Consider the following 288,358-nt stretch of genomic DNA (forward strand, 5'->3'; position numbering starts at 1 on the left):
GGTGGGCCCTGCACCCCCCAGTCCGACCCTGCTTTGTTCCCATAAAAAAATAAGTAATTACCATGAATTAGGCCAAATGGGTAGAAGCAGGAGGGCCCACTGACGCCTGCGCCCACCGGGAATTTTCCTGGTATCCCTGTGGGCCAGTCCAACACTGGATCCGGGGGGCAAAACAACCGGATCAATCCGATATCATCCACCTCAATGTGGGAATATTGGGCAAAGATCCGCTTGTTTGGCAACCTCATCAGACTAGCTAATCTGCCAGCCTATAGCCAGCTTTATTTGGAAATGTAATTGTATCTGACAGCTGATATATAGTTGGGTCTCCCACTACAATAAAGCAGAAATCAGTTCTCCCCATCTTTCAGTTATCTGATATTGACAGATATATATACTGATATCAGTTCTATATATTTCATTATCAGTAGCGCAGAAAATATAAACAGTCAGGTATACAATGCTTTTAACAGCAGATACATTTCCTCAGATAACTTTTATTTAGAAGTTAGTTCCAGTCACATTTTCACTGCTATACATCTAAAGAACAGATTGGGTGGAGGTCCCCTTTACATTAGCAGTGAGTGTGAGCCCAGCCCGGTGCTGCACTAATGCTCGGTACCTGCCCCGGGAACAGGGCACATAAACACTGACAGACATGTGACCGCGGCCAGCCGAAGTGGGCGGGGCCTGGCTGCTGCCGCTGCTGCTGGATGGGATCAGTGTGTACAAAGTGCCGGGGAACTGAAGTCCTGCTGCGCTTTACAGCTCCGCCATCCCAGCACCGGGGGGGAAGCCAGCTTGCCCAGCAGGGGCCGAGATACTGCTTGTGCCGATGTGGGGGCAACATGCCGGGGGCCGGGCTCCTTACCCTGGGCGCTGCTCTGATCCTGCTCTCCGCCGCTTCTCTCTGCTCAGGTACTGGGGCTGCGAACTTCCAGGCAAAGGTTAATCCTACAGGTGGCGTCACTGGCAGAGGGCTTGGCACAGGGATCCTGCCCTTGTCTGGGGGGGGCATTGGCTGGGTAGGGGCAGGGAAGGGGTCCATATACCCTTATAATTACATAGGGCTAACTTATATGCTATTCTGCAAGAGCAGCCTTATTGCCTTGTATTGGCATTTAATATCTTCTTTGGGTGCTGCCATACTGCCTGTTCTGTGGGGGTGGGGGCAATGAAATATCTGCCGTAGCCAACAGCCCCCACTTCCACGGCTACCTACTCAACACCTTTAGCTTTAGAACAAATTATTTCTTAAACATTATTTGCAAGGATATATCATATAATACCCCATTATCATAATAATAATATGCCCGCCGTAGTGTCCAGGCAGCCAAAGTTGTAAGGAAAATATCTGGGTCTTCAAAAGCATCAGTGCAACTTGGCAGAATAAAAATGCACCGGCTGCTGCAGAACCTCCCAATTAGGCTAGGTGTTGGTGGGTTATCCCTTGCATAGATTCCTCTGCTGCACCTTCTGTGCAATAGTTCTGTAGTCATGTCTCGCAATATGGGGGGAGTAGTCACTGTGGTCCTTCCATGTGTAGGCGCAGTTGGAGGGCTGCATCAGGCGCAACTGGAGAAATGTCTTAGGTGCTGTTGGAGGAATGCATGAAGTGGAATTGGAGGAATTCCTTAGGTGCTATTGGAGGGCTGCATTAGGTGCTATTGGAGGAATTCCTTAGGTGCTATTGGAGGGCTTCATTAGGTGCTATTGGAGGAATGCCTTACGTGCTACTGGAGGGCTGCATTAGGTGCTGTTGGAGGAATGCCTTAGGTGCTATTGGAGGGCTGCCTTAGGTGCTATTGGAGGGCTGCCTTAGGTGCTATTGGAGGGCTTCATTAGGTGCTATTGGAGGAAGGCTTTACGTGCTATTGGAGGGCTGCATTAGGTGCTATTGGAGGGCTGCATTAGGTGCTGTTGGAGGAATGCCTTAGGTGCTATTGGAGGGCTTCATTAGGTGCTATTGGAGGGCTTCATTAGGTGCTATTGGAGGGCTGCCTTAGGTGCTATTGGAGGGCTGCCTTAGGTGCTATTGGAGGGCTGCCTTAGGTGCTATTGGAGGGCTTCATTAGGTGCTATTGGAGGGCTGCATTAGGTGCTATTGGAGGGCTGCATTAGGTGCTATTGGAGGGCTGCCTTAGGTGCTATTGGAGGGCTGCCTTAGGTGCTATTGGAGGGCTGCCTTAGGTGCTATTGGAGGGTTTCATTAGGTGCAATTGGAGGAATGCCTTACGTGCTATTGGAGGGCTGCATTAGGTGCTATTGGAGGGCTGCATTAGGTGCTATTGGAGGGCTGCATTAGGTGCTATTGGAGGGCTGCCTTAGGTGCTATTGGAGGGCTGCCTTAGGTGCTATTGGAGGGCTGCCTTAGGTGCTATTGGAGGGTTTCATTAGGTGCAATTGGAGGAATGCCTTACGTGCTATTGGAGGGCTTCATTAGGTGCTATTGGAGGGCTGCATTAGGTGCTATTGGAGGGCTGCATTAGGTGCTATTGGAGGGCTGCCTTAGGTGCTATTGGAGGGCTGCCTTAGGTGCTATTGGAGGGCTGCCTTAGGTGCTATTGGAGGGTTTCATTAGGTGCAATTGGAGGAATGCCTTACGTGCTATTGGAGGGCTACATTAGGTGCTGTTGGAGGGCTTAATTAGGTGCTATTGGAGGAATGCCTTACGTGCTACTGGAGGGCTGCATTAGGTGCTGTTGGAGGAATACCTTAGGTGCTATTGGAGGGCTGCCTTAGGTGCTATTGGAGGGCTGCCTTAGGTGCTATTGGAGGGCTTCATTAGGTGCTATTGGAGGAATGCCTTACGTGCTATTGGAGGGCTGCCTTAGGTGCTATTGGAGGGCTTCATTAGGTGCTATTGGAGGAATGCCTTACGTGCTATTGGAGGGCTGCATTAGGTGCTGTTGGAGGAATGCCTTAGGTGCTATTGGAGTGCTGCATTAGGTGCAATTGGAGAAATGCATTAGGTGCTATTGGAGGAATGTCTTAGGTGCTATTGGAGGGCTGCATTAGGTGCAATTGGAGGAATGCATTAGGTGCTATTGGAGGAATAGCGCCTTAGGTGCTATTGGAGGAATGCCTTAGGTGCTATTGGGTGCTATTGGAGGAATGCCTTAGGGGCTATTGGAGGGCTGCACTAGGTGCTATTGGAGGGCTGTATTAGGTACAGTTGGAGGGCTGTATTAGGTACAGTTGGAGGGCTGCACTAGGTGCTATTGGAGGGCTGTATTAGGTACAGTTGGAGGGCTGCACTAGGTGCTATTGGAGGGCTACATTAGGTACAGTTGGAGGGCTGCAGTCCCTCTGGGCAGAACATAAAGGGTAAAAAGTATGTATTATATCAGTGTAAATAGTGTCCAGCTAGCACAGCAGTATAGTTCTAGGAACAGAAATAACAAAAGTAAATATAGGTTTGGAAATAGGAATAATGCCATTTTGGAGCGCACTGAATGTGCTACAGATAGTTAGTTACATAGTTACATAGGGTTGAAAAAAGACCAGTGTCCATCAAGTTCAACCCATCCAAGTAAACCCAGCACACCTAACCCACACTAACCAATCTATACACTCACATACATAAACTATAAATACAACCACTAGTACTAACTGTAGATATTAGTATCACAATAGCCTTGGATATTCTGATTGATCAAGAACTCATCCAGGCCCCTCTTATAGGCATTAACAGAATCTGCCATTACCCCATCACTAGGAAGGGCATTCCCCAACCTCACTGCCCTCACCGTGAAAAACCACCTACGCTGCTTCAAATGGAAACTCCTTTCCTCTAATCTAAAGGGGTGACCTCTGGTGCGTTGATTGTTTTTAATAAAGATGCAGCGGCTTTACTCATCTACCGGTATATAGCAGGAGACTGATTGTTGCAGCGCTACATTATTACATTGGACAGATGCAGCCTGTGCTGGATACTTGGGCAGTGCCCTTGTACTAAAGCCTATAGCGATTAGCCTGTACTTTGCACTAGTTGGTTGCACTGGCGCACTCACGCTCCAGCTATGCAGCATAGGATGCGGCTTTCTGTTGTGTGCATCTTTCCCCGTGTGCCTTGTTAGGGGTAACCTGATCTGTATATGTCTATCAGCTCCAGACATGGAAAAGTAATTTCTGGCCAGTAATAAGTAGAACAGTATGTAGCACTGATCAGCAGCCAGAGTCTCCCCATATATTGTTCAACTACAACTCTCTACAAACAATGCCAGCTGAGGGCTCTCTAGGGATGGTTCCCTAGGGAACTATTATGGTTTCATTTCTGTCAGTGGTATTAGGAATGCCCATGTAAATAATCTGTATTTAGTTTTGGCAGTTCATATACTGTTTATGAACTTTTTTTTTTTACACAAGTCCTGCTGAATGAATTCGTGAAAAAAGGGGATATATTTTCACTTTAACACAAGGCTGTGGCAGTGGTTCATACTTTTCAGTGGCAGCATTATTTATTTTTAGTAGGGCTATAAAAGACTTACTGCTGTATGTAATAAAAGGCACTAAATTTGCACAGTAGCACCAACCCATAGCAACCAATAAGATGTTTGCTTTTAAACAGGTTATCAGTAAATTCTGCCTGTTCTGCTATGGGTTTTTGCTTCTGGGCAAACATAGTGCCTTTTATTACATTACCCCCAAAGTTCTTATTCAATTGTGAAACTTTTGGCTATTGGTGGGTTCAGTAACTGTAACAAGTCAGTAAGTTGGGCAGAAAAATTAAGGGTTACTTCTCTTCCCTGAGGCTATAATTTCCACTTCTATAGGCACCTTCTCCTACTTACTATACCTGCTATCCCACAGCCACAGTCCCTTCCCAGAGGCTATTATCCCCCCACTGCTACTATAGGTACCATCTCTCCCTACTATACCTGCTATCCCACAGCCACAGTCCCTTCCCAGAGGCTATTATCCCCCCACTGCTACTATAGGTACCATCTCTCCCTACTATACCTGCTATCCCACAGCCACAGTCCCTTCCCAGAGGCTATTATCCCCCCCACTGCTACTATAGGCACCATCTCTCCCTACTATACCTGCTATCCCACAGCCCCAGTCCCTTCCCAGAGGCTATTATCCCCCCCACTGCTACTATAGGCACCATCTCTCCCTACTATACCTGCTATCCCACAGCCCCAGTCTCTTCCCAGAGGCTATTATCCCCCCACTGCTACTATAGGCACCATCTCTCCCTACTATACCTGCTATCCCACAGCCCCAGTCCCTTCCCAGAGGCTATTATCCCCCCACTGCTACTATAGGCACCATCTCTCCCTACTATACCTGCTATCCCACAGCCACAGTCCCTTCCCAGAGGCTAATATCCCCCCACTGCTACTATAGGCACCATCTCTCCCTACTATACCTGCTATCCCACAGCCCCAGTCCCTTCCCAGAGGCTATTATCCTACTGCTACTATAGGCACCATCTCTCCCTACTATACCTGCTATCCCACAGCCACAGTCCCTTCCCAGAGGCTATTATCCCACTGCTACTATAGGCACCATCTCTCCATACTGTACCTGCTATCCCACAGCCACAGTCCCTTCCCAGAGGCTATTACCCCCCCCACTGCTACTATAGGCACCATCTCTCCCTACTATACCTACTATCCCACAGCCACAGTCCCTTCCCAGAGGCTATTAGCCCCCCACTGCTACTACAGGCACTATCTCTCCCTACTGTACCTGCTATCCCACAGCCCCAATCCCTTCCCAGAGGCTATTATCCCCCCACTGCTACTATAGGCACCATCTCTCCCTACTATACCTGCTATCCCACAGCCACAGTCCCTTCCCAGAGGCTATTATCCCCCCCCACTGCTACTATAGGCACCATCTCTCCCTACTATACCTGCTATCCCACAGCCCCAGTCTCTTCCCAGAGGCTATTATCCCCCCACTGCTACTATAGGCACCATCTCTCCCTACTGTACCTGCTATCCCACAGCCACAGTCCCTTCCCAGAGGCTATTACCCCCCCACTGCTACTATAGGCACCATCTCTCCCTACTATACCTACTATCCCACAGCCACAGTCCCTCCCCAGAGGCTATTAGCCCCCCACTGCTACTACAGGCACTATCTCTCCCTACTGTACCTGCTATCCCACAGCCCCAATCCCTTCCCAGAGGCTATTATCCCACTGCTACTATAGGTACCATCTCTCCCTACTATACCTGCTATCCCACAGCCCCAGTCCCTTCCCAGAGGCTATTATCCCCCCACTGCTACTATAGGCACCATCTCTTCCTACTATACCTGCTATCCAACAGCCACAGTCCCTTCCCAGATGCTATTATCCCACTGCTACTATAGGCACATCTCTCCCTACTATACCTGCTATCCAACAGCCACAGTCCCTTCCCAGAGGCTATTATCCCCCCACTGCTACTATAGGCACCATCTCTCCCTACTATACCTGCTATCCCACAGCCACAGTCCCTTCCCAGAGGCTATTATCCCCTCACTGCTACTATAGGCACCATCTCTCCCTACTATACCTGCTATCCCACAGCCACAGTCCCTTCCCAGATGCTATTATCCCCCCACTGCTACTATAGGCACCATCTCTCCCTACTATACCTGCTATCCCACAGCCACAGTCCCTTCCCAGAGGCTATTATCCCCCACTGCTATTATAGGCACCATCTCTCCCTACTATACCTGCTATCCCACAGCCCCAATCCCTTCCCAGAGGCTATTATCCCCCCACTGCTACTATAGGCACAATCTCTCCCTACTATACCTGCTATCCCACAGCCACAGTCCCTTCCCAGAGGCTATTATCCCCCACTGCTATTATAGGCACCATCTCTCCCTACTATACCTGCTATCCCACAGCCATAGTCTCTTCCCAGAGGCTATTATAGGCACCATCTCTCCCTACTGTACCTGCTATCCCACAGCCACAGTCCCTTCCCAGAGGCTATTATCCCGCCACTGCTATTATAGGCACAATCTCTCCCTACTATACCTGCTATCCCACAGCCCCACTCCCTTCCCAGAGGCTATTATCCCCCAACTACTACTATAGGCACTACCTCTCCCTACTATTTCTGCTACCCCACAGCCCCAGTCCCTTCCCAGAGGCTATTATCCCCCCACTGTTACTATAGGCACCATCTCTCCCTACTATACCTGCTATCCCACAGCCACAGTCCCTTCCCAGAGGCTATTATCCCCCCACTGCTACTATAGGCACCATCTCTCCCTACTATACCTGCTATCCAACAGCCACAGTCCCTTCCCAGGGGCTATTATCCCCCCACTGCTATTATAGGCACCATCTCTCCCTACTATACCTGCTATCCAACAGCCACAGTCCCTTCCCAGGGGCTATTATCCCCCCACTGCTACTATAGGCACCATCTCTCCCTACTATACCTGCTATCCAACAGCCACAGTCCCTTCCCAGAGGCTATTATCCCCCCACTGCTACTATAGGCACCATCTCTCCCTACTATACCTGCTATCCAACAGCCACAGTCCCTTCCCAGGGGCTATTATCCCCAGTCCAAATATAGATCAAGTCAAGAGGTAAATCTATGGTCCCTTATTGAGTTTCTTTACCTGCAGCTGTTGTAGTCTCCCATGCATGGACTCATCTAAATGCCTAGTTTAAAGGTATATAAATATATAATACACATTATAGGCTAATGCGCCAGATTCAGTTAATTGATAAAACAGTTTATAACGTGAAAACTCATTGAAGAGATTCAATTTGAGATGCAATTCAATTCAGAAAAACTTACAGAAAAACTTATCCCCCAGTTTAGCATGTGACAACTCTATTGAAGTTTATGATAAAAAAAATAGAACTAAATTTGGATAAAAGTATTTTCTCCTTTAATTGAATCTCGGCCATGAGTTTTCAGGTGATAAACCATGAGATATATTTTTTCATTGAATTGAATCTGGCCCAGGATTACTACTAACTAATTGGTTTGCAGCAGTAAAGACTGGCAGCAGTAAATGTCTTGTCCTGGAGAAACAATTTATTGCCCATTTCTTATCCTAGAGGGAACAGGACATGGCACTTTCCTATGCACACTCCAATGATGGAAGTTGCTTTTAAGTAAATGTCATTGGGCTGTGGTGCTGTCAGGGCTCTGGGCATGTGGCATTACCAGGGAGAGAGAGCGCGGCATGGGATTAGAGCTGCTGTTGCAGGGTGAACTCTGAGTCCCAGTTTAATCTTCTTATACAGGAGCGCTTCTAAAAAAAGGTCAGGAGTAGAGCAGTGAGGATATATAGCCGCGGCTTGTGTGTATTTGTATAAAGAGAATAAGCTAGGGAAGATTTCCCGACTGCAGGGTAACTAACATAAAATGCACTATGAGGGGGCAACCATATTGGGAGCGCGGCCGGCCAACTCGTTAACAGCTGCGTTACTATACAGCCCGGCCTTACTCACTGTGTCAGTTTGCCATGTTTAGGCGGCTGCTGAGATGAGCCTTTGCGTATAAGCTAGTCATTATCCAGATATGAAAGGGACAGTGTAAAATAGGGGAAAAGATAAAGGGTTTATTTCCACCTACTCTCCCCTGACTTTACTGCCTTCTTGTCTTGTTTATAGTCCAATATAAAGATAATTCCCTGTTAGTTACTATCGAGACTTGTACTTATATCCCGCTGATTGGATTGGTCATTAGATCGCTGTATAAAGCGACTAAAGGGCTGATGTATGACCCATAGTTTACAGCAGCCCTAGGTACTTTTTCCCCCTTCATACCTTGTGAATGTCCTTATGTCTTGACGCCATCTTTTTATTTGCTGAGAACTGAGATCTTACAATTTTAAATGAGATGTCTACCAAAAAAACCCCCATTTTTTTTGCATGATAAAACATATTGTTGCTTAGAATGAGATTTTCCTTATTATGCAGAACACAGTTTTTGGGCAGGGTGTGGCTGTGTAGGCATGCTGTACATGGTAGATTGTAATTAATTTATAACGGTGCATTTTAGTGAAATGATTGTATCTGTTTGTGGGCCTTTATAGTTGTAGAGTTGAAACATAGGACTTGCTTTTAGACAGCGGACCAGTAAATACTGTTTGTTGACTGGTTCCCATGGGTTGCTATACCTGGTGCAGACTTCCCCCCATATATATAATAAAAGGCACTAAGTTTGCCCAGGAACATTAACCCATAGCAACCAATCAGTAGGTAGTATTAACTGGTCATCTTTCTAAAATCAAACATCTGCAAACTTAGTGCCTTTATTACATATTGGGGTTTGTATCCATGGCTATATTATTTCTAATGCATAAATACACCCGGTGCATCTAAGATTGTTTCATATGATTACATCGCACCATGATACCTGGAATAATTGGCAGATGTTGTACTTTCCATAGAAGCTCACCCATTTGCGTGCAATCTTGGCTCTTTTTGCAGATCCGCATGCCCTGGGCATTTCTGCCATTTAAAGATGCCGTTTAATGATTATAATGAGTCATGGCTCCCCTGTAAAATTGTCATGTTTGGTTTGTTCCTGGGCATAACATTAAATGTGACTATTAAAAATGAGTTAAAGATTTGTAATTGCCATTTATTTAGTCATAACTAAGCTTTTATGAATAGAGTGACAGAGTATGTTATTTCCAGAGAGAGTTTAGGCAGGAAACCATGAAAGTACTTACATTATACTTTTGCCGTGGGTGTTGACATCATCATCATCATCATCATCTTTATCATCATCATGCCAGACCTTTGGCACCATGATGTAATGGTGCCATGTTTGTTGCCAAATTCAAATGTAAGTCCTGCCTTGTCACGGGTATCTTGCCTAAAAGTATGCACTTTTTTGGGTGCACTTTTCTATTGGCTCTTGGCATTTTCCTGACTTCCCCTGACTGTGGGCCCTGCCCAGTATTTAACTTAACAATAAATAATAGACAGAGACCATATAATATATATTTCTCACTGTTAAGGTCTTGAATATAAATATATAAATAACCAACAGATTTAACAGTGAAACATGCAAACTTTTATTGGCAATATTTACTGATATATATATATTCCAGTTTGGCGAGATTCTTTATAAGGTCATTTAACATAATATAAACAATCTGTTGGTTTAGTATTCATTCTGGGGGTATAGTTTTCCTTTAACGCACATCTCATTATTGTTTCTGATTTATGCAGAGGAAGGAGGGGACAGAGTAACAGTTCAAACAAAACTTTGATTCATTTCTCCTGTTAAATGTAAAAAAAACTTCATTTTTGGATGAAAAGAAGAAGCAGGAAGCGTTTCAAACACAAGCCCAGTTTGTTTGGCTTACTGCATCTTTAAGTCATCTAGAATGATAATAGAACATTTTTTTAGGGACAGGCATATACACACATGGACCTGGGAGTCAAAAGAAAGTTTGGCAATTACTTATGTCCAGGATAATTCAACCAAATCAGGATACAAGTGCAATAAACCTGCCACCATATTCTAGTCTGCATTGCAGTCTCATAGATACACCAAATCCCAGTTCTTCAGGATTCAGATTCGGACCTGCTTTGTGTTTAGCTGAACTAAATCTGAAAATTAAAAGTATAATTTTGGGGTTTTGCACAAATATAAAATTTGAATGTGCAAATTAGAGTTCAGATATGGTTTAGTATGCAGCAAGATGTTTTGAAGAAATTGATGTCTACCCAAACTGAGGATTTGGTGCATCCCTGTCTCGTATCACCCAACTTTTATTAAATGACCACTTAGTTTCAAAAGTACACTGCACCTATCGTTGTTGGCCACCGTGAAGAAACCTTTGAGGTAGCGGTAGCTCCAGGGTTTCCCAGCGTTAGCAGAAAGCTTTGTGGACAATTGGCAACAGGAGTGGGGTAGATGCAGTGGCACCAAGTGCAACTCTGCGGAAGTGCAAGTCAGGCCTGGACTGGCAGTCTGTGGATTCTGGCAAATGTAAAATGCCATAGACCAGTGATCCCCAACCAGTGATTCATGAGTAACATTGTTTACCAACTCTTTGAAATCTGCTCCTAGTCAGTGCCGGGCCTAGCCAGCCAGGCACATTTGGTCGCCTGGCCAGCCCCCTCACCCACCGCACTAATCACTTCTCCCCTCCTATTGTGGTACTGTTAGTGCGCTTGCACACATCTGTTCTTGAGTGTGCACTAACTAGGGGTGGAGGAGCGCAATGCGCCATCAGGACAAGGAATGAACCAGCAGTAGGGGGACAAAGGAATGGAGTAGGGGAGTAGAAGAGGTACGTGCCAGCACCCATCCCCCCAGCACATGCCTCTTCTGCCTACCCCTAGTTCCTGCCCTGCTCCTAGTGGCCTTAGAGCAGTTGCTTATTTTTGAATTTTGAATTTCTGGCAAGTTTTTGCTGCATAAAAACCTCATATAATGCCAAAACAGAGCCTTCTGTAGGCTGCCAGTCCACATTGGGGCTACCAAATAGCTGATTATATCTCTTTTCCCACTTTTACCATTTAAATGTGGCTCATGTGTATAAAAGGTTGGGGACTCCTGCCATAGCCGGTCACCATTTAATGGGCTGGTAATGGATGTTTGGGCCTGTTTTAAATCCCAGTCAAGAAACACCTTTTGACACTGCCTGTCCTGTTTGGGTGTGACATTGCTGAACCATTGGTGTGATATTGTCGCTATACACCATTGGTTTGGCTAGCACTTTATGAGAGATGGTATGTTTTTTAGACATTACTATCAACTATAACCTCTGACTTCCTGTTCCATTCTGACATCACTTCCTGCTAGGATGATGTCATTAGATAATGTTAATGAAGACTAATTGTGAATGAGAGCTTTTTTAGCTAATTCAGTCAGGGCTGGCGTCTTATGGGCTGGATATAACACTTCATTGCACTTCTGTGTGTGTTACATTTATATATATATATATATATATATAAAATTATCCTGCATTTATGTTTTCTATGAGGTAATGAAGCTGCTACATGGAGAAAGTTCTATGCCATCATCATCACACTACCGGATCCAAAAGGCTAAGTGATCCTAATAAAAACTATGCAGTTAGCTGGGTTATTTCCCAAAGCTTTTGCCGCGGTGCAGATATTATACCGAGGCAGTAAAGCTGTATCATAGCAATTTAAAGAGGGGAGATATAGCTAGCAGTATGTATGTGTACTCTTTGTATTTCTACAGCTGACCTTTAGCCTTGTGCTCTTTGCAGGGACTAACTCATTGCGACAGCTTATCACCCAGAAACAGCTGCCGCTTTTTCATCTGGACGCCGATTTTGAAACATTTTGCCGTTAACAATCGAAATGTTTTTTTTCTGGCTCCCTTACTTTAAGAGTGCTAGTGTATTTAGCATAATGCTTTTATCCTGCTGCTATTAAAATGCAGGAACGCTTAAAAAGGAAAAAAAAAAAACATCCTGAAGTATTCAAGGACAAGCTGTAACGGTGTTTGTTGCATTTATAAAGCTAAATAATCATTCGCAGAAATTCTAATAGCTATGTGCATTTTGCCTTGGCTGTTGTATGTGTAGTATATGCTGACGATGTTTAGGGGATACTGGGAGTTGTAGTTCAAACACACCTAATTGGCCATAGGTTGGCTAGTTATATTTTATATAAATACCTGAACCAACTGCTCTTGTCTCCCCACATTTCTTGTATAAAGAAATCCATCCATTATAATCTCATGACCACAACAAAGTAGATATCTCCATATGCATCCTGAAAAGGTTTTACACCTTTTTTAAAATGAAAGTAAATCCATCACTCCTCATTTGAAAAAACAAGAATGTTTTTTTCCAGGTCAATTCAAGTACAGGTATAGGACCTTTTATCCAGAATGCTCGTGACCAAGGGTATTCCAGATAAGGGGTCTTTCTGTAATTTGGATCTCCATACCTTAAGTCTACTAAAAAATCAATAAAATATTAATTAAACACAATAGGATTGTTTAGTATCCAATAAGGATTATTTACATCTTAGTTGGGATCAATTACAAGGTACTATTTTATTATTACAGAGAAAAGGGAATCATTTAACCATTAAATAAACCCAATAGGGCTGTTCTGCCCCAATAAGGGGTAATTATATCTTAGTTGGGATCAAGTACAGGTACTATTTTATTATTACAGAGAAAAGGGAATCATTTAACCATTAAATAAACCCAATAGGGCTGTTCTGCCCCCAATAAGGGGTAATTATATCTTAGTTGGGATCAAGTACAGGTACTGTTTTATTATTACAGAGAAAAGGGAATCATTTAACCATTAAATAAACCCAATAGGGCTGTTCTGCCCCAATAAGGGGTAATTATATCTTAGTTGGGATCAAGTACAGGTACTATTTTATTACTGCAGTGAAAAAGAAAATCAGTTTTAAAATTCGGAATTATTTGATTAAAATGGAGTCTATGATTCTATGCTCCTTAATTCTGAGCTTTCTGGATAACGGGTTTCCGGATAAGGGATCCCATACCTGTACTGTGATGGTAGTGTCCCTTCAGGTTCGGCAACTCTGCCCAGTACGGCACGTCACAGAAACATTGCCCCAGTATTGTGTACTGAAAATACATTAAAGGAGAAGGAAAGGCTAAGTCACTTGGGGGTGCCAAAATGTTAGGCACCCCCAAGTGACTTAGAACGCCTACCTTGTACCCCGGGCTGGTGCCCCTGTACGGAGAGAACAGCACCAGCCCGGGGTAGCTGCCGGCGCTTCCTCCTTCCTCCTCGCTTGCGCGCGCATGCGCAGTAGAGTGAAAAGCCGAACTTAAACATTAAAGTCGGCTTTTCACTCTACTGCGCATGCGCCGGCCGGCGGATTTCGCCGGCAGCGCGCAAAGGAAGGAGGAAGCGGTGTCTACAGGTGCCCCGGGCTGGTGCTGTTCCCTCCGTACAGGGGCACCAGCCCGGGGTACAAGGTAGGCGCTCTAAGTCACTTGGGGGTGCCTAACATTTTGGCACCCCCAAGTGACTTAGCCTTTCCTTCTCCTTTAATTCAATTAAATGGTACCCCCAATGGATTCCTCCTTCATGGTTATATGCAGCCAAAGAACCCCTTCAACACTGGGGCTGATGTGACCCAAGGTGATCTTGTGGGGTGTTGGCCTTGTTGCCATTCTGCCCAGACTGCTCCCAGTACCACTGAGGCCCCATAAATTCTAGTGACTCCTCAAACATCCTGGAGGGTTGATGGGACTCAGCAGCCACTGTGAGTTGTTTATCAGTCAGAAGTGCCACTAGTTAATTAGAATTTTCAGTAAATTAGAATATTAGAACCAAACCTAGGACCTGTGTTACTTTTATGCCTGGATAAAACATCAGGCTGAGATATATCTGTGTTCTTCCCAGCTGACCTAAGTCTCTAAGCTATGTTGGACACTTCTTTACTATTCTACCATAGCTATCATTAAAACAGGTCTTGTATTACTGCTCCAATAAAGTGCTCCACCAACCAACACACCAATTTCCCTGCTGAATTATTATTATTATATTATTATTGGTTGCCATTGAGTTGCTTGCTTGTTTGTCCCTAGTCTTGCCTGACTGCCATTAGAAGTAAATAAGAGCATCGGAAAGTCACATTGGGTACCCAAATCCTCCCGAGGAGTCTGTTATTTATCTTTAATGGAAAATGTTCGTCACCAATGGTTTTAGGTGCTTCTCCAGCAGTGGACCAAAGGGATTCTGGGAACAAATTCCTTAAGGCTCCCAAAATAATCCCATTTACATGGGTTTATCCTATAGGCTAAAGCTCACCCATTGGGTTTTTGAAGCAAAAGCCAGGATAATAGCTGATCAGATTCCCAACTACAGACCGGTTTCACCGTTCTTGGGGCTCATCAGTGTAGTGCAGGGTTTTCTGATCAGATCTGATCAGGTAGAGCCAGGAGTGGGGATTCAAGAACAAGTCGAAAGGGTTGAATATGTGTTTGTGAGTTTTGTGATGTGTTTGTGAGTGTAATTTCAGGGGAGAATCTACCTTGAAAGAAAACTTTTTACATCAAGCTGGTTATTTAGGGCCTCATGTAGTATTTAGAAGTAAACAGTTTGGAAGTTAGCTAGACCAAGGTCTTCCGTATTGTCTCTGCCTCTCCCCCTCCCAACCCTATCCTCTCTCTTCTTTCATGCAACTCTAAAAACAACACTTACACAAGGGTAATGGGCTCTTAGGTTTGTAAAATATAGAAATGTTCACATACTTTTCTGCTTTTAAACAGAATTGGTCTCTGACTTTCCGACCTGCAAAATTAGTGTGTTGAGCTTTTGGGCTTTTGTTGGTTTTTCAAGGCTGTTTGAAACTTGAAATTTGCTTTGTTGTGTACTGAGGTTTAAATAAAGAAAAGGTTGAAATATCTATTTATTTTGCATCAACAGGATGGAAAATATTATATGAAATAAGCTTTTTGTGCTGGTGGCCAGGCTTGGACTGGCAATCTGTGGGTTCTGGCAAATGCCAGAGGGGCTACTGTAAGATGCCATAGGCAGTCACTATTTATTGGACAAGTGGGGGGGGAGGGTGTTGTTTGGGGCCTCTGTATACTTGAAATGCCAGGGCCTATTTTGAATCCCTGTTTAGACCTACTCATAGCAATCTGTTTAGAAAAGCCATATTCTATGATGAGTCAGCCTGCTTTTTACCCCTAGAGCAGGAGTCCCCAACCTTTTTTTACCTGTGAGCAAGACTCAAATGTAAAAAGAGTTGGGGAGCAACATAAGCATGACAAATGTTCACGAGGGTGTCAAATAAGGGCTGTTATTGGCTATTTGGTAGCCCTATGGGGACTGGGGGACTGGCAGGCTATAGGAGGCTCTGTTTGGCAGTTCACCTGGTTTTTATGCAACCAAAACTTGCCCCCAAGCCAGGAATTCAAAAATAAGCACCTGCTTTGAGGCCCCTGGGAGCAACATCCAAGGGGTTGGGGAGCAACATGTTACTGACGAGCCACTGATTGGGGATCACTGCTCTAGATCACTGCTCAAGAAGTTGGGCTGCTATGTTTGGTCCATTTTCCAGCCTCTGCCAGTGACGAGGGGCATGTGCAGTTGAAGACAGTGCAAGTCCCTGGGAATAAGTGCCTAGAGATGGCAAATGCATTTTCTGCATTTTATTGCTACCTACCTGCTACCAGCAAGTGGGACAATATTGAGGAGTGCTGTGGCTTGAGATAGAGGATTGCCATTTATCTGTGAAGTACACAGAATTTCCATACGGACAAATGTACAGCTCAACCCTGCTTTTGTACATAATCTACAGTTTTTCGCAGGAGTACAAAAATCTCTTAAGGTAAAAACCATGTGCAGGCTAGATAGTAAGTTAAATATTAACCCCCTGCAATGTACCCATTGACATTTTATTACCAGGTTTCTTCCTTCTGCCCAACTTCCTTAATGAGCAGTTAAAGGACATACAAAATTTACTGATATATGTAAAAGGGCCACATTGCAGTTGTATTATGTTTTAGGTGCTCCCCTTGGCGTCAGCAATTTCTGGACAGATTTTTTGAGCTGGGCAAATTCACACATAGGTAGACTCTTAACCTAAACATTATTCTCAACCATTGCCTCCTGAGAGACATAAGTAGAAAAACTGACAAATATATAAGTCAAATATACAAATCCCCAAGGTGGTAGCATGGTACATGGCAGTGCAGGTTAGGTTTTGGCTTAAGGTATAATTATGGACTGTCATTTTTTGGGAAAAATAAAAGTAGTAAATCAGGTTGAGGTTGTGGCGCTAACAAAGATGTTTGTCAGGCTTTGTTCTTATGGTGCTAAAAAAACTGAAATTTGGTTACACAGGCCAATTTTCTAATTTCAATTTACATAATTTGATAATTTCCTAATTTATTTTGAATATCCCTAACTGGTGTTTTCAAATACTTTGGCAGTTGAGTTGATTAACCTTAATTGAACTTTGTTGGACTACTCCCTAACCTGATTTGTTGTAAGGGTGGGAAATGCTAATGGTTGACAGCATTGAACCTGTTTGTGTGGGTAACTTCCTTATAGTGATGTGGATCTTTATAGGGTTAATATCCTCTGGGAAGGGACTGGGGCTATAGGATAGCAGGTATAGTAGGGAGAGATGGTGCCTATAGTAGCAGTGGGGGATAATAGCCTCTGGGAAGGGACTGGGGCTGTGGGATAGCAGGTATAGTAGGGAGAGATGGTGCCTATAGTAGCAGTGGGATAATAGCCTCTGGGAAGGGACTGGGGCTGTGGGATAGCAGGTATAGTAGGGAGAGATGGTGCCTATAGTAGCAGTGGGGGGATAATAGCCTCTGGGAAGGGACTGGGGCTGTGGGATAGCAGGTATAGTAGGGAGAGATGGTGCCTATAATTGCAGTGGGATAATAGCCTCTGGGAAGGGACTGGGGCTGTGGGATAGCAGGTATAGTAGGGAGAGATGGTGCCTATAGTAGCAGTGGGACAACAGCCTCTGGGAAGGGGCTGGGGCTGTGGGATAGCAGGTATAGTAGGGAGACATGGTGCCTATAGTAGCAGTGGGGGGATAATAACCTCTGGGAAGGGACTGTGGCTGTGGGATAGCAGGTATAGTAGGGAGAGATGGTGCCTATAGTAGCAGTGGGGGGATAATAGCCTCTGGGAAGGGACTGTGGCTGTGGGATAGCAGGTATAATAGGGAGAGATGGTGCCTATAGTAGCAGTGGGGGGATAATAGCCTCTGGGAAGGGACTGTGGCTGTGGGATAGCAGGTATAGTAGGGAGAGATGGTGCCTATAGTAGCAGTGGGGGGATAATAGCCTCTGGGAAGGGACTGTGGCTGTGGGATAGCAGGTATAGTAGGGGGAGATGGTGCCTATATTAGCAGTGGGGGGATAATAGCCTCTGGGAAGGGACTGGGGCTGTGGGATAGCAGGTGTAGTAGGGAGAGATGGTGCCTAAAGTAGCAGTGGGGGGATAATAGCCTCTGGGAAGGGACTATGGCTGTGGAATAGCAGGTATAGTAGGGAGACATGGTGCCTATAGTAGCAGTGGGGGGATAATAACCTCTGGGAAGGGACTGTGGCTGTGGAATAGCAGGTATAGTAGGGAGAGATGGTGCCTATGGTAGCAGTGGGGGGATAATAGCCTCTGGGAAGGGACTGGGGCTGTGGGATAGCAGATGTAGTAGGGAGAGATGGTGCCTATAGTAGCAGTGGGGGGATAATAGCCTCTGGGAAGGGACTGTGGCTGTGGGATAGCAGATGTAGTAGGGAGAGATGGTGCCTATAGTAGCAGTGGGGGGATAATAGCTTCTGGGAAGGGACTGCGGCTGTGGGATAGCAGGTATAGTAGGGAGAGATGGTGCCCATAGCAGGTATAGTAGGGAGAGATGGTGCCGATAGCAGGTATAGTAGGGAGAGATGGTGCCTATAGTAGCAGTGGGATAATAGCCTCTGGGAAGGGAATGGGGCTGTGGGATAGCAGGTATAGTAGGGAGAGATGGTGCCTATAGTAGCAGTGGGACAACAGCCTCTGGGAAGGGGCTGGGGCTGTGGGATAGCAGGTATAGTAGGGAGAGATGGTGCCTATAGTAGCAGTGGGGGGATAATAGCCTCTGGGAAGGGACTGTGGCTGTGGGATAGCAGGTATAATAGGGAGAGATGGTGCCTATAGTAGCAGTGGGGGAATAATAGCCTCTGGGAAGGGACTGTGGCTGTGGGATAGCAGGTATAGTAGGGAGAGATGGTGCCTATAGTAGCAGTGGGACAACAGCCTCTGGGAAGGGGCTGGGGCTGTGGGATAGCAGGTATAGTAGGGAGAGATGGTGCCTATAGTAGCAGTGGGGGGATAATAGCCTCTGGGAAGGGACTGTGGCTGTGGGATAGCAGGTATAATAGGGAGAGATGGTGCCTATAGTAGCAGTGGGGGGATAATAGCCTCTGGGAAGGGACTGTGGCTGTGGGATAGCAGGTATAGTAGGGAGAGATGGTGCCTATAGTAGCAGTGGGGGGATAATAGCCTCTGGGAAGGGACTGTGGCTGTGGGATAGCAGGTATAGTAGGGGGAGATGGTGCCTATAGTAGCAGTGGGGGGATAATAGCCTCTGGGAAGGGACTGGGGCTGTGGGATAGCAGGTGTAGTAGGGAGAGATGGTGCCTATAGTAGCAGTGGGGGGATAATAGCCTCTGGGAAGGGACTGTGGCTGTGGGATAGCAGGTATAGTAGGGGGAGATGGTGCCTATAGTAGCAGTGGGGGGATAATAGCCTCTGGGAAGGGACTGTGGCTGTGGGATAGCAGGTATAGTAGGGGGAGATGGTGCCTATAGTAGCAGTGGGGGGATAATAGCTTCTGGGAAGGGACTGGGGCTGTGGGATAGCAGTTATAGTAGGGAGAGATGGTGCCTATAGTAACAGTGGGGGGATAATAGCCTCTGGGAAGGGACTGGGGCTGTGGGATAGCAGGTATAGTAGGGGGAGATGGTGCCTGTAGTAGCAGTGGGGAGATAATAGCCTCTGGGAAGGGACTGTGGCTGTGGGATAGCAGGTGTAGTAGGGGGAGATGGTGCCTATAGTAGCAGTGGGGAGATAATAGCCTCTGGGAAGGGACTGTGGCTGTGGGATAGCAGGTGTAGTAGGGAGAGATGGTGCCTATAGTAGCAGTGGGATAATAGCCTCTGGGAAGGGACTGGGGCTGTGGGATAGCAGGTATAGTAGGGAGAGATGGTGCCTATAGTAGCAGTGGGGGGATAATAGCCTCTGGGAAGGGACTGTGGCTGTGGGATAGCAGGTGTAGTAGGGAGAGATGGTGCCTATAGTAGCAGTGGGATAATGGCCTCTGGGAAGGGACTGGGGCTGTGGGATAGCAGGTATAGTAGGGAGAGATGGTACCTGTAGTAGCAGTGGGGAGATAATAGCCTCTGGGAAGGGACTGTGGCTGTGGGATAGCAGGTATAGTAGGGAGAGATGGTGCCTATAGTAGCAGTGGGGGGATAATAGCCTCTGGGAAGGGACTGTGGCTGTGGGATAGCAGGTGTAGTAGGGAGAGATGGTGCCTATAGTAGCAGTGGGATAATGGCCTCTGGGAAGGGACTGGGGCTGTGGGATAGCAGGTATAGTAGGGAGAGATGGTACCTGTAGTAGCAGTGGGGAGATAATAGCCTCTGGGAAGGGACTGTGGCTGTGGGATAGCAGGTGTAGTAGGGAGAGATGGTGCCTATAGTAGCAGTGGGGGGATAATAGCCTCTGGGAAGGGACTATGGCTGTGGGATAGCAGGTATAGTAGGGGGAGATGGTGCCTATAGTAGCAGTGGGGGGATAATAGCCTCTGGGAAGGGACTGTGGCTGTGGGATAGCTAACCTAGGGCTAATTCTACTGTCCAGCTTTGCTTTCCTGGTATATACAGCGCTAGCAGCACGTTACAGTATTAACAAAGGGGAGAGATGAGTAAAATTACTTGTTTCTATACATAATGGTAAGTGCTAGGGCACATCTGCAGGAAGAGGATGGTGCCCTGTAACTACACTCACTTGGGCATCCCGTGGCTCCTAATAACTGAGCAACGGCAGGACATTATTCAGAGAGTTCATTAAGTTGCCACCAAAATGGTAGAATATTTCCACTGTTTATAATCAGTGCATAAATCAGAACTACATATTTAGGATTCTTGCAAAATACTTTCCTTCACAGAACGACATGTACCTTAGTTATCTGTATGACTATTTCAGGAAAGGCAACTGGCTAATGTTTAGCTGAAAGCCAGTCATAGGTATTAGAGCCAATTAGAAGTTAGCAGTATATTCTATAGATTTTTTGCTATGCTTCAAGACCCGTATATACCCAGTATATTTTGCCTTGAATAGTCCTGATAGCAGAACCATGGGGAAAAACTGAACTTTGGAAGCATTATTTTTTTACCATTTCCCCCAAATTGACTGCCTCGGGGTTGACAGGGACCATAAGCAAAGCAAATCTCAAGCAATAGGTCTAAGGTCCAATCACAGTGGGTGGTTCAATGTGCCCTGATTGGAACATATATTCAATTTTAGCATACCGGCATGGACACCTGTAATTAGTGCAGTAAAACCAGTGTTTCAGCCCAAATGCTTAATAGAGAAATGGGTGACCCATCCCTACTACAGTATGTATAGTTAGGGCTGACGGATGTACAGACAATAGCTGTACACATGTACAGGCGTGGTTGCGTGTTTATCAGGGTTTTGTACTGCTGCACCTTGTCATGTCATCTATGTATCTGTCAGGATCATCCTTGCTTTCTTTCTCTTGTCTTTGACTGTAGCCTTTTTGCTCTCTCCCACATTCCAACTGCTAATAAAGATCTTGTGAGCACTTCACTTGCCATCACTCAGCGGGTGTGGGTGTCAGTCTGCACACCATAAAACTGTCAGTTACAGGAGAGGCAAGATGCCAGCAGGCAGACAGTTGCGCACCTGTAATTTCTATGTTTGAGAAACATTTCTTAAATCCAGTTATCTAGCCTAAGTGAGCTGGTTATTGCCCAGTACAAAGTTACACTATATAAAGTGCTTTATTATTCTGCAGCAATGCTGACACAGCAAAGGGCTTTATGTTAGAAGCTATCATTACCATCTCCTTTATACCAGACAGGTGGACTGTGTTGGAGTTAAATTCAAAAAGGATCAAAATGCTGCTAATATGCAATACAGAAGAAATATAGTACAGGTAAGGGATCTATTATCCAGAAAGTTTTGAATTAAGGGAAGGCCATCTCCTATAAACTTCATTTCCCATCAACTCCAGATTTTAAAAATGATTCCCTTTTTTCTGTAATAATAAAACAGTACCTGTACTTGATCCCAACTAAGATATAATTACCCCTTATTGGGGGCAGAACAGCCCTATTGGGTTTATTTAATGGTTAAATGATTCCCTTTTCTCTGTAATAATAAAACAGTACCTGTACTTGATCCCAACTAAGATATAATTACCCCTTATTGGGGGCAGAACAGCCCTATTGGGTTTATTTAATGGTTAAATGATTCCCTTTTCTCTGTAATAATAAAACAGTACCTGTACTTGATCCCAACTAAGATATAATTACCCATTATTGGGGGCAGAACAGCCCTATTGAGTTTATTTAATGGTTAAATGATTCCTTTTTCTCTGTAATAATAAAACAGTACCTTGTACTTGATCCCAACTAAGATATAATTACCCCTTATTGGGGGCAGAACAGTCCTATTGGGTTTATTTAATGGTAAATGATTCCCTTTTCTCTGTAATAATAAAATAGTACCTGTACTTGATCCCAGTTAAGATATAATTAATCCTTATTGGTGGCAGAACAGTCCTATTGGGTTTATTTCATGTTTAAATTATTTTTTAGTAGACTTTAGGTATGGAGACCCCTTATCCGGAAAACCCCAAGTAACAAGCATTCTGGATAACAGGTCCCATAGAATGCTCGGGACCTGGGGTATGCCGAATAAGGGGTATTTCTGTAATTCATATCTCCTACCTTAAGTCTACTAAAAAAAATTATTTAAACGGTAATTAAACCCGATAGGATTGTTTTGGCTCCAATAAGGATTAATTATATCTTAGTTAGTATCAAGTACAGGTACTGTTTTATTATTACAGAGAAAAGGGAATCATTTAACCATGAAATAAACCCAATAGGGCTGTTCTGCCCCCAATAAGGGGTAATTATATCTTAGTTGGGATCAAGTACAGGTACTGTTTTATTATTACAGAGAAAAGGGAATCATTCAAACATTAAATAAACCCAATAGGGCTGTTCTGCCCCCAGAAAGGGGTAATTATATCTTATATCTTAGTTGGGGCCAAGTACAAGGCACTGTTTTATTATTACAGAGAAAAAGGTAACCATTTTTAAAAATGTGAATTATTTGATTAAAATGAAGTCTATGGGAGATGGCCTTTCCGTAATTTGGAACTTTCTGTATAATGGGTTTCTGGATAAGGGCTCCAATACCTGTACAATGAAACCTCAATTTTACATGCCCTGAATTTAAGTTTTCTCTCATTTTATACCATGTTTTGTGTTCCCACCAATATATAATGCATGATGCATTTCCCTGATTTTATGGATTTTTTTCTACTTTTACATTTTTTTGTGCAGAATGTATTTATATATTTCTATTGTGGTACCCCTCTGATACTTTAGGCACTTTGGTGCTTGTTGATTATAGCACTTATTATCCCTCAGTCTCTTGAAGCCAATAGAAAGCAAAGAAATAAGGCAGCACACTACCCACTCAGGGAAAGGCAGGCAATAAAAATATAGTGTAGTACTTCTTAATATAATACAACACTCCTTGTTTTAGTGTTTCTGATTAACACTGTAATCACTTAAAAAACACCACTGTGCAATGAGTCTGCCTTAGGTTAGGAACAGATTAGCCTTCCACCAAAGGACTTTTCACATTAAATAACCTTACCATCCACTCTTATGGCTGGGTACTCACAGAAATCAGTTTAATGCTTGTGTTGTATATAGTTCTCAACCAAATACTTCTCTTCTTAATAGATGTAGAGCTACAGGATATACAGAGCCAAAATAGTGTAAAATACATTTTATTATAAAAGCTTCAATTTCAAAATGCACTCACATTTTGTGGTAAAACAAATTGCTAATGACCCCTATGCTGGCTTTCCCCCTTTCTTGTAGTATAGGCGGTATGGCATTGTCTCCTTCAGGGTTGGACTGGGGGCTGGAGGGCCCACTGGGACCCCGCACTCCCCAAGGTGTCTACGCCGGTCGTATCACCCGCACCCCACACAGGGGCCCCCGCCGAGTCCCCCTAACACCCTGCAGGGGACCCTGCCACCTGCCTGACATCCTCCCCTGAGCGCACGTAAGTGACATCGGTGGCCAGGGGAAGCGGCAACAGGGATCGGGTCTGGGTCGCCGGGGCCCACCGGGTTTTTCCCCGGTGTCCTGGAGCGTGTTCCTTTATCAGGGCGCCTTTTGGTAATGTCACGGTAATGTCATGGTGTGTTGTCATTTGTTGACTTCCTCAGAGACCTATGTTCCTATTTCACATGTCCTGCATCTCTTATACTCTTATATCATGGCGCACCTAGGGGCACAAACCACTTGGGGAACACTGGAGCTACTGTCAGGTCCAGGGTCTTGGTATCTTCAGGGCTCCCCAGAGTCAATAGACACAGTTTTATAATATTCATCAGAAGAGGCAGGATGGATGCATTGGCTATCATGCGGAAGTGATAACTGTTGGATATATATAGGGAGAAATGTTTCCCCCAGGGGTATTTAAAGGCACCAGTAGTAATGTGGGCAAATAAAAGCACAAGACTTATCCATGGAACCCCAAGGTGCCTTCAGTTTAAAGTTCAGATAGCTTAAAGCAAGGGGCTACACATGTTTCAATAAGACATGATACAGATGAGATCCCGAAGTACCTGTTTAAAGAAGACATTATTTTACAAGTATATATTTTAAAGATTATTCATGGCTCTTGTGTATATAAATATAAATCTCCCTAAAAGAACTAATACAGAACGATTAAAGTGATGTGATTCTGAAGAGTATCTAAGGGCCGCAAAATGAAAGAGCTATTGCCATATGTAGCCCCATCAGTTGGACATGCTTGCTTTATATATAGTTACTAGTAAAACAAAATTATTAGCTCTGAGAGTGTGGCCACAAAAACCCGGGAATTCGTTTTTCTCACACGTTTTTAAGGGGCAATTTCCTGACTTGTGGGTGCTTTTTTAGTTCCAAGCAATTTGTCGTTTTCATAGTCAAGGCGAGTGTTTGACATTATTTTTGCCTGCCAGCGGAGATGTTAATCGCCCAAAAGGCTCATAATTGCTCTGTGTCCCTTTGTCCTAAATGCACGTATTATCTGCAAATTAACGTTTCCCATTTGTCGTTGAACTGTATCTCTCAGAACCCTCTTAGTGCTGGATTATGCATAGGTTGCATAAGAGTGAGAGAAAGAAGGATTGTGTTGGGGATGGGCATCAGGCAGAGCGAGACAGCGGAATCAGATCAAAGGCAATGAATAGGTCAGATATATACCGGTATGTATAACAGGCAAGCCTCATTTGCAAGGATTGGGAAAGGGGCAAAGTGAAAAAACGTGGTGCTTTTTCCCTGTCTTTTCACATGGTGGGGGCAAATGCAGGGCTTCCTTGTGCCTCTTGTTTCCATGTGCTGGAACACCTACCAGTGGTAGAGGATTAGGGACCATCACTCTGACAGTCCAGTTTTCGAAAGGGCCACATGCTTTAAAACTGCCTCTCTGAATTTCCAAATTAAAAAAATACTGTCATGGGAAAACATGTTTTTTTCAAAACGCATCAGTTAATAGAGCTTCTCCAGCAGAATCCTGCATTGAAATCTGTTTTATATTTAATTTAGAATTTGCAAACTGGGCTAGCCATATTCTTCATTGCCCAGGGTGCCACAGCCATGTGACCTGTGCTCTGATAAACTTCAGTCACACTTTACTGCTGCGCTGCAAGTTGGAGTGATATCCCCCCTCCCAGCAGCCGATCTGCAGAACAATGGGAAAGGGAGCAAGATAGCAGCTCCCAGTAGGTATCAGAATAACACTCAATAGTAAGAAATCCAAGTCCAGCTTGGGACTCCTCCAGTAACATGGGAGTAGGAGAAACAATACCTGAAAGCAGTTCTAATGTGTAGCGCTGGCTCCTTCTGAAAGCTCAGACTCAGGCACATTGCACTGAGATGGCGCCTACACACCTATATTACAAATAAAAAAAAATACATTTGTTAGTTCATTAATAACATTTTAAATGGTAAAGTGAATTATTTGCTATGTAACCAGTGTAATTTAGAAATAAAAAGTACCCCATAAAAATCATGACAGTATCGTGTGTGTGTGTGTGTACTGTCTGTTCTGTTTCATATAAATGCACAATTGCCATAATTAAGTGCTGGTCTTATATTTCTCAGTTTTCCAGTAAAAGTGTAGGAAATCCTGTCATTCTAAGCCAAGGCAGGAATTAGGAGAGAATTATAAAGGAAAGGATTAAAGGTAGATTTAGCATCTGAATATGTTAGTGACATGAAGAGTGGGATTTATATAATGAAGAGATCAGTGACCCATTCACATTGGCCTGCAGGGAGTAAAAGATCAGTTTCAGGTTACTTATGAGCAGATGAAATCAAGGGCTGGCTGTAATATATACCACCGTAATATAATGTACAGGTAAGTAGTAAAGTACATTGCAGCCCAACCATGGTGCCCCTCTCTGCGCACGTCCCATGGGACTGTGTTTAACCCCTCTGGCTCACTCCATAGGCCAATATTGGTAGTGAGTTGACTGCAGGAACAATAGCCAGGGTCTGTGCCCTTTTCCCCCATTGTTATCCCTAGCTCTTAGTAAAGCTTAGTAAAGCTTGGCGAGCGAGCAGATCTTCACCCAATATCCCCACCTACGGGTGGGCGATATCGGGGAGGCATGTAGCAAATTCGATCGAATTCTACAAGCGGCAATGGGGCAGTTGGTTCGGGGAACGCATCAACGAGCCGATGCGGTCCCCGATCTGACTGGATTTTATAACCTGGCCAGGCCCCTCGTTTCTGCCCCTACACAGGCCGATAAGCTGCTGAATCGATCCAAGGGACCGATATTGGCAGCTATAATCGGCCGTGTATGGGGACCTTAAGTAAAACTGGCCATAATGATTTTAGTCTCTTTTTGACAAACGTTTTGGTATTGGGGGCAGAGTCCTGATACAATTGGGGGAAGAGACATCAATGAGGCCATATTGACGTGAGTAGGGTGGGTAAAAGGGAAGCTGGTGGAGCTAGGAGAGGGGATGTGAGGCAGGTAGGAGGCGGATCGATTGTTACAAATTTACCAGCAAGTACATTGGTTATAAATTTGTCATACTGACCTTGGCTGGTATTTTACTGGCTATTGCTAGATTAACAATGAAATACAGAGAACAGTATTGGCAGGCCCTCGTCACCATGCTTCCTCTGGCACCCCCGAAATTGCCGCCCCTCATGAACACATTGCTGCTAATGCAGGCAGTGCTGTATTTATCTGGACAACGTAGGTCATTGCTTTTCATTTCGGAGCACAAAGACCTGCGCCCACAGGTACTCACAGTGGGGGAAAATGAGCCCTCAAATGTTCAGTATAATAATCCAATTAATGCGCCAGACTTGTGTTCCAGTCCATAATGACAGCAAAGTGCTTCCTGATCCCGCAGTATATTAATTCTCTGAAACTCAGTTTACAGGTAATGCCTATTTTCTCTCTGCAGTAAGCACAGGCTTATTCATCCAGCAAATATTAATTTAATGAGCTCTAAACGTATAAATGGTGATGCCTTAAATTGCTACGTTTAAGGGAATACAAACAGAAATGACTTAGAAATATGCCAGCTTTAAGATGAATGTTTATGCCAGTTCTGTGCCATAGCTAGCCGCCCTTCCCTCCACCTCCCCTCATGAATTTAGCATACGCATTAGTACTGAGGAACCCTGCAACACTAAAGCTTAAAACCCTTTTTATATTTCATACTAATTACAGGGCAATGTAATATCTTATAATGTGATGGACATGCATCTCCACTCCCCCCAGTTTAAAGGAAATTTATTCAAAATAGACAAAAGAAAAATCCGAGGCTAATGAAACGATGGAATTATTACACATGTAGCAAAACAATCAAATTGATTTTTAAGAAACAAAAAAGATAATGAAAATGTTTATCTCCCTTAACTGTTCCCCCATTTGCAGTAGGATCTAGAATAATTGAATCTGCCTTTATTGCCTTCCTTTTTATTGTACCATTTAATATTTATCATTTTAATAAATTTAAGTAGCCCAACATTTGAGGGCTCATTTATGTCCGCAAGTGCAGTTTCTTTAAAGGTACTTGTGTCAAAATGCGCTCCTTGCACTTTCACATTTGCGCTTGGCACCTTTCAGTTCTCCCTGCCTGTTTTGAATTGAGCGATACTGCCCCACCACCTCCTGACCAGGAAAATGCTCCAGGGTTCCCTTTGCACCCAGTATCAATGGTCTCAGCACACTTGTGACTAAAGCAATGACATGCATGTGCAGTTTAGTTAATTTAGCAAATCGGTGCAGCCCTCCCCCCCCCCCCCCCAATTCTGAGAAAAATGCTGCATTGCGGGTAAAAAACATGGTAATTGCACTTAAAATTACACTTTTGCCTGCAAGTTGCTTTTTATATCTGTGGCATTATAACTGATAATGGTGTTTAGGTGTACTTTCGTTAGGGAAATATATATATATAACAGTCAGTAAGCTGCACACCATTAATATTTACATGCTACCTGGGTGCCAGTGCAGTTTTGTAGTATGCAGATAGGAGAAAAAAGACGAACAGGAGACATCAGGTGGAGACATCAGAACTGAAACGTTGGACTGAATAAAACCTCACCTCACCTTTTTTACTTTACCTGATGTCTCCTGTGCGAAAATTCCTGTGAGTGCCATCATTTCTCTCCTCTCTATATACAGTGTCAGACTGGCCCACCAGGATACCAGGAAAACTCCCGGTGGGCCCAGGTGTCAGTGGGCCCTCCTGCTTCTAACCATTTAGCCTGTTTCATGGTCATTCCCTATTTCTGAATGGGAAGAAAGATAAGAAATAGATGAAAGAATATATGCTAGCATGTAAATAAATAGACTAGGACAGTGCTGTCCAACTTCTGTTGTACCGAGGGCCGGAATTTTTTCGACCTACGTGGTGGAGGGCCGATAATGGAAGCCAGTTTTGACCACTCCCCTTTTTGAAACCGCACCCACTTGAAACCACACCCATGTTATCACATGACCATACCCATATTAATGGTTGTAGTACAGCAAAAACCTGCCATACTCTGCCTGCCCTACCCTGCCTGTGTGCCATACTCTGCCTGCCCTACCCTGCCTTTGTGTGTGCCATACTCTGCCTTCCCTACCCTGCCTGTGTGTGCCATACTCTGCCTGCCCTACCCTGCCTGCGTGCCATACTTTCACTGTGTGTGCCATTCTTGGCTGGTTTGTGCCATACCTGGCCTGTGTGTGCCATACTCTGCCTGCCCTACCCTGCCTGTGTGTGCCATACTCTGCCTTCCCTACCCTGCCTGTGTGTGCCATACTCTGCCTTCCCTACCCTGCCTGCGTGTGCCATACTTTCACTGTGTGTGCCATTCTTGGCTGGTTTGTGCCAAACTTGGTCTGTGTGTGCCATACTCTGCCTTCCCTACCCTGCCTGTGTGTGCCATACTCTGCTTGCCCTATGCTGCCTGTATGTATGGCACACACAGGCAGCCTACAGTGACACAATGCTGGCAATGCTCCTACAGTCTGCACAATAACTATATATTAAAAAACTTTTTAATTGTAGTACCACCTCAGTATATGTTCTTTTTGTAGTATGCAGGGATTATTTGTGGGTTTCTACTGCTCCTGAGGTGTGAACAGGGGAACAATGAGAGTGATTACAGCCTGAGCCTGAGGTGTGAACACTGCAGGGGGTGAACAATGCAGAGATTAAAAGGTGTGAACAACACAGGGGATTACATATTGAAACAATACAGCCTGATTACAGCCTGAATCTGAGGTGAGAACCATGCAGTAATCACAGTACTGATACCATTTAAAGCTTACACAAGAGTAAGCCATCAAAGCAGCCAGACAGGTGGGGGGCCACACAGAGGGCCCGCGGGCTGCCAGTTGGACAGCACTGGACTAGGAGAATAAAGAGAAGAGGTTGGGTGAGGAAAGGAGGAAAAATAGTTTGGAAAGCGGGCCTAGGGTTTTCTGGTGGGCCCCTGGGGTCCCAGTCCGACACTGTCTATATATATATATATATATATATATATATATATATATATATATATATATATATATATATATATATATATATATATATAATATATATAATATATACAGGTATGGGACTTATTATCCAGAATGCTTGGGCTTCCTGGGATATTCCAAAGGGGTCTTTCTGTAATTTGGATCTCCTTGCTTTAAATTTACTAAAAAATAATCATTAAATAAACCCAATAGGATTGTTTTGCCTCCAGTAAGTAATAATTAATAATTAATTAATTAATCTTAGTTAAAATAAAGTACAAGGTTCTGTATTATTATTACAGAGAAAAAGGAAAATATATATTATATCATATATTATATCATATATTGTTATATATATATATATATTTGATATTGTTTTTTGTTATTTGTGTGTATTACAGGTCTGAAGTGTGTGTGCCTGCTGTGTGAGAACACAAACTACACGTGTCAGACAGAAGGGGCCTGTTGGACGTCTGTGATGCTCACCCATGGGAAGGAGGAGGTGCTGAAATCCTGTATCTCGCTGCCCGAGTTTAAAGCTCAGGTTTTCTGCCACAGTTCAAACAATATCACTAGGACCGAGTGTTGCCTGTCTGATTTCTGTAACAATATAACACTCCGACTGCCGGCAGGTAATGCTGTGTAATAGCTGTAGCACTCTGGCTAACCAACTTCAGTGTTCTGTAGCTTGCCCCAACCCACGGGGGCATTAGTGTAAATATTAGCCGTTTTTCAAAGTAACAAAAGGCTGCGTTGGTAACGTATCTATCGCATGAAATGCATAAAATGCTTCCCTCTTTGCACCTAGTATTCACCTCACAAGAATGAAAAACAACTGCATCTAGTGGTGAAATACAGGGCATGTTTGGAAGTGTTGTCATGGCAATGCTGTATTGCACGTGGGGCTGTAGGCCAGTAATAAACTATAAACAGGCCGCTTGTTGCCATTATCAGTGATATATACAGATTTTTCCATTATGCCCAATCTTAACATACACTGGGGCTCATTTACCAACTCTGGACAGAGTTTTAACCCATAGCAACCATATCAGCAGAGACCTTTGGTCTGGCTAGTAGAGAATTATGGAGTAGTTCTCTGATTGGTTGCTATAAGCTCCAGCACACATTTACCCAATGTTAGGAGAATTCTGAGGAGTTCTAAATGAGCATGTACAAAAGCCCACCCTGCGCATAAGCCAAAAGGAACAAAGGTTAACATTTGATTATATGGCACAAATACAAGCGGCTCATTGGCCCAGCCCTACGTGGGGTTGCTGGGCAGACTTTCTCTCTGTATGTTACAGTGGAATCTCCCACAGAGCCATTTATGAGAGATGTTACTCCTCAAACTCTTCACCTCTTTTGCTGCTGTTCATCACAACACCTCAATATGTCAGCTGTGACCCATGGTCCCCAATATCACCTTATCTTATCTAGTGCAGGATATGCAGCAGCCATTTTCAAGGCTTAGCGCTGACTCAGAACCGATAGGTAGAACTGGAAGACAGAATATTTTTTGCTGCCATCCCAGTATAACCCAACGTAACATTCACAACCTTCACTTGGACCTTCACAGAATGCTGACAGTTTTGTGACCCAGACCCAACAGCAATAGCAATAGGGGAAGAAGCCAAAAGGCTAGTGTTTCTGCCATGGCTGTGTAGCCATATCCTCTGTTAATGGAATCTAGAAACATTCCATCCTAACCCACGCAATTTAACATTTTCAGCAGAAATCCTTGAGATCCATTTGGTTTCATACAGATCTGTTCATCGCTGTTGGACAGGGTCAGGTTTCAAGAAAGTTTTAACTATATGGGTGATGGGTTCCACTGGGTGCTGGGTCCAGGCTCAGCTATGACAGAATGTGGATCATCCTGGAACAGCCTTTGAAAGTCTCTTCCACCCATAGTCTTTAACATTTTTGTTCCACCCCTAACCTACCTGCACACCAACAGTTGGTGGTACTGGTGTGTTTGGATTACATTGTTTTCCCCCAGGGCTTAGTAGTTGGGCCTGGTTCAAATGCCTTGAGTAATCCAGTTTAAAGTTCTTCTGCTTTTTAATGACATCTTACAGCATCTATTTAGGGGTCCATTTTCTAAGCAGAGTGCAGTGAAGTGCAAAAAAGGCTTGAGTTGGGCAGTGTTTTACACTTTGCAAACTGCGTTCTGCCTTTCCTGTATTTCCCAAGAATATAGTTCTGACTGTGTTAGTTAGTGCTGTATTGGTGAGGGGTGGGCAGGAGGCTAGGTAAGTATGTGCCCCCTCCTGTCCCCTACCCATCACCTACCTGCCCCCTACCCTTCTCCTATCCATCCCCTTATTACAGTTGCCCTACTATACACACTATTCTACAGTTATATACCCTGACACCATCTTGCCTTAATATACACCCTGTCCCACGGTTACAACTTCCCATTAAATACAATAGATAAAACAAAGAAATATTTGGCATTCTATGGGGCCCACGTGCTTGGGATCCCAAACCACATCTCTGGATATACACCTTTTAGCCATGGCACTGAAGGCAGCTGAATTGTCTATATTGCCCTAAATGTGCACATAAGGTAATGTTCCTGTGGGACAAAGATCTGCTTCACAGCGTCGGTCACACTTCCAATCACACGGTTTTTGTATGGCACATTTCTGCCAGCTCTCTCTCTTTCTGGACGCTGCCTGCCTGCTAATTGTTTTCTTGTCCTGCAGCAAAAGAACAAGGCCTTTTGCCCTACTCACTTGCTGAAATTCCCATTAGATCTCTCAGTGGTGCCAAAGCTAATTTACTCTTATTTTTCATTGCACAAGAAGCAATATTTGGGTAAAAGTGAAGCAAAGGCCTTCTGAGGATGTTTGTTCCGACTGCAGAAATAGCATCTGTGCTTTTGCCCTGAGGTTTAAAGGGTAACTATGTAAATGTGTAAGTTGGACTACATGTTACCTGTATATAAATGTGTATTTATTTGAGAGGGGGGCAGCCATGTTTGCTCTGCGGGGTATCTTCAGCCACATACTTTAATGAAATATTGTCCCTGTGGTGTCCTACCTACTACTATGAATAACAGAATGTGTGTTTGCCATAAAAACAGTTGTACTTCTCATGGTTTTATCTCAGATATGGCAGTATCCTAAAAAATTGTCCCACTCATGAATTAATGTGAAAATGCATAACATCTGAAGTTTGTTTTTGGGTCTGAAACTCTTTTTGTGGACACTGGCAAAAATAAAAATTCCATTTCTATGCTGGAAAAAAGTGTTGTTTAGATGCGGAGCTCAGAGCAACCCCACAGAGCAGAATGTATTTTGTTTATGATGAACTGACACATTGATCTAGGTGTAATGTTCAGTGACGTAAAGTCATTCTTTGAGTTTATATATGTTTATATAATAGTATGTTGGCATAAGGCAGTGTAATTGGATGGTTAAAGGGTAACTAGATCCTCCTCGTAGAATTATATAATTTATTGTCAATGATAAGTTAGTGCCAGCCCTTCCTGAAATCGACAGTAGGTAATTCTGTCCCTTAGTATGGCCTTTAATATGTTGGTATTGCACAAATATGAAAAGGGACAGCACAAAAGGACTTGGCCATATGAAAATAAAATAAATGCTCTTTAATATAAGTCCTTATGGTTTAGAGACCTTCCCTTTATATTTCTACTTTACACTTACAAAGCAACAGTTAAGGATATTAGAAGTCACTGAGGGGTTCTGTGCCCATATAAAGGCACAAGGCTGCAGGCTGAGTTATACAGGGGACTCTGAGTATCACTTATGTATTATAAGGGATAATGTACCCCCTACTGTAAATGATAAGGATATTAGAAGTCACTGAGGGGTTCTGTGCCCATATAAAGGCACAAGGCTGCAGGCTGAGTTATACAGGGAACTCTTGAGTATCACTCATGTATTATAAGGGATAATGTACCCCCTACTGTAAATGATAAGGATATTAGAAGTCACTGAGGGGTTCTGTGCCCATATAAAGGCACAAGGCTGCAGGCTGAGTTATACAGGGAACTCTTGAGTATCACTCATGTATTATAAGGGATAATGTACCCCCTACTGTAAATGATAAGGATATTAGCAGTCACTGAGGGGTTCTGTGCCCATATAAAGGCACAAGGCTGCAGGCTGAGTTATACAGGGAACTCTTGAGTATCACTCATGTATTATAAGGGATAATGTACCCCCTTCTGTAAATGATATGGATATTAGCAGTCACTGAGGGGTTATGTGCCCATATAAAGGCACAAGACTGCAGGCTGAGTTATACAGGGAACTCTGAGTATCACTTGTGTATTATAAGGGATAATAATAACAACACCTATAGGGCTTTAATAGTGATTCATGAACACATGAGATATGTAAGTGCCCTCTAGTGGCAGTTTCTAAAAACTACTAATCAGATAGCACACCTTAATTTGTGCCTTTACATGAATAGTGAGTTTATTGTATTAACTTTTCCTTTAATATAAAATACTTATTTCATTGAAAGAGCATTTATACACAGGAGTGGGAGTGGGAGCAGCTAGTGGCCATTAATTAGCGATGCTGTTCTTTAAAAGAAGAAGGAAAGGTACAATCACTGGGGGTACCAAAATATTAGGCACTTACCTGATACCCCGTGAAAAGTGAAAAGGCAAACTTTAACAAAAAAGATGGCTTCTTTACTCTACTGTGCATGTGTTGGCCCCGAATTTGTGAAGAAAGAAGATGGGAGGAAGAGGATCGCTCGCAGGTACCCTGGGCCGGAGCAGTTTTCTGCTAACAGGAACACTGGCCCAGGGTATCAGGTAAGCGATTACAATCACTGGGTGCCCTCCCAGTGATTGTACCTTTCTTTCTCCTTTATGGCCTAATGAGGAATTCATAGACGATGCAACAGTATGACAACACCCCCTCATCAATAAATGACAATATATAGAGGATAATTAACTGCTTATTTACTGAATGCATTATGGTTCTAGCTTATATTCACTGTACTACTGGTTCAGACTTCTGAAACAGTATAAAAGAACAAAGCTGATTTACAGCCCTGGATGGAACTGAGTTCTGCATTTTTTCTAATGTCAGTATTTGAAATGCAAAAATGTTGTGTTGGCCCCTAATACCAGAAACCAGGCAGTAGTTAGAACCTTACGGCAGCTATATTCCTTAAATATCTCAGCAGCTTTGCATAAATGTTTTTACTGAATAGAATAAAGGTGCTCCCGTGTCTGTGGGATGTAAAGCCAAGCGAGCATCCTACAGAGTTTAATTATAACTTAGCCCCTGGGCTGCTGATTCATTGCAGTCTACAACTAAGTATTTATTTTACTTTGGCACTAAAAGTAGTATGGCAGCTTCGTCTTCTATTAATACAAAAATAATATATATAATGTAAGTAAGGGGCTGTGAGAGCAAGTCTTTTTTTTAAAACAGGGACATTTTGTAGACAGATTTGTAGACAGAGGCGGTAGGATTTAACACCCAAAGATTTGGACTAATACAGGTAGTTATTAATTTTCTTGCATCTGCAGTGAAATCCCCAATGGGGCACAATCCTTCCCAGTGTGTTTTCTCAACGCATTTTGCCAGCAGGCCCTGTCAGGAGTGATATATCTGCACCCATTCATGTTTACATTTTTCTTGTAAAAGTTAATAAAAAGTAATAAAATTGTGTATTCTGCACACTGATCCATTACATTGTTTAATAAATGGGCCCCCGAGTACATTAAACTTTCAGCCGCGTTTTTCTTCTAAAATAATCTGCTCTGATTTAAGTGCGCGGCGGTTTGGTCTTCCCCGGCTTATTTGTTATGTAGATAGAAAGTCTTTGGAGCAGTCCTTTCAGAACCAGCAGGATGGTTTGTTGCTATGCTAATACCTGAAATGGAGTTTATTGTTCTACATGCAGCACTTTATAAATGGGTTGGGAACAATAGGAAGCTTCATTTATAATGGAAACACAAGCTATACTAGGGATAGGGCAGAGTTCCCAGATCTTCCTTTGGGGGCCCTCGATACTTGAGACATGACAAGGGGCTTAGTAGAGCTCCCTCATTGGCTGCACGGTTAGTATTCTAATGGCTGAAGGTCTTTGTATTTAGTAAAATTGTCAAACGAGAGTCTTCAGCTGATTTTGACCACCTGGGTTGTTCTGATCAATGATAGGGGCCTATACGGACCTATTAGCAAAGAACTGGCCTTATACAGTTCTCTACCAAAAGGATTATTTTAGACCTGACAGATATTGGTCTGTCTGGTTGCCCCATAAACCTGTCCTTGGCCTTGAGTGGCTCTGTCTAATGATTTTTGATATTGCCAACCCAAGTCCCCTGTCCTAATTTTCCTTTAGACATCAAATGGGGCCACACTGGGTGACTTAGGTGTCCATTTGCTAAAGCTCCATTAGTGGGTTATGAGTTATATTCAGTTTTAACAATGGTCCCCTTAGCCACCAGCGATTTACAAGCTGCAGTATAATGTGACTTCATTGAGCTAAGATCCAACCGACTATGAAAGTGACATATGTCAAATTTATAGCTCAGTCCATTCTTTAACTAATATCTATGTTTTTTATTATTTCCTGTGCTAAGCAGGGTACAATCTGAAAATGACACATTCTACTTCCTGATCCTAAAGCGCAAAGCCAATCAAACCAGCACCAACTGAGAAGCTTCTGTTTAACAAGCTATTCTTTATCTAAAGAAAAGTCTGTAGCAGAGGGAAAGGAGGGACTTGTTTATACAGAGGCTTCTCTGTGGGCTGCTGATTGGTTTGACTTTTTTTGGTTTTTGGGATCAGGAAGTAGAATGAGAGTTTCATTAAAAAAAAGGAAATAACTTTTAATTATTTACAAATTAAAAAACAGGAAAAAATTGTGTTCAGCCCTAATTATTATCCCTTTAAACCCCCATCCATAGCTCCGGCAGTATTCTCTGATTTTTCCCAGCATGTTTGCTTATTTACTGAAATGCCAACCCTGATACCAAGTGCTGTAACGACCATACCCATGTGTTTATATGGGGTTGTATCATTAATAGCTTGGGTATGGGTTGACTGGGACACATTAGCCTATCCCGAGTGTTATTACTGTAAGTGCATTTAAGGCTGTTCTAGCAGTGAAAGGGTTACACAGTCTTACACCCCGTGGGGAAATTCACACCCTCTAGAATTCATTACGATAATGAGGAATCACAGTCACAACAGGATGATAAGGTCCTCGGCAAGTTTGTCAAGTCAAGACACATGTTACAGGGAGACTGTTATTAAAACACACCTTTGATAGAACAGCATATAACATATATATATGTTCTGCTAAACAGCATTTTATTGGGGCGAAAAAAGTGATTTTCTAGTCGTCTCGGGGGCTGATGAATTTATTTTGTTGTTCACCGTGGTTTTCTATTGAATTGATATTATTATTATTATTGCTAATTGTGTTTGTTTCCTCTGATTTCTAAAATTTGTATCTTGGCAGGTTTTTGGTGGCGAGATTGCTATTTACAGCTTTGCTTTAGAAATACATGCATTCATTTTTCAGGAATCACAGTAAAAAATAATCATACGTACACACACATATATATACAGGTCCTTTTCAAAAAATTAGCATATTGTGATAAAGTTCATTATTTTCTGTAATGTACTGATAAACATTAGACTTTCATATATTTTAGATTCATTACACACAACTGAAGTAGTTCAAGCCTTTTCTTGTTTTAATGTTGATGATTGTGGCATACAGCTCATGAAAACCCAAAATTCCTATCTCAAAAAATTAGCATATTTCATCCGCCCAATAAAAAAAAAGTGTTTTTAATACAAAAAAAGTCAACCTTCAAATAATTATGTTCAGTTATGCACTCAATACTTGGTCGGGAATCCTTTTGCAGAAATGACTGCTTCAATGTGGCGTGGCATGGAGGCAATCAGCCTGTGGCACTGCTCAGGTGTTATGGAGGCCCAGGATGCTTCAATAGCGGCCTTAAGCTCATCCAGAGTGTTGGGTCTTGTGTCTCTCAACTTTCTCTTCACAATATCCCACAGATTCTCTATGGGGTTCAGGTCAGGAGAGTTGGCAGGCCAATTGAGCACAGTAATACCATGGTCAGTAAACCATTTACCAGTGGTTTTGGCACTGTGAGCAGGTGCCAGGTCGTGCTGAAAAATGAAATCTTCATCTCCATAAAGCTTTTCAGCAGATGGAAGCATGAAGTGCTCCAAAATCTCCTGATAGCTAGCTGCATTGACCCTGCCCTTGATAAAACACAGTGGACCAACACCAGCAGCTGACATGGCACCCCAGACCATCACTGACTGTGGGTACTTGACACTGGACTTCAGGCATTTTGGCATTTCCCTCTCCCCAGTCTTCCTCCAGACTCTGGCACCTTGATTTCCGAATGACATACTTTGGACCACTGAGCAACAGTCCAGTGCTGCTTCTCTGTAGCCCAGGTCAGGCGCTTCTGCCGCTGTTTCTGGTTCAAAAGTGGCTTGACCTGGGGAATGCGGCACCTGTAGCCCATTTCCTGCACACGCCTGTACACGGTGGCTCTGGATGTTTCTACTCCAGACTCAGTCCACTGCTTCCGCAGGTCCCCCAAGGTCAGGAATCGGTCCTTCTCCACAATCTTCCTCAGGGCCCAGTCACCTCTTCTCGTTGTGCAGCATTTTCTGCCACACTTTTTCCTTCCCACAGACTTCCCACTGAGGTGCCTTGATACAGCACTCTGGGAACAGCCTATTCATTCAGAAATTTCTTTCTGTGTCTTACCCTCTTGCTTGAGGGTGTCAATGATGGCCTTCTGGACAGCAGTCAGGTCGGCAGTCTTACCCATGATTGCGGTTTTGAGTAATGAACCAGGCTGGGAGTTTTTAAAAGCCTCAGGAATCTTTTGCAGGTTTTTAGAGTTAATTTGTTGATTCAGATGATTAGGTTAATAGCTCGTTTAGAGAACCTTTTCATGATATGCTAATTTTTTGAGATAGGAATTTTGGGTTTTCATGAGCTGTATGCCACAATCATCAATATTAAAACAAGAAAAGGCTTGAACTACTTCAGTTGTGTGTAATGAATCTAAAATATATGAAAGTCTAATGTTTATCAGTACATTACAGAAAATAATGAACTTTATCACAATATGCTAATTTTTTGAAAAGGACCTGTATATATAGCTCATATAGCATATAGTTCGATGGATAAGTAAACCTTTAAAATAAGTGAATGTAAAATTAATTAGAGTTCTATTCCAAGCACTTTTGCTATTTACATTCTTAATTTTTTTTTTTTTAATATGAATTAATTTTGTTACAACATCGCCACTTGCTGGTCAGTTTCCAACCAACTGTGATCCAATCAGGGAATTTATAAGAAGAAAGAATGAAGGTATAATATTATTGTGTTTAGAAAAGACATGAGAAAAGTAATCTCGGGTTTCTAATGTTGTTCCTAACCAGGAGAACATCAGACCAACCTTCTTCCTTTTTTCTGACAAGTTCCTCGACTAGATTATGGTCGGAAACTGACCAGCAGGTGGTGCTGTTGTAACAAAATGTATTCATATCAGCAGCAGATATATCCCTAAATATACTGAAATCTTCAAAAAAAATCACTAAATGTAAATTTCAAAAGTGCTTCGAATTGGACTCTCATCAATATTGATGTCATCCAGAGAGGTCAGTAGGGCTCTTGAGCAGCCTGGGGACCATAAATATCTCTTGGAATGCTATATCCCCCTCATGGGCCTCCAGTTGGACAGACCGGCAGTAGATATTAGCCTCTGTACTGACATCCAAAGTGCATATTCACTTGTTTATATGCTGCTTTTAAGAACCTTAACCTTCTACTTTTTCTCTTCTATCTTGGCAGTGACTCCGGGAGTGTCCCACATGGGCCATGTGGAGCTGACGGTGATCGTCACTGTTTCTATATGCCTCTTGTCAGTAGTCATAATGGTAACTGCATATGTCTGCCAGGAGCGCTACTGTGCTAAGAACAAAGCCCGGCGCCAATGTGTTGAGGAGCCTCTTACAGAATGCCCCCTGGATATTGCTGGGAAATCACTAAAAGACCTTATTTATGACATGACTACTTCTGGATCTGGGTCAGGTATGCATGGAGGGTGTGGTGGTCCTAACGCATTTTGAGCAAATAACTCTATGGAGCATATTTCTGTGCATCAAAGCTATGGTTATAATAAATTAGACAATAAGAATAAATATACAGATGGAATAAAAAATGGGTTGAATTCCCCTTTTAACATCAAGTGAAAGTGCATCATATATAACTGTACATACAGGGATTTAATGACGTTAAGATCAATTTCCAACACATTTGGGCAGTAAAAAAGCAGGCTCATAATCTGCTTCCATTTATATTTTACATTTCTTTTAGGTTTGCCTCTGCTGGTCCAAAGGACTATTGCAAGGACTGTTGTCATTCAGGAACTTGTTGGCAAGGGACGATTTGGGGAAGTTTGGCGTGGAAAGTGGTGCGGGGAAGATGTGGCTGTAAAGATCTTCTCCTCTAGGGATGAAAGGTCCTGGTTCCGGGAGGCAGAGATATATCAGACGGTTATGCTAAGGCATGAAAATATCCTTGGCTTTATTGCTGCTGATAATAAAGGTATATATACCCTATATGTTCTGGTTGGTTCAGACGGGTGTCTGGCATGGGTCCTGCATGTAGTGGGACCCCACAGAGCAGCAGAGTCTTGGAATGTTTAAAATTAGTCACAGATTCATCTTTTAAATGTACATGTAACATGGCATTGCCTGTATTCTTATTGTTAATACATTTTCCCTGTAGATAATGGCACTTGGACCCAGCTGTGGCTTATATCGGAATTCCATGAACAGGGCTCCTTGTTTGATTATTTAAACTGCAACACTGTAACTATAGGCGGAATGATGAAACTGGCGTTGTCTGTAGTCAGTGGGCTGGCTCACCTACACATGGAAATTGTTGGTACTCAAGGTATGCCATGACATTATATGCTTTGGCCAAGCCAGGTCTTTGTGCTTTCACTAAAGGGGGCACTGGCATGATTATGCTTCTGAAGGTGTCTGTAGGATTATTTTTATGTGTTTACCTATGTGCTTTAGGGGGCAGGGATTCTGGACTGTAAATAGAAAGGAATAGGGACATTAGGGCTTAATTGCAAATGCTAGGTTCAGGTATACGAGGAGGGAAGGAAAGATAAGTTCTGGATCTGTAGGACTTTGTAGATAAGAGTGAAAGTGGAAAAGGTAAGATATGAAGAGTAGATGAGAACAGGAGGTGCAGGAAAGCGGAGAGGAAGATGATGGAAGGGAAACAGGCTGGTGTAAATATTTAGGGGTGGGAGACTGGTAGAAATATATGGTGAGTGTTGGGGAGGATGGAGAGAAGGTAGAGCTAATAGGATACAGAAAGGTAGTATGTAACATTGGAGTAGGAAACATAGTTGAAAACTGATGGGGAGCTAAAGGTAAAAGGAAAGGGGTGAGACAAAGATCGGAAGCAGAGAATGAGTTTGGGGTAAGACGAGATTTACCTGAGAACTTTCCTATGGGAAAAGTGTGAAAAAGCTACCAAAATATGCCAGGTATAGTTTTAGTGGGCCCAGTATCCTTCATGTTACAGTTTAATATGTAAAGCTGGGCACAGAAATAGAAAATACTGAAGGTGGCTTAGACATGGGGGTCACTAAAGGGCACAATGGTGAGAAATTGCTAGAGACATTGCTAGAGATGATATAGTTTAAATGACTGGATTTTTACAATGTGCTGATAAAAGCTTATTTTTTTTTCAAAGGGAAACCAGCCATTGCACACAGAGATCTGAAATCCAAAAATATTCTAGTGAAGAAGAACGAGACGTGTTGCATTGCAGATCTAGGTCTGGCGGTCAAACATGATTCCATAACTAATACAATAGATATCCCTCAGAATCCTAGGGTAGGGACCAAAAGGTAAGAATGGGCCAGAACTGATATTACTACTCCATCAGGGCTTCTGTCCCTCTACATCTTGTGGGCATCACATGGGGCAAATTTGATTTTGGGATACCCCAAAACAATGGCCTTAATTATTTAACTGAACTTTTGGGTAAACAGAATAATACTCATGGTACATTGTTATATACTAGCATTTGTATGTGAGTGGTGGTCACCCTTGAACAGGGTAGCAACCAATCTGTATACAGAGGTGGAGCTGGTATTTACCCTGTGGGAGCATAAGAATGTTTGTTGATGGGGGCAGCAACAAACTGTGTGAAAGTGCCACTGTGTTAGACTAAGGGGGCAACCAGTCAGCAGGTAGCATTTACTGGTTACCTTTTTATAAGCAAAAATCTTATTGGTTGCTGTGCGGTACTGCTCCTGGGCAAACTTAATTCCTTTTTATTTCATATGGGGGTTTGAGTGCAATTTCTCATGTAGGTTTATTAATCCATTACAACCCATTAGAACGTAGCGGCCATTGGTCTGCTGTTTGAAAGCATACATTTGATTGGTTGCTGTTGGTTACTAGACCTGGAGCAGACTTGAATGTGTTTTCAGCAGTATAAAGAGTAAAGGTGGCCATACACCTTCAGATCGCCAAGCGAGCGGATCTTCTCCCGATATCCCCCACTTAAGGGTGGGTGATATTGTGTGAATCAAGACTAATTCGGTCGTTTGGCCCTGGGACCAAACGATCGAATTAGAACGACGGGAATAGGCGAAGTCGAATCGGGGACCGCATCAATGAGCAGATGAGGTCCCCGAACAGATTTCCGGCCAGATATCGGTCGGGCAGGCCCATCGGTAGTGCCCATACACAGGCCGATTAGCTGCCGAATCGGCCTAAGGGACCAATATCGGCAGCTATTATCGGCCCGTGTATGGGGACCTTAAGAGTTTTCATTACAAAAATAAAGACAATTAACACAATACCAACTAATCCTCAAACTCTGTTACTTTCCTATGGCACAGTGGCACTGGCTCAGATGCAGACATTTGCTTTGTGCCAACAGGGATCCGTCAGCTGATATAATGACCTGCCACTGGGGTTAATTGATATAATGAGCTGCCACAGGGGGGGCTTTTAGCTGACCTTACCCGATATACAGATCTCTCCCTTGTAAATATTTGTCCTTCTGTCTTCTGTTAAAAGGTATATGGCTCCGGAATTGCTGGACGATTCAATAAACACATATCACTTTGACTCGTTCAAATGCTCAGACATCTATTCCCTTGGCCTGGTGTACTGGGAGATCGCCAGGAGATGTTCCGTGGGAGGTTGGTTTCTGTTTGTTCTCTGCCTTAAATTACATTGTACTTTATAACCAAGCCATATGGCAGGGGGTACTTGTGCTCAATTGTCCCAGGAATGAAAGGGCTTACTCGGCAGATAATAGTACTCGGGCAATGAAGCACGTCTTTAGCAATCCATGTTCATTCGCAGCATATGGACCTAATGTTGCCTTTAGATAAGGGCTTAAAGGGGCACCGCTGTGCCTGCTTTTCATTTTTCCTTTGTATTTGTATCATATTAGATGTTAATAAACTTTTAAAATAAGCAAATGCAAAGTTGATGAGAGTGCTATTTGCAGTTTATTGTACATTCATTTTTTTCAAGATTTGAAGATATGGGGGGTGTGTAATATGAATTTATTTTGTTACATTAGCGCCACCTGCTGTTCTATTTCCGACAGTGATATAGTCAAGGAACTTGTCAGGAGAAAGAAAGAGGGCCGGTTTGAAGTTCTTCTGGTTGGGAAAGTCCTCAAGATCTCTCAAAGATTATCTTGACGTTTCTAATATTTTTCCTAACCAGAAGAACATCAGACCAACCCTCTTTCTTCTAACAAGTCCATTGACTGGATCACAATTGGAAACTGGCCAGCAGGTGGGGCTCTTGTAATAAAATGCATTTGTATTAACAGTACATATATTCCTTAATATCTTGCAAAAGTGCTTAGAATAGCATCTCATCAATTTTATATTTACTTATTTTAAAGGTTTACTTATCTTTTAATAAGTGAATGTATAAATAATTTACGCTTGTTCTGTTTGCTACTACCTTGTATGAAGGTGTATAATTAGTTTTAGCCTTCTCTAACCTGCCATTCTGGATGGCCACAGCTCGTGCCATACCTAAACTTCATTATAATAAAGGAGAGGGAAAGGTAAAAACTAAGTAAGCTTTATCAGAAAGGTCTATGTAAATACAGCCATAAGCACTCACAGAAAGTCCTCTATCAAAAGAAACACAGGATTTCTTTCTTCTTTTGTTTACACGTGTTCTTCGGTATCAGACTTCGTCTCTCAGAAAAATCCTTCAGGGCACACGTCTGTTCAGTTTGCTCCTCTCTCCCCCTCCCTTCTCCTCCCCCCTCCTATGTCTCCTCTCTCCCCCTCCCGACTGTGCTGTAATCAGAGTTACCAGCAGCTAGAGCTGCAGCACGGATGTTACTGAGACCAAGCTAAAATGGCAGCTGATATCTTCAACAAACAGAGAAAGCTTCTAGGGCTGGTTACTCAGGTATGGTATAGCACTAATGTGGCGAATCTATTGGCAGTAAAATGCCTTTCCTTCTCCTTTAATACCATTTAAGAGAAGTTGATCACTTGTTACTTGTAGTTGTAATCAACAGTTTTGTTGCTCATTAAATCTTAAACACTTGGCACTAACCCATTACAGGAGTTGTTGATGAATACCAGTTGCCTTATTATGACATGGTGCCTTCGGACCCTTCTTTGGAAGACGTGAGGAAGGTGGTCTGTGAGCAGAAGTTGCGACCCAGCATACCAAACCAGTGGCAGAGTTTTGAAGTAAGTGTATAGGAAATTTAAAGCCTATACCCACGGAACAAATACTTAACCAACAGTTTATATCATATTAATTGGCCTATTAATAAATCTTACTAAACTGGAATATATATATCAGTAAATTTTTCCCTATTAAATCTTTTTCCTTGAGCCGCCACTTTGTGATGGTCTGTGTGCTTCCTCAGAGATGGTCTGTGTGCTTCCTTAGAGATCACATGACAGGAAATAATGCAGGAAGTAGTGTGGGAGTAAAGGAGAGAGCTTTGTCTATTAATGCGCTGATGTGACCTAACATGTATATGCTATTGGTTTGTTGTGTGCTACATGAATCATATGGTCCCAGGGGGCGGCCCTTAGTACTTAAAATGGCAGTTTTCTATTTAGGATTACCCAATAGCACATACTACTAAAAAGTATATTTTTATGAAAATGGTTTATTTAGATAAAGCAGGGTTTTACATATGGTCTTTATTATGTAAATTATGTAATTTAAAGAACCCTACATTGTTTGGGGGTATAGTTTTCCCTTTAAAGGAGCAGTTCTCTGATATTTATATTGTCATTTTAGGCTCTGCGAATCATGGGCAGAATAATGCGGGAATGTTGGTACGCCAACGGCAAGGCCCGGCTGACCGCCCTCCGCATCAAGAAGACCATCTCTCAGCTTTGTGTGGAGGAGGATTACAAGCTGTAAAAGGGCAAGCTCCCCCAGGGTACACAGACTGAGAGCGCTGTACTGGGGTCGGCTCGTAGCCTGTGTTTGTTCTACCTCAGAAGTAGCAAGTGCCAGACGGACGTACTGAGAGATGGCTCTGAAGGCAGCTTCTTGGTGACTGCGGTTCGTAAGCGGCTGATGGACTGACTTTTTTTATGGTATTATTGGGAAATGTATTTGCTTGAGAAATATGATCAGATATATTTTAGTACATTGAACCGGCAATGGCCTTGAAGCTCCAATTACCCCCAACACCTTCAAGAAGGAAATTTGCTTACAGGACCTTTGTAATGGGCCCCATTATTTATATTGAAACCAAAATAGCACAGTCCAACCTAAGGCCCTTCTGGTGCTGCAGGTTGGGCAGTTGATATCAACAGTCGCCATCTTGCCCTACTATCGCCATTTTACTCTGATCCTATAGCTGCTAACCTCCAACTCTCTAATTAGCAATTTCTGCTCTTTGTTACCACACCCCGTGCAGGGCCTTGGACAGTTACCCCATGTCGCGTCTTCTACAGACCACTCTGCACACTGTTTCCAATGAAAATCAGAGGATACTAGGCTATAGCACCCTGGTTCAGTGGCAGGGTGCCAGTTAGGGTAAAATTTGGGGTCAACTTGTCTTTTAGATATACCTCATTTAGGGTGAGATTTGGGGGTAAAAACATATTTGCTGAATGGTTGATGAACCAATTTTTGTAACTTTGTTGAGTTTATGAGCTGAGGAGGGTCCAGACCTAAGGTTGGTCATCCAAGAATGGCTTGACCTATAAATGTTCTACAGCTTATAGAATGGTTTCTAAACCCAGTGTCCCCATAAATTGCTGGACTACAACACCCAACATATTTGATAATATGTTGGAGAATTCTGGGTTTTGTACTCCAGCAATATATAGCAGCCCTAGATTAAACGGGTTGTTTACCTTTACGTTAACTTTTAGTATGTTATAGAATGTCCTATTCCTAGCAACTTAGCAATTGGTCTTCATTATTTATATTTTATGCCTTTCTCTTCTACATTTTTCCAGCTTTCAAATAGGGTTCTCCAACCCCGGTAGCCAAAAAAAACTATTGCTCTGTGAGTTTACAATTTTATCATTGTTCATTTTTATTACTTATCTTTCTATTCAGTCCCTCTCCTATTCATATTCTAGTCTCTCATTTAAACTACTGCCTGGTTGCTAAGGTAAACAAGACCCTAGCAACCAGTTACCAAAACTACAAAATATAGAAGAATGAAACCCAAGTGCAAATTGTCTCACAATATCACTGTTTATGTCATAGTAAAAGTTAATTCAAAAGTGAACAACCCCTTTAAGAAACAGCCACAATACCTATGTATAAGACTAGGGCCAAACCACTAGGTGTTATAGTAGGTAGATCCATTTATATATATAAAAAATTGTAATTACTGATAGGTAATCTGTGCGGATTGCCTTCTATATTGTGGCCTTCTATATTGTGGCAAGTAAGCAACATGAAAGGGAGAATATTAACAGAAATGTGTTATCAGATTTAATTTATGGTTTCCATGCCTGGAGACTGTAATTTAAGGGAAACAATTATGAAAATTGCAGTTGTACATTCTGCTGAGGTTATTTTGGGTCGTCGGTGGTTGACCTTATTTGCCGCTGATTCTACTGATGCAAAGAGCCGCCAATCGCTGCCAAGGGTTGTTTCCAACTTTTGCCTGTAGAGAATGCTGAGAGTTGTAGTTCAGCAGCAGCAGTGTATTCCTGGTAAAGGCAATGGGCAATGCCTGGTACTGTGCAATGGCAATGTTCCCAGTTTATAGAAAGGGAAAGTTACGGAAAGCCTGTCTCCATATGGAAAGCCTGTCTCCATAGACTCCATTTTAATCAAATAATTCAGAATTTTAAAACTGATTTCCTTTTTCTCTGTAGTAACAAAGCAGTACCTTGTAACTGATCCCAACTAAGATATAAATAATCATTATTGGATACAAAATAGTCCTGTTGGGTTTAATTAACATTTTATTGATTTTTTAGTAGACTTAAGGTATGGAGATCCAAATAACGGAAAGACCCCTTATCCGGAATACCCTTTGTCTCGAGCATTCAGGATAATGGGTCCTATACCTGTAGTATAATGTAGTGAATGCTATTTTGAGGCAGTTTGCAATTGGTCTTTATTTTTTGTTATTTGCAGTTTTTGAATTATTTAGCTTTTTGTTCAGCAGCTCTCTAATTTGGAATTGGAGCAGCTATCTGGTTGCTAGGCAGTGGTTGGAAAGAGAGGCAGAAGAATGAATAGAGGAGGGCTTAAATTAAAAGATAAGTAACAATAACAATAACATTATAGCCTCACAAAGCAGTAGTTTTTGGCTGCCGGGGGTCAGTGACCCCCATTTGGAAGCTAGAAAAAGTCAGAAAAGGAAACCAAATAATTAAAAAAAACTATAACAAATGAAGACCAATTGAAAAGTTTAGTAATAGGTCATTTTATAACATACCAAATGTTTACCTGAAGGTGAACCGCCCCTTTAAGACTATGGGAGCTATGGGAATAAAAGGTTGTCCTGCAATGTGCCTTTCCCGAAGCCACTTATCTGACAAGGGAGGGGTTAATGGGAAGCAGGTGAACCCAGTAGGGATGTGCAGCTCGGCCTGAAACAAGCTGGTTTACCTGCAGGTCATTGGGTTCAGGCCAACATCCAGGTTGAGTTTGGACCAAGCACTTCTCCCTCTCACAGCCTCAAGTTATAGGTGTGTGCTTGCCCCTCCCCATTTGTGATGTCAGAGATGGAGGTGTGCTTGCCCCTCCCCCTTTGTGATGTCAGAGATGGAGGTGAGTCAGGTACGGGTCTTTAAATAGTGGTGGATTGTGGGGTTGGGAGAAGGCAGGTTAGGGTTGGGTGCAGGTCTACTTTTTGTTGATCCGCACATCACTAGTATATAGAAGGTAACTATCCAGCTTTTATTAATTCCCCCCAAAAACCTTATACAAGTGAAGAGAGAAATGTGAAATTTTTCCCCTTGGCAATCTGTGTTGAGCTCTGTTGTCTCTGCTCGATAAATACTCCCCATAGTGATAATCTTCTTTGGAAGCTATTCGTGTCCGAAGGTGTTATCTTCACTGTTATCCTTACAGCTCCTGTGAAGAGAGGTCCCTCTAGTGGTGTATTACTGAATTGCTTTTCATAGTCATTCCTATTCCTGATAACATTTACACACAGAGAATATGGAGATAGAGATATAAAGAGGAGCAGTGTGCAGAGCTGGGAGTGGGCTAGCTGTATACTCCCCATGGGTGGATTAATGTATATTGGGTGCACAAACAAATATGCATTTGGAAGTAGTAGTACAAGTATAAGAAAAGCCTGCCAGTAGAGTGACACTGATAATGTGCTATTAAGGTACCTCCAACTGCTTCTATGATAGGCCCCACTATATACAGCACTGCAGGCCTGTCACCATTATTTGGGTCCCAAAACACAGCTCTAGGGCTCCTTTATTTGTGTTCCCATGCAGTGGCCTTTTAACACCCCCCATTCTTCTCTATGGAGGCTGTACCAATAGAGTGAATTCATCTGTGTTTGGCATTTCAGCCATCCTGTGGGTGAAGTTGGCCATACACTTAAAGATCTGTTTGTTTGGCCGAATGAGCAGATCTTCCCCCGTTATGCCCATCTTGAGCTGGGTGATATTGGGCCCACCTGATCATTTAGAACCTCAACAAGCCAATGTTGTTTTTGCCCTGATGGGATTTTGAAACCAACTTGGTCAACATCTACCTGAATATCAGCCAGATATCGGTCACACAGGGCCATTACATGGGCCAATAAGCCGCCAACTTGGTCCGAAAGAAACAAGTCAGCAGGTATTGGCTTGTGTATAGCCACCTTTAGAGTCAAGATTAAGATGAGTAGCTGTGGCAGGTCGGACTTGCACCAGTGTCGGACTGGGGTGTCATCCACCTCACTAGGGAGCTGCTACACTATTGTGCACCCCCATTCCCCCCCACCGCGTATCACACTTCCTTCTTGTGGCAGCGATGGGAGGAGGATCTCTGGCACCTGCAGTTACCAGTGGGGGCTGCGGGGCCCAACAGGTTTTCCCACCCCCCGGCGAGCCCAGTTTGACCCTGATTACCACTTTTTAAAAATTTTCAGACAATAGCACTTCTGCTTTATGGCGAGGTCGCTCTTAAATTAATTATGGCCAGTGGGTAGCAGACTGCCATGGGGATAAGGCGATTGCAAGTCGGATGGAGTAACATGTAAATATGCGCAGTGGAGGTCCAGTGTGGGTTTCAGAAATTGGACCCGTGCAATACTTCCATGCTCAGGTACAGTCCCCAAAAAAGTGTGTGTGAGTGGGGTGCGTTCCCATGAGGGGGACCACACAAAGAAGCCCCTGCACTGGAACACAAATGTGTAGGTACCCATAGACAAAGGTCCAAAGTGAGTAAAACTGATTTAACCCTTTGCAAAAAAAGTTTAGGGCGAAGACAGATGGGGAAATTAGTCACTGCGACTAAGAAAACCCCAGTCATTGTGACGGAAAACACAGTCACGGCGACCATGCATCTGACTATAGTCACCTCTATGTGGAGATTAGTTGCTGTGACTGGATTTTAAAAATTCTGGCGACTAATTGCCCCACCTGTCTTTGCCATTACAGCGCCAACACAAAAGCATAATCCTGCCAGTGCCATAGATTCTACATTTCCAGATCTCCTTTTAATCTATGTGCACAGGTACCGGCACAGAAAGGGATCCAATCTTCCCAGTGGGAGGTGTATAAAGGGAAGATAAACCCTAGAATAGTCCCTTGTGTGTGACCATTCTGCATTCATACCCTGGCACCCTGTTGGCATTCTCCTTAGGCACCAACCAGAAGGCAATGCCAAACCAAAACCAGAATTTACTGGATATCCTGATACCAAACCCAAATCACAGGCATAATAGAAGGGTCTGGGCTGCTGATAATTAGCTGTGACCAAATGAAGAAATTCCGCATCAAGTAAAACAAATTTCTCTTGTGCTGCCTTTATATGTCATGTAACTAGCTGGGAATATATGTGAGAAACCAGTATATTTGTGTTTGTGTTGTGTGTCCTGCACTTAATCCCAAATATTAACTGCTCTAATAATATCAGAATATGTAGAAGTATTGGCCGCAGAATGATGGTGAATGTGTTGCCTATACACTGCAATGTATGTTCTATATCCCAATACACCAAGCTCAGCCTGATTACTGCATTCACATATTTATACACATTCCCGCTTATTTTATTTTTTTTGTTTATGAACAATATTCTGCATCCGCAGTACCGGTGCTATGAGGAATTTACCCACCATATTTATTCTATTGTATGCGGTATAACTAAAGAACTTTTTTTTTTTTTCAAAGGAATCAAAAACATGCATCAAAACATTGTCTAACGTCGTTTTTTTTTCTGGATTTCAAGATATTAGCAGTACTCATGCTACCAATGATGAACTAATGGGTTCCATCTTGATTCACAGCCAAATCTGTATCATTTGGGACTGAGGCTATGGCCTGGCAGGATATAATCTATAGGGGTCTATTTGGGTCACAGATATTATCACCATTGCTGTTTTCAAGGTCCTTGACAGATTATGTAGCAGAAGAAGATCCACTTTGGTTGATTTAGAACCTTAAGGGCACATTGGGTGCCCCAAGGACAATTAAGCTCCCAGTATGACCTTCTCAATACACCGAATAGGAATGCCGAAGGTAAAACATATTAATTATGGAATTGTATAAAATTGCACAAGAAGACAATTTTTTGTGATTATGTTATTCATGTGTTACCTGCGCATCCCAATGACAAGATATTTTTGGGTGCTTTGGCCTCTGTGGGTGAGCATCCGTGGGCCATGACCCTAAAGAAAACTAAACCTAATTATTGACCATAGTGCTCCCTGCATGGACCCCCTCTGTCCTCCTGAGCCACTGCAACCACTAAGCTCCCATGTAGCCATCAGCCTGAAACAGTGGCCCCATGTTTGGCTGCTCTACTCCTACACAGGAGAATGTGCGGATCTGGGGCAGGCTTCCAGGCATGGGAAAGAAGGGCTGTTTTCCAGAGTAGTCACAACATCCCTTTGGTCTGTAACTGGGTTTAGTTTTCTTTTAACAAGACTGTTGCCGCTGCACTTTTATTATGGCACAAAAGAAGCAGAGAGGCCTCCCAATTCCATGTCCATACCTCCCAACATTAATCACAAGCCATGCCCATTTCTGCCCAAGCCACACCTCACAATCCTTACCAAACCCCACCCCCTTTTCCAATGTGGTCTATGAATGAGGATAGATGCTCGGTAGGTACATGTTAGCTCCTACCCAAGAGCAACAAAACCAAAGAGTTTCAATGCTTATTAGAATGTTTTATGGAATTAGTATTATGATGGTCACATGGGATTACATACTAATAAGATTAATAAACAGCAACAAAGCTGGTTCATGCTAAAATTCAGATTATTACAGTGGTTACATGGTTAACCTGAGGTCCGCCAGATGTTGGAATTGTAGTTCAGCAACATCTGTAGAACCTCCATGATGTATTAGGTATCATTTTGACTTGCTGTGACCTTAAATCATGGCCTGCTTTATAGCACACTGTGTCTTGTCTTTGTGCCGTGTAGCAAATTATATGTGCTCTATACCTAGGGGTGTTAAACCCGCTGCCCTACAGCTTTTTGTGGGTGCTGGGACTCGTAGAGAGCCACAGGCTATAGAATCCTTTGCAATATATTCATGTATTATACAGAATAAGCCAAACACAAGTATCTCTAACACCTGCGGATATTTATTCTGCGGAACACGCAACGGCGCATTAAGACCTCGGCTTTTAGGTGTAACTCTATCAATGTATTTTTGATGCATTATTTTTATCCACAAGTATTGTTTTGTAAAGTGGTCACTATAGTCTATCCTCTTATCAGTGTTTCCGTGAAATATCAAATTATATTTTAAATAAAAAAAATTAAAAAACAACACGTTTTTGTCTGATTTATTTTTTTGAGGGATCGGGGTGAAGTGACTTGTTGAGCAGTTCAGGCACTTGAGTCTGCAGACGAGTCTTCTCTGTGTTCTTTAGAGTGCTCTCTGGGGGCATATTTTGGGCAATGACTGGGAGTGGTGCTCTGCTCTGACAGGATGAATGCAGCAATGCCCACTGGCTGCCACAGTTGGAAATATCCTACTTTCAGGGCATTGAAGAAATGCTGCCCCTGTTGACTGCTGCTGGGATTCATCATTTTTTTTTTTTAAATCTTTTTAGGGGTCAATTTCTTTCCCTTTATGAATACAGGGGCAGTTGGGGGAGGAACATAGGTGCCCCCCTCTAGCCCCCTACCTGGCATCTCAAGCAGGTGCAGGCCACAGTTGCATTATATTCAGCCCTATTGCAGGTGTTAAGCACAGGGCTGCATTGTGCCCAATGGCGCTGCGTCCACACCATGTAAACCTCAGCAACATCCTGGGCACAAGGGCTTCTTGAATGAGCAATAAGGGGTACAATACACCCCATGGTGCTCTAGCACTTTGTGGGTGCAAAGAAGGCTCCATGTGCTTCCTAGCAACCAGAAAATGATATTTGCTAGCTTTGTACGTAAAGGGCAATGGCGCATGTAAGGGTAGTGGTGCATGTGATTTGTCCCCCACCTTATGTATAATAAAACCAAATATGGTAAATACAGTATCATGGTGTGCTTGAAAGCATGGGACCCCTGTAATTAACAACAGCCGCTAAGTTTGGGGGTCCAGATGAGCCCATGTTCCCATAGATTCTATACCTTGAACCTATTGCACAGTGTAATGGATGTGCAAGTGCTTTGTGCCATGCCTTACATTGTGGGCACAACTTGTGCCAACATATTCACTATTCTCTAACAAACGCAAGTCAGAACACAAGAAGCGTGGCAGTGCAATCTAAGGCGGAATGATAAAGAATGGTTCTTTGTGATTTGTGCCAGTTGTCATGCCCATTTTAGTAAATAAGCTGATGGACATAGTAACACATGATCTTTATATAATGATAATATATCACATAAATGAGCAATAGGTCTTGCCCACCCTTAAAGTTGCCAACTGTAAATTAAAATATATTACAATCAGTGTAACTTTCCGTGGCTGTTAAAGCTCCCCAAAACCTTTCTTTTGTGAACTAAAAGGAGACTCGTTTACCCGCAGATTCACACACAAAATACAAAATGAGAGAGAGAGGAAAGAAAGGGCGCAGGGCGGCACGCTGTATGCTCCCTACACCTCTGTGGGTGTGCCAGGCACTGACAATGGGTTTCCTGTGTTCACCACAAAACAGAAACGGATCGGCCTCTTACATACTGTCAAAGTATACATTTTAAAATGGAATCAGATTTCAACCTTTTGTTAAAAAAACAGAAGCGCGCGATGGCAAATAGAAGACGACCATTGTTATAAAGGCACTTAGGGTGAAACGGGGAAAAGAGGAGATTTAAACAAAAAGGAGCAAACGTTTGATTGTTTTATAGTTCTCTTCTTTTGTCACTCTCTTTGTAGTAACCCCTACTTTTCCCTATAACAAAGTTAGTTACACCCGTGCCTATTGATATGTCCCCTGACATACCAGTCTTGGAGACTACTCCTTTGCTTCTGAGCTTGGATAGGGGTTCCAGTGTCAGACTGGGACCCCAGGGGCCCACCAGAAAACCTTAGACCCAAGGTCCACTCTCAAAACTATTTTTCCTCCTTTCCTCACCCAACCTCTTTATTCTCCTAGTCTCTTTTATTTACATGCTAGCATCTATTCCTCCATCTATTTCTCCTCTTTGTTCCCATTCAGAAATAGCAAATGACCATGAAACAGGCCAAATGGTCAGGAGCAGGGGGGCCCACTGACACCTGGGCCCACCGAAAGTTTTCCTGGTATCCTGGTGGGCCAGTCCGGCACTGGGGGTTGCTAAGAATAACTATGCTGTGACCAGATCAAGCCACCGCACGAGACACCTGGGGGCAAAAAAAAAATGGCGCTGTTGTGCTCCCCTGCGAAGTACCCCCAAGGTGGTTCATTTGTTGAACTAACTGAAGCTCATGGTGCGCTTGCTAAGGTGCAAGAAACCCTGTACATTAAACATACCATACATTTAATACAGGGCTGGGGGTACAACCAAACAGGTCTGGACTGGGACTGAAAATAGGCCCTGGCATTTCCAGTACACAGAGGCCCAAACAGCGCTCCTACCAGCGCAATAAATAGTGACTGTCTATGGCATCTTACAGCAGCCCCTCTGGCATTTACCAGAACATACAGATTGCCAGTCCGGGCCTGCAACCAAAGGCCAGCTGAATTTGATTTGGGGGGATCTTTATTATATACCAAAATTAAAATTAACTTAAAGGTGAGATTTGGGGAGATCACTTATTTGTTGTACTAGTTATACTTGAAAATATGGCTGATACAGAGCAATCCCAATGAAGTCTTTATACAAAATGGGACATAGGTCTAGAAATCACTAGGAGATGGCCCCCAGGCCCAGAGAGAATTCTGCATATTAGATGTGCAAGGGCATGTATACTTCATCCCTTTAAAAGCATAGTCATTCCTAAAACTATAAACAGGACTGTATGCAGTTACCCACTGCCCAACAACCATTTTGATTACCAGTGAAATACCAATTCATTGGTTGGGCAGCATCTACATGACAAATACGTGGGCAGGCCTAATGTCAGAGAATGCAACACAGATTCTATGCCAGATAGACAATCTAATTGGACTCTGCAGTCACACATTGGTGAACTACACTTTTGCGTAGGAAAGAAGAAACTGAAACAGGAGGGGGAATGTAGTAAGGAAAAAGTAGCCACACTTTCAACTGTTCATTTCCATATTTAGACAAGATGCTAAATAATAGGTTCATCCCTACTTCAATTTAAACCAAAAAATGAATCTGGGTTTTGGTCTAGAACAATCTGGTAATCTGGATCCATAGATGCATGAATCTGCAAGGCCTACATGGAAAGATGCACAGAGGTCTAAACCAATAAAGTAGGTCAATTCCATTTCCATTTCATCAAAACTATCTGAATTGTTGGGTGAGTGTTGGCTCAAAAAAATCACAGAAACTCACTTGCATGTCCCTAATAAGTAGGGCTGTAGGGCAGTGATTGTCAGACACTATGTATTGAGTCAGCCATTTGAAGTCCAATGTTGTATTAGGCCCCCCGTATCCGGGTAAGGCAACAAGCACTGACCTCAAATGTCTTTCTCATTGGCTTTGTACATATTTTGTTTTTCCTGTTACAAATTGTCAATGTGAGAGTGAGAATCTTCTCTTCCTGTTCTCTTTTCTCAGTTATGCTATGCACATTGGGGCTTTTATATAAAGGAGCGTGGGGCTGGAACCTTGTTTTAGAGGAAATAACGATGTGCTCGTAAATGCCATCTCTCGGAACGCGTTGAACCATCCGTGGCAAAAGAGTTTCACCTACTCGCAGCCAGATAATGTGAGACATTGATTCACTTAGAGCCAAGCAGGCAAAACTGAGGCAAACTTTATTGGAACCAATAGTAGTTACCCCGGACACATCAGTGCTAGGTACCAGCTGGTGTGTTGGTGACAACAACCAAGTCCACTTTCATTAATCATGGGGCCCCTTACTGAACCCTTTCTAATTATAGGCCTACTGATTACTGGTGAGACCTAGCAACAAGTAAAATGGGGCATGCATGGTAACAGTAACTGTGGTTTAGGGTTAGGGTTAGAGTATTAGGGTTGGGGTTAGCATATTAGGGTTAGGGTTACCCTAACTGCAAACTCCATGATAGGAACCCTGCTTTTTCCATAAAGGAAGCAAAATGGTATCAAATCTCATCTCTTGGATCCTCCTTTTGCTACCCCCCATCAGATACAGATTTTCGTTCACACAGATTACTTGAAAGTCACCCTATTTTGCTCCGCCCACCCACTTACCAGTAACAGTCCAGTCCCCCACTCCAAGTGACACCAGTAGGGGAAGTGATAGAGGGCATTGGTGTAACTAGGGGACCAGGCCTCTAGGTTCCGCATGTGGTGTCCGCGGTGCACTCGCTGCTGTCCCGGTAGTTACATTAATGATAGAGGAAACCAGTGACCAATATAGGGGGGCTTGGGGGAGCAAGTGGGAGGGTGGTATTTTCGGGTTATGCCAGGCCATGTAGTGTTGCCTTTACCACTAATGGGAAAAGTTTTGGGAAGGTTTACATGGCCTATAAAGATTTTTTCTTATGAATGTTATCCAAAATTCTTTTATATAGAAGCAGAGAGAACTTAAAATAGAGTTTCCCCTTAAGCTGTAAAAAAACGACCGTTAGAATTCCTATCAAAGCGCTAATGAAGTAAAATTGATCATTGGTATTTAAACTTTCCTGACACAAGTGCCGTATGTATTTCATAAAGCCACTGGATGGGCTAAATAGGAATAAAAAAATATATAAAAGTAGCATAAACCCACCGTAAAAATGACAGATTCCTAATATGCAAGGTGCCGGCTGCCCAGGGACCCATCAAACCGCTCAGCCGCTGGATTGTCTAATGAAAGGGGTCGGCGGATAAAACGAGGCGGCAAGGGAGGGAGCGTTAAACTAATGATTAGAAGAGAATTTATGTGGGAGAGGGTAAGATTTATCAAACATAATGGTGGGTGAAAGCCTCTAATATTTTAGCATAAAGGGATAATTTACCATCTCATTTATGGGCCTGATTTCCAACAAATTTCCCATTTGAAGTCGGCCATCAATTCTAGGTGGTTTAGAAGATCACAAGTTGTAAATCGCCATGCCCCAGAGAGGAATAACATATTAGCCATTCCAACAAAGTGGAAGATTACTTTTAGCTGTTTCAGACTACAATTCCCAGCAACCCCAGGCTTAAAGGGGGTATAAACCTCTCAGCTAGCTGTGTGATTCCACCCAAGTGTTGCCAGTATTCTTTAAGATATTATCAAGGGTTAGGCTGATGCCACACATGGCATTTTTACGCTGCGTATTTTCTCAGCCTCAAAACGCCGCACAAGCCACACAGCCCCTAACTATGGCGTTTTTCAGCCTAGAACTGGTGACGTAAGCAAATCCCGTTTCCATGGTGCTAATAGTGCAAAATAGTAAAAAAAGCTGCGTATTTACGCTAGGTCTGGCAGCTGCCTTTGTGTATACATAGGAATAGCTTGCTTTGCAAATACTGGCGTATTTCAGCCAACGCTTGAAAAATCCGTGCTAAGGCGTTTTCTAGCGTATTTACGCTTTGTGTGGTTTGCCTCGAGTCTTTTCAAGTTATTTCTATGGATGATGATATCGGCCGTTTTTCAGCCGCTGAGAGAATTAGAAAATACGCAGCATAAAAACCACACGTTTGGCATCAGCCTTAAAGCATAAGGGGCATGAATTTTACACAAAGGGACACATATTGCTGGGGTACAAAGGCTAAAGTAGTCCAGCAACCATAGAGTAGGGTTGCCACCTGGCCAGTAAAATATCAGCCAAGGCCAGGGCCTGTATTACAGGATGCAGTTCGCTTTCCTTGGCGAATAAACTTCACTGACCAGCCTATTTACTTCACAAACTGCCCCTTTGTAAACCTGCCCCCTGCCCAGCTAGTATAGTCTCTAGAAAAGGTGGCAAGCGTACCATAGAGATGGACCATTAAAAAAGAACTAAGTCCAGCCATGAAGCTGTCCCACTGCGCCCCCTAGTTCTCTATTAAGGATGATGAAAGTTAATTACACATGGAAACAAATTCACCAATGAGAAATTTACTAAACAAAAACGTAATTAGATGCAAGAGAATTCACCAATGAGAATGCTGATTCCCACAGTGAATTTTTGGCTTCATTATTAATAATTATTCATTATTTCATTGGAATCAGACATGGGATAAAGTACATACTAAGAAACTGTGCTTAATGCTCCCATCTCCAGATGTAGGAAAAACGAACATGGAGCAAGATTTGCACAGATCAGTGGGATTCTCATTGAAGGATTATTTTGCATTTTATCGCAGCCACAGGCCCTGGAGAGCTGGGGAAAAGATTTACTGAGCAATGTTACTTTAAGAATATAACCTTTATGTTGCTGCACTACAACTCACAGCATGTCTTAGCCTTGATAAAATATTAAAGTATGTTGAGATTTGTAGTTTAGCAAAAACCACATACCTGTATTTTATATAATGCTTTAAAGACATTATACAGCATTCACTGCCCCAGCAGAGCTTACAGTCTAATGCCCCTTTTATCAGTAACCAATTTAGGCATTTGGAGTGTGAAAAAAAAAACGGAGAGGGAGGAAACCCACTCAGACACATGGAGACCATAGAACAGTGATCTCCAACCAGTGGCTTGTGAGCTCCCCAACCCCTTGCATGTTGCTCTCAGTGCCCCCAAACCAGGGAGTTATTTTTGAATTCCTGACTTGGGGGCAAGTTTTGGTTGAATAAAAACAAGATTTCCTACCAAATAAAGCCCCCTGTAAGCTGATAGGGTGCATAGAGGCCCCTAATAGCCAATCTTAGCCCTTATTTGGCTCCTCCATGAACTTTTATGGTGCTTGTGTTGCTCTCCAAGTCTTTTTACATTTGACTGTGGCTCACGAGTAAGAAAGGTTGGGGACCCCGGCCATAGAATATAGATAGAACATATAACTGGAAGTTTATCTGAGGAATCAGGTTATGGGTGAAACTGGCTGCATCGGCATACAAAGAAATACAAGATATGCGGTGATAACCATCAGCCTGACTCAGAGAGGACATTCAGGCTGTGAATGTGAATATATGTCATACATAATCATAATGAATAAGGGCAGTTACTTAACTTAGCAGGTTTGATTCCAGCTTGGGCAATGCAAGGAGTTTGTTCTCCCAGTGAGGGTTTCTTTCAAAAACATACAGGAAGGTTAACTGGCACCTTATTAAACAGGCCATAATGAATGTTATAGGGACCTTAGATTGTAAGCTCTGGTCCTTACTGTGCCTGATCTGCCCAGTAACCAACCAGCAGCAGCAGGGTTGTGATTGGCTGCTATAAAGCCCTGTAAAGCCATGGGACTCACCCCTCACATGAAGCAGCCCAGGAATAGCTTTGTGTCAGCACTCCCCCTTTCATGTTACTATTACAGCAAAAGTGATTATTGTTGGCAGGTTTGGTTTATAATATGCTGTTCTGGTTCAGGCTTCAAGGACGCCCTGTAATTAAGGTGCCCATACACCTTAAGATCCGCTCGCTTGTGATGTTGCCAAGCGAGCGGATCTTCTCCCGATATCCCCCACCTACTGGTGGGCGATATCGGGAGAATACAGGCTAATTCGATCGTTTGGCCCTGGGGCCAAACGATTGAATTATAATGATGGCATAGGCAAAGTTGGATCCGACTAGATTTTTAAACCTGCCCGATCGCGATCTGGCCGATTTCAGGCCAGATATTGGTCGGACAGTCCTATCCACAGTGCCCATACACGGGCCGATTAGCTGGCGAAGGGACCGATATTGGCAGCTAGAATCGGCCGTGTATGGGGACCTTTAGTGCTTGATCTATTTATTAAGAACAGGACTAGCCTGCACCCTCTGACAATTTGCCCCTTTTGAACAGCACAGAAATTCCCCCTGGCGCATTAGACCTTAGACTATTTAGACCTTTAATGTTTCTCCTCTATATAAGTTCTTGCTTCACTATAATTATTGCAGATGGTGGCTCTCAGTGCTGCAACGCATTTCTTCTGGGCAGACACAATAAAACAAAATAAAACTTGATTACATTAGAGGACAGGGGGTATTAGATGGGAACACAGACCCACCGATATAAAGGGGAAGCAAAATCAACCTAATCGCACAAGTCATAGTTGACACAACTTAACCCCAACCTACCAATATCTTTATGAGCGGAGTTTCCTGGAAACTAAAGTTTTCTTTCATCACTGAAACTGTTACTCACCGTGTGGTCCAACTGCCACCAATTCACATGAAGTATCATAAAGTGCCTACAGATTTAGCAGAAACCTGCAGCCATGGTTATATCAGCTTGTCATGTTATAATTATATATATATTGTGCACCTTGCCAACACTAGTTACATAAGGGAATGGTTAAACATCATATTTGCCTATGAAAGGAAAGGAAGGCAGACAATTAAAGGGGAACTAAATATTGTTCCTCAAGCACATTTTGCCCACATTTTACTGGACAAAAAAATTTTGTATACTCCAACATGTTGTCAAAAGTTAAAGGAACTTTATACCCCCAAAATGAACAGACAGTTTATATCATATTAAGTGGCATATTGAAGAATCTTACCAAACTGGAACATATAGATACCAGTAAATATTGTCCTTTTACATCTTTTCCCTTGAGCCGCCATTTAGTGATGGGCTGTGTGCTTCCTCAGAGATCAGCTGACAGGAAATAATGCAGCTCTAACTGTAACAGGAAGTAGTGTGGGAGTAAAAGGCAGAACTCTGCCCATTCATTGGCTGATGGGGCCTAGCATGTATGTGTGCCTTGGCTTGTTTGTGTGCACTGTGAATCCTATGATCCCAGGGGGCGGCACTTAGGACGTAAAATTGCAATTTTCTATTTAGAATTACCCAATGGAACATACTTATAAAAAAAGTATATTTTATGAGAATGGTTTATTTAGGTGAAATAGGGTTTAAGATAAGGTACATATATGGAGAGACCTATAGTTTTCCTTTACAGCATGAAGGCTGTAGTCCATCAACATTGGGATTGTAGCGCCATAGTCCATATGATTTAAAGAGAATCCTCCAACAATCTGCAGAACTGGCTTAATAAATGGACAAAGGGGACATTTGCCCAGGACCCACCAAGACAGGGGGCCCACCATGAGGACCTTTAGAGATCTTTTAAAACTTTTGACTGAAGCAACCCCCCCCCAGGAATGGCAGAGCCCTATAACAACACAAATATATGGTTTCTCTAAAACACACTTTTAAATTTTGGGTCTACAATGGTTTATTTGCTCAAATGGATGTTGGTCCAGGGTGATACGCCCTGATGATCTTTGTAAATCTGACTCCAAAATCGCACATTTTGCTCATTATATGTTTGACCCAAGAAAGATGACTGACACAGTGCTGCTAAGCAGGATATTTCACAAGTCCCTGGTAAGGCCTCGCCCTGAGTATGGGGGGCAGTTTTGGCCTCCAGTCCTTAAGAAGGATATTAATGAGCTGGAGAGAGTACAGAGACTGCAACTAAACTGGTAAAGGGGATGGAAGGGTTAAACTATGAGGTGAGACTGTCAGGGTTGGGGTTGTTTTCTCTGGAAAAGAGGCGCTTGCGAGGGGACATGATTACTCTGTACAAGTACATTAGAGGGGATTATAGGCAGATGGGGGGATGTTCTTTTTTCCCATAAAAACAATCAGCGCACCAGAGGCCCCCCTTTAGATTAGAGGAACGGAGCTTCCATTTGAAGCAGCGTAGGGGGTTCCTCACGGTGAGGGCAGTGAGGTTGGGGAATGCCCTTCCTAGTGATGTGGTAATGGCAGATTCTGTTAATGCCTATAAGAGGGGCCTGGATGAGTTCTTGATCAATCAGAATATCCAAGGCTATTGTGATACTAATATCTACAGTTAGTATTAGTGGTTGTATATATAGTTTATGTATGTGAGTGTATAGATAGGTTTATTTGGAAGGGTTGAACTTGATGGAATACTCTTGCATCTATAATGGAATATTGCGCCACCTACTTCAGAAAGTTAGGGGACAAGGTGGGATAGTTTTATGGAAGGTTTAGATTTTCTTAATTAGTGCACCTATAATCGCTGCCTTGCTTTGAGCCCATGATAGCTAAGCGCTATATAAATAATACCCTTACCCTATGTCAGGCCTCTTGCTGTTATAAACCTACAACTGGATTCAAATCAAAATAATCCTCCAAAGAGAATCCCAGCTGATCTGTGTAAATCTGGCTCCAAGTTCCTGCAACTGCAGTTGGGAGCTTTAAGCACAGTTTCCCAGCACTTTATCCCCATGTCTGATTCCTGTGTCATATAATGACCCCAAAATGACATAATAATCACAATATAAAAGATAACAGCACGATGGCTGACATAGTGCTGGGAATTAGGATTCCCAATAGTGAATGGTGAATTATTTTGCATCTATATTTGGTCAGTAGAAATTTCATTGGTGAATTGTTTTTTTCTATAAATACATATCTGTCTATTAAACAATAAAACTGAACACAGGCATACATGTATATGTACCCACTGCCCCTTTAAAATAATATAGTCAGTACTAGTGCATCACAAAAGATTTGCGTGCAGAGGAAAACCACATACAGTTAATTTCCGTTCTCATTTAGGCGACACACATTTTCTTTTAGCTGTAGACATGTTTCTGGTTTTAGAAAAGGCATCTTTATGATAGTGAAATGTCTTCAAAAAGTCGCAAGAATGAAGATGTCTGCAGGTCTCAACTGGACAACCTTAATAGCATTGGGACATATTCGCCACAAATGTGTAGCAATGAGATAAATGGCAAAAGGAGCCACTTTCTGGCGAGGGCACTGGCTACATTGCCCCGGGGGCACAAACACGTAAGTGCTTTGTCTGAAGGCTAACATAGTCCTGTGATTGGCAAGGGGCTGGAGACTGGAGTAATCCTTTTTATTTGTGACTGAATTCTATGAATGGGTGAAGTAGGTTCTGCATTCTTGGACTGAGTATTTGCTTTGGGATTGGAGTCATTTCTGTGTCCTGTTTTGGAGAAGTTGCTATGATTTGAGGCTAAAATATTGTATGTACAGTTTGGGACTGGTAGTAGTTTTTCTGGTCTGAGTGAAATATGGTCTCTTTTCTAGACAATATTTTGCTAGAGTATTTTTTTATTTGGGACTGAATGAGACTTCTCTGCCTTGGAAGTGAAGTGGATACTGAGCTTTGTAACCAAGGTACACAGTCTTTTTTGGTACTGGACAGAACTTTTTGTATTTCAGTTACTTTAACAGATTTAGACAGATTTGTATACGTTCACTGAATCTCCTTCATGTGATTTGCCTCCTAATAACGAATAGAATAACGAATGCTTCTCCAATGACTCCTTGTAGCATTAATGGAGATGCAGCACAGTGACCACACTGAACATAGAACACTACAAAGGGTTAGCTTGATGACTGATGGCTCTGAGAAGGGTAATTATCTGTCTGTGCTGCCGGCCCTTGGTCTAAGAGTATACAAGATATATTAGCTTTTGACTATATAGAATCAAACACAGACAATCTAGTACAGTGATGGAAAACATTTTGTTGTGGAGGTCTTTCTGAAAGACACCAGGGTAGCAGTATTGTTGTCCCCTGTTGCCCTCAGTGTACAATACCCAACGCAAGTGGTATCGTCCTTTATGGACAACAGCAAATAGGAATGCTGCTTCATTTGTGTTCTTGAGACTGCTATATCTGAGGCAAACAAGTTAAGCTATTCCACCATATTAGAAAGTCTACTGAAGAGCACATTAAAGCAAAATAAACTTGGGACCTTAAGCTGGTTCTGCAATTCCCAACAATGGCTACCAGAAGATGCTGAGACTTGTCTTTCCCAAAGACTGAAGACTAACATGCCCATATCTCATGGGTGCATAAATTAACACATTTACACCACAAGGGTCTCAAAGTCCAAAGCCACAATTATTTAATATCTGGGGAAGAAGCACATTTAGGCTGGTGGAGCCTCAGGCCTGGTAAACATCCCTGTTTCCTAATGGATTACATTAATAATAATGATGTCATTGTGCAGTGGCCATGCAATTACATTATCTTGCTACACTGACTCCAGGCACAACGATGCATGAAGTGATACTGGGCTGATTGAGTTTGATCCTCTACCAGTAAAGTCTACACATTTTAGTGGCATGTCCTACAGGTTTATTGCATTAAGTGGCTTGTTTCCAAACTGTAGGGCTTGGAGCAGAGGCAGAGGGAGCTTAGCCTATAGTCAACCTGGAGTGGGATTTGGGAGGATTTCTTAGTTTTTCTCTGAGATACACTTGAAAGCCCAGCTTGAATAGCAAGCAGAGTAAGACTGGTGGTGAAAACTTAAAGTTCTGACCAAGATATTCTTGAAACTATAGTTGATACACCAATGTTTCCTATTTCTTGAACCTTGTTATGAACTAAGGTGGTGATTGACCAAAGGTTGAACCTCCAATTCAGCTTAAACTATCACTGACAACCATTGTATAAACAGATGGAGAATTAGAAGCCTCAGTCTCCTTAGTAATCTGTGTCCCACCTTATTTATTTATCCCAAGTCTGATAGATTTACTTGGGACTAGCGTATGCCTCCAGGTCCTGTTGAGATGTAAAGATGGAATTGAAGAACTTTTAACATCTACACATTTATTTCATCCTTATGTTAAAAAAAAGAGTTCAGTAAGTTTAGTGCAACCACTGCCATTGTGATTGTGACAAGAAGTTGGTGGACTTACTGACAGTACAGGTATGGGACCAAGGGTATTCCGGATAAGGGGTCTTTCCATAATTTGGATCTCCATACCTTAGGTCTGCTAAAAAATTTATAAAACATTAATTAAACCCAATAGGATTGTTTTGCATCCAATAAGGGTTATTTATATCTTAGTTGGGATCAAGTACAGGTACTGTTTTATTATTACAGAGAAAAGGGAATCATTTAACCATGAAATAAACCCAATAGGGCTGTTCTGCCCCCAATAAGGGGTAATTATATCTTAGTTGGGATCAAGTACAGGTACTGTTTTATTATTACAGAGAAAAGGGAATCATTTAACCATTAAATAAACCCAATAGGGCTGTTCTGCCCCCAATAAGGGGTAATTATATCTTAGTTGGGATCAAGTACAGGTACTGTTTTATTATTACAGAGAAAAGGGAAATCAGTTTTAAAATTCTGAATTATTTGATTAAAATGGAGTCTATGGGAGACAGACTTTCTGTAATTCAGAGCTTTCTGTATAACAGGTTTCCGGATAAGGGATCCCATACCTGTACAATGTTTCTTTGCATTTTCTAAAATAATGTAAAATATTTATATTTCCAGGCTGCTATGACCAGATCAAACTCTTTGATTGAATCGTCTGGAACTGGACCACAAAGGTTGGTGTGAGGACTATGATGTTGTTTATTGCCCAATTGTAGATAAAATGCCACAGCTTTGTATTAACAATGCTGAAAACCATGATATATTAGTGGTGTAGAAATAGTTTTTACTTGTGAGAGGCAGACCAAATGGCCAAACACATGGCAGCTCCCACTGAAATATGCATAAAGGTTTGTTATGTGTAATCACTGAGCTGCCCTAGACAATCCATCCTTACCTGCCCTCTCTCCTACCCTATAAGTGGGCATCAGATTGGTAGGTGAGAAGTACCCTGTCCCCCCTCACCTCATCTCCGATGCCATGTCTGGCAGTGGCCCTATAGCCACCCATGGCCACCCCTCTGAAGTTGTTACCCTTTCCCATGTCATGACCCAGCAGTGCCAGTGGCCTCTTGCAATGGCCTGAACTTGACAAACAGAGGTATATTTTGCCACCTAAATAAAGATTTAACACACAGTTAAAAAAAACATTTCAGTAAATGCCATGCCACCCACGCTCAGTCACATCCTGGAAGTTACATTATATTTGCAAGCAGATGCATTGTTTGATGGGGGGAACAGTAGAGATGCAGAAGTGCACTCAGGCAGAGGCATTCCCACGTAGGCTGTGCCTCATTGCACTTTTGGCATTTTAACTCTTATTGGCTTCCTTTCCACAAGCCGGGACTGTGTAAGCCACATCAAGAAGCAAAACAACTTAATTCAATATAAACATCAATGTGGTGACACCATTAACCTCCCCTTTGTGTATGTTTGTGATTTTTGTCCTCCACCCAAATTAAGCCTGCCTTATCCTAACTAGACCAGGCCCCCATTCCACCCAGGCCATATTCTATAATATCAGAGACCTTCAGTTGTGAATTATACATGAGTTATAGCTTTAATGATCATTGTAATAATAAATACTGAGAATTTTACAGAACACTATAATATAATGATAGAAATACTATGCATTTTTACTGTATTACAGGAGATTACTGGCTGTAGTTAAGCAAGATAATGAAACATTTGGATTTGAAATTCAGGTAAGGGAATCTTCTATAGGGCATTGTTCTAGGGAGCTGGAAATGTTGGCGCAAAGACAGCTTCCATGATGGGGATATGGTAGATGGAGATGCAGTAAAATCAATGAAAAAGATAATGAGGGGGTCAGTGAAGGGGATAACAAGAGGGTAAATCTAGCCATACATGGGAACATCCACACCATAGGGTGAGGAGCAGATTTTTGACCTATTGGGACATCAATGTCCCAGCCTGATTGAGCTGAGCCCCTCATTTGGCCAACAACTGGATTTAATGGGGGCCCTGTTATTAGGGAACCAGCTCAATAGGCCCACTCCTGATAACATTTGTGAGGCAGGTGCTACACAGCCAGGTACTTACCCCCTGTAATAGGGCAATGGCTAAGGCTCCATGGAGACCTACATTGTTCAGGGGTATAGTTTTTCTTTAAGGGAAAAGGGTTAAAAAAAAGAAGAAATCTCTCTTCTGCTTTGAGAGTGATTGGGATTTCTGCTTTCTATGCTGTATGGCAGGTGCAAGTGTCAGTTCCCTGTGGCAGCCGCCAGTTATTCCCCTACAGCTAAAAGGCGTCAGTTTTAAGAAAGACCAAGGACCAACCCAGGCTGGGGCAAAGGGACACTCCTTTAGATTCTTTCCAAATACAAATCGTTTAAATAGAACTTTGAAGCCCCGTTCTTGCTTATCACTGGAATAACAAAACTTTTTTTTCCCTCCCATTTTTAGACCTATAAACTGCAACATCAAAATGTCCATGCCTACGAAATGTGCACTTACGTCTGCAGGGTGCACGACAACAGCCCTTCCTCTCGCGCTGGATTAAAGATTGGTGAGCCTGCATTTCACTGCCTCTAATTACTGTGCTATACATCTATATAGTGGGGGCAGAAGGGACAAAGGCAGCAGGGCCACCCCAGTCGCTCCTGTTGGCCTATCTGGTAAAACACCTGCCAAGGCCGGTACAGGTATAGGACCCATTATCCAGAATGCTTGGGTATTCCGAATAAGGAATCATTTAGATCTCTATACCTTATGTCTACTAAAAATCAATAAACCATTAAATAAACCCAATAGGGCTGTTCTGCCCCCAATAAGGGGTAATTATATCTTAGTTGGGATCAAGTACAGGTACTGTTTTATTATTACAGAGAAAAGGGAATCATTTAACCATTAAATAAACCCAATAGGGCTGTTCTGCCCCAATAAGGGGTAATTATATCTTAGTTGGGATCAAGTACAGGTACTGTTTAATTATTTCAGAGAAAAGGGAATCATTTAACCATTAAATAAACCCAATAGGGCTGTTCTGCCTCCAATAAGGGGTAATTATATCTTAGTTGGGATCAAGTACAGGTACTGTTTTATTATTACAGAGAAAAGGGAATCATTTAACCATTAAATAAACCCAATAGGGCTGTTCTGCCTCCAATAAGGGGTAATTATATCTTAGTTGGGATCAAGTACAGGTACTGTTTTATTATTACAGAGAAAAGGGAATCATTTAACCATTAAATAAACCCAATAGGGCTGTTCTGCCTCCAATAAGGGGTAATTATATCTTAGTTGGGATCAAGTACAGGTACTGTTTTATTATTACAGAGAAAAGGGAATCATTTAACCATTAAATAAACCCAATAGGGCTGTTCTGCCCCCAATAAGGGGTAATTATATCTTAGTTGGGATCAAGTACAGGTACTATTTTATTATTACAGAGAAAAGGGAATCATTTAACCATTAAATAAACCCAATAGGGCTGTTCTGCCCCCAATAAGGGGTAATTATATCTTAGTTGGGATCAAGTACAGGTACTGTTTTATTATTACAGAGAAAAAGGAAATCAGTTTTAAAATTCTGAATTATTTGATTAAAATGGAGTCTATGGGAGACAGGCTTTCCATACTTCGGGGCTTTCTAGATAATGGGTTTCCGGATAAGGAATCCCATACCTGTATTACAAATTTACAACTACATTAAGATAAGCCCTGGCTTGCCCTTGATCTGCCCCAATCCTACCCAAAGTATCTTTTTTCTCTCCCTGCCATCATGCTGTTGTGTGCCGTAGCCCTGCCCCTTTATTGTCACAGGCCCTGCCCTTTCTATATCACTGTCCATCCCCTTTTTGTTCCTGCCCCCACTGGCGGGTAAAAGTTTTTCAGAAAGATTGCAACCTTATACATAGTAGAAGGCAAATTAGTGATGACAAGAATTAGAACTGGTAACATTGCAAAATACTATTTATAGGGCTATATTTTTACAGGTCACTCCTGTCTTTAGCATAACAGAATAATAATAATTTCTAATATTAATTTATGGTATGGGGCATATTAAGTCGAAATACAACTTTTTTTCCCCTTGAATTCTGTGTTGTAGGTGACATGCTAAAGACCGTAAATGGAGTCTGTACCGACGGCTTCACCCACCAGGAAACTGTAGATCTAATTAGGGCATCAGGAAATTACCTCAGGTGAGTGTTTTGCCCTTCTCGCCAGTCGGCTGAATGATGAGTCCCACAAACAGAAACAAACCCCATATGTAATAAAATACACAATGTTTGCCCAGGTGCAGTAACCCCTAACAACTAAGATGTTTTGAAAAAGTTTACCAGTAAATGCTACCTGCTGATTGGTTGCTGTAGGTGACAACACCCCTATTTTTTTCTTCATATCCCCTATATTTTATCATCCTATCTTACCTTTTAGACTGGTGCCAGATGGGAACAAGTTTTTCTAATGAGCAAACTTGTGAAACCAAGGAAAAATTTGCTAAATGACGAAAATTTGCCAAATTCATGCAGAAATCAAGGGGTGCTTTCCCACAGCATTGAAATCAATGTATATTTTGTTCACGCAAAATGCACTGAAGTCTTTTGTTCATGCATTGTTTGTCCTGTGCTTTTATTTGCAGCGAAAAATTTTTATGGAAATGTATAAATTTTTGTTGATTGCAAAATGTGGAATTTCTCCTGCATATACTGTACCTGAGCAAGTCACACCTAAAGGAATTGTGTCAATCCTGCCATTAAAATAGTGTGATTCTTTTGATTTTAGGGCTGTATTAAGGTTTGGTGCCACCCTATGCACAGGACCTAAATGTGGCCCTCAGGTTGCAGAAGTGACATCACACACATGCTGTGCATGATGTCACTTCCCCTACGTCTGACCTCACTTCTGCCGGAAGTGACTTCACTCCACTGCCTATGGTTGCCCTGTACCCCTCACACCCCCTAGCTCTGCCATTTGATTTCAATAGGTTTGGTTTGGCGGTTGGGGAGGTTTTTTATTTTAAACAAAACCAAAACTTTTTTTTTTAATTATTATAAAGGCACCCCTGCAAGTCTCTTGTGCTGGAATTACCTTCCATACAGGGTGGCAGTTGCTTCAGGGTTTACCGGCACACATGAGATTCAGCAGAAGAGGCAGTATGGGCACAGTGGTGCCCAGGCCCGGATTTGTGGAAAGGCCACAAAGGCCTGGGCCTAGGGCGGCAAAAATTGGGGGGCGGCATGCCGCCCCGCCGCACCAAAATATTAAAGTTTATTGCGCATACGGAGCAATATGGGACCTCTCCCCCACTGCTCCGTATGCGATTGAAAAGGGCCACGCATGCGCAATCGCGAGTTCGCGCATGCGCGGGGGGAGGTTCGCCGTTCGCGCATGCACAGGGAGGGGGGGGCATTCGCCGTTCGCGCATGCGCAGGGGGGCGCGACAGAGAGGGGGCGGCCTCGGGGCGCCCGGCCAACAAATCCGGCCCTGGTGGTGCCTGGCACAACAGTCAGGCCCAGACTGGCAATCTGTGGGTTCTGGCAAATGCCAGAGGGGCTGCTGTAAGGTGCCATAGACAATCACTATTAAATGGCCCTGGATAGGGCTACTTGTGCCTCTGTGTACTTAAATAAAATTAACAAATAAGCGTCAATAAGTGCAACATTTGTATCCATTGTAGTGTGACTGTACTTCATTACTTAATTGCCCCTATTGAATTCAGCCAATTGGTTTGAGCTTTCCTGGAAACCATTAATGACACTTCAGGAACCCTGGCCAAGTAGCTGTGGTGTTGTTTTAATTTGGGTGAACGAATTGCCACCCAGAAGTAACTGAGAATAGAGCAGCGCGCTTAAAGAATTTCATGTTAATTGTGGTTAATTTTTGTGTTTTTGGCAACTAATTGCCTAAAACAGAAATTAACCACAATTAACATGAAATTCCTTAAGTGACCTGCTCTGTTCTCAGTTCCTTCTCTGTTTCTTGGTATACACGCCTTTCTAATCACAAAGCCTAACCTGCCACGAGTGCAGTAGAGAACCCTACTTTTCTTTGGAACCCTACAGAATCACTCAGGTTTTCAAGTATCAGTAATAACTTGCAAGCCCCCTATGGGCCAATCCCAAAGTCAGTTTATCTATTGTTGAATGTAACTTCCCATTGGCTTTTGACCTTTTACATTGTAGAAAGCTACTTTGCCATATTGCACATTTCTCATCTGGTTATTTTCACCTCCTCTGATAGGATAGAGGCAGTTAATGGAACAAAAATTAGAAAATCAGAATTGGAAGCCAAGCTGTTGTTTTTAAAGGTAAGTCCCATATTATGTGTTTATTCTTTAAGTGGCTCAGCTAAATTACTGGGGGCCCTACAGTCTTTTAGGTCCTCTTATTCTTAAACTTTTCAGCACATAGAATCGGACAAGGCAAGGTGCACTTTGGGGCACCCTTTAGTACTCATGAAGTTAATATATATCTACATAAAGCCCATTGGTCCTGATAAAGGGGTACGCAGTCTGCAATGACAGAGTGTAATATGGGTGGCCCTGGGTGGGTCAGGGGCTTGTCTGGGTGTGGTCATGGCAGATCAACTGCATGGCCTAAAATATCTAATTCTACTACTGACTGTGGGAGACTGAGGGGTCTCCAGGGGCTGTTACAGATGTGAGAAAATACAAGTTCCCTGGGGTTGAAGCTAGCATTTTGAACTGCACCCCCTAGTGCTCTGTAAAAGATGCAGAAAAAATTGCTATAGAAAACAATTTACCAATGAGAATTCTACTGACCAAAAACTTCATTATAGATGTAAGAGAATTCACCAATGAAAATGCTGATTCCCAGCTCTATGCCAGGCATCTTGCTGTTATTTTACATACAGTGATTATTATATCATTTTGGGGTCAGTTTATGGCACAGGAATCAGACATGGGAATAAAGGACAGACTTGTTCAGTGCTGGGAAACTGTGCTTAAAGCTTCCAATTCCTGTTGTAGGAACAAAGAACATGGAGCCAGATTTACACAGATCAGCTGGGATTCTCATTGGAGGATTATTTCACATTTGCAACTTCATAGCTGGGGATTCATTGTTTGTGCTATATTGCTTTAAGAATGCAACAGGACTACAGCTCCCAGCATGCCTTAATCCTGATAATATGTTAAAGTATGCTGGGATTTGTAGTTCAGCAACCCCTAAGTAAAGTGTTGGTTGGGCAGGACAGTGCCGTAAAGCAGGGTTTAGTACCCATTTAAGTGATATCTTTAGTATAACAGATTCTATATACAACGCACCATGTGGCGATTTAACAGAAAACAGCAAAATACATATGGCTTCTTTCCCTCTAAGGATAAAAATCTGAAGGTTTTTACGTGTTTTAGCCCATCTGTAGCCTGTGTGAATTACTGTGCCCTTGTGCCTTACGGATCTGACAGCTTCGGACCTGGCGCAGATAAAACCCTAATGAGGAGATACTGGAATGGCCAGAGCATATTTCTACTTATTAGATACCTATTTCCCAGCAATCGCTGTCCCTATAAATCTCATAATTCCACTTTAGTCTGTAGAACACGAGGCAGAAATATGCATTGCTGGAATTCCTTTATCAAGCACTTTTGCTTATATTTTAACACCTGGAGGCTGGACGAATCATAGTAACATAGTAATATAGTAAGTTGGGTTGAAAAAAAGACGTACAACCATCACGTTCAACCATAATGCCTATATATAACCTGCCTAACTACTAGTTGATCCAGAGGAAGGCAAAAAACCCCATCTGAAGCCTCTCTAATTTGCCACAGAGGGGAAAAAATTCCTTCCTGACTCCAAGATGGCAATTGGACCAGTCCCTGGGGCAACTTGTACTAAGTGCTGGCTCCCATAGCCCTGTATTCCCTAAAATCCCTTTGCTGCCGTTTAAAGTGCAATTTACCTGTTAATTAAAACAAAAATTCTACTGCAGGCAGCATTGTTTGTTTGACCAAAGAACAATCAAGAACATAGAACCAGCATTGATAATACGTTGGGGTATAATGGGAGTTGTAGTCCAGCATCACTCATGTAATTTATGATTAAGTCATGCTCCAATAAGATTGCAATCTAGCAGTAGCATATAAGAAACATTTATAATAATCATTTACCGAAGCTGATGAGGTCCCAGAGCAGATCTGCAGGAACCATGTTTATTAGTATCTTGCCTCTAATGGAAGTCTGCTCATATTATTTCTGACAAAGATACGCAATGTTAGGTTCTATAGAAGTTGTTAGAGATGCCCATAACCCTCTGGGAAAAATTTGGTGCAGACAGCACTTCTTAACCACCAAAAACTAAGGTCCCCAATAGAGATGCCTCCTTTAAAAAAAATACCAGTGGCGATGTAAAGAGGCTGCCATTGGTCAGAGATTAAATCCCACCCCCTTCTATATACAGTAACTATTCTTCTTATTCCATGCATAGATAGACAATGATGAACATTTAGATAGGCTTAGCTTCACCCAAAAAGAAACCAATGACTATATATTAATATATAATGGTAGGTTCTCAAATTGTTCACTTGGTGGCCTCCCCAAATAACAATGTAACCCCCCTCCCCTGCACATAGTGTATTCCGCATTCTGTGGGTTTCAAGACTTTCATATTTTCAGTCCTTTATCAACAGTTGCCCCGACGGTTACAAATATATAACCATATATGTCAAAACTCTTTTTTTATGGTGTGACATTATTGTATGACATCACATTAATGTCTACATGTTTGTAATTAACAGCAAGACTTTCGTGAGAAATGGGCCGAGCTGAGAACAGTACTGAGGAAAGAACAGGAGATCATTTATGGTAATTAAATCTAAAATCTTTGATCGTGTATGTCATAAAAACATTATTACAAATGGGAAACATATTGATTCTAGTTCCAGTCACCTAATTAGCACTTAGTTTACCGCTCTGATGTTTAATTACAGTGTGATGTTGTCAAGCAAGAATAGTACAGTACTCTCCCTATGTAAAATAACATCTATAGCTGCCAAAAAAAATTAATTACACATAGAAAACAAATCACCACTGAGAATTCTACTGACCAAAAACTTCATTAAAGATGCAACAGAATCCACCAATGAGAATGATGGTGAGATTCCCAGCACTGTGTCAGGCATCTTGCTCTTATCTAACATATGGAGATTATTATATAATTTTTGCTTTATTACATTACACTAGAATCAGACATGGGGATAAAGGAGAGACTTGTTCCATGTTCCATGTGCTTTAAGCTCCCAACTCCAGTTGTAGGAACAAAGAGCATGAAGCCAGATTTACACAGATCAGCTGGGATTCTCATTTGAGCATTATGTAGCATTTTAATGTAGTTACTGGCTGTGGGGAGTTGGGGGAATAATTTAATTGTGTAATAGTGCTTTAAGAATACAACCCTGATGTTACTGGACTACAGCTCCCAGCATGCCTTAACCTTGATAATATAGGGTGCTGGAATTTGTAGTCTAGTAACAAAGGAGCTAAATTGTGGTTAAGCAGAGCAGTGTAGTTCAGCAGGGTTCAGGTTTCTTTGTAACTCAGTTAGCCTACAGATGAGCAGGTAAGGGTTCTGGCATTCAACACTTACAGGATTGTCTACTAATGGAAGGCTGCGCTCAGTTAGTGTTGACTAATTAAAGATGGACACTGGTTGATACTGACTGATCGACCCATGGGATGAGGAACAGTTACAATATAAGCAATATAATACAATATTAGCAATCATACAGAGTAGGCCCAGCTTTCTATTGTTCCACTTGTTCTGCCAGCCCAAATATTAGAAACAGCAGGACGAGAAGAGGAGTGGTGGCTGCTCTTCACATTCTCATCTGCTGAAGCCCCATACATTAATACATATAGTCAGGGTCGGACTGGGGGGTGCAGGGCCCACAGGGGCTACTGCCCCAGGGCCCCGCACTCCCCAAGGTACCTTCACTAGATGCGTTCCCCCCCCTCCACCTGCTGCACACCCCTAACCCCCCCCCCCCTCAGGGGACCCCACCCAACGTCCTCCCCTGAATGCGCATATGTGAAACGCATCAGGGGAGGACATCGGCGGCTAGGGGAAGCAGCAACAGGGTCGGGTCTGGGCCGCGGGGCCCACTGGGTATTTTCCCAGTGTCCCGACGGCCCAGTCCGACCCTGCATATAGTGCAATGGCAAATTACATTTTTCAACATGTCAGATCAAGGAACCAATATCCATGGTTGGGACATCCCAGCATACAACAGATCCTTTGTATGGAATCAGCTTGTCTAGCAAGAATAGTCTATTAGCAGCATAAATATGTTGGGTGGGGGAGTTGGTGGGAGGAGTTTAAAATGAAAAAAAATTGTGCACTTGGGTGAAAAGCTTATCTGTAAGCTAATGTATGGAATTCAATAATTATACAGTTACATGTTCATTTAACAGGAACAGTAGATGAACAAAAAATACAAGAAGCGATGGACTCTCTTCAGTCCAAGATGTTTGAAAGTCCCACGGCATCAACCTCATTCCTGAATAAGCACAGAGTTTCGAGCGGGAGCAGTTGCAAAAGCCGACTGAGTTTCATGACTGACTCCAGCGACGACTACTTGTGGCAGATGTCTGTTTTTGATGAAGACTCCGCTAGCGAAGGTTTCAGCCGCCAGTCTAGTATAGACGAGGACACTTTCTATGGGAAGCCCAATGGGATCTCCTCTAAAAGGTCTTCACTGAGCCGCCACAGGAGCATCAGCGTGACTAGCAGCGGAAGCGAATCCATGTCGCCCAACTGGGACACACTAAGCTTTTCTAATTTCTTCGGGACTTTGCCGAGGAAGAGCAGAAGAGGGAGCATTCGGAAGCATTTCTTGAAGTATATCCCTGGGTTGCACAGATCAGTAGAGGAAGAAGAGAGCCCAGTCTGACATTCACTTTACTGCTCATGAGTTCTGGTAGCATTAATCTAGATTGTATCAGGTTAGAAAGAGAATTAATAGAAGCAATGGACTAAGATGATGAATATATACTGACTTTACTGTAAACCATAGCTAATACAAAGGTACATTGCTAAGTATATATGAACGTTATATAGCAGCTCTGCAATATTTATTTATTTTGTATATAGGAAGTCATTAAACACAACTTTTTTTTCAATAAAACATATTCAATTAAAGTTCAGTGTTATATATATGTTTCATTGCATATATGGCTAATTGACAATTTTGACTTTTGGAAGTTGGCTTGTTCAACAAGATCTGGAGGCCTAGAGAATGATAACCCCCCAGCTTTACTCAATAACTGCTATATGGGCCATTATCAGGTCTTATGATAGACATGATAGAACAGTGATCACCAACCATTGGATCCAGAGCAACATGTTGCTCCCAGCCCCTTGGATGTTGCTCTCAGTGGCCTCAAAGCAGGTAGTTATTTTTGAATTCCTGACTTGGGGGCAAGTTGTGGTTGAATAAAAACAGGTGTACTGCCAAACAGAGCCTTCTATAGGCTGCCAATTAACATTGAGGCTACCAAATTGCCAATCACAACTCATATTTGGCACCTCATAATTATAACAACCCATATTTGCTTTTGTTGCTCCCTAACTGTTTTTACATTTGAATGCGGCTCAAGGGTAAAAAAGTTTGGGGACTCCTGCTGTAGACAGTCAAACAGTATAATTTGGCTTATTTAGCAGCTAATAGGAGGCATTGCAGACCAGGTTTTTGTCTGAATTAAACTGCAAACCAGTCAATGCTCTGTTGAAATTGATTTCCATGTGGTTGGAAGATAAGGCTAGGATAATAAGTCCAAGGACAGTTTATAAATTCAACCTAAATCTCGCCTTAATTGGGCTTGAACGCAGGATTATTTAAAAGCACAAAGCCAAAATATATTTCCAAATAGTCTCCATTCACTGTTGATGGGCCCTCTAAGTATTAAAACGTTGCTTCTATAGGTGGCCATGTACTCACCTACCCAAGAATTGTCAGGACTGTAGGAAGTAAAAAGCCAGTTTAGCTACTCTTGACTTCCTCATCTGCCAGTGCATCGCTTCTCTGCCTTTTGGTATCGAAAGAGAAACACTTAGTCCTCTGGGCATTAGGTTGGCAAGAGGAAGCTTGATGAAAGCGGAGGAGCTGTGTTCCCATAAGGGAGAGTGCCTGATTTATTTTTAGTCAAGGGCTTTGCACATGCTCCTTCTGCCTAATCATGCTTCACTTCCTTTGCCCTTTTGCCCCCACATTTTTCTTTCCGGCCGCGAGCTGGAGCCTTAACAAGGCAATTAATGGCATTGCACCCGCACACTTCAGCACCTTTTTTGTGTTTGATTTGTGCACCCTGGATGGGTGTCATAGTCCTTTCGGCTTGACCCCAGGCCAAGACTTATGATCTGGGGAAGTTTTGGCAGAACCCAGGGTAGACGAGGACTCCCCCTAGATGCATTGCGAAGGGGAGTCCAACGACCTGGTGGGGCTAATCCTAGCTTCGGCGAAGGTGGACCTACCCGCCCATGCTGTCCGTTGACGGATGCCTTGGACACATGAGCATTGGAGCCCATGCCTTGGATAGGACTCACTGCCGATGATTCAATATCATCTGCCAGCGTACTGTGCACCCACCTCCATGTTGAGCTGAAGGATTAGACATTCAGAATACCAAACCTCAAGCTGATATACATCCATGGAAAAGATGTGATACTGTATATTAATTCACATTCCCTGGTTCCCTTGTTTTGTTACAAAGGTAGTATCTGTGCAAGTGTCTCCATTTTCAAAAACAGGGGCAAGTTACTGGCATATAACCAAGCCAATGATTAAGCGCCATGCAGCACAAAACTCATAAGGCTTTTGAAGGACATGTAAACTTCCAATAAGATATCCAGTAGAAGCAAATCTAGAGCAACTGGACTTGCTGGGTAATCATTGAAGACGTTTCACTACTCATCTGAGCAGCTTCTTCAAGAAGCTACTGTGACATATTGGATCTAGTCCACTTTGCTTGGTTGTAGGTCTGGGGAATCCTTACCAGGATTGTTGGGAATTATTTATTTTTCTTAATACACCCTTACAACACCCTTACAAGAAATTAATTTATTTCAGCTTTAACTTTAGCTGGTAAATTGTTCATTCCATGGAGTAAAACCCCCACAAACTGGTGCTGTTCTACTGTTCAAAACAGGATGTGGCCGAGACTATAATGCCAGAACTATTCTTTGCACCTCTCTACTGAAAAGGAAACACACGTGCTATACAGAAAGTGTAGTTGGTTTTGCAACTGTCTGCAGTATTTAGGAGCATAGAAATGTTTTAGACAATATTAGTTTTCATAGCACGCAGTTACCCACAATGTGGTGCTACGGAATTCCCACCGCGCATCAGGACGTGACCTACAACTGCTGAAATTGCAATTACAGTGATAGGGGTCTGTCATCAAAGATGAAGGGGATGAAATTCTATTTGTGTTTTTTTAATACTGTAAGATGATGTCAAGGGTTGAAGCATGCTGGGAGCTGCAGTCCAACACTATTGAAGCATGCTGGGAGCTGTAGTCCAACACTATTGAAGCATGCTAGGAGCTGCACCATTAGGTTTATATATGTACAGTATATAAACTGCAATAAAATGCAAAATAATCCTCCAATGAGAATCTTGGCTGATCTGTGTAAATCTGGCTCCATGTTTTTTGTTCCTGCCACCGGAGTTGGAAGCTTCAAGCACAGTTTTCCAAGAACTGAGCAAGGGAAAGACAGAACAGCAACAAACCAAATCAAACAGCCAAATTACTCATGTTAGTTATCAGTGACTCATAGAATGCATAAATTTATGAAATATACTAATAAAATATCGCAAAAATAATCTGTGTTTGTTCAGATATTTAAAAGCACACCTCTATAGGTGTCCGGATGCAACAAATTAACATTAACATAATTACCCCTTATTGGGGGCAGAACAGCCCTATTGGGTTTATTTCATGGTTAAATGATTCCCTTTTCTCTGTAATAATAAAACAGTACCTGAACTTGATCCCAACTAAGATATAATTACCCCTTATTGGGGGCAGAACAGCCCTATTGGGTTTATTTCATGGTTAAATGATTCCCTTTTCTCTGTAATAATAAAACAGTACCTGTACTTGATCCCAACTAAGATATAATTACCCCTTATTGGGGGCAGAACAGCCCTATTGGGTTTATTTCATGGTTAAATGATTCCCTTTTCTCTGTAATAATAAAACAGTACCTGTACTTGATCCCAACTAAGATATAATTAATCCTTATTGGATGCAAAACAGTCCTACTGGGTTTAATTAATGGTTTATTGATTTTTTAGTAGACAAAGTATGGAGATCCAAATTACGGAAAGACACCTTATCCAGAATACCCTTGGTCCCGACATTCTGGATAACGCGTCCTATACCTGTACCTTAAAGCTTTTTGGCTCAGTGGTGCCCAGTTGCTGTTGCTGTTTGCTCAAAAATAATAGCATTTAATATCTCTCTCAGAGAAGAATCAAATATAAAACATCTGACCTTGATCACAAGTTTGATGGGAATGGCGCAGAAATGATTAGCTGGGCCCAGCTTTGCTAATTACTTTTTCCCCATGGATTACCCAAACAAATGCTCCAGTGTAGATTCTAATCTTTTTTTGTTGCAAAATGTGGTCACTCGCTCGGGATTAAAGATTAAAGAACAATCATTGCGGCTGTTTGTGTTCAGTACACAAAGGCCCATTATTGTAAGAATACAATATCTCTGTCACCATTGGCCTGAAATATGCATAGCATTTATGGTCAGCTTGCACAGACAGCTCGCTCACTGCTCTTGTTTATTTATAAGAAAGAAAATGTGCGTGTCACTATTCATAGGGAACGCCAAGCAGAAAGGAACGGACCTCTGAAAAGGGAATATCACTAAGGATTTGCCCCCCCCCCACAATGTTATTGTAGTCCTATTGTCTTAGTCCTGACCAGGGCTGGCTGTTCAACCAACTCTCTCAGTGCACAATTTGGTGGGATACCATCATTATTATCTAAGGAATAACCATGGCGGATGAAACATGGATTCCGGAACACAATGGAGATCTACCATTAGAAGTAAGGCAAGTGCAGATAACTGATATTATTGATGAAATGGCAGCGCCGGCGGAAGATATTCTGTGTGGAACGTTGGGATGTGACTCTGGAACCACAGACCCAGTTGGTGAACAGCAACAGACACAGTGGGAAAATCGAGGACTGGATAACAAGGAAGAGGAGGCCAAGGATGGTACATTTGCTAATTACATAAATAAATACTAATTAGAAGTTGTGTTGTAGTCTCAAACGAACCCAGCAATAACTCAAATTAAAGTCAGTGCATGACGGATTTTTTTTTATATCCTGATGATTTTTTTTGTATCCTGTTTTTATTTCTTTCTGCAGTGGAAATTGGAGTAGAAAATACAAAGCTTGGAGATCCGGCTGAAGTCAGCACTTCCCACAGTATAGAAGGTGCAGAAGAGATAACAGGGGAGCCCAGGTTGGAATTGGGTAAGGAAAAATAACTGCTTATTTTATTCTTATTTCCCTCTCTATTCTTTTTATAACACAACCTTTTCTTCAGTTTCTTTAAGAAAGAGGAGGAACCCTAAGAATATGTACCTTGAAGTGTTTCCCCGTGTTCTAATGCAGGGACCCCAACCTTATTATCTTATGGGCCACACTCAGATATAAAAAAGTGTTGGAGCCACACAGACATGAAAAAAAGTTCTTTGGGGATGGCAAATAAGGGCTGTGATTGGCTATTTGGTAGCCCATGTGGCCTGCTGGAGGCTCTGCTTGGGGTAAAACTGTGTCTCTGTGCTTCCAGAACTTGCCCCCAAACCAAAAATGTAAAAATGGCACCTACTTTGAGGCCACTGGGAGCAACACCCAAGGGGTTGGTGAGCAACATGCACAATAGGTTCTATTTATCCCTGGGGTGGTCTGTACCCATGGGGATAGAGGCCAAAACAGAATCCACTAAATATACAGTAGGTCTTGATCTATTTTTTTTGCATTCTGTTCAACTGGATTTGAAGCTACAGGGATGAACTGGAGAAACTAGCACAGGTTCAGCACATATGGTATAACATATTGGAATTTGTAATGTGTTGGCCATTATAAATGCATGGCCATAATAATAATAATAAAACATCACAATGGCTTCACTATAAGGAAATGATCATGGGTACATGTCTGATATACAATATTTCTTGTTGCTAGTGTTAGTGACCCCAGAAACAGAATTAGAAATGGTTTTCTCAATATAGGCCCTTTCATTTTGAGGCCACAGAGGCCCAAACAGCCCTCTACCAGCCCAATAAATAGTGAGTGTCTATGGAATCGTACAGCAGCCCCTCTGGCATTTGCCTGAATCCACAGATTGCAAGTTCCAAACTGCTTCATTAGGTGAAGTTCGATCAGACGCCAGTTAACTGGTCTGTATGTTTTGGAGGGTGGGAGGAAATCAGAGTACCCTTGAATTGAATTGAACTCAGGACCCCAAACAGCAGTGCTAGCCACTACAATCAAAGTGTACAGTGGGCATCTTATGACTGTAAAGGTGGCCATACACGTAGCAATAATGATCTTTCGTTCCCACCCTCCACTGCGGTTCACGGCTAAATTGTCAGATATGGAGGTAGAAACAATAGAAATTCTGCCTCCTTCTGCCAATTCAGCCCTGAACGTAGATTTGGTTGGGCTCCTTCAATGGCTTATTCAGCAGGTCTCAGCACCCATTACTGCTGTTAAATAAAAAACAAGGTTCAGTTCAACTGAATGCAGTTTTTTTCCATTTCCCTTATTGGAACATAGTTGTTTTAAGCCCTAAGCAAAATCCATTACTCTAGAATTCATAAATTACTATTTAGATCCCCAATGGCTTGAAGTATTATCACTTGTGTGCATTTGTATCTCATGGCTGCTCTGCATGATAGGATTTAAAACTGTACAGAGACCTTCACTGGGAATGTATGTCCTAGCAACAGAGTTGGATGAGGAAGAGACCACCGAGAGGGGAAGCAACAAACAGTTTTAATTCCTTCAAATCTCTTCAGCTTTGGTTTCAGACTGTTGGTTTTAAGGAAGAACATCTGATATTTTTTTAGTCACAGATATATATATATATATATATATATATATTTGAAAAAAACCATAGTACAAACACTGTAGGAGTCAACCTGCTGCTTCTGACTACTTTGCTCCCTGTCCTTCTCCATAGTAGGAATCCCAAGCTAAATTACAGATGCAGAATATTTCTCCAATAAGAATGATACAGTATGTTACCTTGTTATTATTGTGGAATTTGGCTTGATAATGCTAGTCTGTAATACAACTTCCTAGGGGTGGACATAGTACTGTTTAGGTTTTGGAAATATATATCAGTGTGTCCTGCTCTGGGTGAACACAGAACATGCAGGATTCTCATTGGATGGTCTTCTTACATTAAGAAAGTGACATTTTATTAAAAAGCATTCATTCCTGATATTGCTGGAGTATAGACACCACTGTACCAGCATTTATTATATATTAGAGAATGGAGGGAATTGTAGTCCATCTGATCCTATGAGTTATTTTATTTGAATCTCAGTGAAAAGCCAGAAGGAAGAGCAACCTCACAGTCCGGGGTATGTGACATGAAGGATCTAGAGACAGACAAAAAGACAGGGCCATAGCAATGTATATAGTAGACACAACTCACTAGATTTCATTATAATTAGTACAGCAGTGATTGTTGCACTTTTTTGGTTCAAGCCCCTCTTGGAGGTCAAAACATTTGTGAGGGTCCCCTTTGTTCATGACAATGTTTTATATATGAAAACACTGCTGTATCAGCCATAGCTGCAACAATATAAGGAACAGCAAGTACTTACCCCCAAGTCCCCAAGTTTGACCTCCATGCTAACTCTGCAGGGGAATCTAGAACTGCATTTATTCTCCCCAAATGTCCCCCTTACTGTCCATCAGGTTGGGCCTCTCATCCATTGCTCCAGGCCCTGTAGCTTGGGATCTACTGCTGTACAGAGAGGCACCATAAAACCAAGATACATATGAGCCTGTACTTAACATAGGGTTGCCACCCAGCTAGTATTTGACCTGCCTAGCCAGCAAATCGCCAGCTAGGGCTAGTGTCAGTTTTTCAAATTTACTGGCAATATTCCTGGCAGTAAATTTGTAAGGTTGTCAACCCTACCTATAAATCCCTCTTTTCCCTGACTCTCTGTGCCCTGCCCTGTCCATTTCCCAACAACAAACCCCAATTTCCCCTCCCACACGCTAATTTCCACGCCCCATACACCCATGACCCTACCTAGCCGGCCCATTTCCCCGCCCCATGGCATCATCACCCACCCCCAAGTGTTATCTCTGACTGCCCCCCAAACCCGAAGAAAAAAGAAAAGGTGGTGGCAACCCCAACTAACCACATTGCTGTGGGTAAATCTATGCCCATAGAGCTTCTGTATGAAAACAATGCAGCTATACAGTAAATGTTCTGACTATTCTGGAATCAGTTCAACATTAACTCTTTTGTCCACAGAGTCAGAGGAAGACAATATCCCTATGGGTGAAGAACCTGGGGATACAGAATTTGCTGAGCGTTGCAGTAGCCCATTGAGCCAACAGCCAGAAACACCAGACCTATTGCCAACTGAGAAAGCAGAGAAGCTTTCAGCCTGCCAGATGATTGAAGTAGAAGAAGAAGAATTGGCTTCCACTGGGCACAGCAAGGAAAATGGAAAGGAGTCGTTTTATGATGAGCAAGAAAATGGGTCAAAATATTTCCTTTCACTCAGTCCAACAGGCAGCCAGCAGGATCCATCCGAGGGACCCCCGAATAGTGCCAACAGGCCAGATATCTTCAGGCACAGTTACTCCCGATACGATACTGTATCCTACCGCAAGATCCGCAAAGGAAACACTAAGCAGAGAATTGATGAATTTGAGTCTATGATGAATCTATAAAATCCCTAGTGGAAATATATATATTCTTTAACCCTTCTAGCCTCCTTATTAACGGTGCACAGTCTGTTAATAATTAATTCAATAGAGCTTTAAAAAAAGTCATACTTTTTATTTCTTCTTCAAATTTCTGATTTTGCAGAATGGTTAATACAGGGTTTCTCAGGGGCCCCCAATTTTTGCTGGGGAATCAGCTTTGCCACCCAAAAATTGGTTTAGAGACAGTTATACACCTACAGTATTTCTAATTACTATATCCAGTAGTAGGAAGAGTGGTTTCTGTATTGAAGGGAATTATGGGGACTCACAGCATGGGGACCTATTTTGGAGTCTCCACAAACAGGTTAAGAATTCCTGGGTAATTAAAGATGTTGCAGTTGTAATGACCCCCAGAACAGGTTAAGTGGGCAAATGGAGATACTGGAGAATACATTGTTTAAGTTTACAACTGTGTCATTGGGTACAGTACCTGAAGAGTAAATTGCTAGTATACCTTCATTTGTTGATTTTCCCATTGCACTTCATCTCAAATAAGCTCTAAATCAGTTCATTTATATTTTACACTGCTATTGCTGTATGGCCCAAGCTTTTGCAAATGTTCTACTGACAGCTTACGATTTCAGTCTTGCCATCTTTCATTGTTAGCCCACTGGCTGGCAACAGCAGCCCCCAAGGGTTGTGATGATCCTTGAATGGTTTTAATATGAGAAGGGGATCTTGTTCTATTCAGGCAGGACCTTTGCTATGGTTGATAAAGTTAACATTATAACTGATAGCTAAACAGACAACAAAATGTTATGGCCTTACGAGTCCTTTTTACAAATACATGTCTCCCAGATCCTAGAGCAGTTGGGTATGCCTTCCATGAATAACTGATTAGGTTTGATGCTTTCTCTACTTTCAGTGCTTTGGATGATACTGATCTATTGTCCTGGACTCTGTACTTTACTAGAACAGTTCCCTAAACTCTATGTAACTGGACTTAGTAATATTAAGTTTAGTGTGAAGGACCTTTTCATTTCTTAGGTACGGCTCATGTTATACTCCAAAGGAGGGTCTAGGAGTTCCTAGGAGTTATTTTCTCAAACAGGATCCAAAAAAGGGGATCCATTCAGAGCATTTTTAGTTATGTGCCTATCATAAAGCAAAAATGTTAGCTTTTGGCTTTTGGGTTGTCCTATGTTTTGACTGCAAAAAAATCACTCCAATAAAAAGCAGGGATTAATGTAACAAGGCCCTGCACAGGTCCGGTCAGGCAGACCCATGTCTGACCCTGACCCGCAACCAGACCCACACCCGCCACCTAATATGCCCCCCTACTCAGACTTACTACCTGACCCTGACTGAATAAAGGTAACTTACCTTCCAACCCTGGACCCGTGAAACTGGAAATGCCATTATTGTATACAAGAAATTATGTAATTCTGGAACCAAATCTGTGGGGTAAGGGAAAAACACTTGGGGTATCCACAGGGCACGGTGGGACCATTCCCTCACCTTAGCCAGGTACCCAGGTGGGTTACCCATGGAGTGCCTGCACGGTCAGAAATAACGGGACTTTCTACCTGAAACCCAACCGCTCTGCGGGTATTCAGTTATTCAGTGGGTGCCTGACCCAATGCAGTACTCTATCATATAACATCACTCACAACTACAGTCAGGTAAGATGTAAAATAAAGTATCACATAGCTTCAGTTATCTGTAAAACATGGGTATAAATGTGAACACTTTGTTTGATTATCACATACTGATAATACAGTTGTTATTCCCTGATGATAACTCAAACCTATCAATTGACATTAAAACACCCAAAAATAAATGCAGTGGTCAAAACGCAGAGTAATGACACGTGCCCTTGGCCATACAGGTAAACTTAACAGCATGTTGTAACCAAACTCAGTGAGGATTAAACAAGAGGCAAGAGAGATGAGCCAGCCACTATACAGACTTTTTGCCCCATCTCAGGTCTTGGAAGAGCTGATAACTATTGTTGTTAAAAGCACTTGTTGCGTCCTACTGTCACAATAAAATGTTCTGATTTTATAGATTCTCTTGCTTCTTGGAATTACACATCTTTGAAAGGGTTTTCACATAATGGAGTCTTCCAAACCCAACTGAGACAGGGGAGGAATATTGAACTATATTAACACATCCAATGATACTGGCCCTGGGACAAAAATAGGACAACAATCCACTCTTGATGCTCCATGATGCACCATTGGGAGAATGATTTGTGAGAAATGTATCCGATATTAGAACAATGGCAAAGAGAAAGCATACATTATATAGTTTGGACGTAGAACTTTAATTTATTTGAATTTAGCCCATGTATTTCGTTGCTGTATCTATTGCATGGACTTTGTTTAATTTTGTCTTAAGCCCATTCTTATTAAGGAACTGGTAGCTTCTAGTCCCACCCATTTCAGTGTTGGTGCCCATTAGGGTTATCAATTGTTAGACCAGACTATGGGCAATTTTGATCTTTCACTGCCAGAGATCTGACCATGATTTTAAATTTGTATGGTCATCAGATACATCAAAATAGTTTGGCCAGATTTCCAAAAATCTTAGGGCCCACTTGGACACACCAACAAAAATTGGCTATTGATGGCACTAAATGTTATAGGTACTATATAAGCCTATGGTGGAAACAAGAAAGAACTGTCAGGGGTTCTCCATGGCTTGGGTCCATCTGGAGATCCTCTGGTACTGGCCAGTCTGACCCTGGCTCCTTTTTCTAATCAACCACTTAATGGGTTTCACGCGACTAATTGTATCCAGTAAATGGCTTGGCTTATGCCATTTTGGCAAAATAATGCAGTACTTACTGTACATGACTTGCATTTGCCTGATCATCACATCCATGAGTCAAGAAAATTATTTGGACAGATTTTGAAAAAAACCCATTAGAAAGTCCCACTAAATGGGAACCAGGCAGTTATCTTGACTTTGTGATAACATGGCCATTGTCAATGGTGGAATTAGGAATGCAAAAATAAAAGTTACAAGAATAAAATAATTATCCTCTATAAATAGAAGGAAGAATCCTTTTTTTTCTTTGATAAGTGACAATAACATCATGGTGCTTTTTTTGTTCTTGGCAACACAATCACGGCATTGTTTCATTTTCTGCTTTCAAATGAAAAACAAAGTCATACAAGGGGGCATTGAATCAGAACCCAAGACAGTTTTGTCTCTGGATGGAAACAGGGATTTCAGTGTGATACTGTCCCGGGCCTTTAGGAGCTGCAATGAGGCGTGACATGAAATCAAACCAAGCAAACAAGCCACTAAACAAACATTTCTACATATCAAGGGCAACTAAGAAAGATTATTTTGATTGCCGCTGACTAGGCAGTACTAGGCACTTACTCACCCCAGGGGCCAACGGGCAGCTGCTAAGAAGGTAGCGGGAAACCTTTTAGAATATATGACAAATGTTTTCTAAAACACATTGGGAATATGAATATAGGGGCATAATGCCCAATAATGTACAATAGATCAGTACCTGCAGACTGCCAGCACTGGATCCCTCTACCCAAGTGGTAACCAACCAGCGGCTCCGAGAAACATTATGCTCATCCCTTAGCTATTGGCCTCAAAGTAGGTGCTCATTCTGGCTTTGAGTCAAGTCTCGAAGGCACAAAAACACAACTTTTCTGCCAAACTGAGACTGCTGCAGGCTGGTAGTCCACATGAGCTACAATATAGTCAATTACAGCCCTTATTAAACCCTTATTCATAATTATGTGGCTCCCCCAGACTTTCTACACTTGATTGTAGATAACAAAAGGTTGGGGACTAGTGATGAATGAATCTGTCCTGTTTCACTTCGCCATAAAATTCGCAAAATGGCAAGAAAATTCCCGAAACGGCAAAAAATTTGCGAAACGCATTTGTCTCGTGATTTTTTTGTTGCCTGCACCTTTTTTTGGCGTGGGCGTGCCCTTTCTTTTGACGCGAACGAGCCCAATTTGACGTGCAACAAAAAAAATTCTGCGCAACCAATTTTTCTGCAGTGAATTTTCACGGAAGTTTCGCGAAACAATTTGCAAATGCGGAAATTCGCTGTGACTCCATGCCTGGTGAAAAAAATCACTCATCACTATTGGGGACCTCTGCTCTTATCCATTGCCTGTTCAGGGAGCTCCACCACTTTGAGTTTATATTCCCCATTATATTAAATATATTATTAATTAAGTCTCAGTGAATAGTTGCTGAGCCCTAACTCATGTGTAAACTGAAGGCATTGGACCTCATTAGCGATATTGGGGCGGGATGTGGGTTCCACATGGGTCTTTCCATGGGAAATATCATTCAAAATGAAGCTGGGGAGAACCCGGGGGAGCTCTGCAGGTACCACCTCCACCCATGTCTGACAGTGCTGTACAATGGTTTGATCCAGGGCTCTACACTGCAAAGTGTGCCAGTTAATCTTGGGCAGGGTGCAATTGCAGAAGGGCAAGGCTCAAGGGCTTACTGCGGGGGGGGGGGGGGTCAGCAAACATTTATGCCACCCATTGATTAGTTTATGTGCATTTATTTTGCTCATTGGAATGGCAGCTGATCAGGTGACACTAACCAACCTATCGTACAAGGCTGCATTGTGCGTACGTGCACCTACAGGAGATTGCTGAGCTGCAAAATGCACTTTGTGGCTCTTTCTTCGTTCCTTTACACAGTCATCCTCTCTTTCAGTTTTGACCACATTTTCTGTCATTCACAGAGAAATACACACATCCAGATGCCCCAGAGATCTTAAATTTCTGTTAAACCACAAAATCACAACTAAAAAGCAAATATCTTGTTACGAGAAAGAAGAGAAAAAGCAACGCACAGCAAATCAGTCTGGTGCTGACGAGCACTATCTGTGCACTTCACGTACCTTTTACCCCATTACTCCTCTTTAAGTTTGATGGGGCGGCCTGGGCGGATGAACAGGCCTGAACATATATCTTATGTATAAGTAATGTTTATGTTGCGTTTGTCTAGTGCTGAGTGTCTGTTGATTTCCCCTAAACAGAGACTTTGGTGTCCTAATTTTCAGCTGCACAAAGAAGAGAACCCTAAGCATTTTGCCATATTCTGCCCTTGGACACCAAGGAGCTGCCGGTTATGTAGAGGCAGTGATGGTTCTTTCCTAATATCAGCCAGCAAATGTGACCCTAAAAATCCATTGGTTTGTGTGTATGTTTCTCCAGCTCTTTCTTTTGCTTTCTCTATGTTTTTTATTTTCACATTTTGTATTCTTCTTGTTCTTCATATCCTCATATTTCTGTTCTTCATCTGTGTTTATTCCCCTATTCTGCCCCTATCAGCCTTTATCTTAAAAGCTTTAGCCCAAGAAGGAGGATCAGTGTAAAAACACTAAAAGAAAGGGGCTTGGGGAATCCATGGTGATAAAAAAGGGAAAAGAGGGGAGTTCTAACGAGGGGGCATTAAAGGGAGATCTCACATGAAATGTATATTTTGAAAAACAGCCCTTGGTTCCTCAGAAATACCCCCTGACAGAATACATAAAAGTCAACTGCAAGAATAGGGCAACCTACTTGCACATTATTTGCCACGTGCCTCAATATCTTAAAGGGTAAATATACCCCCCTTTTTTACATAAGCTCATGCAGTTGGTCTTATGTAGCCAAGGTGCACAAACACCAAAAATGAATATAAAAACATCAATATCTGATTCCACAGACTGAAAGGAAACCATGATACTGACAGTGTAATGCAACCTCATCCCTTAGTTTGTGTGTGAAGTGATGGATTCTGGGACTTGAAGTCTGTTCTCCATAGGGGGCGGTGCACAGATTCTCTGGGATCAGCACATCACAATGGAACAGGCTGAGGGAGGGGTTCCATGACACTGTGATCCCAAGGGGGGCGGGGAAATGGCTCGTATGAGTATCATGGTTTCCTTTCAATCTGTGAAATCAGTTATGTTTTTATATTTATTATTGGAAGCTCAGCACCTTTTCTACATAAGCCCAACTGAATGTGCTCATGTTAAAAAGAGGGGTATATTTTCCCTTTAATAGTAAACTTACATGAGTGGATTTGTCCAAAACAACTGGTAAAGTACAAGTATACACCCCCCAAAAAACCTAAATCAAAATATTGTATTCATTGATCTACTGATATGTACAGAGGCAAAGTGCCCCAATAATTACCATTGCAAGAAAAAGTACCCCAAACAATGATTTTATTTAAACATGTACAGGCATGGGAAACACCAATGAAATGAAGGAATAGAGTAACCATATGTACCCCCAAGGGGACACGTACCACAGATTGTAAAGCCATAGCAGCTAGAGGGTACATCTGGATATTGCACATATTATTGGATATGGAATGAAACTTTATAGGAGAGAAAAAGATGATTTTGACACTTTCCTTCCAGCAAACTGTAACCTTAAGGCCTATGGCACATATAAATATACAGGAAAGCCTCATTCTCCTTGCGATGGGCAGAACCTTCAAAATTATCTCCATCACTAACAATGGGATTTATTTTGCTCCAATTGACTTGCCTCGAAAGTACAAAAACATGGCGGCACATTTACACAGACAAGGTGGGTTTCGCATTGGACGATTCTTTTGAATTCTAATATGGCCACTGGCCTTTGAGGGCTGGGGAAATTTTTATCAAGCAATGCGACTTGTTCCAGGACTTCAGCCCCCACCATGCTTATGTCCCATGTTCTCCCAACAGAAAGTGCCTCACTCATTAAAAATCTGGTTGCACCGAAACTGTTGCATAAAAACTGCAAGATGCGACTTATAGTTGCACCGGTGTGAGCTCACTCGGCACAGATCCATGTTGTGATTTAATGGAGTACATGAATAGGATTAGTAAAGGCCACATAGGTTATAAAGCTAATATCACACGGGCCCCCTATGCTGGGATCAGCCTTTACCTGTGCCTGTACCCAAAGCCATTGCTTCAGCCCTGGTACAGTCCCACAGAGCACATTTTGGCACAAAATGCATACTTACAGTACATGTTTGTGCTCCTAAATCCGCTCTGTTTACCTATACCTGGGCCAAAGCAATTGTTCTGAGTACAGGCACACAGAGCAGATTTTGGCACAAGATGCATACTGTACATACAGTACGTGTTTCTGCTCCTAAATCCGCTCTGTGTGCCTATACCTTGGCTGAAGCAATGGTTCTGGGTACAGGCACACAGAGCACATTTTGGCACAAAATGCATACTTACAGTACGTGTTTCTGCTCCTAAATCTGCTCTGTGTGCCTATACCTGGGCCGAAGCAATTGTTCTGGGTACAGGCACAAGGAAAGGCTGATACCATGCCTAGTGCAGGGATGTCCAGCCTGCAGCCCTCCAGCTGTTCTCGAACTCTAGCCTCAGGCATTCCTCCAACAGCCAAATAAACTGCTTATGAAAAGGGGCAGACAGGAAGGGAGAAAATTCAGCTGCTGTACACAAAAGGCTTTACAGCAGTTATTTAACAAGCATTCTAAAACAAAAGATTCCTTTTTGTAAACTGTCCTTATTTTACCTTTATTGTTGTTCCCAAACCTGTTAAAATTTCAAGAGCTATAACCCCATAAAGTGCCCTAAACCCACGTTAAAGCCCATTGATTTCAAATGTTGAAGTGCAACTCAGCGCAGTAAGGAGATGCTCTATGTAACATACCAGTTCAGTGTAGATAAATGGCCCCACATAAGCGTTTGCACCTATTTATAAAACAGGTGGTTTGATACATTACTGGTGCAATTCACTTACTGCCACTAAAGGTCACACACAATTACATTTCATTATTCTCAACTGTCATTTTTGTTTTAAAATCAGGTTTACTTGCATCATTGATCCCCATGGAGACAGACTCGCTGCCATGTTTTTATCGTCTTGCTTAAAGGGAAACTATCATCATTTCACAGTTACTGCACATTTATTTCTCTTTTTACACAGGATTTAATAGTGGTGAATAACTTCAAAATCGTTCCTATGTTATGGTGGCCATACATGGGCAGATTTAAGCTGCTAATTTGGCCCCTTCATTTGGAGTCTGCAGCTTATCTGCCTGATTATGGGCCAATATCTGGCCACAAATTGCCCAGATATCACTCAGCCATGTTTGAAAATCCTGTTGGACGAGGAGCGCTGGCTCGTTGATGCAGTCCTTGCCCAATGGATCTCCCTAGGGCCAACAATCACATCTGCCTGATTTGGCCCAGCACGTAGGTGGCCAAGTCGTGCCCAGATTCACTTTTTATGTGCAAATAAAATATATTAGTTTGATGATAGTGTCCCTTCAAAACCACAGCTACAAGGAGTTGCATTGAAGCTTAAAAGGAGAACTAAAGCTTAAATAATGAAGTTGGAAAGAAATGTTCTTCTTGGGCTTCTGTACCAGCCCAAGGCAACCACAGCCTATGACAAATAATCCTTATTTTCTGCTTGATATTTTCTGACGGCCCCTGAGAACGTGAAGTGCCACTGGCACTCAAAAGATGGCCTAACAAATTCCAAGATGGCAAAACCTGGATCATTAAGGCTGCTGAACCCCTGGGCTGGTACAGTAAGTATATCATATACAGCATTTATAGTTTTAAAACTTTAGTTCTTCTTTGACTGCAGCTTCAGAATGGCACAAAATGCAGCCTATATATATATATATATATATATATATATATATGTGTGTGTGCCATAAATATTTGCCCTTGCTCTAGCCTCACTGAGGATTCTATTACATAACAGCCTGCCTTTGCAGGCAAATTAAACTTTATCTATGTCAAAAGTTGACCCTGCACATACACATTCATTATCATTAAATTAGAAAATAATGTAACAGACACATACAAACATGCAGTCCATAAAATACCCCGCCAAACCCCCCGGTAGCGCAAAGTCGCATTTAATCCAGTTCTTCATCAGAATTTCTAGCCGCACCCCACATTGTTCCAGCAACATCTGTCATGTCCTAGAGGCTGTGTTACCCCCGACCGTGGCGCTGTAAGGCTCAAGACTGTTTGTAAACATGTAAAAAAGACGCAGGTCATATCAAAAATATATTCTCTGGGCTCCAGTAAAAAGGGAGGGCCGCGCTCATCGTCTCACAGTAGGAAATAAATTAATGCTCAGGGGACCAGACTCACTTTCACAGGACAAGGTACTTTTCGAAGCGCCACTTCTGGTAGTGCTTTAATGAGCTACACTCCCTGGCCACAAGGCCGCCGCTCTCCGGATCCGCTTCAAGGCACGTTATAAAAGTGCTATCCAGCATAATGTGGTCTTTCTGAAAAGCAAATCAAATATTGGTTAAAAAATATTAATTGCCCTCATTATGGGCAGCTTTATAATAGTAAAAAAAAATGGATTTTTAGAAGATATGATTACATACATCTCTGGCATCACCTTTAGGGCTCTGGTACACGGGGAGATTAGTCACCCGCGACAAATCTCCCTTGTTGTGGGCAACTAATCTCCCCGACATTTTCGCCGGTGGGATGTCATATCGGGGAGATTAGTCGTCCGCAACAAGGGAGATTTGTCGCGGGCGACTAATCTCCCCGCGTACCAGAGCCCTTAGGGTGAAGACACACTAGGCTACTAGAAGCAGCTACTTTTTCAAGGCTAGAAACTCCAGAAAATACCCTGCCATAGATAATACTGAGAATTGCTTCTGCTAAAACACACAGAGACAATTATCAGTAAATAATCAGCATTGTCTTTTTTAGTAGCCACAACAAGTAGCTGCTACAAGTAGCCCCGTGTGTCTTCTCCCTTACAATGCAATTAATGCCAAGCTGCCCTTTAGGCTGGTCAACATGCCTCCTTTTTCTACAAGTTACTTAAAATTATATTTTGCTTAAAATTATATTTTTCATCATGCAAAAACACTGCATACAAACCTCTAGAATCTCATAAAGCATGTCAGAACTGCTGCTTAGTGAGAGACAGGAAGGAGATGTACCTATCTGATTACATTTCCCCAAACAAGCACAAAAGTGACTGTAGTTTTTAGGCACAACTATATGAGGGGGCTATAGGACCCTTGGCATATACTGCCTTCTTTAACCCCAGCCCTACCCATCCAGATGACACCATCCCGGGTACTATTCCAGAGAGCACCATGTTGTTTCCTGTCCCTGGGATACTTGTGGCGGCAGGAAGTAGAGCTTCTGGGGGCAATGAAGTAGATAAGAACATAGACAGGGAAGGGGAAAGGATGGAGGACAATATTTAGGGTGCACAATGGGGTGCCGAAGCCTTTCAAATTTAAAAGGTCGAGTGCAGATACATCATCCCCACAACTACCTGATACATTGTTGTTTCTCATTGTTATGGGAAACAAACACAGGGGGGGCGCACAGGGCCCCACTTACCAGAGATGAGTGAAAACTAATCTGGGATTTGTGCAGCCACCTCTGATTAACGATTGTGTAGTCGCAGGGCTGAAGGCTCGCACTGTCCTCATTCTCAACAGGAACAATGCACTGATCCCCTTGCCTGATGTGCCGTAACCAAGTATAGCTGAACTGCTGGCTCTGTGGAGAGAATCATAATTAATATCATGTTCGTAATAATAATTCTTAATGGCAATGGCGAATGATATTAAGATCTGGGCTACCTGGGCGGCACAAGCATGGTGTTGGTAGTGTTCAGACATAGTACCTGCATTAGGTGGAAAAGGGCAGAACCTGTACAAGAAGGCTGCACCCACAACAGGTAACACAAGTAACCAGCACCCGTTTTCTGCAAAGCCTCCCTTGTGCCAGCCACTTGCCCAGAAGCCATCAAGGTAACCAGGGGCACAGACTACAGAGGAACCTGACTTTTAATAGGGCCAGGCTGGCCTGCCAGGGTGCCAAACACTCTCCCAGCCAGTGGGTCCTAGCCTAAAACAATTCAGCCCATCATTTCCACTGAGGGCCTCTCTTTATTAAAACCTATGTCACGGGCAGAATCTATATCTAATTGCTGTAATATTGATCCCAGGGTGTCAGGTTCCCCAGTGGGCCCTGGGTGGCCCTTGGATGATGCTGCATTTTAATAAAATGTACTTTTAGCCTTCACTGGTGTGTTTGCTTCAAAATGTTGAATATAGTGATATTTATCTTGTATAGGATATAGAGCCTACATTTACATAGCAGATTACAGATAAGGCCCCCACAGCCCTCTACAGAACAAAACCATTTTTCATATATTTATATAAATAGGCCATTGGTTGAAAGGACACAGTTTATTTATAGGAGCTAGGTGGGCTGATAATAGTAACACAATATATGTTCACTTTATGGTGTTACTTGTCCTTTATACCAGTACTGTGGCACACAAGGTGTCTTGTTCTTATATATATATATATATATATATATATACTGCATTGGTAATGCCAATGAATAACTAAGCACATATATCCATTTACTTTTCCCAGCTGGGCTCATATTGCTATTTGTCCGATTACCTTTTTGTTTCCTTCACAGGACTCGAGGACAAAGGTTGAGTTTTCGATGGCGAGGCATTTCCTAAGCTTTGGATTTGACAGCTGAAATTAAACATAAAAGCAAAAATAAAAACACATTTCGCCATTTTTTGTGTGTGTTTGTGTGTACCATAGTGCTCTTTAGTGTGGCCTCCCTTCTGAGAATGGTTTTCTACGTAATTTATTACTACTAAATGTCACATTGCGTGGCTGCCCCCTAGTGGTCTGCAAAAATATACCAGCCTATTTAAACACTTGAGCCCCTGAAGAATATATGTCAGCACAGGCTGAGTGCAAAGGGTTAAATGAAAGGATTTCGTACAGCCCAGATCGGGATAGTTTCCATACTAACAAGTGTGATCTAGTCTAACTTTTATGGCTGCAGATACACAAAATAAGCAGCACTGTGTGCAGTGAACACAAGTAACCATGTCCCAGCATTCTCAGGGCATGATGTATACACCTATTATTATTATTTTCCCTTTTTTTAAGTAAATAAGCGTATAGCTTACTGCATGCACAGAGTAACTGTTTCCTGTATATGTCAATTCAAATATGGGAGCTGCCATACTGCTTGTATTTCTAATGGAAAAGTACTTATTCAAAGCCAACAGGTGGCGGGTTTTTTTTTTCAATGGAGGAGTATGAACGCCTCTAGTAACACAAATAACGACTGCCACTAAGCAGGAAAATCTCAAGATACAGCGGGCAAACCATTCCTTGCCAGTTCCACTGATCTTGCAGCACTGGAATCTGACCTGGAATCCCCAATTCCATCCACTCACCATTCCAGTGGCCCTGAGCAGCGGGGTTCCCATGTCCGGAAACACATTCTTGATGTACCAATTGAAGTTTTTGCACTGGAGTCTCTCCCTGAGCTGCTTTTGCTCTGTCAAGTCCCCAATGTTGGGAAGATACTTAAGGAGGTGTTGCCCGTGGCCATAGAAGATCTCCTTGTAATCGTCCAACCAAACCTCTGCGACGCGGACCAAGTTCCTCTCGACGGTCTTGATCCGATCCTTCGGGAATGAGTACGGATTGTCGTTTCTGAATATATGGCCGACCCTGGAGCAGGGAATGATCTCAATTTCACCTCCGCACATCCAGATCTGCATGAGAATAATAAGGCACTTCAACACCAGGGCAGTTTCTCATTCAAACCACCGCCTGGTTGCTAGGGTAATTTGGACCCTAGAAACCATTCAGTTGCTAAAATTCTAAACTGGAAAGTTGCTGAATATAAAGCTAAATAATTCAAAAGCCACAAATAAAAAAATGAAGACCAATTGCAAATTGTTTGAGAATAGCATTCTCTTGAACATATTAAAAATTAATGTAAAACTGGACAACCCCTTTAATATAGAAAGAGAATGAAAGGTGACTTAGCATGACAATACCTTAAATGATATTTCCATATTTTCTCCCCCCCAAACATCCAGTCCAGGGTCATAGGTACCAAGTTCATAGAAATAATTCTTTTCAATGGAGAACAATCCTCCGGCCATGACCGGGCACCTGAAACAGAAACAGACATTATGGAAATAAGTCGCTTGGCTTATAAATCTGGATACAATGGAATTCATAGAGTGCTATACACAGAGCCGTCTGGGCACAAATGCATTTCACATTTCCTTTCATTTGCTATAAATGGGATAAAGAGATTTATAAAAGGTTACTTTGCTTCAGTGTCTATGGAAAACAATAACTGGCACAAGCGGCATTTGCAGTAGGGGTCAAAGCGAAGCCCATGGCTGGACTATGAATCAACCATTTGTTATACAGCAGCCTGTATCCCTGTCTCTAAGGGAGAACAAGCTGCAGTGCAAAGCTGGCCATTCAAGGGAGGATCTGCTTGTTTGGCCCGGTGGGTCTTTGCCTGATTTAGGCACCCATGTGCTGAGCCAAATTGTGCTGCTCCAACTATTAAGCCCCTGGGTCAACAATATGATAACACAGCAGGACTATGGAGATCCACTGACAGCAACACTGAAACATTGTGGACCTCATGTACCAGGATCTTCTCACCTGGCCAATAAATATCTAGTCAATTTTTTCCCACTTTGGAAAGGCCCTATATAGGCAGCATGTCTCTGCTGGCATAGTTTACCTGATGGAGGACCGCCAATAAATGCTTATACCTCCTGTCACTCATTTCAATAGAAACTGCCTGTCACCAGGATTGGACTGGGTTTGCTGGACACCGGACTAAAAAACCCGATGGGACCAGCTGACCTATGCCCACTACCCATGGCTGCTGTGGACAGTCCACGCCCCCTCTACCCCTATCATTTCCATTGGCAGATAAGCCCTCGAGGTTCCAGCCCTAGTGGGGCCCAGTCCAACGCTACCTGTCACCACTGCAACAGACAATTTTAAACCCCAATATGCTCAAATATGTATTTTGTGCCAAAAGTGCCTGTTACAAGTGGCAATAGATGTCTTCCATTCACATGGGGGTATCAGGAGCTTCTCAGCAGAATTAAATATTTAGTCTATGCCATATTTTACGTATGCCATAAGCCTTACGCCTCCAACCACTCCATTCATTATTACATGTCCTAAAACAATTATAATGGAACAGAACATAATGTGGTTCTATGTGGATCACAATATTTAACCAAAGCAAAATAAAATAAAAGGAATATTCCATTTTACTCACTTTATTGGATCCATCTCTGTTATGTTATCTCTTTGAATTACTTCCGGAAGCATGGCCTTCCAGCCAAAATTCAAGGGCCAGGTGAATACGCCTCTTTGGAAGCTCTCTACTGTCATATAGCTGCAGTCAAATAGAAAATATCATGACTTCGTTACTTACAGTTATTCCTCTATAGCAGGTCTGCTGAGTGCCCTGTAAGGACTTAAAGAAAAACAAACACCCAACTCATAGTTAAGTTATAAATGCCAATATTAAATAACAGGTTCTGCCTTCTGCCACTAGGTGGGGTGTAAAGTAAAAATGAACAGCAGGGGGAAGTCTCTGCAAAAGTCCTTGACAAATGGCATTGCTGCAAAAGGCTCCAAACATCACTAAAACTGCCCTTCCCTCTCATAATTGTTGGCACTCTCCTCCAAATAAAGAACATATGTCTGATCTCCAGCAAACTGGAAGGCAAGCTCTACTTCTGGTCCATTGGTCATGAACCTACTCTGCAATAACTGCCATTTTAGGGCTGGATTGCCGTGACTAACATGGCACTTGCCAACCTCAATCCTCTTCGCCAGCAGGTATAGGGCAATTGTTGACTTTTAGGCATGGGTTGATGCAGTTGTAGTATCAGCAAGGGTTACTGTGCTGAGAACTAGCATTTAAGAAAATATAGGGTTATGTTCCCCTTTAACTGACTTGGGAAGTAAAACAATATCCCATTACCTCAAGTCCAAAGCACTAATGACTTCAATCACTGGGCACGCAACTTTTCTCCTGTTTATTCGAACTTGCTCCAAAAGTGGTTCCAGCCACCCAACGTTGCATTCTACATGGGAGTCCAGAAATGTCAGAACTTCTCCTGGGAAAGAGAATGACCAATGAATCACTGTAAATGCATTACGATCATAAGTATTTAAGGACGTCTTTTGGTCACATGATTAGTGCTGTGTCAGTTTTCCCCCAATGTTGGATTTGGCAGATGAATAGAAGCCTACACTGTATAGGGCAGCATTCTGCCTTCCAAGCTGCCCGTATGCTGTGCTGGTTGAAGCCCTCAACAAATCCCATCATCCCTACAGCAGAGGTTTCCAAACTTTTCCAGTTCAAGCCCATGTTGAAGGCATAACCTATGGGTCCTTGAAGGCCTCAGATCAGGTTGGGTACAGATACAGAAAAGCTTTGGTGCATCAGTCATTCAGTTAAGTTCCAAGGATACCTAGAACAGCAAACATATATTCAACCAAATCTTCACCCTAACTGACCTTTAAGCAGATTCATTCTCTCCAGTTTTCATCCCAACTGACCTTCAGGCTAAACCCCCCCATGTCACTGCTTCAAGGCCTTCCAAGGCCCACAGTTTGGTGACCACTGACCTAGGGCATGAGTCTTGATGCAGCTTTACCTCATTCGGAGAGATTAATGCATATATAACATATATATATATTTCAAATGTGACTTCTGTGTTGAATGCTTGGGTGCTTGAAACTAAATATCTACAATATCAGAAGATAAGTTGTGCCTTTATACTCCATTTAATAAATTCAGAATGGTCTCCCCCATGGAAAGCATATCCACAGCAGCCAGGCCTGGACTGGGATTCAAAATAGGCCCTGGTATTTCAAGTACACAGAGGCTCAAACAGCCCCCCCACCAGCCCAATAAATAGTGAGTGTCTATAGCAGCCCCTCTGGCATCTGCTTGAATTTACAGATAGCCAGTCCAGGCTTGATAACAGCCCAACGGCCTCCATTTCAAAGTCCTTCAAATATAACAAATGCCCAAAAATATCTCTTTTGCACTGTGCCTTCTTCCCATGCATCCACAATATCCTGCTGAAGGCTGCTTTCATTAGATTCTATTTGGACATCATTTATACAGTTTCCAACCACACGATTATAGGTATATCCCACGGCCAACCTGGAGTTCAGCCACACAGGGCACATTCCTGGAGCACACTCAGTGCCCCCTCATACACAGGAACTCAGGGATCATGTTTCTGTATAAAAATGTATTTTTTCCCTGGAAGTAATTAGCAAAATAGCATGTGGTTGCTGGGGGACATGAGTAGGATGGTTATGTAAGGACAATTATATAGTAATTTACATAGTTTCACTACTATCTTACATGCAACAACTGTTACTCACATCCATCAGTCACTACTGGGTGGATTTATCAATGCTAAATATATTTTCCTGTGCAGTAAAAGAAATAACCAAGGGTTTTTAGATTTAAAAATTTGTTGTAAATGCTGGAAAGATTTATTGTGCTGACCTTTTGCCCATGATCAATGGAAATTCAGCTGGGCTGAACCTTATTAAATGGGAATAAAATCATTTTGGGCCAATACACATACATTTGTACACAATGGGAATATCAGTGCCCCCCCCCAAAAAAGAAACTCCAATAGTCATTACTACCTGTTGCAATATTTGCCCCTGCAATCCTTGCACGAATGAGACCGTGTCTTTCAGGGAGATGAAGAACGCGGACCTTGGGAAGCTTCTTCACGTATGTGTCTAACTTTTCCTTGAGGTAGTCTGAACAAGACAAGTAAATAAAATATAAGTATATGAGGTACAAGTGTCTTGTGGCCCCTCCAGATCTTGCTAAACTACAATAGAATCTCTCACTTTCAGTATCTCTGACTTTTTTATTTTAAAGGATAGTGAACAGCTGAATGATTTATTATGCGCCACATTTTAGGCCTGGTACTACCTAATATACAGGGTTCTAGTACAGGTATGGGATCCGTTATCCGGAAACCCGTTATTCAGAAAGTTCTGAATTACGGGAAGGCCGTCTCCCATAGACTCCATTATAAGCAAATCATTCTAATTTTTTTTTTTAATTGATCCCAACTAAGATATAATTACCCCTTATTGGGGCAGAACAGCCCTATTGGGTTTATTTAATGGTTAAATGATTCCCTTTTCTCTGTAATAATAAAACAGTACCTGTACTTGATCCCAACTAAGATATAATTACCCCTTATTGGAGGCAGAACAGCCCTATTGGGTTTATTTAATGGTTAAATGATTCCCTTTTCTCTGTAATAATAAAACAGTACCTGTACTTGATCCCAACTAAGATATAATTACCCCTTATTGGGGGCAGAACAGCCCTATTGGGTTTATTTAATGGTTAAATGATTCCCTTTTCTCTGTAATAATAAAACAGTACCTGTACTTGATCCCAACTGAGATATAATTACCCCTTATTGGAGGCAGAACAGCCCTATTGGGTTTATTTAATGGTTAAATGATTCCCTTTTCTCTGTAATAATAAAACAGTACCTGTACTTGATCCCAACTAAGATATAATTACCCCTTATTGGGGGCAGAACAGTCCTATTGGGTTTATTTAATGGTTAAATGATTCCCTTTTCTCTGTAATAATAAAACAGTACCTGTACTTGATCCCAACTAAAGGTGCCCATACACGTAAAGATACACTCGCCTGGTGAGGTTGCCAAGCGAGCAGATTTTCTCCCGATATCCCCACCTATGGGTGGGCGATATCGGGGGAATTCAGGCTAATTTCGTTTAGGCTAATTCGGTCGTTTGGCTCTGGGGCCAAACGATCGAATTATAACGACTGGAATAGGCAGTCGGTTCGGTGACCGCATCAAGAGCCGATGTGGTACCCGATCCGACAGAATTTTTTAACCTTGCCGATCGCTATCTGGCCGATTTCAGGCCAGATATTGGTCGGGCAGGCCAGATGTTGTTTCCCCTACACAGGCCGAAGATATACCTTAAGATATAATTAATCCCTATTGGAGGCAAAACAAGCCTATTGGGTTTATTCAATATTGAAATGAATTTTAGCAGACTTTAGTTATAAAGATCCGGAAAGATCCCTTATCCGGAAAACCCCAGGTCCCGAGCATTCTGGATAACAGGTCCCAGACCTGTATAGTAAAAGCATTATAGCATCAGTTCAGTGACTGGATAAGGTCCCCACTGCAAGGTCTACTCCAGGATAATTCAGACCGTAGGAAGTCTATAAATGCTATCTACTCCTAGATGTTTCTCATCGTAGAATCTGATCGAACATCTTAATATAATATAAACTACCTGTTGGTTAAGTAGTCATCCTGGGGGTATTTTTTCCTTTATTAATTTTCCCTTAGGATCTGCTGAACAAAAAAACGAAATAACTACAAAAAAAAGCTTCTGTTGGCTCTTGTTAGCTGATCAGTGCAGATGTCATCCAGTCACTAAATGCCTTTACTGTGCTAGAACCCTGTATCTTAGGTAGTAAATGGTCTAAAATGCAGCACATACATATATTTAGATACTTTTGATGCATGTTAAATTTTTTAAAAAAAATGTCCCTGTTTGTTTTATTGAGCCGTAGAAAGTAAGGGAAAGGCAGTGTAGTGCTAAATGGAGGCAGCAGGGAGGGTGGAGGAACAAATGACAAATGTTAAACAAGTTAACAATAACTGGCAACAATGTTAAGTTTGGTTGCCACTTTCCTGCTAAGTACCCTTAGCTTGCTGAGAAATGTGGAGTTGAAGTGTGAACAAGGAAGGTCACTAAGATGAGCATAAATGACTCCAAACCTTTCTGCTAAATGGCAAGTTCAAATGTTACTGCTCAGCTAAAGCAAGGAAGTATTTTTACCCTATTGGGGTTATTTCATGGTTAAATGATTCCCTTTTCTCTGTAATAATAAAACAGTACCTGTACTTGATCGCAACTAAGATATAATTACCCCTTATTGGGGGCAGAACAGCCCTATTGGGTTTATTTAATGGTTAAATGATTCCCTTTTCTCTGTAATAATAAAACAGTACCTGTACTTGATCCCAACTAAGATATAATTACCCCTTATTGGGGGCAGAACAGCCCTATTGGGTTTATTTCATGGTTAAATGATTCCCTTTTCTCTGTAATAATAAAACAGTACCTGTACTTGATCCCAACTAAGATATAATTACCCCTTATTGGGGCAGAACAGCCCTATTGGGTTTATTCAATATTTAAATGATTTTCAGCAGACTTAAGTTATGGAGATCCAAATTACAGAAAGATCCCTTATCTGGAAAATCCCAGGTCCCGAGCATTCTGGATAACAGGTCCCATACCTGTACTACTAAGAAAGTACTTAAGTTTTTATGAAAATGGTTTATTTAGTTGAAGCAGGGTTTTACGTATGAGCTGTTTTATACAATATATTTTTATAGGGACCTACATTTTTTGGGGGTATAGTTTGCCTTTGAGAAACCTTTTTCAAATCAATTCAAGAAATTATGGGAAAAGCAAAAAAGCCACACAAATGTCTATGTTTTTTCAAAATCTACTCTTTCCATATGTGAATTGTACCTCTCGTACTGAAGTCGTCTACAAGAATGATTTCTTTGATAAGATGCTCCGGCGACCGGTTCAGAACACTATAAACAGAACGCATGAGTGTCGACCAGACTTCATCAATAAAGCAGATAATGATGCTCGTGGTGGGGAGGTCATCGTGAATCAGCTGATTAGAACACCTACAAATTGACAGCAGAAAAAAGGGTACAGTTTATATCTCATTGGTTTGCAATTTGGCCCAGTCACGTATAGTATCGTGTTGTGTTTAGAAAGTGCAAAATCTCAGGCATTACAGGTACGGTATCCTTTATCCGGAAACCCATTATCCGGAGAGCTCCGAATTACGAAAAGCCCGTCTCCCATAGACTCCATTTTAATCAAATAATTCAGAATCTTAAAACTGGTTTCCTTTTTCACTGTAGAAATAAAACAGTACCTTGTAATTGATCCCAACTAAGATATAATTAATCCTTATTGGATGCAAAACAATCCTACTGGGTTTATTGATTTTTTAGTAGACTTAAGGTGTGGCGTACCAAAATAAGACCCCTTATCCAGAATACCCTTGGTCCAGAGCATTCTGGATAACGGGTCCTATAACTGTACTTGTGAAAGAACGCTGCCCTACAGAAATCATACACAAACCAATTGAATATCCGCGCCCAATCTGCTAAAGAATTGTAAACATTCTGTGAAAATTTCTTGCAGTTTAACTTGTGGGCCAAATTGCAAAATCAGTGGACCCAGATGGGAAAAAAGAGATTTGTGTAGGATAAATTCTCACAGTTGATGGGAAATTCATTCTGGGCAAGGAAAAGGAGTGACTTTAGAGATATGGGCAAAAAAAAGTTTTTTTTGGTTAAAAATTAGTCAAGAAATCAATTAAATCTGCCCCCAAACTACTAATAACAAATGCAATGTAAATGCATAAAACAAACTCAAATTTCCCTTTTTAAGTCTACTGGGCTCTTTAGAACCAGCTGAGCCACTTGTACAGCAGGGCAGGTTGAAAAGAGCCCTGTATCCCAATACTGAGCCCCTTTGTGCCACGGAGACACTTGGCAGCAACGCGCTGCTGCATGGAGTGAAATGCAACATAATATTCTGCCATAACTGTCCAAAGGAAACATGGCCCTGCGCAGAGGCCCCTCATAGTTCCAGCACTGTCTATTTGGATTCTATTGTTCCCTTAATCAAGATTCAAAGCCTTGGTTGTACTACAAGTCCCATCAGCGCCCCCAGACCTCATCCACCACAGACTGGAAATGATTGGCCTCTGTAAATGAAAGGAAAGTTTTCTCCCATATTCCATGTGTGCTTTCTTATATCCACACAACTTGCACTAACTTTTTTTCTTTGGTGACAAAAAGTACAATAAACCCGCTCCATTATCTCAGTGCTGAGGCATAACTGTGATTGCCTATATTTATTTTCTGTCTGCTTTCCAGACCTGCCAGTATTTCCAGAACCAAACAGCACCTGACCAACAGAACTGGAACATCATTAATCCAGGTTATTAACCACTGCAACCAGCCAGCAATTTAAATTCCAGGTTGGAGTGAATCAGGTCAGGAAAGCATCAGGATCTTGTTTGAAATTTGGCTGAATCACATGTGAAGCGCCCTCCCCATAGGCCCTGGAGATAGCCACGTAGGTTGCCACCTGTCTGGTTTGTAGGGTTGCCACCTGTTTGGTTTTCACCAGAACAGCAGGGTTTTTGGAAGGCCTGTCTGGGTGAAAACTGCCTGTCAAGATTTACAAATTAGGGAAACTGCCCCAAACCTGCCACCCAGACTTATCATCTTAAAAAGGTGGTAACCCAAGGCCCATGGGGTCTGCCACATTTATAGTTTCACCACTGGGGGTATCTGTGCACTGGGAATCTAATTATCTACCCTCAGAGGGACCAAACAGTTGATTTTTTTTTTTGTGCTTAATTTTTAACATGAAAATTTGGGTTTAAATGGGTTCCATATTTGGTCTAATGTTTCATTAAGTAGCTAAAGGGCTATTTACACCCACAAGTTCAAGTGTGCTAAGTGCAATTTCAGACAATTTGCCATGGTTTTTACCCAGCATGCAGCGTTTCTCCCCATAATCCATCTTGACGCACAGGAGAAGGATTTGCATCCGATGGATTCAGTGAACCTTTACTAAAGAAATAAACTTCCAGTGGCAAATTCACTGCTTAGATAAGTTACATTTTCAGGATACTAAACGTTTTAGTTGAATGTTTTCTTTAAGCTGCTGTCAATAAACTTAGATTTACTTTCATTTTACAGAGAAGAACTGCCCCACAGTGCACCTTTAGCCCCTGTATCTCCAGGAGATCTTGGACTTCATGGGATCTCGCCCACTTACATGATTAGGCATTGCGCCCCCGATAATGGCTTATCAGTCTGTAGAAAGATCTCTACTCTGAAAGGCTGATAAAGTAAAGGCGTTTTCTTATATTTCTCAATATCCATATTATCTATACTCTCTAGAGAAAACTTCTACTTGTGAACAAGAAAGTGCGTTGGTTGCAGATGACCTCGCTGTTTTGAAATAAATGGGGCAGAAGAAGAAATACGGCTCTCCGTTTCCTTTGTATCAAACACATCTGCACAAGGTCCCCAGGAATAGGTGAGAAGATAATGAAACCAATTCATTGCAGGATGCTTTCTGATAGTGGCTAAGAGAATATAAGTCTGGTGCTCAGAACAAACAGAACTGAGAGTTTCATATAAATCTGAAGGATAGATCAAAGGGTAAATAAACTGCAGGTTTCAGACATGTCTCTATAACATTTACTTTGACATAAATGCATATTAACATGTAAGGAGACAGCCATGTGTATAACCCCAGGGCAAAATATACATTGGAGAGCCAATAATTTATTTTAAAGTTAAACTTTCCAACTTATGCCCTTCAGCAGTGATCCCCATCCAGTAGCTCAGGGGCAACATGTTGCTCCCCAACCCCTTGGATGTTGCTCTCAGTGCCCCCAAACCAGGGAGTTATTTTTGAATTCCTGACTTGTGGCCAAGTTTTGGTTGAATAAAAACAAGATTTACTATCAAATAAAGCCCCTGTAAGCTGATAGTTTGCATAGAGGCTGCCTAATAGCCAATCACAGCCCTTATTTGGCTCCTCCATGAACTTTTATGGTGCTTGTGTTGCTCTCCAAGTCTTTTTACATTTGACTGTGGCTCACGGATAAGAAAGGTTGGGGACCCCTGCCCTTCCGCATAAGGAGTGGGAGATGTACTGCAAAATACTGATGGGAGGCATGTTGGGCAGCACGGTCATACAGTGTTACTGTTACAGTCTTGCCTTGCTGTGTCCATCCTGCCCCATCCTGTACCAGTCTGTCCAACTGTACAAATGTCTTTCCTTTGCTTTACTGCTTATATCTTTTTCTATTGTACCCAGTTTGCCCAAATATCCCCATCTTGCTCCACTGTCACCATCTCACTCTGATGTCCCCATCTTGCCTTACTATCTCTATCCTGCCTTACTGTCCCATCTTGCTCTACTGTTGCCATCTCGCTTTGCAGTCTTCATGTTGCTCTACAGTCCCCATCTCACCCTACTGTCCCCATCCTGCCTTACTGTCTCCACCTTGCTGTAGTATCCCCATACTGCCCTACTGTCGCCATTTCTTGATGCTGTCACCATCTTACTCTGTGATCCTCATTTTGTCCGACTGTCTCCATCCTGCACTACTGTAACAATGTGACCATATTGTAAGAATGTCTCCACCTTGCCCTATTGCCTCTTTCTTTCCCTACTATATGCACTTTGCCCAATCACTGCCACTTTACTGTCCTCACCTTGCCCTACTGTCTCCATCTCGATCCACTGTCTCCATCTTGATCTACTATCCCTATCTTGCTCTACTGTCTAATTCTCAATCTACTCAATCCTCCTACTCCAATCTGAGGGACGGATCAGTGTTTTTAAACTTACTCCACAACATTCAATGGTCATGTTTTCAGCGCTGAACAATACTGAAACATAAGACTTGGCAAAGCTGGTGGCCATTAATATTCCTGGATGGCTTCCAGATGGGAAACCCTGATTTCACACATTCCTTAGAACACACAAAATATGTAGCAATGCAACAGGCACTTTCAGTTTATAGGTCACATAACCTGTTTTTCTGTTGCCCTGGTTTGGCCCTCGGCCTACTATTGGCTTCCACCTGTCATCTTCTTACTCCTAACTACTGTTTGCTACCAATTAAGCAGACACTTATAAATCCCATATTATTGATATGACTGGCTTACTAACTAGAGTGAGTCATTTTGTGCCTTATATGTTAATGGGATTTCCTGGTGAGTTCTTTCATTATTATATGTATATTATTCCATAGATATAATATAGGAAATAATGTACCCCATGTGAAATTATAAGTACAGGTATGGGACCAGTTATCCAGAATGCTCGGGACCTGGGGTTTTCCGGATAAGGGATCTTTCTGTAATTTGGATCTCCCTACCTTAAGTCTGCTAAAAATCATTTAAATATTGAATAAACCCAATAGGATTGTTTTGCCTCCAATAAGGATTATTTATATCTTAGTTGGGATCAAGTACAGGTGCTGTTTTATTATTACAGAGAAAAGGGAATCATTTAACCATTAAATAAACCCAATAGGGCTGTTCTGCCCCCAATAAGGGGTAATTATATCTTAGTTGGGATCAAGTACAGGTACTGTTTTATTATTACAGAGAAAAGGGAATCATTTAACCATTAAATAAACCCAATAGGGCTGTTCTGCCCCCAATAAGGGGTAATTATATCTTAGTTGGGATCAAGTACAGGTACTGTTTTATTATTACAGAGAAAAAGGAAATAATTTTTAAAACTCAGAATGATTTGCTTATAATGGAGTCTATGGGAGATGGCCTTTCTGTAATTCTGAACTTTCTGGATAAAGGGTTTCCGGATAAGGGATCCCATACCTGTATATTATAAGTCAATGATCAGTCCCATGACCATATAAAGGCACAAGGTTGCAGGATAAGTGCTTTTATACAGGTCATGGAACTCCGAATCAACCAATCACACTTCTGCTTTCATTGACTCTGAACAGAAACATGCACCTGTCTAGTTACAATAATGCCAGAGCCAAATCCTACAGTTACCCCCTGCAGGTCAGCCTAGGCTATAAAGGCCTATTTTTTATATTTTATACAAAGACTCAAACACCAATATCTAGGTCATCTGAGGTACAAGGGGGGGGGGCAGTCTGCCTGTGTGGCATAGTAATACCTTAGAATGGGAACTAGTCTTACCCCTCAGGCCTTGTGTCCTGAATGGCACGGTCCAATGGGATCAGATCACTCAGATAGACATTAAAGTGCCCCTCTCTCCACCTGCTTTGAGCCTCGCCCTGTTTGTCCTCAGGGACGGCAACTGGTCTCCCCAACTGCCCTGGGGCATTGGGATCCCTAGGCGACATCGTCCTGTCAATGGGCACAACCTTGTGCATCTTGTTACTCCGTGGCTTTGCTGGCTCGTGGTCCTTTGGCACATTGCCCGGTGGCACCAGCTTATCCTTCACGCCCTCCTCCTCAGTCAGCTCTGTGATATTCCCCTTGGCTGCGTTGTCAATTCTTGCCAATTTATCTAGAATGCCCTCTGTAGAACCCAGAGATTTGGAGATATTGCCACTTTCTTTCTTTATCTCGTGGTTTACAGATGGGGTGTCGGTAACAGGTAACATCTTTCCAGGCTTTTCCAAGGCCTTGGTTAGATTGGTTTGGACGGGTGCAATGGCTTCTGCTGTTTTATTTGCTGCCTCCTCTGTCATGTTCTGGTTTAAGTTCAATGTATTTTCTACAGAGGAGTTTATCTTATTGACAATCATAACCATGTCCTCTGATTCGCTGGGAACCAGTGGGTGCTTCTGGGTGTCTGAAGGGGGTTCATTTGATTGATTTTCATTTGATTTTGTATTATTCTTTTCTTTTCCATGCAATGAGGCCTCTTTATTTGGGCCCTTGTTGTCCTCCAGGTGTAATGAGAGAGGGAGGGCTCCCTGTGCATCCTCTTTACTTGCCAATTTATCCTTCATTCCCCCCTGGGGTAATATGTCAGTAAGGGGCCCCTGAGCTTCACTTTCAACCCCTTTACCTGGCTCCCTCTCTTTCATATCATCCTGATGTGATGTGCCATTGAGGGGGCCCTGTTTATTTTCTGTGTCCCCTTTAACAAACTTTAGCCCCTCCTCATGTAATGTGTCACTGCGGACCCCCCGAGCATCCCCTGCACCCTCTTTACTTTGCTTCTTCTCTTTAATTCCCTCATTATTAAATCTGTCACTGAGCCCCCCCTGTGCAACCCCTGCACCCTCTTTAATCTGCTCCTTCTCTTTTGTTCCCTCCTTATTCAAGTCACTGAGCCCCCCCTGTGCATCCCCTGCGCCCCCTTTAAGCTGTTCCTCCTTTATTCTATCCTGATGTAATGCCCCATCTAGGGGCCCCTCAACATTCCCTGCACCCTCTTTACTTTGATCCTTCTCTTTCACTCCCTCCAAGGATGAAGCCTTAGCACCACCTGCCCCCTGGTGATCCTCTGAGCCAAGAGCCCCCCCTGCATTCTGCCCCCCCACCTTACCCCTGTCAGATGCCCCAGTCTCCATGGCATTGGCTGCAGGGGCAGCAGTGGGACTGGGTGCCTTAACTCTTTGCTGCGAGTCCCCATCCCCCTGTGCCCCCCCCTGGCTGTGCCTGCCCATGGGTTCCGATGTGCCCTTTGCCCGGCTCTCAGGGGGTATATCTGGCCTCTCAGGGGGTATATCTGGCCTCTCAGGGGGTATATCTGGCAGCACCTTTAGGGGTCTGATGGTCCCTTTTCTGTGCCTTTGCCGGAGTTTGGGCCCCGGGCTGGGCTCCTCCGCAGGGGGCAGGAATACCCCTCTCAGCTTAGTGGCGTTATCGTCCCATAGGGGCTGCTTGATCCACCTGCCCCGGCCCTTCTTGCCCTGCCCCAAGCCCAGCTCTCTGCGCATCAGCTCGTCGGACTGTAGCGCTTTGCTGCTCTCACTGAAAGTCATCCTGAGTACCGCCATGTCAAACAGCAGCCAGCTCACCGAGGCAATGAATATAAACGCCAGAGCCCGGCCGCTGCCGCGCAAATAGCGCCTCATCCTGCGCTCAGTCCGGGGCTCAGTCACTGACGGTCCCACGGTTCGGCCGCCTCACTCCTGCCTGCGTGGCATCTTCCCCGGGCACTTGGGGCCCCGCAGCGCCCCCTTCTCCAGGCTCCTCACATTAAGCGATCCCCATGCCGGATCCTCCACGTATTGGGCTCCCAGGCTGTCCGGGCTTCTCCCCACCCAGGCGGCGGTAACTTGAGAAGCAGCCACATATGAGGAAATGGTGTGAGTGTGTTTGTGGGTGTTAGAGCCTGGGACCTAACCCTGTCCTGCCCGGAGAGATGGGGCAGCTTGCTATAGGCTGGGGAGCGCTGCACTGGGAATTCTGGGAGCTGTAGTTTGGCAGCTGCAATTCATGGAGCTCTTACACCTCACCCAGCTCCATTATCAGCTCTTGTTCCCTTACCGGAATTAATGGGGTAGTTTACCTTTAAATTCACTTTTACTTTGATCTTTACAGGTTTGTAGTTGGTTTAAATCTTTTGATTTTTGGAATGATTTCCCTTTTTAGCTCTTTAGTTTGGAACAATAATACTAACACTGCAGCCTCACAGAGCAACAGAACCAGCATCAGTGAATCAAAGCAATCAGAAGAGAAAGGTTTCATAGGAATGGTCCAAAGTGCTATGCGCAGGGTGTTGTAGTTCAGAAACTCTTTGGGGCATGTTTATAGGGTTATTTCTCCCCAATAACATGAAATAAGTAATGTAATATATTTGGACCAGTATAAACCCATATATGCACCAAAGCCCCCCCATCCCCCACATGGAGGGTCTCCAGGGTGGCACCAGGCTTGCAGGGCTGTAGTTACCTTACTGAGGCTCATCATTAAAGAGATACTGACACCTGAAATATAATTTTTTTTTTAAATATATCATAACATTGTCTTTGCACCCTACTTATAATATAACAAGGGACTAAGGACTCTGCTGACACTGTTATTTACATATTTAATGCACTAAAATTAGGGTGTATATATATAACACTAGTGTATGACACACTGATCTAAAGTTTATTGCCCTAATAGGCACGGGAGCCGCCTGTCAGGACACACCTGCCTATTCTTGGTGCAGAAATACATACTTTGGGCGTAAGTCAGCGAAGGAAGGTATGTGTGTGTGTTCCTGTGTGTGTGTGTGCGTGTCTGTATGTGTGTGTGTGTATGCCTGTATGTGTCTGTGTGTATGCCTGTATGTGTGTGTGTGCCTGTATGTGTGTGTGTGCCTGTATGTGTGTGTGTGTGCGCCTGTATGTGTGTGTGTGTGCGCCTGTATGTGTGTGTGTGTGCGCCTGTATGTGTGTGCCTGTGTGTGTATGTGTTCCTGTGTGTGTATGTGTGTATATATATATATATGTGTGTGTGTGCCTGTATGTGTGTGTATGTGTGTGTGTGTGCCTGTATGTGTGTGTGTGCCTGTATGTGTGTGTGTGTGCCTGTATGTGTGTGTGTGTGCCTGTATGTGTGTGTGTGTGCCTGTATGTGTGTGTGTGCCTGTATGTGTGTGTGTGTGCCTGTATGTGTGTGTGTGCCTGTATGTGTGTGTGTGCCTGTATGTGTGTGTGTGCCTGTATGTGTGTGTGCCTGTATGTATGTGTGTGTGCCTGTATGTGTGTGTGCCTGTATGTGTGTGTGTGCCTGTATGTGTGTGTGCGCCTGTATGTGTGTGTGTGCCTGTATGTGTGTGTGCCTGTATGTGTGTGTGCGCCTGTATGTGTGTGTGTGCCTGTGTGTGTATGTGTTCCTGTGTGTGTATGTGTGTATATATATATATATATATGTGTGTGTGTGCCTGTATGTGTGTGTGTCTGTGTGCCTGTGTGTGTATGTATGTGTGTGTGTGTGTGTGTGTATGTGTATATATATATATGTGTGTGTCTGTGTGTATGTGTGTGTGTATATGTGTGTTTGTATGTGTCTGCACCCATAGTAACACTTTCTGGCTCTTGGGGTCAGTGACCCCCATTTAAAAAAACGAGCAGAAGAGGAAGGCAAAAAATTCATAAATTATAACAAATAAATAATGAAGACCAGTTGAAAAGTTGCTAGGAATAGGGCACTCTCAGTCTAGTAGATTCCTTGTTACCGGTGTGTAGCTCCTTTATCTGTAGCCCTCCTTCCCCCCATTATCCCCCTGCTCTGCTCCCACCCTGCGCCCCTTCCCCCCATTATCCCCCTGCTCTGCTCCCACCCTGCGCCCCTTCCCCCATTATCCCCCTGCTCTGCTCCCACCCTGCGCCCCTTCCCCTCATTATCCCCCTGCTCTGCTCCCACCCTGCGCCCCTTCCCCCCATTATCCCCCTGCTCTGCTCCCACCCTGCGCCCCTTCCCCCCATTATCCCCCTGCTCTGCTCCCACCCTGCGCCCCTTCCCCTCATTATCCCCCTGCTCTGCTCCCACCCTGCGCCCCTTCCCCCCATTATCCCCCTGCTCTGCTCCCACCCTGCGCCCCTTCCCCTCATTATCCCCCTGCTCTGCTCCCACCCTGCGCCCCTTCCCCCCATTATCCCCCTGCTCTGCTCCCACCCTGCGCCCCTTCCCCTCATTATCCCCCTGCTCTGCTCCCACCCTGCGCCCCTTCCCCCCATTATCCCCCTGCTCTGCTCCCACCCTGCGCCCCTTCCCCTCATTATCCCCCCGCTCTGCTCCCACACTGCGCCCCTTCCCCCCATTATCCCCCCGCTCTGCTCCCACCCTGCGCCCCTTCCCCCCATTATCCCCCCGCTCTGCTCCCACCCTGCGCCCCTTCCCCTCATTATCCCCCCGCTCTGCTCCCACCCTGCGCCCCTTCCCCCCATTATCCCCCCGCTCTGCTCCCACCCTGCGCCCCTTCCCCCCATTATCCCCCGCTCTGCTCCCACCCTGCGCCCCTTCCCCCCATTATCCCCCCGCTCTGCTCCCACCCTGCGCCCCTTCCCCTCATTATCCCCCCGCTCTGCTCCCACCCTGCGCCCCTTCCCCCCATTATCCCCCCGCACTGCTCCCACCCTGCGCCCCTTCCCCCCATTATCCCCCTGCTCTGCTCCCACCCTGCGCCCCTTCCCCCCATTATCCCCCCGCACTGCTCCCACCCTGCGCCTCAGCCGGCTCATCACTCTGCTGGGTGATTAGATTCACTTGTGTGCAGAAGTGATGGGCTTTTACTTTCCCTTTATATTCAGATATACGTAAGGGAGAATATTAGCTGGGGCAGTGCCTAATGCAGTCTCAGCCTCCCTGTGACTGTTCCAGCTCTTACACAACATCTTGCAACCCCTCCAGTTACTTTCATTCACTTTAATACAATTGATTTTGATACTCTTCCCTCATCCTCTTTACACTCGCTATCTCCCTGCTCCAGTCTGACTTGCCCTTTGCTTAGAACCTTTCTGACTTGCACCCTTTCTGACTGCCACCCTTTCTGACTGCCACCCTTTCTAACTCAGTTCAGTTTCCAACTCTTCAGACAACTTACCTTGCCTTTTTCAGCATCTGCTCCAGTCCATGATATGTTTTACTTTGACTCTTTGCCCTTACAGAAACTTGCCTTTCCCCGACTGATCCTGCAGAATGTTCTTCTTGCTTTTGCCTCAGACTTTGTGCTTTCCCTCCAGCCTCACCATTCAACTCTTAGGATGACCCATTGCAACCTTGGTTCCTCTCGTCCAACCTTTGCTTTTCAACTCAAGAGCTCAACACAAGAATGGGCAGACCCACCAGCCCAGACGGATGGCCACTCTTTGGATCTGGTCTTTATAACAATCTGACACTCCCCCTTTCCAGCCATCACCTTGTTACATTTTGTGTCTCATACAATCCAACTGCACCTACCCATACCCTCATTCCACCGACCTGCCATGCCATACCAGTCTCTCCTCCCATGGGTATTGCTCTACTCCTGATTCTCTGCTCTGCCATTGGCTCACACACACCCTTACAAGCTCTGTGTATTTAGGACATGAGCCCCTGCCCTGGCTGAACAAGATCCTAGCACCGTTGTACATGATCTGCACAGCTTGGGTGGAGGAGATCCCATGCACAAGGTTACATTTTTCATTAGAAGTTTCTCCCATCATGCCTCACTTCTGCCCTGGCAAATGCTGAAACACAGCATTATTCTGATAATAACAAATCCAATCTCCAATTCCTGGTTTTTGTGTTAAATACCGTTCTACATTCCTCCCCTACAGAATCCCCCACATTGATACATTCTCTTTGGGACTGTGACAGCTGCAAATACAAAGCAGATTCCATCCCCAAGCAGATCATCACCATCTTTACAGATCTCAACTATTCCCCCTTCCCCCCTTCTCCCGACCCCTCCACCATGCACACCCTCAACTTGCTCCCTCTGTGTAGTAAATACTGTGCTGCTGAGCTTCCCCAGCTCTTACCCATACGCTCACCTCTTCAGTAGCTGCTGGAATGTGCCCTTTATTCAAAAAGTTCTGGGTCAAGTTTATTGTTACAAAAACCACACCTGATCCATTCAGTCTTCCTAACTGCCTGTCTGCTATCTGCCACTTGTTCCCCCTGGAACGTGCTGTGTTCTCCCATTCTCCTGTCATTTATTGGAACCTATGTAATCTGGCTGTCACTGGCACTCTCTACTGAGACAGCCTTGTGTAGAGATAAAAACAGTCTCCAAGGGGAACCCTCAAACTACGGAAAGCCTGGAGCTGGCAATAATGCCACAGTGGGTTGCGCCAACAGACAGGCGCCAGACTTGCACCCAGTGAATCAGACGCACACACCGATTGGAAGGTTCTCTGTAAGTAATGCAGCCGACATTGCAAAAATGCTGAATGCAACTTGATTCATGGCACCTGGTTCATGAAAACACGCAGCTGCAGTTGCATCCATTTATGCATTGGTTGCAATTGTGGTGGATGCAACTCAGAGGGTGACCGAAATTGTGCTGGAATTATGAGAAGAAACACTGTATGGGTTAAAAGCATAATGACTAGTGATGAGCGAATCTGTCCCGTTTTGCTTCGCCATAAAATTTTATTTTTTGTCGCCCCCGGAGCAAATTTTTTTTCGCCGCCCGCGGAAAATTTTGTTTTTGCCACCCACGCTTTTTTGATGCGACCTTGCCCTTTTTTAGATGCAACCACGTCCAATTTGATGTGCGACAAAAAACATTTCCGCGCAACAAATCTTTCCACGGCGAATTTTCACTGAAGTTTCGCGAAACAATTTCCCAATGGCGAAATGCGTAAATTCGCTGTGAATCCATGCTCATCACTAATAATGACTTGACTTGTGCATAGCACACTGCGCTTGTGTTTGTAATTACCCCCTCCATAACTTGCACCTAGTTTAGAATCTGCGAGACTGGGTATGCAAGAGGCATCGTTTTGGAGTCCTATTATACTTGGGTTGGAGCCACCATCCATAAGTCTCAGTTTAACAGTGGCAGGGGGGTGATTACTAGGGTTGTCATTTTTTGGTGGCCCCTTACTAACTGATGACATGCAGGCGAAGGTAAGGATAAAAATGGGCAGGACTATGAAGTGAAGGGGCGGAGCTGCTAAACAGCTGGGAAAACCAGAGGTAAGTGCAGGGTGGAAGAGGTAATGGGCAGGATGGAGGGGGATGGGGTCTAATTAGGGCAGGTCGGAGGCAGAACGTTAGGGATTTACTGGCAAGTCCATTTCTAATACTGGCCCTGACTGTTATTTTACCAGTTAGGCTGCTGGTGAAATACCGGCTGGGAGGCAACTCTAATGATCACCAATGGTGGCCCTGCTTCACCTTTGTTAGATCTGTAGCAACACTGTACTGCCAACTGTCAGGCATTAGCTAATTATGTTTCTATGCAAAGTGTCAGTTTGGGTTTACATTCCATTTTATTTAATTGAAGAACTTCCCCCAGCAGTGTGTGCTCCATGCCCTGCTGTGATTGGTCAGTTCTGTGACCTCTGCTGGGAAGCAAAGGGTAAACCAAGTGATAAAGGAGAGGGGCTCATATATATAAGGTGTGAGTACTGTCAGCCTGGCTCCCAGCATGGAAATAAATGAGCATTATATTGCAGGCGGCTCGGGCTGCGCCCCATAAGCAAACACAGATAAGCCCAGCAAGTACATGTACACGTATGTTGGCTTACACACGTCGTAGCACTGTTTGCGGATGTGTAACAGCTCCGTGCCAGCCCATTGCACTTCACTGGAGGGCACACAGTACAGGAAAGGTCTGAGTCCCTATAAGCAACTGGCTGCTGATATTGATACTCACAGTACAAATGAAAAAAAATCCTTCCTGACTCCAAATGGGCAGTTGGACCAGTCTCAGTAGTTTTGTATTTTTACCCAGGGTAGATGTGGGCCAGCGGGACACTGGGGAAAAATTCAGTTGGCCCAGCCCTCATGGGCCTCACCGACCCACTCCCTGCCTGCCCTCCCTTCCCTAATTACATAGTAGTAGTAACATAGTAAGTTGGGTTGAAAAAAGACGTACGTCCATCACGTTCAACTATAATGCCTATAAATAACCTGCCTAACTGCTAGTTGATCCAGAGGAAGGCAAAACCCCATCTGAAGCCTCTCTAATTTGCCTCAGAGGGGAAAAAAATTCCTTCCTGACTCCAAGATGGCAATCGGACCAGTCCCTGGATCAACTTGTACTAAGAGCTATCTCCCATACCCCTGTATTCCCTCACTTGTACTGAGAGCTATCTCCCCTACCCCTGTATTCCCTCACTTGTACTGAGAGCTATCCCCCCTACCCCTGTATTTCCTCACTTGTACTGAGAGCTATCTCCCCTACCCCTGTATTCCCTCACTTGTACTGAGAGCTATCCCCCCTACCCCTGTATTCCCTCACTTGTACTGAGAGCTATCCCCCATACCCCTGTATTCCCTCACTTGTACTGAGAGCTATCCCCCATACCCCTGTATTCCCTCACTTGTACTGAGAGCTATCTCCCATACCCCTGTATTCCCTCACTTGTACTGAGAGCTATCTCCCATACCCCTGTATTCCCTCACTTGTACTGAGAGCTATCTCCCCTACCCCTGTATTCCCTCACTTGTACTGAGAGCTATCTCCCATACCCCTGTATTCCCTCACTTGTACTGAGAGCTATCCCCCATACCCCTGTATTCCCTCACTTGTACTGAGAGCTATCTCCCATAACCCCTGTATTCCCTCACTTGTACTGAGAGCTATCTCCCATAACCCTGTATTCCCTCACTTGTACTGAGAGCTATCTCCCCTACCCCTGTATTCCCTCACTTGTGCTGAGAGCTATCTCCCCTACCCCTGTATTCCCTCACTTGTACTGAGAGCTATCCCCCTACCCCTGTATTCCCTCACTTGTACTGAGAGCTATTTCCCATAACCCTGTATTCCCTCACTTGTACTGAGAGCTATCTCCCCTACCCCTGTATTCCCTCACTTGTACTGAGAGCTATCTCCCATAACCCTGTATTCCCTCACTTGTACTGAGAGCTATCTCCCATAACCCTGTATTCCCTCACTTGTACTGAGAGCTATCTCCCCTACCCCTGTATTCCCTCACTTGTACTGAGAGCTATCTCCCATAACCCTGTATTCCCTCACTTGTACTAAGAGCTATCTCCCATAACCCTGTATTCCCTCACTTGTACTGAGAGCTATCTCCTCTACCCCTGTATTCCCTCACTTGTACTGAGAGCTATCCCCCCTACCCCTGTATTCCCTCACTTGTACTGAGAGCTATCTCCCCTACCCCTGTATTCCCTCACTTGTACTGAGAGCTATCTCCCCTACCCCTGTATTCCCTCACTTGTACTGAGAGCTATCTCCCCTACCCCTGTATTCCCTCACTTGTACTGAGAGCTATCCCCCCTACCCCTGTATTCCCTCACTTGTACTGAGAGCTATCTCCCATACCCCTGTATTCCCTCACTTGTACTGAGAGCTATCTCCCCTACCCCTGTATTCCCTCACTTGTACTGAGAGCTATCTCCCATAACCCTGTATTCCCTCACTTGTACTGAGAGCTATCTCCCATAACCCTGTATTCCCTCACTTGTACTGAGAGCTATCTCCCCTACCCCTGTATTCCCTCACTTGTACTGAGAGCTATCTCCCCTACCCCTGTATTCCCTCACTTGTACTGAGAGATATCTCCCATAACCCTGTATTCCCTCACTTGTACTGAGAGCTATCTCCCCTACCCCTGTATTCCCTCACTTGTACTGAGAGCTATCTCCCATAACCCTGTATTCCCTCACTTGTACTGAGAGCTATCTCCCATACCCCTGTATTCCCTCACTTGTACTGAGAGCTATCTCCCCTACCCCTGTATTCCCTCACTTGTACTGAGAGCTATCTCCCATACCCCTGTATTCCCTCACTTGTACTGAGAGCTATCTCCCCTACCCCTGTATTCCCTCACTTGTACTGAGAGCTATCTCCCATAACCCTGTATTCCCTCACTTGTACTGAGAGCTATCTCCCATAACCCTGTATTCCCTCACTTGTACTAAGAGCTATCTCCCATACCCCTGTATTCCCTCACTTGTACTGAGAGCTATCTCCCCTACCCCTGTATTCCCTCACTTGTACTGAGAGCTATCCCCCCTACCCCTGTATTCCCTCACTTGTACTGAGAGCTATCTCCCCTACCCCTGTATTCCCTCACTTGTACTGAGAGCTATCTCCCCTACCCCTGTATTCCCTCACTTGTACTGAGAGCTATCTCCCCTACCCCTGTATTCCCTCACTTGTACTGAGAGCTATCTCCCATACCCCTGTATTCCCTCACTTGTACTGAGAGCTATCTCCCCTACCCCTGTATTCCCTCACTTGTACTGAGAGCTATCTCCCATACCCCTGTATTCCCTCACTTGTACTGAGAGCTATTTCCCATACCCCTGTATTCCCTCACTTGTACTGAGAGCTATCTCCCATACCCCTGTATTCCCTCACTTGTACTGAGAGCTATCTCCCCTACCCCTGTATTCCCTCACTTGTACTGAGAGCTATCCCCCATAACCCTGTATTCCCTCACTTGTACTGAGAGCTATCCCCCCTACCCCTGTATTCCCTCACTTGTACTGAGAGCTATCCCCCCTACCCCTGTATTCCCTCACTTGTACTAAGAGCTATGTCCCATACCCCTGTATTCCCTCACTTGTACTGAGAGCTATCTCCCATACCCCTGTATTCCCTCACTTGTACTGAGAGCTATTTCCCATACCCCTGTATTCCCTCACTTGTACTGAGAGCTATCTCCCCTACCCCTGTATTCCCTCACTTGTACTGAGAGCTATCTCCCCTACCCCTGTATTCCCTCACTTGTACTGAGAGCTATCCCCCATAACCCTGTATTCCCTCACTTGTACTGAGAGCTATCCCCCCTACCCCTGTATTCCCTCACTTGTACTGAGAGCTATCCCCCCTACCCCTGTATTCCCTCACTTGTACTGAGAGCTATCTCCCCTACCCCTGTATTCCCTCACTTGTACTGAGAGCTATCCCCCATACCCCTGTATTCCCTCACTTGTACTGAGAGCTATCCCCCATACCCCTGTATTCCCTCACTTGTACTGAGAGCTATCTCCCATACCCCTGTATTCCCTCACTTGTACTGAGAGCTATCTCCCCTACCCCTGTATTCCCTCACTTGTACTGAGAGCTATCTCCCATACCCCTGTATTCCCTCACTTGTACTGAGAGCTATCCCCCATACCCCTGTATTCCCTCACTTGTACTGAGAGCTATCTCCCCTACCCCTGTATTCCCTCACTTGTACTGAGAGCTATCTCCCCTACCCCTGTATTCCCTCACTTGTACTGAGAGCTATCCCCCCTACCCCTGTATTCCCTCACTTGTACTGAGAGCTATCTCCCATACCCCTGTATTCCCTCACTTGTACTGAGAGCTATCTCCCCTACCCCTGTATTCCCTCACTTGTACTGAGAGCTATCTCCCATAACCCCTGTATTCCCTCACTTGTACTGAGAGCTATCTCCCATAACCCTGTATTCCCTCACTTGTACTGAGAGCTATCTCCCCTACCCCTGTATTCCCTCACTTGTGCTGAGAGCTATCTCCCCTACCCCTGTATTCCCTCACTTGTACTGAGAGCTATCCCCCTACCCCTGTATTCCCTCACTTGTACTGAGAGCTATTTCCCATAACCCTGTATTCCCTCACTTGTACTGAGAGCTATCTCCCCTACCCCTGTATTCCCTCACTTGTACTGAGAGCTATCTCCCATAACCCTGTATTCCCTCACTTGTACTGAGAGCTATCTCCCATAACCCTGTATTCCCTCACTTGTACTGAGAGCTATCTCCCCTACCCCTGTATTCCCTCACTTGTACTGAGAGCTATCTCCCATAACCCTGTATTCCCTCACTTGTACTGAGAGCTATCTCCCATAACCCTGTATTCCCTCACTTGTACTAAGAGCTATCTCCCATAACCCTGTATTCCCTCACTTGTACTGAGAGCTATCTCCTCTACCCCTGTATTCCCTCACTTGTACTGAGAGCTATCCCCCCTACCCCTGTATTCCCTCACTTGTACTGAGAGCTATCTCCCCTACCCCTGTATTCCCTCACTTGTACTGAGAGCTATCTCCCCTACCCCTGTATTCCCTCACTTGTACTGAGAGCTATCTCCCCTACCCCTGTATTCCCTCACTTGTACTGAGAGCTATCCCCCCTACCCCTGTATTCCCTCACTTGTACTGAGAGCTATCTCCCATACCCCTGTATTCCCTCACTTGTACTGAGAGCTATCTCCCCTACCCCTGTATTCCCTCACTTGTACTGAGAGCTATCTCCCATAACCCTGTATTCCCTCACTTGTACTGAGAGCTATCTCCCATAACCCTGTATTCCCTCACTTGTACTGAGAGCTATCTCCCCTACCCCTGTATTCCCTCACTTGTACTGAGAGCTATTTCCCATAACCCTGTATTCCCTCACTTGTACTGAGAGCTATCTCCCATAACCCTGTATTCCCTCACTTGTACTGAGAGCTATCTCCCCTACCCCTGTATTCCCTCACTTGTACTGAGAGCTATCCCCCATAACCCTGTATTCCCTCACTTGTACTGAGAGCTATCTCCCATACCCCTGTATTCCCTCACTTGTACTGAGAGCTATCTCCCATAACCCTGTATTCCCTCACTTGTACTGAGAGCTATCTCCCATAACCCTGTATTCCCTCACTTGTACTAAGAGCTATCTCCCATACCCCTGTATTCCCTCACTTGTACTGAGAGCTATCTCCCCTACCCCTGTATTCCCTCACTTGTACTGAGAGCTATCTCCCATAACCCTGTATTCCCTCACTTGTACTGAGAGCTATCTCCCCTACCCCTGTATTCCCTCACTTGTACTGAGAGCTATCCCCCATAACCCTGTATTCCCTCACTTGTACTGAGAGCTATCTCCCATAACCCTGTATTCCCTCACTTGTACTGAGAGCTATCCCCCATACCCCTGTATTCCCTCACTTGTACTAAGAGCTATCTCCCATACCCCTGTATTCCCTCACTTGTACTGAGAGCTATCTCCCATACCCCTGTATTCCCTCACTTGTACTGAGAGCTATCTCCCATAACCCTGTATTCCCTCACTTGTACTGAGAGCTATCTCCCATAACCCTGTATTCCCTCACTTGTACTAAGAGCTATCTCCCCTACCCCTGTATTCCCTCACTTGTACTGAGAGCTATCTCCCCTACCCCTGTATTCCCTCACTTGTACTGAGAGCTATCTCCCCTACCCCTGTATTCCCTTTCTTGTACTGAGAGCTATCTCCCCTACCCCTGTATTCCCTCACTTGTACTGAGAGCTATCTCCCCTACCCCTGTATTCCCTCACTTGTACTGAGAGCTATCTCCCCTACCCCTGTATTCCCTCACTTGTACTGAGAGCTATCCCCCATAACCCTGTATTCCCTCACTTGTACTGAGAGCTATCCCCCCTACCCCTGTATTCCCTCACTTGTACTGAGAGCTATCTCCCCTACCCCTGTATTCCCTCACTTGTACTAAGAGATATGTCCCATAACCCTGTATTCCCTCACTTGCTAAGAATAAATGGAATTGCCACAAAAATAATTACAAGATGCATGAGCAGAGGGGGGAAGGAGCTGGCAGTGGGTGAGCAGGTGGGCACGGGGGCCCCAGAGTGGGTGTGGGGGCCCTTGGGTAGCAGACCCAGTGGGTCTTTCTCACCCCAGTCCAACCCTGTTTTCACCTGCTAAAAGGGCATTCGGCCCATTCTTAAAACGAGCTAATGTGCAGTACTGCAGTATTAATGTTAATATAGAACCTGCGCTCTCCCTCTCTCATACGGTAAATCTGAGGGGCTGAACAACAATAAGTTGCACCCCTGGTGTAAGTGCTTTTCCACTAGTGCCCCCTCAGGCACAGGCAAACACGACTCAGCAGAACATGGAAAGGTTTGTTTAGGGCGAGGAGTTTGTTCATTGCACAGAACCGTGGGAAGCAGCGCTGGGACAGGGGTTGGTACCACCCAAGGCAAATTTGCTAAATTATGAATATGGCAGTCTGTAATTACTTCCCGTCTGCCTTTATCCTTCAGGAATAGCACTCTCGCTCAGCACTCTAGCACTCAGCAAGGAGCTCTCATTCCTCAAGCTTAAGGCTCCTGCTTGATCTGCAGGGCACTGACCCAAATTTTACAAAGGTTTCCATACAGGGACAATGGCAGCAGTTATTGTTATTGGTGATCGCAGTATCTGCCCAACGTGGCCAGTGGCACGAGTGCCAAGAAATACTTTGATACCATAAAATAAATTGCCCGCATTTGTCTCCAAGCAAAATGAGTATTATGTATATTGGCAAGTTTCTCCCCACAATATCTTACAGCCTTGGTTGCCAATAGGGTTTTTAAATTTGAAATGTAATCCCTCCTACTTTTTCAAAAACCCCAGTAAATGCTGTTCCTATCAGCACAGGTGACCAGGGTGGTACTGAGTGGGCTGGTGGTGACAAGTAGGCTGATGTGGCTGATCCCACTGTGTGCCTTGTGAGAGAAGGGCCCTGATCCTGTGTGTATAACTAGAACTCCAGCCATAAAGCAAGGTAGGAATGCTGTGTTTTTGAGGCAGGAAAAAGACTTTGTTACATGAGTTCCAGCCAATACCCTTTCCAACCACAGGCACAAAACACTTCTGTAACTTTCCAAAGTAAAGAATATGGGGGGGAGATGCTACATACTCCCCTACAGCAGAGTTCAGCTTCCTTCTGGGTAGCGTTGACACCCTGCCGGTATTTGACTGGCCGAGCCAGCAGATCCCCAGTTGGGGCTGGAATTTTTCAGCCAGTAAATTTGTAATATTCTATAAATCTCTCCCTTAACTGACCCTCTCCTCTGCTTGATTTCCCCTTATAAGCATTGTCCCGCCTATGCCCTGCCCATTTCCCCGCCCCTGTGTGACATCACCTACTATTCCCCCACCTGAAGGCCGGTATTTAATTACAATAAAGGTAGCAACCCTACTGGCCCATACCATCAAGCAGCATTTTTGGGGCAGGCACAATCTGATTGGCAGGGAGATCTACCAGGGGATACCGGAAGCTCCAGCAGACACCTGGGAAAGGCCAAAAGTGGCATCCACATAGAGGGGGCACTGCCAGTGGCTATAAATGAGAATCATCTAGAGGAGGGAGATCATTTAGGGATAAATATGCCCCTGATGAGATTTGCCAGGAGGCAAATACAGGGGCTCCAATGCCACCCAGAGTGAATGACCTACTGCCTATCAAGCTGCAAGACACCCAGGAGGTGACCATTTCCATTGCCCCCATTTCTACATACATATTTGCTTCATGCAGCAACATTAGGATACCCCCTGTCCAGCCCCCTAACTCCAGCATTGCTGGGCCCAGGGTGCAAAGTAGCCATGTTCTTACTGCCTTGCCCTGCTAGGTGTAGAATGTAAAAATGACCCCACACACAGGTGCTTATATACTGCGCCCTTACATTTGTCCTGGGTCTTCATAAATGACCCCTAAAGTGATTTAGTTGTAGCTGCTTAGTTGCCCAAAATCAAAATACAAGGGATCACCATGGCATGCTTCTAGAAGTGCCCTCTGATCCTAATTGGTCTCATTGATCCATGTGGTGGCATAGCTATTCAGACTAGGGTCAAAGTCCTTCCATTGGTGTATCAGTTCAGTTCTAATTGATTCATGACGAGCAATGCCATAGTCTCAGCCTTCAGATTGCTTGGCTCAAACCTCATTTCTTCTATAGTCAACTTGAAAATGTTTGGCCCCAAGCTTCAGGCCCTGCAAGTACAACTTAGGTGAAACATATCTACTCCTATGTCTTAAAACTTTCCTTAGTAGAAGCATTAGGCTGCACACTAAATACACTGAAGCTAACTCTAACCTTTATAGAGAGCTGCAAAAGAGATATCCCCACAACTAACGTCCCCTACTGGGCCTGCTTCCACCCAGGCTCTGACCTTCCACCTTCCTGCCCAGGAGCAATCCAAGAAGAAAGAGAAGGAGCCCTGTCAGCTTCTCCCCTTTATACAATAGAACAATGACCCCTCCTGGGCAGATATGGAATTGCCAAAGTCATACACAGACACAGGATAAGGAAACAGTGTCCCCTCCTAAAGGTCCCAGCTAATCGGCCCGTGTATGGGCACTACCGATGGGCCTGCCCGACCGATATCTGGCCCGAAATTGGGCAGATCTCGATCGGGCAGGTTAAAAAATATAGTCGGATCGGGGACCGCATCAGCATCACCCGTAGGTGGGGGTATCGGGAGAAGATCCAATAGATCTAAAGGTGTATGGGCACCTTAACTCTGATTTAGAACCCAATTAAGCTTTCTATAACTTTCAGGAGACTGCCTTGCAAAAATAAAGGGTAACTATGTTATCAGTCCCCTTTATTTCTTTTATTTCTTTATTTCCATATCAGTCCATTTATGATCCAGTGCAATGTCTGTGTTGCACCAATACACTTACATATAGAAACTATTAGCATCTTATTTCCACTTCAAAACAACCCAGGCTTTCTATGAATAATCATCCAATCAGCTCTCAGGAACCTGTTCATCAGCATTCCAGCAAGCAGCGGCCCCTCGCATTTCCATAGAGGTCATGTTTGCGCTAATATGGAACAGACAGCATGGAAAGGGGGAATAGTCAAATTTTGACACAGTGACATTTTTAAATTTCAAATGATTTGCAAAGTGATCATTAAATTAATTATTGCATTAATTAGGAAAGAGGAAGGGAAAGTATATCTAGTTAGCCCTATGCAATGTTTAGGGAAGCAGGTCATTTTCTATAATTGTTGCTGATAATTTGTTGCATAACATTTTGCTTTGGTAAATGATTCGGTGCATCATGGGGTTTGTTAACGGTTTAATTAATTACTCATTTGATTACTATTTAAGAGAAGCACGCTATACAGGGGATAGATATAGCGCCATATAATACAATTATACTCCTGGGGATGTTGGTCTTCATTTTTGAGGCAGGGTAAGACTGGGTGGCCGGCCACCAACCCAGACCCAATCCCTGCTGGTACTCCCTCCTACTGATCTCCCTCCCCCAAATGAACTAAAGATAATTATAATGGGGGGGGTTAGACGGATGGAGGGGGGCCCCTGTGGGGGTTGCGGGAGCCCCTGGCAGGCCCTGCACACCCCAGTCCGATCCTGCTTGGAGGCAATGTGTACTGCCAAACAGAGCCTCCTGTAGCCTACCAGCCCCCATTGGGCTACCAATCACAATGTTGGTCCCCAACTTATTTTATATTTAAATGTTGCTGATATAGATGATATTAAAGGACAACTTAGGCCTAACAAAGGATTGAAGTGCTAAGCCTTATGTTTTGGGCTTTGGTACCGACCCAAGGCAAACACAACCCTTTAGCAGTAAAGTTCTGTGCCTCCAAAGATGCCCTCAGTAGCTCCCCATCTTCTTTTCCCGGCACATTCTCTGGGGGGCTGTCACTTCCCTCAACGAAGGGGCTGTCACACACAATAAACAGTATATATAAAATTTACTATACAAGACTGATTGGTAATACATTTGTTAATAAATAAACCTGAGCAATTGGCATCACAGTTGATTAATAAACAATCCTGTAGCTTCAGCTTCTATGACACCCGCTTTCTGCAAATGTTTGGTGCACCCAGAGCACACTGAGCATGTGCAGTGCCACTGACACTTAAACGATGGCCTAACAAGATGAGAAGCAGGGCAGCTGCTGCCTGAATCCTGATAGATTTCTCCTTATTATTCTAGATGACTCTTTCATCTGCACACCCCATTCTGCGATACAACTCTCGGCTATTGTTCTGGGCCCTGCTGAATGAGCACCATTCACCTGCTAATTGGCCTCCCTGCTAGGCTGAGATGTTAAAGATGGCCACGCATTCCATGTTGTGACACGCGCTTGCACATAATAAGCGAGTGGGGGAGATCTGCTCATTATGTTCATGTGTGCCAAACAACATGGCTGTGGGTGGGGAAACAATATAGGGGTGATTAATAAAGGGAAAATCTAGGGGTCATGCTGGTTTGGGGCAAAGTGCTCTAAATAACTGGCTAAATAAGCGAGGGGTGGGGGAAAAAATGTGCGCGAGAGATTTAGGGGGAGATTTATTAACATTCCAGCTTGATTTTTTTCATGATTCGAGTTCGTATAATCGTTCAACAACTCGAATGTCTGTTATTTATTAGGTGCAAGAAACCCCGAAACTCAGATGTAAAAATTTGTCATCTCTTGTGAGTCTTTATCGAAGTCAATGGGAGTCGCCCGGGGCAAAGTCAAGCCATATTTGCAAACTCAAGTTTTCCGAGTTTCTAAGATTGAATAATTTGAGGTAATCAAGGTTTTTATTCAAACCAGTTTTCCTTTTTAATAAAAGGCGAGCGTTCGATATGTGACTTTATTCAATTTAGAAAAACAAACTCGAAAACTGATAAATAAGCCCTGATAAATAAGACTTTCCAAAGTCTCCAAAGTTGCCTGCAAGAGAAAAGTTTGCGCAAAGTGATGCGTAGGCCTTTATACCCCTATTTATACCCCTATTGCTGGCGATGGAAAGGCATTTCAAATCAGCTAGTCACTGGCAGTAGCCCGCTCTGTGGGCCATCAGCCTTAGGGTGAAGACACACGGGGCTACTAGTAGCAGGTACTTGTCACAGCTACAGAAATAGACAATGCTGAACATTTACAGATAATTGTCTCTATGTGTATTTTAGCAGAGGCAATTCTCAGTATTGTCTATGGCAGGGGATTTTCTGGAATTAAGTAGCTGCTACTAAGTAGCTCTGTGTGTCTTCACCCTTATGCTCGACTGCCCTTGTTCTTTTTTTAGAAAAAAAAGCCAGTACACTGGGCAACATGTTAGTCCTGTGCTGCTTCTTTTGCACAGATGTTTAGCAGGGAACTAGGGCAGCCAAACATACATGTTATCCCCAGCGCAGGCTGCTGCAACTTATAGATATGCAACCAGAACAGAAAACAAGCGCATCTGGATGTGTGTGGGACTTTTTGGAGCAAAGAAGGTAAAAATAGAGTGTAAAAAAGTAAGAGAAGGGGGGACAGTGAAATAACTGGATAAAATGAGGAGGACTGGATAAGTGACAACAGGTAAAGGCAGGAGAAGTTAACCAATGACCTTGCAACCTATGCAACTGGTTAGAGTACACAATCAACCAATGAATTACAAGGAGGGGGGGCAGTATCGATGTCCAATAGGAAACAAGTAAGCGCAAAGCCTGGCAGTGATGATGTAAGCATACAGGAAGTTGTCAGTGCATCAGGTTCAAAAAAGGCCATTCCCATCCCTTTAGAAAACTGAACAGAGAGAAGTGGGCCTAGAGCACAATGGTGGGGTGGGGGGCACTAGGCACCCCTTCTGTTGCCTCCTAGTCCGAGGCCTTGTGATTGCGCTCATTCTGCATGGTGGCAGGGGATGGCAAGGTGGCTACCCGGGTGCCTGGCCTAGCACTGGGTCCCTAGATTTCATGGTGCAGTTGCGTACAGTTCATCAGAGGGGACTAAAGAAGGGGCACGTTGGCATGTGTTATTTATTATATGGCAAATCATTTTTAAACACAGCAGTTGCCCATAGAGAACTAAGGGGGAAGACACACAGAGCTACTAGTAGCAGCTACTTGTCACGGCTACTAAAACAGACAATGCTGATCACTTACTGATAACTGTCTCTACGTGTGTTTTAGCAGAGGCAATTCTCAGTATTGTCTATGGCAGGGGATTTTCTGGCATTTAGTAGCCGTGACAAGTAGCTGCTACTAAGTAGCTCTGTTTGTTTTCACCCTAAAACTTGGCAGATGAGTCTCTTGGGAGCCTTCACTGCCCCTAGTCCCAGTTACTGGCATATTGGTAACTGCCAGGCCGGTAGCCCATAGTTCCTACAGTAAGCATTGCTAGGCTGAGCTTTTGTACGGCTCTGTAAGCCCTTCAGTACTGTTTGGCCATTCAGGTTTCATGGCCATCTTGTCCTAGGGATCAGAGACTCAGGTGGGACCTATGTATGGCTACCGATGGGGCCTGTGTAAAGCATTTCGGCTACTTTTGCACTGAATGTTAAGAAGAAAGAAGCTTCTATGCGGCACTTTAAATACACAGCAAGAAAAAGACCTCTATAACCTCAACTGGTTTGACAATCCCCAGTCGGCCAATGTATTGCCCCATGACCCTGCTTTTGTTTATACTTTTTGGCTTCAAGCTCCCCTTACCTTATAGCATGTTTTCAGATACACTAGAGTATTGAAACATATCATTAAACACAATCTTTATAAATATGTGGTTAATTTGATATCTGGGCTGGGGTAAAATTAACAACAACTATGTACTAAAAGGCACTAAGTTTGCCCAGGAGTGGTAACCCATAGCAACTAGTCAGCAAGTAAAATTTACCTGGTCATCTTATTGATTGCTATGGGTAACTACTACTATTATGCCTTTTATTACATATGGGGTAAGGGTTTAATCTAAATCTCCCCCAAACTTACTTTCTGATTGCCCCCCCCCATGCATTACCATGACTGACTGCAGGGATGGACAGCCCCACAGTCTAGAATCACTTGCCCTATCTGTAACATAACTAAAGACACAGGATTTGCACACTGCCCCCCCCCCCCACAGCTCCCCCTAGCAACTGAACAGGGTCTTGCTCTCCCAATAGGTAGGTTACCTACATTTTATTATTACATGTTAAAATATACATTTAAGGGACATTCCCTTTTATTATGATAATGAAATTTACATGTAAAAAACAATTTCTTAATGTTTGCTGGAGCATGTATAAAAAAGAAAAAATCCTCTCTATTCACAGTCTATTGCAATGCAGTAAGGGGTAATTTACCACTAGATGGCACTGCTGTGACACGGAACAATATAATGCATGACAGCTCTGCGGTAATACAATTTAGATTTTTATTTTTTAATATGGCAGGACTATCTCCATGTATGAGGCATGTCTGAGTAAGGATTAATTACCATGATTTATGGTTGCATAACCGTGGTTAGGCATTCTTAAAAAGTATTTTTTATTAAATTGGGGGTGTTTATTAGGGGTGCATAGTAATGCATTCATTACTTCTACCTGTACTTCCATAGCAAAAAAAACTGCTCTAAGATTGCTCTTACCCAGTAACGTGTGCCAGCCAACCAGACGCTGGAGTGTCTGGTATATATATATATACACCACCTGACTGGGCCATATATACAGTATATGGCTATATATATATAGCTATATACTGTATATATATATATATACAAGAACAAACAGAGCACACCCTATAAAGGCTCAAACGCCCAGGGTGCTGGCAAAAATAATAATAGTATACAGACAGTGAGCCGCACACACTAGGACTTTGTAAAAAATGAAAAGTTTATTTGAAAAAAAGGTCCTTTTCATTTTTTACAAAGTCCTGGTGTGTGCGGCTCACTGTCTGTATATATATATATATATATATATATATATATATATATATATAAAGCCCAGTCACGTGGTATAAAGAAACACAAATAAAATTGTGTCGAAAATTGTATGTGTGTGTATATTGTATTCCAATCCCAGTAGAAGATTTTTAATAGTATACCCCAAGCACCCAAATGATCTTGCAATTAATACTGGATTTTAGGGTGGGGCCCCAGCATTACAGAGGGACCTCCCCAGCGGGGTCTGCTTCTTCTCTAGTTACACCAATGGCATGAAGAGCACGTAATGATGCAGCTCACATTGGGAATCCTGCAATTGCCATAGGTTGAAGGTGGCAGTAGCCATAGCCACCACCAGGGGTTTACAGGGGTACTGTAGTCATGGGCCCCATGGTAGGAATGATTTGTGATCTGTAAAAGGGGTGGAGTTTGTGTCTAGTGGGAGGGGTTTGGGAGTATTGCAGGCGACATTAGACGGCTTCAGTTTTTATAATGGAGGCCCATGAGGCCTATTGTTGTTGGTTGGGGGCTCTGCTGCCATGAGACTCGCCTCAGCACTGCCCGGTAACGTAAAGAGCCAAAATTCTGATTTAAAGAGGGATTTTGGTTCCTGTAGTGCAGAGAGCGCACAAGTGATGTAACTTGGCCGCCGTAGGCAACTAGGACCCCTGAGGCTGCGCTGTTCTTGGTAACTGCCCCCCCCTGTTCTAGAGCTGCTTCCCCAGACAGGTGTGAAAGGGGAGGGCTATGAGGGGTTTAAAAGAGAAGGATGGGAGCGAGATGGTCAGATAACTTTCTTGCTTTTGTTTCCCCCCCTCCCAAACCCAGACATATAGGATAAATGGAAAAACCCAATTTTGTAGGCAATTATGAATAATATACGGTGCTGGTTTCACTTTGGGCTAAAAATTAAACCTATCTGTAACAATGGCCCCTTAATTGGAGCTCCCTATAGATCCTATCAGTTCTCCATCTGTGTTTGAAATGAAGGGTGGGTGTGTCAGAAGCACAGCAGGAGGGGGAGAGCCAATCACAGCCTTGCACTCACACAAGCAGAAACATGCTTCAGTTCCCTATCAGGTCAGCCTAGCTGCTGATTGGTTCCTATCCTACAGTGCGGGGTACTGAGAGCCGCCACCCCCCTGCACATCCAGAGAATTCAGCCAGCAGGAAGTGGAACAGATGGGCGGGGCTAGTGGGGTTTTTGTGGAATTTCTCAATAAATCAGTTTGAAACACAACTTTTTTAAGCACAATCCTTCTATATCTAGAGGAGTATAATTCACTACATTACATTCTTCATTTTTACATGATATGTCTCCTTTAAGTTATACAGGTTTCAGTCTTCGTCAAGAGGCCAGAGGTCACTAGCAACAGTCACCGAATGTACATCTGAAGGCAGAGCAGCGGAATGTGGCAGTAAGGAGGAAGTGCCAGAGGGTGGGGCTATGCCCAGGCTTGTAGGCTGTGATTGTACGGTCAGGCTTGGGTGGGAACCTGTGGTATGGACCACCATGGGGTGCAAGGAGAAGAGAGAAACCAGGGAGAGTAGGGCTCTGGGCTCTTCCTGCTAAAACTTACATGAGTGTTAACTGGGCTGCATTTGGGGGGACTAACTCTAAATATTGCTTAATAAAGCTGTGACCTCTGGTCCCTCATATTTGCCACAAGACCTGTGTTCAGGGTGGTTATTTAATTATCGGGGGGCCTTGGTTGAGGCTGGTTATGTTTTGTGTAAGCGCAACATAGGGAACTGATAGGGAACATAGAACATAGAACAATGAATGGTTTAGCCACATTCTGTCCAAATTCAATAACAGACGGGGGCCACTTCTCCTTCCCCATCAGTGTTAAGCATTAACACTTCCCTTGCCAAAGAAAAGCAAAACATCAATATCAGAGTGACTGCGCTTCCCAGCGACTCGCTTCTATCTATATTTTATGAACATATTACAAGTTTTCCAATTCAGCATGTAAAATTCATGAAACAAATTTATCTATGAGCTGATATACTCTGTGTTAGACTCGGGAAGAATAGCTTCCTGCGTTGCACTAAATGATGGGAAAATATACCCCCAGCTGTATATTATAAGGATTTAAAAGGTTAGAGAAAAGTACAGAGGGCTCATTTGTTAAAGTAAAGGTGAGTTACAAAGTGTTTGCACCTTGCCCATAGGTTGTGCCCAGAGGCTTGCACTTCTGAGCTATTGGCGTTGCATACAGAGGGGACAGTTAGTGGGCAACGTGCCCTGGAATACCCCCTACTTTCGACAATGCCACAAAGCACCCCTGATACAAATCTCTGTAGTGACATGTAAAAGTAGTTAGAGGCATTAACTAGTATAACACATAGCAGGCAATTTAGGATAAAGTAAACATCATAGGGGCTATGTAGTAAAAGGACTAAGTTTGCCCAGGTGCAGTAACCCATAGCAACCAATCAGCAGGCAGCATTTACTGATCACCTGTTTCAAAGCAAACATTTTAATGGTTGCTATGGGTTACTGCACCCGGGCAAACTTAGTTTATTGCATATGGGGGATTGTTATTAATGAGTCTGCACGAGGGGAGCTATGTATTCGAATCCAAGAATATGTTTTCATTGCAATTGCAGTTAATATTTTTTGACTAAGATATAAAATTTACACCAAGCGAATTGGTCGTTGGTTGGGCTGCAGAAGTTTCCCAACCAATGAGCAATTTGCTTGGTGTAAATTTACATTATGAATAAAATTGTCTGAACCGAGCACCAGTGTGTGCCATGGGCATCCCTCCAGCTTCCACCTTTGCCTCCCCTACACACATTCAGATGGTACATCCCTACACCAGAATACACTAAGGGGTATATTTATCATGCTGTGTAAAAAAGAGTGAAACTGTTGACATCTAATTGCTGATTGGTTGCCCTGGGCAACATCACTGGCAATGCTTTACTTCACTCTTTACACAGTATGATAAATATACCCCTAAGTATTATAAGAGATAAAGTATATATAAGTATAATAAAAGAAAGTCCGCTTAGGCTGATGCCACACGTGGCGTTTTTCCGCTGCGTTTTTTCTCGGCCTAAAAACACCGCACAAGCTACACACGGCATTTTTCAGCCTAGTACTGGTGACGTAAGCAAATCCCGTTTCCATGGTGCTAATAGTGCGAAATAGCAAAAAACGCAGCGTATTTCCGCTAGGTCTGGCAGCTGCCTTTGCGTATACATAGGAATAGCTTGCTTTGCAAATACTGGCGTATTTTAGCCTGAAAAATCTGTGCTAAGGCGTTTTCTAGCATTGTGTGGTTTGCTTCGAGTCTTTTCAAGCTATTTCTATGGATGATGATATCGGGTGTTTTTCAGCCGCCGAGAGAATTAGAAAATACGCAGCGGAAAAATGCCACGTGTGGCATCAGCCTTACAGTCCTATGTGCTAGAACTCCACATAGAACTGTTTTGCAGCTGGATTTCAGCATATACAAATGGTATTTATTCATACTTTTTGAAAACAGATTACAGTGATAGGGATATTAGGGGTTTCTGTGTTGAACAAAATTTGGTTCCCCTTTAAAATCAGGGTTCAATAGAGGTTTCACTGTATACACGAATACCATAAATATATTGTGTTACTATAGTGATAGTCGTGGGGCATCTATCAGCGACTGTTCATTTGTCTCTCTGAGTCAATAAATGGATATTTTATTAGGGATTCCTATATTACCAGTCCTTTTATGATCCCTGATATTTAAAGATTTCCACTCACCCTTTGTCCTATGCAGTAAAACATTCACCTGTCACGATTCTATATCTGTATTTGGTGTTAAATTCCCTCCCAGTTTACGGGGCACATAAAGGCTGATACAGAATGAATATGTAAATAAGGACAATTTTAACCCCCCACAAGCCAAAGCCGGCTTTGAACCGCGCAGCAACGTTTCCTTCAAAAGCACAATATAATTGATGGCATGTACTAATTACACGAGTATTATCATAATAGTGCAACAAATTGGTCTCTTTCACAACAGATTTATTTCTGGTAAAAAATAAATGAATCAAATGGCGCCCTTTTCAGCATTTCATAATGAGTCAGACATTTCTTAACCGACCAAATGTCTTTAATAAAACATTTAACTGGCACTAATAGAAATGTCCTTTCGAGTATAAATGCGTCCTTTACGTGACTTTGCTGACCCGGCTCTTCTTGTTACTTTGCTGTAACCGCGTACCTGCCCTGTATCCCGTACCTTGCGGCTTCACGCTTACCAAGTGCATTTCACAGTTTGAAAACTTGAAAAAAAATGAAATCTATTTTTGGCAAATTATTAGGAATTTCTGATGAGCAAATTTTTCTGCCGGGCATTTATTTGCAGCAAAAGTCAACAGCAACATAAAAAAGTCGACCAAAATGTAATTGAGACAAAAAGGTTGGCGCAAAAATAAATGCAGGGGTGGGATATGACAGCGCCATAAAGAGGGTGGGATATGACAGCGCCATAAAGAGGGTGGGATATGACAGCGCCATAAAGAGGGTAGGATATGACAGCGCCATAAAGGGGGTGGGATATGACAGCGCCATAAAAGGGGTGGGATATGATAGCACCATAAAGGGGGTGGGATATGACAGCGCCATAAAGGGGGTGGGATATGACAGCGCCATAAAAGGGGTGGGATATGATAGCACCATAAAGGGGGTGGGATATGACAGCGCCATAAAGAGGGTAGGATATGACAGCGCCATAAAGGGGGTGGGATATGACAGCGCCATAAAAGGGGTGGGATATGATAGCGCCATAAAGGGGGTGGGATATGACAGCGCCATAAAGAGGGTAGGATATGACAGCGCCATAAAAGGGGTGGGATATGATAGCGCCATAAAGGGGGTGGGATATGACAGCGCCATAAAGAGGGTAGGATATGACAGCGCCATAAAAGGGGTGGGATATGATAGCGCCATAAAGGGGGTGGGATATGACAGCGCCATAAAGAGGGTAGGATATGACAGCGCCATAAAGGGGGTGGGATATGACAGCGCCATAAAGGGGTGGGATATGACAGAGCCATAAAGGGGTGGGATATGACAGAGCCATAAAGGGGTGGGATATGATAGCGCCATAAAGAGGGTGGGATATGACAGAGCCATAAAGAGGGTGGGATATGACAGTGCCATAAAAGGGGTGGGAAATGACAGAGCCATAAAGAGGGTGGGATATGACAGAGCCATAAAGAGGGTGGGATATGACAGAGCCATAAAGAGGGTGGGATATGACAGCGCCATAAAAGGGGTGGGATATGATAGCGCCATAAAGGGGGTGGGATATGACAGCGCCATAAAGGGGTGGGATATGACAGAGCCATAAAGGGGTGGGATATGACAGAGCCATAAAGGGGTGGGATATGACAGCGCCATAAAGAGGGTGGGATATGACAGAGCCATAAAGAGGGTGGGATATGACAGTGCCATAAAAGGGGTGGGAAATGACAGAGCCATAAAGAGGGTGGGATATGACAGCGCCATAAAAGGGGTGGGAAATGACAGCTCCATAAAGGGAGGGGTGGGCTATGACAGCGCCATAACAGGGGTGGGATATGATAGCGTCACCTATGCTTCTGTCAACCAATCAGCTTTCACTGGGCTTGTGCAATTAGAATAATGAAAGCAACTCAGTGGTTGGTTGTAATCTTTTCTCTAGGGCTGCAAACAGGGTTGACTAGGTTGGTCATCGCATAGTGGGGCTGTGCAGAAAAGGAGCTGTGGGTAGAAAGAATGGTGGGTAGCGGGTATAGTAAGGCAATATTAGGCAAGAGTAATGCTTTTGGCCCTATAAGGGTCCTATAGCAAAATTATTTTAGGGTCCATCCAAAACAATAAACCTTTTTTGCAATTATAGAAGGAAGTTTCTCAGCAGCTTGGTTCTCTGCACTCCTGGCCCTGCCACCAGTATAAGCGTGAGCTGTCGATTTTGTTAGTGTTATTTGCCTGTAGAGTCTTAAAGGAACAGTAAAAACTGAAAGTGTATCAAAGTAATTACAATATAATGTACTATTGCCCTGCACTGGTAAAAGTTGTGTGTTTGCGTCAGAAACCCTACTATAGTTTATATAAACAAAGCTGCTGTGTAGCCATGGGGGTAGCTATACAAATAAAGCTAAAGAGTATTCTGTAAAACACCATTGTATTTTATAGACATGTGAAAATATTTTGCCTGTATCACATTATAGCTGTGAGGAGCTTATCCAGCAGATATAAGGTTGGAGGACCTGAGTTTTAAACTCAAGGGTTGGTGGAAGAACAAGGCTGCAGTTTACCAAAACTTGGTGGGTAATCTCAAAGGGATATATAAACTGTACTATAAATCTATGTTACCAGTACATATTTGGCATAGTCTGCAGGCACCAAACCCAACTGGAAATCTGTCCCACTGTGCCCCCTAGTTCTCTATAAAAGTTGATAAGAAAAACATAATTACACATGGAAACCAATTAACCAATGAGAAGTCTACTGACCCAAAACTTGCAAGAGAATTCACCAATGAGAATGCTGATTCCCAGCACTATATCAGCCATCTTGCTTTAATCTTACCTACAGGGATTATTATGTCATTTTCATTATATGACACTGGAATCAGACATAGGGATAAAGGACAGACTTAACTCTGCTTAAAGTTTCCAACTCCAGTTGCAGAAACAAAGAACATGGAGGCAGATTTACACAGATCAACTAGGATTCTTATTGGAGGATTATTTTGCATTATAATGCAGCTGCTTGCCCTGGAAAGCTGGGGGAAAGTATGCTGGTATTTGTAGTCTAGCAACAACTGACCAAAGTGTGGTTGAGCCGTGCAGTACAGTAAAGTTTAATGACCCCTTAACTATCCTGTTTGGACAAGCTTACCTTATTGCTCCTCAAGGCAGAACCTTATTGCTCCTCAAGAAGATCTTCTTACTCATGGTCATTGGAGATGTGGGGATGCTTTCTCCATGATCTCCATCTCTGTACCTCTCTCTTGCCTTTATTGACAAATGCTCACTCGCACACACAAAACTAACAAATATGAACCAACATTTCAGTCTCCTCTGAGACCTCGCCAATGGACCAAAATGTTGGCACATATTTCCTATTCAACTGAATATGACATTCAATGAACAAAATGAAGACCATCTACAACCTGCCTTCATGTACCAGTGCTTTTCTGGTGCTGGTCCAATGGGAATAACTATAGACCCGCACCACCCGCAATCATATGTTATACTGGAACAAGGTATGGCGTTGATACCATTTTCTGCCTTGAGGTTCATTAGATATTTCTGCAGCACATTGCCATGACATTTGGTGTGATTAAATGAGACAAATTAGTATCAATCTTCTAATTTGTTTTCTATACCTTTACAAAATGCATCAGCAAATATGCGCCTTCTAACTACTGAAAAAATGTCAGTGATTCTTATGATGAGAGCGGATCATCAAAAAACATCCCATTAATGACTTGCAAACCAGATGGTTGCAAAATGTTAGATTTAGCAGAGCATAAATAAACAGACAATGCTGGGAAGCACACAGTCCAAATACCTACATTAAAAACATTACTTTGAGACTAAATGCTGACAAAAAGAACATGGCTCTACTCAATAAAATGAATTTAATATAGCATATTTTACTTTCAACTTGTTCTGATCTGCAGAAGTAATGGGCCAGATTCAAATTCAGTGAGAAAAAAGTTTATCACATGAAAACTCCAATAAAGGGCCAGATCCAACTGAGGGGCAGATTCGATTTAATGAGAAAATGTTATCTCATGTTTTATGATGTGAAAACTTATGGACGAGATCCAATTTGAGGAGAAAAAACTTTTCTCCAAATCCAGTTCCATTTTTTGTGATAAACATTGAGATTTTTCTGAATTGAATTGCATCTCCATCGTCCATGTGTTTTCACGTCATCAACCTTTCTCTCACTGAACTGAATCTGGCCCAACGTCTATGGGAAAAAACTGGAATTGAATTAGGAGAAAAGCTTTTTCTCTTCAAATTGAATCTTATCCAGCCATGAGATAACTTCTTCTCACTGAATTGAATCAGGCCCAGTATATGAACTGGCACAAACAGAACGAATTCCAAGAACTTTGTGATGGTCAAGTTGACGCTGTACTCAAGGTAGGACTAAAAACACAATATATTCAGCACTTTTGCACCTTGGGATAAAATACTGGATACAAATCTTGCTTTGTCTGGAATAGCAGCAACAAGGAAAGGTAAGAAGAATCCAAAGAGAAGCCTTCATGGGACATGTATGTGGAAGCAATCACCATAATATATCTAGTACCTTCTAGTTTCACTATAACTTTGCAAGCTTGTGATGAAGACATTATAAGTAGAAGTGACGTCACTTAGGTTTATCTGAAGATGGCATCATCCTCATCCTCTTCTGGAACTAGTTACATCATTTAAAGTATTGTTAAAAGATGACAGTTTTGCTATCTGTACTCAGGTAATGCCTGACCTGTAGTGATAAGCGAATCTGTTCTGTTTCGCTTCGCCGTAAAATTCGCGAATCTTTCAAAAGATCCGCGAAACGGTGAAAATTTCACGAAACGGCGAAAATGTCGTGCGACAAAAAGAAATTGTCGCCCGCGGCTATTATTTTGTCGCGCGGCTATTGTTTCGCCGCCCGCGGCTATTATTTTGTCATGCGGCTATTGTTTCGTCGCCCGCGGGTATTATTTTGTCGCGCGGCTATTATTTTGTCGCCCGCGGCTATTATTTTTTCGCGCAGCTATTATTTTTTGGACAATGCAATTTTTGGACGTGCAGTGAATTTTTCCGCGGCAAATTTTTTCATCTGTTTCGCAAAACAATCCGCCAATGGCGAAATGCGGAAATTCGACGCGAATCCATGCCTGGCGAAACATTTCACCCATCACTACTGACCTGCCATTTGCTTGTGGCCTGGATTGACATCAACCTGGAAACCCTAACTCACATATATCTGAATAGACCTTAACTGTTATCTACTCCTTCTTCACTCTGAATACTACTTCTAGTTGAAGGTGTCATCAATGAAAATATATGGGTATAAGTCCTAAGCCTTACTGGTTTCTGCAATGTGCATTTCTATCCTTGAAGGTTATGTTCATCTTTGGTCAAAGATGTGCAATCGAATCATATTAGAATCTTCACTGGGATGGAAGCAATCTTTGCTGTTCATGGTGGCTTTCTTTGGACGTTTATCTCTTGCTTAGTAACTAAAAACGGTTATAGGGTGGGTGATCTCTTCATTCCTTTTATTTGTGGACACTGCTGTATATTTTCTGCTCTCTTGATAAGATGAGTGAAAAGCACTGAATACAGAACTTTGCAAGTGTGATGTTGCTGTCAGTCAGGGATGTTGTAGTTCTTTCTTTCTGCTTGTCACCTTGTGTCACTGTAAGACTTATATTATGTCTACTGGGAAATTCTTTCAGGGGCCATCTACTGAAGTATTCTTTCTCCGAGTACAGTTGTTTGAAAGAAATGAGTGGTGGGGATAATAATAACACTAGCAGTGGATATTGTAGGTTTTATGCTGCACCAGATCCATGAGAAGAACTTGTACTGCCAAAAGAGGTTGTAATTCATTTTCTAATGGAAACTATGAAAGGTATGTAAGGTGGCCTGTCCCTGTTGCCCTGAATGTAACAAAAACAATAGGCAAAAACATATGATCATCACAAGCTCTATTCTTTGCACTCATGCCAGGGGTATTGGAACATGAATGCTTAATGCCTTTTTAGATTTAGTTAGAGCAGGGATCCCCAACCTTTTTTTACTTTTGAGCCACACTCAGATGTAAAAAGTCTTGGTGAACAGCAGAAGCATTAAACATGTCATTTGGGGATGCCAAATAAGGACTGAGATTGGTTATGGACTGCTGGCCTGCAGGAGGTTGTGCTTGAAGTAAAACTGTGTCTCTGGGCTTCCAAAACTTGCCTCTTAACTAGGAATTTAAAAAATGGGCACCTAATTTGAGGCCGCTGAGAGCAACATCAAAGGGGGTGGTGAGCAACATGTTACTCCTGAGCCACTGGATGGGGACTGAGTTAGGGGTTTGGAGGTTGAGTTAGAGAATCAACCATTGATAATCTACCTATTGGTCCATTATCACTGATATACAGCCATTGTTTTCATATACAGGTGCTTAGTAGGATAAGGTCTATAGGTATGAGAATAGTAAGGCTTGTGTGTATTTAGTAGGCCAAATAGAAGTGGCTATACAAATAGATGAGCAATAAGTTGACACTGGCATGGTGCTTTGCAATTGACTAAAATGTCAAGGATATATCACCCTGTTACATCATGGGCCATCATGACTATGGGTCATTTTGTGTTTACATTGTCTGAAGCTACCAGACAAGTGCCATAAACGACAATTCACCCCTTCATCGTAAAGATTATCATACAGAATATAAGAAGCTATCTCAGCTCCTCTTACACTTGAATTGTTCGTTTATGTGGCCATAGAAGACACTGGCAAGATGTATTATTGAGCCTCTTCCACCCAGGGAGCCACAGGTAACAGCTTGTGGCACAAAGCAAAAGGCAGTCCAGCCAAAGGGACAATTATACTGAAGTTTGGGGTGCCAATGGCTTACGTATTATAGGCAGAGAAATGAGAGGAATTGAGCTCAACACAGGCAGGCTTGGACATGATGGTGGATCAGTGGTTATAATCTTGCTATGAGATTGTGCTGTCTTGACCAAATGTTGGACAACAAAATGGGACTTGAGTCCATGAATTGGGAAAACTGCAGCCACACAGTACATATTAGTCTGTGATCTTACTAAAGCATGGTCTTTTCCTGAGGTTAGTGCCACGGTGGCTTTCATGGTGACTAGCTTGCATATGGATCTAATGATCTAAATGTTTTTCTTTGCATAAAGATTAATGAAACAAGGGCAGATTGTCCGAGTCGCTGCCATTGTCGAGTACTCATGAGGCGAATCCCCGCTAATAATAATTTCAAAGCCTTGCTTGTCCGTCACTGCTCTTTCTTTGTAAATGTTACCCATTTCATAAATAAATCAAAAACCCGGAGACCTTCGGTTTTCAGAAACTTAAATGCTTTTGTTAAAATTGTATGAAGCAAATTCATAAACACGTGATTTATATTATCTCCGCCGAGCACGGGGAGAGATGATAGAATATACTATTTAAATGAACTTCTCTCCCAACAAATGAAATCAATTCCGTTCTTGGGTTACTTTTCATCTGCCTTTTGTCTTGTTGCAGAATCTTTTCTATTTCTCTCTCTCATTCATCTATTCTGCCCTTTCCTTGATCTGATAGCATTAAACATATAATTAAGTCATAAAGGAGGAAACTGATGAGTATAGCAGATGGTAATTGCTTCCTACATTTGAATGAAATGATATGCATTGCTACAATTTACAGCCCTCGTCTCATATTTTATTCAAGAACCTTTTATCGCTTTTTCCTGCAGAATTATTCTGCAATAAATTCAGACATCTTATCAATAGCTTTGGTAACAGTAACAGAAACAGGGGAAAACTGAACTTTGTGCATCATAATGTTTCCAACAATGTTCTGCAGTAATTGAATTAGTTGCTGGAAAATTATCAAACAACCAATCAAACCCCCCACTTGAGAAATGGGGTGTAGCAATTAAAAGTTGCTTGCACGAAGATCCATTGGTTTAATTAACTGGTGTGTACTATGTGTATGAAAACTTTGGGCTGTCTTGAAACCGCAATGGAATTTATAGACTTATGTATAATAATGCTGGTGTAAAGTATAGAGTTCAGGATCTTCTCATATATTTCTTAGGTACAGAATAAGCAGATCATTTTCCTGGGCCCTTCATGGTGTGGCTTTATGTCCTTTACCACATAAAACATAGGGAAAAAGAAATTTCAAGTGACTGTAAAATAACTAGGGTTAATATATATTTTTATTCATTCATATTTCATCAGAGTTTTGAGACTTAAAATCATATTGATATTCTTTTTTTTTTTTTAAATAATGATTTGGAACTTTATTATTAAGGTGTAGTCACCTTTAATGTGGTAGAGATTGAAAACAACGGTTTTTGAAACCAGAGGCAGAATGGAATGGAGGTTAAAGCTTGAGTAGAATGGAGGGTAAAGCTTAAGTGGAATGGAGGGTAAAGCTTGAGTGGAATGGAGGGTAAAGATTGAGTAGAGTGGAGGGTAAAGCTTGAGTAGAATGGAGGGTAAAGCTTGAGTGGAATGGAGGGTAAAGCTTGAGAAGAATGGAGGGTAAAGCTAGAGTGAAATGGAGGGTAAAACTTGAGTGGAATGGAGGGTAAAGCTTGAGTAGAATGGAGGATAAAGCTTGAGTAGAATGGAGGGTAAAGCTTGAGAAGAATGGAGGGTAAAGCTTGAGTGGAATGAAGGGTAAAGATTGAGTAGAATGGAGGGTAAAGCTTAAGTGGAATGGAGGGTAAAGTTTGAGTGGAATGGAGGGTAAAGATTGAGTAGAGTGGAGGGTAAAGCTTGAGTAGAATGGAGGGTAAAGCTTGAGTGGAATGGAGGGTAAAGCTTGAGAAGAATGGAGGGTAAAGCTTGAGTGGAATGGAGGGTAAAGCTTGAGTGGAATGGAGGGTAAAGCTTGAGTAGAATGGAGGGTAAAGCTTGAGTGGGATGGAGGGTAAAGCTTGAGAAGAATGGAGGGTAAAGCTTGAGTGGAATGGAGGGTAAAGCTTGAGTGGAATGGAGGGTAAAGCTTGAGTAGAATGGAAGTTAAAGCTTGAGTGGAATGGAGGGTAAAGCTTGAGTAGAGTGGAGGGTAAAGCTTGTTTAGAATGGAGGGTAAAGCTTAAGTGGAATGGAGGGTAAAGTTTGAGTGGAATGGAGGGTAAAGATTGAGTAGAGTGGAGGGTAAAGCTTGAGTAGAATGGAGGGTAAAGCTTGAGTGGAATGGAGGGTAAAGCTTGAGAAGAATGGAGGGTAAAGCTTGAGTGGAATGGAGGGTAAAGCTTGAGTGGAATGGAGGGTAAAGCTTTAGTGGAATGGAGGGTAAAGCTTGAGTGGAATGGAGGGTAAAGCTCGAGTAGAATGGAGGGTAAAGCTTGAGTGGAATGGAGGTTAAAGCTCGACTAGAATGGAGGTTAAAGCTTGAGTAGAATGGAGGATAAAGCTTGAGTGGAATGGATGGTAAAGCTTGAGTAGAATGGAGGGTAAAGCTTGAGTAGAATGGAGGGTAAAGCTTGAGTGGAATGGAGGGTAAAGCTTGAGTAGAATGGAGGGTAAAGCTTAAGTGGAATGGAGGGTAAAGCTTGAGTAGAATGGAGGGTAAAGATTGAGTAGAGTGGAGGGTAAAGCTTGAGTAGAATGGAGAGTAAAGCTTGAGTGGAATGGAGGGTAAAGCTAGAGTGGAATGGAGGTTAAAGCTTCAGTAGAATGGAGGGTAAAGCTTCAGTAGAATGGAGGGTAAAGCTTGAGTAGAATGGAGGGTAAAGCTTAAGTGGAATGGAGGGTAAAGTTTGAGTGGAATGGAGGGTAAAGATTGAGTAGAGTGGAGGGTAAAGCTTGAGTAGAATGGAGGGTAAAGCTTGAGTGGAATGGAGGGTAAAGCTTGAGAAGAATGGAGGGTAAAGCTTGAGTGGAATGGAGGGTAAAGCTTGAGTAGAATGGAGGGTAAAGCTTGAGTGGAATGGAGGGTAAAGCTTGAGAAGAATGGAGGGTAAAGCTTGAGTGGAATGGAGGGTAAAGCTTGAGTGGAATGGAGGGTAAAGCTTTAGTGGAATGGAGGGTAAAGCTTGAGTGGAATGGAGGGTAAAGCTCGAGTAGAATGGAGGGTAAAGCTTGAGTGGAATGGAGGTTAAAGCTCGACTAGAATGGAGGTTAAAGCTTGAGTAGAATGGAGGATAAAGCTTGAGTGGAATGGATGGTAAAGCTTGAGTAGAATGGAGGGTAAAGCTTGAGTAGAATGGAGGGTAAAGCTTGAGTGGAATGGAGGGTAAAGCTTGAGTAGAATGGAGGGTAAAGCTTAAGTGGAATGGAGGGTAAAGCTTGAGTAGAATGGAGGGTAAAGATTGAGTAGAGTGGAGGGTAAAGCTTGAGTAGAATGGAGAGTAAAGCTTGAGTGGAATGGAGGGTAAAGCTAGAGTGGAATGGAGGTTAAAGCTTCAGTAGAATGGAGGGTAAAGCTTCAGTAGAATGGAGGGTAAAGCTTGAGTAGAATGGAGGGTAAAGCTTAAGTGGAATGGAGGGTAAAGTTTGAGTGGAATGGAGGGTAAAGATTGAGTAGAGTGGAGGGTAAAGCTTGAGTAGAATGGAGGGTAAAGCTTGAGTGGAATGGAGGGTAAAGCTTGAGAAGAATGGAGGGTAAAGCTTGAGTGGAATGGAGGGTAAAGCTTGAGTGGAATGGAGGGTAAAGCTTGAGTAGAATGGAGGGTAAAGCTTGAGTGGAATGGAGGGTAAAGCTTGAGAAGAATGGAGGGTAAAGCTTGAGTGGAATGGAGGGTAAAGCTTGAGTGGAATGGAGGGTAAAGCTTGAGTAGAATGGAGGGTAAAGCTTGAGTGGAATGGAGGGTAAAGCTTGAGTAGAGTGGAGGGTAAAGCTTGAGTAGAATGGAGGGTAAAGCTTAAGTGGAATGGAGGGTAAAGTTTGAGTGGAATGGAGGGTAAAGATTGAGTAGAGTGGAGGGTAAAGCTTGAGTAGAATGGAGGGTAAAGCTTGAGTGGAATGGAGGGTAAAGCTTGAGAAGAATGGAGGGTAAAGCTTGAGTGGAATGGAGGGTAAAGCTTGAGTGGAATGGAGGGTAAAGCTTTAGTGGAATGGAGGGTAAAGCTTGAGTGGAATGGAGGGTAAAGCTCGAGTAGAATGGAGGGTAAAGCTTGAGTGGAATGGAGGTTAAAGCTCGACTAGAATGGAGGTTAAAGCTTGAGTAGAATGGAGGATAAAGCTTGAGTGGAATGGAGGGTAAAGCTTGAGTAGAATGGAGGGTAAAGCTTGAGTAGAATGGAGGGTAAAGCTTGAGTGGAATGGAGGGTAAAGCTTGAGTAGAATGGAGGGTAAAGCTTGAGTAGAATGGAGGGTAAAGCTTGAGTAGAATGGAGGGTAAAGCTTGAGTAGAATGGAGGGTAAAGCTTGAGTGGAATGGAGGGTAAAGCTTGTGTAGAATGGAGGGTAAAGCTTGAGTGGAATGGAGGGTAAAGCTTGAATGGAATGGAGGGTAAAGCTAGAGTGGAATGGAGGTTAAAGCTTCAGTAGAATGGAGGGTAAAGCTTGAGTAGAATGGAAGTTAAAGCTTGAGTAGAATGGAGGTTAAAGCTTGAGTAGAATGGAGGTTAAAGCTTGAGTAGAATGGAGGGTAAAGCTTGAGTAGAATGGAGGTTAAAGCTTGAGTGGAATGAAGGTTAAGGGTGCAGACACACAGAGCTACTTAGTAGGAGCTACTTGTCATGGCTACTAAACAAACAATACTGAGAACTGCCTCTGCTAAAATACATGTAGGGACAATTATCAGTAAATGATCAGTAAATAATTGCTATTTTAGCAGCCATGACAAGTGGCTGCTACTAGTAGCTCCGTGTGTCTTCACCCTACAGCTTGAGTAGAATGGAGGTTGAGGGCAGTGGCACATGGGAAGATTAGTCGTCCATGGTAAATATTCGCTATTGTGGACAACTAATCTCCCCGGAATTCCATCCCACCAGCAAGAATGTAAATCGCTGGTGGGATGTCATAGACACCACTTCGGTTTCCCAAAGTCACATGAAGTTGCCTCTCAAGGAACGTTGAGGGGTGGGGGGCAGGCAGGTACCTCTCCTGAGTGTTGGCTTTCCTCTTGCACTCACAACTCTATCTAACTAATGATCCAATCAGAATCCTGCTAACTAGTTCTATGTCAGTCATCAAGTTGTTATTTAACAAAGTGTCCTACAATATTATTCAGCAGTGGGAAAAGTGTTGCCATCAGATGCAAATTGAATTCATGAAAATGTTACCAACATAGTTTCAGGGCCACGGGGCCGCTCATAATTCCTTATTGCACGTTTCACTGATTCCATACAAAGTGTCAAAAAGGATTTTTCGGCGAGTTTACCTTTTTTCTCTTTTGGATGTTTTTCTTATTAGTTCCAATAAAAAGCCCATCTTGGAATGTTTGAGAAATTATTACCTATCAGCAAGACGGAAGACACACATTCAAGATATTGACAGGCAAAGAAAGAAAGTCCCTAGTGGGGCCCTGCCAGGGAGACGGCCCGCTTCTGTTTTCTTCAATTTATCCTAAATTAAGTTCATTTTAAAGATCTGTAGTCTTATTGAGCCATTGTATTGCACTTCAGCAGAAAAGAATTAAATCCCTATTAAACTGATTGTCTTAGAATGATTAATCACCCTTTTATTTTCCTCTAGAACATATCCTTCCCTACATAAGATTAATATGCTGCAGCAAAGATAGGCAACAGACATATTTCCAACTGTTACAAGACTACAACTCCCAGCATGCTTTTCAGATGCTGCCAGTTATAGATTGGCAAAGGTGAAAGTGCCAGAAGAGGGTTCATTTGTGCATTACGTCATAGTGTGACTATTGGCTGCAATATTTTTCTTTGCTGTGTACAACTCCCCGCATACTCCAACCATGAAATGTTTAAGCATGAAGTAAACTTAAGTCCCCAACACCTAAACAAAAGGGCTTATTTCAGAACACCAAGTAAAAAACCCGGTGGCCCACGTGGTTCCCGCTGCCTCAGGCCGGCTACCTTCACTAACTGCAGGCACTGGCGTGGTGGCCCCTAGGTGGAAGTCCCAGACACCCCAGTCTAACCCTGTTGGACGTTTTGATACTATTCATGAATAAATGTGTGTCCAAACACACTCCTTGTCCTTGTGCCCACCCAGTCCATCTGATAAATCACACACAAATTGACATGGGGAAACTCATGAGCTAGCGCCCCCCGTGAATGGTCCTAGACCAGAGGAATCATTTATGATCATAAGTGCAGTATCCAAAGTGAAATTGCATGTGAAATTTCACTTTGGATACTGTACTTATGATCATAAATGACTCCTCTGGTCTAGGACCATTAAGGGACTTCTTTACTTGGACTGCATATCAATAAGGGCCCCCCACTGGGCTACCTACATAGGGTTGCCACCTGTCCGGTTTTGACCTCGACAGCCTGGTTTTCGGAAAGGCTGTCTGGGTCAAAACCAAAAATAGGAAAATCGGGCAGGACTCGCTGAGATTGATGCAGTGATTGGCCAATCGCCGAGTAATAGCCTGTCCAGTGAGATTACAACCCCACCTATTCCCCGCTCTGTGATGTCACTGCTCACCCCCTGCCTGGCGACAAACACCGGTAGAGGTAGCAACCCTATACCTACACCACCTGGGCTACACCCTGGGCTACCATCTGTGCCCATCTGGGCTACCATCTACAGCAGTGATCCCCAACCAGTGGCTCAGGGGCAACATGTTGTCACCAACCCCTTTGATGTTGCTCCCTGTGGCCCCAAACCAGGGAGTTATTTTTGAATTCCTGACTTGGGGGCAAGTTTTGGTGAATAAAAACAAAATTTCCTACCAAATAAAGCCCCATGTAAGCTGATAGTGTGCATAAAGGCCCCTAATAGCCAATCTTAGCCCTTATTTGGCTCCTCCATGAACTTCTATGGTTCTTGTGTTGCTCTCCAAGTCTTTTTACATTTAACTGTGGCTCATGAGTAAGAAAGGTTGGGGACCCCTGCTCTAAAGTTACACCCTACCTTCAAATTTTGTTGAGCTACAACTGCCCCAAATTCCTACAAGAAGCCATTTGTCCAGTACCCTTTTTTCCTGGCTTGTATAGTAAAACAATAAATGGCGGCGGCACTGGAGCAAGTTTTTATCCATAAATAAGCCTGGGTAAGCTTATGTAACTTATATGTTACTACTTGATTGTATATTTCAGGGAATTCAGCCATTTATTTGCTAATGGCCTCCTAATTACATTATAAACATTATCAGGACTCTTGCGAGTGCGTTTGGCGGCACTTTAATGGGTTGTCGGCATTATCATAATGTATTGATTCTGTTTTCAGATAAAAACTAACAAGTATTTCAGATTATCCACACCTCCCAGGACAAATTTACAACTTCATGCGGCCGGACTATTATTGACGCTCGAGAGTTTCCAATTGCTGGTAATAGACTGGGAAAAAAAAAAAAGAAAAAGATAATGTGTTTGATCGATCAGTATGAACAAATTTCATTTAAAGGATCAATAACAGTTTAATCTTGACAGAGCAGAGGAACCACATTTATTTTTTCCCTCTTTGATTGAATAAAATGTTTCCGATGGAAGTGCAGGTGTAATACAATCATAAGCGTTTCTTAACTCCAGGCAGACCTCCTGCTACACTGTTATTGTAAGCAATCTGTATTTAAACTAATATTCCGCCGTCGCCGATGGCCAGAGGCGAATGTCGCCGAATGAAACAAATGTACGGTTTATTAAAAGAGAGTCTGCGGGGCAACGCGCTGGTTAGTTTGGTTTCCAGCCATCTGAAATATAAGGAGACAACACGTTTCATATCTGTGGTTGTTCCATTTGACTCTAAAATATATGGAATATGTTCACCGATTCGCATTCATTACAGATGGGATATTGCTTTTTTTTTTTAAATACAGAAATAAATAGTTCCATGTTTATTCATCGCAGGTTTCATGGGTTTATTAGTATTTAAAATGAAACAAACGCACATTTTATTTCCAAACACACCATGGACATTTATATGAGATGGCTTACTATAAAATATAGATACCCTTCATTCACATTTGATACATGTAACTATGGCTATACAGGTATGGGATCTGTTATCCGGAAAGCTGTGAATTATGGGAAGACCATCTCCCATAGATTCCATTTTAATCTGTGAACAAACAAATTGGGTTTATTTCATATTTAAATGATTCCCTTTTCTCTGTAATAATAAAACAGTACCTGTACTTGATCCCAACTAAGATATAATTACCCCTTATTGGGGGCAGAACAGCCCTATTGGGTTTATTTAATGGTTAAATGATTCCCTTTTCTCTGTAATAATAAAACAGTACCTGTACTTGATCCCAACTAAGATATAATTACCCCTTATTGGGGGCAGAACAGCCCTATTGGGTTTATTTAATGGTTAAATGATTCCCTTTTCTCTGTAATAATAAAACAGTACCTGTACTTGATCCCAACTAAGATATAATTACCCCTTATTGGGGGCAGAACAATCCTATTGGGTTTATTTAATGGTTAAATGATTCCCTTTTCTCTGTAATAATAAAACAGTACCTGTACTTGATCCCAACTAAGATATAATTACCCCTTATTGGGGGCAGAACAGCCCTATTGGGTTTATTTAATGGTTAAATGATTCCCTTTTCTCTGTAATAATAAAACAGTACCTGTACTTGATCCCAACTAAGATATAATTACCCCTTATTGGGGGCAGAACAGCCCTATTGGGTTTATTTAATGGTTAAATGATTCCCTTTTCTCTGTAATAATAAAACAGTACCTGTACTTGATCCCAACTAAGATATAATTACCCCTTATTGGGGGCAGAACAATCCTATTGGGTTTATTTAATGGTTAAATGATTCCTTTTTCTCTGTAATAATAAAACAGTACCTGTACTTGATCCCAACTAAGATATAATTACCCCTTATTGGGGGCAGAACAGCCCTATTGGGTTTATTTCATGGTTAAATGATTCCCTTTTCTCTGTAATAATAAAACAGTACCTGTACTTGATCCCAACTAAGATATAATTACCCCTTATTGGGGGCAGAACAGCCCTATTGGGTTTATTTAATGGTTAAATGATTCCCTTTTCTCTGTAATAATAAAACACTACCTGTACTTGATCCCAACTAAGATATAATTACCCCTTATTGGGGGCAGAACAGCCCTATTGGGTTTATTTAATGGTTAAATAATTCCCTTTTATTACATTAACATTTATTTATAAAGCGCCAACATATCCCACAGCGCTGTACAATAAGTGGGTTTCATACATTGGACATACACAGTAACATATAAAGCAATCAGTAACCGATACAAGAGGTGAAGAGGGCCCTGCCCAAAAGAGCTTACAATCTACAAGGAGAAAGGGTTGAGACACAAGGTGTGGGAATGGGCATGACCAGAGTTGTGAGAGGTGTGGCACAGGGTATTGCTAAACTAGATTAGGGTAAGCCTCTCTAAATAAATGTGTTTTTAGAGATTTCTTGAAGGCAGAGAGATTGGGAGAAAGTCTGACAGTTTGTGGGAGCGAATTCCAGAGAAGGGGGGCAGCCCTTGCAAAGTCTTGAATGTGAGCGTGTGAGGAGGGAATGAGAGAGGAGTTGAGGAGCAGGTCAGTAGGGAGCGTAACAAGCGGGTTGGATGGTACCTAGAGATGAGTTCAGAGATGTAGGGTGGGGCAGAGTTATGGACTGCTTTAAATGTGAGGGTCAATAGCTTGAATTTTATCCTGGATGGTAGGGGAAGCCAGTGCAGGGATTGGCAGAGTGGCATGGCAGAGGAGGAGCGGTTGGACAGGTGTATGAGCCTGGCAGCAGTATTCATTATGGACTGGAGAGGGGACAGTCTTTGGAGGGGAAGGCCAATTAATAGGGAGTTACAGTAGTCCAGGCGAGATATTATAAGAGAGTGAATAAGAATTTTGGCAGCATCTTGGGTGATAAATGATCGGATTTTGGAGATATTTCTTAGGTGAAAGTGACATGATTTGATAAGTGATTGGATATGAGGGGTGAAGGACAGGGCAGAATCAAGGATAACCCCAAGGCACCGGGCCTGGGAAGATGGGGTGATGGTAGAATTGTTAACCGTTATAGATACCTCGGGAACAATGTGGGCGTTGGATGGGGGAAAGAGAACCAGTTCAGTTTTAGAGAGGTTTAATTTGAGGTAACGTTGGGACATCCAAGTGGAGATAGCGGACAGGCAGGAAGAGACGCGAGTTAGAAGCTCTGGGTTGAGATCAGGAGAGGAAAGATAGATCTGAGTATCGTCAGCATAGAGGTGGTACTGAAAGCCAAAAGAACTGATTAGTTTGCCAAGTGAGGAGGTATAGAGAGAAAATAGTAAGGGGCCCAGGACAGAGCCTTGAGGAACCCCGACAGAAAGAGGCAAGGGAGAAGATGATTCCCCATTGTAAGAGACACTGAAGGATCGATCTGAGAGATAAGATGAAAACCAGGATAAGGCAGTGTCACGAAGGCCAAGAGAGCGGAGAGTCTGGAGGAGAAGAGGGTGATCCACAGTGTCAAAAGCAGCAGAGAGATCGAGAAGTATTAGTAGCGAGTAGTGTTTTTTGGCTTTAGCCGAAAGGAGGTCATTTGTTAGTCGGGTTAGAGCAGTTTCGGTGGAATGTTGTTGTCTAAAACCAGATTGTAGGGGATCCAGGAGGTTATTGTCAGAGAGGAATAGCGCCAGTCGGTTGTATACTAGGCGCTCAAGCAGTCCCTTTTCTCTGTAATAATAAAACAGTACCTGTACTTGATCCCAACTAAGATATAATTACCCCTTATTGGGGCAGAACAGCCCTATTGGGTTTATTTAATGGTTAAATGATTCCCTTTTCTCTGTAATAATAAAACAGTACCTGTACTTGATCCCAACTAAGATATAATTACCCCTTATTGGGGGCAGAACAGCCCTATTGGGTTTATTTAATGGTTAAATGATTCCCTTTTCTCTGTAATAATAAAACAGTACCTGTACTTGATCCCAACTAAGATATAATTACCCCTTATTGGGGGCAGAACAGCCCTATTGGGTTTATTTAATGGTTAAATGATTCCCTTTTCTCTGTAATAATAAAACAGTACCTGTACTTGATCCCAACTAAGATATAATTACCCCTTATTGGGGCAGAACAGTCCTATTGGGTTTATTTAATGGTTAAATGATTCCCTTTTCTCTGTAATAATAAAACAGTACCTGTACTTGATCCCAACTAAGATATAATTACCCCTTATTGGGGGCAGAACAGTCCTATTGGGTTTATTTAATGGTTAAATGATTCCCTTTTCTCTGTAATAATAAAACAGTACCTGTACTTGATCCCAACTAAGATATAATTACCCCTTATTGGGGCAGAACAGTCCTATTGGGTTTATTTAATGGTTAAATGATTCCCTTTTCTCTGTAATAATAAAACAGTACCTGTACTTGATCCCAACTAAGATATAATTACCCCTTATTGGGTGCAGAACAATCCTATTGGGTTTAATTAATGCTTTATTGATTTTTTAGTAGACTATGGTATGGAGATCCAAATTATAGAAAGACCCATTATCCAGAAAATCCCAGGTCCCCAGCATTCTGGATCCTATCCCTGTAATAATAACCTAGTTATTAATAGCACCTTGTACTTAATCCCAAGTAAGGGGGGCATTTACTGAAGTTTGCTTTTCTATTTCTTTTCACAGTTCATATTTTTTTGCACAAAAATATGACTTTTTGTCGATAAAAAAATATTTTTTGCCATTTATTATGGGACAAAACTGAAAGCAATAATATGCCATCTAAAAGCTGTCAAGGTCATGTAGAAGTCAATGGCAGTTGTCCTCTTTCAATTGGCCGTTCTTTTCTTTGTTTAGTTGTTTTAGATATTTTGGGGTTTTTTTTTATGTTTTTTATGTGTTTTTTTCGTTCATGCTTGTTTTAAAAGGCTGTTTCAATAAATCACTTGGCAGAGGTTTCAAAAACCTCTAAAAGATATAATTGATCCTTATTGGAGGCAAAACAATCCTATGTACAGGCACATGTGGCTCTAAATGCGAATTCTCACATTTCTTTTTCAATATCTGGAAAAATGTAGGTTGAGAATCAGCTCTGTGTGGCATTATCCGAAGAGTCTGAGGTCAAAACCCTGAAAACCTGCTCCTTTATACAGGGTCAGACTGGGGCTCCAGGGCCCACTGTGACTTTAAGGTACGTGGCGTGTACTTTCCTCCTCTTTAATTTGGCGCTGTGATTGGTCCGGCTGGGGCAGAGGGGATGGTTGCGGTGGGGGAGCGGAGCTTAGTTGGCAGGGCCCACCAAATTTTTTCCCGGTGTCCTACCAGCCCAGTCCGACACTGTCATTATACTATTAAGTGATATCTTAAAAAGGACTTTTCCTTCCATCATGAGTGTGAGTTGTTTACATATCTAGAGTATCAAGTAGTATTGTGATTCCAGTGGGTCTGCGATTAGGTTAATACATTCTGCAGGATAAATCACCTATTAAATGTCCAAATATCCCACTATGTTGGTCAGTAATGGCACAGTCCATCCCTTACAGTGTATTTCCCTGGTACAGGTATGGGACCTGTTATCCAGAATGCTCGGGACCAAGGGTATTCCAGATAAGGGATCTTTCCGTAATTTGGATCTCAATACCTTAAGTCTACAAAAAAATCAATAAAACATTAATTAAACCCAATAGGACTGTTTTGCATCAAATAAGGATTATTTATATCTAATTTGGGATCAACTACAAGGTACTGTTTTATTATTACAGAGAAAAGGGAAATCAGTTTTAAAATTCTGAATTATTTGATTAAAATGGAGTCTATGGGAGACAGGCTTTCAGTAATTCGGAGCTTTCTGGATAACGGGTTTCCGGATAAGGGATCCCATACCTGTAGTATGCTTGTACAGAAATGGCTGGGGTTTATCAAATTTGTAAGACAAGAATATATAACACCGTCTCATTAGTCCTAATTGGTGGAATTATTGGCCAATGTCTAGTCTCATAGCAGGACATAATGTTTATTAATTTTCCATGATGCCTGCTCGGTCAAAAATATAAAAGGAATTACCCCTATATTATGTACAACTTATAATATATTTACATAGAATAGTCTTATTAAAAAAACAAAAAAAAAAAAAAAAAGATCTGTCAAAGTGTCAATGATGGTGACAGGGAATACATCCCTTAGAGTCAAGTCAATTGCAAAAGGATTTAGAGAAAATAGAGGAATAGATGAAGGTTTGTCCATTGCCTCAATTTCCTTAAATCAATAAAGTGGAGAGCAGTGCACAAAGGGTGTAGAAATGCAGAATACACAACGAAAGGTAATTTTCTGTTAATATCAATAGACTAAGGGGTTCTGGGAATCATCATTTTATATGACTTCAAGCAATGCAGGAAAGAGAAAAGCCTGTAGAATTCTGGTTAGAATAGAGTGTACAGGGAGTCCAAAAGATAAATTAATTGCTGAACCTTCCATCATGGACTCTAGTAGCCCAACTGGGCCCAATATCATTTACATGTTCTATTGTTGCTATGAGTTCAAATTGATAGATGTCTCAATAACTGCATATAAATACAAATATATAGAAATACCTACATATGGTTTATGGATCATAGAGTAGGACCTTCAGTTTTGAAAATACCCCCACTATGTTTAAATGACTTTATTTATGGAGCAGTTTCCCAGTTCTATTTCTAGCGGGTATTTATTTAATCCTTGAAAATATTTCATGCATGACATTATTTTTTTTGTGAATTCATAAATATCTAGCCCCGCACAAACATATTCCAAATGATTATTTACGCCTCGGGAAGCTCTGCCGCCCTCCAGCTCTGTCAAAAGGTCAATCATCGCCTCCAACTTTGCTATGCAGACAATGACCTGCAAGAACCATTGATAAAGACCCGATGGCGGCAAATCTTGATGACTTAATTATCTGACATACAAGCAGCCCTAAGGCACTTGTACTTGGCATTTTCTTCACTGAAGTATACAGGAACAATATGCATTTTAAATGATAGCAAACCGCAAGCATGAATTTAACAATGAGCAAATGAATGCCCACAACAAAAATGTCCGACAGATTTGAAAAAAACACTTTTTCATTTTTGGAAATAAAAGCATCAAACCCCAAAACCTCTAAAACCAGAAAGCAAAGAAAGATTAGCCAATTGGAAAAGGACAGCTGCCATTGACTCCTACATGACCTTGACAGCTATTAGATAGCATATTATTACTTTCAGGTTTGTTTTGATACATAAAAAATTGCAAAAAAAGCCAACATTTTCTACAAAAAAATACAAATCGTGAAAAAACCCAAAAAGAAACACAGCCTTAAGTAAATGGGCCCCTAAGTGGATAGATGTTTAAATAAGGGTTTCCTGATCCTTATTTAGTATAGGCTTCTTGTACACAGTTATATTCCCTGCCCTATTGGAGCTTACAGTTTAACCAGACTGTAGGGCTCATTTACGTCTGCAGACTGGGTGGGTAACTTGCACCTTTCCCACTCAGTGAGTTGCGCCTAAAACCACTTTTATTGAAGTTATTGCACCAAATTGCACTTTTTACAGATCCATATAGTTGCACTTGGCGACTTACTGCCTTTTGTTCCAGATCTGGCACCTACTGAAGCAGGAGAACCCTGGAACTATGCAGTTGTGTCAGACACAGCTCAACTGTCAGAGACAGGTTCAACGCCAGCTTGTGGCCGCATTCTGGGAATAAACACTGCATTTTGGGAAAAAAACATGGTGACTGCACTTGAAATTGCACTTTGCTCACTGCGTCTGCATACATAATGAGCTTTTGTATGTTTTTGGTAGTTTGGGGGGAAACGTGAGTACATGGAGGAGCCCATACAAACATGGGTAGAACATGTAGGCACTTTTGAGACAGTACCAAGGTCGGAATCGAAATCGGGATCTCGTCGCTGCAAGGGACAAGTGCCTGAAAAGAAACAAAAAGCTAAAGGAATGCTATCATTGATGTTGTTATTTCCCTAATTTCCTTGACTTAATAAATCATGAGAAAGGTTGTGATATGCTGAAATGTAAAATCAAGAAACATTTATCAAGAATTACTTTTCTTGAAAATGTTAACTCGCCTTCAAATGATTGCATCTTCCAAATAGTGGTGGCTATTTGCCATGTGACACTATTAATTCCAGACCTGGTTTGGTTGGAGGCCACAGGGGTGCAGATAAATAGAAGATGATGGGGCATTGTAAGGGCAGCCAAGTGTGCAAATACAGTTTAGTTACGCCACTCAAAACACAAATCTTTGTAAGAAATAGGGGTGATGTACGACTGAGTGTGCAAAGTGCAACTTTGGAAGCAACTTGGCAATGGTGATGAGTTGCACATGGTGCAATGACATCTCATATAGCATCAACATGCGTACAATTTTTACGTGTTCTTTGATGTAACTTATACATGATTTTTGTCCAGATGGTGCCATTTCTTCTTAGAATAAAACTCATTTGTGCGCCCAATTGTTTATGTGCAATTCTGATGCATTTTTTGACTCTCCCCACAGTGGGAAACCTCTTGCTATCACCACCCTGAGTGACATTAGCTTCAGCCCCCACCCCCCCCTGATGTTCACTGATGTACAGTGTCTTTGGACTCAAGTACCTTTATTACATGACGTACATTTGTGCAACACCATTGGCAAACACAAGGCAAATGATCTGACAGAGGTGCACATTGGGTTCCGCAGTTTATCTGCTCGCTTTGCAGAAATTGCTGACTGTAGCACTGTTTTTCTTTTAGGACAAACTATTCCGGCTCATTAAAATTTAGTAAATGGTTTAAAAGTGGCTTTGCTTACGCACTGTTTGGGAAATGTTTACATCCCCTAATGAAAAAGCCAGGCGTGGGTGCCAGTGGCCTCGCTGCTGAGATTGCTGTAGCACATTATTCATTAAAACACAAGTCAGTTTTACACAACAACACTTGCCTCTGGGTATCCATTCCACTCCACTTGATTGAACCAGGCTGGGGCGGCAAAGGCTTTTTTTTTTTTCCTAGTAAAGATGTAAATCTGCTTTTTGTTATATATAAATGTATTGTGTCTTTTAGCACTCAATCCTGGTAACTGTGTTTATTTCTTTTTATGTATTGTATTGCACAAATTATGCTTACATACATATGTATATACACAATATATATATATATAGAGAGGGAGAAAAGTGTGCCCTCAACTGTAAAATGTAAGGATATTGTAGGGGATGCAGTTGTTGCATGAACCAACGGTGTTTATTATATGTGTTCAAAGCCTCTCCTTGCACTGCTGCATAGTTGCCCTATTGACACTGGAAACACCTTTGGTAGCTCCAGGGTTACCCACAATGGCCAGCTTCAATTTTCGAACATGTTTGCTCCTAAAATCATGCAAAACCAGAGGCTGCAATAGTGTTGGGCACCACTTCCACTTACAGCACTATTACGGTGCAAAATGCTGCATTTTGTTTAAAACATTATTGGAATCTGCACTTGTGGCCGTAATTGACTTCACCAGCAAGTTCCATGACTGAGGTGGGTGACTTCTGATATTCTCATATTATGCAACAGGGTTACATTGATTCATTGTAGTAATTTCAGTGAGTCATGTGGCACCAAAGACATCACTGAGCACTGATTATAACTGATGACTAAAAAGCATTTATAAGGATCTATTTTACAGGATATGCATGTGTATTATATATTGGATCTATTATCCAAAATGCTTTTGACCTGGGGTTTTTCAGATAAGGGATCTTTTTGCAGTTTGGATCACTGTATATTTAGTCTATAGAAAAATCATTTAAACATTAAATAAACCCAATAGGATTGTTCTGTCCCCAATAAGGGGTAATTATATCTTAGTTGGGAACAAGTACAGGTACTGTTTTATTATTACAGAGAAAAGGGAATCATTTAACCATTAAATAAACCCAATAGGGCTGTTCTGCCCCCAATAAGGGGTAATTATATCTTAGTTGGGATCAAGTACAGGTACTGTTTTATTATTACAGAGAAAAGGGAATCATTTAACAATTAAATAAACCCAATAGGGCTGTTCTTCCCCAATAAGGGGTAATTATATCTTAGTTGGGATCAAGTACAGGTACTGTTTTATTATTACAGAGAAAAGGGAATCATTTAACCATTAAAAAAACCCAATAGGGCTGTTCTGCCCCAATAAGGGGTAATTATATCTTAGTTGGGATCAAGTACAGGTACTGTTTTATTATTACAGAGAAAAGGGAATCATTTAACCATTAAATAAACCCAATAGGACTGTTCTGCCCCCAATAAGGGGTAATTATCTTAGTTGGGATCAAGTACAGGTACTGTTTTATTATTACAGAGAAAAGGGAATCATTTAACCATTAAATAAACCCAATAGGGCTGTTCTGCCCCCAATAAGGGGTAATTATATCTTAGTTGGGATCAATTACAGGTACTGTTTTATTATTACAGAGAAAAGGGAATCATTTAACCATTAAATTAACCCAATAGGACTGTTCTGCCCCCAATAAGGGGTAATTATATCTTAGTTGGGATCAAGTACAGGTACTGTTTTATTATTACAGAGAAAAGGGAATCATTTGTAAAAATCAGAATTATTTGTTTAAAACGGAGTCTATGGGAGATGGCCTTCCCATAATACAGAGCATTCGGGATACCAGGCTTCCATCTAACAGATCCCAAACCTGCATAAATATATATATATATATATCTCTGCACATTTAGAGCTACAACACAATTTCATCATTTTCAAGGCAAACCCGTTCTCACTGTTTGACAGATATTTTCATCTATGCACCTTATTTCCGATGATTTGAATGCAAAAGCCGAATCTGGAATATTTCCTAGGGAGGATACACTCTGTGAATAGAAGCTTCGGATTTACGGGAACGAAAGCTATTGTTTATACAGGGAGATTGGGACCGTTCTTGTGTTTTACATGCATGGAAATGAAAGAGGTGCAATTTACAAAAGGGTGTTTTGAAATGCAGAAATAATATTGGACTATGTTCCGCCGGAGCCATGGCTTAGAATGGCGGCAGAGCCCGCGGCGCGTCACCTCGCATTGCTGTAGCTACATGTAGAGATTTCTTCCAAGAGGGAACTTGCTGGGAGGTTAATGACACGAGACTGACATCATATTCACAACATAAAGGACAAAGTCAAGATGAGTCTCCGGTGTCAATCATCCCAGGCTCCATATGCATTATATTAAAGGGAAATATTTGAACTGCATTAAAGAAACAACAATTGGAATGCGGCTATATTAAAGCTAATACATATGGAGAAGGATCTTAAACAATGACTTTCTATATATAGGTAAAGCCTGGCTTCTTTATAGGGAACAGAAGAATAAATAACTGGATAATTCAAAGTGGATCAAGCCAACTTGATTGTCTGGGGGATTTGCACAGTCAGATATTGATTTGCTGAAATGAAAATAAACTATAAAGAGACGCCGGCACTCTCTGGCTACTGACACACAACACAAATATATGAATGTGAAACACATATTGGTTTATATACACGTAGCCCGCATACTATCAAGCACCAAAAATTAAATTAATATGTATGCCCGAATAGAAAATGATGATTATGCATGTTCTAATATTCTTTATTAAATGTATGGGCTATGCAAATCTATGGGACTAGCTAGCATGGAGCTTAAATCTGAATAGAGAGGGCAATTCCCAGTGGAAGTCACAGGAAATTATAGGATTTAAACCCTTGCAGTAATTACAAGCTCCTCTTGCAGAGAGTCTGAAGGAGAAGCAGTTGGTGGCCAGCCTGAACACAAGAAGTAGGTAGCAGTGTAACTACCGTCCAGTAGACTCCATGATTGCAGAGTATGGGGGCCTGGAAACCAATAGGGCCTGGAACGGGTGGTCTGCTCTATGGTATTTTCCCTATTTAGCCCTCTATGAAGATTTAAATTTGATGCAGACAGGCAGCAAAACAGTGAGTGGGTGGGCATAAGAGGAAGGTAGGGTTTGGTATCTGTGCGTTTGTCAGGCCCCCTCGAAGCTCTTACAGGGGGGCCCAACTGGATCAAGGTGTGGCACTGATGGTTGGGAATGGGTCTACTTTGGGCTTGAGGTAGCGCCAGTAGGTGCACCACTTTGGCAGTAGAGTCAATAGGAAGATTTATTGGGAGAGGCTTCACCATCAAATATCTCCATAGGTAATATATCAGCAACTTAGCATTCGTAGGTTAACAAATGTCCTCGGTGATTGACAAGCAATGTCTTTCTTCTGTGAGACAAAGAAGCCTACTAGATGCTTGGCATTGTAAATATTGAAAATGGACAGGGCTGCACAGACATTGCTCCTCTAACCCTTTTATTCAGCCCACAAAAAAAATCCTGGTGGGCCCCGGTTGCCCAGACCCGACCCTTGCTGGCGCTCCCCCTGCGCGCCCGTTCCTCCTCTGAAGCATTAAACTTACGCGTGCTCAAGGGAGGATGTTGGGTGGGGGCCCCTACAGGGGGTTAGGGGGGCCTAGGGGGGACACGGCCGGTGGGGGCACTTGCAGGGCCCCTGGGGTGGGAGCCCCGGTGGGCCCTGCCCCCACCCTAGTCCTACCCTGAATTGAAGAACCCCAGGTACCTCCCACCCCCTTACCCTCCCTTCTCTGCTGCCGAACTTAGTAGGAAGGTATCTGGCATCAGCAGGGAGAGATTCTTTTGTTGACATTTTTATTAACCATATAGGCACCCAATGGCTGCCCACTTAAAACTGCTGCCCTAGGCAAAGGCTCTCGAGCACCTATATGGTAAATACAGCCCTGGGCATACAGTGAGGGGACTGGGGCAGTTCAGGGGCAGGCTAAGGGCCCAATAAAAAGGGATTGCAAATTTACTGACAGTTACATTGCTGGTAATTTGGCCTTGGCAGATATTTTACCAACTAGGCCGGTCATAATGCCAATAAATGGCAATCGTTCATGAAGAGATACAGGCTATGGTTATGATTAAGTACCGGTTAGGTACGAAACGCGTAAGGCTAATTGCACTATGTGCTAGAACTAGTGATGGGCGAAAAGTTTCGCCAGGCATGGATTCGCGGCGAATTTCCGCGTTTCGCCATTGGCGGATTGTTTCGCGAAACGGATGAAAAATTTCGCTGCGGAAAAATTCGCCGCACGTCCAAAAATTGTCGCCGGCGTCAAAAAAGAATAGTCGCGGGCGACAAAATAATAGCCGCGGGTGACAAAACAATAGCCGCGCGACAAAATAATAGCCGCGTGCGACGAAACAATAGCCGTGCGACAAAACAATAGCCGCGGGCGATGAAACAATAGCCGCGCGACAAAATAATAGCCGTGGGCGACGAAATAATAGCCGCGTGCGACGAAACAATAGCCGCGTGCGACGAAACAATAGCCGTGTGACAAAATAATAGCCGCGGGCGACAATTTTTTTTGTTGCACGACATTTTCGCCGTTTCGCGAACAGATTCCCTCATCACTAGCTAGAACAATAAATACTCTATAATTTTACACTATCTCTTCATGAACAATTGCCATTTATTGACCTGTATACCGGAGTGCCTGCCTTTTTCTACATTTGTGATTTATCCATGATGGCTCCTTCAAGCTGAAGGTCTGGGGCATGAGCACCTATCTATCTATGCTGCGGGTGAGAGTTTGAAAAAAAATCATAACTACTGATGTGTGTAGTTGGTCATAATGCCCCCCAGATGGCAACCCTAGTCACTGGTCTTAGGCACCCCCCCCAGTCCACTCTATTCCCTGCTGTCTTCCCTAAACACTTGCTGATCGAGGGCTCAGCTTTAAGCCAATACCCACAAAGCGTAGAATTACGGCAATATTGGGCAGATCATGTAAATGAACTGTGCTTATTCCTCTGCGGTGTGTGCATCAAGGAAACTAATCAGGTAGATGTAATAAGAAAGAGACATCTCTCCCGAGAGCGAAGCCTCTCCAGCTCTATTTTGCAAACACTTTATCAAGCCGGGACATTATTCAAAATACTTTCAGAAAGAAAATGTGCCTTGATTACTTTACAATTACTCTGCCGGTCGCTGCTGCGACTCTAGAGGGCGCTGTTGCATTGCTGGTGCAATAGGGACACTGAAATAGGGTTTCGCTGTGAATAATTCAATTATTTGATTATTTGGAATATGTGAATATTATTTAAAAGTATAACTTACAAAACACATTGTCTCCCTCACATGCAGCTCTGCTGGAAGATGTCGGCTCCTTATAAATAATAGATGATAATATTCTTGGATTTATCATTCATTTATAATTATACAGCATGCTCTCGCCACAGACGCTTTAACTGTGAGACAGCCATGGCAGTGCCCCTTGTTCTATCACTTTACTGGTAGCAAAGTGAAAACTGTCATTATAGTGAGGGGGTGGTATAAAATAGTACTAATGGATACATCTTTTATATAATATAGTAAATAAAGGTGATGGCACCATACCTGGGTAGGTGACTGGTTACAGCAGGTGACTGGGTGAAGGTGGTTAAATCAGGGTGACTCCCAAATGCAGATGAATTGGCATCTATAACTATCTATATATACAGTGGTGTGAAAAACTATTTGCCCCCTTCCTGATTTCTTATTCTTTTGCATGTTTGTCACACTTAAATGTTTCTGCTCATCAAAAACCGTTAACTATTAGTCAAAGATAACATAATTGAACACAAAATGCAGTTTTTAAATGAAGGTTTACGTTATTAAGGGAGAAAAAAAACTCCAAATCTACATGGCCCTGTGTGAAAAAGTGATTGCCCCCCTTGTTAAAAAATAACTTAACTGTGGTTTATCAATTTCAATTTTCAATTTCAATATCAATTTCTGTAGTCACCCCCAGGCCTGATTATTGCCACACCTGTTTCAATCAAGAAATCACTTAAATAGGAGCTACCTGACACAGAGAAGTAGACCAAAAGCACCTCAAAAGCTAGACATCATGCCAAGATCCAAAGAAATTCAGGAACAAATGAGAACAAAAGTAATTGAGATCTATCAGTCTGGTAAAGGTTATAAAGCCATTTCTAAAGCTTTGGGACTCCAGCGAACCACAGTGAGAGCCATTATCCACAAATGGCAAAAACATGGAACAGTGGTGAACCTTCCCAGGAGTGGCCGGCCAACCAAAATTACCCCAAGAGCGCAGAGACAACTCATCCGAGAGGCCACAAAAGACCCCAGGACAACATCTAAAGAACTGCAGGCCTCACTTGCCTCAATTAAGGTCAGTGTTCACGACTCCACCATAAGAAAGAGACTGGGCAAAAACGGCCTGCATGGCAGATTTCCAAGGCGCAAACCACTTTTAAGCAAAAAGAACATTATGACTCGTCTCAATTTTGCTAAAAAACATCTCAATGATTGCCAAGACTTTTGAGAAAATACCTTGTGGACCGACGAGACAAAAGTTGAACTTTTTGGAAGGTGCATGTCCCGTTACATCTGGCGTAAAAGTAACACAGCATTTCAGAAAAAGAACATCATACCAACAGTAAAATATGGTGGCGGTAGTGTGATGGTCTGGGGTTGTTTTGCTGCTTCAGGACCTGGAAGGCTTGCTGTGATAAATGGAACCATGAATTCTACTGTCTACCAAAAAATCCTGAAGGAGAATGTCCGGCCATCTGTTCGTCAACTCAAGCTGAAGCGATCTTGGGTGCTGCAGCAGGACAATGACCCAAAACACACCAGCAAATCCACCTCTGAATGGCTGAAGAAAAACAAAATGAAGACTTTGGAGTGGCCTAGTCAAAGTCCTGACCTGAATCCTATTGAGATGTTGTGGCATGACCTTAAAAAGGCGGTTCATGCTAGAAAACCCTCAAATAAAGCTGAATTACAACAATTCTGCAAAGATGAGTGGGCCAAATGAGTGGGCCATTTAAAAACTGCATTTTGTGTTTACTTGTGTTATCTTTGACTAATAGTTAAATGTGTTTGATGATCAGAAACATTTTGTGTGACAAACATGCAAAAGAATAAGAAATCAGGAAGGGGGCAAATAGTTTTTCACACCACTGTATGTCTATCTATCTATCATCTATCTATCTATCTATCTATCTATATATCATGTATCTATCTATCTATCTATCTATCTATCTATCTATCTATCTATTAATCTATCATCTATAATTTATCTATCTATCTATCTATCTATCTATCTATCTATCTATCATCTATCATCTATCTATCTATCTATCTATCTATCATCTATCTATCTATCTATCTATCTCTATCTATCTATCTATCCATCTATCTATTATCTATCATCTATCATCTATCTATCTATCTATCTCTATCTATCTATCTATCTATCTATCTATCTATCTATCTATCTATCTATCTATCTATCATCTATCATCTATCTATCTATCTATCTATCTATCATCTATCTATCTATCTATCTATCTATCTATCTATATACCCATCTATCATCTGTTTATCTATCTATATATGTATCTAACCATCTATTATCCATTTATCTATCCAGTGCTTTCTTTTCTATCTTTTAGTCATGCTCCAACTACTTTGGAGGATTTTAGTGTTTCAGTGACAAGATAAGTTGACATTTGGGTGCAAATTAAGGTGTTCATACATGGATGGGTGACTGGTTACAGTAGGTGGGTGAAGGGAGTTAAATCAGGGTGACTCCCAAATGCAGGTGAATTGGCATCTATAACTATCTATATATAGATGCCAATCTATCTATCTATCTATCTATCTATCTATCTATCTATCTATCTATCTATCTATCTATCATCTATCTATCTATCTATCTATCTATCATCTATCTATCTATCTATCTATCTATCTATCTATCCTTCTATCAATCTCTTTATCATTTAGTGTATTATCTCACACTCTGTCACTGTTAGCCAGACAGGAATGTCATCTTTTGCCAATGTTCTGCCCTTATAATTAGCATGATTGGGCCAGATTCAATTCAGTGAGAAAAAGGTTTATCACGTGAAAACTCATGGACCAGATTCAATTTGAGGTGCAATTTAGAAAAACCTATCTCACAGTTTGTCACGTGAAAACTCTATGGAGAAAATCTGGAACTGAATAAGGAGAAATGTTTTTTTTGTCCTCAAATTGAATCTTGCCCATAAGTTTTCACGTGATAAACCATGAGAAAAGTTTTTCTTACAGAATTGATTCTGGCCCATTGTTTGGTTAAGCCAAACTGACTTAAACTGTCAAACCTGCCCAGTCTATTCTACCATGGATAAATCCATGGTAGAAAGATGACTCTTCCACTAGTTCTGGAAGCTGAATGAAACCGTGACAATACCTGTACAAGTATGGGCAGCTTGTCTGTCTCTTGTGCTCCAACTATCTATCAAGAAATATCTGTATCAAGCACAAGCACAAGCAGATTGCTGGTTGCTGGTCTCCATTACACATTGATTCATTATCATTATAGAAGATATAGCTTAGGGGTCCCCAACCTTTTATACCCATGAGCCACATTCAAATGGAAAAAAAGTTCTATAAGCTATAACTGGCTATTTGGTAGCCCCTATTTGGACTGGTAGCCTACAGAAGGCTCTGTTAGGCTTTACACTGTCTTTGTAAGCAACCAAAACTTGCCTCCTAACCAGAAATTCAAAAACAAAGACCTACTTTGAGGCCACTGGGAGCAACATCCAAGGGGTTGGGGAGCAACATGTTACTCACGAGCCACTGGTTGGGGATCATTGCTATAGCGCACCTAAGTGATAATTATTTGGGCAGTTAGCAAGAAGGATTCACTATTATATATGAAGACATATAATTGAGATCAGGTAGAAATGAAAAGCAAATTAAACATTTCTGTGCTATAAATTCATCTGTTGTTGGGGAATCTTTCTACATCCCCTGAATGAATGGGGCCACATCCAGAGCAAGAGGCTGGGCCAATACAGTTATTCTCCCTCTTAACCGCCTCTGATGTCACAGCACTGCCCCCACAAGGCACAGACATGCGCTCAAATATCATGACTCCACCCCCATGCCACTGCAACCTGCATTTGTATCTGCCTGGACCCGCTTCCCAACCCGCAACTGCAACCCAATCCGCAACCCACTGACCACCATTAAACAAGAAGTGCTGTTGTTGCAAACCAGAAGTGACATCAACAGAAGAGGCAGAAAAGAAACATTTCCAAAAATATTTCAAGGAATAATACTTGCTATGGATAAGACCCGCAACCCGCAGACCATTCAACTCGTATCTATACCTGCATCTGAAAGTCCTACCTGTAACCCACCGGTTACTCGCAGCAGGATTCCACCTGGTGAAAAAGGCAAGGTTTGCCCATGAAGACACCAACATCCCGCCCTGAAGATAGGACCAGGGCTGTATTTGTATATGTAGGCACAGCTTTTGGGGGGGCGGCCCTTGGGTGCCTATATAATATATATATATATATTTTTAATTCAAAATCCCCTAACCCCAGCTGAAAAGGTTCTGCAGAAATCTTGCACCGGAGCTGGGGGGAGAGGGGGGTTGTAAAAACGAAAATGGTTTTAAATGTAGTTAAATCAGCATAAATACAACAGATGATAGCCTCTCTTTAATATATATATATATAAACACACACAATAAATATACAGTACAATTTGTTTATTTCTTTCAAGCCTGAAATCCCGGGAAGATTGTCAGCTCATTTATCCTGGCAAGTGTTAAATTATCTCCATAACCAAATGTGAATTTCCCTCCTAAACCCTTGTTAGAACTTGTAGCTTTCTGACACATTATATACTTAGGATAAATTATATATCCTATGGGAAATCAGTCAGCGACTCATTATCCTGAAAGTATTGGCAGCAGCTCGCAGCTCTCTCGCAGGCCGCCCTTATTCTACAAGCGACCGCTGGTCTTTAAAATATAATGAGAAGCGCAGTCATTGTGTTGCCCCTGACAGTATATATAATAATAATAATAAACAGATCACAGCTTTGTTTATCATCCGGCTGTTTATTTCCTGCCAGAGAGATGGGTTGGCACCGGTGCCATCACATGCCCGTCATTCCTTTCCTGTTCTGCTGCCAATTCTCATTTCTACATAGCAGGATTTTGGTACCAATGATCCCAATGATCATATAAATCCCTTCATTGTCACCTACATTCTTTCTCCCCCACCTTCTAAACGTCCTATTATCGTAATATTTTCAGTCTCACTTTCCCATTAACTACTGGCACCTGTAAAGTTTTAAACTGGACCGGACACCAGCTATGATCAAACACATTAAAGGGGTTGTTCACCTTTAAATTAACTTTTACTATGCTGTAGAGAGTGCTATTCTGTGACAATTTGCAATTGGCCTTCATTTTTTATTACTTATGGTTTTCAATTATTTTGCTCTTCACTTTGAAATGTTAACAGATAAGTGGTTGCTATAGTTCAAATTAGCCTAGCAACCAGGCAGTGGTTTGAATGAGAAACTGCAATATGAACAGGTGTGGGTCTAAACAGAAAGTAATAATAAGTAGGGATGCACCGAATCCCGGATTCAGTTCGGGATTCAAGCCGAATCCAGGCTTTTTTTGAAGGATTCGGTTTCGGCCGAATCCATGGTCAGTGACCCCCTTTATAAAACTGGAAAGAGTCAGAAGAGGAAAGCAAATAATTCAAAACTGGCAAAAAAAAAAAAATCAAGACCAAATGAGAAGTTGCTAAGTTCCTAAAATTTGTAGGTTTGATAAAGTATTTTATACAATATTGGTGACGTGGTAGGCTGTGTAATGTGCTTCCTGGGCCAAAAAAATGGGCGTGGCCTCGTCAAATTGGATGAGGTTGTGTCAAATTGGGTGCGGTCGTGTACAAAAATGGGTGCGGGCGCATCAAAAAAGCGCGGGCGACAAACAATTGACACGGGCAACAAAAAAGACATGGGCGACAAAAAAAAAAAATTGCGCGACAAATTTTTCGTTGTTTCGCAAATTTTCTTGCTGTTTTGCGAATTTTATGACAAAGCGAAACGGGACAGATTTGCTCATCACTAACTGCGATATTGTGAGATACTTTGAGCAATCTGTTGGGTGTCTGGGCCTTGGCAAGTTGTGGGTTGTTGAGGCAATTTTTTCATATTTAAGCAAATTTACAGATGTGATCAGCAATATTTCAGGAATTCATACAGTTGCTTGGTTACAAAAACATTATGGGATGAGACAACAGTACCCTGACCTGCATGGGCTCCACATGGGTATAGCCTTCTGGCTAGTCCTGGTTTTAAATGTACAGGTATATGATCCCTTATCCAGAAACCAGTTATCCAGAAAGCTCTGAATTACAGGAAGGCCATCTCAAATAGAAGCCATTTTAAGCTAATTATTCTCATTTATAAAAAGTGATTTCCTTTTAAAAATAAAACAGAGCCTTGTATTTGATAGTAACTGAGCAGCATGAGTCCATATTGGTGGCAAAACAATCCTATTGGTGATTAAATGATTTTTAGCAGACTGAATGTTTGGTGATTACAGGAAACTCCAGGTCCCAAGCATTCTGGATAATAAACTCTATACCTGTATATTTATCAATACGTGGAACTTGAATGGTTTAATTGTAATAGAAGAAGACACCCATGACTTATCAGGACACATCAAAGATCCAAAGCCAACTGAAGCCATCATCTTTGATTTCATTTTGATTTTCTTTTTTAGGTGCAGTATAGACTGACTGAAGATGGTCATACAAGATAAATCACAAATCACTTGGGCAAGTGACCAAACAAATGGATCTTTGACTAATTTAGTCAACAATTCTAGCAAATTTGCTAGATCTAAAAGTTCATGGGCTCTATTACATTTTTCATGGTGGGGCCTGCATAATGCTATCAACTCCTATGGCCTGCCAGATCATGCAAGAGTGGAACCTCTCAGCTCTTATGGTTGAAAGTAATCACTAACCTCATTGTACCACTTACGACCACTTTTAATATTTTTTTCTGCAGAGTTTTTGCAGATTTATGGATTGTATGAAGACACTAAGGAACTACTTGATATTTTGCACCCATCCAGGGTACCACTGTGGGATCCAATCGTATACAAACACGCAAGGCAACATGACTTTTCCACGGACCTACAGTACATAAAAAGGTGGAGGCACACAAATTCATCTTGGAGAGTCATGTGGCTCAAGAAAAGGTATTTGTGATCTTATGTTGTTTTTTGTGCCATTGTGGATTTTGTCTTGCAAAAGCTTTTGGGCATGGTAAGCACCAGTGCTTAATTGTAAATGTTGGTATGCACAAGAGAGCATAATATTGGATTGACTTATTCACCATGAACCTCACAACTCCAAGGTGAAACTGCCTGGGCGGTGTTTCTTTTTAATATATCCATGGGCAGTGCCAGATGAAGTCATGTAGAAGCCTAAGAAAAGGAGCTCTAGATCACCCCCCCTCTTGGTGGTGCACGGGAAGGGGCGACGATGGACAAAAAATGCAGACATGAAGATCCTCCAGGACCTCCATTTCACTCACCAAGGGTAGGCAGTTGTTTCCTAGGCACATTCCCTACCCTATGTTCTGGCATTGTCCATGAAGGGCAACATGGCTGAATTAATATCCTTCAGAGACAGAGACTCAAATGGTGGGGCAGAGAACACATTAAACTTAAACGTACACAAAGAAAGTAAGCTTTAGACCAGGGGTGGGCAAAACGTCGATCGCAGTCCACCAGTCGTTCCCCTGTGGATTACAGGTGAATCACGTCGAAGCCAGGAAATGCGGAACTGCGGCGGTTCTGCGCTTTTATTGGGTATGCGTATGTACACTGCATCGTGTATGTATGCAGGGAGGGGCCAAAAGTCGACCGCGGGGGGAAAAAGTCTGGGCACCCCTGCTTTAGACAATATGTGATTTAAAAAATGGCTAAAATCTGTTTATAAAATTTGTATTAATGAAAAAGTCTGGTTTAACCACTTTTCAGTATTAAATATAAAAAGACACTATAGGGATCCCTTCTTTTTTCAAAAGACATACATGTCAGATGTATGAAATATCATTTTCCCATATCGGCTCAACCTGTTAAAAGTTAGCAGCCATCTCAGATACAGTGGTTTGGAAGGAATTCATTGTGTCAAACACATTAATTCAGCCGGCACAGTCCAATGTTCAGCTAAATGACATTATTACAAAACTGTACTAAGAAGTGTTGACAGGTCCATATGGTCATTTTACAATGTATAATGAACACACAGACTCCTTTCTTGCAGAAATTTATAGTTCAAATCTATACCCAGGATATCCAGTTTTATTTCTAGAGACTGAAATTGACTTATTACGATGTAGTGAATGTATAAATTAGTTCCAGTAGTTAAACTGAAACATTTCCCTACAGACTCAATTAGAATCATTAATCTATGCTGTGGATCTGTAAACGGTCCATTGTCCTGCTCTCTAAAGTGTCAGAAACTATTTCAGTCAGAATAAAATATTTCAGGCCAAACTGTTTAAATAATGTTAATAATAACAATAAGAATTTGACAGCGCCCACTAATTCAAATTTGGGGAATTATTGAAAAGCGTCTTTTTAAATATTTTTGAAAAATGTATACCAAAAACGATCATCAATATCATTTTTTGTTTTTCTTTCTCAGTATTAAATATTACGTTTTGTGTTTTTATCTCTGTCCAAAATAGTCTATCATTCGATTTCTGTGCTTATTTAGATGTTTATATAGAATATATAGATTTTCTATTTGCATTCGATCTAATATCTAGAAACTTGCAATCCAGAATATTCTGGAAACCATCAATGCCATTCCCCACCGGTACTATTTCCATAAATAATTCATCATTCTTGCCTGATTCTTTGTTTCCTTGTAATAATAAGACAATGTCTTGTAATTGATATTTTAACTAGTGGTGAGCGAATCTGTCCCATTTCGATTGCCGAAAAATTTGCACATTTTGTGAAAAATTAACGAAAACAGTGAAAAATGTTACGCGTTAAAAAAAGTAAATTGTCGTGCACGTAATTTTATTAGCACGCGATTTTTGGACACGCACATCAAAAACATCGACACGTGCGACTTTTTTCTTATTTTTTTGACAAGGGCGACAATTTTTTGATGCGGGCGTCATTTTATTGACGCACAGCGAATTTTTCCACAGTGAATTTTGTCGATTTCACGAAACAATCCGCCAATGAAGAAATGCAGAAATTCGCCGCAAATCCATGCCTGGCGAATTATTTCGCCCATCACTAATTTGAACTAATTTGTGATGATGACAAAATAATTTGGGGTCCGATAAAGTTTTGGAGGCAGATTTATGCATTTTGTTTCAAACAAACACAAAAATCATGATTAAACTCAGTCAGCATGTTTATTAAAAAAAAAGAAATGTAAAAAATATTATTTGTGGAAAAACCTTGAAAGCAACAAAATTTGCATTGTTCCGTTCATTTTAACTGATTCAACTGTTTAAAAAAAAACAGTTGAATCTTTTGTAAGATTTACACATTTTTTGAGAAGCGAAATGGGACAGATGCGCTCATCACTAGTGTGTAAAGTGGGCGCGGTCGTGTCAAATAGGCAAAAAAAGATGCACGTAACAAAAAAAGACGTGCGACAAACGCATTTCACGGATTTTTCACCGGTTCACAAATTTTCCTGTTGTTTCGCAAATTTTCCGACGAAGTGAAACGGGACACAATCGCTCTTCACTATTCATGTGACTTTACAGCACTGGCCTGCAGAAGATGAAAAATGTCAATATACAAATTAGGGTTTAGTATTTGGCTGAATGTTTGGAGGAAGATTTGATTGAATCCAGAGATAAATTCATTGTTTCTGTCATAACAGATGGAAGGTAAAAAAATATTTTCCTTGTCAATATTATTACGTTATTGAAATGCCTCCACTGTTATACTATTTTCATAGGGAAATGTTGATGATTTTTTTCTTCTCATTTTACCATAAATGAACAAAACATATTTTAATTGCTGCTACTTTATTTCGGGCACCAAAGTGGTTAAGGAAGGGTGCTTGGGACTGTGGGGGGTGCTGGGAGCAGTGAGGACCCCTGGGAGCTACTATGTGGGAGTACAGGATTAGTGGGAGGTTTTAGGGGGGTGGTAGATAAGAGGAGATTTTGAATTTGGTCCTTGCCCTTTTGGGTATGTTGTAAGACAGAAGTCCCCAACCTTTCTTACTCGTGAGCCACAGTCAAATGTAAAACAACTTGGAGAGCAACACAAGCACCATAAAAGTTCATGGAGGAGCCAAATAAGGGCTAAGATTGGTTATTAGGCAGCCTCTATGCACCCTATCAGCTTACAGGGGGCTTTATTTGGTAGGAAATCTTGTTTTTATTCAACCAAAACTTGCCCCCAAGTCAGGAATTCAAAAATAACTACCTGGTTTGGGGGCACTGAGAGCAACATCCAAGGGGTTGGGGAGCAACATGTTGCCCCCGCGGTTGCGGTGGCTAGCATCTGGGCATATATACCATTTTGGTTATGATGGGGCAAGGACATTTACCGGTTTAATATCATTCAATAAAGCTGTGGCCGATCCCTACTCACTAAAAGGAAAACTGAGCCTTGGTGTTTTCTTTGAATCAATTTAGTATGATCACTTATACACGCGACTACCTCTCCACACTCCACAGAGATTAATCTGATATTGGGCCTGCTCTTCAAATAATACTGAAATAAGATATCAATTCTGCCTTAGTCTACGAACACATACGGTATTTATGTATTTAAACGGACTACATAAATCTACTGTGCCTTCCCCGGCTTTAGCTATTGTCTTGCTTCGGTTGTATAATGCTATTTGAAAACAACATTGTTCTGCCTTTAGGCCGAATGTCATCTCCACGGAGGAAGTAAATGATATTGGAAAACTATAGAAATCATATTGTGTTTTCATTTCACCAGATGGGGCTCAGACTCTTGTCACTAAAGAGCCAGGAGTCAAACCCATACAGGGGAACTGGCACGCGCCTAGAGTTAGTGACACTGCCAAAAGTCTATTCATATTCCCCCTCCCCCAGGAGGCTTCTCGTGCCCAGAAATTCCGTGTTTTGGTTTTTTATTATTTGTCTGCCATGAATTCATTTTCCACTGTATTTTCATTTTTTCTATTAAAGGGGAAACTAAATTGTACATAATTACAGTTAAAAGGCCCCCTCCCAATTAACTTAATATAAAATGGGAAACTATAGCGCCAAGGAAACCATATAAAAAATGTGCAGGCGATGTTATCTTAGTTATCTTCAAATGAGTACATACCATGCATCTTATTACAAAGGAAAGGATTAAAATAAAAGTGTTTAAAAATGTATTCATGTAAACGATTTTTGACAACAATAAAAAATAAATTAACTGATTAAAACATAATTAAAAATGAATAAATAAATATGTTCATGGCTGAATAATGGAGCGAATAAACTTTTGGAAAGTTTTTGGAAGACAAGATTGATACTCTCCTAAACCTGGGATATCTGTGGCTGATTGGCTGGAGAGAAAAATGTGAAATATTTATTCTTTATCTACATGAGATTCCATGAGCACTTGTCTATCTAGGATCCCATAGGACCTTTGCTCTTTTTTTTCTGAATTCTCAGGTTCAGCAATCAGTACTTTTCTACTCCAATATCTTGTCAAGAGTAATAATTCTTCTTGTTAGTCTTATGCTCCTCTTAGACCAGGGATCCCCAACCTTTTTTACTTGTGGGCCACACTCAGATGTAGAAAGTGTTGGTGAGTCACAAAAACAAGAAAAAAAGTTCCTTAGGGATGCCAAATAAGGGCTGTGATTGGCTATTTGGTAGCCCCATGTGGGCTGCTGGCCTGCAGGAGACTCTGCTTGGAGTAAAACTGTGTCTCTGGGCTTCCAAAACCTGTCCCCAAGCCAGAAATGTAAAAATGGCACCTACTTTGAGGCCACTGGGAACATCAAAGGGGTTGTGAGCCACTGGTTGGGTATCACTGGGCTAGAGCTTCCACATGTAGGATCTAACCTTTACCTACTAACCACTGTGGGATTATTCCCTGACCTCCTCTGTTGTTTCACTTTACTCCACTGAGGCCTTCCCTACCACAGGCATTCGGCACCATCAATTGCTCTCTCCCTTTTATACTACTAAGGGGATCTTCCTGATATACCTGTACCAATGGGCATCCCACCCACAGGCCTTCAACTGTAATGGTCTAAAATTCTTTCTCACCCACATTTAAATAAATCAGTCCTCTAAGACTAGGCACTGATAACAAGGGAAGGCTACATCCCCACTCATTACAGAAAAGAAAAAAATAAATAAATAAACAAACACAGAGGGGCTGATTTACTAAGACACGATTTCGAATCCGAATTGGAAAAATTCCGATTGGAAACGAACATTTTGCGACTTTTTCGTATTTTTTGCGATTTTTTCGGCGTCTTTACGTTTTTTGCGTAAAAACGCGAGTTTTTCGTAGCCATTACGAAAGTTGCGCAAAGTCGCGATTTTTTCGTAGCGTTAACACTTGCGCGCAAAGTCGCGCCTTTTTCGTAGCGTTAAAACTTAAAAGGCGCGACGTTTCGCGCAAGTTTTAACGCTACGAAAAAATCGCGACTTTGCGCAACTTTCGTAATGGCTACGAAAAACTCGCGTTTTTACGCAAAAATCGTAAAGACGCCAAAAAACTCACGTTTTTACGCAAAAATCGTAAAAGATGCCGAAAAAATTGCAAAAAATACGAAAAAGTCGTAAAGACGCCGAAAAAAATTGCAAAATTACCGATCATTACGAGAAAAACGCAATCGGACACATTCGGCCCGTTCGTGGGTTAGTAAATGTGCCCCAGAGTCTATGCATTAATAATACATTAGGCCTGGTCTAAATATACAGGTATAGGACCCATTATCCAGAATGCTTGGGACCAAGGGTATTCCGGATAAGGGGTCTTTCCATAATTTGGATCTTCATACCTTTAGTCTTTTAAAAAAACAATAGGGCTGTTCTGCCCCCAATAAGGGGTAATTATATCTTAGTTGGGATCAAGTACAGGTACTGTTTTATTATTACAGAGGAAAGGGAATCATTTAACCATTAAATAAACCCAATAGGGCTGTTCTGCCCCCAATAAGGGGTAATTATATCTTAGTTGGGATCAAGTACAGGTACTGTTTTATTATTACAGAGAAAAGGGAATCATTTAACCATTAAATAAACCCAATAGGGCTGTTCTGCCCCCAATAAGGGGTAATTATATCTTAGTTGGGATCAAGTACAGGTACAGTTTTATTATTACAGAGAAAAGGGAATCATTTAACCATTAAATAAACCCAATAGGGCTGTTCTGCCCCCAATAAGGGGTAATTATATCTTAGTTGGGATCAAGTACAGGTACTGTTTTATTATTACAGAGAAAAGGGAATCATTTAACCATTAAATAAATCCAATAGGGCTGTTCTGCCCCCAATAAGGGTAATTATATCTTAGTTGGGATCAAGTACAGGTACTGTTTTATTATTACAGAGAAAAGGGAATCATTTAACCATTAAATAAACCCAATAGGGCTGTTCTGCCCCAATAAGGGGTAATTATATCTTAGTTGGGATCAAGTACAGGTACTGTTTTATTATTACAGAGAAAAGGGAATCATTTAACCATTAAATAAATCCAATAGGGCTGTTCTGCCCCCAATAAGGGTAATTATATCTTAGTTGGGATCAAGTACAGGTACTGTTTTATTATTACAGAGAAAAGGGAATCATTTAACCATTAAATAAACCCAATAGGGCTGTTCTGCCCCAATAAGGGGTAATTATATCTTAGTTGGGATCAAGTACAGGTACTGTTTTATTATTACAGAGAAAAAGGAAATCAATTTTAAAAATCTGAATTATTTGATTAAAATGGAGTCTATGGGAGACAATCTTTCTGTAATTCGGAGCTTTCTGGATAACGGGTTTCCAGATAACGGATCCCATACCTGTAGTAGAATTATTCATCTAAAGGACAAGCTTAAAGAATCCACCACAAAATGGTATAAATAAAAACATGGACTTAATTGATATTTTTATTGGTGGGTTCTTAGTGGCTGCTCTTTAGTTGAATAACTCTGAATTTGATCCCTTGCTACGGGTTTAAGTTGTAGCACTTGGGCTACTAAGTGCATCCAGTGAGTGGGATTTCTATTAAAGTTGATGTTTTATTTACAGATATCAGACCTGTTAACCAGAATCCTCAGAACCTGGGGTGTTCTGGATAAGGGTATTTTTCTGTGATTTGGATCTCCATTATTTGGTACAACTTAGTTGGGATCAAGTACAAGGAACAGTCTTATTATTACTGAGAAAAAAAAGTCATTTTTAAAAATGTGAATTATTACATTAAAATAGAATCTACCGAAGATGGCCGTTCCATAATTTGTAACTTTCTGGATAACAGGTTTCCAGATAACGGGTCTCATACCTGTGCTATATCATAAATTGTTGGAGTACTTGAATCTAGTGGCAGGTCCAGGGCATTTGTACCTAGACCACAAGTTTACTGGGTAAGTAGTCACTCCCTCACTCTTTGATCTTGGACATGGGCTGAGAAAGCAGAGAAGAGAAGGAGGCATGGCGGCTGCCAGGTCTGGCCATATCACATCTATAGTGCAGGCTCCCAGGCTTTGAAGCAAGTTTGCTGGAAGCTGATTGAGTCCTGGTTTCCAGTACAGATACTCCTGGTAGGAACAGCACACACTGGGTGCTGAAAGTTGGAGATGCCTGGGTTCTATGGCTGTCAAGACAAAATCTCTGCCTTCACTGATAAGGGATAGAATGCACCATAATCCAGGGCAAGTATTTCCCTCTTACTCAGTGTGTTGGAATAAAACACAAAGGCTTAACAACTGGACAGATTATCTTTAAAATTAAGCAAATTGTGCACAATATGTGAAGAAATCTGTGCATAATATCACATGTTTTCAAAATGGCTATATTCCCATTTCATTGCTGTGAAATACTATAAAAACTTCTTCTTCATGGAACTCTATAGAAATTAGAAATCGCTGAGAAGCTGCAAACAGGTCAGGAACTCTAAGGGGGACATTTATTAATGTACGAATGCTCCGAGCGTATTTTCTGCGACAATTTCGTACCTTGCGACAAAATTTATGCAACAAAATCGTATTGTCGTGCCGAGTATGAAAGTTTACTAAACCAGACGGACATATTTTTAAAGGTAGTAAAATATAGTAACATATGCTAATGCTGTATTTAAAAAAATAAACCTACAAAAAAGTGAAATATCTAATCATTTCAGAATAGGACTCATAATGTAAAAAAAAAACCAAAGTCAAATGACAAAAGGTAGGGGGCTCTGGCTTTTCTGAGTTCTGTAGGAAAACTGTTCTTATGGCATTTTTATAAGCACAAGAATACAGCCAGGCATGTTTCTACTTTAGCGTATCCCCAAATTAGCCAACACATTTTTAAATTTAAATGATTCTTAATCAGGTTCAGTAACCCATATCATAACGTCAGCACCTGCTGCTTTCTCTGCCAGTCACCCATAACTGCAGCCAATACAAGTGATGGCCAATGTCTTGGCCGGACATATTTCTTTTTGGGCCAGGTTATTCAAAGTAGCGTTTTTTTCTTTTCTTTCTTTTTATTTAGTCTAGAAAAAATATGTCAGACTTTATAATTACAGTTTAAGCACCTTAAAAACAAAGAGGGGGTACCAATAGGTTTAGAAATTGTAAATTGAATGATTGCATACCAATTTGAATGTGTTATTCAATGTTTGATTTTGCCTCCCCTATACTAGGTTTAGGGGCAAAACAAATCAGACAGAAGGGCCAGTTAGTAATAAAAACTTGCATTGTTGATCCAACTTTTGACTGCTGGAAATACAACAGCTCCCCCAGCAGGGATGTTCAAACTCCAGCCCCACATCTGCTCATATGCTACAACATTCAGTATCTACTGACAAAGGCTGTTTAAGGGGATACTGGGGGTAGTGGTCTTTCAAATGCAGGAGGGTTGCAGGTTGGCCAGTTAGGGTGTAGCAGGTGTGTGATGGGGGTTGGTTGTGTTCTATTTAGTTAACAACAAGGACCTTGTTAGGTTAACCAGGGGGAAGTGTACGGAGTAGAATTTAGGTAATTTTAGATTTTAGGTAATTCTGTCCTATCTAGTTCAGTCACCAGGTGACCTTGTGAAGTTGGGACATTCACTGCAGAGGCTGTATATGGGAGAAAGCAGGGTACTACTTCCTCATTGGCTGATAAGAACAAGAACATGATGCCAAGGAACCTGAGGCCTCAGAGAGTAGTTAGTTAGTCCAGATAGTGGTAGGTTAGATTTGTGGAGCTTACTGTAGTGGTAGGTTAATGAAACAAGCAGTTGAGGCTCCATCAAGGAGAAAGGCAGGGATGAGTGTCCCAATGAAAGAGAAACTAGGTTCAGTAGGGCCTTGTGTCTCAAAAGCAAGGTTGGCCCTCTGTGCTGAAAGTCTGTAAGAATATATAGCGTTGGGAAGATATGAACAGAGCAGGGAAGTAGGCATCAGGTTGGGGTCCAGTGGCCTGGAATACCTTATGCTGATCATATGGTTTGTTGGGTAATTTATATGACAACAAAGAAGGTATGCTGGTGACTGCAAAGAAAGTGTTTCTGAGTTCATCTTGTGAACCTCCCATTTATTCAATACTAAGATGTCCTACAAGTTTCCTTGTGTTAGACGGTGGTGCAAGAACTAGCCGGCCAAGTGTTTCAAGAAGTTATAGATTACCATGTTACATGTGTAGTGAAAGCAACATGGCAACACTATAATTAAACAAGAGCAACAACTAGCAACAGTCTTGGTATATACTCTCAATTCTAAATACTTGGAAGTGAAAGCACTGAAGCTAAAATGCAATACCTTCCTGGAATTGTTTGGAAAAACAAAGTTACAGCCAAGATTCTACAGAAAATGTGTCCCTGGGGTCACTTAAATGATCAGAACTGTGGTTTTGGAATGTCAATATGTATGCTGCTGCCTCTCCAGGGAATGATAATGTCAGCTTCTTTTGCAAGTGCAAAGTCAAAGTAGCAATCAGTCACTTGGCAAAAAAAAAAAAAAAAAAAGGAAATTAGCAATATATGGCTGTCTATGGCTGTCAAGACAAAATCTCTGCCTTCACTGATAAGGGATAGAATAAACCATAATCCAGGGCAAGTATTCCGGTACTCGGTGTGTAGGAATAAAACATAAAGGCTTAACAACTGGACAGATTATATTTAAAATTAAGCAATTGTGCACAGCAATTAGAAATCGCGGAGAAGCTGTAAACAGGTCAGGGACTCTAAGCGCCTGCAGTGGGGGTCAGTCTGTGGTCATGGGCAGTGTCATTTCTGCTATGAGAGAGGGTAGAAACATTGCCTTAGGTGGCACTTCCACCTAAGTGGTCCTGCCCCACCGCTTGCACTGGAAGTAAGGGGCCTAGAGGCAGACATGGAGGCCCAGCTGGCAATGTGACAGAAGAACATTGATTCCATTTAAGATGAAGGTAAATAGGTTTTCTCTGCAAGGACTATGGTAATTGGAAACAAAGTTTTTTGGAAACCTCCCCCCTTTTTGCACAGCCCTTCAATAACCTTCCTGGGCAGCCTGGTTCCCCTTCAGTGACCCTGTTTGCCAATGGGATCAGGAGGATTCACCAACAATCAGATTGTCCAAGGGGCAGAACTGCATCCTGGAGAAGCATGGAGATATAGAAAAGTACTGGGATAGGAAAGGTAAGCACAGGTGATCTTAAAAAGAGACCTTGCCATGGATGCCTGGAGGAGGGAGCTAGGATTGGTAATAGACAGGAATATTAAGGGGTGCAAGAGAGAAAAAGAGTAGGCATGTACAAAACAGCCCTGTCCTTATCTCCTGCCATAGGATCTATCTGTCTCCCTATTCCCCTCATGAATACAGCACTGTCAAATGCAGGAAACACTGTACTTATGGGGGCAACTAAAGGCCTCTGTTCTCCAAAATGGAATGTGGGGGCCTGCTGGAAATTATGTAAGACAGAAGGCAGGGTGCAAATTATGGCTTGCACCTGGTTATATTTTGCACCCTGCCTTCCAGTTTGTAAATGACTCCTACAATGTTTAAATCTAGACACATTATGCAAGAGTAAAAATAGGTAGGGGATCTGTTATCCCGAATGCTTGGGACCTGTGGTTTTCTGGATCAGGGATCTTTCCATAATTTGGATCACTATTCTTTAGTAGTGATCTACTAAAGAAACCCAATAGGACTGGTTTGCCACCAATAAGGATTACTTATATCTCATGTAGGATCAAGTACAGGTACTGCTTTATTATTACAGAGAAAAGGGAATTATTTAACCATTAAATAAACCCAATAGGGCTGTTCTGCCCCCAATAAGGGGTAATTATATCTTAGTTGGGATCAAGTACAGGTACTGTTTTATTATTACAGAGAAAAGGGAATCATTTAACCATGAAATAAACCCAATAGGGCTGTTCTGCCCCCAATAAGGGGTAATTATATCTTAGTTGGGATCAAGTACAGGTACTGTTTTATTATTACAGAGAAAAGGGAATCATTTAACCATGAAATAAACCCAATAGGGCTGTTCTGCCCCCAATAAGGGGTAATTATATCTTAGTTGGGATCAAGTACAGGTACTGTTTTATTATTACAGAGAAAAGGGAATCATTTAACCATTAAATAAACCCAATAGGGCTGTTCTGCCCCAATAAGGGGTAATTATATCTTAATTGGGATCAAGTACAGGTACTGTTTTATTATTACAGAGAAAAGGGAATCATTTAACCATTAAATAAACCCAATAGGGCTGTTCTGCCCCCAATAAGGGGTAATTATATCTTAGTTGGGATCAAGTACAGGTACTGTTTTATTATTACAGAGAAAAAGGGAAATATTTTTTACAAATGTGAATTATTTGAATAAAATCTAGATGGCCTTCCTGTAACTTGGAGCTATCTGGATAATGGGTTTCCCGATAATGGATCTCATCCCTGTAATAAAACTATAGTCATAGACCAAATCAAACTAAAATAATGCAAAACAAATTAGGTTACAAATGACACAGCTTTTTATTTTTCTTATTTTAGCGAATCTTCTCAAACATATTATTATAGTATGAAAAATCTGCAAAACTCCAACTGCAGAGACCGAAGCCTTTATCGTGCGTATAAACCAGCGAGTATAAAAGGAATATTACCCTTTTACAACAAACCATAAAGAAAAATAGTTATATAAAACATGGAAGATTTGCACATATATCAGAACGGAGCCTTCTCCGTGCATGTTTCTTATGGGGAACACCGTATTATAAAATAAATTGTGAGCAAGTGATATGCATGATAGATAAGTAAGGATATGCTCTTCCTTTATTGGGAGGATTTATAGACCTAGTGTACTGCTAGCCCCACGTGGAATGGGTTAGGACTGGATTTATTGCATTTGAAGATTAAGACCTAAGGACAAATGCAACATATGAAAAACATATGTGCAAAAATTGTCGTTATTTACAAATAGAATCTCCTCTATCAAACAGTTGTCTTATTTCTAAATGTTTAGTGGCCATATTTTTAGGACAAACGTCCTAGCATGACAATGGGCCAGTTCTAAATTGGGGCCATTTACAATCAAACAAAATCCCATACAGGTTAACATGGGTCATTTGGCCTCATTGGCAAAAAAAGGGTCAAATTACAGTGTCCAAAAATGGACACTCTCCATCTTGCCCCATAGAATTGGCATCTTTTGTCCTTAGGCCCAATACTTTGCTTTCTGTATGTGGTGCTCCCTATATGTTCCTAGCTTGCACGTTGTTCAGAATGTGCAAACCTACAATGTTGGTGGGGTGGGGGGGGTTAAAGCCATAAGGGTTGTGCTCTGTGCCTTCCAGATATTAAACTATTAGAATAGCTAAGAGCAAATGTTTTGTATTGGCAGCCTTAGGGCACAGACAAACGGGGAATGAGTTGGTGCAATTTTTAAAAACCCCCAGTCGCAACAACTAATCATGGTAACTAACCTCCATGCACAAATATACAAGTCGGTGAGACCACACGGTACAAGTCGCCATTACATTAGCTGTGGTGATGGTGGATTTTACAAAGCACAGCAACTAATCACCCCGTCTATCTTCATCCTTAGAGCTGTGGGAACTGGATAACTACTACATTGTTTCAACTGTACGTGTAGCCAGAACCAGCAGTTTAACGCCATGAGATAGACAGAAGAAACATTTGCAAAAACCTTTTGATAATTTGTTAAGAAAGTGTATTGAAAATCTATTTGGAATACCGTGGCTTTCTCTATGGAAAATGTGATGTTGGGATTTCATATCACCTTGAGTCTCTGAGGTTCTGTTGTGAAGACAGGAGTACCCCTCAACTCTGCCTCCAGATTCAACTGAGAGTGTCCGACTGCAGGCTGGGAGATTTTTTTGGGGGGGGTGAAGGAAATGTTTTTTAATATAGGCCCCTGAAGGCTCCCTGCTATATCTGCCGCCCCAAACATTGGCCCCAGGGTTCCTATATAGTAAATACAACCCTGTGCACATTCCTTAACATTCCGGGTAACACAAAAGGGGCCAAAACTGCAAGTCTGAACTCTTGGGATCAGAACATACATTTTAGGAGAATTTATTGTCTTTTTCCAATTATACGTATGTTTTTTTTTTCTAAACAATCATAGAACTTTGTATTTAACTCATCTACTGGGATAAATATGGTGGCACCCACATCCTATAGCTGTATATTTAATTGACGGTAAATGTAAGACAAGTCTTATTTATGAATGCCTTCTATTTTGACTATAATCCAATAATTGGAATTTTTAAAAACATGGATACACTATCCCACATTCATTTAACTCCGCCGATTATTCTAATCATTCAATTTGCTCCTTTACTTGAAAACAAAAGAGAATGGTAGGGGTAAAATCTGCAATTCCTTTATTTTGTTTTTTTCTTTCTTTCCGAGATAATGACGTCAAAGATACGGCTTTATCGCTGTCACCTTTATGTCAGCAAACCGATTACCCACTTTTAATATAACGCATAATGACATTCAGCGCAGTCCAGATCCCATATCTGATATGATATTTCATACAGCTGTAAACCTCGGAAGCTGGAGACAGCCTAAGAGAATAGCTTTTTTAGTCCGGCCGGGGACACAGTTTTGTTGCATGTGTAAATCACTTGTCAGCCGGTAGCGAGTATAACGGTGTTATAATCTGAGAAGAAGAAGACAAAAAAAAAATATATAGGAAGGTACAGATAATCTGCTTGGCTGTTTTCCGGGTGCTGCCATACATTACAGACTGACAGGTCCTTCTCTTGAATGACAGGTGTCCTTTGAAACGGCGGCGAATCCGTATCTGTACGGCCTGTTGAAATGCATATTTTCCGTCCTTATCGTAAAGGGAAGGATGGCCAAGATAGGTGCTGTTAACATTGCAAATAGCTCCGGAATTATTCATTGTCAGCTGCGGGCGAAGAATAGAGGAAAGTTTTATTATTCACCGCGCACAATAGCCGAATGCCTAATGATTTCTCCGCTACCTTGGCAGAATTGTCTGTCGACTTCAGGCAATAGCAGTGGGTGACATAGGTCTGGCCAAGTGTTAGAGCAAGATCACACGTTCCGGGCCCATTTTAATTTCTAATACATTAATCTTTCCTTCCCAGATGCACAATGAATATTCCATAGTCTCTTGTTTGTTAGGAGCTGTCTCGCTTTCATCTATTCAGGTGGTTTCATTGACTGTGAAAGCTCGCCTAAAAGGCCTGATCAGTCAATGACAACTGTCTCACAATAGCACCGAGTAATGCTTCTCTTTTCCCCTTTCAGGCATCTGATAGACAACTTTGACACATGATCCCCCGGGACCCCCGCCGGAGTCCTATCTAGTCCTTAAGAGACTTCCTTTTTACTTTATCATTCCAAAAAAAGGAATTGTCACAGGTGAATGTATCACACTCTCTCAGAAGCTGAACCTGACCTGCAGATCCGATTCATTTGCACCGTGTGTATCAGTCGGAATTAAAATGGATTATGCTGGCTTAGTGCTGTTTTACAAGCAGGCAGCGTTGCATTCAGTCCTCTAATTTTAAGCCTTTGTTTTAGCCTGCTAATTACTATTGTTTTAAGTTCATTATCCCAGCGTGCACATTGTTACTAGTCGGATACTAATTCGTGTACGATGTGTCCTTTACTTTTACAGGAAGTGACCCCGGAATTGTTAAATTAGCCCAAGTCAGCGCACTACAGCGAGGGCTGTGCTGTAATTAATTGAATTGCTATTAGGCTGTTTTTTTTCCTTAATTAGCAACAGAAAAAAAAAAATAGAGAGGAATTTACACTGGGAATTACCATTTAGCAGAAATCTCCCTTTAAAATTAATAATTAAGGGTGATTGGCTGGTGCTATTGTACCCCGCGCGCGCTAAACAGGAATGGAGCCGCGGTAATTAGTTCCGCTGTACAGAGATTTTTTTTTTTCTTCAATTCATTGTGTAATAAATGACTTTTCATTGTGGGTTTATTTTATATCAAAAATAGAGATAATTAATTTCAAAATGTATATGTTACACATTTATCTGTAATTTATTAGGAAATAAAATGTGAAACAGACTAGGGCCCAGGCCCATGTGACATTTACAAATAGTAATGCACGTTCTGTAGTGAATTTATTATTTAGAATGCAGGGACCTGGGGGTGTCCTGGTTATGGGGGTTTCCCTTTCATTTGGAGAATGAGGCCATATATGCCCATTTTGCTTTACCAGAGACATTTGGGAAAAAGTTGGAAGACACAGCACCAGGGTAGGGAAGGGTTAAGTAGGGTTTCGATCCTATTGGTTGATGTTGAAAGCAAGGAGTGTGTACCTGCAAAAATGTTTTCTCTTCCCAAGCATACTTATCCCTATAAATATCTATATTCTTAAACATTAAATATACAATGCATTCTGTAGCATCTGAATGGATTGAGTCATTTATTTATTATTATTTGTATTATTATCTATAGCAATAGCTTTTTCATTATTATTGTCATTATAGCAGTGGTTCCAGCGTTGGACTGGGCCGCCGGGGTACCGGGAAAAATCTCGGTGGGCCCCAGTGGCCCAGATCCAATCCCCCCCAGGGCTCTGCCATCTCCCTCCCCCGACACAGCACAGGTAAGTTTCTTTTAGGAGCACTCAGGGGAGGGGGTCGGAAGGTGTTGGGGGCCTCTGGGGGGGTGAAGGTGGCGGGGGCCATTGGGGGTATGCAGGGGCCCCTGAGGCACCTGCACCCTCCCAGTCCAAACCTGAGTGGTTCCCAAAGTGTGGGGCTGCCACCTGGGATGGCTTGGAGCAGTGGTAAAGATCAGTTGGGGTATTAATTGGGAAGAAAGGCCATTTGCTCTCCTAGATACATCTAAATGCCCAGCATCAGTTAGGGTAAGATTTGGGCTAAATATGTATTTTCTGCCCTAGATCTTCTCGGAACTATGACGGAATGACTGATACCCCAGTGTTTTCTTACAAGCTCAGGGAGCTCTGACCAAAGATTAGGCCTTCAAGAAGAATCCATGCCAAAGACTGGACATTCAAGGAGGGTCCTGACCCAAGGTCTGACCTAGTGGGGCATGAACAGAAAAAAATCTAAATTGTTTTTATAATAAAGTCTTGGAAATAGCACTGGTGTGTTTTGGAGCCTAAGGCTGGACCTTGTATTGGGGCATGAACTAAAAATAAAAATCCCATAACAACCACAAACTCACTTTAATTTTTAACATGTAGTTAAACATGTAGTTAATAGTAATTAAGACTAATTTCTGGCTCTTTGCTATTGGTAACTGCACTGGTGGCATATTTATTATGTCTGCCTTTATTAGATATAAGTGGAATGACATGAGCATTTTTTGCCAACTTCTGGAGATACACATGGGCAATAATAATAGGTGCAATGTCTGCCTAACCCACATCAACCAATGAGTAGGCAGAAATGGCTGCTTTAAAAACAAACATCTGATTAGTTGCTAGGGGATACTAGACCTGAGGGGGAAACATTGTAATAGTGATTACAGTAACCTGGGAGACTTTTATTTTCTGTAAAAATTTGGGGATACCAGGCAATGTCTAAGAGTTTAACTATTTAATGCTTAGGGACTGCTCAAGCATTTTGGTTTGAGCAATCATAAAGCAAACCCTGCATGAATTAAGGAACCTGTTGAACTTTTTCTTATTTAAGAAAGCCGACTCTGGGAAAAGTACCACAGCTAATGAGGTTTTCCCCCCAAAACCCTGCGTGAGTTTCTTTATGATTGCTTAAGCCAAAAAGCTTAATTAGTCATAAATTGTCCCTTTAGAGTCATATTTATTATTTGCACAAATCGCCATTTGATGAGATTTAAGAAAAAAAGGCTAAAAATTAAAAATGAAAATGATGCCACCTAAAGCTGAGATTCCATAAAAGCCGTGAAATAGTCACATTTTGATAGATATACCCCTTAGAGTTTTTTCTATCAGCATCTCCGATTGAACATTTGGATCATACTTGAACTTGAAACTTGAATGACTTTTGCAGAGTGTGTAATTTAACATCACTTTGCTCTGGTTCTAGGTATCTGCAGACATTACTGTCATATGCGTTTTGCCTTCTCCAATGGAAAAGCAAGTTTTATTTCTAAAACATCATCTACGCAACACAAATCCCACAATATTTTCTCATGTTGCCTATTTATAAAGAACTTTGACATCATCTTCAGCCAAAATGTCAAATAAATGACTCAGACCTGGACCTGTCCCATTATTTCCTAACAAAAAGCAATGAGCTTCTGTGTTGCAAAGCGAGAGAAGGAGTCATCAGTCTTTTCCTACCTGGAGTTAATCTGGTATCTGGTTATCATTAGAATGCAATTAAAATAACGGGATATTACTAGTTCTGTGGCATTGCAATTACTAATATTAAATCCTTATTGTTACCAGAAGCTTCATAAGTAGGTGATTCTAACATTCTTAGAAAAAGGCAAATTGGTCAATTTATAAACGGGTGTTTAATGGCATCAGTACAGTTGCCTATAGCAACTAATCTACATTTTGTTTTGCTCTGTCTACTACAAAACCCAAGATCTGGTTGGCATAGGTAACTTGGTGGTGTAATTTAGTAAATCAACCAAATTGTATTTACAATGGTGGGAACGATACATTAGCAATTTAAAATGCAGTCAATAAAACATCTGTTTAACATATATTAAAATCAGTCAAGCTGTATTTTTCTAACCATTTAAGTGCACTATGCCTTCAACTACAGTGGCTCAGTCAGATTTAAGCTGCCTATTTGGCCCCTTCAGATGGAGTTGGCAGGTTATCTCCCATGTATGCGCCCTCACCAACTTCCTCCCTGACAGATATCTGGCCAAAAATTGGCCAGATGTCTATAGGGCATGATTGAATCCCATCAGAGTGAGGACCTTAATGGAGAGTAGATACAGTCCTTTCCAAAGAGCCTGAAGTAGCCTCCTTTGTGATCTGATCATTGTCCTGTGGGCCAAATGATTGGATCCAATATAGCCCAGCACTTAGGTGGCCATGTCAAGCAAAGACCTGCTTTGGTGATCTTGCCAAACAAGCAGATCTTCAGTAGGGTTGCCACCCAGTCGGTATTTCACTGGCCTAACAAGTGTAGTTGTAATAACATATCCTTCACCCCCATCCTGCATCCAAATGGGAACTACAGTACTTACACATGCAGCCCTTGCTAAGCTTTTTAAGTGCATTCTCCATGTAATCTGAGTGTTCCATGCTGACCAAAGGAGGACCCCTTAGAGCTGGAAAACCAAGGTCAATGGCCAAATATAAATATTACTTGCCATACATATTTACCTCTCTTCCAGTTGCCTGTAGTTTTGTTTTGTTTAAAACACAAAGTCAACAGATATTAAACAATTAGAATTGAACGAAATCTGAGATTAAGCAATGAGGATCATGGTTAATATTCCAGAATATATCAATATTGAAACAAAAATCGTGCAAAGTCTAGATCAAACAGGCTGTAAATCCTCATCTAATTGCAGTTTTAATTACCCTTTCATAATAAAACTAAATAGCACTCACAGACCTTCGGTTCCATTCTGTTCAAGCTGTTATGTCGGCGCCTTGTCGAGGATACAGAGCTGGCCGTACTGTACAATTTGCAATGCAGTGCGTCTTTCTAAAATACCTGGGATTTCAGAATGGATTAGGATCAGTACTAATTTGGTGGCAGAGAAGCCAAAGAGGTTCATTATAGTGTTAGTAACTGTACAAATATTGTTAAATTGTGTGCAGTTATGTTCACTATATTGCTTGTCTTCCAGGCAAATAGTTTTTAAACAACCTGCTAATTATTGTGTGCAAGTTATGACTCTTTATAAGCCTTGTAAAGCCTTCCTTTTCTTAAAGGGGACCAGTCACCTAGACATAAAAAGCTGTACAGGTATGGGATCCCTTATGCGGAAAACCATTATCCAGAAAGCTCTGAATTATGGAAAGCCCGTCTTCCATAGACTCCATTTTAATCAAATAATACAGGATTTTAAAACTGATTTCCTTTTTCTCTGTAATAATAAAACAGTACCTGTACTTGATCCCAACTAAGATATAATTACCCCTTATTGGGGGCAGAACAGCCCTATTGGGTTTATTTAATGGTTAAATGATTCCCTTTTCTCTGTAATAATAAAACAGTACCTGTACTTGATCCCAACTAAGATATAATTACCCCTTATTGGGGGCAGAACAGCCCTATTGGGTTTATTTAATGGTTAAATGATTCCCTTTTCTCTGTAATAATAAAACAGCACCTTGTAATTAATCCCAACTAAGATATAATTACCCCTTATTGGGGGCAGAACAGCCCTATTGGGTTTATTTAATGGTTAAATGATTCCCTTTTCTCTGTAATAATAAAACAGTACCTGTACTTGATCCCAACTAAGATATAATTACCCCTTATTGGGGGCAGAACAGCCCTATTGGGTTTATTTAATGGTTAAATGATTCCCTTTTCTCTGTAATAATAAAACAGTACCTGTGCTTGATCCCAACTAAGATATAAATAATCCTTATAGAATGCAAAACAATCCTATTGGGTTTAATTAATGTTTTAATGATTTTTTTTAGTAGACTTAAGGTATGGTGATCCAAATTACGGAAAGACCCCTTATCCGGAATACCCTTGGTCCCAAGCATTCTGGGTAACAGGTCCTACACCTGTATAATAATAGTCCTTTCCAAATTAAACATGAAACCCACACTCTCTTTTTATGAAAAAATCCATACCTGTTATAAATCTATTTAAAAATCTGTCAACCATATATTTCCTGCCCCGCCTCTATGACATAATAACAGTGCCCACAAAATGTCTCCTGCTTGCTTGTTGTGATTGTGAATTCCAAGACTAAAGGAAACAAGATTTAAATAATTTATGTAGCGTAAATAAAGTTTATTTTTCTTGATTAGCCCAAAACAAATGAATTTGGAATTATATCTTGTGGGTGAGAGGTCCCATTTAAGAGAGATGCTAAACTCCCATCCCTCCAACCATTAGGAGCTATGATTTTGCCTAATCCTTATCCAACTCACTGGCTTCAGATTCCTAGGTTATAACGGGTGAGGAAAAAGGGAGTGTTTATTTTGAATTTGGGTTATTTGGATTTCAGGTTACAAAGAGATGAATATGGAAAACAGATAAAGAATATAAATTAATTATGGAGATGGGGTTTTTGGTTCTAATGTAGGTAGTGCTAGCTCCTGAAAAGTAGAGAAAAGGCATAAAATGTGATTATATCATATTGAGTGGTTGCATACTAAAACTCATTGAAAGTCTGTTCCTAATAGAACAGAAAAATCAGAAGAAAAGACAGTTGAAGTTTCTGCTCAAATCAGCATATGGTAGACCATCATCTAGTGATTTACTAAATGATCAATAGAGGCTACCAGGGGAGGCCAAGAAATCCTAAATTGGTGCTATAGAAATCCCTTGACATGTAAGTCATAAGCAGGCATTGGTCTTATCCCTAAAGTTCAGGTGCTAATTTCATTGGCAGGAGGCTCTCCAATCAGAAGCCTTCCTGCATAGTATACTTCATCCCACTGTCCCCCTGGTGGGAAAGAGCAGTGCCCCTGAGCCAAGCCCAGTGCTATGATAGTATAGTTGTGTAGGAGGGTAAGGGTTTTTCCAATCTTTAGTTTTTAGTTCCCATGGAGGGTTGTCAGACAGCCAAACTGGGTCCTTTATTACAGTTGGGAAGGGAAGTAGATCCCTCAGCAGTGTAAGATGTTAGGTTTCCTCTAAGTTATAAAAAGGGAGGGCACCATGTGCTCCCATTCTTCACCCACTTGCTAGAGGAGGTGGTGCTGGAGGAATGGAGGAAGGTTCCATTATAGAAGAAATAAGTGCAAAGATAAATTTCTAATAGTCAATCTAGACAGTTTAGTTAGTGCTCTGTAATGGCATGGCCGCCAGTATGGGAACTCAGGCAGTTAAGCTCAGGGATAAAGAGATCCTTGGAGCGTGGGAATCGGGGTTAACCCTTCCTTCAGCAGTACAGTGAGGGCCAAACTGAGTTAGAACACATTTCCTACTGGGAGATGTGCCCAATTGGGCCTGAGGCACACCATCATGAGTAACAGTGGTATTAGGTTACCCCAACCCTATACCTGTTACAGTTGCAATAAAAGCCATTGTAAACCATTGCTTTCTAAGGTTGCACATTCCTTATTTTCTTTTTTCTTTACCTTAGTCCTTGCTGTAGAGGAATGTAATCCTCGTGTTATTCATCTGCTTCTCTATAATTCCCCTAATTCAACTTGTTGCTTCTTCTACTGAAAAAGTGATATTTTGGTCCCTGATTTCACTAAAAACTATAATTTCACTTGAATGTCACTGTTGGGCAAATACCATAGAGATATTTATGCAGCATCGAAATGAACATAACACATATGTTAGTGCCAAAATCCCCATATATAGCTGTCATTACATAGACAAAACATAGACCATTACCACGGACATTTCTTCAAAGTAGGTGAATGCAGTAGAAGAGCTGGAACGTTTCTACCCCCTTTAGATTGCAAGCTCTTCAGGAATCAGAAGAAGAATCTTGTTTTTGACAATCATTTCCATAGTTATCTTCACTGAGCTCTATGTTTGCAATTCCAAGTTATATAAATATACATGCTGGGAATTTCAAGTCTTAACCTTTTGAAAATTAGAAGAAATACAAAACAAAGTCTGTTTTATGTATTATACAGCAACAATTACTTTTTTTTTTTATATTCAAAACCTTTGAAAAGCCTAATGTTCATTAATTAAATAGGAATAAATCCTGCTTCTTTGAGGGCATTAATCAACTTAAAACGGACAGATTTGAAGCTGTTAGATTTTAATATGTCTGGAAATCATAATTTTAATGTATTGCACAGTGTGCTGAAATGATAATGTTTAATCAGTGCATTTTTCATTGACTAAAGTCAAATCTAACTTTTTAATAGATCACTGTGTCATATCTATAACCTGTATCCATGGCATTTCAGAGGAAGAGCTAGACAAGACTAGAATGCAGAGCTTGCATTTAATGCTATCAGAATGTAATGTCCCATTTGTACAATGTCCGGCGTCTTAGAACGTGTAATCTCCTATAAATCTCTGCTGGTGTGCTTAAAAAAAAAATAGCTGAAATATATTGTTTTGCCAATGTTCATCGACAAAGGAGCTCGTTAACGTGAAGTGTGTTAATTGTTGCGTTTAAGGAGTCAAATAAATCATTTGGCCCAAATCAATCCAAAGCCTCAAACAAACACAAGCAGCTAAATGTTGCTTCACAATGGCAAGTCTCTTACACTTATACACATTTCATTTGGATTAATGGGAAGGAGCTACTGGTATTCCAAAAGCATATGTGGTTTCCATAGATGTCTTCCATTATATTTCCAAGTACAGGTATGGGACCTTTTATCCAGAATGCTCAGGACCTGGGGTTTTCCAGATAAGGGATCTTTCCATAATTGGGATCTCCATAACTTAAACCTGTAAACATCATTTAAATATTGAATAAACCCAATAGGGCTGTTCTGCCTCCAATAAGGGGTAATTATATCTTAGTTGGGATCAAGTACAGGTACTGTTTTATTATTACAGAGAAAAGGGAATCATTTAACCATTAAATAAACCCAATAGGGCTGTTCTGCCCCCAATAAGGGGTAATTATATCTTAGTTGGGATCAAGTACAGGTACTGTTTTATTATTACAGAGAAAAGGGAATCATTTAACCATTAAATAAACCCAATAGGACTGTTCTGCCCCCAATAAGGGGTAATTATATCTTAGTTGGGATCAAGTACAGGTACTGTTTTATTATTACAGAGAAAAGGGAATCATTTAACCATGAAATAAACCCAATAGGGCTGTTCTGCCCCCAATAAGGGGTAATTATATCTTAGTTGGGATCAAGTACAGGTACTGTTTTATTATTACAGAGAAAAGGGAATCATTTAACCATTAAATAAACCCAATAGGGCTGTTCTGCCCCCAATAAGGGGTAATTATATCTTAGTTGGGATCAAGTACAGGTACTGTTTTATTATTACAGAGAAAAGGGAATCATTTAACCATTAAATAAACCCAATAGGGCTGTTCTGCCCCCAATAAGGGGTAATTATATCTTAGTTGGGATCAAGTACAGGTACTGTTTTATTATTACAGAGAAAAGGGAATCATTTAACCATTAAATAAACCCAATAGGGCTGTTCTGCCCCCAATAAGGGGTAATTATATCTTAGTTGGGATCAAGTACAGGTACTGTTTTATTATTACAGAGAAAAGGGAATCATTTAACCATGAAATAAACCCAATAGGACTGTTCTGCCCCCAATAAGGGGTAATTATATGTTTGTTGGGATCAAGTACAGGTACTATTTTATTATGACAAAGAAAAAGGAAATCATTTATAAAAATTAGAATTATTTGCTTATAATGGAGTCTATGGGCGATAGCCTTTCCATAATTTGGAACTTTCTGGATAACAGGTTTCCAGATAAGGGATCCCACACCTGTACTCTGTATTGGCCCAAATTTAAAAAAATCATTGTGATTTACATCACTAACAACAGGTACACCGTACTCAAACCCTAAGGGGAACAAAATATTTTGTATTATTATTATCTTAATCATCATTGATTTATTGTGATGAGTGAATTTTTTTGCCAGGCATGGATTCACAGCAAATTTGTATTATTTAATAATGTATTATTTAATATTTAAATTATTTTTTAGTGGAAAGACCCCAGGTCCCGAGCATTCTGGATAACTGGCCTCATACATGTACTTTATAAAAGAGTAGCTTGAATGCTAAAATTTACTTATGTATAAGCTTACCAGGTTTTAGCTGGTTAAGTTTTTTTATTCTAATTTTTTAAATTTTTTCAGAGAATAAAACAATTTGGAAATATTTTCTTGAGGAAAAAAACCTGATCTTGTATAAACTTGTGAGACAGAAAACCTGGGTAGTGTTTTAACTCTTCTTACTCTTGATTTTTTATTTTTTTTTGGTTTTTCGGTTATTTCGCTTTTTTGTTTAGCAGCTCTCCAGTTTGGCATTTCAGCAGCCACCTGGTTGCTAGGGCCTTATTCATCATAGCAGCCAGGCAGTGCTTTGAATGAGTGACTGGACTATAGATTAGGGATGTAGCGAACCTCAAAAAAAAAGTTTGCGAACCTTTTTGCGAACTTCCGCCGAAAATTGCGAATATTCGCGAACTTTGCGAACCCCATAGACTTCAATGGGAAGGCGAACTTTAAAACCTAGAAAACCCATTTCTGCCCAGAAAAGTGATTTTAAAGTTGTTTAAAGGGTGCCACGACCTGGACAGTGGCATGCAGGAGGGGGATCAAGGGCAAAAACCTCTGAAAAATTGACACACGCCGTTTTTCGAAATGATCGGTAATTTTGCGACTTTTTCGTATTTTCCGGCGCTTTCGTAAAGTTATCGTAAGTTTTGCGACTTTTTCGGAGCTTTCGTACCGTTATCGTAAGTTTTGCGACTTTTTCAGATCTTTTGTAACGTTATCGTAAGTTTTGCGACTTTTTCGGAGCATTCGTACCGTTATCGTAAGTTTTGCGACTTTTTCGGAGCATTCGTACCGTTATCGTAAGTTTTGCGACTTTTTCGGAGCTTTCGTAACTTTATCGTAAGTTTTGCGACTTTTTCGGAGCTTTCGTAACGTTATCGTAAGTTTTGCGACTTTTTCGGAGCATTCGTACCGTTATCGTAAGTTTTGCGACTTTTTCGGAGCATTCGTACCGTTATCGTAAGTTTTGCGATTTTTTTCGGTGTCATAAGTCCTGTGTGGAGTGGCCCAATTTTGTTTCATTATCTACGCTCATTGAGAACTGCACCCAGGCATTTAGGGCTCTGGCACACGGGGAGATTAGTCGGCCGCGACAAAACTCCCTGTTCGCGGGCGACTAATCTCCCCGAGTTGCCTTCCCCTGCCATCCCACCGGCGAACATGTAAGTCGCCGGCGGGATGGCACACGCGGCGGCGCGATTTCCCGAAGTCGGGCCGCCGCGTGTGCCATCCCGCCGGCGAACATGTTACATGTTCGCCGGTGGGATGGCGGGTCATGGCAACTCGGGGAGATTAGTCGCCCGAGACAAGGGAGATTTGTCGCGGGCAACTAATCTCCCCGTGTGCCAGAGCCCTTAAGCTTTTGTTTATGTGAGTGCCGACCTGTTTGAACTTATATATATATATATATATATACACTATAACATAACTAAAATTTCACTTTAACTGATGTCAAAATAATCATTTACTGAACTGAAGTTTATTGTTTGTGGTTTTAGGTTTAAAAATGTGTTGTTCCCTCTTTTTGGTGATGCCAAGGTATTCAGCTCTCTCATAGGCCCATAGTCAATGCTGTTTTGTTTTTGAGGAAAATGTTTTATCAGCAATTTAGTTTTTTCTCCAATTCATGCAATTTTGCATTAAAAATCATAAGTTTGAATAATGGTTAAAAAAATGAATGCTATTTATTAAGTAATTAAGTTGGAAAGCAGTGCCTTAACTTTTTAAACTGAAAATAGAGTTATGGTCCTATTTCCTACCCTAGTAAAGGGTTGTTCATACCTTTGTAGAAGAAATATACAATGTAGATAAATAAATACAGTGAATAGAGCCCAGTGCAGATTGAGCTGTTTCTGTTCAGAAGAGACGCTATGTATAAATGGAGCGATATAGATAGATAGCTGCCTCGCCATCACGCTCCATCTGTATAATTTTGATCGCTGATAGAGCAAACATTGATGGGGTGGCGTAAATCATGTTTTTATCTAGACGCGGGGATGTCTTCTCCATGTCCTGTGAGCTGAAGGAAAGGTTTAAACATATTTCCCGAGCATGAAAGTGCTGAGCCCGGCGTGACACACTGATTAAGTCCCTGACAGGGAACACACAAAGAGGGTTTTGTTGGTCTGACATGTCAGATGGATGCGGAATCAGAAGGTGTTAGTTCAGATTTTCTGTCAGGGCTGATAGAGCAATCTCATCATTTTTGCTTAGGTACAGTAGAGGTGTTCTGATATGCCTGCTTGATACGGAACGCACACACTGGGCCCATACGGGAAAAGTGCACAGAACTGAAGGATCGGCAGCACCAGCCAATTAAATGCTTTTATTTATTATATACAAATACCATTAAAGGGGACCTGACACCCAGACATAATAAGCTGTTTAATAAAAGTCCTTTTTAAATTAAACATGAAACCCAAATTCCTTTTTTTATTAACCATTATAAAGGCATTTAAAAAATCCCAGATGTCAATCATATATTGCCTGCCATGCCTCTATGCCTTAGGCAGACAATTACTTTTACTTTCCATTTAGCACTCACTTCCCCCTCCCTCCTCACCATCTAATTGTGTAGCCAGTGTATGGGCATGGGCATCAGGCCCCCTATTCTAATAGCAGTGATCTGAACAGTGCCTGCTTGCTGTGATTGTGTAATTCCAAGACTGAAGGAAACAAGATTTATATTATTTATATAATATTAGTGAAGTTTATGTGGGGTGACAGGTCCCCTTTAACTTCAGTATTAATGGATATAATTCTTAGCAGTATTGGGTTCTAATAATTTTTAGCTTCTGCTCTGCTGTGTTGTCTAATTAGAATTGTTATCTCTTTAAAGGGTCAACATTTATCACTGAAAAATCAAACAAACTAGCAACCCACTGAGAAGCCTCTGTATAAACAAACTCCTCTCGTCCACCAGCTACAGCCTATTATCTCTTTAGATAAGGAGCAGCTCATTTTACATAGGGATTCTCAGTGGGCTGTTGGTTTATTTCTGTTTGCTCTTTGGGATCAGGAAGTAGAATTTGGCTTTAATTTTATTTCAAAATGTCGCTCTCTTTAGAGCAAGAAATAATAAAAACCATAGACATTTACTAATTAAAAAAATAGGCAAATGTATGTTCAGCAGAAGCCCTGTTCATTTCACTGTAGAAAATGAGGGTGTACTGGCCCTATAATAACCAGTCGGGTAGCTGTACCAGTACTCGTCATAGGAGTCAGAACCAAAAGAACTGGACTGGCCTTATTAGCTACCAATCACCTGGTCAAGTGTCAGCAACCCCAACACAGAAGTGCAGGAAAGATCCAGTAGACTCTAGAAGTTGAACAGATTACATGTGAGCACCACTACTACTTTGAGGTCAATTTTCAGCACTGGTCAGATTTGCACTGGGCAGTAACCCATAGCAACCAATAAATTATTAGATTTTCTTCACCAGATGGAAGAAGAGTAATCAAAGGAAATTAAATCAGTTACCATTGATAACTGTCCAGTGTTATATGGATGGGCCAGCTAGGTATACAGGTATACAACAATATTGGCCGTAGATCTAGCAACTGTGAGGTATAGAGATTTATATGTTATAGGCATCTTCTTACCCAAGGTTTAGGGGCCCTAAAAGCATTTTGGGACATAGTAAGTTCTAGTTATGCTGCTGGATAGATTGTTGGCTTGATAGACACAGCAAGACACACAGATACTTATTAGTTGCTTCTAACATTTCTCAGAGTTTGTGTTACTTTGCGGCTGGAATGTAATTGACTTTGATTTGTAGCTGTTCTGAACTTGATCACGTTGTGGTCATTCGACCTTTGCAACTTCACGTTCTCAAATCTGCTTATACCTTTGTGGTCATCGTGTCTGACCAAATCTAGACATAAAGACATTGCAGATAAGGTCCCAGACGCATTACTTTCAGGGTGCAATGATTTGCACATCCATCATGTCTGGCTGCGGAGCACAAAATTACAAAAACCGTCACCGTTTGGCTTTGCCGGTCCTTCTCCGGGCACGTGGGTTAAAGGTTCTTCAGTTTGGAAAAAATCTATGAGTTATGAATTACAGAGATGATGTTTTGTTATAATTATTAACCCACTGCAGTGCAAATTGTGTTCTGGGAACGGAGGATGTAAATAAAAGTGTGCAAAAGTTTATTTTTTGCTCCTATGGATTACACCATTAAATAACCATTAAATATAATATTATATTTATATATATATAGGGCTATGCAAGTGGCTGATTAAGAGAAAACTGTAATCACTCTAGCCCTTTTGGTTCCTTAATAATCAATTAATATCAGACATTTGTTAAACACTTTGAATAACAATAGTTTATAATCATTGCTGCAAAGTCTAACAAGCTGTGGCATCAGTTGGGTACACAGCTTAGGGAACAGTGCCAAGCCAAGCTGGTCAAATACCCTAGGCAACTCAGCCAGCCACCTTGCCCTCCATGAACAAGTGCAACATGATGGGGGGTTGCTGCACGGTAAATGAGGAGGAGGCGGTGGCCTTCTGGGTCTGAGGCAGGTCTCAATGTCATTTGTGGTAGGGCTATGATGTAAAGGGCGGGGACATGGGCAGATTGTGTGGAAAAGGGTGAATATGATCAGTTAGTGGGCGAGGAAATGGGCGGGACAGTGGTGGGCCTGTGATTATAAAGGCTGATAAGCAACGGAGGAGGTAAGGAAAAGGGAGGGTTTATAGGGTACAATAGTACATTGCCAGTAAATTTGTAATACCAGTGTGGCCCTAGCTAGTGATTTACCAGCTAGGCTGGTTAAGTACAGCATTAATACCGACCAGTTGGCAACTCTTCCCTAGGCACGTGCCTTTTCTGCCTACCCATAGTTCCGACCCTGTTAGGGCAGTGACTTAGAAGGGAAGTAATCCAAATCTCCAGCACCTATGAATATAACCAATGAATGCAACCTACAAACATGCATTCTTACAAATAAAACTTTCCAATATTAGGTGTCCAAAAAATCTTATTTTAGTTTAAGAGCAAAGAAATCAGAGGCCTAGACCATCGTCACCCTAGAACAGAACCATGAAATACAGGCTGGTTTCAGAGGTTTGGTCCCAAGTCTGCAAGCAATGCTGAGAAAATCAGCACCAACCAATCAGAGATTTGCTTTCATTATTTTACTGGCAGTCGAACAAGGCAAATTGCTATTAGGTTGTTATGTTATTAAACTGGAGAACAATTAATAAGCCCCATTGAACAATACATGACAGTATAAAACAAGTATCAGTACAGATATCTATTGGCAATAGCTCTAATAATTCTTATGTGATCTCCTCTGCCTGCTCTGTTTGGTTATAGTAAGGGTGTGCATTAGTGCCGGGCCAAAGATGTACATGCCCAGAGCCCCCTCATAGTTGCAACCTAAACTTGTGCCAATAAAATACGCTTCTTAATATCCCATAGTAATGAATAGAATGTGGATGAGTTTTTATATATTAAGCTCTAAACTTACATTTTGAAACACCAGCCCCTTTGCATTGATTGTTGCCTTTATCTCCAAATTGTAGTAGACTGATCATAACAAATTGCTGATTGGTTGCGATGTGTAAATACATTGGTCCATTTCAGCACCCCCATTAGTACATTAGCAAATTAATAATTCTCATTGGTTGGACTGTGCTTTGTGCAAAGGTGCAATGCCATCAGAGACGAGAGGGTTGGTGTTCACTGTGCCCTGCCCACTCCTGGCTAATGGCTTCTTCCTGAACGATTCTCATTGCCTTAATACAGTGATCACCAACCAGTGACTCGGGGGCAACATGTTGCTCCCCAACCCCTTGGATGTTGCTCCCAGTGCCCCCAAACCAGGTAGTTATTTTTGAATTCCTGACTATATAAACACAATATTTCCTACCAAATAAATCCCCTGTAAGCTGATATTGTGCATAGAGGCCCCTAATAGCCAATCACAGCCCTTATTTGGCTCCTCCATGAACTTTTATGGTGCTTGTGTTGCTCTCCAAGTCTTTTTACTTTTGCCGTTGGCTCATGAGTAAGAAAGGTTGGGGACCCCTGCCTCAATATATTCGAATATCTCTCTCTCTCACGTTCCCCCACTCTGCTTTGTTTCCTTTAAAATAATTTATCAATTTCATAACAGGTGCAAAATTAAATCTGCTCTAAATAAAAATATAAAAATAAATACTATTTGCAGAAAACGTTAAGGGATGCACCAAAAGGGTTAAAGAAAACCTTGTGCTAAGCGTGTGCTAAAAAAATGTTTAACTTCCATGTTTCTGTGACAAAAAGTCATGTCATTTTAAGGATTCGGTTTGGCCAAGCAAGTTTGGCCAAGCAAGGTCAAAAATCAACACTACCATGGCAAAGTTTGTGAAGCGAAAGGGGGGCATATCTGTCAGACACAAGATAGAAGGAGAGCAGATGTATTACCGACAGGATGGGGTACACCTTAACGAGGTGGGCCTGGATATTTTTAATTTTGGCCTCAGAGAAGGGGTGGAGGTAGCTATGAAAATGTGGAGGGGTATGAGGGATTGAAGGCGTTCAAGTCCCTCATACGGTGGCGGGTCCCTGGCAATGGAGATAAATTTTGTTGGCAGTGCCGAGTTTAGCAAGTCCCACTTGTTCAATGGGACATGGTTATGGATGTTTCCTTTTTAAGAGCGATGGGTCTCTGGGAGGTGTTACGTTACATTAATACCTTGGTTGAAGCATGCAACCCTGCGTACCCACCATGCTGGAAGGCACAAGAGGCTGGTGGCTGGTACGGTTGTCATGCACTTAGTTTGGCCCATTGCCAGGGACTTCAGAGCTGGAAGGATTACTGTTTAGTATTTGTTAATATACTTGTTAATACTGTTATTATTTACTTGTTATTTATATTTATGTTTATGTATTTTATTGCTTATGTTATGTAATAAAGCTGTGGCCAATACATTTTCCAATCGAAGGACAAGCTGTAAGTGGTGATTATTTCTAGGCCAGTAGCTTGGGGCAAAAGGAGGGCAGGTATTTGGCCCTGCCCAAGTCATGTCATTTTAAGGATTTGGTTTGGCCAAGCAAGTACATTCAACCAGATCCGAATCTTGGCCGAATCCTGAACCGTATCCTGGATTTGGTACATCCCTAATAAATTGTATATAATAACAGTTCAGCCTGAAATGATCATAAAATAAAATGTGGCGTGTCTTTAATGTAGCAGTACAGTATATGTGGAGCACTCATACAGTGGCGCATTTTCATGCTGTTGTTGTTTTCAGCCTTGACATGTCACCTAACATGTGTGTGCCCCATTCTCAGACTGACAGTTTTTGCCTCGTGCACGGAGCCTGCTGTCAGACGCACTGTTGTGCAAGGGCCCAGGTACACGGCAAGTGAAGCGTGCCCGGTGCATAGCCGAGGTCTCTTAAATCATGCTGCCACCTTACAAAGAAGACTAGGGCAAAGGGACAGGCTTATTTTGTGAGGAACTGAATATATTATTCTTGCCCAGCAGAGTAGGAATGATAAAACAGAGAATAAATCCAATTACATGAGGTATTGACATGCAGTGGCAGAAAACAACACTGTGCTGTATAGGCTCGTGTCCAAATAAAAACTGTATTATAACAATAAGGGTCAATATGAGAAAGTACATGACAGCTCTGTTTTTAAAAAAAAAATAAAAAAAATAAATTATTGTACATTATGAGAGACTGGTTTTATATACTGCATAAATAGGGGGTTTATTATTCTATAAAAGCTTAGTAGCATTGTTGGCATAGGTTATTGTATGAAAATACATACATGAAACGTGTAAAGCGTAGGTCCCTTGGGATGTACATGTGCCTTTTACTATTGATGGAATAAAGACGGATTTTTATCCTCGTGGTGCTCCACTATTCTTTTTTTGCATAGGTTACTGTGCCTGGGTGCAGCCATGATGGCTCTCATGAGGGTTCTTCATTCAAGGGTGGGAGGGAATCATGTTGCTAAGGTTCACCAACAAGTTACATTTCCCTGATTTAATATTTTCCCCTCCAATTGGGGCCCCAGCCATCTTTGAAGCCTGGCCTTGAGGCCATAGCATACTTTTTATACATTGCCAGCTAAACATCATAGGACCTAACGTAAGAGGGGCATGTAACTAATACCAGTCTATGACTTGTGTAAAGTACAGGACCCCATCACTCACTGTCCTATTGAATAGCATTAAATGTAGCTCCGAATCTACCAATGCTCTCCCATTATCCAGCCTTGTAGGGTTGGACTGGGCCATTAGGGCCAATCCTGATGGGCCCCGCAGTATGGGATCTACAGGGCAGGGGGAAAGGCGTTTGTTGGCTATAAGTTTAAGGCACCTGTGGAAGCAAGAGGAGGTTTAAGAGGGCGGATAAATTGCAAAGGGGGTGGGGGCTGCGCAGCTGGGCTGGTGGATATTTTATGTGATGGCCACTATGGTGGGCCCCATACACCCCAGTTTGATCCTGCAACCTTGTGCTGCCATTTATGCCTGCACCATCTGTGCCTGGATTTACAGCTACAAACTGAGCATAAGGTAAAGAGAGAATATATGGCCCTGGGCACTGACATCTACCAACAGAGCTGCCTTTATTGTTAAATAAATGCCCCCCTTCCCCAATATCTCTGTATCTGTAGATCTCTATCTATATATCTGTATCTATATTTTTAAGCAAGCTATATGTTCAGTGTGTTCTATTGCACAGCACCTCTGAATATGTTGGAGCTTTATAAATACATTAATAGTAATATTAGCACTTGAAATCATGCCATACTGTGCAAGACAGAAATACTGCCGCCAACCTGTAAGATAATATTCCCAGCGACATTCTTCATTTAATTACCTATAATTAGCACAGAAAAGACATGATGTTATTTTCAGAAGAAAATTCATTTTTTTTCTCCTTAGATTTGCACTGTCGCTGTTCAAGCTGCAGATGAGGGACGACGCACACCTCCAGGTTTTCCAAAAGAGGGCAGTATCGCTGCAGAATTCCGACCGCCTTTCCCTCTGCGCTTTGCACTTGCACCGAGGATATCTCTGTTCCCTTTATAACTTCCCAGCCGTTAACTTCAACTTCTCTTTATAGAAGGTAATATGTTGTGGTGAAATTAACCCTTTGCTCATTACGGTAAATTACCCCAATGCTCCTCCCCCCCCCCCCCACAAAATCTCATCTTGTGGCGTTTGCACCGACGCCAGAGGAATTCATCCATTGCCACATGCAAATGAGCAGAGGATGATAGATTTATTTGTCATTAGGCTACACGAGGTTTACAACTCTATCTCCCAAACTGTTGAAAGGTTAACGTGATTCCCTCTGCTGACATTTGGTCGCCCGTCAGTTTATTGTGCTAAATATGAACTTGTTTCTGTTCGGGCCGGCTGATGCGGCGAGCAATCCAATCTTGCAGTCGCTTGCTGCTCTCGGATACTTCATATCCACTTTCAGTACGATTCAATTAGTGAATTACTCCAGCACTTACGCCGTAAACGGAATTGTCTGCAGCGGTTTTTCCAATTTATAATGGAATGTTTATTTTCAGTGCTGCATTGCTTAAATGAATTGTCCTGCCGAGTGTTCAGTTAGAGAGGGATAAATAGATTTCCGGGGCGCCGGGCCTACAACTTTGTTGTTCCATTACTGGTGGTTCTATGGTGCTGTCCATACAGGCGCAACCTGAGGATTTGCCCCAGAGCCCCTCCTCCCTGATCACCTTCAAATATCCCTCTTGGATCTCACCCATTCACATCTCTGGTTGGCCCCATGGAGGTATGGGCCTGGCTTAGAGTTGCAAACTGGTATATTGACGGCCTAGTTAGTAAAACACCTGCCAAGGCAGGGGCTGGCAATGTAGTCAGTGGCATAACTACCTATACAGCATACCCTGAGGGGCGGTATGACAGGGGGGCCTGCTGTATTGTAGCCCCCCCTCACTTAGCCCCCTTTTATAAGAGTGGCGTGGGCTGGGAGGTTCGGAGCAGTGGAGGGGGTTGGAAGAGGAGGGACTGTTCGCGCCAGGCTCCCTCAAAAGATTTGTCCTGAGGGTGGCCCGGTGCGACCAAGTTACTACAAATGTAGAACATTTATAATACCCCTTTGTTCCACCCACGGCCCACCCATTTAATCCCTAATCTGCCCCAATACTTACATAGTTCTCTGCAGATCTGAGGAGAATCCTTTATCATCTACATGTCCATTTTTGTCACTGTTCTGTCCAAACGCCCCATAGCTTTGCCTACCGACTTCATAGATCTGCCCACCAAGCCCCTGGCCCACTCCCTAATATCTAAAGTTTCCTCCAGGCCAGTAAGTTTTCTTTTAAAAGGTGGCAACCCTAGCCTGGGTGCAATCACGACCCCTACTACCCCTGTAGTTTGCAAGGTTTTGGTATAATTATATCACAGCACAGAAGACATGTCAGCACCCACAAATTGTGGGGGGTCACAAGCACAGTCACTTGCTGTCAGTAACTGGTGCCTGAATTCTAATTACAACAGAAAAAATTTCACCAGCACACCCTTACCTCCTTCAGTCCTTGTACCTGGTGCACAGCCCAGGGAGTCGGCCCTCCCAAAAACACTACAAAAACAGTGTTTTTTGCTTGAATAAACACACAGGGGTTCAGCCCCGCTTGCATTACACCTGTTGTGCCAGTCTAATATTTGCTGTACTGAATTCTAATTACCCCACTCCACTGAAATGGAACCTGAGATCCTCAGAAACAGGGGAGTGTGATAGGGGTGTGGCCTAAACAGAAGGGCAGGTGGGGGGGGGGTGGAATGTACATGACAAGGGTGAAGTGGCTGACACGCCCAGAATTGAACAGATCTAATTTGTGGGTATCTGTTACCTGGAATGCTTGGGACATGGGTGGCAAGGAGGTTTTTTTTTGGATTGCTTGTTTACGATAAGGGTAGTAAAAATAAAAACCACTTAAACATTTGTAATTTTTCCACCCAGGACTGGCTCCCACTTAACTGTCCTAGAGCACCAGTTACATCAGACCCTCATTCTTAGCTGGGCCCTCGTGTACATGGGGTGTCGCAGAACTTCTTAGATGCACAAATAGGATTTCTGGACGACAGGAGTTTCTGAACTAATAACAAATATTTATCAAACACACAAAATAAAGTAGTAAATAATGTAGTAACAATAAATAACTTAAGGTAAAGTTACAATTACCTAGTATACAATTGCAGAGCATGTCACACACTCACACTGCTCTCTTGGCAGGGTCCCACTTCTCCTCTGTGACACCATTTAGTGGACATGGATCACCTCCTGTGGAACTTCCAAGGCACTCCTCTAATCTGATTCCCTCGCCACCATGATCCCTACACTAACAGGCAGTATCACCTGGGAAAGATATCTCCAATCTGCACTTTCTAGCTCACCCTTCTCAGCAGGGTCGGACTGGGCCGCCGGGACACCAGGAAAAATCCCAGTGGGCCCTGGTGGCCCAGACCCCACCCTTGCAGCCGCTTAGGGGAGGACATTGGGTGGGGGGCCCTGCACCCCCCAGTCTGACCCTGCAGGCCACAAAGGACCCCTTTACTTAACACTTTCCCTGTAGAAGGCAGTAAGGACAGGGTTCCCTTGCACCCACCAGTGCTGCACTTCTCACCTAGCATTGGATTTCCAGACCCCAGACTATATGTACTCAATGTATTATGTTTTTCATTCAAAATAAATATGTATATAAATATTATTGTTATATTCTTCCCAGAGCCAAACAACACTGCTATTATTGATTATTTTTACAGGAACCTTCTAATAAGTAAAAATGACCCTACTTTTTTAAAACCCTCATTTTTAATTATAATGATATCAATAAATTAGAATTAGAAAGTCTTTTTCCTTGCAATATCCATTTCTAGTGGCAAAATGAAATTATGGCTGAGACTTTTGCAGCCCCTGCTCCTGTTCCCTGTAAAGTGATAGATGGCATCACACAGGGATTTGTGTATCTCTGTTCCAGATAAATTATTTGAAGTGACACATATATTCACCGATGTCTGGTGCCATATATGACACTGGGAATGTGACGGACATTGAGAAGGATTGCCAGTCCCTAAGGCTTTCGGTACTTCTGGCCCAGCACAATTCTATCTCTTCTCCATCATGCTCATATGATGCATCAGACAACCAAACAGCAAAGAGTGAGATCTCTCTGTCAGCTAGAAAGAAACCCAGTGAATCTCTACTGAACTAACATATCATACCTATTTTATTCTTTCAGTGTAATGGAGTGATAGCTGCACAGTTTGCCCAGGTCTAGTAACTCATAGCAACCAGTTAGGCCAATTTATTTTCAAGCAGCTGACCAGTGCTGGTTATTTGCCAAGTAGCAAACTTAACTATGTTATTACATGACATGAGTAACGTTGGAACTTGACCCGCCCTTCTCCCAACCAACAACCCCCTTTTACCTCTTTACTTACCATCCCCAATAAACACACAGACACCAATTCTTGGGATAAAAATGGCCGCAGAAAATTTATTAACAACAAGTGAAGTTTTAATTTAAAACATAACATAAATAACAAATGTGAAACAACATCTCAAACATAACACAAATGTTTGTATAACAAACAAATCAACTTTTAAATAGCCAAACACTGTAACAATCCAATAACTGCGCAGCGCAACTGGCGCTGCCAGCTGCCCTTCTGGCCCGGAACCAACTACCCAACAAAAATCACCTCCTAATCCACTTTCTTACCCCTGAGGTTCCAAGCATGCCAGCCCCACTTAACTATAAAACTCCCCTCCTAACCCAACCATTGCTTTCCCCCAACTTAATCACCCCGCCAACGACACTCCGCTACCTCCACCTCTATAGGGAGGGAGGGTGGGCGTTTTACTCTGCTGACTAAAATGGAGTGAGAAGCGGGAACAGTTACCAGCATTTTATACCCCTTACGAACTAACCAATCACCTGCAACTGGGAGTGGCTAAGTCTGTCCAACGCGTCTGTCATGCCCCTGCTTCCCTACGTTTTACTACGGGTCATTGGGCTACTTTATCCCCAATGTGTTGGGAATCTAAATCCTATTGTACTGAGCTGCTCAACTGCACTTTACTCAGTTGTTGAGGGACTACAAATCCCTGCAGACTTTAAAATCATGGTTAAGACATGCTGGGAGCTGGAGTCCGGCAACATCAGGGTTGTACAGGTATGGGATCCATTATCCAGAAAGCTCTGTAGGCTGTCTCACATACAGTCCATTTAAATCAATTTTTAAAAATTATTTCCATTTGTTTCTGCAATAATAAAACTGAACCTTGCACTAGATGGTAACTAAGCTGCATGAATCCACATTGGTGGCAAACCTACTGGGTTTATTTAATGTTTAAGTGATTTTGCAGTAGACAAAGTATGGCAATCTAAACTACAGAAAGACCCCTTATCTGTATCATTTTGCATAACATGTCCCATACCTGTATTCTTAAAACAATATTGCTCCCAGCTCTCCAGGCCCTTCAGCTGCATAAAAATGCAAAATAATCCTCCAATGAGAATCCCAGCTCTAGCTCCATGTTCTGAAACTGTTGTAAGCTTTGGAAGTTGGAAGCTTTAAGCAGAGTTTCCCACCCCTGAATAAGTCTGTCCTTTATCCCCATGTCTGATAAAGCCAAAATGATACAATAATCACGGTATGTAAGATAACAGCAAGATGCCTGACATAGTTCTTGGAAAAAACATTCACCTTGGTTTAATGTTTCTGTGTTAGAAAAATCTATTTAATGCCTCCATTGCAATCTTATGAACAAGGAACAGGCTATAAGGTATATACAGTACAGACAGGATTCTCATTGGAGAATACACTTGATGTGCTGCTTAAATACCCCACCCTTGATGTTGGTAGATTGCAGCACCCCATTTCAGGACCTTGGTCCTCAGGTAATTAGATAATTGTGCCAAGAGTCTCACCCCTACCCTGTTTGTATGTGGTCTCGTACATTCCAACTGTTTTATCCTATGTATGTAATTATGTAACATTATGTATGTAACGTATGTCATTTATATATTCTGTACCCCTATTAATAGGTATGGCATACCCTTGTGGCTAAATACATGAATACATACAATACATACACATAATGGTCCACTCATTGGCCAGGCCACCAAATAAACAGATGTTTATCTGATATGATGGGCAGCCACATTTGACTGATTATAACATTTGTCCATTGGTTCCAAGCAGGGGGACTGTACTGCAAGGAGGAATTTATCTAAAATGATTTCTCAGAATACAGATAAACTGATAAGAACTGTAATGTGCTTTATGCGGCTGCCATTGTAATGTTCATTACAGAAACCCCCCAACTCTCAGAATGGCTCGTGACACATATCCAACTACATATATGGTATTTATATTTTGCCGTCATGTTAGTCCGTTATGGAAAATATGAATAAAGAAAAGTTCTACCAAACATATTTCTATGATAAAGATAAGTACAGAGCTTACGCGGCAGGGTTACAAATATGTCATCCAGAAAGTCTATTTGAGCATCTCCAAGGATTTTCATCTCCTTGTTCCTTATCTCTTTTATCTGGTTCCCTTAGATTAATCTCATACAATCTTCTGTTCTTCCTACCTCCGAGATACAGGCAAGTCTTTAACTGATTTGTTCTCGTGTCTGCGACGCCCTGAAGGATATTATATGAAGCATCGTTTTCTTTCTGGGATTCTTCTCTTTATTTCCTTTGAAATACATTTGGTTTGACATAATGTGCCTCGTATCTTGCCATGTTCAGACAGATATTGTATCGGGTTTTAATAGAATATAAAGGCATTAGTGTCTTTAGACTAATTGATCCAATGAAAACTGATGAAATCCCAGTAGGGGTAAGTACACATTACTCTGCACAATATCATACCTTCTGCTGCCCCTCCACCCACCAATTGGTCTGTAGGCTTATATACAGCAGTGACATTAGCTAGAGATTAAGTGACTCCAGAAAACTTTTGCAATCAACCAGGCCTTTGCTTTAAACATTTTTTATTTGTAAGTCTTTATTTTTCGTTTTCAAGATTTAATGGGGGATACAGAAAAGAAGAGGGGTACGGGGAACAGTTAACCAATAAGCATCAACAGGAAGTACAGCAGCTCTTTTGACAATATCTTGTACATAGTTCAATACATTCATATCACCTTTAGTTTATCTTTGAGTAATATTACTTTGAGAGACTGCTTGGTTGAGGGGAGGGGGAGCAGGTAGTAGTACAAACATTTTATTGACTCAGTTTTTTGTTTTATTGTGTTTACCTATTGTTATTATTTAAGACTTATTTATAGGCCTTGTGCCAGATCAGACCATTTTTTTTATGGTTTTTCGTTTCCCATATTTTATAGCTGTCAGTTCTTCCATTTTCTTTATATTCTCAATTTCTTTTATCCATTCTATCTTTTGTGGTGTTTCTGGGTTTCTCCAGAACTTGGGTATTACTAATCTTGCTGCCTGTAGTAGATGTATGATTAATTTGTTTTATTATTTTTTGTTTTTTCTTGTCTAGGTTGAAAAGTACCGTTACTATACAGTTAGAATAGGTTTTTGGTCTTAATTTTTCTATTACCTCAAATATTTCTTTCCAATATAGTTTGATTCTATCACATTCGTACTAAATATGGCTGTAAGACCCCTCAGCATTGTGGCATCTCCAGCATACCTGTGGTACGCTGTTATAAATCAGTAACTGGGGTGTTCTATACCATCTGGTAATTAGCTTGAAGTTGCTTTAAACATTTTAACTGCACCAACTAGATATAAGCTAATTTCTGATTGGTTGTTATATTTTCTAACCAGCCTGAAGCACATCTTGCTCATCAATCCTGAAGCACTGGATTTTCATAGTTGTTTAGCTACAAATAAATAAAGCATATGTATTTCAGACAGGGCAGACATGTAACCACAATGATCATGGATGCTCCTGACATTATGAAAGTTGGTAAAGGCAGATTTTATTGCTAGTTACTACTCACACTGATATATTGATTTACTTCTTAAGCATGTGAAGGGCCATTGATACCTTGAAGATCATAAAGACAGGGAGCCACTGAGGACAACAGAAACGTGGGTCTTCCCTTCTGTTCCTTCCTGGATCATACAATAAATGCAGTAAGGTTAATTTTTAGCCCAATCTTGTCATTTTTGACTTTAGTAACATTATCTGTGCTAAAATGATGTTATTCTTAGATGTATTTGTAGAACTGTAAACATTTTTGATTGCATGAACATCACTCTGATTTCCTTGCCGGCTAATTTGTTGATGGAAAATTACACTTATTAATAGTCAAATATGACTATTAAAGTGATATTTTTTAGTGATGCCTGAGCATGTTGGGAGTTGGCAGAGGCATACATACAGAAACTGTTCTTCGGCAGTACCCAGCACCCAGTGTATGCGGCAGCTCAGCCTGGCATACAATAGCAGACTCTCTCCCTTAGCTGAAGGTGACCGCACTGCCTGGGCTCAGACGCTCTATATCACGGCAGATGCTGCTTAAGGTTACAGCTGAGAAAGGCAAACATCACGATGGAGATACAGCACCTTTCGCGCCTCTGTTTGACTTTAGCATTTGTTTTAGATGTTCAGTTTTGCAAGTGGAAACCGGCGTTTGGTTTATCCAAAGAAATCTCAATGCATAAAAGTCATCCTAAGTCTCTGCAAACACTGAGCACTAAAACAGAGCTGGGAATGTGATGATATGAACTAAGAACTGCAGGTATCATAAATCTCAAGGGTTATCCCTGCTCACATTTTACATTTGCAGGCTGTGGCCAGGCTCTTCATAGGGCAGTAGGGGTCCCACTTATAGAGATGTGTGGTCACCTAAAATGAAGGGACAGGTTTACTAAAATTCAAAGGATTATCAGCAGTTTTATTACAGTTACTACGCTAAGTTTAACAAATCCACACATTTATCAAAGCCGAGGAAAGTGTCAATGCCTTCAAATTTGTTCTGCACAGTTTGCCTAGGTCTAGTAACTCATAGCACCCAGTTAGGCCAATTTATTTTCAACCCATTGAGGATTTAGTGTACCAGAGCTGTGCTCCAACATCTGAAGGATGAACATACAGTATATCTGTTTCCTTGTCAGAAAAAATGTATTTAATGCCTCCATTGCGATCCAATGAACAAAGAACAGGGAGTAAGATACAGGTATGGGATTTATTATCAAGAAACCTGATATCCTGATATCCATTACAATAAGCCCATCTCCCATAGACTCTATTATAATGAAATAATTCAAATTTTTAAAAATGATTTCCTTCTTCTCTGTAATAATAAAACAGTACCTGTACTTGATCCCAACTAAGATATAATTACCCCTTATTGGGGACAGAACAGCCCTATTGGGTTTATTTAATGGTTACATGATTCCCTTTTCTCTGTAATAATAAAACAGTACCTGTACTTGATCCCAACTAAGATATAATTACCCCTTATTGGGGGCAGAACAGCCCTATTGGGTTTATTTAATGGTTAAATGATTCCCTTTTTCTCTGTAATAATAAAACAGTACCTGTACTTGATCCCAACTAAGATATAATTACCCCTTATTGGGGGCAGAACAGCCCTATTGGGTTTATTTAATGGTTAAATGATTTCCTTTTCTCTGTAATAATAAAACAGTACCTGTACTTGATCCCAACTAAGATATAATTACCCCTTATTGGGGGCAGAACAGTCCTATTGGGTTTATTTAATGGTTAAATGATCCCTTTTCTCTGTAATAATAAAACAGTACTTGTACTTGATCCCAACTAAAATATAATGAATCCTTATTGGTGCAAAACAATCCTTTTGGGTTTAATTAATGTTTAATGCCTTTTGCAGGTATCCCTGAATTTCACAATATGTTTGAGGGTGTTTGTAATCTAACAACAATTTGGTAAGCCATAGTTTAATAAGTAGTGTATAACGTATCTGGAGACAGATAAAAAAAGAAGCTCAGTAAAAACTAACTGGATTTGGGCAGTAAGCAGCTTCTTAGACCACACCATTAGAGTCCTTTGCACAACCATATCTGGGCTTCTGTAGGCTACCATACTGTAGCTGCTAATCACTTTAATTTCCTACAAGCTCTTGACTCACTCTGTAATTCATCCTGACAGCCATGGTTCGTTGACATGAGTAGGTCATATGACCCATAGTCCCATTCTTTTGAATTGCTCCTCAGATACAACTCTCCGTAACTTCATAAACTAACATGATTATGTTTCCACTCAAAATACTTACATAAATATGAATCTAAAAATATATAATAGTATATCAAAGGTTCTATTCTTGGTGAAAATGAATTATTAAGAGCTCCATGCTATTAAAAGGACGAAACTCAAATATTGCATTAGAGTGCAATTTTAAATGAAGGCTGGTGGCATATATATATTTATATATATATATATATATATTTTTTTTTTTTTTTGCTATATATATTTATATATATGACTTAGGGTCAAGTGTCATTTCCTGGTGAATGGGCTCTTCCACTAAGGCATTTACTCAGATATAAACACATATGGCATCACCCAGCACAAGATTATAGAGAGAGTATTGGAAGCTTGCTGTGGGCAGAATACAAGCTTGTACGTGTCATTACTAATCTTATGATATTAACCTGTATAACAATTCTCAGTATCTGCCCTCCAGCCATTGCTGCACTGTATATTTTAGAATCCATGCAGCTAACCAAATGGCAACAGTCATCACTGTAATTTTTTACTGGATGCATTTCTTCCTAATAATATTTTTATAACCTACAGCAGATCATCATCATGTACTGGTAGCTTTCCTTTTATTTGATTTAAAGCTTCATATCATCACCTGAACTTAATGCTGATATCTCTTGTTATAACAGTTAAGGTATCATGTTTAGGACTCAGCAACATTTAACTATCATTTTGCTCCTCATGGGCTGGGCAAGATGCCATTCTCATTAGTGAGCAAGTGGTTCCTTTAGAAGATCTGTAACACTAATGAGGGTTATGGGACAGTTAGGAAAAGCTGTGACCAGCCACCCTGGAACCATCCTACAACCTAAACCAGCAAGACTAAACTCCAAGCACAGCTAATCACAAAACAAAAATGGTAATATTGTGTTAGCCAGTGGCAAAAATAATAAATAAAAAACACAAATACAAAAGTATAGTAGAAGTGATACCTATATTGGCTAACAATAAAAATATTTTGCAAGGTTTCAGAGCTCTAAGGCCCCTTTGTCAGGCTAAATGTATGTATGTATATCTTTATTTATAAAGCTCTACTTATGTACGCAGCGCTGTACAGTAGAATACATTAATACAAAGAGGGGGTTATTAAGATAATAATAGGTAAATACAAAGTTTAACAATAAATACAAATAAATACAAGATATAATTGCAATAAGTTAAGAGTCAAAGACACAGGAGGATGTAGCCCGTGCCTGTGGTCCTGATTGCGGAAGTGTTGTCCCACTGGTGTATCACACTCTTTGGTCTTGATCTTATGTTGGTGATGGTTTATCCTTGTGAGTAGTTTTTGCCCTGTTTCTCCAATGTACATTCTTCCTGTAGAGCAGTTTAGCACATATGATCATGTACACCACATTGGGGGAAGCACATGAATAGCAATATGATCTTTGCACTGGATGTACTTGCAAGTTTCACATATTTTGCTGTTGCAGGGAAATGTACCTACTTTAGTTGTTTGGGGAATAGCACTTCTAACAATGTTTTCCCAAGACTAGGAGGTTGTCTATAAGACTGAAAATGTAGTTCAGGAAAGCTTGCAATGTATTTTTATTGTTAGCCAATATAGATATCATTTCTACATAAGTTTTGTATTTGTGGTTTTTATTTATTATTCAAGCACAGCTAGTCAGACCTTTATAGAGTCTAGTAAAATAAAACAGGATTAGTCAAATTAAACAGGGACAATAAAAGAAAAATGATAGTGGTCCTTATGGTAGGTTTTAGTTGCAATTGAGGTTGAAATGCATTGTGAGAGAAGGATAAAAGAGAAGCAAAGACTTTTGTATTCTATGTATATAACCTTTGAGGGCTAACATAGTTGCTGACTTAAACAAGTGCAGTTGCCAGTGGCAACCAAGTTATATATTTGCTTTCTTTTTACAACTAGTAGAAGACAAAACAAATTGCTAATGGGTTTCTTTTGGTAACTGCACTTGTGTTATTGAGCGTCTATGTTAGTAAAGCAGCCCATTGGTCCATTATAATGCCATAATGAATACGGAGTAAAAATGAAGTTAAATCGGCCTAAATAAGTGGCTTACATTTTTAACTGTATTCACATATATTCTGCCAATAATTTAATCAACCTCTTGTCTGGTATGTCTTCTACTGCCTATGGCACACTTATAATATCTGCTCAGAGACACGTTTTCTCATATGACTGCTCATAACTAATCCTTATTCTAGTCATTATGGACTGTCCTCAGATTCCCTGATTCAAGGGAGAGGGTGGTTACCCTTAGCTTGCCTTATTCTTCAGTTATTTATCCCATACTGTATCAACCACACATACATGAAATGACAAGTCAACAAAAACACACAAGCAAGCATGAGACTAATCTGCTTTGAGTATGGACAATGCCAAGGTCAAGGATCATGGCGCTGAAAGGTGGCAGTTGAGAACAAACTACATCTATCCATCTGGTATGGTCAAAATCCACACCAGTTGTAAATGCTATTGATGTCATTCAGGAGCCTAACAGTGGTGTACAGGGGGGGAAGGCTTGCTTGAAGCATAGTGCAAGCCTGAATGTGTCATTATTGATCTGGTAAAATTAACCTGTTTTGCAAGGCTCCCTAACCTCACCTCTAGCAATAAGTCAAGGGTTGTTTTTCTGACACTTATATCCCCCTAGGAAAAATGACATTGCCTGCTGGGATGACCGGGTGGTGACACTTCAGCCCTGACACTGTGGCCTCTGCCTTTTTTTTGCTTATTGCAGTCAACAGAAACATCCTTTTGCCAAATTCCCTTATTTGAAGGCCAAGCAAAACTGAATAGATTTTTTTGGTTCTTATTATCAAAATTGCCATCAAAAAAGAAGCCAGACTTGGTCTGTAAGGGCTGTTTTTAATGTCATTGGTTACCAATATGTTTTTGTTGTTGTTGGCTGTTGTTTTTAATGCCAATTCTGCTATACTATTCAGGGAAATGTGGAACATTTGGCAAGAAATGCAACAAACCTATTTGTTGATTGGAATTAAGCCTGGTGTATTCAACCCAAGAACTGAATTGAGACATGCTGTGTGTAAGTCAGGCCCCCCCATATCTTATATAACCCCAAAATATCTAGGATGGCCAATAAGCATGTACCCAAAGTATGGCATCTTTGGATTTCCAGACTCCATTGGCTGCTTTATTACCACATATGGGGCCAAATACTTAATGTGAGAACCAAGATCTGTTGATTGCAGGGTTCCAAGTTTCAGATGTGCCACAGCCAATAGAAAGTGACAATTAGATAACATAACTAGATAAGTGTTGGAGGGTTTCTTTGAAAGATCCCAACCAGGGTCTATTAAAGTAAATGTAAACCCTACATTTCGCTACCATGTATATAAGTTGGGCACATCTCCCCCACCCAAATGGCATCATTTGTGCTGCATATATCCTCTCAATTTACCAGCAATTACATTTTTTGCCTAAAACAAATAGCTTCCACCTGGTGGCCATTTTCCCTCTGACTCATCCCAATGACAAACAGCACATGTGCATTGTAAAGTTCATGCAATGAAATATGCAGGCTTACAGAGGCAGAACTTACTTGGATAAAAAATTCTGCTTTAAATGAGTTACTATTAAGCTGAGTTCAGAAGAAAAGGTTTGGAACAGACAGCTCGAGCAGAGTGTTTATGGGAACCAGCAACACAATCTCTTTATTGGCTGCTAGACTGGAGGACTGAAGGGCATGTTTAGTAATCCGAGCTGAGAACGACTGAGCATGCTCAGTAGCTAAAAGCCAAAGTATATTCCTGAGGGAGGGCGAGTGGGTTAGAGGAGGAGAAGGAACCGTAAGTGATTAAGGGGATGCTGTAGCCTCACTATTAACCTTTGAACAACAGGAGTGGCAGGCAGGGCCGGATTTACAAATTTGCCGCCCCAAGGCCGCCCCCGGTCGCACGCCCCCCCCCCACATGCGCACTTGCAACCTCCGTTCGAGCATGCGCGCACCCCCCCCCGTTCACGCATGTGCGCACCCCCCCTTCACGCATGCGCACTCGGGGGGGCGGGGCGTGCGACCGGGGGCGGGGTTTGCAAGTACGCATGCGCCATAGGCCAAACTTGCATATGGAGCAGTAGCCTTTGTGGCCTCTCCACAAATCCGGGCCTGGTGGCAGGTATTTAAAGATTTCAAAAGGAACGTCCACTGATTACATTTTTGTGGGTGGGGTTATGTCCTTTAACAATAATTACTTATTCCCAGCATTGGCCATAGTGTCTATTTCATGCAGGGTGACAGCGAATAGCTCTGGGCCCTGTAAAACTTGCAAACTATGAAGCTCAAAGTATAATTGGCCCACTGTTGTAAATGCACAGCACCCAGCACCAATAACAGCTTTGGGTGGGAAGCTGATGTTCAGTTACCTCTCAAGGGCTTGGGTACTTATCTAACTCAGGCCCTTGATCTTTCTTTATTTCTATTAACACTTTATGCATTTGACACAGATTAGTGAAGTCAGAGATCACCTGCTTATACCCTTAGCCAATCAATGCCTGTGCCATCCAATCTGACAGGTCCCATCACTCCGAGGCTGGAGACTCACCTAGGAAAGAAGGCATTTGATTAATGGATACCCATCTGTTAAGCGGTCAATGCCATTTCCCCACTATTCATTCATTCTATATTAGATTTCCGTTCTGTGCTGTAGTACCCTTTGTCATTTTAATTTTTTTGTGCTGTTTTGTAATTGTAAATCTCCCCGAGTCCTGTTGCGAAAGAAGCGCTATGTAAGTAAAGTTATTATTATTCTTATTATTTGTTATTATGAAAATAAGTGCTAAGAAAAGCCATTGATTACAGTGAATTGCTATTGAACTGTATGTATCCCGGGAGAGATTTCCTGCATTAGAGTCTGATTAGGAGCTGCATTATTATCTCCTTTTTAATAAACACCCCTGTGTTTACAGAAGGCACTGCTGGTGCCCGGTATTTATTCCTGCATATTGTTCCCCCTACACAATAAAGCCGTACGAGCTCACACAGAGACGAAGGTGATATTAATGAGATACCAATCGGCTTTATAGAAAGCATTTCCAACTTAACTTCAGAACAGTTATGTAGCACTTAAATCAATTTTGTCATCTTATGATGGTGACTGGGTGTTATTGGAAAGAAATAGGCAGTGTATATATGGATTTTGGCAAGTAATGGATTCACAAGTAAGTGCAAGAGAGGCACCAGGATCCAGCCCTACCAGAAAAGGGTAGAACGGAGACTGACTTGAGAACTCCAACATCTCTGCAATGGGAGTTGAGGCTTGGAAACACACGAGGTGCCAAAAGGTTCCTGTCCCTGGCATTCCAGGTATAAGGTACAGTATAGGACCCATTATCCAGAATGCTCGGGGCCAAGGGGTCTTTCCGTAATTTGGATCTCCATACCTTAAGTCTGCTAAAAAATCAATAAAACATTAATTTACCACAATAGGATTGTTTTGCACCCAATAAGGATTAATTATATCTTAGTTGGGATCAAATACAGGTACTGTTTTATTATTACAGAGAAAAGGGAATTATTTAACCATTAAATAAACCCAATAGGGCTGTTCTGACCCCAATAAGGGGTAATTATATCTTAGTTGGGATCAAATACAGGTACTGTTTTATTATTACAGAGAAAAGGGAATCATTTAACCATTAAATAAACCCAATAGGGCTGTTCTGCCCCAATAAGGGGTAATTATATCTTAGTTGGGATCAAGTACAGGTACTGTTTTATTATTACAGAGAAAAGGGAATCATTTAACCATTAAATAAACCCAATAGGACTGTTCTGCCCCAATAAGGTGTAATTATATCTTAGTTGGGATCAAGTACAGGTACTGTTTTATTATTACAGAGAAAAGGGAATTATTTAACCATTAAATAAACCCAATAGGGCTGTTCTGCCCCCAATAAGGGGTAATTATATCTTAGTTGGGATCAAGTACAGGTACTGTTTTATTATTACAGAGAAAAAGGAAATCAGTTTTAAAATTCTGAATTATTTGATTAAAATGGAGTTTATGGGACATGGGCTTTCCGTAATTCGGAGCTTTCTGGATAACGGGTTTCCGGATAAGGGGTCCGATACCTGTACCCTGCTAGATATTAAAATGGCTTCACAAGTCACCTCAGAGCTCCATAAATACAAAGTCAATGTCCAAGAGCCAAGTTGGCGCATATATTTAGTAAAGTACCACATGACTTGTTGGTGTTATAAAAATCAATAAATACATGATGATGATAATAATACAGGAAAAAGCACGTAATTCACAACAAATGTGTTCTTTGTAGTAAAAGGTACAGTACATAAATATTTTATTATATGATATTTTATGATGATAAGGAAATAATTGTATTAGAATTGCTACAAACCCTACCTGCCCCTTATGCTATAAGCTGCCATTAGCCTGTAATGCATTAACACAATTTTAGATTTACTAAAATTCAAACTGCAAAATCCTACGTTATGATGAACCCATTGGCAGTTGGTAGGGGGATAGTTGATTTGGAAAATCTCATTTCTGCCCCGGAACCATGTAAATGAACCAACTACAAGTGTGCCCAAATACCCCTTATACTCTGCTTGACTGGTCCTGATTGCTGCCTTGTGAATTGCTTTGTCTGGTTTTGACCCTGAGCCAGACAGTTCCAAGAGCCAAGTTTTAAGGCACCCCCCCATTATTTGCTCCTCTTTTTCCAAAAATGCACCTGCTTGGAGTATTTTTCTTCTTGGTACCTCACTGCCATAAACTCCTAGTGCCCCAGCATCATCTATGCCGCCCTGGGCAAGCATATGTGCAGTACAAAAGTTCTTTGCTGAATCCTGTCATGCACACATGAAAGCATAGAGGATGCTGGGACTCCAGAAAACTATGGTAGCATGATGCTAAGAAGAAGAGCCCTCCAGGCCAGTGGATTTTTAAGAGATGAGGAACTGAAGTAGGAAAATCGAATCACTGGGGGATGCCTATCAATTTGGGTGACACCTCAAATCTCTATTAGTCCTTTGGTTTAGCCCTGTATCTTCCACATGAGGAATGGAGAGTAAGCCCTGTATCTTCCACACGAAGAATGAAGAGTTAGCCCTGTATCTTCCACATGAGGAATGGAGAGTTAGCCCTGTATCTTCCACACGAAGAATGGAGAGTTAGCCCTGTATCTTCCACTTGAGGAATAGAGAGTTAGCCCTGTATCTTCTGCTTGAGGAATGGAGAGTTAGCCCTGTATCTTGCACATGAGGAATGGAGAGTTAGCCCTGTATCTTCCACATGAGCAATGGAGAGTTAGCCCTGTATCTTCCACTTGAGGAATAGAGAGTTAGCCCTGTATCTTGCACATGAGGAATGGAGAGTTAGCCCTGTATCTTCCACATGAGGAATGGAGAGTTAGCCCTGTATCTTCAACATGAGCAATGGAGAGTTAGCCCTGTATCTTGCACATGAGGAATGGAGAGTTAGCCCTGTATCTTCCACATGAGGAATGGAGAGTTAGCCCTGTATCTTCCACATGAGCAATGGAGAGTTAGCCCTGTATCTTGCACATGAGGAATGGAGAGTTAGCCCTGTATCTTCCACATGAGGAATAGAGAGTTAGCTCTGTATCTTCCACATGTGGAATGGGGAGTTAGCCCTGTATCTTCCACATGAGGAATGGAGAGTTAGCCCTGTATCTTCCACACGAGGAATGGAGAGTTAGCCCTGTATCTTCCACATGAGGAATGGAGAGTTAGCCCTGTATCTTCCACATGAGGAATGGAGAGTTAGCCCTGTATCTTCCACATGAGCAATGGAGAGTTAGCCCCGTATCTTCCACATGAGGAATGGAGAGTTAGCCCTGTATCTTCCACATGAGGAATGGAGAGTTAGCCCTGTATCTTCCACATGAGGAATGGAGAATTAGCCCTGTATCTTGCACATTAGGAATGTAGAGTTAGCCCTGTATCTTCCACATGAGCAATGGAGAGTTAGCCCTGTATCTTCTGCTTGAGGAATGGAGAGTTAGCCCTGTATCTTCCACATGAGGAATGGAGAGTTAGCCCTGTATATTCCACATGAGGAATAGAGAGTTAGCCCTGTATCTTCCACATGAAGAATGGAGAGTTAGCCCTGTATCTTGCACATGAGGAATGGAGAGTTAGCCCTGTATCTTCCACATGAGGAATGTAGAGTTAGCCCTGTATCTTCCACATGAGGAATGTAGAGTTAGCCCTGTATCTTCCACATGAGGAATGGAGAGTTAGCCCTGTATCTTCCACATGAGGAATGGAGAGTTAGCCCTGTATCTTCCACATGAGGAATGGAGAGTTAGCCCTGTATCTTGCACATTAGGAATGGAGAGTTAGCCCTGTATCTTCCACATGAGCAATGGAGAGTTAGCCCTGTATCTTCTGCTTGAGGAATGGAGAGTTAGCCCTGTATCTTCCACATGAAGAATGGAGAGTTAGCCCTGTATCTTCCACATGAAGAATGGAGAGTTAGCCCTGTATCTTGCACATGAGGAATGGAGAGTTAGCCCTGTATCTTCCACATGAGGAATGTAGAGTTAGCCCTGTATCTTGCACATGAGGAATGTAGAGTTAGCCCTGTATCTTCCACATGAGGAATGGAGAGTTAGCCCTGTATCTTCCACATGAGGAATGGAGAGTTAGCCCTGTATCTTCTGCTTGAGGAATGGAGAGTTAGCCCTGTATCTTCCACATGAGGAATGGTGTGGAGCTAACACTACACTATACATTTTAATCCTTCTATAGTGATAATGTACATTGTATCTATTGGGTCTTCTAGTTCAGCGTTTTTCAACCACTGTTCCGCGGCACACTAGTGTGCCGCGAGATGTTGCCTGGTGTGCCGTAGGCAGGGCACCAATGTACTAGGGGGGCACTGCTCTTGGCACCAATGTACTAGGGGGGCACTGCTGCTGGGCACCAATGTACTAGGGGGGCACTGCTGCTGGGCACCAGTGTACTAGGGGGGCACTGCTCTTGGCACCAATGTACTAGGGGGGCACTGCTGCTGGGCACCAATGTACTAGGGGGGCACTGCTCTTGGCACCAATGTACTAGGGGGGCACTGCTCTTGGCACCAATGTACTAGGGGGGCACTGCTGCTGGGCACCAATGTACTAGGGGGGCACTGCTCTTGGCACCAATGTACTAGGGGGGCACTGCTGCTGGGCACAGAGTTAAATTTTTTAACATTTTCTAATGGTGGTGTGCCTCGTGATTTTTTTCATGAAACAAGTGTGCCTTTGCCCAAAAAAGGTTGAAAAACACTGTTCTAGTTCACAGAGCCTTCAAGCGATCACAAACCTCATATCTTTACTCTTTACCCTGATCAACGTGGTCCTTTGGGGATACCCCATTTTAGAAATAACTGTTCCTTAAAGGCCTTAGCTGGCTTTTTTGTACCTTTACATTTTTTTAATGCAAATTTTATCTTTGTGTAATGAGTTTGTTGCTTTACAGTATATTCCACTTCCTCTTGACATTTCAGAGAATGATGCTGTAAACACAACAGTGCATTAAGAGTACTGCGTGGGACACTTGATTGCTGTCGGAGATTGATAAGCACCGGATTTTCTGGCTTACGGTGAGTTGCCAGTCTGACCCCTGGGGAATTCTCTGTCTCACAGTAATAGAGAAGAATGAGATTTTGGACATTTTGGACGGTTCACTTATTTCTTGCAAGCTAGCTCTGCTTTCAGATTTTTTTTTTCTTGTTATTCCAGCAACAGAAAGTGTATATTTGATTTTATATAAGGGAAACATCTGGCTACAAATGGGGCTACACTGATTATAATCACTTACTTCAGACTCTGGACCAGTGGTTGAAATGTGTGCCTACTGGCGGAAGTATGCTAGTGAGCTTCGCACCGCCGGCTTCTTTTTTTGGTCCTGGATTGTGTTCCTGTTTAGTTTTGTTTTCCTGAGTTCCAGTTTGAGTCTACTGCACATGTGCACAGCCCAGAGCAGCTGCAGGGGATCCCTGGGAAAGGAAAGAATATGGTGGTGAGGCACTCACTAGTATAGCACTAGGGATGTAGCAAACCTAAAAAAAAAAGTTCGCGAACATGTTCGCGAACATACGCCAAAACCCGCGAATATTCGCGAACTTTGCGAACCCCATAGACTTCAATGGGAAGGCGAACATTAAAAACTAGAAAAGCCAATTCTGGCCAGAAAACTGATTTTAAAGTTGTTTAAAGGGTGCCACGACCTGGACAGTGACATGCAGGAGGGGGATCAAGGGCAAAAACTTCTCTGAAAAATACTTTGTTGGCACAGAGTTGCGCAAAAAACGCAAGCGATTCTAGCGAAAATATGCGGCTTTTTTGCTATGTCGCGCTTAAACACCATGAAAACGGGATTTGCGGAAAAACGCCATGTGTGACTTGTGCGGCGTATTGTACAATACTTTTGCAACGATAAAAAACGTGGCGGAAAACGTGGCGCGAACCCAAACTGCGAACATACGCTGAAAGTTCGCGAACATACGCGTTCGCGAACACCCGATGTTCACGCGAATTTGTTCGCCATCTCTATATAGCACCCTAAACAGTGTGGTTTTCAGAAAATAAGAGAACTGACCTGATTTCTGATGTCAGTTATTATAATTACTGGGGGGGGGGGGCTAACAAATTGCAGAGCTTTTTATTGTTGAAGCTCTGATAGTCTCCCAATTAGTTGAAACTTTCTTGTGATTGGTTTCTTTGTTCAGCCATTGGCTAATTACTTATCTTGATTGTTTAATTCTTCTTGTACAGCCATTGGCTAATTTGTGTTTAAATACTTGTTGTCTATGTCTTTGCATTCAGCCTATGATTAAGTACCATACGGTACGAAACGCGTAAGGCCATGTAGCATTAAGTGTTAATACAATAAACTTTATGATTTTATTTCAATTTTTGGAGTCTACTGCCTGATTCCTTTTTCTTCAAGTCCTGGAGTGCCTGCCATTTTCAATTTTTGGATTTCTTAATGGTCCCCTCAAGCTGAAGGTCTGGGGCATGAGCACCCAGGCCCATCTATACTATTGGTGAGATATTAAATATACTTAAAACTTATGAGCATAATCTTATAATGTTTGTTCTAACAAATTGCCACCCCAAGTAATTCAGCCTTTCCCTCCCCTTTAAGTTTTACTCTATGGCCCATATATAATCAAAGGCACTAATCTTGGCATAGTAATCTATAGCAACCAATTATATTTTTGCTTTTAAACAGGTGACCAGTAAATGTTTCCTGTTGATTGGTTTCTATAGGTAATTAGAACTTTTGTTACATTTTCCCAGTTATTATTTATACTTCTCTACTTCAGCTCTTCCCTTCTGTTTTTACCTTCCTTTATCATCTTCTTCTCATTCTCCTATGTCTTCCTTCCTTCTTTCTTTTTTCATTTTCTACTTTTTTTGCAGTATTTCTTTGGCCTGGACCGTTCACTGTTCAGAAATTCTAATGCATTCCTTCTTCAACATTGACCTTCTGTTCCTTCACCTCTCTTCTTCACCATCCAACTTTGTGGGTGGGGCTCCTTCAAGGTTTAGTTTCAATGTTGTGATTGTGCCCCCCATTTTGTAGTATACCAAGACCTTAATTGTCCCAAAAGCTTGCATTTTATAATCTACTAAGGGGCACATTTACTAATCTACGAATCCGAATTGCGAATGGGAAAAAATCGGATTGGAAACGAAAATTTTGCGGCTTTTTTGTCGCCGTCGCGATTTTTTCGTATTGAGCAATTGTAAACGGCGGAAAAACCAATCCGATTTTTTTTTTTCGATGAAAAAGTCGTGACAATTCGTGAAAAAGTCGTGAAGGCGACAAAAAAGTTGCAGCGGCGGAGAAAAAATCGTAAAATTAACGATCATGACGGAAAAAACGCATTCAGACACTTTTCGGACGTTTGTGGACTAGTAAATGTGCCCCTAAGTCTCACTCTACAATTTCCCATTTCCTCCTTCAAATTAAAAAATATATAAAAATAAATATAAAGATAAAATTATAAAGATATTTTGATGTTTTTTGCTGCTCCATTATTTATTATTTAAATTGTTCAGGTTTAGGCAGATACCGTATTTTTCACCGTATAAGATGCACTTTTTCTTCCCCAAAACTTGGGGGGAAAAGTTTGTGCGTCTTATACGGCAAATGCTCCTACCTCTATGTGCCGCGGCTCTCTGCCGCATACTCGCTTTTTTAAGGTTGCGCCCGTGCGTACTGACGTCACACACACAGGGCGCAACCTTATAAAAGCACAGAAGCCGCTGGGACCCGCGGCACCGAGAGGAAGACATCACGGGAGCCGGAGGCCGCTGGGGGGAAATGGAAGGTGCTTGGGGGCCCTGGGGGAAGCAGAAGAATGCTGTGGGTGCCGTGGGGGAGCTGGAGGATGCTTGGAGGCCCTGGGGACGCTGAAGGATACTTGGGGGGGCCCAGGGGGAAGCTGAAGGATACTTGGGGGGGCTGGGGGAAGCTGGAGGATGCTTGGAGGCCCTGGGGACGCTGAAGGATACTTGGGGGGGCCCAGGGGGAAGCTGAAGGATACTTGGGGGGGGCTGGGGGAAGCTGGAGGATGCTTGGAGGCCCTGGGGACGCTGAAGGATACTTGGGGGGGGGGCCCAGGGGGAAGCTGAAGGATACTTGGGGGGGCCCAGGGGGAAGCTGAAGGATACTTGGGGGGGGCCTGGGGGAAGCTGAAGGATACTTGGGGGGGCCCTGGGGGAAGCTGAAGGATACTTGGGGGGGCCCTGGGGGAAGCTGAAGGATACTTGGGGGGGCCCTGGGGGAAGCTGAAGGATATTTGGGGGGGCTCTGGGGGAAGCTGAAGGATACTTGGGGGGGCTGGGGGAAGCTAAAGGATACTTGGGGGGGCCTGGGGGAAGCTGAAGGATACTTGGGGGGGCCCTGGGGGAAGCTGAAGGATACTTGGGGGGGCCCTGGGGGAAGCTGAAGGATACTTGGGGGGGCCCTGGGGGAAGCTGAAGGATGCTTGGGGGGGGGGCCCTGGGGGAAGCCTCATTATGTGCGAGCCCAGAGACAATTAACTTTATACAGTTGATATAAAATATTTTACTACAGTATTTGCTTCAGAATCTTTTTTTTCTAGATTTTCCTCCTTTAAAATTGGGTGCGTCTTATATTACGGAGCGTCTTATAGGGCGTAAAATACGGTACATAGAGAATTCTTTTAAAAAAATTGTGTAGAATATGAAAATAGAAATGGAAAATTGTCCCTCTGTTTTCGGAACAAGCCAAACTACCTGTATCATCTCCAGGTTAGTGAGCAGCCAAATGGAACTGCTTATTTGTCATTGTTTTTCTTCCTCATTAACATATGTATTAATTAAACTCTGCAGGCAACAGTTTAAATTACTATTAAATATAAATATTTCACCAATGGGATGCTACATTAGGCTAATTTATGTGCTTTAGCAATCCACAGATATTAGTCTGGTCTTGTGCGAAATGCTTTTAATTAAAATATGTTTAAAGAAAAAGCCAAGACTGTAATTCTGCGAATTCCCGTACCTGCATATATATAAGGAAATGACACTGGGCAAATCTGTTTTCCAGGACACTATGTCATGTTTAATGTGATATGCAAAAATCTGTCTATTTTCTCCTGGGCTCAGTTTTTATGCGAGTATACTTAATCCCAGTGTTGTACAGATTCTATCCTCCGTGCCAGTCACAATTTCTAATTAGCTTTCCCAATGGAAGAAGAAGATGGATTATATTTTAATATACAGAGACTAAAATTAGTTTATATTTTAGCAAGTTAGCACTTCTAAGCAGTTGATTTACTCTTGAAGCAGCAAATTCTGCAAGCTTGCAATTAATCATGCGCTGGTCATTTTCCTTCAGAAATCTTCAGTCTGCCTGTCTGTATCATAATAGAAGAAAATACAGAATTTATGCAGTTTAGAAATTATAGGCAAGTGTTTAACTATGTCATCATAATACATTTGCCTCAGACCCTTCATTTTCATCCTGGAAAAAGTCTAATTTCAAGGTAGAGAATTATAACATTTATTTTAACAAGCTATGAGTAAATAAGTGGCAAAAAAAAATAAAATAAAATAAAAAATATTTAATATGTCTTTAGTTTATTTTAGATAACCATGAGTAATAACTATGGCAAAAAATTAAATAAAGTAATATATAATCTGTGTTTATTATGTTTTTTTAGGCAAACCATGAGTAAAAAAATCATGGCAACAAAATTAATAAAGTGTTATTTCATTGAATATGTATTTTGTTCCTTTATTTTTACAAACCATCAGTAAAAAACTTTGCACAAAATAAATAAATTAATATTTAATGGAATCTGTATTTATTTTGTTTATTTAACCAAACCATGAGTAAAAAATAATGGCAACAAATTTAATAAATTCATATTTAATTGAATATGTATTTATTTCCTTTATTTTTATAAACCATCAGTAAAAAACTTTGCAAAAAAGAAATAAATTAATATTTAATTGAATCTGTATTTATTTTGTTTATTTAGGCAAACCATGAGTAAAAAATCATGGCAACAAAATTAATAAAGTGTTATTTCATTGAATGTGTATTTTGTTCCTTTATTTTTACAAACCATGAGTAAAAAACTTTGCAAAAAATAAATTAATATTTAATTGAATCTGTATTTATTTTGTTTATTTAACCAAACCATGAGTAAATAATAATGGCAACAAATGTAATACATTCATATTTACTTGAATATGTATTTATTTCCTTTATTTTAACAATTTTTGCTAAATAAATTAATTTAATCTGTAGTTATTTTGTTTGTTTATTTATTTATATAGGCAAACCATGAGTAAAAAGATAATGGCAACAGGTAATAAATTCATATTTAATTGAATCTGTATTTATTTTGTCTATTTTTTTATTTAGGCAAACCATGAGTAAAAAATAATGGCAACAAATGTAATACATTCATATTTAATTGCATATGTATTTATTTCCTTGATTTTTACAAACCATGAGTAAAAAACTTTGCAAAAAATAAATTAATATTTAATGGAATCTGTATTTATTTTGTTTATTTAACCAAACCATGAGTAAAAAATAATGGCAACAAATGTAATACATTCATATTTAATTGAATATGTATTTATTTCCTTTATTTTTAAAATTTTTGCAAAAAAAAAAAAATTTTAATTTTTAATTTAATCTGTAGTTATTTTGTTAGTTTATTTATTTATATTTAGGCAAACCATGAGTAAAAAGATAATGGCAACAGGTAATAAATTCATATTTAATTGAATCTGTATATATTTTGTCTATTTTTTTATTTAGGCAAACCATGAGTAAAAAATAATGGCAACAAATGTAATAAATTCATATTTAATTACATATGTATTTATTTTATCTATTTTGACAAACCATAAGTAAAAACTTTGCAAAAAAAATAAATTAATATTTAATTGAATCTGTGTTTATTTTGTTTATTTATTTATTAAGGCAAACCATGAGTAAAGAATAATGGCAACAAATGTAATACATTTACATTCTATTGAATTTTATTAGGGATGCACTGAATCCACTTTTTTGTATTCGGCCGAACCCCTGAATCGTTTGTGAAGGATATGGCCGAATACTGAACCAAATCCAAATCCTAATTGGCATATAGGGTTAAATCTCGGTGTACGCCGGCTCTTTTGTGTTTATGAGACAAGAAGTCACATGATTTTTAGGATTTGGATTCGGTTCTCCCAGAACCGTGAATCCTGCTGAAAAAATCCGAATCTTGGCTGAATACTGAACTAAATCCTGGATTCGGTGCATCCCTATTTTTTAATTTAGTTTATATCAGCAAACCATGAGTAAAATTATTTAAAAAAAATAATAAATGAATTAATTTAATATTTATTGGATGAAAATATTATAGTATATTTACTAGAGAAAGCAACATGCTAAAATATTGCTTTATGGGGCGTATTGTAGTATTCAAGTTCCAGGCAAATGATTTGGACTTTTTTAAAGTTTTTTTTTAGTACTTGCACGACTGCAATTTTTTAATTTAGTTGCAAATAAGAGTATTCCTCCAGATTCCCACTTCAAATAAGATTTGCATCCCAATCAGCCTTTGGCTGTAAACACGTTAAAATATAAACAAACAGGCAATCAAACAATTTAGGAAACTGTTCTGTGAAAACAGGCAACAAAAAAACTTTATTTTTTTTAGTAAAAATGATATGAAAAAGGGATTTTCATTTTTCCATTAAAATGAGAAATTGCACGGTGACCCTGTATGTCATTTGCCTTTAAGCAAACTGTTTACTTGATTAATGTGCTGTGTTCTGTCTTAATTATGATGTGCATGGATTTATGAGTCAGATTTACATGGAAGTGATACATTAGTAAAGCAGCAAATAAGACAGAAATATACATGTTCTGACATATGTTATCAGCAAGCACCGTGCAATATTGGAATTCCCAGAATAACTGATTTGCAACACTCTGCAAGCAATGAAAGGAAGAAAGGTTTGGGGAACAGACTGGGCCATTACATCACATGAGAATTATGGTAGGGCAAAGGGGGCATTTATTCAAGCACAAGGCATTCGAAGGCCCCTTTAGACATAATAAAGATAATACAAAGTACATGTTAAATTCTTTAGCATTGGTATGTATTTTTAGCATAATAATGAAGCATTTGTATTTATGTGATGGGACAAGAGGAGCCATATCAGCAAAAGTTTGCTCCATCACTATACATATAACTTACTCAATCTGCAGCCTTCCAACCATTGTAAACTACAACTCTCAATAGCTTTCCAAGATCAAGGGCTGTTATGGGGTTTAATGTGATGGCCCATCTATTTATTGTCTGAGGACTCACTTTCAGGATGGACTAATAGCAAAGTATCTACTTAGTCATCAGTAGAGCTAGTGGATAATGCAGATGCACCAAGCAGCTTTGCACTTTATGTAAGGAATTAACTTAGTCTTCTGTTTGTGACTATAAAATGTAAGTGTTCATAAAATTCAGCACATTGTTGTGATGAAATGAGTATAACTTAAGGCCCCTTCAACATGTATTGTATGCCTTGGGATTTCCAAAGGTAAAAGGCTTTTGGAAGAAGAGATAGTGGAGAGAAATGACCAGAAGAACGTGAAGGAGGAGAGCAGAATAAGGGGGAGTGGGATAGAAAGGGGGCAGGGGAATATGTGCATAATAGAAAGAGAAAGCAAGTAATTAAGGAGAAGAGAAAAGAAGTGAACACTAAAAAATAGGAAAAGAAATGAAGATCAGTCTTGGATAAGAGAAGGTGGGGTTCAAGAGAGAAGGGTAGAATTAAAATTGGAGAGCAGAGTGGAGGACATCATGGGTCTAGTGAAAGAGAAGAATCCTCAAATTAGGAGGAAAGAAAGAGAGGGTTAAAAATGTTAAGGGAGAGTAGGTTGTGGATTAGAAAGGGAGAAGAAAGAAGAGAAAGATGAAGCAGACAGGAAATGTTAAAAATGTAGGATAAAAAATACACAAAACAGAGAAAAATGCAGAATGACAAAGGGAGGAAGAAGAGGAGGAAGCCATAGGTGATTGTGGTGAATATAAAATACCAAAAACAGTATTAGTTAAAACGCTCTTTCAGGGATGCACAGTAAGTTGGGATACTGTAGAAATATAAAAAATATTAGCAAAAAAATCTAAATACATTGAGGTTATTTTTAGTGATGAGCGAACTTTTTCACCAGGCATTCGCAGAGATTCGCAGAGAATTTCCGCATATTGCCATTTGCGAATTGTTTTGCGAAACGCCTGTGAAAATCGTTTTTTTTTGTCGCGCGTCAAATTGGACACGGTCGCATAAAAAAAGGGTGCGTCAAAATTGGGCGCGGTCACGTCAAAAAAGCTCAGGTGACAGAAAAGACGCGCGTAACACATGCGTTTCGTGAATTTTTCGCCGTTTCGCAAATTTTCTTGCCGTTTAGTTATTTTACAAATACTTTTTTGTTTTTTGAAACCCATAATTTCAAAAACTATTTCAATGTTTTCTAGTTTACTTAAGGTCTGGCGTTCTGCATTACAGAAACTCCCTTCCCTCGCATTCTAATGTTTTCTGGCCAAAAAAGAAAATTTGAAAATGAGGGCTGCAAATACTTAAAACAGTTACATTTTATGGCATCCCGGACTATTTTTATTGTTATTCTACACCCCAACCCCCTGCAGGCATTAATGTGCCTCTTGCAACATGCAGTAAGGCAGATCATTCTCTAACTCATCAAATTCAATTTTTTTTTCAAATATTTTTGCTGTAAATGAATTTGAATTAGGGCTTCCAAAACTCAGATGTTAGATATTTATCAAGTGCAAAAAAATCAAAAACTTGAATGTAAAACTTCACAATCTAAAAGCTTATGAGTTCATGTAGAAGTCAATGGGAGTTGTCTTGGGCAAAATTCAAAAGATTTTTCAAGGTTTTCAAGTCTTTTTCATGGTTTTATTCAACTGAGTTTATTTGGATTCAAATTTTTAAAAAAAAATAAGCAAAAATTTGAGTTTTTAGCTGCCAAAATAGAAATTGTGATTAATATGAATTTGATGAACTTGAATTTGTTGAAAAATTCAAGTTTTGCAGAAAATGAAAAGTAGAATGCAATTTTTGTGCTTGTGTTTTTCATGCAATTTAATTAATTTTAGCAAATATGCCTCTCTTGATTAGCTATGACCACCAGAGCAAGCATATAATACAGTAGACATTATCCATAACTCTGGGCCTCATATAGAACATTAGCATTATAATTCTCCAATCTACTATATGTCACATTAAAAATAGCAGCCTCAGAATTGAAAGATAAATGCAGAAAGATTCCATCCCATAGAGTAAAATGGATGAACTGGGAAACAGAGAAATAAATACCTGAAGTTAATACCTGAAATAATGATTTCTTGATGTTTTACACTGTTAGCTAAGATAAATGGGTAGTGATTAGTGATGAGTGAATTTTTTCGCCAGGCATGGATTCGCAGCGAATTTCCACATTAGACGCGGGAGACAGAAAATAGATGCTGGCAACAAAAAAATCTTGCCAGAAATGCGTTTCGTGAATTTTTCGCCGTTTTGCAAATTTTCTTGCCGTTTTGCAAGTTTTTTTGCCGTTTCACTAGTAGTGATGAGCGAATTTTTTCAAAGGGCAAGGATTGGCAGTGAATTTCCACATTTCACCATTGGCGAATTGTTTCGTGAAAAAAAAAATTAGTTGCACGTCAAAAAAAGTCACGGTCCAAATAATCTTGGGCACGTCAAATTGAGAGCAGTCGCGTCAAATTGGGCGAGGTCATTTAAAAATGGCAGTGATCAATGGTAGATGTCTGGTGATGAGCAATTTTTTCGCCAGGCATGGATTTGCAGTGAATTTCCGAATTTCGCCATTGGCGAATTGTTTTGCGAAACTTTGGTGAAAATTTGCATAGAAAAATTTGTTGCGCTTCAAAAAAAATTGCGGTTGCGTCAAATTCTGCGTGGTTGCATCAAAATTGGGCACAGTTGCGTCAAAAAAGGGTGCGGTCACGTCAAAATTGGGCATGGTCAAATCAAACAAGATGCGGGCAACAAAAAAACTGTGGACAACAAAAAAAAATGCGAAAAATGTGTTTTGTGAATTTTTCGTCATTTCGCAAATTTTCTTGCCGTTTCGCTCATCACTACAGATGTCTATTTTACAAATGGAAGATCTTTGTCTGCTTCATGGTTTTACAGGTTTTTGCTTTTTTTTTTTACTCTTTCATTTGTGAGACAATGCGTAAAAGTTGGTTTTTCACATTTTTTCGGATCTTCTTTCATTCGTGCTTTTTAAATTGGAATCTTTTGATAAATGACCAGACATGCATGGTTTTTGTGGAAATGAGTTAAAAAAATTCTAAAACCACGAAAATTCAAATGTTGATAAATCTGCCCCTATGTGTTAATCAAAGATTACTCTTTATATTTACTTGTTTTTTTGCCATTTCGCAAATCTTTTGAAAGATTCACTAAATTTTCAGCGAGACGAGACAGATTCGCTTATCACTAGTGTCTATATATATATACATATTAATAATAACAAATTAGGTTAAGAAAGAGAATCTAAAAGTTATATCCCACTGATAGGTCCCAAATCAATATATGAATAAACAACAGAAGTTTCAGTGGAAAAAAAACAACATTTATTGGCTCAAATTAAACAATTCAACAAAAAGCAAACATATAAGACATCCTATACCAAACAATGGATAGGCGCATTCATGTTTGCTTATATGTTTGCTTTTGGTTGAATTGTTTAATTTGAGCCAATAAATGTTGTTTTTATTCCACTGAAACTTCTGTTGTTTATTCATATATATACATATTGAAATATATTTATTGATAATGTCCTAATGTGGGCCGAAACAATGAACACAAGTGGTATGTGAAATAAAGACATTTTGTTGTTTTAATACTTGGGCACTTTTTCTTTGAGATAAAGTCTGCTAAAAATCATTCAAATATTGAATAAACTCAATAGGCTTGTTTTGCCTCCAATAAAGATTAATTATATCTTAGTTGGGATCAAGTACAGGTACTGTTTTATTATTACAGAGAAAAGGGAATCATTTAACCATTAAATAAACCCAATAGGGCTGTTCTGCCCCCAATAAGGGGTAATTATATCTTAGTTGGGATCAAGTACAGGTACTGTTTTATTATTACAGAGAAAAGGGAATCATTTAACCATTAAATAAACCCAATAGGGCTGTTCTGCCCCCAATAAGGGGTAATTATATCTTAGTTGGGATCAAGTACAGGTACTGTTTTATTATTACAGAGAAAAGGGAATCATTTAACCATTAAATAAACCCAATAGGGCTGTTCTGCCCCCAATAAGGGGTAATTATATCTTAGTTGGGATCAAGTTCAAGGTTCTGTTTTATTATTGCAGAGAAAAGGGAATCATTTAACCATTAAATAAACCCAATAGGATGTTCTGCCCCCAATAAGGGGTAATTATATCTTAGTTGGGATTAAGTACAGGTACTGTTTTATTATTACAGAGAAAAGGGAATCATTTAACCATTAAATAAACCCAATAGGATGTTCTGCCCCCAATAAGGGGTAATTATATCTTAGTTGGGATCAAGTACAGGTACTGTTTTATTATTACAGAGAAAAGGGAATCATTTAACCATTAAATAAACCCAATAGGATGTTCTGCCCCCAATAAGGGGTAATTATATCTTAGTTGGGATCAAGTACAGGTACTGTTTTATTATTACAGAGAAAAGGGAATCATTTAACCATTAAATAAACCCAATAGGATGTTCTGCCCCCAATAAGGGGTAATTATATCTTAGTTGGGATCAAGTTCAAGGTTCTGTTTTATTATTACAGAGAAAAAGGAAATCATTCTTAAAAAGTAGAATAATTTGCTTATAATGGAGTCTATGGGAGATGGCCTTTCCATAATTCGGTACTTCCTGGATAATGGGTTTCCGGATAAGGGGTCTCATACCTGTGTGTGTATATATATATATATATATCATGTCTTGTTTTCATTAGGCAAATTTATAAGAAACATTAAAAATGAAGGTATAACAAATACCCAGGCCTTCCTGATAAAAACTCATTGTTATTCCCTTGAACATTGCTTGTCTGCACGCTGTGTAATAAACCAGCAATGGAAGTTTCATCATAAAAGTTAACTAGTAACATAATTTCTAGCTTATTACCTCATCATGCCACAAGGCTTTCCGGTGCAATTAAAACAACATTTTGATGACGCTGTACCTTTAACATAAATATTGGTGGATTTTACAATTTCTGCGATACGTTAAATTTTACATTTTAGCTACAAATACATAATAACAACCTGAAGACGGACAACTTTGGTCTTTGCTAAAGCAGCTTTTGTATTCTTTCTGTTCTCTCTTTTATACCGTTCCGTGCAATTTACTGACCTGAAACGCAGCACGGCGAGGCCGTATACTGCATGTACAATGAGAACGGCAAATATATTAAATAGGAAAAAGTGTAAAACATTTCTCCATGCAAACTTGGCTGAATGTCAAACGGTTTTAAGAATAAACTTTCAAATGTGATATTTGGAATGAAGAAATACCACTCCCTTAGATCAACCAGAACAACCGTATAGAATACTAACAGGATTATTAGGATTCTGCTAAAAAAAAAATGCTCGAGAGAAACGCGGAGCAGTGTGGCGATTTGTTAGATCATCTTGGAGATGATGAACATTTTCCTGCCAGGATTTGAAAACTGGGAGACTAATTTCCTATGCATTTGTTGGCACTGAGGTCTGGGTGGAGGTGGGAAGGGTCCACCCAGCCTTTCAGTCTCATTAATCATATGGCTATCGCTGGCTGCTTGCTGCCTCTTCTTGAGGAAGCCCTCTCTTCATTCATTCAGACAACCCTCTGGATTAAACAGAGCCAGCTAAATGTCAAACCAAATCTGAGTCTTGATGCAGATAATCATTTCAATAATATTTCTCCATTTGTGCCCAGACACCAAGGGAATAAAGCTTTTCTGCTGTCAGGTACTGTAAGACTGCAGTTGGTGTAAATGCTTGACACTGAGCCAGATGGCTTAGCTGTGTCTCAAACATATGTTCAACAAGCAGACTTGCACACATTGGAATTTTATTATTTTGAACTGGCGAGGCATAAATATTTATTTACTTGACCTCCTTGATGTCACCGTTGGTATTACAAGGATCAGATGAAAGGCTTTGCCAAGGCCTTAAAAAAATATACTGCTCTTCATTTCTGAAGTCAATTCGGCTCTTGCACAAGAGTTTTTAAAGAGTTTTTGCGGCAAAGAAAGAAGGAAAAATTGCCAATTCACCCTTATTGTGATGGAAATAAAAGTATACTCAAGTATATCTTTAGTCACTGAATAACATTTTTTTTTAAATTAAAGGAAAACTATACCCCCAGAATGAATACTTAACCAACAGATAGTTTATAATATGTTAAGTGGCCTATTAAAAAATCTCGCCAAACTGGAATATATATATCAGTAAATACTGCCCTTTTACATCTTTTCCCTTGAGCCGCCATTTAGTGATGGGCTGGGTGCCCCCTCAGAGATCAGCTGACAGGAAGTGATGCAGCTCTAACTGTAGCAGGAAGTAGTTGGGAAGCATAAAGCAGAACTCTGTCCATTCATTGGCTGATGGGGCCTAGCATGTATGTGTGCCTTGGTTTGTTTGTGTGCACTGTAAATCCTATGATCCCAGGGGGCGGGCCTTAGTACTTAAAGTGGCAATTTTCTATTTAGGATTACCCAATGGCACATACTACTAAAAAAGTATATATTTATGAAAATGGTCTATTTAGATGAAGCAGGGTTTTACATAAGAGCTGGTTTATGCAATATATTTTTATAGAGACCTACATTGTTTGGGGGTATAGTTTTCTTTTGTTCTGGCTGATGCTTCTAGATGTATAGCATGCTTTTATATTTGTTTATTTCCCAATGAGTTAATGCTCTATGTAGGTTTATCCCAGGAACCTACATACTGTATACAGATGTTCTCAGATATATTTCTGATGTGTCTCCTTTTGGATAAACAAAACAGTAATTATAGTTAGGTAGGTTAGGTAGTGGAATTTACTTTAACATGCCAATCCAAGTTATTCCAGTTTACTGGAATTCTGATAGCTATGTCATATTTGGCGCCACGCTTATATTAATAGGGTTCTATCTGGAGTGGCCCATCCTATTCCTAATGTCTTACAAAATCACATAAAAGGACAGTGTATATCCTAATCTAACATGCAGTTACTGATTGTGAAGCCTTTTGCCCCGGTTCTCTAAAGGTTTTTTCCTCTGAGAGACACAGACAGAGGAGGAGAAAGTGAAAGAACCCACATAGTAAGCTAAATTATCAAGTAAGTTGGTGAAGTTGGATGCAGTACTACATGCAAGAGTTTGCACAACTATTGACGCCTGAAGCCAGCCTGAACCTGGAGATAGTTTCAGGGTTTACACAGTGGGTTACATCAATAGACACAGACTTGAGTTCAGTGATTTGGATGCAAATGCTGCTTTGAAGGTGTGCTAATGTCCTCTTTTAACAAATATTTCTTACATTTTTGATGGATTTGACTTTTCCATGTAAAGATAAGCCAGTAAGGCTCATTAATGAGCAGAAAGTCAGTGTGCAAAGTGCAAAAAATAATCACAGTCTTACTGCAGGTCATTTTTGGAGTACTGATGCTCCAGTGAATACAGTCCTACGATCAACAGTGCTGTACTCTTGAGGGGCGGGCAGGGAAAGGCATTTAGGAGCCCCCCTTCCCACAACCTACCTGCCCCTACCTGCAACAAATGCAGGAGAAATAGGGCCCTGTATTTACCAATGTGTTCCTGTTTGTATAATAAACTTTTTCATACTTTTAGGGGGCCATTTATTAATGTTTGGATTTTTTTTTCTGATTAGGATCTTTTTTTGAGGTTTACTATGCATCCAAACAGCTAAAAATCCGAATCCGACAATTTGCCAGCTAAAACTTGCCAAGATCCTGTAGAAGTCAATTTCAAAGTTCTCTTCCCTTTCCTTGAAGATTCTTCTTTTGTCTCGAGGTTTTGGATTTTTGACGCTGGTTCTTTGTGCAACTATTTGAAAAAGTCACGGTTTTCACGTAACAAGTTGAAAAATTTAGGATCTTCACAACTTTTCTGCGACTTGTTTCGTGCTGACTTTTACAGTTCAGACTTTTTATTTAATGTATGACATTCGTTGAAACGAGTCTATTTGAATTTTCAAAATCAAAAAACTGAGAAATGTTAGAGTGTAAATAAATGCCCCTAAGAGTGCCTTGCATTTCTTATTTTACTAAAGTAGCATTAGGGCATGGTGCTCCATATTGTGGAAACACCCCTTATCCAAGACAAAAACCCAGCCAAGTATTCAGAAGAATAGATATTGCTATTATAAAGTGGTTTCTAAACTATCCAGCCACATAAACTAAAACAATGATAACCCCAAACCTGTATGGGAACCATAGTTATGGTGATTATTTTCTTATAATGCCAATCTAATTTGGAAGAGTCCATGGGAACTGAGAAGGTTGGACTCCTCAGCTTCAAACTCTTCAAGTGTTGAGTGAATTTCTGTGTAAACCTTGAGCACCTCTGCTCTGTTTGTCAGTTAATTAAGTCATAAACCAAGCAATACACAGACTGCTCTAAACATTTATTCTAGAAAATGTATAACCTGCTTCCCATGGCATATTGACCTATGTTTTAAGTTTTTATACAAACTCCTATTTCAATACAGGTATAGCAATAATTAACTAACTGGAGAAAACCGATATTAGGGTTGCTGTGGGACAGTTTGCCATTGTTAGAGAAAGTATAAGCTCCACAGAAATAATTGGGTCTGATCTATTGTGTAGCAGAGCTAACCTTCTTCACAGGTCATTGAGTAACACTGAATAATGTTTTGTGACTAACAAAATGGATCTTATTATCATCCTTTTTTTTTTTTTTGCTCTTTTCTTTCATCTAATTTTTCAGAAGGTAATACCCTAATTTGGGCAACTCTATTAAACGTTAGACATTCAGATACTTCTTTCTAAGCAGATAACTTTTCCCCATTATTTATCCCCAGAATTGATATTGGACTTTATGTAGGATGTGCATGGAGATCAAAATTGTTTATTGCTGACTGTTCATTGCATCTTGCGTACTAGTAGTAAAGATAGGGAAAATTTACATCTACACTAGTAGACTAAACAATGGAAACACCCAACAAAATGTCAATATTCAGATGGATATCCCTACAAAACAACATTAATCCTTCTTCAGAACAGAACCTAAAGGAAATTTCATTTCAAAGGAAGTTCTTCAAAGAAGCCATAGAAGATGCCCATAGCTTAGCAGATCCACCACCATGTTTGACAGGTTAATGCGGGTTGAACTTGTATATGACACAATAAAGCTGAAGGAAGAAGATACAAAGATTACTTTCTTATACAATATACTTCATATTAGTGTAGTATAGGACTCAAAGTAATGTATTCGCCAAGCTTTTACATATTAAAGGGGTTGTTCACCCTTAAGTTGACTTTTAATGAAGGCCAATTGATCAGTTGCTAAGAATTGCTTACCCTATAACATACTTAAAGTTAATATGAAGGGTAACCACCATGATTTATTACATGGTTGTCTTTGACACATACACTTGTTTGGTCATTTCTCATACTTTTCACATAGTTAATTTGAAGGGAAAGTCTTTGATTTGGCGTTTGCAAATTTCTTCACTTTCTTATTTCTCAGACCTTATTTCATGACAGTTTATCTCTTGACACATAGTGCAAACAATTCACTAATGTAGAGGCTTACTCTTAGCAACCAATCAGCAAAGAGTTTGTACCAGTCTACTATAAGTTAGAAAATGATAACAAAGATCTAAATGGTTTCTATAGTTAAGTACACCTGTTTTGGCAAATCATTTCCTCAGACTCCAGCTCATTACAACCCAGGCTGCATCGGGATAGCATATGTAGATGATGTTGGTAAAAATATTCATTTTACAAGGCAAATATATGGATCAAAAATACCATCACTTTTTTTATGTTACTTCCATGCAACTCCAATATACATACCTCAATATATAATTGTCAGTGATTTTCAAGTTATTAGTAAGTGCCATTGCCATTGTAAACAGTCTTACCTTTGTTATACCCTGCACTGCTGGCCCTGACTTCATTCAACATTGGAGCAATGTTGGCCGCCCTCCATAACTACAGTTCCTATGTCTTAATAACGGCCTCCCAAGTCAAGTAAAGAGTTTCTTCTTCCCACAATGACATCACACAAATGGCCAATGAGTGTGTTTCAGCCACGCCCATGTGTTTGATTGGCAGCCCCAGTAGCTATGTGGCTTGGTGTTCATGTATAAGCCACACTACCACAACATCTATCTCTGAATATGAAGCACAAGCACAGCTGGAAAATATCTATTCCACCATTTGCATTTCCTGATATCCAAGCTGTGTATGGATACAGTATATGAAGAGTAGTGATGGGCGAAAAGTTTTGCCAGGCATGGATTCGCGGCGAATTTCCGCGTTTCGCCATTGGCGGATTGTTTCGCGAAATGGATGAAAAATTTCGCCACGGAAAAATTGGGCGCACGTCCACAACAAAATAATAGCAGCGGGCGACGAAACAATAGCCGCGAGACAAAATAATAGCCGCGAGACAAAATAATAGCCGCGGGCGACAAAACAATAGCCGCGCGACAAAATAATAGCCGCGGGCGACAAAACAATAGCCGCGGGCGATGGAAAAATAGCCGCGCAACAAAATAATAGCCGCGGGCGATGAAACAATAGGCGCGCGACAAAATAATAGCCGCGGGCGACAATTTTTTTTTGTCGCACAACATTTTCGCCGTTTCGCAAATTTTTCGCCATTTCGCGGATATTTTGAAAGTTTCACAAATTTTTCAGCGAAGCGAAACGGAACAGATTCGCTCATCACTAATGTAGAGCATTGAAGCTGTATTCAAGTGGAAAATGGCACTGCTTGTTTTTAAGCTGAAGTATCAACATTGGTTTTAAATTCCAGTGTCTGTAAATGTTTGACCAGTTCTCAGTTCTGAATGACGGCGAAAGGACTTGGTTTGACATTAAATTCTGTGAAATCTTTATACAAGTTCCCAGCTCTTGATCATTCTATTAAATATCCTGCTGATATGGATGACCTCGTAAATGTTCATTATTTAGTGGCCAAGGAATCGCATGCCTGGGTCATATGGGCACAAAGGAAAATGTTATCCATTATTAACCTCTTTGGCATCTACTGTATGTTCATGCTTACCAAATGTAAAAGAGATATTAATAGAAGTTCAGTCACTGTGTTACAGGGGTATGAGGGACCTGCAATTGTTATGGATACAATTAAAGGTAAAGTGATTGTCTCTTCTGAAATGTGTGCTAAATGTTGCAGTGTTTCACACACCAGAAAATGAAAATGCCTTAAACTCATTTACACATATGGGCTTATTAGTAAATAGATACTAAGGAGACCAAAACCGATCCCCTTATGACCTAGAAAAGGGCTAAATTATGATGGGGCAAAGTACAAGGTGGAAAAAAAACAGATGCAAAGAACCATCATTTTTACTGCAATACACCTGACCATCCTTCTTCATTTGCATTCAGGCACAACTCTTTGTACATCATAGCAAAGCAGAAAAAAGGGTTGGACCTGTCTGCAAATCCAGGAGAAACACAAGCAGTAGATAGGGACAGTAAAGTTTGATGACCACATAGGGTTCTGAATTAGTGTGAAATAAGAAAGTAATAACAGAATGACCAAAAGGGAGAAAACTATTAGAATATATGCAGTCCAGTTATGAGGAATGGGGCAAACCAAACTTAAGACACCAAAAGGACCCACCAAGTCTGAAAGCTACTTTTGCAATGACCTTTCCTAGTTTTTGTTTTTTCAGACACCATCTATGTCTAACAAAAGCAATTGTTACACAGTTAAAGAAAGTGTTTCTCTATAAGTAGAATGTCCTATTCTTAGCAATCTTTTATTTGGTCTTCATTTTTATAGATTTTGAAATATTTGCCTCCCTTTTGTGTCTCTTTCCAACTTTCATTTGGTGGTCCCTGACCCCCCTGCAGCCAAAAACAAATTGATTTTTTTTGTGACACTGCTATTTTATGACTTTTTATCACTTCTCTTTCAATTTGGGCTTCTCCTATTCATCTTCCAGTCTCTCACTCAAACCATTGCCTGGTTGCTATGATAAATATATCATTCATAATACACAAAAGAATTAAAAATTAACAGCAGTTGCAAATTGCTTCAGAATAGCATGCTGTACATTATACCAACATTTGTTGAAGAACTACAAGACAAGGGATTAGTGTTGTATTAAGGAGAACAAATATGCTGGGTAGTGTTTTGTGAAAAAGAAATGGTGGGACCTGGCCAAGAGTAATAATTATGGCTCTCCAGTCCTTTGCACTTATTGCACATATTAAAGTCTACAAATTTTGAGACATTCATGGGTGACCATCGAAGGGAGCCAGGGCTTCTTGTTTCATAGATGCTACAACATTATTATGGCTCATGTAAACAACTGTTATACTGTTGTTAAAAAGACCCTGTTGGCCTGAAATAAAAACACAGTTATAGTGATGGGCGAAATGTTTTGCCAGGCATGGATTCGCGGCGAATTTCCGCGTTTCGCCATTGGCAGATTGTTTTGCCGCAGGCGACAAAAGAATAGCTGCAGGCGACAAAAGAATAGCCGCGGACAACAAAAGAATAGCTGCGGGCGACAAAAGAATAGCTGCACGACAAAAGAATAGCCGCGGGCGACAAAAGAATAGCTGCGGGCGACAAAAGAATAGCCGCACGACAAAAGAATAGCCGCGGGTGATAAAAGAATAGCCGCGGGTGACAAAAGAATAGCTGCGGGTGACAAAAGAATAGCCGCGGACAACAAAAGAATAGCTGCGGGCGACAAAAGAATAGCCGCACGACAAAAGAACAGCCACGGGCGACAAAAGAATAGCTGCGGGCGACAAAAGAATAGCCGCACGACAAAAGAATAGCCGCACGACAAAAGAATAGCCACGGGTGACAAAAGAATAGCCGCGGGTGACAAAAGAATAGCTGCGGGTGACAAAAGAAAAGCCGCACGACAAAAGAATAGCCGCGGGCGACAATTTTTTTTGACGTGCAACATTTTCACCGTTTTGGAAATTTTTTGCCGTTTCACGAATCTTTCAAAAGAATTTTTCAGGACAGATTCGCTCATCACTACACAGTTATGCTTTATAGATTTCAGCAATTATTAGGGTTGCCACATCTGATGTTGAACCAGAGAGCCAGTTTTCACATGGGCTGTCCAGTCTGCATGTCTGGATATCCGACTTTGGAAATCTGGGCAGGACTCTGCTAAATAACAAGGTGGTCAGCCAATCCCCAGACACTGCATAATAGTCCTGATCCCTGACAACATGCCCTCCCCCTAAACAGCATCACTCCGCCTACTGGCATCACCTGCTCTATCCCTGAGAGCAATGCTCCACCCTGATTCTCTTTATTACAAAAGGTGGCAAACCTAGTAATTATAATATAGGGCAATAGGGAAGGGCGGCAGTGCTTGCAGACCACTTGCATTGCGCGGTCTAGGAACACCACTTGGCACATACCTGCTGCCTAAACGCAGTTCTTACCCTGCCCCTGATACCTTAAACTGCCCCACAGGAGGGGCAAAATATATATATAAGAGCTTCAAATTATGATAGTGCTGCTTTCAATACCTATCTAGGAGATGCTTATTAGATTTTAAAAGTGCATAATGAATTCAATATCTTTGTGTGCCTATAACTAAACAGAGAGCTTTGATACTCGAATAGAAATACACTGCAGAGAAACTCAAGCCCAACATGAAAAGGGCTGACAGCTTGTGACATTGCTGGAAAAGAATGGAAAATACAGAGTAGTGACAATTAATTTTAAAAATGATCTCAACATTAATTGACATGGGATTGCACCGTAAACACAATCCTTTTTTTAAACTGCTGCTTATTTTCTTTTTAGGTCTTTTCCTTCATTAGTAAAAAAAAAACAAAAAACAACGGTGACTGGCAAATACAAAACAAAAAAAAAAGTAAAAGACTTTTCAGAAATTAATTACCGATCCCAGTTCCCTCTTAGCAGTCGCCATATGTCAGCAGCCGGCTAATCAGGATCACTGTCATTTGCCGGCCAAGCAAAAACACCGGTGACTGAAAGAAGTGGAGTCTCTTGCATGCTGACAAGTTGAAGATTCTCTCTGCTTGAGCCCAGAAACCCCCGGACACACAGTCAATTTCATTATTAATTATTTGCAGGCCGCGTTCCGTGTGAGTTTTCCCATGCTAGGTGCAACAAGATGGGATGCATGACTCCTATTGATTTCTCTTAATTGTCCTCTTCGGTGGTGGCGGTAGTGCTGGAAAGGTGCTGCATTTTTCATGACTCCTAAGGAAGGGGATGAAGTGATTATCTAAAAACAGAGGCAGCGTTTTGTCAAGCTGAGAAAGGCGCAATATGTTGTTTAAATGAGTGAATCTCTGAGCTAAATAAACTTTCATTCCTTAACAGATGAGGAAAGGTATGAAGCAACGGAACTTTATGTGAAAGGTTGCCATGTTAAGTTAATGGCACACAAGACCCATAAATAGGGTTAGTGATGTCATCAGTTATAATTGGTGCTTAGTGATGTAATTTGTGTCACATGACTCACTAAAACTTGTATTTATAATAAATAATGTACCCCCTGTTATAAAATATGGGGATATTAGAGGTCAGAGTTTCTGTATCAAAGCACTGGCCCTTGTGCCTTGTGTGGGTTTATTTAATGTTTAAATAATCTTGTAGCAGACTTAATGTATGCAAATCCAAATTACAGAAAGATCCTTTATCCGGAAAACCCCAGGTCCTGAGCAGGAGCAGGATATTCTGGATAATGGGTCCCATACCTGTACTTATATTTTGCAATAGGGGGAACATTATTCACTAGGTATTGTGCAGTGTCCTTACTTCTATCCTTTAGACCAGTGCTGTCCAACTTATTACATGCAGTGGGCCAATCATTTCTCATATAGCATGTTTGGGGGCTGGATTATATTAAAACCATTATGTCATACAGTAAATATATGGAGCCTTTAACCAGACTGGGAGCCATCAAAATCTTTTGGAGGAACACATCTGGCCAATGGGAATAGCCCTCCTTTAGACAATGTCCTTTTCAGAAAACCTCCTTTTTTGGCTCCTGCCCACCAGCCCTGGTCAAGGACATTTTATTCAGTCCAAGCCCTGTACATTATTATTATTTTTTGTGCACATGTAATCATTTTCTATTGGACACAATGGAAAGCACATATTGGCTCCAAACACACTGCTGCACTTCCACGCAGTTACCAAGCAACCAACTGCACCTACTGATGCTGGGGAACATGCAGCTACTCCCCCAATGGACCTGGTGGTAGATGGTGGTAGATCCAAAGTGTTGCATCCCCTTCTCTGAATATGTTAGACGCAATAGCATCTGATTTCCATTAGGCGTGGTTACTGTGGACAAAAGTTGTCCCCCATGACTTTGCCCAGTGTGGCCTCCTGCTCAGGCCCAGACTGGCAATCTGTGGGTTGTGTCAAAAATGCCAGAGGGGCTGCTGTAAGATGCCATAGACAGTCACTATTTATTGGGCTGGTGGGGGGCTGTTTGGGCCTCTTGTACGTGACATGCCAGGGCTCATTTTAAATCCCAGTCCCAGGGCCTGCTCCTGCTCATAGCATGCAAAACCCCACCTGGATTCGTAAGTGAATAATTCATTACATTTCTATCTCCTCCCATCTGTGCCAGTCACTCTAGCCCAGGAAGAAGAAAAAGAAGTACACGCCTAGGATCCTGGCGCCTACTCACCACTGTGCCCTTAGAATATGCCTTGCCTGCCTACTCCTAGTTCTATTCCTGCAACCTGAAAAAATGTTTAAACTCTATTCATAGAAGAAATGCACCAAATGTCCATAGAAGAGATAAGTTAATTTAATTACTTGTTTTTCATTACTTCACCTTTCTATCCAGGGTGATTAGATAGGCACATTATTTAACTGGCCATAAATGTCCAAATTTGGCAGGGTATTTTTGTCGATTCTGACCATAATGCCTCACTATCTGCCCAATGTTATTTGGGGAAGGTATAATGTATATCCCCATTCTCAAAATCTAAGTTTAATGAAAGTTTTACACCCACTTTAAAGTTTATATTACCCACTTTATATTGTTTTCGAATTTTTCATTTTTTAATTACAAGCTTTATAATTTTAAGCCAACTAACCCACCATTCATCCATTATTTCCCTAAATTCACTGTACATTGTCCTTCATTTTACTTTAGAAAAATCCTGCTCCAATGAAAAATGTCAAATTGGGGCTCTACAGTGCCTGTCTGTAGGCCTATCCATTATCCATCCCGCTAAGCATTATGACATATTGGAAGTAACGTTTCTCTCCGGTTAATCCACAAGACAAATCCCCCTTATTATACAATACTTTGTTACAAAGTGAAAAAAATGAGTAGAAAGTTAAGTTCTTCAGTTCACTGACACGGGTTCCGTTCCTCTAGGACCCCCGACAGCTGTAGAGCACAGACCTGCAGGAAAGCCAAAGCTGTTCGCTGTGGATATCGGAATTAGGGCTGTTGTGCACATTAGGCAGAAATTGCAATAAACATATGGGAAAGCTTCTGGGAGTCACAGATGTATCCGGCTTTGAATAATGTACATGTACTAGAGTGGCTTGCACTGGATCAATCTATCGAAGCACATTAATAGGCTGACTTTAGCCTAGAAGTTCACGTGTGATATAAATATTTACAACAGTCTGCCAAGTATAAAAAAGATTTTATCTCAAGTCAAACATAGTTTTTTTTCCTTGGAAAAGTTTTTTTGTTTTTTTTCATATTTTTTTTTCATATCAGACCTGGTTGATTTAAATCATTTATTGGAACAACTTAGATTTAATAGAATAGAATGACTTGGAAAAATAATTTTATTGTGCATTATGTCATTATGTTTAACCCACAATAACATGGTGGAGAATGCAGGAAGATGTAGCCCAGCAACATTTGGGTGGAGCAGCATTGAAAGATATAGGTACCCTTTGAAATGCAGGTCATTAACTAGGAAAGCATCTTTACCTTTAATATCTCTGTTTTAAAGCTTTAGGTACACCTTTAAGACAGTAAAGGTTCTACAATAAAGGAACACAATGTAATGAGACCTGGTGAGTAAATTCCTTCCTGTGAAAGTGTGAGCAGTGGCTCATATTAACACTGGAATTAAGGGTAAGAGACAAACAAAATTGAATGACAGAGAACTATTGAGCATAGCGAAGTGCACATCATCTGGAATCGTTAAATGTAAGCATGTCGCAATTTCTCCCGTAACCCAAGTAACCCTTTTAAAGTGTACAAAATGATGGCCATGACATTTGGTTTATTAACATTATCATGATGCTTCAAGTGCCTCTGTGTCCTTAATACCCTGAAGCTTTCCTCTTATTTGTCAGACACCGTGCCATTATTTCTCTGCCACGTGATCAGCAATTGGATGTCATCTTGCTCATGCTATGAGATTCACTTTGAAACACTTTGAAAGGGGAAGGGTTTTTTTTCCAATAAAGAATATGTTTATGTTAAAAAAAGAGAAAGTTCCTGGTTAGAGAACTATTTGATGGAGATGGAACTATCTATCAGGGGCTGCATCGCACAGCTTCTGGGTACCTTGCATTTCACTCCACCATGAAATTTCTCCTTTGGTAATGGAAGTCAACTACCCACAGTGCTTTGGAATAGAAGCCTGATTCCCTGTATTTCCTGCTTCTGCCTTTCCCATGGTGAGACAGAAGAGAGGAATGATCAACAACATACATCATTCACATTAATCCTTGCCCCAATGGAGCTTAAATTCCATGCCTATCATGTCTACCTAATGGTCAATTGCATCAGGAGTCAAGTAAACTTCCTGTGTGTTGGAGTGGAAACCCATTGCAAGCTCGGGGGGAATATACCCCTTGCAAAGAGTGCCCTGGTTAGGGTTGAACTTCCGTTCCAACACCGCAAAGCAGCATTTCTTACCACTGAGTTTCCTAGATGGTTATGGAACACTGGGAGCTATAAGGAACCCATCTATCTCTTGTCAACCCAAATAAATCAGTATAATGGACAGTGGTGTAATAAGAATGCACCAGGTCCCCCCCAGAGGGGCTTGGCATGTACAGAAACCTAGCCGCCAACCCCTCCCCGCCCACTCATGTGTGAGACCGCTGCTGAAAATTGGTTCCCCTGTTCCCCAGACTACCCTTGTGACCACGTGGTCTGTTTCCCTGGTGGGCCACTGATACGCCACTGATAATGGGAAAAACCCTTTAAAAGGCCACCAAGTTCCATTCATTGCCTGGCCAAAGCAAAAAGCAGAGAATCATAACTCCATACAAGGGTCACTAATTGATGGGGGCAGAGAATTTGGATTTGGGTTAGCCAAATATAGGTTCCTTGTAGGACTAATGCACACAGCTGCAGGTTTTTAGCCTAAGTGGACTTGGCCACAGGGGGCACTGTTTCATTGGAGTTTATGTATAATATTTCATCTTATTTCAGTAAATACATCAAACCTACTCATAAATCTATGTCTATATGTGCAACATATCTTAAAAAAAACAAACTCTTTTGTTTTTATATTTATTATACTGTCTAAATTTCACATACAACCTTTTCATATCTACACACTACACAGCCCAGGCTGCTACACAAATGCACCACATAAATGTAAGGCTATTAAATACAGATAATGGCTGGAACATCTTAGGTGGAAAAGCCACAGTGCTTACATTCTTAATTATACCTTACTATCACTTATACCTTACTATCACTTATACCTTATTATCACTTATACCTTATTATCACTTACCATCATTTACAGAAATGTGCTAAAAAATGTAGAATAATTATGTATTTTTTACATCAATTTGCAACAATTTGAAAATAAAAAACCTAAAAAAAAGATACTGAAATTTCACTTTCTTTTTTATCACGTTAATAGTCTGTGCACAACTTGTTCAGGCTTTAAGTGATCAGCTAACACTAAGCAATCTGGCAAACAAACAGGATTTGCGTCTTCCGGACTGAGATGCCAGGGGCCCACCAGAAAACCCTGGACCATGGGCCCAATCTCTAAACTTTTATACCTCTTCTTCTCCCTCAACCTCTTTATTACTATCCTATCCTTATTTCTCCACATACTGTATTTTATCCTTCCATCTTTTAAGCCTCTTTGTTTCCATAAAGGAAGAGGGTGTGGCCATGAAATAGGCTCATCGGGAGCTTTCCTGGTATCCTGATGGGCCAGTCCGATACTGCCCAAAGACATACCCTTTGTCAAACTTCACCATTCTTTGGGAATTATATATATACAAATTATATACTGCTGCTTGAATTTTCTGGTTTTTAGTTTTTTAATGCCAAAAACCTATTTTGTTGTGGAAAAAAACTGCATTTTGATACGATTTATTAAGTGTCAAAACAGCCTCAAACCTAAATGGAAAAATACACCTAAAACCTGTTGAGATCATGTAGAAGTCAATGGCAGATGGTCTTGTTTTAGAGGCTTTTGGGGGATTTTCTTAGGTTGTCTTTTGTATAAAAATATAAAAAAAGTCATGTTTTTCTTGTGAAAAAATAAAAAAGGTGTGGTTTTTTACTTTTTTTACCATGGTTTTTGTTCATGCTTTTTCCATTTGGATCTTTTGATAAATGCCATTTGTGGTTTCAAAAACCTATAAACCCACGAAAATCCAAATGTGCCCCCCTAAATATTATTAAACCAAAAATAAAATGTTGCCTAATGAAGAAAAGCTAATTCTAAGCATTTCAATATACATTTATTAAACATTTTTTGGGGCTAGCAGAAAGCGGTGCTTTATAGGATTGCATAGTTTTGTGTAATGAAATGGTTAAACCACCCTCTTCTCTCACAAAAGGCAGCATTTTTGTCATGCTTTATGGCAGAATTTCTTGTTATATTTACGAATGTGAAATTAATCTGCAGTGATCATAATTTATATATTGTCTCATATATAATTTATTTAACGTTATTTATTGTTAGCATCAGAAAACTGCCCAATACTAGTTAGAACTTACATAGAAGGATTTTAAGACAAACATTTTGTACAGAAGAAATATATTTATATAAAGATGGTAGGTTTATCTCTCCCAGAATGCTTTATAAGACACAGCAGATGTGGAAAATAACAGGGGCTGTGTTCACTAAGGCTAAAAAAGCCAGTACCAGCGCTGCATTAAATGGGTCATCATATGTTGAGCGGCAGAGGGGATGTGACTGAGTTCTTTATCCGGGAAGGAGGAACCAGGAAGTGGGGGAATGAGCTTGTGCAGTTTTGGCAGAAAGTAGTAGTAGTAGAGGTAAAAAAAATCAGTAAAATCATGGTAATTTTTCCAGGATAACTGCCCTAATTGTGGTGCAAGCACTGTAAAAGTAGACTTCTGAGATAATGAGATTGCCAGTGGATCAGTATTTTCCTATACTAGGGTTGATTCACTAAAGTGCGTTAATTTTTTTGCTGTTTTGCGTTAAAAAAGACGCGTCAATTAGCGCTTCAGTATTACTACAGTATTATCACTACAGTATTATCGCATGCGTTAATTTGTGCGCAACCACATGCGGTAATGTTAACGCATGTGTTAATTAGCGAGCAGAAAAGAATACTAACGCATGACTCACAAACACTTAGGCGCACTAAATATCGCATTAGACTATGCGAAAATTAACACCTACTTGAGGCAGGTGGTAATTATAGAAAAGTACAGTTAATGAGCTTTTGGCAATAAAATATGGACTTTGCAGTGTTATTTATTCAAGTCTGTGTTGGCCCCAGAGTGATGCAGCCTCCAGTTTGCCGCATATAAATAGTTAAATAGTAGCATATAAATAGTAGCCGCATATAAATAGTAGCCGCATATAAATAGTAGCATATAAATATTTATATGCAGCTACTATTTATATGCTACTATTTATATACACTATTTATATGTGGCTACTATTCATATGCTACTATTTATATGCACTTTTTATATGTGGCTACTATTTATATGCTACTGTTTATATGCTACTATTTATATGTGGCTACTATTTATATGCGGCTACTATTTATATGCGGCTACTATTTATATGCGGCTACTATTTATATGCGGCTACTATTTATATGCTACTATTTATATGTGGCTACTATTTATATGCTACTATTTATATGCACTATTTATATGTGGCTACTATTTATATGCGGCTACTATTTATATGCTACTATTTATATGCGGCTACTATTTATATGCTACTATTTATATGTGGCTACTATTTATATGCTACTATTTATATGCACTATTTATATGTGGCTACTATTTATATGCTACTATTTATATGCACTATTTATATGTGGCTACTATTTATATGCTACTATTTATATGTGGCTACTATTTATATGCTACTATTTATATGCACTATTTATATGTGGCTACTATTTATATGCTACTATTTATATGCACTATTTATATGTGGCTACTATTTATATGCTACTATTTATATGCACTATTTATATGTGGCTACTATTTATATGCTACTATTTATATGCACTATTTATATGTGGCTACTATTTATATGCTACTATTTATACGCGGCGACTATTAGCGCACATAATAATAGGCGTTAATTAGCACGCGTGCGGTAAATGCCGCATGCAATATCGCAAGTAAATTAGCGCAAGTATGCTTATAGTGAATCGTGTGTTAAGTGGCGAAAATTTAGACGCAATAAAAATTTTATCGCACGCTATAAATAGCGCACGTTTTAACACACTTTAGTGAATCTGCCTTATGGTGTGAATTTGAGGAAAACCATGCTAGGAATAAAACACAGGCGATTACCTGCTTAACACAATGAGAAGAAGATATGGCCAGTCAGTCTAAGAAAATAGCAGTTTAGTCAAGGCTAAAACTGTAAGATGAGTCATTTACACATTCAGGGATAAGTATTTACTCCTAGTATTTATTCCTAGCACATTTAAATTCTTAATATTGTTTAAAAATATTTGTTTCTATATTTCATTGAGCATTCTGGCTCACACATCCTAGTGACATGAATCTGAATTATCTCCTAGGCCTTAGACATATGCATGAATTTGTAAATACAAGATAAATACAGTTTAATTCACTCGGTCTCTGCTATGTACAAGAACACTATAACTGTTTCCTACTGGGATAAGCATAAAGCCCTTCCTATAAATGCAGCCTGACTGTATTTTTATGAGGAGCGAAAAAAAAAAATTAAAAAAGCAATAAACCTCAAGTGACAGTGATATCTAAGAAACTATAAGAGAAAATCCAGCAAGGTTGCATTGAAATATGTATTTCCATCCTTCTAGTTATTTTTTTTCTCATATTTTTTCATAAACCCAGCTGCTTCTGGCTTGCCCTGTAATAATTCTCGCTAGGCATCCTATCCCGGTGTAACTCTATGCAAACAGAAAAGTAGAGAGTGGGTTATTTAGATTCATCCTCTCGAGATGCTGATTTTTACACGGCGCTTATTTACTTGCGTTAGTAATATTCACATCACAATATGCACGGGGAAGGAGCAGGCGAGTGATTATACCGAGATCTCTCTCATGTCCTGTGTCAGATCCAAATGCCTCAAACGCACGCTTTATAGAATTTTCTCATTAAAAATATGAAAGAATGGAAGGATCCAATATCACATAGGACATATTGATTGTTCCTGTGTCATTTTCCCTGTTTATACTGTTCATATATGGTCATTCAAGCTAATTACGGTGATTTTTTTTTTCCCCGAGCGTTAATGAGAAGTTGACTTGTATGAAATGGGTTGACTTGTTAGATGGAACACAAAACCCTGCTTGATCTTTCAGTATAAATAGCTGTAACATTTTGTCTATTTCAGAAAATATGATGAATTGTGGCAGGGGTTCTGCAGCCTTTGGTTTTATCATTTCTATATTTTTCTGTCCCTTTTTTGTCTCCCCTATCAATATCCCCTGTTTACCTTGGAATCCCTCCTTCTCTTCAACACATCTCTGCTTTTTTGAACATCAGCATAGTGCTTCTATCTACAGCCCAAACTGTAGGGATGGCCCCCACTGGGGAGCCTGGCATAGCGATGGGGGGCTAGGGGTCATTTAGTGTAAGATTTGGGTAAATGCCTCTTCGTCTTCCTACATACTTATATTTATATTTATAAGATATTGTTGGAACGAACAATGCATGTCCTATATCCTTAACCTGGTTATGAGCTAAGGTGGTCCTGAACTGGAAAAAAATCTGATAACCATTGCTCTACAGCAGGGATCCCCAACCAGTGGCTCAGGGGCAACATGTTGCTCCCCAACCCCTTGGATGTTGCTCTCAGTGCCCCCAAACCAGGGAGTTATTTTTGAATTCCTGACTTGGGGGCAAGTTTTGGTTGAATAAAAACAAGATTTCCTACCAAATAAAGCCCCCTGTAAGCTGATAGGGTGCATAGAGGCCCCTAATAGCCAATCACAGCCCTTATTTGGCTCCTCCATGAACTTTTATGGTGCTTGTGTTGCTCTCCAAGTCTTTTTACATTTGACTGTGGCTCACGAGTAAGAAAGGTTGGGGACCTCTGCTCTACAGGTATTTTTACCACCACCATCATCTAATTCTCTGTCATTTCCCAAATATTTGAACATCTTGCCATTTCACCCATTTTGTTACTCTCTCTTTCCCCAAGCCTTTTAGTTCCCTTAACACCTTATATAAAATATTATCTGATGCTTATATAACACATCAATATTATCCAACTCTTTACTGTTTAACATAATGCTTAATCACATGATTTCCTACTCGACTAGTCTAACTCCCCTAATGCAGAAACTCATGTTTCATGGATGTCACAAAAGAAAATTGCAAGAGAACACTAAGGGGTATATTTATCATGCTGTGTAAAAAGTGGAGTAAAACATTACCAGTGATGTTGCTTGTAGCAGCCAATCAGATGCTTTGCTTTGGTTTATTTGCTGATGAAATCTAATTGCTGATTAGTTGCCCTGGGCAACATCGCCGGTAATGATTCACTCCACTTTTTATACAGCATGATAAATATACCCCTTAAACTGCAAACTCGTTGCAATGGAACCCAATAGATGACAGGGAACCTATCAGTTATTGAGCTTTGTTTAATAAAGTGTGCAAATTGCAAACATTTTCCCCACAATGCCACATTTTTTACATATTTCTGGCTTCATGCCACCAACCAAAGGTCACCCAACAAAGGTCCTTAATAACATGGCAACAAAGCCATAAGCAGGAAAGTAGGGGATCAAGGGATGGGCCATGGGCACCTACAGTACCTTTATACCTGTTTACTTGCTCTTTTCACATTTATAGGCACAGGTTAATTAGGTAAATTAGCATGTAGCAATGCATTTGCAGTTGCCAATATCAAATGAAAACAAATGCCTTATAGGCTGCTATAGGCAGTTTAGCATGTTCCTTAATCAGCCCCTGTGGTTCTGACATGTTAAAGGAAACTATACTAGCAAACAATGTAGGGCTCTATAAAATATATTGTATAAAACATTCCTATATGTAAAACTCTTCTTCATCTAAAGAAACCAATGGTATGCACCATTGGGAAATCTTAAATATAAATTGTCATTTTATGAACTAAGAGCTCATACAATTCACAGTGCACACAAACAAACCAAGGGCACACATACATGCTAGGCCCCATCAGCCAATTAATGGACAGAGTTCTATCTTTTACACCCACACTACTTCCTGTTCCAGTTAGAGCTGCATTATTTCCTGTCAGCTGATCTCTGAGGGAGCACACAGCCCATCACTAAATGGCGGCTCAAGGGAAAGGGTGTAAAAGGGCAATATTTACTGATATATATATTCCAGTTTGGTAAGATATTTCAATAGGTCACTTAATATAATATATATATATCTGTTGGTTAAGTATTTATTCTGAGGGTACAGTTTTCCTTCAAGGGAGCCCTGGCTTAACACCTGCCCAAGCATTCCTACGGGATATAAGCCTCTATAAATTTGATATTTCACTAAATAAAAAAAAGATATTGCAATGCGCAAAGCCTAGACAATTATGTACTGTATATTTTACATAATCGTTGCCAAAAAATACATTTAAGGCAATATTTTTCCCTCATGTTATTAAATATCTGTCTAAGCAGCTCATTTAATATACAAGCTGTAATTAAGCAATATGACATAGCTTCCCCAGGCAGTGGTTTAATCAATGTATTCCTATATGTGGTTCTTTGCTTGTATAGAATGCTTTTTAATACCTAAGAACACAACAACTTAAATGCCATCCTCTTGGTTTTCATAAAAAAGCAATATTGGAGAGTAAATAGGGTGAATATCAACAACTAGTGAAACTCAGGTTCAATCAAATAAATTCAAATGACTTGACTACGCGACGGAATAGTTCACCCGGATGCTTGCCGGCGACTTCAGCATATCTAATAGCCCTATGAGCATGACAAATCTAAGAACATTCCATGATCTTCCAAAAACCATCAATTCTGTATTAGTTTCCCTGATTGAACTGTCGTGTTAGTTAAAATCCGCCATACGCCACAATAGTAAACAAATAGCGTTATTAATCATTGTGGGGGCTTGCTGTTATATAAGGGATGCACATAGAGAATCAATATACAAATAACTGGCTATGGGGGGAAGCAGGGTTACATGAAGTTTTATCACCTAACAGAGATAACAGAGACAGCTAAACATCCCTGTCCTGAATGAAAACAGATGTACCATTAAGCAATGCCGTTTCTCGATGATGGTAAAATAAAAAATTCTTGGATAAGGTAAAAATCATTAGATATGCAGTTTTTAATCAAAAATGAAGAAGAAATGCAGGATGTTCCCAGTCAAGGTGGCACGGGCAGGCAGGAGAATCTATCCCTTTCTTTTTCCACAGAAGGCAAGAGACGAGTAAAAAAAAAAAAATTCAGATTTGCAGATCCGATAATGAGCCAGTTAATGACATAAATGATACCTCAAGAATCTCACTAAACCATCCAGGTCCTACAATTTAATCTGTAATAAATACTCCTGCATCATTGCGAGATGGCTGCTCATAATGGCAAATGAAATATGCTGGTATGATAGGTGCAATAAATCTGGATTTTCCTATGGTTCCCTCAGGCTAGAACAATATGTAACCATAGTGAGCACTGTCAGGACGAGCAGATCTCAAAGCCATCATAAAATCTAAATGGGGACTAATTAGAAGGCCCTTCCCTTCCAGAGTTACTATTTCTATTGACATTTTCCATGCATGAGCCCCTCCGTAACATCATAAGTCACCAAGATAAGAACTCCCTAGATTATATGGGAAAAAGCTTTAATGGAGAAGTTGAACTCAAAGGCAATACATAAATTTTCCTTTTGATACTACGGGAAGTCTTTGTTCAGTACTTTCTTTACAAACTTTCATTCTGTGCATTAAGTATTTCTTCTGAATCCTTCACATTATTTAGATTATGACTCAAAAAAAAAAAGAAAAAGAAAAAAAAAACGAGGCTCAAACACACAGAACGTTGTGCCTCTCGTCGTCTTTAGAAAATTCAGCATTCCCATGCAGGCTGTTTGTCTTTTAGTTACCGTAAAGGCTGAATATGGTGGCATATGTGCAACCCTGACTTCTCATTGGCTTCCGTTAACTCCTTCATAGTGAAAGGTTCATGTGTGGCTAAGGAATATGTCTTATACGGAAAGGGTTAATTACCTATAATATTGTAATCAGAACACAATGCTGGTAATGAATGGGCGCTAGAAATGGGCACAAGAAAGCTGCCAGTCTTTTTGATTGGTTCATGTTTTGGGGTCTGTCATCAGGGTTGGACTTGTCTGGCAGGACACTGGGGAAAAAACCTAGTGGGACCCGCTGACCCATGAATGCTCTTCTGCAACTGTGGGTGCAAGGAGGGGGTTACAGGTATGGAATACATGGTGGGAATGGGGGGTGGATGGCATTGAGCTTAACGCTCGCTTAGGGTGGGGGGCCCTTGAGGTGGGAGCCCTGGTGGGCCCCAGACACCCCAATCTGACAATGTTTGTCACAATGTAGTCTGGGAAAAATGCCCACAGTGCAGCAACACAAATACAGAGAAAATTACACAATACCTGAGAAAAAATGTTTCATGTTTCATCATCTTGAGTCACCAATATAATATAATAGCTTACTGAGCTCCTCTAAAGTAGCATTTATTCTATATTGTTTCAACTTGACTTTCTAATTATGTGTAAGCCATAAATTATCTGTAGTAATATGTCAAATCAACTGCACTTTCTGTGTTTTTCTTAAAAAACACAGCAAGTCCAGTTGATTTGACTACACTACTACTACACTATACTACAGATATACCATGACCTGGAGGGTAGGATATCAGTCAGAGGTGCCCCATATAGCTTGCCCAACCATGGGACTGTGCAGATAATATTGCTGCATCCCCCCGTGCAGGAATTTAACACAGAATGGTAAAATCCCTTAATTGAGGGAGGATAAACATTGGAGGAATACAGTGGTAAGGAGTTGCATTTATTGCTGGGGCCCTAACCACCAATGTTTTATAAATTGAAGCTCTACAGTCAGTATCCAGTAGGGATAAGTCAAAAGCAGCTATACTTGCTGAGTAACATCTAGATGCTTTAGACTTATCACTACTTGAAACTGCACTATATATCATGACCTGGATGAATGAAAGGCTTCATAAACATCTGAGAAATCTAAATAACAGCCACCCCCTATGCCACTGCCATTAAAGTGATTATTGAAAATGGTTCCGGATGGGAAGGGGTTGCACTTAGGTGCCCCCCCCCCCCCTCCAAACCATTTCCCCTATCTTTCACCCATATCCATCAACCCCTCCCTCAGGCATTAAATGAAGAATTTGGGGAAACTATATGAATGCCGATTTGTGACACTCTGGTTTTGCCATACCTGCTAAATCTCCTACCAACCCCTTGGATGCTGCTCTCAGTGCCCCCAAACCAGGGAGTTATTTTTGAATTCCTGACTTGGGGGCAAGTTTTGGTTGAATAAAAACAAGATTTCCTACCAAATAAAGCCCCTGTAAGCTGATAGTGTGCATAGAGGCCCCTAATAGCCAATCTTAGCCCTTATTTGGCTCCTCCATGAACTTTTATGATACTTGTGTTGCTCCCCAAGTCATTTTACATTTGACTGTGGCTCACGAGTAAGAAAGTTTGGGGAATTTGGTTTAGATAGTAACAGTAACAGAGATATTCCTCTTATTGCCCCTTATTGCCCCCCCTCCCCCCCACATTTACCATTTCCTAACCCATGTTCCTGTCCTGTTGTCTTCCTGCTCTCCCTCTCTCTTTCAAACCCCTCTGAATAACATATGTCCACCTCCCTTGGTATTAACATGTGTCTGAATTACAGAAGATATATATTGTTATTTTGTCGAGTGCCGACTGCGTTTCAGCAAAAATCCCTTTTGTGTGTTACTGTTCCTTTAAATAATGCTGCAGTGTAAGTTAACGCTGTGGGAAATGAATAATTAGGGTAGATGAGATTGCCTGGCTGGGAAAATATTATGCTAAGATTAATAAATATGTTAATTAAAAGGTCAGCGGAACTTTTAGCACTAAAAACACAGTAATTAAAATAGCAGTGATCACAACATTTGATAATGTTATTACAGTAATTAACCAGATCCAGGTTTAGCTGTAAGTAACTACCCCAAGGCTTGGTTTCTGTTTGAGTTCAATTGCCAATTAAGCACATATGTACCACCAGGAGCATAAGCCCCCCCCCCCATAATGCTCTCCCCCATACCCATTATTATTCTTATGCTCCAATATCTCAGTCAAGCCTTAAAACTCTTATTTTGGTGCCACAATGGTTACTCCATTCCACGATCCAAATGTATGGGCTAGTGTGGCCAGATCACTTGAAAAACCAGGGACGTGTAAAAAAATTCAGGTATCAGTGAATCAGTTTAAAAGGCAATCACTACAGCCCTGCAACATGTATTTATTAGACAAGAGCCTGAGTTCTTAAGTGACCCTAACATGGACCTATGTTCTTAATAGTAATGTGGATTTCTATCTATTGAATATCATTGTATTGATAAATAGTGATGAGCGAGTCTGTCCTGTTTCGCTTCTCCATAAAATTAGCGAAACGGCAAGAAAATTCGCAAAACGGCAAAAAATTTTCAAAACGCATTTGCCGCGCATTTTTTTTGTTGTTGACCCCGTCTTTTTTTTGTCGCCTGTACTTTATTTTACGTGACCGCGCCCAATTTGACGTGCGGCGAAATTTTTTTATGCGCAACAAATTTTTCCGCTGCCAATTTTCACGGAAGTTTCACAAAACAATTTGCCAATGGCGAAATGTAGAACTTCGCTGCGAATCCAAGCCTGCCAAAAAAAATTCGCTCATCACTTTTGATAAACCATATTTTTATTGGACATTGTCCTGGTTGTGCTTATAGTGGGGCTACATTATTGCCCCCCATGTTCCTACAACAAAACTAATGCTTTAACACTAGAGGTATGAGACTTATTATTCAGAATGCTCGGGACCTGGGGTTTTCCAGACAATGGATCCTTATGTTATTTGGATCTCCATATCTTAAGTACTACTAAAAAAAACATGCAAGAGGGACCTTGAAATTACTTCCACGTTCAGGATAGTGGTAGGTCCTGGGCTCCCTTTCCTCATTAATTAAACCCAAGAGGATTATTTTGCCTCTAATAATGATTAATTATACCCTAGTTGGGATTAAGTACAAGGTCCTGTTTTATTGTTACAGAGAAAAAGGAAATTATTTTTAAAGATTTGAATTATTTGCTTTAATTGCTGTAATTTGGAATTTTCTGGATTACAGGTTTCTGGATAACGGATCCCATACCTGTACCTAACAACACTATCGCTTATCCCCCAGTGGGTGGTGCGCCAATTGACATTTTTTTTAGAGAATTTTCAGGATTATATTTTATGTATCTTTTCTTTATTTTGGTTAGAGGTTGTTTCACTTCAGTTTTATCCTGTTTTTTTGAAAATTCCAAGTTCCATTTATACCAATGAGCATTTTTCCTTATAAGTATAGTCTCCGTCACTGAGCGCTATGGTAGTTACAGGCAAGCCTGCTGCATTACCCTCCTTTAGAGAACAGCACTGGGAGGAAGGAACCCGGCAGCAATCTACTGACTTGCTGTTGTATTGACCTTTTGAGTATTATAAGATTAAACTAACTGGGGTTATATATCAGGTAAACACAAAGGGGGATTAGGATAACCTTCCGATTATGAAAGTGGACTTCAGTAATATGTCCCTAAAGCTTAGCCATGCATGGTGCAATCCCTTACATGGGTGTCTACATATATAAAGAATGAGCTGAAGCTGTCACTTGTACAGTACTGTGCCTGTGTAGGTGCAGCCTTAATGGGCGGTTAAAGTATAAATGTGATTATTTGTTTGTCTCACTTTGCCTAAAGACATGGAAAAAAATTGTATACAGGTATAGGACCCATTATCCAGAATGCTCGGGACCAAGGGTATTCCGGATAAGGGGTCTTTCCGTAATTTGGATCTCCATACCTTAAGTCTGCTAAAAAATCAATAAAACATTAATTTACACCAATAGGATTGTTTTGCATCCAATAAGGATTAATTATATCTTAGTTGGGATCAAGTAAAAGGTACTGTTTTATTACTACAGAGAAAAAGGAAATCAGTTTTAAAATTCTGAATTATTTGATTATTTGAGTCTATGGGAGATGGACTTTCCGTAATTCGGAGCTTTCTGGATAACGGGTTTCTGGATAAGGGGTCCGATACCTGTATTAAGAAATGTTGTTGCAGAAACATTGAATTGATAAAACTCTCCCAAGCAGCCACTGTGTATTTTTTTTTTAAAATTGGCAACGGGGCACACCCCCCTCTTTAACCGCAGTAAAATGATCTCAGGGGGCCCTCAGATTCCGCCCCCCTCCACCCTTGGTATTCTTGCACTTGCGTCGGCAGCGTTAGGGAATTAGCCTTACACAAAGCATTGGAAAAGGTATTTGTGCACCAAAAACAAAATCAAACTGCCCATCATCTTGAATTTTTCTGTTCTAATACTATATTGTGTCAAGTCTAAATAGATTCTCCATTTTAACATGAAATATTTACAGATCCCTTTCTATCTGTTCTAGATTCACTTCTAGCACAAAAACCCAATGAGACAAACCCAAACAACCAAGGAAAAGTACAGAGGCAAATGGTTTCAGCCTAGAACAGGCGAGGGTAAAAGTTAAGGTGCACATTGGTTACTATACAAAAATTTACAAAAAAAAATGGTCTAAACTGACAGTTCAAGGGTTAGTAATATTTATATTATTTAGTCTTTATTTAGTTTTATTCTTTATTAAGGAGCCACATGAATGGCAGACTGGAGAATGAACAGGAGAGGGAAGAATAGTAAAGGATATTAAAAATAAAACTGAAGATGTTCTGGTAGGCAAAATAGAAAAGAAAATCATTGACCACCGAAATGTAGAAAAAGAATGCAAAGTGTTTTAGAATATCAGTGTCCAAAACAAAACAGAGGTTTATGAATTATGGGATGACCTCCCCCAGCAAATGTATTTATTAATACAATTAAAACCAGGGAGGCACATTCCTCAGGCACAGCAGGGAAGGGGAGTGATTGGCAGTGGAGTGATATCTGGGGGCTACGGGGAATGGAGGAGTGAGATCCAAGGAGGGCATGCAGACCAGGGGAGAGAAAGCTTGGCTGTGGGGGGCATACAAACCAAGGGTTTAGCCATTAGTGGAATAGTTAGGACTTGCACCCTCATTTTTGTTTAGACCACCTACAGAGGCCAGACTGGAATTTACTGGATTTTCGAAGGGTTGCCAGTTCCACCACATTCCTTTTTTTTAAATGTTGCACATATTGAGGCCATTCATTAAAGGTACCTGCATCCAAACATGCTTTTTGCACCTTCATAGGGTTGCACTAAGTGCCCTTGTATTGATGCTGGGGAACCCTGGAGCTACCACCTCCCTAATCATTGTGGCAATTCCATTATATAGTCCCATAGTGTGTTGTGTCAAAAGGTACAACAGACTTACACCAGAAGAATCACATGTTAATGGGATGTATTTATCCCACAATACTACGTTGTTGTGGGAAAAAAACATTGTATTGTAGGATAAATACATGGCGATTTGTGTCTAAAAATTGCATTTTCCACATTGCACTTTGTTGGTTAAAGCCCCTTCAGAACCTGCCATAGACAACAACAAGGATTCCATGTTCCAAACATCATTATCAGTTATTTCCACTGGCCAAACATGTGAAGATTATCAAATCCAAGTAGAACATTCTAGAATTTAAACCAACCAATTTAAACAATACTTTTTGCTTACACTTTGTAATGAACAGCAAGTGACAGCCCAAAACTAGAGCAACAAACCATGGGGAGCGCTGAGAGACAGATAAATATAAATAAATACTTGTACCACTGAGGGAAGATGCCATGTAAAATTTGTACTTCTAAATTACACGCTGCCGTCTGTTCAGGCTGAGTGCTCCACAGTCCTTGAGGCTGAACTTTTTATGGAAATCCTCTGGGCTTATAAATAAGAACTCCAGTATGGCTGTGACTGCGGCGTGAACATCAGAGTCTCTAAAAAATAAATATGCACTAACTGGCGCCACTTTGTTCTAATGCATTCCATTGCAATTCTTTAGCATTTTGGGTCTGAGCAGATTGGCTTCTCCATGTTTCAAATGTAAAAGTAATAAAACGCTAATGTCAGTGGAGGATAATCAGGGAAAAAGAGAAAGGAGAGGAGGTTACCGGATGGCAGAAGAGAGCCAATGCTCTGTATCACTCACATAGAGAAAACAGTGTATTTTTGTTCATCTGTAGAAACATGAGGGTTGATTCACTAAAGTGCGTTAAAACAAGCGCTATTTATAGCATGCGTTAAAAATTTTATTGTGTCTAATTTTTCATGTCTTAACGCACGATTCACTAAAAGTATATTTGCGCTAATTTCGATGCTGTTTGCGTTATTTAAGTCGCGAAGACTATTTTCGTGCATTATTTGACGCAATGCGCGCTAATTAACGCAGCATGCTACTTGTCACGCACGCTAATTAACGCATGTTCGCTACTTATCGCGCGCACGCCATATTAGCCATACACGCCATTACGTTCGTAAAACTACTTTTTTTTGAAAATGCCCATTTCCCTGCAAACTGGCGGCTGCATCACTCTAGGGCCAACACAGACTTGAATAAATCCCACTGCAAAGTCCATATTGTGTTGCCAAAAGCTCATTAACTGTACTTTTCTATAATTACCGCCTGCCCCAAGTAGGTAATTTTCGATATTTAGCGTGTCAAAGTGTTTGGAGCACATTTACTAATCCTCGAATCCGAATCCCAAATGGGAAAAAATCGGATTGGAAACGAAAATTTTGCGATTTTTTCCGACGCTGTCACGTTTTTTCCGCATTTTGCGCTACTTTTTCGTCGCCGTCACGAATTTATCGTATTTTGTGCTATTTTTTCATCGCTGTCGCAATTTTTTCGTATTGAGCAATTGTAAACGGCGGAAAAACCAATCCGAATTTTTCGCGACAGCGACAAAAAAGTCGCAGAAAATATACGATAAAGTCGTAACGGTGACGAAAAAGTCGCGCAAAATACGAAAAAATCGCAATGACGCCGAAAAAGTGGCAAAAATACTGATCATTACGAAAAAAACGCATTCGGACGCTTTCGGACGTTCGTGGATTAGTAAATGTGCCCCTTTGTGAATCATGCGTTAGTATTAATTCTGCGTGAGAATTAACGCAACTCGGTAAAATTAACACATGTGGTTGCGCGCTATTTAATGAATGTGATGTGCGACTTAACACATGCGACAATACTACGAATCGTGCGTTTTTTTGGGGGTCAATTATAATGCAAAAAAACATGCAATAAGCGTTATCGCACTTATCGCACACAGGTGTAAATTTGGCCAGTATTAATAAATGAGCCCCACTTTCTTCAGTCACCTCGACCTCCAACCAGTAATCTATAGTCCTGTACGGAATTTGGATTGGCCGCACATGAGTAGCAGGCAGGGAGTGGACAAGTATGACACAGCGTATAGTCCTGTGAAGTCGTAACGGCGACAAAAAAATCGCGGGACATCAAAAAAAGTTGCAACGGCGACGGAAAAGTCGCAAAAACACCGATCATTACGAAAAAACGCGTTCGGACACTTTCGGTCCATTCGTGCATTAGTAAATCTGTCCCTACATGTTGATCTGAAAATCCTGTGTTGCCAATAAGGGTAAAACTGGTCTGTAGTTAGGAATAGGATGAGAAATTGCCGTGGTTGTACTTTCAAACCAATGGGTAAGCATTAGCCTCTAAGATATTTCATGGAAATGGAAATTTTGGGAGTGACCCAGGGCTTTTATTGAGAATCTCATGGACAAAGTCAGTTTAAACTGACCAGACATGATCGCAGTGGTGGGTCCTTTTGCATTAAGTAGGTCAGTGGCCCTAGAGAGCCAGACTACAGCTGCCATCTTGCTTAAACCCCAATATATTGGAGCCATGATGAACAATCAGCAACCCTTCAGATGCAGTTATACTAAAACTCCCAGCATCCATCAACACCCTTCAGAGTCACGGTCCATAACTGGGCCATTGGATCAATGCTGTCATGGAAAAATGTATTTTCCCTGGAAAAAGTTGGACCTTCGCTGAAAAAAGTTGTTGACGAAGAAGTTAAAAAAAAGTTTAAAAGTTGTGCCTTGGTTCCAATTGATATTCTGCTTCTGGGAGTTTTAAAGTAAAGCAGAGATTATAAGGATAATACACTAATAAGTCTTACAAACACTTTAATTAAATGGCTTAGTAAGAGAACAGAGCCGGTTGTACAGAGAAATTCAATATATCGCCATACAGTACGTGTTCCTGATTATCCCGGAATTATTCTGCTTAAAAGAAGAGAAAGTGGGCTTCACCCATACCTTGCCCATAACCGTTCCCTTTCTTTCATTTTATTTGGCAATTTTGCTTTTTTTTTTTTTTCCTCCTTTGGTTTTTCATTAAATTCTCAATATTTGAAGCGCTCATTAATCTTCATTTTTTTTTCCCCTTCGTCTACACTGTACACTGTTCATAAGGCAGCACCTACTATTCTGTTACCTTAGGAACAAGAGATCTGAGTAAATAAGGTTATGAAAAAGAAATCACTTCTAATTAAATGAGGATATAGTCTATAAATGAAGAGATTCACACATGGGCTTTAGTGCTAAGGTGTAATCTGTATTTATCCCAGTACAGTGGCAAGGGAACCAACCAATCAACATGACAAAGGGGTTTTGTTCCCTGAAATATGGATCGGCCTGCTCCCTTGTTATACTGTGCAATAAACTCCACCATTCAGCTCAGTGTTTATTTATTAAGATTCTCCTAATTAAATACTTTTCTTCTCGCGGTTCTTTGTCACTCAACAGATTTTTTATTACGGAAATAATAGTGCAGCAGGGGTCTGCCGGGAATATTGCTCAGATGATTAAACAAAAATCCAGTTAAGTTTTGTAACTGGCAATTTGGAGCTTTAAAATGGAACGGAGGGGGACAGTCACCTGGATTCCAAGACAAGATGCCCCAAACTGTAGCAGAATGTTCCCCAATAATCTTTAGCATTTTCTTGGGTTGGTGGTGTAATAAACATTAAGTAAGTACAGATATGGGATCCGTTATCCAGAATGCTCTGAATTATAGGAAGGCCATCTCCCATATTTTAATCAAATAATATAAATTTTTATAAATGATTCCCTTTTTTCTGTAATAATAAAACAGTTCCTGTACTTGATCCCAACTAAGATATAATTACCCCTTATTGGGGGCAGAACAGCCCTATTGGCTTTATTTCATGGTTAAATGATTCCCTTTTCTCTGTAATAATAAAACAGTACCTGTACTTGATCCCAACTAAGATATAATTACCCCTTATTGGGGGCAGAACAGTCCTATTGGGTTTATTTAATGGTTAAATGATTCCCTTTTCTCTGTAATAATAAAACAGTACCTGTACTTGATCCCAACTAAGATATAATTACCCCTTATTGGGGGCAGAACAGCCCTATTGGGTTTATTTCATGGTTAAATGATTCCCTTTTCTCTGTAATAATAAAACAGTACCTGTACTTGATCCCAACTAAGATATAATTACCCCTTATTGGGGGCAGAACAGCCCTATTGGGTTTATTTCATGGTTAAATGATTCCCTTTTCTCTGTAATAATAAAACAGTACCTGTACTTGATCCCAACTAAGATATAATTACCCCTTATTGGGGGCAGAACAGCCCTATTGGGTTTATTTAATGTTTAAATGATTCCCTTTTCTCCGTAATAATAAAACAGTACCTGTACTTGATCCCAACTAAGATATAATTACCCCTTATTGGGGGCAGAACAGCCCTATTGGGTTTATTTCATGGTTAAATGATTCCCTTTTCTCTGTAATAATAAAACAGTACCTGTACTTGATCCCAACTAAGATATAATTACCCCTTATTGGGGGCAGAACAGTCCTATTGGGTTTATTTAATGGTTAAATGATTCCCTTTTCTCTGTAATAATAAAACAGTACCTGTACTTGATCCCAACTAAGATATAATTACCCCTTATTGGGGCAGAACAGTCCTATTGGGTCTATTTCATGTTTAATCGGACTGGTCTGCTCCAATATGGATCCATGCAGCTCAGTTACCATCAAGTACAAGCTACTGTTGCATTGTTGGAGAAATCCATACTGATATATGTTAGGTGCCCAGAAAGCTCTAAACCTCTTAGAGAACCCTGTAATGGTACCAAAATGAAGCCAGGGCTGTAACTAGGGGTAGGCAGAAGGGCCACTTTCCTCTTTTGCCTTTTTATCTTCAGTTCTTCAGCCCTTCTGTAGCTCCTCACCTGACTTGTCACCATTCCATCTTGCTCCTCCCCCGAGGAGCAGGAGGGGTGATGAGTGGGATGGGAGCAGCACGTCCGGCCTTGGGTGCAATGATCCTGGCCTGGCACTGCCTGAAGAAGATGTTAATTACATATCTTAGTACCCATGTAATCAGTACAATACCCATGTAATTATGTACAATAGCAGCCACAGTGTGCAAAGGGCAATTTGAGACACAATTTGACATGTTTCCTGTCAATTCAAGAGTAACTGCAGGAATGCACAAATCAGCCGCTGCCACAATTGCACACATTGTGTGATGAGCTAATATTTTTGGCAGGTATGGATTTGCTGGAAATTTTGCATTTCGCCAAGATTTGCTGTTAAAACTTTGCCTGCAAATAAATCTACATGAAAAAACACCCATAGCCTCTAATGTCTTCTGCACAGGAAAGGTTTTGGAGTCCAATGTATTTTGCATGGAAACATAGCTGTGACAAAAAAGAAAAGTTGCAAAAATATACCCATTGATTTTAATACATTTTACAAATTTTTGCTGTTTTGCGAATTTTCTTTCTGTTTCGTACATTTTTTTGGTGAAATGGGATGGATTCACTCATCACTACGTACGATGTGTTAAAATTGTCAGAGTGGAAAATATGTCACTCATGGCAGAAGGGATTAAAATGACATTTGCAAGGAGGACCCTGGAATTACCTCCACGTTCAGGATAGTGGTAGGTCCTGGGCTCCCTTTCCTCATTAATTAAACCCAAGAGGATCATTTTGCCTCCAATGAGGATTAATTATATCTTAGTTGGGATCAAGTACAGGTACTGTTTTATTATTACAGAGAAAAAAAAAAGGAAATCATTTTACAAAAAAATTGAATTATTTGATTAAAGTGGAGTCTATGGGAGATGGCCCTCCTGTAATTTAAAGCTTTCTGGATAATAGATCCCATACCTATACTAGGTCCAGTATAGAGGGGCAAATTTATGTGTTAATGAAATGCCCCACCATGGGACAAGGAGCAGTTATGACATACTTTAATAATCATAATTTCACCTAATTTATATTTTGGACATTGGAAAATAACTCCTAACTCAAACAGAGCAATAGAAAATAGACATCATTCCAGGGGTATGGCAACAGAGACAGCAGCCTAGGAGGTTGGCAGCAATTTAGGGGCCCCCAGTAAAGAACTCATGTACTGCATTGTTAAATTTCAATATATGAGAGTGAAAGCTCAAGGTCCAGACTGGGATTCAAAATAGGCCCTGGCTTTACCAGTATACATAGGCCGAAAGAGCCCCACCAGCTAAATAAATAGTGAGTGTCTATGGCATATATGTCAAACACCAGGCCTGGGGGCCAAATCCGGCCCACCTGGCTGTTTTATATGGCCCTTGGTGAGTGTGTCTGACCATCCAGCCTGATCAATTTCCATTTTCCTCACATAGTAACTAAGACTAAGGGGTATATTTATCATGCTGTGTAAAAAGTGGAGTGAAACATTAGCAGTAATGTTGCCCAAGACATCCAATCAGTAATCAGATTTCAACAGTAGCAAAACATCTATTGGCTGCTATGAGAAACATCACCGGTAATGTCTTACTCCACTTTTTACACATTGTGATACAAATACCCGTTAGTATCTTACTAAGTATATTAATTAAAAAATTTGGCCCGCGACTTTGTGTTTTAGATTTCGGCCCCTTATGTGATTGAGTTTGACACCCCTGGTCTATGGCATCTTACAGCAGCGCCTCTGGCATTTGCCTGAACCCACAGATTGCCAGTCCGGGGCTGGTCTGGGGGTCCCCCAGTTACACCAGTGTAATTTAATATTTCCGTGTGGTTGCTCAGAGTAATCTGAATGTTATATTGTATAATAAAGCAACACAGAATTATTAATTGGATGTGCCCAGTCCTTCCCCTGTTTGCTTGTTAGCCTAGAGCTACACTGAATGTATATCAGTTCCATAAAGCCACGGTACCGGTGTCTCCTTTGGCAATAAAACGGTTACTTCCCTGTTCCTTTCCCCCCACGCTACTTTAATATTGCAATAAAAAAACCTGCTATCTTTAATACATATCAGAGCGGCCGCTTGTAACCACCCCTAATGCGCCGGCACTTTGCTTCTGATTTACGCAAACAACTGTAAATGTTTTATATATTTGTGTGGAAGTGAATGATATGAGACCATCAATCCGCCGAGATTGCAAATCAGGGGGGGGGAAGAAGGAAAAAAAAAAAAAAAAAGCTATTACATTTGGGAAGCTGTTAAATCAGTTGTGCCCCCTGGCTGATTTCCTCGGCTATATTTGCTGTTGGTAGAAGCATGGATGCTTGGAATACAGGAGCGGCCCTGGGAATGTACGAACGACAGTAAATAGCAGCAGAGTTATAAACTACATGGCATATCCCACCCTTAATGCACCGGCCTGGGAGAACATTCACCTCTGATTAAAACCCGTTGGCGTTTGGAGAAGGGATAAGCTATGCCCATGCCTTCTGTCACTGCCTCTAGCTTTGGCCCCCGCAGCTGCCTGCCAACAGGGCACGGTTCTGCAAGTTGTAAATTTTAATTGGTCGTCTGGGGAAAGTACAAACCACTGACTAGAGATTAATCAGTAAATTAACCCAGGCATAATACACAGTTCCCAGTGGATCACGCCATGCTCGAGGCCGGGGAGGGGTGCTCAGGAGCTTGGAGATCTGGTGTAGGGACGTTGTTATTGCTTTCAGGCATGGAGTTCAACACCATCCCAGTGTCCTAAAATTCCCTCTCCTGTGACCTTTGCTTGTATCGCCATTGCCGAGTGGTTCTTTTGCACAGACCTAATACAGATGTTGATAAATGAGGCAGGTTTCCTATTGCATTCTTCTTAAATCACCTTTAAGAAGGTTTTGTTAAATACATGGTTAGGAAAAAAAAGTGTGAAAGAGATGCCATGAGTAAAGCATCAAAGGGTTAAAATAATAATGAAACACACATTGATTCAATCAATGTCCCCATGTACATAAAGTGGATGGGATTCATTAACACTGGGCACATTTGCACCAACGCTGTAACTTATAGCAGCCAATTGGAGATAGCCTTTTATCACTCTTCCTGAAGTAAATGGATTTAAGGTAATTGCCGATTGGTTGCTAAGGGTTACAGCATGGGGCAAATTTGCCAGGTATTAATTAATATGGGTCATTTAATTGGATGCAAGAGCATTAAAGGCAAGTACTTTAGTGCTCATGTCAAAAGCACTTGAACCCAGAGTCTAGCTGCCATCTGCACCTAGTGCCCAAAACTGGAGATGTAGCATCAGTGCAGATGGTCTGCATGGCAGCCGTGCCCTTACAGGGATCTGTTGAAGCCGGTGCCCACCAGAACTCCCTAATGTGCACAGAGGTACCACGCATTTTCAGCCCTTTGCATCCTACGCTGATTATGTGTAGGGGTTGTGGTAATAATGAGCACATTTTTTCAGCAGGCATAGATTCGCAATGAAATTCCGCATTTTGCTATTGGCAATTTTTTTAACAAAACAGACGCAAACATTTGCCGCAAAAAAATTCGTTGAGTGAGGGAAAAGTTTCGGGTACAGTGTGTATAATAGTTGAAAAATACCTTAAAATCAAAACACTGTGAAATAAATACACCCTGTTAAAACAAACTATGTTTTATCATATTAATATATACAGTATATATTATTTCACCATGTTTTGATTTATCAATTATTATACACACTGTCATTTATTATATTATATACTATGGTCTGATGCACTTTATTTTTTCAGATTATCTGGATTTGCGAACATTATGGTGTATGCCAGAACTTTGGTCACACTAGGGTTAACACGGTTGTTTGTAATAATGGGTGTGGTTTGGTATTGTCTTATTGGTGGGTGAGACTATAAAGCACTTTTATGTTTTGTTTTATTGTGTCTTGGTAAAGGTCCCAGGTGAGAGCTGAAACATTGATCCAATAAATAAGTATATTTTGGTTAATATTCCTGGTGTGCATCAGCAATCTATCTATCATCTATCTATCTATCTATCTATCTATCTATCTATCTATCTATCTATCTATCTATCATCTATCTATCTATCTATCTATCTATCTATCTATCTACAGGTATCTATCTATCTATCTATCATCTATCTATCTATCTATCTACAGGTATCTATCTATCTATCTATCATCTATCTATCTATCTATCTACAGGTATCTATCTATCATCTATCTATCTATCATCTATCTATCTATCTATCTATCTATCATCTATCTATCATCTATCTATCCATCTATCTATCTATCTATCATCTATCTATCATATATCTATCTATCTATCTATCTATCTATCTATCTATCTATCTATCTATCTATCTATCTATCTATCTATCTATATTTATATATAACTTGAAGTCCTAAGGGTGTTAAGATGGTGATCCCACTCTGTTGTTCTGTTGGACTTGCCTTGTATGATCAGGGTGAAAGACTATTGTGACATCTTCAGTAGGAAAAAATGTGGCTCCATTAACCTACCAAGTGCAAGGGAATAGATAAATATTCATACAGAGGCTGCATATCAGGTTCATAGGGCTACTTTGGAGGCTTTGTCCCCCTATAAGACATAAAACCATTAATTTACTGGGATTGGGAATTTATCAGAAATATAAATGGCCATGTCTGATCACACAAACCTGCTTGAAACTTTGGGAATAGCTACCCCATCCAATGCAGTACAACTATGCTATTCACAATAAGGAGTAACAGTTGATCACAAGACTTTGACCAAGGACTCTTTAAATAAAAATCAGATTTGTCCCGTATATGTGCATCTTTGGGTTTTGATCCATTTGGCTATCATGCCAAGAATTAATTGTGAATTTTCTAATAGGTGCTGTTCATTACAAGCAGTGTGTAGTTAGTCATTATATACTATCTGTCACAGTGCAGCGGTACTGGATTTTTCAATGATTTTTAAATGAGTGGTAACCACCGTGTAATTAGTGGTAAGCCACATGAATGTGGTTTTATTGACTCATCTCCCTACAGACTTGCAAATGTTCATATTCTGCATGGGATTGCATTAGCTAAGTGTGTGCCCAGGGTGTTCTCTGTAATTTCTTGCATTTAAATGATTACCTTGGACTTTAATAGCCCCGTGATGCTCTGCATGACTTTGTGTGAAGACATGTTGTATACCTTACCTGATATGAACGTGTTTTTCATGCCTTGTCCAACTGTTTCCTTCACAGATGTTTTAGTGTAACTGATAAACAGAAGATGTGAGAGTCAGGTTCTCCATGGTTTGTCTGATAAAAGAAAAGGCTTGGAAAAATGAGCAGTGTCATCTAGAAGGAAGCCAGGGTTCAATTATTATCCCACCAATGCTGGCCAGATATTAGATGTTGACTTCTAATCAAGTCCAAAGCCTATTGATTCATGTATGGGGCAAAATAATGGCTACGCTGATCAATATTTGTTGGGGACTTGCTTATTGCTCAAAAAGCTGCAAAATCCTACCTGGTGAGGACTTCACTTGGCACTTTCCTGGAACATCCATATGTGGCAGTTACACGATACTATAATTGGCCTGGGGAGTGAACAGTCTGGTCAGTTTTAGACAAGACATCCAAAATATGTTAACAAGGTTGTAAATCCAACCCATCAAGTTTGCAATTGGGATATATAAGAGCATCAGTTGCCTGATGGGGCTTGAGGCACTGCAGGCTGTTACTAGGGAAGGGTTTCTAAAAGAACTTAGTTGGATTACTCTACAACCCCTTTAAAGGAACAGTTCAGTGTAAAAATGAAACTGGGTAAAATGGATACACTGCGCAAAATAAAAAAAATATTTAATATAACTAAATATAGTTAGGCAAAAATGTCATCTATAAAGGCTGGAGTGGGCAGATGCCTAACATAATAGCCAAAACATGGGGGGGGGCACATGGGACATAACTGTTCAGTTAGTTTGTGAGCACGCAGGTCAGATTTAATAGCAAACTAACTGAACAGTTATGTCCCATATGCCCCCCCCCCCAAGTCACTGATTTGTTACTGATTGCTAACAGCTTAGAGAGCAGTAAAGGGGGAAGTAGTGTTCTGGCTATTATATTAGACATCTGCCCACTCCAGTCTTTATAGATTACATTTTTGCCTAACTAACTATATTGGAAATATTTTTTATTTTGTGCAATCTGTCTATTTTACCCAGTTTCATTTTTACATTGAACTGTTGCCTTAAGGTGGAACTGACTTGTCTTATGAAGAAGAGCCAATTGCCAATACTACCAGATTAAAACTGCTCAAACATGCCTTGATTTAGTCAAGCATTTTGGCTGGTTTTGACTGTACTGTCCAAATATCTGGGCATCTATGTGAGCCTGGGGGTCAATTTTGAAAAAACAACCACTGAACGTAGTTGATATGTTGAAATTGTGCCTTGTTGGTGCTCATTGGTACATTAGCAGATGAGGAAGAATGAGATCCTAATGATATATGGTGATCTGTTGTTTCACTGCCATTTAGCATTTAGTGGTCAAACAAATATAATCCCCAATTGGCCAGAAAACTGTACTGTTTTTTTTACTTGACAAGAGAATACCTTTCCTGAGGCAAGCAATATGGTAGCCAGTGTTGGACTAACCCACCAGGATACCAGGAAAACTCCTGGTGGGCCCAGGTGTCAGTGGGCCTTCCTGCTCACCCAACCATTTGCCTTGTATGCCTATACCATGGCCAATACTCAATTCACTATGAAAAGAAACATATTAAATAGAGGAAGGAATAGATTATAGTATGTAAAAAGAAGAAATTAAGAGACTAAAGAAAGTGAGTGTACAGAGAAGGGGAGAGTGGGCCTAAGGTCTAAGGTTTTCTGGTGGGCCCTTGGCACCCCAGTCCAACACTGATGGTAGCTCACATTCAAATGCAACATGAAGAGAAATATACACAATAAAATATGCCCTCATTCTTAGCAACCATGTAAGTAACACATTTTGCTTATAAACATGCTATATTTCCCCACTGCTATGGGATTGGAGGCAGCCTTCTTGCTACTTGATGGAGGGTTGAATACAGAAAGAGTGAAAATCATAGGGGTATTCTGCTTTGAACAATACCGATGCCTTCCCGCGGGAACATGCAATTGTAACCCAACTTCTACACACAAAAAGGAATGTGAAAACTTGACAGATATCCTAATGAAAATGAAGCATTGCAGTAATAAATCATGGATATTTGTATATCCTCAAAAGTCAAATCACTCAAGTGTATACTGATACAACTGCGGGTAATGCCTCTCTTTCATTAGCCGCACAATCAAAATGCAGCTTTTTTTTTTACAAAATGCAAATGCATAGACTCATTTGTAGATATTAATGCAGTTGTGATGTAGGATATTCCCATGGATATTAAATAGCACAGAACTGTCGACTCCCTTAAATTCATTTTGATTTAGCTTAGAGTTTTGCTGCATCCCATCTGAACAAAGCACTGCATCAAGTTACTTCCGTGTGCTATTTTAGCTTTGCTGTGACTCCCAACTGTACCATTCTGTCAGCCTGTTGTATATAGATCAAGGGAATGGGAAACATAGCAAATCGGAAGAAGTGTTTATCATTAGTGCCTGCTAAAGAACCATTAGAGAATGGGATATAGATGACTTCCCTCAAAGTTTCATGGAACCTGGCTGTGATGGCACAACAAGACAGTATCCATCTTCCTGATTCAACTACATGACCCCAAAGCTAACACTCAACCACTTTACTGTTGTAGTAATCAGATGACGAGCAGAGTCAGGGGCTGGTTGTTCATCATTTGACCATAAATCATAAAGAAAACAACGGCAGAGATTTATTGGTGACATTCCATAACAGGACTACTATTGTCCCTGAACTGAGTAAGTGGACATTCTCATTCGTCCATCCACAAATGACACAGAGAAAAAAAAGTATATATGGATATTTCAATGCGGTAATAGTTGGCGGATGACAGTATATTCAGTGTAACGCACCAGTTGTAATAAAGATTTATGTGCATATTTAAGGGTTCATTTACTTTGACCATGGAGACAATGGTCACAACAGACAATAAAGGTGGCAATTCACAGGCCGATTCTTGCTGCCAATGTGGGTCCCTTAGACTGATTTGACCACTTGTCAGCCCGTGTATGGGCACTAACGACGGGCCTGCCCGACCGACATCTGGCCTGGAATCGGCTAGATATCGATCGGGTTGGTTAAAAAATTTAGTCGGATCAGGGACCACATTGCCTTGTTGATACAGTCCCCGAACCGCCTGTGCCTATTACCGTTGTTCTAATTCGATCACTTGGCCCCCGGCCAAACAACCAAATTAGCCTGAATGCACCACATATCACCCACCCGTAGGTGGGGATATCGGGAGAAAATCCGCTTTCTTGTCGACCTCGGCAAGCTAGTGGATCTTAACGTGTATGGTCACCTTAACTCCCAAAAATCTAGACGAAATATACTATATCGTTTAATTTCAAATTAAATTCCTGTGTTCTTAGATCATAGGGCAGTTGTGTAGTTGTGGTCATGCAACTTTAGACATAGCCATTGTATGAAAAAATGTTCTGTTCTGTGCCACCTCATCTTGCAAAGCAACTATTAATGCTGGAGAACTGTTAGTGGATGCTGTAAATTTACTAAAGAATCAAGTGCAAATGTCATTTGAACACCAAATTTAAAGATTTTCAATGCAATTAGGGATGCACCAAATCCATGATTCGGTTTGGGATTTGGACAAGATTTGTTCTTTTTTGGCAGGATTTGGATTTGGCCAAATTCACTCTCATGGCCGAACCGAATCCTAAAAATCACGTGACTTTTGGCCACGTAAACACGGAAGTTGAAATTTTTTCCTAATTAGGATTTGGATTTCGTTCGATATTCGGCCAAATCCTTTACGAAGGATTCAGGGGTTCGGTTGAATCTGAAAAAGTGGATTCGGTGCATCCTTAATTGTGACCGATTCACATGCTTAGTCCGTTGCAATTGTGTCGGGTGCATCACCGCAGCACATATAAAAATCATGGCTCCCAAATTTGCACTTTGCCCACTGTACTTGTACTCATAAATGAGCCCAATTGAAAAGTAAAATAAACACACATATCAGCTCACTAACCTTTATATTTCCCACTGGTGCTCCAAGGTCTAAAAGCATTCAGAATCACTGTAGAAATATTTTAGCAACCAAAAATGTAAGTCAACATGGGGCAACTTTTTTTTTTTTTTATCAATTCTTTATTTATTTTGTATTTTGTGGGGGGGGGGGGATACAGAAGAAAAGAGGGTGGGGAGGAAGGGGGAGGAATCAAAATTTACAACAATTAGTATGATGAAGATAACAGCAATAAGTTACTACTATCAAGCGGTAGACTTTGGCTTGTAACATGGGGCAACTTTTTACACCTGAAGAAGGGTTGTTATATATTGAACCCTATCCTTTTTCTAAAATAAATGTGTCTAAAAACTATGCACCTTTTTTTACCTTTGTAGCCCTATGTTCCTATATTTTTTGTTTGCTCGTAGTTAAACTCTCATATGTCTACTCATCATTCTAGTGAGCAATTTAGAAGAGTTCTTAAATGGTTTAGTAACCAAACATGGGAAATGTATCATCTTTCTCCCATTACGGCACTTTTTTTAATTTCCCATTTATTTATATGTTTTGTTAAAGAGGTGACAGTAGTCTTGCAGTCCATTGAATGTTTAGTTGACATGACCGGCAGGCAGTTAAGCTTAATCTGTCATTTTTTTCCACTTGCCATAACCTTCCCATTGCCGTGTACAATTATCCAATATGTCTGAAATATTCTCCTTCACACTGAGACTAGAGAAAAACCTCTTTAGATTGAGCAATTCAGTAAATTGCTTTCTCCTGCAGTTGCATGTTGGTTCTAGTGCCTTGAATAGCTCTTACACTTTTTCTGTTTTCATCTTATAGTCATCAGAGCCATTTGAAGCCCTGTATGATAGACACCCTCTCTTTCCTATTTATCTGTGATCCTACTGCTCTATGTCTGTGTAGTGGTGCAGCTGGAGCTGGCTTTATAAATGGTTAATAAATACTTGTAAACATTGTATGAACCCAATAATAAAATAAACAGTAGGAGAACATTATTTTCTACTCAATGGAACCTAAGGACCCAACATAAGGATATCGTTTATCCATGTTTGCTACTATATCTACAAAGAAAATAATTCATGCTGACACTCAGCCTTTGATAAATGTAGGTCAATGTGTCATATATTTGTGCCTGCATTATACTGTATATTTCTATTGTACATCTGTGGCACAGCCAGGCTTTGATGTCTGTATGGGGACAAAACTCTTTAGGGGCTGATTTACTGAAATTTGAACTGAGGAAACCTAAAGGGAATTCCAAGCTACTGTAGGCACCCATTGCTACTTGTATTATGTTTTGAGTACACGCGGTTGATGATTTACTATTTTCATTAGACATATACAGTGGCTTAGGTGAAACAGTCAATGGGTACCAAGCTTGAATATAATAATAAGGGGCTGATTTACTAAGACACGAATTCGAATCCGAATTGGAAAAATTCCGATTGGAAAACGAACATTTTGCGACTTTTTCATATTTTTTGCGATTTTTTCGGGCATCTTTACGACTTTTCTGAAATTATCGCGACTTTTTCGTTACCAATACGATTTGCGCGAAAAAACACGAGTTCTTCGTAGCCATTACGACTTGCGCGAAAGAACGCGAGTTTTTCGTAGCCATTCAGAAAGTTGCGCAAAATCTGCCTTTTTCGTAGCGTTAAAACTTAAAAGGCGCGACGTTTCGCGCAAGTTTTAACTCTACAAAAAAATCGCGACTTTTCGCGCAAGTTTTAACGCTACGAAAAAATCACCAGATTTTGCGCAACTTTCGGAATGGCTACGAAAAACTCGCGTTTTTTCACAAAAATCGTATTGGTAACGAAAAAGTCGCGATCATTTCCGAAAAAATCGCAAAATACCGATCATTACGAAAAAAACGCAATCGGACGCATTCGGCCCATTCGTGGGTTAGTAAATGTGCCCCTAAGTGTTCACTAACTGACACATTGGTTGACTGTGCTGTATGTATCTCCCAATTAGCACTGGAAATATCCATAGGTGCCTGATTATGTCATTTTTTTGCAAGACAAACATAGACACAAGTGCTCAATGTATGGTGTGTTTAATGCAAGCAGCACAAAAAACAAGGCCCGTTATATTTATTAATTACATTTAGGATCTATTATCTTGAATGCTTGAGGCTTTGGTTTTTCTAGAATTTGGATCACCATATCTGAAGCCTACTAAAATACAATTAAACATTAATGAATCTCAATAAATCTTCAATGAATCTCACCATTATGCAGCTTACTAACATTCAAGTACCAGGTACCAAAAGGAAACAATTAAAAAAAAGAGATTTATCTGCTTAGAATGGGCATTATGGGAGGCGGCCTTTTCATAGTTTGGAGGTTTTGGACATTGAGTGTTAGGATAAGGAATAAAATATTCCATACCTGTATTATTTCTTTATCAAATAGCCAATGTGGCATTGTTTCTTAGGATTGTTTCATGAGTTATTTTGGGCTATCATTTTTCAGAATCCTGACTGCTTTTCATATTTTGGGCTAATATTTTCCTCCATTCCTCCATCTAGACATTGAGTTTTAAGATAAGAGATTCCATTCCTAGGATAAGGAATACAATATTCCATACATGTATTATTTCTTTATCAAATAGCCAGTGTAGCATTATTTCTTGGGTCTGTTTCATTTATTGTTTTGGGCTATCATTTTCCTGAATTCTAACTACTTTTCATATTTTTTATGCCAAAATGATCCAGACTCCTGGCTACTTTTCATTTTTGGCAAATAAGTAGATGTACAATATTTGAAAAAGGACATTTGTTCTTAATATCTGCCTTGCTGGCATTGGTAATTTTTTTTACCTTTCTTGTTGTGCAGGCACACTTTATTTTACACATATTATTTTTTTTTATGGAGCAGGATATGAGTTGTTGATGGTGAGATCACCCGAGCATGGTTACAGAGGTCCCAACTGCCAGCTGGTGCCAGTCCATAACATTTGGTCCTCTGACCTCAGATTATGAGAAACTTCATGTAGATGGAACAATATTGCAGTACTGTAGAATGATATTATGTTTAAGTGTCCCTTTATGCAGTATCTATTTGAGCAAGTATTCTGAAAATCATATTTTATACAGAAAATAGTATTTTTTTTTTTAGATGGAGGATTTATTATTCCATGTTAACCTTGGAGACAGAAAAGTAATTCAGCACAACAAAATATCTCTTTATTGCTCTATAGTATTAAATAAATGATGATGGTACTATAATTATTAATATTAAGTATGTGAAAAACAAAACTAACTAAAAATAAGTCCCATTTTTGCAGTATTTATCTGTTGGGGCATGGGAATATTGTACAATTGCATCAACTCTAATTGCAAAAATTAAAATAAATATTGATGAGCGAATCTGTCCTGTCGCAGAACGGTGAAACGGTGAAAATGTTGCGCATATGCGTAATTTTTTTGATGCACGCAACAATTCTTGTTGGTGCAATTTTTTTGTTGTGCGCCGGATTTTTCCATGATGAATTTTGTCACCCGTTTTGCAAAACAAAAAAAAATGCTAATGGCAAAACGCCAAAGTTCGCAGCAAATCCATTACCTGGTGAATTATTTCGCAATCACTAATGCTCAGGGTATATTTCAACAGATAATTGAACTATACACGAGGTTTGCAAGAATTTTATAGCATAGAATTATACTAATTTGTTCTGAAGACAAAATAAAAGTTACACTGAGAATAGCTACATATTAGAAACTGAGGGGCACATTTACTAAGACACGAATCTGAACCGAATTGGAAAAATTCCGATTTGAAAACGAATATTTTGCGACTTTTTCGTATTTTTTGTGATTTTTTTCGACGTCTTTACGACTTTTCGGAAATTGTCGCGACTTTTTCGTTACCAATACGATTTGCGCGAAAAAAACGAGAGTTTTTCGTAGCCATTCCGAAAGTTGCGCAAAATCTGGCGATTTTTTCGTAGCGTTAAAACTTGCGCGAAAAGTTGCGCCTTTTTCATAGTGTTAAAACTTAAAAGGTGCGACGTTTCGCGCAAGTTTTAACACTATGAAAAAATCTCAACTTTTTGCGCAAGTTTTAACGCTACGAAAAATCGGCAGATTTTGCGCAACTTTCGGAATGGCTACGAAAAACTCGCGTTTTTTCGCACAAATCATATTAGTAACGAAAAAGTCGCGACAATTTTCCGAAAAAAACGCAAAATACCGATCATTACGAAAAAAACGCAATCGGACGCATTCGGTCCGTTCGTGGGTTAGTAAATGTGCCCCTGAGACTACAAAAAAATGCATATACTGTACATTTTAGATACATTTAAGGAGTTAATTGATAAAGAACAAATAATCTAATGCAATATAATAATGCTGTAGATATAGAGGAAAAACAATGTATATTAAGTGCTTAGAGAATTATTTATCAAAATTTGTATTTGTGACAGTTTCAATTTTTTTTCTACTTTGTTACCTTATTTAATAAAAATACAGACCAAAAAAGGCAAGCGAATAAAACTGTAAAAAAATCCAATACTAGTGATGAGCGAATTTTTTCACCAGGCATGGATTCGCAGCGATTTTCTGCATATTGCTATTGGCAAATGGTTTTGCGAAAAATTAGTTGTCCATCAAAAAAAGTCACGGTCGCGTCAAAATAGGCGCGGTCAGGTCAAATAGGGTGTGGTCGTGTCAAATTGGGCACGGTCATGGCACAAAAATGACGCGGGCAACAAAAAAAAAGACGTGGCCAACAAAAAAGTCGTGCAACAAATGCGTTTCACGCACGTGACAAATGACGGCTGCATGATTTTCTTAATAAATTTATAAATTCATTTTTCACAGATGAGTTTCTGGAATGTAAGCATTTTCATCTTGAGTGTTTTGGGCACTGGGAAAATCATTGAAATTATGAGTTATTTTAGTCCTTCAAATATTTTAGTCATTCAAAAATCATTTTTACAGAGGAGAAAACAAATATTAGCTGTGATTTTGTCCTATCTTTGAGTATAAATACACATTAAGGGGCTGATTTACTTACCCACGAACGGGTCGAATGGAGTCCGATTGCGTTTTTTTCGTAATGATCGGTACTTTGCGATTTTTTCGTATGTTTTGCGATTTTTTCGGATTCTTTACAAATTTTTCGGATCCAATACGATTTTTGCGTAAAAACGCGAGTTTTCCTATCCATTACGAAAGTTGCGTAAAAAGTTGCGCATTTTGCGTAGCGTTAAAACTTACGCGAAAAGTTGCGCATTTTTCGCGTAAGTTTTAACGCTACGCAAAATGCGCAACTTTTTACGCAACTTTCGTAATGGATACGAAAAACTCGCGTTTTTACGCAAAAATCGTATTGGATCCGAAAAATTCGTACAGAATCCGAAAAAATCGCAAAACATACGAAAAAGTCGCAAAATATTCGTTTTCAAGTCGGAACTTTTCCAATTCGGGTCGGATTCGTGGGTTAGTAAATCAGCCCCTAAGACTGTGCCCATTTTTTATGCGACCGTGCCTATTTTGACCCATTTTGACACGACCATGCCCAATTTTATGCAACCGTAACTTTTTTTGATGATTTTTCCACACCGAATTTTCACGTAAGTTTTGAGAAACAAGTCACCAATGGCAAAATATGGAAATGCGCTGCAAATCCATGCCTGGTGAACAAAATCACTAGAAGGGACATCTGGCATTGACATGATCTCGGCAAGTTTCAGCTGGTGGATTTGGATTTTTAGCTGTTTTGCCGCATTGTAAATAAATGCTCTGCTGTAGTTGCGATGTATTAAATAATGGATTTCACTTGTAGTGTTATAATTTGTTGTGTATTGAGCAAACCACAGTGTTTTCCAGCTTTTGAATTCCATTGGGTGTACTCAGATTGCTCAATTTGAACATTTTTGAGTTTTTTTTAATTTGGAAAAACTGGAAAACTCAAATTTCTCCGTCTGGCTTATTTATGAAAAAACTAAAATCTCAAAAAATCGGTCATGTAAAATTGTGCAAAAAGACTCAATTATCCAAATTCCTTTTTAGCTCTTTGTCTGAAAAATCTCAAATTTATTGATGGTGATTGGATTAGTGGAAGAGTACATTTGCTGAGGACTTCCCATACCAGTCAGTTGAACTGAAGAAGCTGCTCCGATGAGCAGTGAAACGTCTTCAATGATTACTTACTTAACAAGTCCAGTTGCTTTAGATTTATTTATACTAGATATACCATGACCTGGATGAATGAAAATCTTCATAGTCAGATTAGCTTTGTGTTTGCCTTCCATTTTTTTTTAATAAATACTAACAGATCATAACTAGAGAGACTAGAGTACAACCGAAAGATTTTTCAGGACATTCTGTTTTGTAATAAAAGTATGGGATCCATTATCCAGAAAACCCACTAAAGGTATGGGGTCCATTATCCGGAAATCATTATTCAGAAAGCTCAGAATTACGGGAAGCCTGTCTCACAATTTTAATCAATTAATTCAGATTTCTAAAATTGATTTTCTTTTTTTCTGTAATAATAAAACAGTACCTGTACTTGATCCCAACTAAGATATAATTACCCCTTATTGGGGGCAGAACAGCCCTATTGGGTTTATTTCATGGTTAAATGATTCCCTTTTCTCTGTAATAATAAAACAGTACCTGTACTTGATCCCAACTAAGATATAATTACCCCTTATTGGGGGCAGAACAGCCCTATTGGGTTTATTTAATGGTTAAATGATTCCCTTTTCTCTGTAATAATAAAACAGTACCTGTACTTGATCCCAACTAAGATATAATTACCCCTTATTGGAGGCAAAACAAGCCTATTGGGTTTAATTAATGTTTTATTGATTTTTTTAGCAGACTTAAGGTATGGAGATCCAAATTACAGAAAGATCCCTTATCCGGAATACCCTTGGTCCCGAGCATTCTGGATAATGGGTCCTATACCTGTACTGATTTTGCCTAGGCCAACTCCCATTAACAACATAAACCCACAAGCTTTTAGATGCCAAAGTTTTACATTCGAGTCTTCAGCTTGTTTGAACATTTATATTGAACATATATATATATTTATATATTTATGTTTTTGAACCATAATTCAAATATTGGGAGTTTAAGGGGCTGATTTACTAAGACACGAATTCGAATCCGAATTGGAAAAATTCCGATTGGAAAATGAACATTTTGCGTCTTTTTCGTATTTTTTGCGATTTTTTCAGCGCCTTTACGACTTTTCGGAAATTGTCGCGACTTTTTCGTTACCAATACGATTTTTGCGAAAAAACGTGAGTTTTTCGTAGCCGTTACGATTCGCTCGTATCTTGTCGCGACTTTTTCGTATTGAGCGCTCGTAAGCGGCGGGGGAAACTTTCAGACTTAGCATGATTTTGGAAGCCTCCCATAGGACTCAATGGCACCCTGCAGCTCCAACCTGGCCCAAGAAAAGTCACCATATTGAAGCTTGAATGAATCCGAACGCTACGAAAAAATCGCAACATTTTGCGCAACTTTCGGAATGGCTACGAAAAAGGCGCGACTTTTCGCGCAAGTTTTAACGCTACGAAAAAATGGCCAGATTTTACGCAACATTCGGATGGCAACGAAAAAGTCGCGATAATTTTCCGAAAAAATCGGCAAATACCGATCATTACGAAAAAAACGCAATCGGACGCATTCGGCCGGTTCGTGAGTAAGTAAATGGGCCCCTTAGTGTAAAAAAATTCAAATTGTGGGAAAAACGCTGATAAATCACCCCCATACTGTTATTCTAGAGCTGCTTATTGAGAATCCTTCTGCAGAGGCAAGCAATAGTACAGCTCCCATTCATACATACTGCTGAGAATCTCAGGGAAGATATTATTTATGCATTAAATGATGCCATCATGTATTCAAAGGGAAAAAAAGAAATAAACCTTATTTATAAATAAGCTAAAAGTCCCCATGAATAGAGCCCCTAGAATGGAATGTAATCAGCCTGTTAAACAAAGCCCTTTCTAACCATGTGCCTTGCTGAATTAATTTAAAAATGTTAATTGCACTGGAATACCCTTGGTTCACTTATAGAGTCTTGATCATAACAGCTGCCACCTGCTTCGTTCTGTAATTCTGTACGTAGAACCGATACGCTATACATAGTACAGATTTTATATTTTATATTGCAGAGATATAAAGTAAAGAAGAAATTTACACTTTAATATACAGTTATTTAACGGTTAGAGGTTAATTTTATTGATAAAGACATACATTGCTGTGTTTCATGCTAATGGGTCTCCTCCCCGGGAGAATGAGTGACATAATTAGTGATGAATCTATTCATTCAAACTTATTAACTCCCTCCATTTATACTATTCAGTGTTAACTTCTGATTAAGCAGCAATTAATTACCCATACTAATTCAATACTTAACAACACTAATATCATTTCATGGAAAATGAAATGTAACGCCTGCAAAATCATCTGCTCAGCAATTTGTTTTGGGTCTTTGGTTAATAGCCGCTAATCTCTTAATCCCAAAGTTCGAAATTTTAAGGTAATCGAATACGATTGTGTGTAGAAATTCTTATTGGCCAAAAAACATTTTTAATGCCCTTGGCGCTTAATTCTACTAGATACTGCTCATAAAGATGGGAAGCAATACATTGGGGAACATACTGTATCCTACTAATACTCCATATTGGCTGTGTTATTAATGCTGCTTTCACTATTGTTTATTTCATTAGTCCAATCATTAGTTTATAAGAAGCACAAGATTGGTAAGATAATAAAAAGCAAGCCTTGCTCAGCATGAGTCCAATATATATAGGGCTTGCACTAAACATACTTTTACCTATTGTTTTAATCATGAAAAATCTAGGGCTAGTTATAAAGGTCATTTATAAAGTCGGGCAGAGTGCAAAGTGCAGAAAATGGGCACAAACTGCCATGTTTCTTCCACACTTGTTCTCCGCCCTTCATGTCTGAATTTCCAGAGGTCTCAGCAGTGTCGGACTGGGACCCCAGAAATAAGGAATGACCCTGATGTAGGCCAAATGGTTAGGAGCAGGAGGGACCACTGACCCCTGGGCCCACCGGGAGTTTTCCTGGTATCCTGGTGGGCCAGTCCGACACCGGGTCTCAGTGCTATAAAACAAAGAGCAGAGACCTGCATGTTATCTATGAATACAGCATTGCATCTATTCAGCAGCACTGTATTCATCGGGGGTGGGTAGAGGAAGGTGTTCCTGTCCTACCCTCTACCCATCCCTTAACTTTGGGGCCAGACCACGATGGAGTTATTGTAATATGGCAGGCAGTAAGAACTGATAATTAGATTGCAGCTGGTTGTGCCAAAAGCAGCACCTAGTGCCAAACTGGAAATCCACTGATAGGGGCAGAGTCCAGTCAGTCCCAGTACCCAAGTGCTTCCTGAATGAGCACATATTGTATAACAAATGTATAGCGGGAGTCTTATGCCATCATAGAACCACCCAAAAGGGCAACAAGACACCACTTCACTCTCACTTTTGGTCTATGTCTTCCATAAGTAAAGATATTTTTCTTACAATGTCTGTTTACTAAATAAGTATCAAATATCTGAAAAATGGTTTATTTTGCTGCACGCCGGTACATTTTTAAAAAAAATCAAAAACAACATAGAGAGTGTTACTGATCAGATTTCCTTCAGTCAAAAATACCATAACATTTTTTGTATTTATTATGTGCCTTTTCCTCCAAAGATATTACATTCAAACACAGCACGATATGAGACCACATCTAACTTGGGTATATGAGCATAAAAAAATATCCACTACCCAATGAATGGTGCAAAGACACTGTATTAATTTTAATTATGACAGGAGTCATGCCGGAAATCATTTAGAGATGACTAACTATGATGAAAAAAATGGTACATAACCTTGAAAACACACTTTAAGCATATATTGCCCTTTAAGCAAATTTTGATTGATCATAAAGTGCCTCCTACTTTTAAATCCTGGATGAAAAGATCAAAAGAGAAAAGAGCAAGCGGAGATCTCCCGAGCATTTGTGGGGCTCTGTCAGTTAACAAGACAAAAGTGGACATATAGGTACTTTGTAAAAGAGTTAGGGCGACGGGTCAAGTAACCCAGTCAATTAATAAGATGTCCTTTAATCTGAATAAACCCAGGAACATCCTTTGATTAGTTCAACAATTCTGAGAGATGCACAGTCACAACAATCACGTCTGCGGCCGACATTAGCCGCCGCATAATTGGGACTGTGGGTTCATGGGATGTCAAAGGATTTCCTCTATATGAGTTCACAGATCTGTAGCAGATATGGTAGCACATTGCTCATTTACTACCAGTCAATAATGGACAAGCCGACTATCAGGGGCAACGGAACAACAGAAATTAAGCAAGCGGCTGAAAAACGATTATTAAAGAAAAATATTACAAATATTGTGAATATTAAGGGATATTGCTTCAACCTACATTCTAAAGACATTAAAAAATCTCACTTATAGACCATGGTAGGGGTGGTGCATTCTCAGGAACATTACGCAGAGAGTCGCATACACACGCAACTTGTTGATATTACTTGGTTTTTTTTTCAGTCTTATGATTACATAGATCTAATTTTTCCAGCATGGTTCTTGAGACAAAGAATTGTTTTTCTTACATTGAGGACGGTATTTATTTCCCATAGAAACATAAAATTGGATGCCGTACATCCAGCTGAGCCATTCTGCGTAACCATTAATTAGCGATTCTATAGATAGTTGGCAGCATCTGAAAATAATTTAGAAAGAAATGTCGTGTTGGCTAGTGAGTTGGGGAAGACTTGCTGAAAACCTGGGCTTGGACCACTCTTCCGGTGTCAAATTGGGACAATGTTTGTGTTTTTAGCGTCCATGGTCATAAAATATAGCTAACTAGATGATTCCCCCAGCCATGAGTGTCCAACTGAAGTCCTCCAGGCCAGATGTAGGCACCCAAAGCATATTTATGGCTCTCTACCTGCATATCAGCTCCATAAACTGCTGTATAAACCATGGTCATCTAGATATATTCTGTGCTACACACAAATATTACAACATTGTTTATCCAAAAATTGGCCTGATACATAGAAATAATTGTAAAAAAAACACAAATACAAGAGTATTGTAGAAATTATACCTACATTGGCTAACAATAAAAATACATTGCAAGCTTTGGGAGCTCTAAGGCCCCTTCCTCAGGCAAAATAATTTTTGTATTTTGCCTGACAAAGGGGCTTAAGAGCTCCCAAAGCTTGCAAAGTATTTGTCACACTACAGGTTGAGGGGATTTGAAAGTAAACTGAAGCATATATTTATAGTATCCATGTAGTATATACTCGAGTATAAGCCGATCCGAATATAAGCCGAGGTACCTAATTTTACCTAAGAAAACTGGAAAAACATATTGACTCGAGTATAAGCCTAGGGTGGGAAATGCAGCCGCTACTGCTAAGTTTCAATAATCAAAATAAATACCAATAAAATTACATTAATTGAGGCATCAGTGGGGTATATGTTTTTCAATATTTATTTAAAAGAAAAACAGTAAACTAGCTCTGTAAGCGGAGAAGAAGGTCAACAAAAACAATATGAGTACTACCCCACGCTCATTGCACATTGGCAAACTGACCCAGTCATTGGCAGCAGACCCAGTCCCGGAGGGATGTAAGGGGAAATAAGTATTGCTAGTGGGAGCCTAGGCCAGGGCACTGGAGGGTCTGGTTGCGGGAGGCCTAATTTGCACACAAAGGACAGAGGGTGCTAGTATGGAGGGACCCATAGCACCCGACTCGAGTATAAGCCGAGGGTGACTTTTTCAGCACATTTTGGGTGCTGAAAAACTAGGCTTATACTCGAGTATATACAGTACTTTTTCTTGCCTTCCAACATAGTAATAACAATAATATACAAAGTATACACATTACTTATTGGCAGAAGAAATTGAACATAATTTGAATTATTTGAGTTTTCAGCTTTATAAATTCAGTTTTTTTTTTTGCTGTTTTTTTTTTTAAATTGACCCCAAGTCATTGCTGTGTAACAGAATCTTTAAAAAAAAAAAAAGTTTAGGCTCTTAGGGGCTCAAGTCATTTTCTTAAATATTGTGTGGGTTAGGTGGCTCAGCGAGAAGGACTTTTTAGGTTTAAATGGCACTCGTGCTTATTGCAGTTTCCTTCACATCTGGTCGCCAAAGAGTCGCTCGATCATCTTGCAGTCTGCTAATGAGATCCCTCATTTAATTAATACCATAAGAATTTTAATTCTGACTGAATCAATTTAACGTGATGTGATTTTGTCAGCTCTATTCCCCAAGTAAAAAGTGAGCCTGATGCTTATTACATACATCATTTCATGGGCTCTGCATTCCCTGCTGACTTAAACAAATTCTAATTAAGACTAATTAAAGCATCATTTATGAAAGCGCTTGTGATAGCTAGGCAAACATTCTGGGTGGGTGTGCTTTGCATAATAATCAACCTAGTTAATATTAAAGATAGCTCCTTAGCAATTAGATCTTTCGAAATAGAGGGTTATTTTGAATTTAGCCTTTTTCAATGCGGGTAATTAATAGAAAAGAAAGATGTTTTACATACATGTGCTTGTCTGATTAATGAAAGGCGTTTAGGTAAATAAATGCAATATTTGAATTTGGAGGTTGAAAGATGATTTAAAAAAAAAAAATTCCTTCCTAATATTTTTGAAAACATCTATTTTTTTTTCTTTTCAAAAATAAAGCAATAAAGTGACACTTAAGCCAATATTTTGTTTTCATTACATAGTAACATAGTAAGTTGGGTCGAAAAAAGACATACGTCCATCAAGTTCAACCATAATGCCTTCATTATTGGTTTATCATTCAAAAAATTAATTTCTTTTTTCCAATAAAGTAGAATAATGAGGATGATTGCCAGATTGCTGTCTGAATTTTACTGGTCACCAGTAGGTCCAGAAATAGACGAGGCCCACGGCACCATGAATGATATTAAATTTTTTTTTGTATGTTCATGCCCTAAATGTAGCGATGAGCGAATTTCTTCACCAGGCATGGATTCGCAGTGAATTTACGCATTTCGCCATTGGCAAATTGTCTTGCAGAACTTCAACGAAACTCCGAAGTGGAAAAATTAGAAATGCATCAAAAAAGTCGCAGTTGCGTCAAAATGGTCGCTGTAACATCAAAAATAGGTGCGGTCGTGGCAAAAAAAAGTCGCGTGTGACAAAAAATTTACGTGACAAATGTGTTTCACGGATTTCTCGCTGCTTCACGAATTTTCTGCAAAGCGGGACAGATTCACTCATCACCTAAATGTCCTTTTATTCCTGTGCTGTATGAAACTGTCCATGGCTGCTGCATGAAAAAGTTACATTGTTCCAGTACAGGTATAGGACCCGTTATCCAGAATGCTCGGGGCCAAGGGTATTCTGGATAAGGGGTCTTTCCTATTACCTCTTAATTAAACCCAATAGGGCTGTTCTGCCCCCAATAAGGGGTAATTATATCTTAGTTGGGATCAAGTACAGGGTAGGGAGGAGGAGTGTGAGGAGTGCAGTGATATCTAGGAAGCGCAGAATGGAAAGTAAAAGTAACTGCCTGCCTTTTTAATCCTTTTAAATCCCCATATGGATGTTATAATTAAAAATAAAAAAGGAGTTTATTGATCTTCCCCAGCTTATACTCATGATTTCACTCACCTAATGAAACATTTTCCCACACTAGGGCACCTGGGTAAGTCTCATTGTGATAAATAGATCTGAACATATCCAGCTAGCAAGAAGAACAATCATGCTATATAGGGAAACGTAATAGACAGCCCCCTGTTTAGTAACTAGGCAATTGCAACATGAGCAGGTATCAGTGAAATGTATTGAATTAGGAAAATTAGGGGGTCATATTTATTAAATACCAACCAACCAGCAAATAGCATTTAGTCAGCTGTTAAAAAACAAACGAATGATTGGTTGCTATGAGTTACTAGATATGGACAAACTTAAGACCTCTAATTACATAACCCTGTAAATGTCTATTGGATAGTAAACAGTTCAGTTGTAGATTTTGACACCAATGAATAAATAGAGATTCTCCTAAACTGGAGTGGCCCCACCAATCAAACCATTATCCGCTCAAGGGTAGCGGCATTTCCATCTGCACCACAAGTAGCCGTGATCATAAGAGAGTATGATAAGCCCTTAACAGAATTAATTAGTATTTTATTAATGAATTAATTGTATTGAAATGGGAAAGTTTAGCAATATCTATTGTTCTTGATTATGAGTTAATAACAGAAT

The 288,358-nt window shown here is 41.0% G+C and overlaps 4 protein-coding genes across 4 annotated transcripts; 3 read left to right on the top strand and 1 right to left on the bottom strand.

Annotated features, from left to right (window-relative positions):
• Window positions 1-666: 666 nt before the first annotated feature.
• Window positions 667-45,909, top strand: acvr1c (activin A receptor type 1C). Its single transcript, XM_002933270.5, has 9 exons — window positions 667-918; window positions 30,136-30,366; window positions 39,590-39,829; window positions 40,115-40,345; window positions 40,529-40,696; window positions 41,516-41,672; window positions 42,856-42,980; window positions 44,386-44,516; window positions 45,082-45,909. The coding sequence occupies exons 1-9, from the start codon at window positions 714-716 to the stop codon at window positions 45,205-45,207; spliced, it is 1,614 nt and encodes a 537-aa protein (XP_002933316.2). The 5' UTR covers window positions 667-713; the 3' UTR covers window positions 45,208-45,909.
• Window positions 45,910-62,590: 16,681 nt separating this feature from the next.
• On the top strand, window positions 62,591-75,768 carry cytip (cytohesin 1 interacting protein). Its single transcript, XM_031893756.1, has 8 exons — window positions 62,591-62,790; window positions 65,267-65,322; window positions 66,296-66,350; window positions 67,072-67,174; window positions 68,716-68,809; window positions 70,852-70,918; window positions 73,370-73,436; window positions 75,042-75,768. Exons 1-8 carry the CDS (start codon window positions 62,626-62,628, stop codon window positions 75,518-75,520), a joined length of 1,086 nt encoding a protein of 361 aa, XP_031749616.1. The 5' UTR covers window positions 62,591-62,625; the 3' UTR covers window positions 75,521-75,768.
• Window positions 75,769-79,455: 3,687 nt separating this feature from the next.
• On the top strand, window positions 79,456-85,621 carry ermn (ermin). The gene is made up of 3 exons (XM_002933283.5): window positions 79,456-79,862; window positions 80,018-80,125; window positions 83,157-85,621. The coding sequence occupies exons 1-3, from the start codon at window positions 79,640-79,642 to the stop codon at window positions 83,579-83,581; spliced, it is 756 nt and encodes a 251-aa protein (XP_002933329.2). The 5' UTR covers window positions 79,456-79,639; the 3' UTR covers window positions 83,582-85,621.
• A 4,139-nt stretch (window positions 85,622-89,760) lies between these two features.
• On the bottom strand, window positions 89,761-110,396 carry galnt5 (polypeptide N-acetylgalactosaminyltransferase 5). The gene is made up of 10 exons (XM_018097571.2): window positions 108,277-110,396; window positions 103,007-103,173; window positions 100,094-100,213; window positions 98,400-98,535; window positions 97,686-97,805; window positions 96,424-96,541; window positions 95,812-96,135; window positions 95,009-95,089; window positions 93,930-94,091; window positions 89,761-92,839 (listed from the first exon to the last, which is right to left on the bottom strand). Exons 1-10 carry the CDS (start codon window positions 110,130-110,132, stop codon window positions 92,702-92,704), a joined length of 3,222 nt encoding a protein of 1,073 aa, XP_017953060.2. The 5' UTR covers window positions 110,133-110,396; the 3' UTR covers window positions 89,761-92,701.
• Window positions 110,397-288,358: the final 177,962 nt, after the last annotated feature.

This window comes from Xenopus tropicalis, chromosome 9 (genome assembly GCF_000004195.4).
Source record: "Xenopus tropicalis strain Nigerian chromosome 9, UCB_Xtro_10.0, whole genome shotgun sequence".
NCBI classification, from domain to species: domain Eukaryota; kingdom Metazoa; phylum Chordata; class Amphibia; order Anura; family Pipidae; genus Xenopus; species Xenopus tropicalis.

What these genes read in the sequence shown, in the direction of transcription:
- ermn (XM_002933283.5), top strand. Translation starts at nt 79,640, where the DNA reads ATGGCGGATGAAACATGGATTCCGGAACACAATGGAGATCTACCATTA. An exon ending in GGAAGAGGAGGCCAAGGATG is followed by an intron (nt 79,863 to 80,017) that starts GTACATTTGCTA and finishes TTCTTTCTGCAG; the next exon opens with TGGAAATTGGAGTAGAAAAT. An exon ending in GGAGCCCAGGTTGGAATTGG is followed by an intron (nt 80,126 to 83,156) that starts GTAAGGAAAAAT and finishes TTTTGTCCACAG; the next exon opens with AGTCAGAGGAAGACAATATC.
- galnt5 (XM_018097571.2), bottom strand. Translation starts at nt 110,132, where the DNA reads ATGAGGCGCTATTTGCGCGGCAGCGGCCGGGCTCTGGCGTTTATATTC. An exon ending in AGACGACTTCAGTACGAGAG is followed by an intron (nt 100,214 to 103,006) that starts GTACAATTCACA and finishes TGTCTTGTTCAG; the next exon opens with ACTACCTCAAGGAAAAGTTA. An exon ending in AGGGGCAAATATTGCAACAG is followed by an intron (nt 98,536 to 100,093) that starts GTAGTAATGACT and finishes TCTCTTTCCCAG; the next exon opens with GAGAAGTTCTGACATTTCTG.
- cytip (XM_031893756.1), top strand. Translation starts at nt 62,626, where the DNA reads ATGTCTTCAAAAAGTCGCAAGAATGAAGATGTCTGCAGGTCTCAACTG. An exon ending in TGCCCCGGGGGCACAAACAC is followed by an intron (nt 62,791 to 65,266) that starts GTAAGTGCTTTG and finishes TTATATTTCCAG; the next exon opens with GCTGCTATGACCAGATCAAA. An exon ending in CATTTGGATTTGAAATTCAG is followed by an intron (nt 66,351 to 67,071) that starts GTAAGGGAATCT and finishes TCCCATTTTTAG; the next exon opens with ACCTATAAACTGCAACATCA.
- acvr1c (XM_002933270.5), top strand. Translation starts at nt 714, where the DNA reads ATGGGATCAGTGTGTACAAAGTGCCGGGGAACTGAAGTCCTGCTGCGC. An exon ending in GGAAATTGTTGGTACTCAAG is followed by an intron (nt 40,697 to 41,515) that starts GTATGCCATGAC and finishes TTTTTTTCAAAG; the next exon opens with GGAAACCAGCCATTGCACAC. An exon ending in CCTAGGGTAGGGACCAAAAG is followed by an intron (nt 41,673 to 42,855) that starts GTAAGAATGGGC and finishes TTCTGTTAAAAG; the next exon opens with GTATATGGCTCCGGAATTGC.